This window comes from Ceratotherium simum, chromosome 34, assembly GCF_057802395.1.
Source record: "Ceratotherium simum simum isolate JZ-2026a chromosome 34, ASM5780239v1, whole genome shotgun sequence".
Lineage (NCBI taxonomy): Eukaryota > Metazoa > Chordata > Mammalia > Perissodactyla > Rhinocerotidae > Ceratotherium > Ceratotherium simum.
The window spans coordinates 23,561,692-23,850,049 of record NC_141933.1 but is presented as its reverse complement, the minus strand read 5'-3'; the positions used below and the strand labels follow the sequence as shown (position 1 = coordinate 23,850,049).

The 288,358-nt window shown below is 41.4% G+C and overlaps 3 protein-coding genes, 1 long non-coding RNA gene and 1 other non-coding gene across 18 annotated transcripts; 4 read left to right on the top strand and 1 right to left on the bottom strand.

The window, feature by feature from the left end:
- The first annotated feature begins 46,782 nt into the window (after positions 1-46,782).
- HSD17B12 (hydroxysteroid 17-beta dehydrogenase 12) lies at positions 46,783-202,276 on the top strand. The gene is made up of 11 exons (XM_004436883.3): positions 46,783-47,026; positions 101,610-101,656; positions 104,448-104,523; positions 144,616-144,723; positions 160,232-160,296; positions 161,132-161,176; positions 177,005-177,039; positions 184,617-184,698; positions 186,322-186,387; positions 200,408-200,557; positions 200,809-202,276. Exons 1-11 carry the CDS (start codon positions 46,867-46,869, stop codon positions 200,911-200,913), a joined length of 939 nt encoding a protein of 312 aa, XP_004436940.1. The 5' UTR covers positions 46,783-46,866; the 3' UTR covers positions 200,914-202,276.
- LOC147912656 (U6 spliceosomal RNA) lies at positions 172,610-172,715 on the top strand. The gene has a single exon (XR_015549809.1). It is a non-coding gene; the product is annotated as a U6 spliceosomal RNA (small nuclear RNA).
- Positions 202,277-202,769: 493 nt separating the features above from the next.
- LOC147912655 (uncharacterized) lies at positions 202,770-214,828 on the bottom strand. 7 transcript variants are annotated; one of them, XR_015549746.1, is made up of 4 exons: positions 212,653-214,729; positions 212,434-212,522; positions 212,186-212,281; positions 202,770-202,912 (listed from the first exon to the last, which is right to left on the bottom strand). It is a non-coding gene; the product is annotated as an uncharacterized LOC147912655 (long non-coding RNA). The 7 variants fall into 7 exon arrangements; XR_015549748.1 differs by adding an exon at positions 214,743-214,828 and having other exon boundaries at positions 212,186-213,691; XR_015549749.1 differs by having other exon boundaries at positions 212,186-212,877; positions 213,356-214,734.
- Positions 214,829-214,858: 30 nt separating this feature from the next.
- Positions 214,859-258,795, top strand: ALKBH3 (alkB homolog 3, alpha-ketoglutarate dependent dioxygenase). 8 transcript variants are annotated; one of them, XM_087423101.1, is made up of 11 exons: positions 214,870-214,959; positions 215,199-215,295; positions 216,562-216,710; positions 217,086-217,189; positions 218,568-218,602; positions 221,046-221,093; positions 222,755-222,858; positions 224,663-224,751; positions 230,131-230,340; positions 246,142-246,240; positions 247,373-250,711. In XM_087423101.1, exons 3-11 carry the CDS (start codon positions 216,632-216,634, stop codon positions 247,502-247,504), a joined length of 900 nt encoding a protein of 299 aa, XP_087279227.1. In that variant the 5' UTR covers positions 214,870-214,959; positions 215,199-215,295; positions 216,562-216,631; the 3' UTR covers positions 247,505-250,711. The 8 variants fall into 8 exon arrangements, 7 of the variants coding, with proteins under 7 accessions (XP_087279230.1, XP_087279227.1, XP_087279229.1 ...); XM_087423102.1 differs by having other exon boundaries at positions 214,899-214,937; XR_015549742.1 differs by lacking the exons at positions 214,870-214,959; positions 247,373-250,711 and adding exons at positions 253,474-253,707; positions 253,857-258,795 and having other exon boundaries at positions 215,011-215,295.
- A 7,974-nt stretch (positions 258,796-266,769) lies between these two features.
- On the top strand, positions 266,770-269,239 carry C34H11orf96 (chromosome 34 C11orf96 homolog). Its single transcript, XM_014792504.2, has one exon. It carries the CDS (start codon positions 267,886-267,888, stop codon positions 268,600-268,602), a length of 717 nt encoding a protein of 238 aa, XP_014647990.2. The 5' UTR covers positions 266,770-267,885; the 3' UTR covers positions 268,603-269,239.
- The last annotated feature ends 19,119 nt before the right edge of the window (positions 269,240-288,358 follow it).

Genomic DNA, 288,358 nt, shown 5'->3' with positions numbered 1-288,358 from the left:
TTGATTAAAAACAAATTAACTTGATGACAATGAACTGCATTTAAGAAAAAATATATATATACATATATTTCTGAGTTAAAATAAAATGACACAATTTAACAAAAAAAAATTTCTTAAAGTATAGTGATATCTTATTAAACAGGAGCCATAGATGAAAACTAAAATGGCATTTTACTGTTTTATTGCTATTTGCTAATTATGCATTTGCTAGATACTCAAAAACATTTTTTTAAAAATAGTGATATTATATCTGTTAGCACGTAATTTTTAATTAACTGTTTAAAATTTCATAGTATTAAAAAATCTGTATTCTGATCTCTTTAAGGAGTTGCCAAAATCAATAAAAGCTTAACAAGTAAATTGTGTTTCTTTTTAAAATATATTTTCAGATATTCTAAATGATATTCTTTTCTTTAGATTTTGAGTGAAGAATTCTGATATAATGCTAGCCTTTAAAATCTTGATCATGATAAGTAAATGTTTAAGAAGTTTTGATTTTGTCTAATGTTTAAAGAAAATTTATCTGTATTTAAAAAATATTATTAGAAAGAACTGAAAAACACTGGCAAGATTTTCTTTTTGCTAATTTTAATGTAAGTAACAATAATGTTTTTAAACTCTCAATATTGGTCCAGAAGTTTGTCTTCATGACTTTATTTTTTTTTTACAAAATGCCATATAAGAAGAAATCTAAAATTATGGTTTAAAATGTTTGCAACGTGCCACATAAATATTACAAAGTAATGATTTTTTTTAATTACCAGAGAAATTGGACCCCATCTCAATGAAACTTTCTTTTTCTTATCAACAAAAATCTTTCTTTCTTTTTTTGTCAGTTTCCCATGTCCTGTTTTTATAGTGATATCCCATTTTGCTGAAGAACTTTCTACTTGAAACTTACCCCAAATAAAAAAGATTTAAGCATTGTCAACAGTACCATTATTGGTTCATGCTCGGTAATTATTCACTGTATGTCTTTTGCTATCCAAATGTTACCAAAAAAAAAAACAAACAAACTTTCTGGGCTCGATTGCTTTCACTGTCACTAATCGACTAGAATTTTAAAAGCATTTTTAATTTTCAAGATTTGTTAGGCATTCAGATAAGCACTGGCTTACAACTTATAGATAGGAAAGAAATCAGCTACACAAAAAGAAGATGTTACGCAAGTATAATTGTCAAGAAAAATGGAAAAGAAGACCACTTCACCCCCTAGCAATTTTTCAGGCTACTTTGATTTAAAAACATTGTTTCCTAACACAGATTTGGCTGGATCAGAGCTAGTCTCCGGAGCTGTGTTAACTTTCTAAACTCTTTTTTTTAACCTGCATTACAGCCATGGCCAAAGAAAGGAGAAATGAATGAATGTATGGAAGCATAGACTTATATTCTTGTGCTTTTATATATTTTTGGATTCATGGCTCTAACTAAACAGTGATAATGCATTATATCACTGGTAGAGCTACCCTAAACCTATCTTATTAAAAAGCTCCGAGGTTCAGCTAAGTAATTTTCAGATAAGCCTTGCTGACTTTTGCAACATCATTTGACTGCTTAATTAAAAGTGGTATGGGCTATACAATGTGAGCATTCAAGAGCGTCACTCATCTTTACCAATAATCTATACCATTAATCTCATAACCGCATTTCACCCAGCGTCTGGGTCTATGTTTATAATTAATATAAAGCAGTTACTTGGCCAAACATGATCCCATCCCTACTGATTTTTTTCCATTTTGATGGAATTTCCATTTCCATTTTTTCATACTGATTTACCTGGACATATTTTTCTTGGGAAAGCAGGGATGGAGCGTGGAGGCTGGGAAGGGGAGGGGAAATGAAGAAACATCTTTATTCCTCTCTGTCCACACAACCTGGAAAGATCTAGTTAAGTGCCAATTCTGACAAAACCTATTTGCATTGAACAAATTATCCAGACTTCTTGACAATATAATAATTTTTAAAATATTACAATTTCCCAAATGAGCAGTGTCAAATGATTCTAATGGGGTCCTATATCGTCTTGGTATTCAAGTTGTGGTCACCTATGGTATTTTTGTTCTTAACAGGGGTAAGTCTGGCTCATTATCTCTAAACGTACCTTGAGAAAGCTACTATTATATTTTTGTTTGGCATTGGTGTTTGTTCAATTTTCTCTGCTTCTAAGCTTTAAATGGGCAACTATAACCAACATAGATTATGGGGTCTTTAGCCTAGAAGAGCTCAGTGGCAGACGGTTCAAACCCCTTGGTGGTCCCATTCCTGGAGTTTATTGAGTCTGCCTGGGGTGACGTTTCCCTTCTCAGGTGTCACTTTTCTCTACGTCTGCATGGAAGGACAGCCTACCTTAGCCACAGACTCAGTGAGCTTTAGCATCAATTCATTTGGTGAATTCCTAGTGACTCCGCTTCTTTTCTGTATTGAACGATCGCTATGAAAGAGAAAAGCCCATCAGGTTGGACTTCCCAGCCATGGCCAAGCCTGATGTTACATCCAGAGGGGACTTTACAAATCAACACATTCTCCATAACTGTTTAGTAGGGGGGGATGCAGTGTTGGAATTCTTTTTTCAAGGTAACTACTTGTATGTAGTCTGATCTCCAATTCAAACAGGATGCGTTTATTTTTGTTTGTTTTTTTATCGGGATACTAAGGAAAAATCATAGTATATGAAGTAAAAATATAGACACTAAATAAACAGAAACTATTATTTTCAGACACCAATTAGGAGAACATCTGATTCAGTGTCAGGAGACCTGACTTTGATTCTGAGTCTGGCAGTGACTCTTAGCGTAAACTTCTATAGTAATTTCTTTGTCTGGAAAATGGGGCTAACACTCTACCGCAAAAGTTTCCTCACAGCATTAAACTAGGTGACAAGTGGTTAAAGATCTTGGAAGGGTGAAACCTCAGTTCACAGAAAAGAGAAATGGAGGGGCAGAAGTCCTGGATTTTCAGCCTATTGGTTGTGTGACTTGGGCTACTTCTCTCTGGATCCCACCCTCCTTATCTACAAAATGTGAAAATTGGACTAGGTGATCTTTAAGTCCTCTTGACAACCTGTCTTTTTGGATGATGATGAAAATTATTTTATTTTATTTTAGCAGTAAACGCAATTTACTTGTTAAGCTTTCATTGTTATTGAAAACTACTTTAAGAGACCAGAATACAGATTTTTTAATACTATGAAATTTGCAAAAGTTAATTAAAAATTACATGCTAACAGATATAACATCACTATTAAAAAAAAAAAAAAAAAAAAGAGGCAGGGCCGGCCCGGTGGCGTAGTGGTTAAGTTCACGCGCTCTGCTTCCTCGGCCCAGGGTTCACGGGTGCGGATCCCGGGTGGAAGGCGTCTCACGTATAAGGTGGAGGAAGATGGGCACAGATGTTAGCCCAGGGCCAATCTTCCTCAGCAAAAAGAGGAGGATTGGCAATAGATGTTAGCTCAGGGGTAGTCTTCCTCACACACAAAAAAAGAAGGATCTTCCAAACTTTTCCCCTCAAAATTCCTAAAGGCAACTTCTAATTTGTCCAGAGCATCCAGTTCTAACAGGCACCAGCTGACTCCTTTTGACCCATTCCATAAAAGGAGACCATTGAAGCTAATGCTGGAAGACAGTAAGGTCTCATATCAGGAGACTGAACAACAAAAAAAAGACAGTTTTTTCTCTTTCTCTCTTCTTTTCCCTTCATCTCTTTCATTGTAAGAATTCTTCTCTATTAAACTCGTAGCTGCTCTGGCCTAAAGGTATTATGCAGCTACACACTGCAATGAGCTATGGATTCTGAGAGAAAGGAACCACCTTATCAATATTTGGTTTAGAGCTGACTCTGCAGGATGCAGTCATTTTTCTGAACACTGGTGTGGCCCGTGTACTGGGTAGCCTCGATGCCCTATAGCCAGTGTCCTGCTCTTTCCCTCTCATCCCTCTTCTCAGGACCAACGCCTGGGCTGGAAAGGATTCCCCGAGGCAGGTGGCTGACTACTATACAGCAGGGTGTGTGTGGGAGGGAGAGGGAAGTGTGTGTATGTGGGGGGAGGGGATGGGGCAAATGGCCAGAATCTTTTCCTTCTTCTGAAAAATTGTCGGCAAGTACAATTTGTAATCTTTCAGTTTTGGTAGTTAATCTCTATCATGTCCCTGGCTTCCTGTTTGGCAGTTCCTTCCTTTGAGCTCTTTGCCATCTATTTGAGAAGGTAAACAGTTCAACAAGCCACACGGCCTTGGTAAGTCATTTTACCTCTCTTGTCTTTCTCTGTAGAGCCACTAAATTGAATTAGAGGATCTCTGAGAACCCTTCCAACTTTAAAGACCAATGTTTCTATTACCAGGCATGTAGAGGTAATCAATAAGTATTTCTTAGATGAGTAAGTGACGCTGGCATTCTGTTTGTTGGACAGTGGAATGCCTGTAAAGGATGGCATAATACAGGACTGCTTATACTGTAAACTTCATTTGAAGGGAATTCTTTAGAGGAAAAATAAATCCCTTTCCTGTCAGGCATGTAAAGTTTTCTGTAGTGGGGTGTGTGTGTTTATTTTGAGGTTGTTTCTTGTACTATCCCATTGAATGAGAGCAGGAAAGCATCTACAGGGATGATCACGTGGGCAAGGATGTGCGCACAGCCTGTCTGTCCATCCACACAGATGCCGAGTGGCTCTGCAGCCATGTCATTGGCCAGGGCTCGATTTCCGAGTTTTTAGATCACCACAGATCCTTTTCAGCTTTTCTTTACTTCTTGCATATTTGCTATTTTTCTTGCTTTAAAGGCTTTGTTCAAGAGAGTGGTAAGGGGAGGTGGTCAACGACTAAGTTATTTACTGATTTTTCTGGAAAGTTCTTGGTGACTAAAGGAAGAGACTGAGGACTGTCTTTGGATTCTAGTTTCCCATGCTTTCCTTTGGTCCCATTTCGGAAGTAGTTCACTTTGACTTCCTCTACGTAAATTATCATATCACATCAAATGTAAACATTTCTACAGATATAATTTTGTACACGCGCACGTGGGCGTGCTGGCCTGTCTTTTAGAATGAGGTTCTTAAGGGAGTGGCATAGGGCTGAGTGTGGATGACATGCCTCACTCAACTCTGATACTATCAGTAAATATTTTCTACTTCATATTTTTGTCATAGTTCCCTTATTAAAGAAGAAAAAAACAGAAAAGCATAATAGGATATGCTCTGGTTACAATGGAAAGAGGAGGTAGCTTTATCTTTTCCCCACATAGTTTTATCTCAGTGAAAAAAACAAAATTCAAATTTCCTTAACTAGTTCAGTCATACATGAATCAATAAAAATAGCAACTTAAAAATAATAACATAGCACACAATTTTAAGGTGGCTTTGTGGATTCAGGGTGAAGGGGAAGATATGGAAGGTAAAGGTTGAGAAAAAATATTGTTTAGCTGTTCCAAGCAATGTTCTCACCCTAAATGGCCTGGAAGAAAAGCTCTCAAGACAGCTTCAAGTGTCAGAGCTTGCGGAACCCTTGACCAACTTCCCTTGTTTGCATCAGTGTTTGAGAGACTCATATATAGGAGCTCTTATCATTTCTAGAAAAGCAGGTAGCTTGCAGATGGAATTGAGAGGAAAGACAATCTTAATTAGTTTCCTGTTTTCTCTATTTTTCTGATTATTTCCTACAAAAGGACAAGAGAGACCTTTTGCCCTGGTCTTTATGACTGAGCATGACTTAAAATTAAAATTTATGTCAGCTCCGTTTCCAGTCTCCTCCCCCATGCCCTAAAAAAACCTCTTACTCCTCACCCTTAGAAAATCCAAATAGTCTAGTTATTCCACACACTCCTCCATGGATTGTTATAATTTCACTTTTACTGAGTTAACTAAATCATTGAAGGAAAAGCGAATTTTTTTCTCTGCGTTACAATAAATTTGACCCTATAGAAAATTACCACCTGTGCGTCTTGTGTAGATTGGGCTATATAGACCTGTACTGAATGATTAGGCAAAACCACCCCTTTAAACCATGTGACTATATTGAGGGTTTTGTGATCTCACTGTCCCACTCTCTTTGCTCCGCAATGCACGCCGATTATCGAGGGATCATATCTATTTAAAATTCCACAAGATCTTCTATCCTGTTCTCATCAGTGTTTGATTTAACATGACGTCCCCAACAGGTATAAGAGGAAGACTGGATGAAACTTGATGGTCCCTCAGATAATGGGCTTGGAGCAGTTCAGGGAGGCATTGCTTCCTTAGCAGAACTGGTTGAAATTAGCCACTTGAGAGGCGGCTTTTATTTAAGAACACATGTGTACTGTCGCTGACGACGGAATGGAGACTTAAGGATGTGATCAAGAAAATTAGATTCCAAGTGGGGAAATTAGACTATGGCCTGGGTAGTAGGGAATTATTGCTCATTTGTAGGAGTGATAATGGCATTCTGGTTATGTAGGAAAATGTCCTTACTTTTTAGATGTGCAGCATGAAGTCTTTGGGAGAGAAATGCCATATCTGTAATTTCCTTTAGAGTACTTCAGCAAAGGAAAAAAGAGAGATGAAACAAATATGACTACATGTTAGTAACTGTTAAATAGGGATGACGTATGCATGGGTGTTTGTTATATTCTTTCTACTTTTCTATGTTTGAAAATCTCCATAATAAGTAGTAAAAGAACAAACAAACAAAAAACCTTGGGACCCAATATGTTAATGTTAAAGGATACCACATATATTAATAAAATAAAATCTTATTGAGATAATATTTTTTGTGCATGCATAAGAGGGGAGCATAGATTCAAAATTTCTCTGGACTGATACACAAATTCAATACTCTGAGGTGGCGTTTTAGTTCCTAGGGTATGGTCAGTAATACATAAACCAATATAAAATGAAAATCCTGTGCAAAAATACTATTTATTGTATTTTATTAAATGCACGTAAAATTCTAGAATTGAAACTATGAGAAAAGCACAGTAGATAGTAAAAAATAAAGACATACTCATTTTTACTTACCTGAGCTAAATGCTGAAAAGTTTGGTTTCTGACCTCAGGGAGAGGTGGAATGTTCCTTGAAGAAGGTCACAGAAATAAGAGAGTTTGAGGACCTTGGGTTTTCAGATAAGAACTCGAGAGGAAATTAGAGTAGCCAGTATCACGGTATAAGCTAACCGAAAGTCCGAAGCTAATGACACAAATTATGAAAATATCGACTGCACCGAAATGATGTTATCTTAATCATCTTTGGAACAACCAGATTCATATGCTTCTTAAAAATGCTTCTTTTGTCTTTTGAATAGTTATTACTACAGTAGCTGTGTTCTAGACAAGGAGTGTAATACTTTTTTGATATGTTAGTGTAGCATATATTTATCACAAAATGTGTGTATTTATGGATTGCCATGAGGACACAGAAAGAAGATAGACCTCCAGTAGTGAAAGGATTGTTTCTATGTAAGATTCTGGAGCACAGAGCCCAGCTTCAATTGTGTTGACTTTTGGTCCTTTGATTCTTTGCTATACACAAATGTGTGCCCAAATCTACTATCACCATATTTAATACGTCGTACTGATTGAAAAATGTAAATATTACCTGCCCAACCCTTGTAAGCCCCAGTTGTGTTTGTACAGGGAAGGAGACATTTCCTTCTGACCACCTATTTATTTCTCAATCAATAAATGTAAAAAAGGCTCATTTTCAAACATGAGGTCTCTGGTGAGGAATACGTTTCACCAAATCAATATCACCACTTGAAAAGACTTTAAACCTATACTCAACATGGAGGTGATTTTTAAAAGATATGAAGCCTCTGGTAAGCTTGCTCTTCCCAAAACGGTTAGATGTTGTTGTTTCACTGGTCGAAAAGCCCAGCTTCGTGCTAGGGGGTGAGGGCAGGCAAATCCAGGGACCTTGATTCCTTGGAATTCGCCTTTTAGCCAGAGGAGTGTGGTTCTACAGATAAAACCCTGGACTAAGAAACACAAGACGGGGGATGTTTTAAAGTCTTAAAGTTTGTGTGTCTCTGAAGTTAGCACTGCATTAAGAGATGGTATTTTTAAAAAGAAGCGGGATACATTACTTCTGGGTTCCAGTCCTAATTTTTCCACTATCTACAGACCTCAGTGTCTTCATCTGCAAATGGAGAGATCTCCCATTAAGTAATTGCGAGCATTTCTTCAAACTATTTCTTCTGCACAAGGCACTGTTTTGAGTACTTTACGTTAAATTTACTTCAATTCTCACAACTCTGTAAAGTAGATATTCTGATTATGCCTAACTCATCAATTAGGAGACTAGATATTCTGAGATAAGCAAGTACTGGGTAATTAGAGAATTTTAGAGGTGGGAGGGCCCAGGGAAATGATTTAATCAGAGAGGCAGTGCATCACGGGGGTTCAGGGTGCACCCTCTGTACCCAAAATGTGTGGTTTTCAAACTTGGATCCTTCGCTCATTAGGAATGCACGTTGGGCAAATGGCTTAACCTTTGTTGGCCGAATTTCCTCATCTATAAAATAGGGATGATGGTAGAATCCTCATTATAAGGTTGTTAGGATTAAATGTGCAGTACTTAGAAGAGAGTGTGTAACCTGGTAAGCTCTCAGTAAATGGTATAGATGAGGATGAGGATGAAGATGAGGATGAGGATGAAGATAAGGATGCAGATTGTAGGGAGTGAGTAAGTAAACATTATTGTTTACTTAGAAGAATGTGTTACAGTATTATTAAGAGACCCTCAATTAGGTCAGAAAAAGGCTACTGGTGGTAGCGATGGTCTTGATGGAAAGAACGGAGTTATCATTATCTGTAATACAGAATGGTTTCTTAGAGAAAGAAAAGAATTAGTTTGAAGAAGCAGAGCGAAGAGGAGACTGTTAGCCTCAAAAGGCAAAAATATCTGTGTTCTATTGTAATTCAGCAAAAGGTTTACAGGAACACGGTGACAACAGCATCGCACATAGAAATGAGGCCCAAGTTTGGGTGCTTATATGGAGTTACTTCAGTTTCTCTGGATCATCGTAGACACATATAGAATGTTAGAGCTAAATGGGACCTTGCAGATTGTCCTGTACAACCCCTTATTTTGCATTTTACATTTTCTATGAGGATAGAGTTTGGTGAAATTTGGCCAGAATCGCAGTACAGTGAAGCCAGGGAAATGTGTAGTATATTTAGAGGGGTTTTCAAGTAAGGATGAAGGGAAAGAGGGAGCAAGTTCCCTCAGTTTTAGAGTGAAACCTCGGTAGGAAAGCAAAGTGGAGAAGGCAGTGATTTTTCCCAAATTAATTAAAAGAGAGAAGGAGGGAAAGAGAGAGAGAGAGAACTCTAATTTTATGCTAAACAGTCTTAGACTGGATTTGTAGTTAATGTTTAAAAGCTCATGATAAGGAAAATTCTTATTCTATTATTTCTAGGAACTTGGTTTCCTAAAATGGAAAGCAAGTTTGGGGGAGAGTTTGGCAGCACTGATGCTTCCAGCAAATGAAGAATCCATTTGCAGCTGGTGTTGAAACTGGTAAGCGGTTAATGTTAATCTGTTACTGTTTAGGATAAATATATCTTGGCTGTTTAAAAAAATCACTTTTAACTAAGTTTATGCTTAGTGCTTTCTTTTAAATAACGAAGTGTCTCAATAGGAACTAATGAGTCAAATTAATTTGGCGTGGAATTCTGAGCAGGGGAGGGGGCAGGAATCCTCTTTGGAACACTAAGAATGCTTTGCTCAGTTTCCTTTACAAGTCACCAGCCAGGAATGGGTTGGAGGGAGTGTTCCCTGAGGGGTTAAAAGCTCCCCACTGTGCTTGCTCCCCAGTTACAATAGCACTGGATTACTGAATGCGAACCAGTTTATCTGTTTACATGGAGAAAAGGAAGCCAACAGCACGGAGGCTGAAGCAAAGACAAGATTTTTATGGCTCTGAACCCACTTGTGTATTATTCTTTATAAAAAGCATTTACCTACCATGTCAGTATTTTAGAAAGAGGCTTTTAGTTTGGCATTTTTTTTATTAAAAAAGAAAAACATTGCTGTTATTTCTGACCACATTATTGTCTACAGTGTTGTCGGGTTTGGGGATATTGGAGGTGCTCCTTATTTTACCCCTCAACCTTGACCAATACCACAGTCCACCTCCATCGCTGGGAGAAAGGCTTCAGGAAAATGGGTAGAGCTGAGGAATAAATGCTTTCTTAGTTTAAGTCTTTCTCTCTTCTTTTTGCCTTTGATTCTGTCTCCCATCGCTGCTCCCATCATCTTATTGTTGAGAGATGGAATCAAGTTAGAGATGAAGAAAATGAGGCACAGTGCAGTTGTATGTGTATCTCCAACCCCTAAGGAGCGTGTGACAAGGCAAAACGAGAGGCTGAACTCCAGCTTTTAGTCTGGGTGGAGACCCAGTAGTCATCTTGTTTCTGCCCTAGAAATTGGTTGGGCCCGTGAGTGGCCCACTCTTCTACCCTCCACTTTGCACTTGCAAAATTGTACCACAAAGGTCACATCCTCTGAAAAAATGGCTTAGTAAATCAAAGGTAGCCAAGAGTGATATAAGGAAAAGGAACTTTGTAGTGCTTGTGCATATGAAGTTTTTTAAGTTCTATTTTGCTCTAAAGCATCAAGGTTAGTAATGAGCAAGAGACTTTCAGTGATGTGAATAGTGACATCTGTGGTTGGCATTGTTTCCGGTGGTTCTAACTCACCTATGCTCTCAACTTGATTTATCCATGTGTGAATCCCAAATGGGATGTACTGGTGAAGAACAGGAAATTGCTAGGGTCTGGGGAATAAAAGCCTGCAAGTCCCTAGTGGGGAGTGAAAATGTTTACGTGGGAGTATGGATGGCTAATATTAGTCCGACTGTGACATATGCACAGGAACACCCAAACAAAAGCAGAATATGCCCTCACATGTTGGGGAAAGAAATGTTAGACAAATCTTGTTGGTGTGTTTAAAAAAAAAAAAAATCTAAATGGAGTATGGTGGAATCATGTACAGGGAAGAATTAGAAAACAGGACTGGGAAAAGGAATCTGGGGGAGAAACAGCATAATTAATACTCATTTTCCCCTTCTAGAGTTTGAAATAGTAGATCCTTACGTGAAATTAAGTGAAAATGTAAAGAATCTGAAAATTTCCAAGCAGAAAATAATTTTTCTTTGGAGAGAAGGCATGTGAGTTAAAGAATGTAAACCCGTGTTAAAATGGAGAGAAAATTATGAGCAGAGAGAAGGAGAAGTAAGATAATTGTTTTTAAAAATTCAGCCTAAATCTTACTCTGGCTTGGAGTATTTAATATTTCCATCTTAGAGTATGGAGTGTTTTAAGTATGTCTTTTTGAAGCAATTGTTTTGAAGCTAGAAAAAGCCTTTTGAAAGCTAGAAAGCTTAGAGTTGGATTTTTTTCTTTCACTTGTTTATTTGAAATTTAGACTACAGAAACTGTGTATAAAACAGGCATTATGATGTATTAAAAAACATGTAAAAACAGATAAGGAGAGTTAATGACAAATATATTGAAAGAATATTAAAAGTATTGAGTCATAAGTAAGACCCACAAGATACGGCAATAATAGAATGAAATGCGGAACGACTAAGTATAAGAAACTACTATCTTGTGATGGTTCTGTAATAAAATTTAAAACAGAATTATTTTTTAATTGGCAGCATTGATTTAATTTAATTATATTTAAGCCTTGCTGTCTAAAATTAGGATTCAAAAAATTCAAATATCCATCATCCTATTATGATTTTTCACGGAGTAGAAGTGATTATAATCATTAACCTGTATCTTTTTCATTTTTATAGGAAAAATGTCAAAAGTTTTATCTCCTAAAGAATCTGGGGGACTCTTTTAAAGGTGAAACTTCATCTTTAGGTAAGGAAAAGTTTTCTATTGTTTACTCATCTGTTGAAAAGAGAGCATTTCAATTAGAGGAAGAAGTACCACGGACTTAAGCTTTGCTTATCTTAACTGATATAAAACATGATGAAGATGAGAGAAAGCCATATTTTTAAGTTAAATAAAACAAAGTAGTTGGAAAATTTTCATTTAAAAAGATCAATTTGTTGGAAAAAAAAGAGACCCTTTTTTTGCACTTTCTAATAGACTGACATAATAGGATTCCCATCATCCATTTTCTAAGGATTTAAAACATAACAAAATTAAAATTATATTTAGCAAAATCAGAAACTAGAGATTTCTCAGACAACGAAAATATTCCTAAACATAAATATAAACGTATGTGATAATAAAAAATAGACTATTTTGATAAATTTGAAAGACTGGTCACTGCTTTAAAAGCAGGCCAATGAATTAAAGTTAATTAAGATTTGGGCAGTAATAGAGAAGCTTAAATTACGGGACATAATCACATGCTAGGAAAATATTGCTCTGTACGGTCATATTGTAAATATAAACAATTTGTTTAATCAGGCAAGAAGTTGTCTTTTGTGTGTGACCTCTTTCCAGTCTGTCTTTGTGTCCTACTGGTAACATAAGAAAAGACAAGACAGACTAACTTTTTGAGCCTATTAGAATGTTAGCCACTCACTTTGTTTTTGGCAGTAATTCTATTAATGCAGTTTACATACATGAACAGTATAAACTACATATATGAAAATCAGATGTTTTAAAGCAGATAAACTAAAAATGCAACTAAAACATCTAAACAAACATTTAGAGATGCTTTTAAGTATTTTATGAAGTTAAAAGAATGAAAGAAGTAGTTACCGAAATTATACATAGAATCTGTTGTAAGATATGCAGATTTGTACATTCTAGCTTTGTCACCAATACCCCATTTGGAAAAAGAAATAGATTGCAATATTTGTCTTCTATTAACATATATTCTTAAGCGTAAACAGGATTTCTCCTCATTTTAAATACATTAATACAGTTCCATATAAATATTTTTAAAAATCATAGTATTAGAGGTTTAGGTTTTTAAGAAATACACGTAAAACTTCATGGAGTAAAATAGAATCTAAAAATTTGGGGAGAAAAATACTAAATTTTTTGGTATGAATTTGAAGAATTCATTTCTAGAATGAATTTATTTTCTCCTTATAAATACGTTCATGTTAATATTAAGTATATAGGTTGACTTACTTAAATTACCTAATTAGGATATACTAAACTTCTAAGTTATTTTTAAAAGAAGAATTACGGTAATCTGAAAAAATGTATAAAATTGTTTCTAATGTAATCTTTAAATAAAGTCCTTTATATATCAATTTTTAAATCTTATATTTTGAAGGATAAAAGAAAAGAAAAAATGACTAACTTCCTAATGGAAAATATAACCTCATAGCACTGAGAAGAGAGTTGTAAGCATGTAAAAAATATACGAGAAGATCAGTTTCATTTCTGACTTGTTTTTGAGCCTTTCTTATGAATCATACATTTTAACATCAGGAGAATAATATATAAAATATGCATTAAATTTTTATGGTCTGGCAGCTATGAAAAAATAAAAGGAAAACAATGCAACTTCTGCCAGCTAAATTCTAACTAAAGTGTTAAGTGAAAATTAGAAAAATACAGAAGCTAAAATAGTATAACAAACTAAAATTCAAAACATATATGTATATGTAATTTTTTATGTTTTGATATATAGCATTTATCTTAATTGTTAAACTACATACTCTAATATGACTGAACAAAAATGATGGAGAAGTATTTTCTCATTGTAATTACTGGATCAAAAAATTTACTAATAAGCTAAATGTAATATTAAGAGGCACGTTTAAAATAGAATTTTGTAGAGTTTTGCTGAAGACGTACCTTTCTAACAAGGCTTTGGGCTTTTGTGTGTGTATTAGGCTTTCTGAGTTTTGTGATTTGAAATTCATGATACATTTTGTGTGCCCTTTCAAATGGCAAAATATTTCTGTGGAAAAGTCAGACATTGTGTACATTTCATTGTATATTTGGGTGTGAGAAAAATAGCAGATACTTCGGGAGAATTCTAGTTGTTGTTTTAGTGCACGCATCAAATACCAAACAATTATTTTGTGTGTCAGTCAGTTACACGTCTGAGGAGGTTACAGTTTGTGTAAGTACGTCTTAAACATTTAACTTATATTGATGATACAGCGATCTCTAAATGTGATTGTCATCTTTACTGAAATGATGGGCAATGTATCTAAAAGAAATGTACTTTAAACATTATTTTTAACTAAAATGAGAAAGACTTTGAAGTAGTTCTATCGTGAGTAAGTTGTGATTGTGCAGTTTTCTGAAAGAATAAACTATTAGTTTATTTTTCAAATTATATTAAAATGTTTCTTTACTTATTGTTTGCTGATATTTCAACGTAAGAAAAGAATAAAACAGCAGTATATACTATTTCTGATTATCTATCAATAAAGAAAAGGGAAAGCAAAGTATGTTGGCACCATAGGGTTTTCCCTTAAAAAAGTTAACTTGAAATTGAAAAGATATATTGCCCATAACTAAGTTTTCTTATTAGGACTTATTTGGAGTTGCATGAATTTTCTGACTCGATATATTTGGGGAACTTTGTCTTATAAAATAGAGAGATGTAGGACACTGTGGTCAGGTATAGGAAGTCTTTCTTGTTGATTCCCAGAACTTAGAAAACAGATTTTAAATGAATAGTGTTGAGTACCAAAATCTATGGGCTATCATAATTTTGAAAAATGCCAGAAAATTATAAAGGCAATGGGGAAGATTAATTGAGGCTAACTGTACCCCTTAAATGAGTAACATTTGGCCATGTGAGGAGTACTCTAAAGATAACAAATACTACTCTGTCAGGGATAATTTTCTGGGCAGCTGAGGCTGTTTGTGGAGTAAAGGAAGGCGGCGAGATAGCATAACTGTAACTGCTTGACAGAATTTCCAAAGTTAGCTTCGAATTGTGAGGGTGAAAGTAGGTGCAACAATTGGGTGTTCGGAGGAGGAGAGGAGCAGAGCTCGCGAGCCCCAGCGCCACGACAGGGTTAACCGCGGCGCCGCCCGGTGCACTCTGGGAGTTGTAGGCCGCGGGCATTGTGGGAGTTGTCGTAAAAGTCGGCTTTCTCGCTGTCATGGCCGCCGCCGAGGCAGGAGCTGGGGGTTTCTGCTGTTCCGGACCGTTTGGGGGCTCTCTGTGCCGTCAGAAGGCCGCCAGCAGCCCCCAGGTTGCCGAGGGCCTGTCAGTTGTGTGCTTGGGAGGTGGGGGAGCGGCCTGACTTGTTAATATTGGGGCCTGCTGTCGCTAGATTGGCCAGGGGGCCTCTGGCAGCTACGGGCTCGATGAGGGGCTCCAGCCTGCCGGACCCTGGCCGTCTGGCGGTCTGCCTTCGAAATATCTGGGTGGCCAGCGCCTCAGCGTTTGGGGATGTGCTTTATTTTGTTGTGGTTTGTGTCCTGCACCCCTCCCCCTTTTCTGACAGCGTTCGACTCTGTCCATGTAGTCGTTGATATTCACGATCCTATTTGGGGCTAGTTTGGGGCCGTTTTCTTGGGTCTGGTGGGATTTACTCAAGAGCTAGTATTTTGGAAGATGTGGGAAGCAATATCCTGGGTGTTGTTTGTCTTGTTTGAGGTGTAAGAAATTGCATGTGTCATGAATGTGTCCGTGCATGTGTATTTCGCTGTCTCTTGCACGTGGTGAACTTTGCCCTTGTTTGCTAATGCTGAGAGGCAGTGTTAGGCAGTTCCTAGTTGTGAAATGCTTTTTTGTTAACTTGGATGTGTTCTTAAGTCTTTAGAGCCTCCAGAAGACTTTTTGCGGTTGTTTGTAGAAAAATATTGTGTGCAAAAATGAATTTGAAACAAATGCCAGCATCACAAGTACTTTAGTTCTGGGGAGCCAGCCCCTTGGGCTTCTCTGGTGCTGTGAGGTTGTTTGGGTACTTTTATGGAAATTAGGTTCGCTTTTAGCTGTGTTACTTTACTCTTGGCTCACAGAGTTCCTCTGCATGTTGGGACACTTGGATCTTTTTTGTTATTGAGTACTTTCTCAACATGAGGCAAAATGAGGTAACTGTGTACTGACATGTTAACTGCATGTATTAGAATCTCAAGATGACACCAGATTGCCAGGCAGGTCAGTACCTGTTTTACTTGCCACTGCCAAACAGGTCAGTACCTATCTTACCCACGGGCACAAACTTGGTCATCACTATTTCTGGTACGACATGGTGCTCCATAAATTCTGCCTTATTTCACAGTCTGGCTGTTGTCTCTGTAAATCGAGGTGTAACTGGTCATGAAAAGCCATTTCTCTGACAATATTATTTAAAAACCTTTTCCCCCCACAAATAGAACTGATGTCTAGAGTGTTTTTTCTCTCAAGTTTAGTGAAGTAGGGGATTTGAAATAAGGTACAATAGTGGTTTTGGAAATCAGCTATCAATTTTTAGTTTTAGGGGCAGGCCCCATGACAAATGATTTACAGAGACAGTGAAAAAAATTATGTTCCATTTTTAGTTGGTATTTTAGAGTTTTAAAACCTGTTTCTGTGTCATTATGTTGGACCATTTCCATATATCATTAAAAAGCCCTTTGATGTTTTGTGATGAAGTGAGTTTTCATAATTGTCCTCTTGTCTGGGTTTGTTTAGGCTTGACTACTTGAGAATATAGTAATGGTAGAGAAAAGCAAAACTGGATGGGTTTGTATGTGTGTTTCTATTGAATGTGATTTCCGGTATAGATTGATGGACTAATAATGTTGGCTTGCTAGTTAGATCTCAGGAAATTATTTCCTTCCCTCTGACCTGACACCAGTGTGTCGTATATTAACTAACTTGCCGATGGAAAAAAGATTGGCAAACTTATTTCAAAATGCTCTATATTGTCCTATTTGTTATTGTTTGGTGATATGGTGGAATACTGGTGAGTTGGTTTTGTATCTTAGGAAAACTGGATGGCTAGAATTTGCAGATCTGTGGAACCATTCAGAATCATTCAAAACCAACCACAACCATGGTTTGCTTTGAAAGAAGATGCATAAACTTTTAATTGCCAAGTTACTTCTGACTTGAGTTAAGCAGAACAAACAGTTCATTAGAAAGTGCTTTGAGGGGCCGGCCCGGTGGCGCAAGCAGTTAAGTGTGTGCGCTCCGCTGCGGCGGCCTGGGGTTCGCCGGTTCGGATCCTGGGCGCGCACCGACGCACCACTTGGCAAGCCATGCTGTGGCAGCGTCCCATATAAAGTGGAGGAAGGTGGGCACGGATGTTAGCCCAGGGCCAGTCTTCCTCAGCAAAAAAAAAAAAAAAAAAAAAAAGAGGATTGGCAGATGTTAGCACAGGGCTGATCTTCCTCAAAAAAAAAAGAAGGTGCTTTGAGAGTGGACGGGTACTTACTTTAACAAGTTTAAAGATAAACGTATCTCTGCATTTGCAAAGAACCCTTCTCGACGTTTATAAATTGACACATCTCTCAACGAAATGGTGAAGTTTTACACCCAGGAATTATAATGTTTAATCCTAAGGCCTTTACGTATTTTGTACTCCACTTTCCACTACCATCACTTCGATTCTGCTGCTGGTATGAAATGTTTTTTGTAATACATAAAGTCAGTTGTAGTTTCAGAAAAAAATATGGTAAGATCCACTACCTTCTGGAGGAGATGCTTCCTAAGGTTGTGTATACATGTTGGATAGATGTGTCGAAAGCTGTCTTTTTGAAACTTGGGCTTTGCATGGTTTTGCTGAAACTCCTTGGATGAGACATGACACCGAAGGTGTTTCTTGACCTAGGTGTTACAAATGAAAGCCTTTGGTTCTAGTGTTCATTCAAAAAAGAAACACAAACTTACTTCCAAATAATAGAATTTGGAAGATAACAAAAAATAAAAGTTTTCATTTTAGATTGTAGCCAAAATTTGGAAACACTTGAGGGTGGGGGGTTGGGTAGGAATATCTGTTTGAGGCCTTTACTCAGGTCCTTTCTCATTTTGTTTATCTGTGCATAACTGTTCACATTGTTGAAAGTAAGTATTTCGTATTAATGCATTTCTGCATTTGTGAACATTTGTGACTGTTAGAACTGCAAACACAAGACAACACATCATCCATTCAGAATTTGGCCCTTATTTTTCATTCACATTGAGGAGGAAGAATTATTGATTGTACTTTGTGTACCGTTTGTGTATTTTGTTTTCTTAAGTTGAATGCATTCATTTTTCGATTGCAATACTGTTAAGCATGAAATGTATCTCCATCCCTCACCTCCACCTTCCTGGAGGATAATAAGATTTCTGGGAGAAAGAGGAAAGGTATTTAAAATTTTTCCCTGCCTGTCGATGAATTTTCTGATTCTTCTTACATATATTTCTAGGACAGAATAAATTATTTCTGCTCTGCTGGGCCTTATTTTTTGAAGTCAGAGTATTAATCATATGATTTTTATGGGCAAGACACAGTAAACCAACAGTTACTTCAAAGTACTGTATCTAAATTAAAATCTATTAATTCATTTCCACTGGAAAGAAAACAAAATCATATGCATATCCTGCCACTTAAAAGATTCTACCTATATCTTAAAGCTTCAAAAGACCTTAAGAGATCATTTTGCTTTGTCCTCTGCCTTCCTTATTTTTCTTTGTATTCAACTTCGTCTCTCCGTGTGCCTCTGTGGTTCTAGAACTTAAATGACATTTTTGTTTATTTTGGAATTTCTTTTCCAAATTATTTGCTTCAACTTTTAAAAACCATTTTTATCTAAAATAGTCATAATAAGGACATTATTTTAATAAAATATTCTTGTCATATTGCATTTTTATAATTAAAATGCTATACAATATAGAATGTTTCTATATTCTGGGAAAAAATTAGTTAATGACTTCCTTAAACCTCAGCATAAAGTGCTACAATTTAGCCTGCAAAAAAATCCAGTACATATGGCTGTAGTTTCCTTTTCTGTTACTAACAGTCTTTAGTTACTGAAGAGACGTATGGCTTGTCATTTCAGACATGTTTTACTTGAAGACAGTATTACTTATTGCGTGACACTCTCATGAAATACATATTTGTGAAAGTTTCACTAAGATAAGAAGAAATTCTGTAGAGCATGGAAGAAAGCAGTTCTATGTATATTTACTAATCTAAGAAATTATTTGTAAACCAGCTTTCATAGTTTGTTTTTTTAACTCTGAAATAAATACATGTTTCTGGATTTTAAATTGTTTTTAAAGAAATTTTTTGGAGGGAGTGGGAACCATATTTTCAATGAAGTTGTATTAAAAGAGTGGCCAACTTGTTCCTTTTTATTTCAGTATTAACTGAAGGTATAGAGTATGTGCAGTTTATAAGGGGAAAAAAAGGCCCATTGTACTGGAGTTAAAATGAAGACATCAGTGATTTTAAACTTCTATACCATTTGTTATTTTATTATAGAATTTGAATTTATAATATAAAGGGGTTAATTTTAAGATGCTTGTGAAATGGCTTATTCCTTGATAAGATCTTATATATCATTAATCTTTTTGAGATATATAGATTTAAGTAATATTTTCTTCCTAAAAAAGATTTTAAATAGGAAACTAATAGTAAAGTAAATGAAACTGACTTCTCTTATAGTCTTCTACCTGAGGAGGAAAACTTGGAAAACATATAATTTTTATAAATGCAAAAGGTTTGAGATATGTAATATAGAGAGTTTTTATAAATCAGTAGGAGAAGATTGAATGGAATGCCAAGGTTTGACAGTTCACAAAAGAAAAAATAGAAATGTCAATAAATAATATGGCAGATTGTGTTTTCCAAAGATGACTACAATAATATCTCCCAGCTCACATGGTCTTCTGCAGTGTGATGTCATTCTGTCATTGGAAGGTGGCATCTCCCCACTTGCTTGCATTTGGGTAGGTCCATTGACTGCTTAGACCAGGAGGGTTTGGTGGAAGTGATGCTGTGCCCGTTCCCGGTGTTGCTCCCACCTTGCCTGACAGCTCCTGCTTCTTGCCTCTCGGAAGCCAGCCACTATGTAAGAAGTGAAACTACTCTGAAATCACTGTGTTATCAGAAGCCCAGAGTCATGTAAAGAGGCCCTGGAGGATGAGACGTCAAATGGAGAGAGAGGCCAAGGAGCACCAAGGAACCAGACCTGTAAATGAAGAAGCCATTTTGGAAATGAATCCTCCAGCCCCAACCCCCCTGATTGTTGCTATGAAAATCAGATGAACTGCTCAGTGGAGCCTTTCCCAAGTTTTGACTCATAAAATCATGAGCAAAATAAAATGGTTTGTTTTAAGCTTCTGAGGTTTTGGGTGCTTTGTTATACATTAATAGATAACTGGAAAAAAATACTGGGAAAAAAAGATTTCATTTTCATTTTATTTATAATAAATAGCAGTATAGGAGAATATATTTGCATGTCTAAATCTGACAAGGACTAGTATCTACAATTCAACAAGGACTGCCTAGATCAGCAAACAAAAAACAAGAGCCCAGCAGAAAAATGCACCAAGGTTATGAACAGGCTAACAACATAGAAAGATGTGCTCAAACTCATTCATTATCAGAGAGGTTCGTATTAAAGGCACCATAAAATATTTCTTCGTGCCCAGTAGACTGACTAAAATTAGAAAGGTGGATAATGTCAGGTGTTGATGGAGCTGTGGGGATAGGAACCCTCAGACACGGTTGCTGTGAGTGTAAAGTGGTGGAGCCATCCTGGAGAGCAATCTGGCAGAATTCAGTTAAAGGCATATAGATAATAAGTTGCTTCTGGGTATATATCCTCACAAAGTCTTACACAGGTCTCTACAGGAACAAATATGAGGACACTGATCATTGTTTCTGGTGGCAGAAGCTTAGAGCCAACCTGGGGTTCTTAATCACCAGGGTATGGGTAAAATATGGTGGAGGCACACAGACTACTATGCATTAGATAGAAGCAGAGGACTCCATGTATCCACCACGTATGCATATATTTTAAAAATAACATATTTAGCAAAAGTAATGAGGAATGGAGTCTATAATGTAATGCCATTTGTGTAAATTTAAAACACATGGACACAAAAATGTCTTGCAAGAAAATATTCAAAAACATGTTAAACACGTTGGAACGTTTTCCTAAGGACAAGAAAAAAGTTGCCCATAGAGGGAGAAGGAGAGAGGACAGGAGTGGGGAATGAGGTAAAAGAAACGAAGTTGAAAGGCCAATCGTGGTGGTGTGCCGTGAGCCAAGGTATACGATCAAACTCTGTGCCTGATGTCCAACAGTACTCTGCCCAAGAAGAGAAAAGGAGAATTCTCTGATAAAGAAAGTAAATTGAAAGAATAGGACTATTTTTTACATCTGCCATTCTTGGAAAAAAAATATTTCAATGAAATCAGTACTTACAAACAGGCATTCTCATATTTTGTTGGATATATAAATTACTATGAACTTCAAAAAGAACAGTGTTTACCAAGAGCCTTAAAAATGCTCCTGTTGAGCCGGTCCTGGTAGCCTAGTGGTTAAGTTCAGCGTGCTCTGCTTGGGCAGCTTGAGTTTGGTTCATGGGTGCGATCTACACCACTCATCTCGCTGGCCGTGCTGTGGCAGTGGCCCAATACAAAATACAGGAAGATTGGCAAGAAATTTTAGCTCAGGGTGAATCTTCCTCAGCAAAAAAAAAAAAAAAAAAAAAAAAATGCTCATGTCCTAGCAACAAATAATTGTAAGTTGAAATTAAGAAAAGAAAACCAGGGCCGGCCCCGTGGCTTGGTGGTTAAGTGAGCACGCTCCGCTGCTGGCGACCTGGGTTCGGATCCCGGGCTCGCGCCGACGTGCTGCTTCTCCGGTCATGCTGAGGCCGCGTCCCACATACAGCAACTAGAAGGATGTGCAGCTATGACACACGGCTATCTACTGGGGCTTTGGGGGGAAAAAATAAATAAAAATAAAATCTTTAAAAAGAAAAGAAAACCATTTAAATACCACCAGTAAAGATGAAGTACTTAGGGTTATATTCAACAAAGTACATGCAAGCCCTGTAGGCTGAAACTGCGAAACACTGCTGAGAGAAACTAAAGAATACCTAAATAATGAGAGAGATACCATGTTCACGGATTGGAAGACTTAATATTAAGATTTCACCTCCTCTCAAATTGATCTATAGATCCAAAGAAATAATCAAAATACCAGCAGGCTTTTTTTTTTTTAAATAGAATTCAATGGGCTGAAATTTATGTGGAAATGCAAAGACTCTAGCCAAGACAAGAAGAACAAAGAGGACTTCTGTATCTGACTTCAAGACTTACTTTAAAACTATAGTAATCTAAACAGTGTAATTTTAACACAATGATAAATATATAAATCAATGGGACAAAACAAAATGGAGATTTTGTTTTGATACAACATCAAGTGATTTTCAACAAAAGTGCCAAGGTAAGTCAGCAGGAAAAAATGACGTTTTCAACTATGGTGCTGGGAAAGTTGGATATTCATATGCAAAATGGTGACCCTGCTTCCTGGCCTGATAAAGCTGAACATAAGAGATAAAACTTCTAGGGGCAGGCCCGTGGCTTGGCGGTTGGGTGCGCGCACTCCGCTGCTGGCAGCCTGGGTTCCCATCCCGGGCGCGCACCGATGTACCGCTTGTCAGGCCATGCTGAGGCCGCGTCCCACGTGCGGCGGCTGGAAGGATGTGCAGCTATGGCATATAGCTATCTGCTGGGGCTTTGGGGGGAAAAGGGAAAAAAAAAAAAGAAAAGGGAGGAGGATTGGCGGTGGATGTTGGCTCGGTTCCGGTCTTCCTTAGCAAGGAGAAGAGGATTGGCATGGGTGTTAGCTCAGGGCTGATGTTCCTCACAAAAAAAAAAAAAAAAAAAAAAACTAGAAGAAAACTGGAGAAAAATCTTTGTGATGTAGGGTAATGCAAAGATTTCTTAGGTAAGACAAAACGTAGGAAGCATAAAAGGAAAAAGTCGATAAATTGGATTTCATCAAAATTAAAAACTTCTTTATCAAAATACATGGCTAAGAAAATGAAAAGGCAAGCCACAGACTGGGAGAAAACATTTGCGGCACATCCGATGAAGGATTCCTCTTCAGGATATATTAAGAACTCTAAGAACTCAAGAAGGAGACAGACAACCTAATTAAAAGAATGAGCAAAAAGTTTGTTATGTAAATGAGCCAAAGATGGCCTCTGTCTGTTGGCTCCAGGGTTGTTTATTTCTTCACTGCAGGCTGGGACCTTTTAGTCCAAAAGACCACCAACGCCAAACTCAAATTTTTACACATCTCGTTATTTTAAAAATAGCCCAAACAAGTGGACTTTTAGCCATTTAGAATCTGCCTGCTTTGCATACTCCAAGAAAGCTACCCCTCATCCACTGGCAATAGATAAAATAAGCCGTGGGCCATAAAGGCTCCAAGCCTTTGCTACTGCCCTTCAAAGCTCTCTGACCTGGAGTCTCCCTGCCATGCTACTGGAGCACATGGTTAGACATGCAAGCCACCTCTCTGATTCCCCTCTCCTCCAGGAGTTCCCTTGCCCTCCTCCCCTTCTGGATGATGTTCCTCTCACCATAAGCCTCCAGACAGCCTCATGCTGTGAGGGACTTCATGCAACCCTGTCCAAGTGCCACCCAGTAAAGCTTCTTGTGTGTTACTGCTTCTCTGATTCATATCTTTTTCCTTGATCAGCCCCCAAATCCCTCAAATCCCCTACAAGACTTTAACAGACACACAAAACAGACTTCACAAAATAAGAAATGACTGCCCAATAAGCACATAAAAAGATGCTCACTATCTTTGCTCTTCAGGGAAATGCTAATTAAAGCCACATTGAAATACTACCACACACTCACTAAATAAAAAAGACTGACACTACCAAGTGCTGGCGAAGATATGGAGCAAAATGATACAGCCCCTTTGGAAAACAGTTTATCAATTTCTTATAAAATTAAACAATTAGGGCCAGCCCTGTGGCTTGGTGATTAAGTGTGCGCGCTGCAATGCTGGTGGCCCGGGTTCGGATTCCGGGTGCGCATCGAGGCACCACTTCTCCGTCCATCCTGAGGCCGAGTCCCACATACAGCAACTAGAAGGATGTGCAGCTATGACATACAACTATCTACTGGGGCTTTGGGGGGAAAAAATAAAAATAAATAAAATCTTTAAAAAAAAAAAAAAATTAAACAATTACCATATAACCCATAATTCCACTCCTCAGTATTATTTACTCAAGGGAAATAAAAGCATATGCTCACACAAAGACTTGTATGTGAATGTTCATAGCTGCTTTATTCATAATAGTAAAAAATTGGAAACAACCCAAATGTTCATCAACCGAAGAATGGATAACCAAATGGAATACTACTCAGCAATAAGAAGGGACAGGCTACCAATACACACACCATGGATTAATCTCAAAGGCCTTATGCTAATGGAGAAGCCAGACACAAAAGACTACATTCTGTATGATTCCATTTATATGCATTTCTAGGAGAGCAAAACTAAAGTGACAGTAAGCAGAATCAGAGGTGAAGGGTCAGGGAGGGGATTGACCATAAAGAAGCACAAGGAAACTCTTGAAGAAGATGGAAATGTTGTACATCTTGATGGTGGTAGTTATGCAATGTATGTATTTATTGAAAGTCATTAAATACTACACTTAAAATTTGTGAAGTGTGTTTGAATTATCCCTCAATAAAGTGGACTGCAAAAAGAAAGTACTCATGTCTTTTAACTCAGTAATTGCATTTCTAAGAATTTAATGTAAAGAAATAATCAGAGAAGTGTATAAAACACTAGAGTGTTTGTATCAGCATTATTTATGATAGCTAAATACCTGAACCAACCTAAATGCCCAGGAATGGAATATTGTTTAGATCTATCTGTGATACATTCATACATGGAAACTGTCAAGCCATTAAAAATTATATAGAAAATATGACTTGGAAAAAGCTTTGCTATTTTAAGTAGAAAGGCAGATTAAAATGCAGTATGCACTCTAGTTTTTTGTTGTTTTTTGCTTTTGTTTGTATTTTGAGACTGACAGTAGAATAAAAAATTGTTTACTATGTCATTGATAAATGAGGGGCGAGGGGGATTTTTGTGATATTATGCAAATGAGGCCTGAAAATCGGCTACCTCCATATATATTTTTTTCTTCTCATTGGAAATGGAAGAGATTAAAAATTTAGACCAATGTTCTTTAGCAACAAGGTAGGCCAAGTTCACAATTTTTTTTAAACTATGCAACAGGGATTATATGCACTCTGGAGGATATTGACTAATATTTACAAATCCCCAAGCTGATGCCCTTAGCTTTGACTTAAAAAAATCTCCCTAAATTAGATTAAGAGGACACTTATCTCTTTGTATCTCAAATCATGAGAGTTGAAATGAGATTTCAAGGGCAAAGGTGTAATTAAACATGGATCTGCGGTACATTCCCTGGGGTATGGAAAGGGTCAGAATATGTTATCCCATCTAGAGTCTGCAGGTAAAATTTCCCATCCCCTGGTTGAGCAGCCCCAGAGTGGGAGTTCAGGACCATTTGGAGTAGTGAATATTCCCGCCTTGAGGCAGGGAAGGTAGAAAAGGTCGTCTGAATAGTATTTGAACATACATTCCATAGGGAATAAAGGGCCTGTGAAATTCTTTGGTTAGTCTCTACCTTGGTGTCCTGAAATTTTCATTTCATGATTAAAAGAAAGAATGGATTAACTCAGAGATCTCCAAGTTTGCCTCTTCAACTTTGACAGAGCTAGAAGCGTCTCGATGGCACTAATAACAACAACAAAACAGCAAGGAAGTATCTAAACAGGAAAAAACTATTAAAATAATTAGATATATTTTTAGTATCAGTTAACTTTTTGAAAGTAGAAAAACATTGTTAGTGGTAGCATTCAAACATTTTAAACCATGTTTTCTATATACTTGGGAACCTGTACTCAAAAATTATAATCTTGTCCACAAATTGTTTTGTATTGTTTTCTCTATAAATTTGAAATTAATTGGATTTCTGTGACAGAGTCTTTTATGTTAAGCCCAGTTTATTAAACATTTTGTATGAATAAGAAATAGTCTCGGGCCGGCCCGGTGGCGCAAGCGGTTAAGCGCGCGCGCTCCGCTGCGGCGCCCCGGGTTCGCCAGTTCGGATCCCAGCGCGCACTGACGCACCGCTTGGCAAGCCATGCTGTGGCGGCGTCCCATATAAAGTGGAGGAAGATGGGCACGGATGTTAGCCCAGGGCCAGTCTTCCTCAGCAAAAAGAGGAGGATTGGCAGATGTTAGCTCAGGGCCGATCTTCCTCACAAAAAAAAGAAATAGTCTCAGTTTTGGAAAGCAAGTGTTTTTAACATTCCCATTTAAATGATTAAAATATCTCATTCATGAAGTGATGAGGGAGCAGCTTATTTATGAGGAACTTGTGAAAATATTAAAGTTAGGCCTTTTGGTGTCTCTACAAATCCAGAGCAAAAAGAGACCCATGTTAAGGAACTCGTAGAAAGAATGTTCATTCATATCCTCATTAAACACACATATATACACGTATATTAAAATGTGGAATATAGTTATAGACAATTCTGAAGAAGAAATGTCTAAGAGAGAGTGTATGAATAGGGAATAGAAAACAGAACCCTAGAAGTACTCATGTCCTGCATAAAGATCATTTCTCCCTAACTGGAGTTTCACAGTTTTATTTCCAGGTGATTAGTGTCAAAGAGCTATTGTCATTTGCACCCGTGGCTTTTGTTTCCCTCTGAAATTCATCTAATACAAGTGTGCTGGCACTATGAGCACTTTTTCCCTTGTATTTAACTATAAATCAAGATCACTTGCTCTGTGCTCCAAGAAGGAAGCAATTTTACCTTTAGGATAGTCACATATTCTTTTTCTTTTTTTTACCACCCCCCTGTGGTATTTGGAAAGTGGAATGTTGTTTCCTAAATAGACTTGGTTTGTACAGGTTTCTGATGATTTCTTTATTTGTGGTGAGTCTAGTTACTGAGTTTACATCTATTTTTAGCAACTCACTTCCAGTAGTGCTTTGCGTTGTTAGCTAGCTATCCATTTTTGCAGCTGACTTAATCAAAGTAAACTTTTTTTCACATAATCCTAATTTCTTGCTCACTTTTCCTGTTCGTCAAAATGTTCTCAACTTGGGCCAGCCGTGGGGGCCTAGTGGTTAAGTTCAGCACGCTCCACTTCTGTGGCTGTGGTTCGATTCCTGGGCTCGGACCCACAGCACTTGTCTGTCGGTGGCCATGCTGTGGCAGCAGCTCACATACAAAAAGAGGAAGATTGGCAACAGATGTTAGCTCAGGGCGAATCTTCCTCAGCGGAAAAAAAAAAAATGTTCTCAACTTGAATTTTCCATGTATGTATGCTTGAAACTTTGAAAGAGAAAAAAGGGATGTGGTGTGTGATTTCCAGGAATACTTGATTTGGAGATGCTTCAAATGAAAGCACATTAGTCACGTCAACAATTGCAAACAGACCATTTAAAAAAAAAGACATTAATAAGACGAATAAAAATTGGGGAATATTTGGTGGTATAAAGGAACTATTTTTTTTAGGTGGAATAATGGTATTGTTTTAAAAAGCCATTATAATTTTAGAGATACATACTGAAATATTTACAGATAAAATGATATGTTTTCTGGGATTTGCTTCAAAAAACTTCAGGAGAGGGGAAGTGGATAGTAGTATAGATCAACCAAGAGTGGTGTGAGTTGATAGTTATGGAATTTCATTTTATGTGGGAGTTCATTATATTATTCTGTGTACCTTTTTGTATGTTTTAAATTATCCATAATAAAAAAGTAAATGCATTTTGTAAAGGGTGAATAACTTTATACAAATAGCCTTATAATAACCTTTTACAAATCATTAGGAAAAAGGGAAACATACCAGCAAGCAAAAGACATGAACAGGCAGTGTGCAAAAGAAAATATATAAATGGCAAATAAGCAGATTAAGAAAACTTCAGCCTCAAAAAAAGCAAATTAAAACAATGTGTGATATAGTGATTTATAATGAGAAACGTATATTTGGTCGTCATCCACTGTTCCTGGATCACAGCTCCCCAAAACTTTGGAATTTCCTAAGTGAAAAGAGCAATAGGAACATCATTTGTTATAATCCTTGCTCTTTTGTAATTAGTTCCTGAAATAGCTCTGAACCAGAAAGGTGAAAATATTGTCCTGTTATTCATCACAAGCCCCTTTCAGCCACGCCTGAGTTGGTTAAGGAGGTGACTTTTGGAAAGTTCCTAAGGATGGGGGCTGGTTGCCAGGGTAACCAACCATGATTAGAGGGTTGGAACTTTCAATCCCCCCCCACCCTTGGGGAGGGGAGAGAGGTTGGAGGTTGAATCAACTGCCAATGGCCAATGATTTAATCAAGCCCGTGTAATGAACCCTCCAATAGTATGGGGTTCCAAGATCTTCCAGGTTGCTGAACGTGTGGATGTGCTGGGAGGGCGGTGCCCCTGGAGAGGCCATGGAAGCTCCTTGCCCCTTCCCACATACTTTGCCCTATGCATCTCTTCCATGTGGCTGTTCCTGAGTTATATCCTTTTATAATAAACCAGTAGTCTAGTAAGTAAACTGTTTTCCTGAGTTCTGTGAGCCACTCTAGAAAATTAATAGAACCCGAGAGGGGAGTCGCCGGAACCTCCAATTTATAGCCAGTAGGTCAGAAGTACAGGTAACCTGGGCCGGCCCCGTGGCTTAGCGGTTAAGTGCGCGTGCTCCGCTGCTGGCGGCCCGGGTTCGGATCCCGGGCGCGCACCGACGCACCGCTTCTCCGGCCATGCTGAGGCTGCGTCCCACATACAGCAACTAGAAGGATGTGCAGCTATGACATACAGCTATCTACTGGGGCTTTGGGGGGGGAAAAAAGGAGGAGGATTGGCAATAGATGTTAGCTCAGAGCCAGTCTTTTTCAGCAAAAAGAGGAGGATTAGCATGGATGTTAGCTCAGGGCTGACCTTCCTCACAAAAAATAAATAAATAAATAAAAATAATAAAAATAAATAAATAAATAAATAAAAAGAAGTACAGGTAACCTGGACTTGCACTTGGTGTGTGAAGTGGTGGCAATCTTGTGGGACTACGCCTATGGCATCTGATGCTATCTCCAGTAGATAGTGCCAGAATTGAGTTAATTTAATTGCTCGGTGGTGTTGGAAAACACACATTCAGATATGAGGTACTTTTTTTCACCCATAGAATTGACAGGGAAAAAAGCTCAATGATAATAACCACTATTGACCAGGATAAGGTGAAGCAAATAATCCATTCCCCACTAGTGGACTGTAAATCCAGTAGGTCCCTCACGGTTCTGGTCTGTCATCTCTGTCATCTCTGAAAGGTAAGCATTCTTTGCCATCCCCGTTGTACGTGTGAGTTAACTAAATACCGGAATTATCCAAGGTCACACAAGTGAGGGCTTGTTCTTTTCCATACACTACTGAAAAAGAAGATTCTGTTGATGAAATGTTTTGCAATATATATGATAATGAGTTCTCTAGAGTTATTTTCTGACCTGGGTCATCCCAGATGATTGAGAAACAGAGCAGACAGCCTGGAGCAGAGCCCAGCTGATGCCAGCCGATATTGGCCCAACCCTGGTCAACCCATGGCTGTGGGAGTGAGAAATAAATGTAGTTGACTGTATATCAGGGGGGTTTTGTGGTTGTGTGCAGCCAGTAGCCACCTGAGGCCTCACCCCTCATCATTCTCTTTTCTCCTCTGCTTCCTCAGCACTCCAGTCGCGCTACTCCTCCTTCTTCCTCCCTGAACTCTTTAGCCTTACAGCCTGCAAGCAAGCTCTTCCTCAGTTCCCCCAATACCTGGGTGCTAGGAAAGGGAGGCTATTTATTTCTCCCTTCTCTACCTTGTTCCAAAGAAGATTTTGAAGGTGCTTATTAAAATTCTCATAATGCAAAATATAGACAAGTAGAAGGGGACTAGAGATAGGAAAATATGTTTAGATACCTTCTATAGATGATGTGAACGTAGTTCACAAACGATTTCACAGAAGCATAACCAGTGTTCTGATTTTTCAACATCCCCTGTAAACTGGTATTGTGAGGTAGTATTCCTAAGATCCAATCACTCTTGAGTAAGAGGTGACTATGTAGTTGGTAGTCCTACCAGATGAGCCCGAATGACAGGACAAAGAGTCACTGTTTACTTTAAAAAAAATTATTTTATTGGGGGCCAGCACAGTGGCGTAGTGGTTAAGTTCCCATGTTCTGCTTCAGAGGCCCGGGGTTTGCAGGTTCGGATCCGGGTGTGGACCTACGCACCACTTATCAAGCCATGCTGTGGCAGCATCCCATATAAAGTAGAGGAAGATGGGCACGGATGTTAGCCCAGGGCCAATCTTCCTCAGCTAAAAAGAGGACGATTGGCAACAGATGTTAGCTCAGGGCTAATCTTCCTCAAAAAAAATTATTTTATTGAGGTCACAGTGGTTTATAACGTTGTGTAAATTTCAAGTGTACATCATTATATTTTAGCTTCTGTATAGACTGCCTTATGTTCACCACCAAAAGTTTCTATCCATCACCGTACACATGTGCCCCCTTACCCCTTTTGCCCTCCCCCAACCCCCTTCCTCTCTGGTAACCACCAATCTGTTCTTCATATCTGTGTATTTGTCTTCCACATATGAGTGAGATCATATGGTATTTTTCTTTCTCTGTCTGACTTATTTCGCTTAGCATAATATCCCCAAGGTCCATCCATGTTGTCACAAATGGCGTGATTTCATCTTTTTTATGGCTGAGTAGTATTCCATTGTGTATCTATGTACCACATCTTCTTTATCCATTCATCCATTGATGGGCACTTGGGTAGTTTACTATTTTTAACAGCTTGCTTTTCCCCCTGGAGATAGTAAACAAACTGATTTGGGCTAGGTGAGACAATAAAGCGTGGCTTTTTTCCATTGTTATACAATTTCAGTTCTTGGTTCTATAAAGGAAAAATCCGTGAGTTATAACTTAAGAGACAAGTAGAGCAAACAGAGCTGTAAGCCTTTAAATTTAAGTTTTTAAATTGTGACAGATTTTGTTTTTCAACTAGAAGTTATTGCTCCCTGCCACTAACTTTTACCTTTTTTCTTCTACAATAATACTCCATCGATTCATTTAATGAATACTTATTGAGAGCCTACTACATGTTTTCCAGGGTAACATTGGTGAATAAGACAATAAGACCTTTACAGTGCTTCAAGTATGGTTGGAGTAGGATGGACCTTGGTCCTTTTGAAAACTATAGAGAAGGCCTTTATGGCTTGAGTGTAGTGAACAAGAGAGGAGGGCAGGGGCCAGAGTCAGGTATGCTTCCTTAGGACAAACACACACACACACACACACACACACACACACAGTACTAGTTTTCTATTTTTGCTATCACATTTACCACAAATTAGTGGCTTAAAGCAACACACACTTATTATCTGACAGTTCTATAGGTTGGGATTATAACATGGGACTCAGCGGACTAAAATCAAAGTGTTCTTTTCAGAGGTTCTGGGGAAGAGATTGTTTCCTTGCCTTTTTCAATTTCTAGAGGCTGCCCACATTCCTTGGCTTGTGGACCCCTTCTTCCATCTTCAAAGCCAGCAACACTGCATCTCCTGACTATTCTTCCTCAGTCACGTCTCTCTCTCTGACCAAAGCTGGGAAAGGTTCTCCAATGTTAAGGACCCAGTGTTTAGATTAGGCTCACCTGGAGAATCTCCCCATCTCAGGGTCCTTAACTTAATCAGATCATCACAATATGTTGTCACGTAAGATAACATTCACAGGTTCCAGTGGTTAGAATGTGGATATCTTTCAGGGGGAGAGGGATCACTATTCTGCCTAACACACACACGCACATGCAAAGATAGATATGTAATGAATTTATGCAGAAATTTTTCTCAAAAAATTTGAAATAAAATACAGGAACATAAACAATAAGACTATACCCCCAAAACAGAGATATAATCACTTAAAAAGAATAAAGTTTTTCATGTATATATTATTAATATATCTCTAATAAGATATTGCCATTGATATTGAAGAAAAAAGAAATGGAGAACAACAGCTACCAGAGCGAGTTCAGTCGGCTACCCAAGTCTAGGTCTTAGGTCCATGCATGAATATTCTTAGGGTTGCTGTAACAGATTGATAAAAACCGTGTGGCTTTAAAGAACAGAAATTTATTCTCTCACAGTTCTAGAGGCTACAAGTCCAAAATCAAGGTGTCGGCAGGGCCATGCTCTCTCTAAAGGCTCTAGAGAAGAATCCTTTCTTGCCTCTGCCCAGCGTCTCGTGGTTGTCTTATCGGCATTCCTTAGCATTCTTTGGCTTGTAGCTACATCTCTACATTCTCCCCCTCACATGGCCGTCTTTCCTCTTTTTCTCTGTGTGACTCCAAATCTCCCTCTCCTAATTAGGACACAGTCATTGGATTTAAAGCCCACCCTAATCTAGTGTGACCTTGTCTTAACTTGATTATGTCTGCAAAGGCCCTGTTTCCAAATAAGACCACATTCATAGGTGCTGAGGGTTAGGACATCCACATATCTTTTGGGGGATGCAGTTAACCCACAACAGCCAGGCTTCCCACGAAACAGAGTCTGGGTTTGAGATTTGCTTGCAGGGGAGTTATTTATGGAGTGCTCTGGGCAACAACAACAGTAAGGGAGTGAGGGAAGCAGGATTAAGCTGAGGGAGAAGTTGAGCTGCAACGCAGCAGTAATGGAAGCCTCAGCCCATCCCACAGGGAGCTCTGAAGCTAGGATGGCCTTTCAGAGATGTCCAAAATTGAGATAAGTGGGCCAGGCTTTTGTGTTCCTGCATTAACCGGGCATTGGATGCAGGCTGCCCGTGGGCAAAGCAGCTCCCTTTGGCAAACGGCAGTTCCCATAGACGGGCACAGCCATGAGCCCTCAGCAACTAGCACTCTCCACAAATGAACGTCCTGATCTTGGAGGGGGGATCCAGGTTGCATACCCCAGCATCCGCTATATTATGCTTTCTAAAGGATCTCAAAAATAAGCAAAACTAAACAATATATGATTATTTTATATAAATTTGTGATGAAGTATGTGTGTGTGTATATATATATATATATATACAGAGAGAGAGACTTTAAATATTTATATCTGAAAGCAGTAGAATGACACGCAACATTTAGGACTGTCCTTGTTTCTGGAGGATGGGATAGGGTGGGTTCTTGGTTTTTTGGTTCTTGAGTTGGGTGGTGAGTTCATAGTTTTTCATTATATTTTGGTTTATAACTAACTTAAGTACTTCATGCAATCTTTTGTATGTATCAAATATATTTACAAATATAATAAAGGGAAGAAAGAAAAGAACTGGGCAAAGGTAGTAGAAGTTAAAGTAGCTAGAAATTTTAGGAAAAAAAATATGAGTAAAGATATCAAATCCTGAGTCCATTGCTGAAGTAAGCATTCAGGTGAAGAAAAACTTCCCCTGAAATTCCCTCATGTTATTTACCTTAGTTTGCTTGCATAACCATCCTAAAGCTTTGTTATTTTGGCTGGAAGTATGATTTCTCTCTTGTCTAGTTTTAAACTGATTTGTTTACCATGGCGTTATTTATTTTTTTTTTTACATGAAAGAGTCTGTTGGGTAAGGTTGTTGGAATGATTAATAGATCTGCTCGGGGCAATAAAGAAATCCAGTTAATGTGCAACATTGATACATCAAGATTTCGCTATGGTATTTTTTTATTGAGGTCATGGTAGTTTATAACATTGTGAAATTTCAGTTGTACATTATTATTGGTCAGTTCCCATATAAATGTGCCCCTTTACTCCTTATGCCCACTCCCCAACCATCTTCCCCTCTGGTAACCACTAATCTGTTCTCTTTGTGCATGTCTTTGTTTATCTTCCACATATGAGTGAAATCATGTGGCGTTTGTCTTGCTCTGTCTAGCTTATTTTGCTTAACATAATACCCTCAAGCTCCATCCATGTTGTTGCAAATGGGACGATTTTGTCTTTTCTATGGCTGCAAGTATTCCATTGTGTATATATACCACATCTTCATTATCTCTTCATCAGTTGTTGGGCACTTGGGTTGCTTCCCCATCTTGACTATTGTGAATAATGCTGCAATGAACATAGGGATTCATAACTCTCTTTGAGTTGTTGATTTCAAGTTCTTTGGATAAATACCCAGTAGTGGGATAGCTGGGTCATATGGTATTTCTATTTTTAATTTTTTGAGAAATCTCCATACTGTTTTCCAAAGTGGCTGCACCAGTTTGCATTCCCACCAGCAGTGTAAGAGGGTTCCCTTTTCTCCACATCCTCTCCAACATTTGCTGTTTTTCATCTTGGTAATTATAGCTATTCTAACAGGTGTAAGGTGATATCTCATTGTAGTTTTGATTTGCATTTACCTAATGATTTAGTGATGTTGAACATCTTTTCATGTGCCTGTTGGCCATCTATATGAAAAGTGTCTGTTCATATCCTCTGCCCATTTTTTGATCGGATTGTTTGTTTTTTTTGTTGTTGACTTGTATGAGTTCTTTATATGTTTTGGAGATTAAGCCCTTGTTGAATATATGATTTGCAAATATTTTCTCCCAGTTGGTGGTTCGTATTTTTGTTTTGTTCCTGGTTTCCTTTGCCTTGCCGAAGCTCTTTGGTCTGATGAAGTCCCAATTGTTTACTTTTTCTTTTGTTTCCCTTGCCCAAGTAGGTATGGTATTCAAAAAGATCCTTTTAAGACTGATATCAAAGAGTGTACTGCCTATATTTTCTTATAGGAGTTTTATGGTTTCACATCTTACCTTCAAGTCTTTAATCCATTTTGAGTTAATTTTTGTGTATGGCAAAAAATAGTGGTCTACTTTCATTCTTTTGCATGCGGCTGTCCAGTTTTCCCAACACCATTTATTGAAGATACTTTCCTTTCTCCATTGTGTGTTCTCAGCTTGTCTGTCAAGAATTAGCTGTCCATAGATGTGTGGTTTTATTTCTGGGCTTTCAGTTCTGTTCCATTGATCTGTGTGTCTGTTTTTGTACCAGTACCATGCTGTTTTGGTTACTATTGCTTTGTAGTATATGTATATGTATATGTGTATATATAAATATATATACAAGTGTATATATATATATAGTGTGTGTGTGTGTGTGAGAAAGATCAGCCCTGAGCTAACATCCGATGCCAATCCTCCTCTTTTTGCTGAGGAAAATTGGCCCTGGGCTAACATCTGTGCCCATCTTCCTCTACTTTATATAGGATGCCGCCACAGCATGGCTTGACAAGTGGTGTGTCGGTGTGTGCCCAGGATCCAAACCCTCAAACCATCGGGCCGCCGAAGCAGAGCGTGCGCACTTAACCGCTATGCCACTGGGCTGGCCCCATGCTTTGTAGTATATTTTGAAGTCAGTGATTTTTTTTTTTTAAGATTTTTATTTATTTATTTATTTTTTCCCCCCAAAGCCCCAGTAGATAGTTGTATGTCATAGCTGCACATCCTTCTAGTTGCTGTATGTGGGACGCCGCCTCAGCATGGCTGGAGAAGCGGTGCGTCGGTGCACGCCCGGGATCCGAACCCCAGCTGCCAGCAGCGGAGCGCGAACACTTAACCGCTAAGCCACGGAGCCAGCCCAGAAGTCAGTGATTTTGATGCCTCCAGCTTTGTTCGTTTTTCTTGGGATTGCTTTACCTATTCAGGGTCTTTTGTTGCCCCATATGAATTTTAGGATTCCTTGTTCTGTTTCCACAAAGAATGTCATTGGGATTCTGACTGGGATTGCATTGAATCTGTAGATTGCTTTAGGTAGTATGGACATTTTAACTATGTTTATTATTCCAATCCATGTGCATGGAATATCATTCCATTTCTTGGAAATGGATTTCTTTCAATAATGTCTTATAGTTTTCATTGTATAGGTCTTTCACCTCCCTGGTTAAATTTATTCCTAGATCTTTTATTCTTTTTGTTGCGATTGTAAATGGGATTGTCTTCTTGAGTTCTCTTTCTGTTAGCTCGTTATTAGAGTATAGAAATGCAACCGACTTCCGTAAGTTGATTTTGTACCCTGCAACTTTGCTGTAGTTGTTGATTATTTCTAATAGTTTTCCAATGGATTCTTTAGGGTTTTCTATGTATAAAATCATGTCATCTGCAAGCAGTGAGAGTTGCATTTCTTCATTACCAATTTGGATACCTTTTATTTCTTTTTCTTGGCTAATTGCTCTGGCCAAAATCTCCAGTACTACATTGAATAAGAGTGGTGACAGTGGGCACCCTTGTCTTGTTCCTGTTCTCACAGGGATTGCTTTCAGTTTTTCCCCATTGAGTATGTTGTTGGCTATGGGTTTGTCATATACAGCCTTTATTATGTTGAGGTACTTTCCTTCTATACCCATTTTATTGAGAGTTTTTCTCATAAATGGATGTTGGATCTTGTCAAGTGCTTTCTCTGCATCTATTGAGATGATCATGTGTTTTTTATTGCTCATTTTGTTAATGCGTTGTATCACATTAATTGATTTGCGGATATTGAACCATCCCTGCATCCCTGGTATAAATCCCACTCGATCATAGTGTATGATCTTTTTAATGTATTGCTGTATTCGGTTTGCCAGTATTTTGTTGAGGATTTTTGCATCTATGTTCATCAGCGATATTGGCCTGTAATTTTCCTTCTTTGTGTTGTCCTGGTCTGGCTTTGGGATCAGGGTGGTGTTGGCCTTTTAAATGTGTTAGGAAGTGTTCCGTCTTCTTCAATTTTTTATAGTAGTTTGAGGAGGATATGTACTAAATCTTCTTTGAACATTTGGTAGAATTCTCCAGAGAAGCCAGCTGGTTGTTGACTTTTGTTTTGCGGAGGTTTTTATTACTGTTTCAATCTCTTCACTGATGATTGGTCTATTCAGATTCTCTATTTCTTCTTGATTCAGTTTTGGGAGGTTTTATGAGTCTAAAAATTTATCCATTTCTTCTAGATTGTCCAATTTGTTGACATATGGTTTGTCATGGTATTCTCTTATAATCCCTTGTATTTCTTGGTATCCACTGTAATTTCTCCTCTTTCATTTCTAATTTTATTTATTTGAACCTTCTCTCTTTTTTTCTTAGTCAGTCTGGCTAAGGGTTTGTCAATTTTGTTTATCTTCTCAAAGAATGAGCTCTGTGTTTCATTGATACTTTCTACTGTTTTTTTGGTTTCAATTTCATTTATTTCTGCTCTAATTTTTATTATTTCCTTCCTTCTGCTGACTTTGGGCTCTGGTTGTTTTTCTTTTTCTAATTCTATTAGGTGTGGTTTAAGATTGTTTATTTGAGATTTTTCTTGTTCATTAAGGTGGGCCTGTATTGCTATGAATTTCCCTCTTAGAATCGCTTTTGCTGCATCTCATATGAGTTGGTATGGTGTATTTTCATTTTCATTTGGCTCCAGATTTTTTTTTATTTCTTCTTTAATTTCTTCATGGATCCATTTGTTGTTCAGTAGCATGTTGTTTAGCCTGCGCATCTTTGTCACTTTCCCAGCTTTTTTCTTGTAGTTGATTTCTAGTATCATAGCATTGTGGTTGGAAAAGATGCTTGATATGATTTCAATCTTCTTAAATTTATTGAGGCTTTCCTTGTTTTCCAACGTATAGTCTATCCTTGAGAATGTTCCATGTGCACTTGAGAAGAATGTGTATTCTGCTGTTTTTGGATGGAGTGTTCTGAATATATCTATTAAGTCCATCTGGCTTAGTTTTTCATTTAATTTCATGATTTCCTTGTTGACTTTCTGTCTGGATGACCTATCCATTGATGTAAGTGGGGCGTTGAGGTCCCCTACTATTATTGCATTGCTGTTAATTTCTCCTTTTAGATCTGCTAATAGTTGCTTTATGTACTTTGGTGCTCTTGTGTTAGTGCATATATATTTATGTGTTATATCCTCTTGGTAGAGTGTCCCTTTTATCATTATCTACTGCCCCTCTTTGTCTCTTATTGCCTTTTTTATCTTGAAGTCCACTTTGTCTGATATAAATATGGCAACACCTGCTTTCTTTTCTTTGCCATTAGCTTCGAGTATCATCTTCCATCCCCTTCGCTGTGAGCCTGTGTTTGTCTTTAGAGCTGAGATGTGTTTCCTGGAGGCAACACATCAAGACCCATCTATTGTTGGGTCTTATTATTTTAACCCATCGAGCCATTCTGTGTCTTTTGATTGGAGAATTCAATCCATTTACATTTAGAGTGATTATTGACATATGAGGGCTTAATACTGCCATTTTGTCACTTTTTTTTCTGATTGTACCATATTTCCCTTGTTTCTCATCCCATGTATTTTGGACTGCAAGTTCAGTTTGGTGGTTCTCTATGATGGTTTTCTCAATTTTCTCTTTATTTATCATTTGTGTCTCTGTTCTGATTTTCTGTTTGGGAGTTACCATAGGTTTGTATAAAAGATCTCATAGATGAGATAGTCCATTTTCTGATAGCCTCTTATTTCCTTAGTCTAAGCAGGTTCCATCCCTTTTCTCTTCCCCTTCCAAGTTATTGTTGACACAATTTATTCCGTTTTGTGTTGTGAGTTTGTGGTTAAAATGAAGTGATTATAGTTATTTTTTATGTTTTTCCTTCCCTTTATCTTTAATGTTATAATTGTTTGCTAACCTGTTCTGATAGAGAGCTGCAATTTTTTGATTTTGTCTGTCTATTTATCTCCTTGCTCAAGGCTTTGTAAATGCTTTCTTTTTTTTTCAACTATGAGGGCCTTCTTGATCATTTCTTATAGGGGGGTCTCATGGCAATGAGCTCCCTCAGCTTTTATTTATCTGGGAAAGTTTTTATTTCTTCATCATATCTGAAGGATCTTTTCACTGGATAGAATGTTCTTGGCTGAAAGTTTTTGTCTTTTAGAATTTTGAATATATCATTCCACTCTCTTCTAGACTGTAGGGTTTCTGCTCAGAAATCTGCTGAAAGCCTGATAGGGGTTCCTTTGTAGGTTATTTTCTTCTGCTTTGCTGCCCTTAATATTTTTTCTTTGTCATTCACTTTTGCCACATTTACTAATATATGCCTCAGAGAAGGTCTGTTTACATTGATGTAATTAGGAGTTCTATTAGCTTCTTTTTGTGTATGTGTGTGAGGAAAATTAGCACTGAGCTAACATCCATTGCCATCTTTCTCTTTTTGCTGAGGAAGATTGACCCTGGGCTAACGTCTGTGCCCATCTTCCTCTACTTTATATGGGATGCCACCACAGCATGGCTTGACAAGCAGTGTGTCAGTCTGTGCTTAGGTTCCGCACCTGCAAACCCTGGGCCACCGAAGCAGAACGCACGAACTTAACCACTACGCTTCAGGCTGGCCCCTCTATTAGCTTCATTTACTTGTAATTCCAGCTCCTTCCCCAGGTTTAGGAAGTTCTGAGCTATTATTTCTTTGAACAAGCTCTCTGCTCCTTTCTCCCTCTGGAATACCTATAATCTTTATGTTGCATTTCCTAATTGAGTCAGATATTTCTTGGAGAATTTCTTCATTTCTTTTTAGTCTTAGTTCCCTCTCCTCCTCCATCTGAAGCATTTCTATATTTCTGTCCTCTAAATTACAAATTCTGTCCTCCATAATATCAGCTCTGTTATTTAAGGACTCCAGATTTTTCTTTATCTCATTCATTGTGTTTTTTATCTCCAACATTTCTGAGAGTTTTTTTTATAGTTTCAATCTCTTTTGTGAAGACTTCTCTCTGATCATTAATTTTATTCCTGATTCATTGAACTGTCTTTCTGAGTTTTCTTGTAACTCGTTTTTTTTGGGGGTTTTTGGTGAGGAAGATTAGCCCTGAGCTAACATCTGTGCCAATCTTTGTCTATTTTGTGTGTGGGAGGCCTCCACAGCGTGGCTTGATGAGTGGTGTGTAGGTCCGCGCCTGGGATCTAAACCTACAAACCCTGGGCCGCTAATACGGAGCATGCCAACTTAACCACTACCCCACCAGGCCAGTGCCTCGTTGAGTTTTTCTATGATAGCTATTTTGAATTCTCTGTCATTTAGATTGTAGATTTCTGTGACTTCAGGATTGATTTCTCGGTACTTGTCATTTTCCTTCTGCTCTGGAGTGTTAATATACTTCTTCATGCTATTTGATAGGGTGGACTTGTTCCCTCTCATGGTGGTAGTATCTGGATGCAGATTCCACCTGCTGCCATTGAGGGGAGCAGGAGATGTGTATTCTGAGCCTACTGTGATCCTGGCAGCTATGCCTGTCCTTTGGAAGCTGTGCTGACCATGGCCCGTCTGTGTTTGCCTGCTGGCTGCTGCTGCTTTACACATGTAGGCATGCAGGTGCTCTGGTGGAGGTCCCCTGCTCTGGCCCACCACTCAGCTGATGTGCCAGGCAGGAGAGGGGGAGGGGTGCTTTCTTTCACTTGCACTATCCCAGACGCTCCCTCTCTGGATTCGCTGTCTGCCCTCCTGAGCTGCTCGGCTTGGTGAAGACGCCCCCATGATTGCTTAGCCTCCTTGGTGTGCAGTGTTTCCACAGGCTGGGAGGCAACTCCAAGAGCAAAAGCATTCGTGAGGAGGGCTACCCTTTCCCCCCTCTCCTCTCAGAGTTGTGCATTGTGCACCAGTTGCCGTGTGAGGTCCCGTGCCCTAGGTTGCTGCCATTTGGGAGGGAGAGGAAATCCCCTTACCTCCTTCCACTCCTTCCCAGGGTGTCCAGCACCTCCATCTTCAGACGTATGGCTGTGTGTATCTCTCAGACTTCTGTTGTGTTGTGTGAATGTCCTTTATTGGTTTATGAATGTCCTTTTCATTGTATCTTTGAGGGGAGAGACTAAGGGAAGGGCTCACTCTGCCATGACACTGATGTCACTCTCCTCTCACTATGGTATATTTAATGGTATATTGAGTAGAGAAAGAAAGTTGTTAGATTATGTTGTTTGATCACAGTTTTTACTTTAAAAAAAGTGTATGTATGTTGTATATATCATATAGCTTTATACTTACATAGAAAAAGAAATAGAAGAATGCACTCCAAATTTCCAGCTGGGATTAGTGGGAATAGAAGATGGGGAAGGATACTTTTTCATTTTATATACTTCTGTGAGCTTTTGAAACTAAAAAATAAAATATTAAAGCTATACTTTTTAACACTTGTTTCAAAATTACTGGTTTTGGTTTTATATGTTTCCAGAAGTTTCCATGAAGTATGAGCTTAAGTTTCTTATAAAGTAGGTGACAGAGTAGAAAATGCCCTGGATTTTTAGTGCAGACATCTTGGTTCTAGAATCAGGCCTACTGCACCAGAGTGATTCTTGGACAGGAAGTTCATCTTAAAGAGTTTGTTTCCTTGTTGGAAAAACGAGGGTGCTACTGTGATGTTTGAATGGGATAATATATGGGAAGTCACTTTGAAAATGATATTACAATTTTGAAACATAATAAATGTTAATGTTCATGTCTTATGGTAATATTGTTTGTTAAAGAAATTAAATATTAACTTTTTGGAAAACCCCCAATTTCTAATGCCAAAGATTTCAATTTCTTTTAAATTGATTTGTTCATCATGGCACTATTTTTTTTTTTACCCAGGATTAAACACGTTCTCAACTCAACTTAAAGGAGAGATTACATGCAATGTTTTGAGCTACATTTAAATGAAGATGAGATAGAAGAAGACAGAACTGTTAAAAATATGTAAGTTTTATTATACAGCCAAATGAAGGATTCAGCTCTGTTGTAATGGTATTCTTAAAAATTCCTAGCTTTATGAAATCCCTTAATTAAGGAATTTTCTTTCATTATATTGAACTACTGCTGATTTCTTCGTGAAAATCTGATCTGAAACTCAATTTACAGAAATACTGGAAATGAATTTAAAATTACATGGGAACATATATATACTAATATGATACAATATTGTTGATTCACATTTTTTCCATATTAAAGACTATTCTGAACTTTAAATCTTTTCAATAAAGGAGACTGAAATCCAGTGTGGTTGTGTCTGAGTATGTTATTTGTGTAACAACCAAATATTTCTAGAGACTCTTCTACTCTCCCTTAATCATTTTTTTATGCTGCCTTCCCTGAGCTAGTCCTTGAGACACAATCTCAGAACCACATGTTTTTAGTTGAAATCCCAATTCTGCTATTTACTCTCTGTGTATCCATAGGAAAGTTACTTAAATGGTTTAAGCCTCAGTTTCCTCATCTGTAAAATGGGGATAAGTGTAGTACCTACCTCATTGAACACTTACTTGGTATCTGCCAATCGTTGCTAAAGGCTTAAGTAACATTGTGCCATTTTAACAGATGTAGAATTTGCATGCTTAGTAGCTAAATCCACACAAGATCATACAGCTAATAAGAGGTAGAATCGGGATCTGGTCCCAGATATACCTGACATCAAAGATCAAAGTTTTATAGCATTACTTCTTTGGAGAGCTATTAGTGGTTTCATAGGTTTGGTTAGTATGGCTCTGCCAATCTCTGGGAACCCTGATCTATATGTTAAATTTTAGCACAGAATACTACTGAATAGGAGTAGACCATCATTATAGAGTCTTGTGTGCATTCGAGTTTTTAGTGATTCATAAATTTTATCCAGAGACAAAAGATTGTTGTTCATTTCCAAAAGTCTGTAACCATCTGAATCCCAAAGGGCTTAACTCTGGCACATGTCACTTCACTCTGTGAAACCACTATTTTTTCCTTTTATTCAATAGAATAGTTAATATTCCTAAAAGGAGGCTGAGGTGATCAGAATAAATGTGTGCATTTTTAATAAAGGTTATTCCTGTTAATTGCATGGGTAGTACCCAGACTTTATAAAAAAAGAATGGATACCAAAATGAAATGGTTTCAATCTTCAAAGTTCCTTGAGTTAAAATAACATACTCAATATGAATTCTAACAGTAATGGAAAGTCCATTTCTATGGTACTTGTTCTTCTTTATTTAAAAAATAGAAAATCAACAATTATTTTTTATTCCTATTTAATTTTATGTCAGATGCCATGGTAGGTGCTAGAGGCACATACATGTATTCTTCAAAACCACAGCAAAACTGTTAAAGGATATTTCTTGCTCTCTCCTCTACCCCACCCTACTCTTTGCCAGATTAATTTCTGCTTATCCTAGCTCAAATGCTGCTTCCTTAGAAAGGGCATTCAGGGCGGTCTCCTCTCCCCATCTAAATTAGGTCCTTCCTTTATCCTCTTTCCTTAAGCCCTATTCATTTCTTCTTTGTACTTACTACAATTTTTACCATATAATTAGTTGGATGTTTGCTTAATGTCTGTCTCTCCTGCTAGACTATTTTCATCTATTAATTCACTCAACAGGCATGTATTTATTGCATACGTATTAAATGTCAGGTACTCTTAGGTGCACATGTTAGGTGAAGATACAATGGTGGACAAGAAAAGATCACTGTCCTCATGAACTTACATTCTATTGGGAAGATGGACAAAAGCCAAAAAATAATTTGAAAGCATTTAGTGTTATAAGGAAAACAAATAAGGGTGAAAGAATAAGTAGAGACAGGGCAAAGAAGAGGAGGCTATTTGGGATATTTATGAAGGGCAGTCAGAGAAAACCACTCTAAGGAGGAGGACGTGTGAGCAAAAAAAAAAAAAAAAAAACCCTGATTAATAGAAAGGAGTGATTCTTGGGAAATAGAGAGTAAGAGGTTCCAGGGAGGAGGAACAGGAAGTAGAACTGCTCTGAGACTGGAATGAACTTGCCTTATTTGAGGACCTCCAAGAAGTGTGGCTGGAATCAAGTGAGCACATGAGAGGGTCATTGATGCTGCTGGAGAGGTCAGGGCAGAGAAACTAGTCTTGGAGGATTTTGTTCTTAATGTGATATAAAGTCTTTGAAGGGATTTGAGCAGAAGAAATGATATCCAATTTACTTGGAAAAAAAAATACTCTAGTTGCTTCATGAAGAACAAACTCCAAGACAGGCTTCAGGGAGACCAGTTAGGAGACTATTGCCATATTCTGGGCAAGAAATGGTTGTGATTTGGATGAGCTTGTAGTAGCAGAAATGGGGAGAAGCAGTCAGTCAAGATCTATTTTGGAGGTAGAGGGAACAAGACTTGCTGAAGAATTGGATATGGGAACGTACTAGAAAGAAAAGAATCGAGGTTGACTCCCAGGTTTGTCTTAGAAAGGGGGTGAAGAGTGGCGCCTCTAACAGAGATGGGAAGAGGGGAAGAGAGGTATGTGTAGGCGGGGTGGGGGTAGAGTTCTCTTTTAAACATGTTAAATTTGAGATGTTCATTTTTATTTTACGTCTGAGTGGAGATGTTGATTGGCAGGTGGAGATATACATATTGTCAATGAATAAGAGGCATAAACTGTAAGAGAATCAAAAATGTTTACTTTGGGTCTTAAGAATTGCAATTCGGGAGACACAGATTTGAGTAGAAACTCAAATGTGCCCCGAGGAGAACAAAAGAGGCAAGAGTTTATAAAGGCAAAAAGAGAGAAATTCTGGCCAAGTTACGCAGGTTGTTTTGCAAGATTTGTGACTGATGCTGGCAACGACTGTTACTTCTTGGCTATACGCGGTTGGTTGCTAAGGCCATCTCTAAGCCAGAAAGTTCTTATCTATGGGAGTGAGTATATTTCTTGGAAGACGGTCGGAATGATAGTGGTGAAGCACAGGTCGAAAGTTTACATTCCACCTAGGTAGAGACGTGCATGAGCCCCACTTCCCTAATGGCTTCCCGGCTCCATCTTAGGTGCCCTTGACATGTGTGACTCCGTTTTGTAATCACTTTCCACTATATACTTATATATATACCTCTGAGCAGAAGTTGAGCCTGGCCAGAAGTCATCAGCTTGCAGTTGATATATCAAACCAAGGAACTGGATAAAATCATGTAGGGAGACCGTGTAGAGAAGTAAAGAGAGCTGGGGTCTGAGCCCAAGGGCACTGCATCATTTTAGAGCCCAGCAAGAGGAGGGGCCAGCAAAGGACTCTGGGAAAGAGCAGCTGGTGAGGAAGACAGTGGCTACCCATTGTTGAAGGATAGAGAAAGGACTAAGAATTGACCATTCCTATACCCCAGTACCTAGCTCAGTTACTGGTACATAATTAGACCACGATAATATTTGTTGAATGAATGAATCTTTACTTCTACTTATTTATCAGACATTTATTGAATGTCCCTAGGTTCCAGGCACTGTGCTAGGTCCTATGGATTCACAGCATAGTGTTCTCAATAACCATAAATTGTAGTGGGGGCTGTAGACATATATACAAATGCAACAAAATATGTATTTTTAGTTTAGGATAACTCTCCTCCCCTCCTCCCACCCTATTCTAAGGAGAATGGGACTGAATATCTGGAGGGCCCTTTGTCGGTGAGCAATGATGAGTTGGGATATATAAAGTTGGGGCGGTTCTGTAGGCAAAGATTTTGACAAGAGGAAGAGGCTGAGGAAGAGGAGTGGTGGGACTTCAGTTGAAACGGACAGACAACCCCAACCAAAGGTATCAATTTCAATTAAAAGCAAAATATGGTGCCAGCTCAACTCACATGGCTGAATTCTGTGGGAAAATGGACAGTTTATGAAGAATAGTAACAGCCTTAGAGATATACCTAATTAATCTGATAAGAGAGTGGAGAATGAGTGGGGGATTGGGCAAGAAGGGAAAAGGCTTTTAAACCAAATCTTATAAAATTATGACTTGAGCTTTAAGATATGTTGAACTGTTGACCCTTAGAATTATTACCCTTAAGATCCTGCCTTTCAAAAAACTCTCAAGTCTTGATTCAGCAACCCCTACTGGCTAAGAAAAAAGTTGTCGGTATCTTCTAGGAGCCCAACTCCATGCCAGAAAAGGAAACAAAAACTCTTGATGGGAGGATGAAAGAATAAATGTGAAGCAATTTACTGCATTACACAATTTCTTAAACTTACTTTGTGAGAACTCCTCTGGAACTCTGCTGAGGTAGTTCTCATACCTCTCCTTGGACTGCACACTTTTGTGCGCCCTTGCAACTCCACAGCCCCGCCCCAACAAAAAACGGAACAAAAAAATGAAAAATCTCTCTTGTCCTCTAAGGCCCCGATGAAAGATGGACTCCCTTCCCCAAACTAATTGTTCATCAAGCTGTGTGCCTATAAATTTTTCATTCATCTTACAGCTCTTATGCCATTGTGTATGATAGTTATCTGATTCCATGAAGTTATTGACCTTGAACTCCAAGACATTGGGATCTATGTTGTTTAATGCTCAGCGGTGGGGGGCGAGGCGGGGAGCGGGGGGCTGGCGTTTACAAGGCTCGCAATAAGTGAGCGTAACCAGAGCGAAAGTGTGCTGTGGCGAAGGCACAGAAACAGCAGCTGCAGACCTTTATCCGGAACAGTTTATGGAAACAATGACAGCATATTTAACAATGATATATATAGAAGTGTTTAATAGAGAGGTGGAAATAAAACCACAGCTCCACGCACACTTCTTACTACAATCCTCCCATTCATTAGCGGCTTCTCTGATCCCATTCCCTCTTCAAATCCGAGCTCAAACCAAGCTGCGTCTGGCTGGCCAATCGGAGCGCAGCCTCCCGCAGTCGCGAGGCCCGCTGCAGCCAATGAGAGGCCTGGGAGATTTGGTACGGTGAGATTTGCCGCCCTCTGGCGGAATCTTGGGGGCGTGGTGACGCGTTGGGCGGGGCTGAAGCCTGATTGGCAGGTGAGCGATCAGCCGCCTTAGAACGGGGACGCCACCAGGGGCGTGAGAGGGGTCGTGGGCGGGGCAGTGAACCTGGAGTCAGCCAATAGCTGACGCACTATGCGCAGAGGGAAAGATAGATCACCAATAGCGGCACGGATATGGCGTCGTGGGCGGGGTTTAGGCCCCAAACGGTGTAGGAGCTGCGCCTGTTAGTGTCGTGCTCACCGTCACGGCCGGCGCCTCTTCCTGGGTTCATTCATACGTTTTGTTCATTCACGGAGCTAGTGAGGCCTGGTTGAAAGCCATGGAGAGCGCCATGCCTGCCGCCTGCTTCCTGTACTGGGTGGGCGCGGGCACCGTGGCCTACCTGGCCCTGCGCATCTCATGGTCGCTCTTCACGGCCCTTCGGGTCTGGGGTTTGGGTCGCGAGGCGGGGGTCGGACCGGGGCTCGGTGAATGGGCAGGTGAGTCGGATCCAGGGCCGCCCGCCCCCTCGCTCCTGCTGCGGCTCGCGGGGCTCAGGGCCCGCTTGGGCCCAGCGCTTGGCCTTCCCTCCCCAGCTCCCCTCTCCTCCTTCCTGAGGCTCCTGCTCCCGCCTCCGTAGCCATCTTCTGGCTTGCTTAGACTTGCAGAGTTTTTAGATCCTAAATACACTGCTGGCCCAGCTCAGCGAATCTCAAGTGCCATGCGTGGGTGCAGGAGAAATCTGGCCTGAACTCCCTGGGGCTTGCGTTCTTTAAGCCGTTCCGGTTTCAAGGCCCGGAGTCAGTCGCCCTGCTGCCTCCTCAGTCACACGCTAGCCTTCTTGGCTTGCCCCTTACGAGTGTTTTTAAAGAACATTTTTCGCTTGCTTTGAATACTGGCCTTGTGCTAGGGATGAAAAGCCTTCTGTGGGCTTTTGGGGTGAGGATGGAGGAAGCGGACTTGGAATTTCAGAAGTCTTTCTGCTCTTTGGGATCTTACCTCTCCAGTTACTTGAATTTGGGCTATTTCATATAATTTACAAAATCTTTTTTCTTCTTTTTTTAATCCTCGCGAAACTGTTTTGGAGTCCTAATGAGTAGCAAAAATTTGCTTCTGCAAAGCGGTAAATCATGTTAAAATCAGAAATACTTTTTGCAAAAGGACCTTTGTAGGAAAAAGTATTCCCACAAAGAGTGAGCTAAACGAATGGATCTTGGTCCAGTCGGAGGAAGATTTTAAAAATAGAGGACTAAGGTCAGATTGGAGAAGTTGGGGAAATGATCTGCAGGGGAGTTTTGGGCTTGCTTTTTTGCTGCTTCTGCCTTTTATGTTGCTTTTCTTTATTTTTCGTTTCTTTTACCTTTTTTTTTTTGTTTTTTTAAACCGAGTGATATGCTGTGGTCGTTCTCTGTTGTGATTATTCATTATGATGTTTTATAATTGAATATTTGCTGCACCAAACATTTTACTGAATTTTGGGATGGTTGGGGGTTGCTTTCAGACTAGGCTCAAGTAAGATAAACAGTGTTACTCCATATTCTTCACTTTATTCATTCAATAAACAACTTACTAGGAAAAACATAATAAATTAACCTTTTGGGACAGCAACATAAAGAGAAAACATCTCAGGTAGGAATGGATATGTGAGCTCTGTCCATGATGTGGAGCAGCTATTAACATTATAATACTTATTTTTAAAAATCATTTCTTGTTTTTGGATATTCTTTGAAAAATCAAGTGAAGTGCTCAGCTTGATTATAGTCAGGATTATAATTTCACAATTGACTTGGCCGGGTTCTTGGTTGTCAGGTTTGGAAAGCTTGTGGACTTTTGAAATAGTTACACAAGACTCTAGTGCCCTTGGCTATCATGTATCAAGACGAAGTTTTGTAATTTGTAAGGAAAGACAAATGTTAACTTTTTTTTTTACTGTCTAAAATTGACCATAGTGGCTAATAATTCAGATGGTCCAAGTCATCTATATATGAGTCCATCGTAAAAGTCAAGAGATATGACATTGTCATTTCATAAGTAATATTTGTATTGAAAAGATTTGGTCCTAGAGGAAGGATATTTGATAAATTAAGGGAAGTGTTTAAAAGATTTAGAAATAAAATTTGAACTAGAACACTGGGATATAGCAGACAGGATCATGGTGTCATGAAGTGAACTATTGTCGAGTTCAGTTTACCCTGGATTGTTGGACAATCTCTCTTTTCAAAGTCTTTGAGCAGAAGAAATGATTAAGTTGTTATTTGTAGCATTACTCATATGTGGTGGCCTGCATCTTATAGTACTTCCTTTATCTCTCCAAATTCAGGGAATTTTGGGAAAACAGATTGAGTAGTTTATCTTAAATAGGTTCTTTGTATCATTTGGAGGGGTGAATTGAAATAATTTGAAAAACAAACCTGCAGAGATGATACTTGAATAATTAATTGAATTGTGATTAAAAATAGGTAGATAATTTGTTCAACCAAAGTTATGATTTTAGAATTAATTTTGTATGTCAATAGTGCTGATAAGTTTTCTCACCTACAAAATTGCTGTCATCTGAGTCTATTCCTGTGCAACCTTCTTGGAATGAATGCTAGTAGCAGGCATCAGGGAGGCATTGCCTACAGATCTTCCTCCACTTGTCATGGGGTTACAGTCCTGTTAAACCCAGTGTAAGTTGAAAATACCGTAAATCGAAAATGCACTTGATACACCTAACCTACTGAACATCATAGCTTAGCCTAGCCCACCCTAAATGTGTGACATCAGCCTACAGTTGGGCAAAATCATCTAACACAAGGGCTATTTTATAATAAAGTGTTGAATATCTCATGTAATTTGTTGAATACTGTGCTGAAAGTGAAAAACAGAATGGGTGGATGGGTACAGAATGGTTGTGAGTGTATCGGTTGTTTATCCTCATGATTGGTGGCTGACTGAGAGCTAGGACTCCTGACACTGTGCAGTATCACGAGAGAGGATCATACCGCATATCGCAGCCCGGGAAAAGATCAAAATTCAAAATTCGATGTAGGGTTTCTACTGAATGCATATCGCAGCCCAGGAAAGGATCAAAATTCAAAATCTGAAGTAGGGTTTCTACTGAATGCATATCACTTTTGCACCATCCTAAAGTTGAAAAATCATAAGTAGAACCATCATAAGTCGGAGACTGTACTTTCTAGTACTAATGTGCATTTAACATCTTCCTCTCCATAACCAATTAAATATTTTAAGTATTTTATAGTAATGTGTGTTGAGTTGATAGCATATTTTTATTCTCGTTATTCTTAAGTCTCTTCATGTGAGTATGTTTAATTTCTCCTCAGATTTTAGAATCTGAGCAGTAGGGCCTGGGTGGGGGTGGCCCTCATTTTTTGTCTTTTCTCACAGTAACTGGCACATTGATCAGATATAAGCTCTTCTAAAACTTAAAAACAAAAGCTTGGCAAAACCCTGAAATCCAGGTAGGTGTTGCATTCAGTAAAAATATTCCAGACCACAGATTCCTTAGTCTAGTTGGGGTTTTAAGACCATCCAGTACTTGGCCTATCCTCGGATTTATTTCCTTCATCTCCTGATCAAGGGCCAGGCCATGTCCTTTCCCTGGTTCTCTCCAGTAACATTCCCACTCCAGTGAATTTCGCTGATTTCACTAGGTCCCCAGCAGATGGGTTTAGCCAGTTGAGGAGGTCAGACTCTTGCCTGCATTATGTAACACTTCCTATACTTAGGAGTACAAAGAGATCTGCAAGTGGCGCTTCAGTTGTTTGAAGGTCACTATGTAGCAAGTAATCAGAAGAAAATTGCGAACAAAGAACAAGTCATGGCTGTGGAGCAATAAAGAGTGTAATTGGTAGAATTTGGTTTGAGCATAGATACGTTTTGCGTTTATTTGAGCAGTTTCTGTCATTGAAGTTCATCTCACATGATTGATACTGAAATAAAATGGAGATGATAGATGCAAAGGAAGTCTACTTCCGAAGCCAAAGTATTTTATAACTTTAAACCCAAGAAGGCACTCCGAGCTCTCATTTTTAGTTTTTAATGGAGAGGTTATTGCTCCAGGCAGCAAAGAATAAGGGAGCCATTAATCAGTCAGTGGGTTAGATTTTGTAAACAGCTTTATTGAGATCTTATTCATCTACCTTACAGTTTGCTCATGTAAAGTGTACAATTCAAGGTTTTGTATTATATTCACAGGGTGTGCAACCATCATCACAATCTAATTTTAGAACGTTTTCATCCTCCGTAAAAGAAATCCTGTACTCAATAGTTGTCACTCCCCAAGTCCCATCCCATCGAGCGCTAGTCAACCACTGATCTCTCTGTCTCTATAGATTTGCCTATGCTGGATATTTCATATAAATGGAATCATACAAGGTGAAGTTTTTATGACGGGTTTCTAAGGTTCATCCATGTGATGACATGTTTCAGTGCTTCATTTCTTTGTATTGCTGAATAAAATTCCGTTCTCTGGAGTGAGTTTAGATATTGCAAAGGGTCTTCACCTCTGCATTTTGCCCTTTGCACATCTGCATTAGCAGATCCCTAAATTTTGCAGCTTTGGCTGCTGATGGAACTCATGTGGCCCTGAAGTGTTCCAGGGTTTTCCTAATTCAGTGGACAATGAGGACTTAAACAGGGCATAGTTTGGTGGGGTTCTCATGTAGAAAAGCCAGTCATCAAAACTGGCTTTGCTTAGCCCAGCTCCAAGAATCAAAGGATTCTCAAAGTCAGGTGTGATGCATAATTTCTGTTTTTACCTTGGATGACTACCCAGGATTGGTCTAGTTACTCAAGTGATTGAAAGCTACTTGAGTAACCAGGGCCCATTGACAGTAGGTGCCTTTCCTTAACTAGGCTTTTAAGTGTCACTTGGAACTATGTATGAAATGTTAATTATTTAAATTGGCGAACCCAGAAGTATTAATAACTACCATTTATTGAATGCTTGAAGTATTCCAGGTACTTGATATAGATTATCTATAATCTCTCTTTGAGCTGTGCTCCATGATCCCCAGTGTACAGAGGAGGAAACAGGCTTAGGTAAATGACTTTCCTCGTCTGCGGTTTCGTAGCTAGCGAGTTACAGAGTCAGGATTTGAAGCCAAGTGTCCATTCTGCAGCATCCACGTGCTGTGTGTTGGTGATGGGCTTACAGACTGCACGGATACTTGGGAGTGGATTCCTTTATACCCTAGGAACTTGATTGCTTTTTGAGTGAAGGCACACTTTCAAATTTGTACATGCATGGTATTTCTGGAAACATTGCAGAATAAGAGTGGTATATTTTAGAATCAAGTAGCTCGGGGTTGTCTTCAGATTTGCAGCCACGAATCTTGTTGCTGCAGGGGAAAATATTGGAAAGGCACACAGGTGCTGAATGTTAAAAGCAAAGGGTTTGACTATCATCAATATGGCCGCATCTGACCTCGCATGCAATTTTGTGTTTATCACTCGGGCATTCTCAAATGGATTTAGTGACTCTCTGGAGGCCCAGCTTGGTAAATGTAATATGCTCCCTGTTGACGTTCAGGAAACTCGAGCATGAGGGTGTGGATATCTGTTCTTGCTGCTGAGCTGCTATTGATCAGAGTGGTGCCGTGTTTTTTAACAAAGCTGTTTTTTTTTTTTTAAAAAGCAGGGCAGGTGGAGGAGGGCAGAGAAACAGATGAACTCTGTCCTAAAAGTTGTTGAGGATGTTTATTCATTCTGCACTTCAGCTCGGAAAAGGGAGCTCATGCGACCAAGTGGAACAGGCTGTCCAGATTGGAGTTAGCAGATCCACCTGAAAGCGCCAGTGCTAGAAGTGTGTAGGAGGAAGCAGACGCACCTGGAGGATCAGCCGAATCAGCGTGCCTTGATCTTTTTTTTGTGTGTGAGGAAGACTAGCCCTGAGCTAACATCTGTTGCCGATCCTCCTCTTTTGGCTGAGGAAGATTGGCCCTGGGCTAACATCCGTGCTCATCCTCCTCTATTTTATATGGGACGCCTGCCACAGCATGGCTTGATAAGCAGTGTGTATGTCTGCACCCAGGGTCCGAACCTGTGAACCCTGGGCCACCGAAGAGGAGCGCGTGAACTTAACTGCTATGCCACCAGGCTGGCCCACGTGCCTTGATCTTATTTGGAGGAAAAAACAAAGAGGAAGGTTTCCTGGAATTAGAAATTCAGCCTCTGTGCTCGGAGCTAGAATATTTTTCCCCCCACCCTCCACCAGCCCCCATTGTGTCTCCTGCCCCCCGCTTTTTGTCTGTTTTGCCCTTTCCTTTCTGTGCAATAGTAAGTTTCCTATTTAGAGATCAAACCTGAGACCTTGGAGACTGAAACGTAGACATGAATTCTGGCTCTTCGACTTCCTAGCAGAAGGTAGTAAACCTGTCTAAGCCTCACTTTCCTCATCTGCAAAATGGGGATAACCCTGGTGCATGTTTCATAGGATTGTTGTGAAGGATAAATGAGGATACATATTCTGTGTAAAACAGATAGTACAGTGTCTGGCACATAAATGCTTAATGACTTATTATTAGTTATATTATTAGCCTTAGTAGCATTATACACTAATCACTTAAGCTAATGGACAAGATCAGGCTTAGTAAGAAAAAGTTAATACCTGGGTGACTGCATCTTCAGAAAACTGAGGTCACCATTCTACTACAGCTGGGAGTGCTGAGCTTCAAAACTGATGGTTTTGTTTGGTTGAATTGAGGATAATTTATTTCAGTTTTAGAAAAAATTTGTTGAAAGATTAGCTAATGAGATTTTTAAGTTCAGGATACAGGGGTAAGTGGATTTGAATAGATCAATTCCAATGCCATTAAATGCCATTTATAGATAAGGATAAGTTAAAAACTTTTTTTATAATATGTCTTAGATCATTTGGGCTGCTATAACAACAATACTATAGACTGGATGGCTTAAACAACATGTATTTCTCACAGTTCTGGAGGCTGGGAAATCCAAGACCAAGGCTCTGGGAGATTCGGTGTCTGGTGAGGGCCTGCTGCTTGGTCCATAGAGAGCTGTGTTCTTGCTGTGTCTTCACATGACAGAAGGGGCCAGGGAACTCTCGTGGGTCTCTTTTATAAGGGCACTAATCCCATTCATGAGGGCACCACCCTCATGACCTAATCGCCTCCCAAAGGCCCCACCTCCTAACACCATCATTGAGGGTTAGGATTTCCACATAGGAATTTGGCCTATAGCATATGAATTCAGTGTATAGCACAGAGGATCCTTAATTCTGTTTTTCTTCTCTTCAGTGAAAATAAAAATAGAGCAGTTTGCATCCGTGTCTCCTGGGATAGATTGAGATTAAGGCTGTGGAGGCAGGGAGTACACAGCCTTCCCTGTGTTGGTGGAGAGTACGATACAACACTATTCGTTTGTCCGTGTACCACCAAAACTACTACCGAGTGCTGCCCACGGACCTTATAATAGACCACTGGGATGGCAGACAGTAAGCAAATGAACACATTGTGCCGTGTTAAGTGGCAGAAAGAAGACATACTTGGTTCTCTGAGAGCTTGTGAGTGAAGGTCCTAGAGAGCTGCCCTGGTGAAGCGATGAGTGAGCTGAGATCTGAAGAGTAGCGGAAAGAGCAGAGGGCACAGCAGGTGCTCGGCTCCTGAGGCAGGAAAGAGCAGGGCCCTCATCAAACCAGGCCTGAGTGATCGGAGCCAAGAAAGGGTGGGCGTGAGATAAGATGGGACTGGAGAGGGCACAAGGGGCCGGCAGGCAGGCTATCTAATCTATCCTAAGAATGTGAGAAACAATGAGAGGATTTGTAGACAGAAGGGTAATGTTGCTGAGTTGCAACTTTCAACAGAATTCCTTGTTTCTTCCTGAAGTTGTTACATTGCCGCAGAAATGGACCAGGGCAAGTTATTCAGATAAACTCTGTTGAAATTGCCTTTTTTAAAAAAATGCGAATTCATACTTTATAGTGAGGCAGGCCACTTTTGTGTACTTCCTGCTCCTCTTCTTTCAGAGACCATTTCTCCCTGGGGGAAAAATCAAATCACTGTGGTGTGGGAACTTCTCCTCTTACCAGGGACTGGGCGATAGGGTTGTTGAATGAACCCTGAAACTGGGTCATGCTCTCTCGAGGTCACTCCATAAAACCCTGGTGTGATAGTTGAGAAGCCTGCCGCAAATCTGTATCAGAGGAATGCCTTGTTTTATGCACCAATCTTGTCCAGTGAAACAATGCGTCTGCCCTGTCTCTAACTGGCAATTCGAGGGAGACTATCCTGTTTCTGCAAAGTTTTCTTTACCCCCACTAAGTGAAGTTATTTCTATTGAAATGATCCAGTCATTGGGGGAAGAGAGGACAGGGTAGAGAATTTAAGATTTTGGACAAAGACTTGAATTATTGCTCGGAGGCAATAATTATTGCCTCTCAAGAGTATTACACTGGGGAACGGGAGCACTAACAGACTGGCTTTGCAGTCAGTGCATCGAGGGTGACCTTAGCTGCTTGCTAAGCCCTTTGACCTTGGGCAGAGATCGTTAACCTCTGAGCATAACTTCCTTCATCTATTAAATGGGGCTGATACTTTCCAGGATTATTATGACAATGAAATGAGATGTAAATGAAGTTCTAGTGTAGTCCTTTGTGTGTTTTTATGGATACCAAGTAACACATATTTAAGAATATCTTTTGTTTGTACACATTACTCAGATGAAAAGGGATTGTTGAAACTAAGAAATAAATGTAGTTCACTCAGCAGATAAAGTGTTGGAAATTTGAAGTAATGAACAGATCAATTAGGAAATGATTCGTGCTACTGCCAGAGAATTCCTTGCTTTGTGAAAAGATTGACTTAAGTGGTTCCTTGAAATACGATTCCACTTAGTGAACCTAAGGTGTGATGGACTTAGAAAAAATTGGTTATGTGCAACTTTTCAATTACATTTGTAATAAACCTTAGAGTCATCTGACTCTTCTCTCACCCCCATATACAGTCTATTAGGAAATTCCATTGACTCTGACTTTGAAATATCCAGAATCTAAGCTGTTCTACCACTGGTGTAAGCCACCAAGATCTCTTGCCTCTGTGGGAGATCAAGATTTGGCCATCCTAAAATATATCTCTTTACCTCAATTGTTTTCTCTGAGGGACATTTGACCTCCCCCACTAACTGCCTAAAGAATTTGACATGGTGGCTCCTTCCTGGAACAGATCTTCTATCATGATGGCTGTAAAGATAATGTAGGATAGAGGTTACAATAGGAAAGCCACCAAGCCCCTTTTATCAAAAACTCTGTCACTCCCTGACCACATTATCTATAGATGACCCTGAAAAGAATTGTCTTCCTACCCTCTGAAGTCCCAGACCACTACCCACCCCCAACACGCTCCTCGCCTTTAGCTGCAATACTTAAGTAAGCAGCTTAGACAGAGGGACGAGTTGCTCATTTCTGAGTTTCTCCCATGTATACATGTTATTAAACTTGGTATTATTTTCTCCTGCTAACCTGTCTTGTTAATTGTTTGGCCAGCCATAAGAACCTTAAGGAAAAGGGCAGAGGGAGATTCTCTCTCTTCCTCCGACACCTCCATAGTAAGAACCGCCTTCTGTCTGATTCTCCCTTGGCTCCCCTACGGTCGATCCTTCCACAGGAGCCAGAGTGGTCCTTGAAAAGCTAAGTCACATCATGTGATCCTCTGCCCAGATCCCTCCAATGGCTTCTCATCCTGGTGAGATTAAAACTCACAATTCTTCCTGTGGCCGACAAGGCTTTCAGCCACCTGCCTCCTGCCTTCTTTTAACTCTGGCCTCATCTCTGCCCACCTTCCCTCTCACTCTCCTCCCTCCTAGCCACACTCACTTCTGGCTTGAATGCACTTCCTTTTACTCACTTTCTTTTACTCACTTCCTTGAACATGCTTGGTGTTGCTGCCTTTGGTTATTCCCTTTTCCTGAAAGCTCTTCCCCCAGATATCCATGGCCAACTCTCACTTCCTTCAAGTCTTTGCTCAGATATCACCTTCTCAGTGAAACCTTCCCTCCTACCTTTAAACTCACGATCCTCTCTCCTCACCCCTCTTCTGATCCCCGTTACCGTGCTCTCTCTGTCCTTTTTGTCATAGCACTTGTCACCATCTCCCATTCTGTATACTTTGCTCATTTATGATGCTTCTTGTTTATCTACTTGTTAGAATGGAAGCCCCGTGAAGGCAAAGACCTGTCTTTTTTGTTCACTTTTGTATCTCAAGCACCTAGCACAGTGTCTGCACATAGTTATCAGTACATACTTGTTGAATGAATGAAAATATCTCGTTGCCACTTGTTGCTCATCAGTAACATTGGCCCCGTCCTCAGGTTTTTCGCAAGAAGCCCCAAATGTAGATTTTCATTTGGAAAGTTTCTTAATTTTTTAAGGTTGATAGAAATGTCTCACGTTTGCTCTGTAGGCCAAAAATTATACCAGTGGGCCAAAAGCAGCGAGTGGCCAATTTGCTCCCTCGTCTTTAAGTCTTAGAATCACACTTTTCTTTCCACATCTAGACAGGGAATTGCCATATCTTACTGACTCTACCATCACAGTTTCTCTCCCATCCATACCTTTCTCTAAGTTCCCCTGACATATCATGTTCCTGCCAAATCTTATACTCGGGTGCAAGTTTCATCTTCTGAAAAGAGTCTTCAATCAAATTGCCCCTGACCCCTTACACCAAAACCTCAGAGTTTCCTAATGTCTGTGCAGAGATCAAGCTCCTTGGCCCTTTTTGTCTATTTCTGGTCTCATTTCCTAATGTGGCCCTTTATGCCTCCTCTCTTGGACGCATCCCTGAGTGATTTACTGTGTCCCAGAGATGCCTGTACTCTCCCACTTCTTTCTGCTTCCTTGTCTTGTTGCTTGTGCAGAGACATTTAGTAGTTTTGGTGGTTGTTGAATGTTGATTTCACTCCGCCTGGAGTGTTCTTTCTTCTGTTGTACACTCTTCACCACTCTGTTTGTGAAATTCTACCCACTTTTCAGAGTCCAGATTATGAATTTTTCCTTGCAGCTGCCCAGTTGGAAGCGATCATGTACTTTTGGAACTCTGATAGTGCTTATTTTGTTCTTGTGGGCATTTTCACACTTGACCTTTTTAGTCGTTGTGTGTGTGTGTGCACGCACACGCACGCATATGTGTGCACATGCATGCATTACCTTGTTTGTTCTAACCTATAATGCCCTCAAGAGTGTGCAATAAATAGTATTTAGTGAATGAATATTTTTTCCTTCGTCTCATTTCCTAGTTCTGGTATATTTCATTTGGGGGTGGGGTGTTTTTCTTTGTTTTTGTATTTTTTTGTCTTGTTTTGCAAAGTAACCTGTACACCTTTTTTCCTCTTTGTTTTAAAACCTCAAGTGACACATCTGAAAAGCTAGATTGAAATTAAACCAAGGCTGGTTAGACAAAGACTAGTTACAGAATTATTATAGCAGGGCTGGGATAACAGTTTTGAAAGTGTGAAATGCAGTGAGATCAAGAAGATGTCCTTGAGTAGCCTTGGTAATAAGCTAACCTTTCTTTATGGTTTTAGGAAGTTGTTACAGGAAACCAATCACTCTGCTACATTTAAGACATTTCAGTATTAATAGAATTTTGGCAATATACTTATTATTCATCCCCAAATCTTTACAAAACTGTTGCAAATAATTTTTCTTTTAGTAAGAAAGGCTTCTACAATTAAAGTTTCAGTAAAACCTTGGTAACTGCTAAGGCTGAGATGAATTAGAGAAAAAATTAAATGATAGGCTATGTTGACCAAAATGTAGTTTTGTTATTTTGAAGACCTGATAAAATGAACTCAAGCCTTCTAGAACCTTCAGACTTTTTGAATTGTTGGAGACACTGAACCGAATTCCCTGAAAAAATCTCTTTGGTAGTAAAGGCATTGAATGGTAAATGTATATAGTTAATACCTGCTAGAAAGTTAACCATAGAGCGTTGAGTATATTGTTTATTTGCTTCAGGGAAAGAAATAAATACTACAGTTGGTTGACAATCTTTACAAAAGTTTAGTTGGCTGTTTTGTGAGAAACTTGAGAAAATTGAAAAATCGTTAGGAGGCAGAAGAGAATAATGATAGAATAACAAAACTGGAAGGGCTGTTGGCGACTTTTCAGTTGAACTATGAGGGAAATTCTCTGGAAGAGGTAATGACCTGCTCGAGATCTTGCATCCAGTTAGAGAATGGCCAGGCAGAGGGCAGAAGACAGTGGACGCATCTGTGGTGGATTGATTAGAAGCAGTGGGAGGGGTGATGATCGGCAGGCTCTGATGGCAGAGTAGAAGAGGTTTGTCAGAATTAAGAGAGGAAAACTGGTGAGGAAGACGAGCAGAGGTGACCAATGGTAACAGTGCGGATGCTGGCAGAACTGAACTTCATCACACATTCCTGCCACTGGTCTGGAGCAAAACCAGTGCTCTCTGTACAAGAGCGTGAACCCTTGAAGAAATGACACGCACCTCTGTAGCCCCTGAGGGTACCATTATGCCATGCTCTTGGTACACTGCTACATGGACATTAAGACCAGGGAACTTTGTCACTGTCTATAATGCTGTAAGCTAAGTGGGTCGATCCATTATCTCTTTCCTACAGTCTCAGCTGTGTCTATACCCCAAATTACAGATTATGTTGATGACACTGAATTGCCAAGGAAATATTCTTTCAGTATATGCTCTCATGGTGTCCAGGAAAAGGTACAGTATTTTTTAGAAGTTTAAATGCCAGTTTTAAAGTTCCCTTAACGTTCCTGGTATGTAGAAAACTCGTTCTCCAGATTGGTTTTACTGTAATGACTGGCATTAACTGCTCGCCACTAAGCTAAGTTTCAGTAGAAATATTGCCAAGCTTGCTTTAATGATAGCTGAAACTCCAGTCTTGTCACGGAAACGGAGCTAATACAGTAAACCGGCTCTCCTAATCTTGCACATTCAGTCTAATAATTTTGCTGTGGAACAGGGAGTTGCTGCTTATCTGACCTATGATGGCCTGTCATGTGAAAGGAGGTGATGATCTCTTTATAGGTAAAGTGAAAAAAAGCCAGGAGGTTAGACGTGTTCACACGTTCTGAATTAGAGGAGGCTGAATTAATGAAATTCTGCTGTCATGATGACATCTTCGTTTACAGAGTGCTTTTGCAAGTATTCTCACAAACGATTTCCACAACAACCCGGTGAAGCAGGTTAGGGTGGGTTTTGTTATTTCCGTGTAGTACACCAGGACCAGAGGGAGATGCAGTGGCTGGTGTCAGGGTTACACTGCTAGTAAAGGGCAGAAGAAATTGAATCTAGGTTTTCTGACTCCAGGCTCCATGTTCTTTCCAATTCCTGCCAAAGTTCCTGATAAGGATGATTTTAAGGCATTTTGGAATACTTGGACAAGAGCTTATAAGTTGGAGAGTTCCTCAAATGTTGTCTGAAAGTGAAAGGTCTGTCTATGCTATGGCAATATCCAAACTCACACAGATCATAAGAATCAATTGGATGTGCTGGTTAAAAATAGAGTCTAGGGCTTCACTGTAGTCTTACTAAATCAAAATCGCTAAGAAAAGAAGATGGATAAAATGTATTTTTAACAAATAAGATGATTTTTAAGATCATGCATTTCAGGAAATACTAGACTACGGTCAAGCTAATTCTAGAAGAAGACAGTGGACTATACATGCCGGCTTTCTAGCCGGATGTCTATTCTCAGTACCAGAGCTTGGTTTATAATAGTATTAAAACTTCCAGTGATTTCTGTACTAAATATTTACTCATAATTTTGACAGTTAAATAGAGATTCTATTTTAGGCTAGTTCTGTGTTTGTGCAGTTGAAATAGATTGGGGAAGAAAAGGAAACTTGGAACTTCAGTGTGTTGCTGTGCAGTGAGAACCAAAAGCTGCACGTCCCATACTTCCCAGTCTTCACTGCCTGGAGATGGGGGTGAGGTGAGAGGAGGGAATAAGAATGGTTTTTGTAGATGCAAATAATAGAAATTTTAATTTGCCTTTTTTTTTTTTTTTTTTAAACTAGGGCCATAAAAGGATAGTTGAAGACTTTGGAAGCTTAATTATAAAGAGTTGAAAAAATGGTATTTTCTTATTTTCTGTTGGTGATTTTTTTTTCAGTGGCCTTATTTCTTAGTTTATCTTTTTATTTTATTTTAGTTTTGTAGGGAAAGATTCACCATGAGCTAACATCTGTTGCCAATCTTTCTCTTTTTTTCTTTGTTTTTGGTCCCCAAAGCCCCAGTACATGGTTGTATATGCTAGTCGTAAATCATTCTAGTTCTTCTATGTGAGCCGCCGCCACAGCATGGCAACTGACAGGTGGTGTGGTTCTGCGTCCGGGAACTGAACCCGGGCCACTGAAGCAGACCGTGCCAAACTTTAACCATTAGGCCATCAGGGCTGGCTCCTTAGGTTATTTTTATTACATTTAGAGAAAAGAAAATTTTAAGTCTGCTGTCTTTCATTATGGGTGGATTTTTAAAAAATTATTGTGAAATTAATATAAGTGATACTTATTCATGATGATTCTTAAAGAGCCCATAGACTGAGAGGATGTTCTAATGAGTCTTTTTGTTTTAAAAAAATTTTTCAGTCCTCCAAATGATGAGGAAGAAGGAAAATGGGCTTAAGTTTAACCAGAACAAATTTAGATTTTAGTTGGTTATCTGGACAACCTTTGTAGTGATTAAACAGTGGAATTGGGTCATTCAGTCATTCCGCAGGTCAATATCATTATGTGCTGACTATGTGCCAGACAATACTGAGGATGGGAATACAGTGGTGAGCAAGAAAGCCGTGGTCTGTCTCTGCCTCCATTGGTCTAGCAGAGGACACAGACTGTTACACAAGCAGCTCCAAAAAGCGTAATAGGAGCCAGCCATGGGGGCACTAACCTAGTTCAGGGGCTTAGAGAAGGTTTTCTGGAGGAAGGAACAGTTAACCCAAGATATGGAAGAAGAAGATGATGATGTTGATAATGGTAAGAAGACATAATGTTTGTTAAAATGCTTACCACGTACCAGACACTTTATTCTAAAGACCTGAATGAATTCATTTAATCCTCACATAATCCAATAAGGTAGGTCCTGTTAATATCCCCATTTTATTGAAGGAAAGCTAAGATATAGGAAGGTTGAACAACTTGCTCCAAGTCACATAGCTAGTAAGTGGAGGAGCAACTGGGATTTGAACTCTGTTTCCTGGACTTGCTCTGTTCCCCACTGTGCACACTGCACTGATGAAGTAGAGGTGGGCAGCTGAGCAGGGCTGGAGGATGGGGGAGTACTGCCAGCAGAGGGAACTCTGGGTGAAGACCTTGAGGCAAGTGAGAACATTCAGGAACTTGGAGCTGAAAGTCCTGGAGGAGAGAGACAAGAGAGAAGGCTGGAGAAACGTGGGCAGGGAGCCAGTCATAAAGGACCTTGAGGCCCTGGTAAGAGTTTTGTTTACCCTAAGGGCAGTGGGAAGTCACTGAAAGATTTTCAGTGGTAGAGTGTCATGATCAAATTTATATTTTGGACAATTCACTTTGACATTTTGGAGAATGGATGTGGCCCAGGAGGTAGGGAGCCCAGCAGGTGGTGGTAAGCCAGCAGTGGGTGATGGTGGCTTGGATTAAGGTAATGGGGCCCAGGACTGAGAGTGGGAGTCAGACGAGAGAGATGGGAGGTGGAGGTCTTGGGCCCTCCTCATAAATAGGTCGTGGTGGTGAAGGAGACCGCAAAGTCAAGGACGACTGTGAGGTGTCTGGGCTCGGGGCAGAGGCTGGAGCTAGTATAGTCACTGACATTGGAAGCACAGGGAAGGAGCAGGCTTTGGGAGGAAAATAATGAGGTTGATTTCCAACAGGTTCTCTGAGGATGTTAAGCAATCTCACTATAGGTTAGCACCAGGCTGAGCCTAATCGTCTAAGTCCCTTACCACAGTCCTTTGGTTCAGCAATCATTTATAGTTGTCATAAATTATAGGCTATATTTTATAGTTTATAGAAAGGTTTGGAGCCTCAGCATGTAATTTTAGGAATCGGGGAACATTATTTTTGAGTGTATCCCATGTCACACTTTGTGCCTTAGTTTGGTAAATCAGTTCGCTGTTTCCTTTTTAGGCAGAAAAGCAGGGAAGTATAGTGGAAAATGTGCTGGATTATCAGCAGACCTGAGTTCATATTCCACCTCCCACCTTTGACATTTACTAGCTGTGGAATCTTCAGTCGGTCATTCTGTTTATTTCATCTATCAAATATGTCTGAAAATACCCGCTTTGTCTATCTTCAGAGATGTTAAGAGCCGCTGAATTTTCTTTGGACGCACTGTCGAAAGTACAAAGCATTTTGCACTTACGAGATATTGGGCCTTTTTTCCCATTCCATTTTCAATTAGAAACCTAGAAATAGAATCATCCCATGAGTTGATCAAAACGTTTGTGTGAGGTTCAAATTGCTTCGGAGATTTATTTTGGGATCTGTTGCAACCTTGTCGTGATCAACACCTGAGTCTCTTTGGATGTGATTATTTAATATACGTCAATTTTAGAATATACTTAAAGCAGATTTTTTTAAATAACTTTGTTAATGTAAGCTGGGTTCCTGAATTAAAAGTTAAACTAATTTAACCACTAATAGTGTTAGTTTTCAAGAAATACCTTAAGCGTCAACTTTATTTTTAACATATACAAAAGCTATGGTTAGGTATAATGGATTAAGGATATAGTTAAATTATTGGTAAAGTGTTTCATTTCATTTCAGTCATTTCAACTGTGATATAACTGGAAGACTTTCAAGCTCGACATAACTGTTTAAAGTTACATTATTGTATTGTAAGCGTTATTATAAGAGGGGATTATAAGTTCCCATCGTTTCTCACTCAATACCCCACTGTTCTGTCTCAGGCTTAAAGATATTTAGAGAGTTCTTTTTCTTTCGTTAAAGGTTTTCTATTGTTCTCTTCTTTAAGCTAGATTCTTATGAATTATGATGTTGATGACATAACAGTACCTTTTAGATCTTTATAGCAAAAGTATTATGTTTGAAATGAGGAAATATTTTCCAGATGTGCTTTGAATCTAATTTTTAATAGTATAGGAAAGAGTAGGACTATATATAAACATCCAAATCTTCCAATAATATTTGCTTCAAAATAGTCACTTCTTTGAAAATTGTGAATTACTGTTTTTTTCTTTTGCAATTTGTTTGTTAATATTACTATAAGTGGGAACACTTACTTTTCTCCCCTTTTGCATTCCTGTCTTTGGATTCTCCCAGAAGCAGATGTTGAGAGACAGGGATTCAAGTGCAGACAGTTTATTTGGAAGGTGGTCCCAAGAAACACCAGTAGGGAGGGAGACAGGGAAGGCAAGACAGCCAGTAAAGGGGGCGTTATCAAGCACTGTGGTCAGCGGGAGCCTAGTGCCCTGCAGGGGTGTGCAGAGCTCTAGTTTCAGAGTTATGTCACCTGCGGGGCCAGGAAGCTCACGTAGTTCTACACCAGCGGCCACCAGTCACTGGGTGAGGGCCATTGGTGGGGAGGAGCATTAACTCAATAGTACTTCTGTCCACTGTGCACTTGGGTGTTGCTGGCTTCAGCCACCAGAGAAAGCCCTTGGGCAAAGAGATGCATTTGGAACGTGCTCTCCAGGGGTATGGCCAGAGCGGGTATAGACAGGGCACCACCCGCTTAGGTGTAATTCCCATCACAATATTTGCCCTTGGTTTCGTTTTCTTCAAACAAAGCAACAAAGTAAGACCAAGGAAAAGGTAGAGAAGGAGTCAATTCCTGAAGATAATAAAAGAAATACAGTAGATTTGAGGCATAAATTGGTGTATGTTATAATCTTTCCTTGTGGGTGGAGGTTTTGCCACTTCTCAGGGTGGTTGATGAATTGGCCTGTTTTAAGTATTTTAACATTTTTTATAAATACAGATGACTGACTAAATATTGAATGGACTTCATAGGTTTATGTTTGTGTTAAAGTGTGAATTAATCTCTTCCTCTTCATAGTTTAATTCTCATCTGCTGAATTGGAGATGATTTCCTCAGGGTCAAGTATAGCGTGAGTACATTTGGGGAAGTTGTGGCAGATATGGTTGGTTGCTTGTTGACAAAATCCCAAATTTGTGTAGACATTGGATAACCATATTCTTCAGGGGAGGTTGGCCCCCTCCTCAGCCTCAGGGGCCGAATTTTAAGTAGTTTAAGCTTATCTTTCCTCTGACTAGAGGTTGGTTTAGGACTGGGTATATATCAGTTCTGGCCAATGAGATGTGCGAGGAGATCCGAAGGGAGGGTTTCTGAGAAGCCTTTCCTCTTCCTTAAAAAGAGGCAGAAGGAAGGGTATTGTTATGTAAGGACGTGATGCCTGCAGCCATCCTTGGGACCAGAGGTAACTAACTGAGGAAAGAACCAACACACTGAGGATTGCAGAGCAGAAAGATGGAAGGCACCTGGGGCTTTGATGCTGTCACTGAGCTGCTCAATTTGCCCACTCTGGAGATGTCCTGTACTTCCTGTTGCTTTGAGATAATAAATCCCATTTTTCTTAAAGCTATTTCTGTTACTTGCAGCTGAAAGCATCCCAACTTACAGATTCACTAGAAAAGAAGCGAAACTTTCTTGTTTTGAATAAAATTTTATAATTGATTTGAAGTGCTGTAGATTTGAGTACACTTAAATCTTGCTGTTCATTTGAATACTGCAATGGATGAGAGGAGGCCGACTTTGGTGTGGGGTGTGACTGCAAGTCCCAATAAATCAAGTCTCCTTCCTGATTATGCTGGTCATTGAGTTCTTGTCTATGTTAGGCCATTAAATTATTTTAGTGCCCAGGTCTACAGTTTAAAGCCAAAGAGAATAAGTGTGTGAGCATTGTTTTATTGCCAATATTCTTTGAGAATGATTCAGGAATTTGGGTTTTCAATTAACTTGAAGTAAATTTCTTAGGATGGTCTACTTCAAGTTAGTCTAAGTAACTATTTTTTAGGGAGTACCTGGTAATCTGGGGACCCTGGCCCAATGTAGTTCAAATGAATTAGGAAAGGATTAGGACTGGGTATGAAGAAGAGAAGGCAGGGTGGGTATATGTATGTTGTGGGTTACTATCCTTGGGGGATATTTCTCTCTAATTCCATTCCAAAGCCGATAAGAAGTGAGTAGTGTTCATTATCCTGGTGGTATATTCTTAGCTCTGCCATTTCCTCATATTAATGTATTATTAAGTATAAAAATTATGAAATCCATTTCAGATATTCCTGGTTTGAGAAGAAAATCAAGTATAAGTTTAGAGATTCAGTGTTATTTAAATTCCCTTATTTTTAAAGTCCACATGGTGTGGAATTGTGCCGTCTGGGTCACTGAAAAGCTGGAGCAAAGATACATGGAGCTTAGGGACATGGGCTCTGCTTTGTAAACTAGGTGGGGATATGGCTTTGCTGATGCTGAGTTTAAGAACTAGGAGAGCCTGGTGTGTGTAAAAATATTGTTTTAAAAAGAAGATAAGAAATTGTTCGTTGAAGTTTATCTTGAATAGCAGTAACATAAGGCCCAAGTCTAAGAGGACTGTAGTGCAATAAGAAATTGAGCCTCTCGGGTCTGTCAAGACTCTGACTGGCCACGCACACTATTGCTGGGGCTTGGTCAAGTGAAGCTGTGCTTTGTGTGGGAGTGTCCCTTCTTTTTTTTTTAAACTTTTTTCTTTATTTATTTTTTTCCCCCAAAGCCCCAGCAGATAGTTGTATGTCATAGTTGCACAGCCTTCGAGTTGCTGTATGTGGGACGCGGCCTCAGCATGGCCGGAGGAGTGGTGCGTCGGTGCGTGCCCGGGACCCGAACCCCGGGCCGCCAGCAGTGGAGCGTGTGCACTTAACCGCTAAGCCACGGGCCAGCCCGGGAGTGTCCCTTCTGATAAGGGAGATTGAGCAACTTAGTCAAACTTTGCCCTGTGAATCAAGGTGTGTGTGCACGTGTGTATGTCTGTTTTGTGTGCATTCTTTTCCTGCCTTCCTGTTTTATAGATGAAACACTCATGAATTTTAGAAAGACTTCTTTGGGAAAATTCTTGTATTTAAGGAACAGGTGTTATTTAAAGGAAGGTATTATTATTGATTGGTAAAAGAATCTGATTCTTTGATAATGGATCAACGACAAGGACAAGAAGACTAGGACAGCTATTACCAGTTTTTTTTTTTTTTTTAATTTTTATTTATTTTATTTTATTTCCCCAAAGCCCCAGTAGATAGTTGTATGTCATAGTTGCACATCCTTCTAGTTGCTGTATGTGGGACGTGGCCTCCTCGTGGCCGGAGAAGCCGTGTGTCAGTGCCCACCTGGGATCTGAACCCGGGCAGCCAGCAGTGGAGCGCGCGCACTTAACCGCCAAGCCGCGGGGCCGGCCCATATTACCAGTTTTAATTTTGGAGTTTTTATGCCTCTTTTTCTTCTTTGTTTTTTGTTACATTTTTATATTACTACCACTTCTGGCCCTTATTTGGTATTGGTACCTTATGACATATATCATGGAAATATCATCAAGGATAAGATACAATATCAGGGAGGTTGTATCATCTGTTCTTGAGCTATCTCCATACTCTCATAATTATTTTCTCACTTAATTGATTCAACAAATATTGATCACCTGTGGCGTGCCAGACACTTGGCAATACGATATCAGGGAGGTAGTATCATCTATTCTTGAGCTCTTTCTGTAGTCCCATAATTATTTTTTCACTTGATTGATTCAACAAATATTTGATCACCTGTGGTGTGCCGGACACTTTGCAATGTAATGGGGGTACAGCAGTGAACAAAATAGGCAAAGTCTTGGCTCTCATGGAGCTTGCATTTTAATAGAGAAGGATGGACAATAAGCAAACAAATACATATTTGGTAAGTCTGGTGGTGAGATGTACTAAGAAGAAAAATAAAGCAAGGTAGATGATAGAGATAACAGAGGAGGATGGAGAGGAAGTTTGTATCCCTTTTAATTTAGGTAAGGTGGTTAGGCAAGATTTTCTCATTAGGTGACATTTGAACTCAGAGCTGAATAGAAGTTCCTCTCTCTACTCCAACCATACTGGTCTCCTTGCTGTTTCTTGTGCATCTACAGTGCCAACTTTTTACTAACTTATCCCTCTGCCTAGAATACTCTTCTTTTATTTTTTATTTTTTTAATTTTTTATTTTTTTCCCCTGAAGCCCCAGTAGATAGTTGTATGTCATAGATGCACATCCTTCTAGTTGCTGTACGTGGGACGCGGCCTCAGCGGTGCGTCGGTGCGCGCCCGGGATCCGAACCCAGTCGCCAACAGCGGAGCGCACGCACTCAACCGCTAAGCCACGGGGCCGGCCCTAGAATACTCTTCTTATGAATAGCCATGATTTAAATAAATAGGGAAAGGGATTGGGAATGATCAATTGTGTTAGGCAAATGAAATTCTTTCTTCTCTTAGGACTGCAGAGGATGGATGGGTCCAGCTGCCATTGAATTATGTAGAAAACCCAGCTGGGACTTTTGGATTTCTTTGGTGAATCAATTCTAAATAAGCATGAGTAATTTATTTAAATATACATGATGTTGAGATGCTCTTTTTGAAGACTTAATTCCACCCAAGTTATTCTGCCCCATTTCCTACTTTAAAAAAATTAACTTGGGCTATCTATGACAAAAAACTAAGTTATAATATTTTGTCAGTTGACCTAATACAACATGATGCCCTGGGTAATATCTGTAGAGAATTGTCTTCCATCACATTACATTCAACACAAATAAAAGAAAGCTTACTGGTAAGTTGAAGCCTAATAACAGTTTTATTCAAAAGTAATTTTTAAAACAACAAAAGACTGTTGTTTTATAAGCTCCTCTGGAAACTGTACATTTATTGACTTTATCTAGAAGTGCAGTATTTATGTGTCTCTTTACTAATTGTTTTCCTAAACATACTAAATGTATTTTGTACTACACTCTTAAAATTGATTAGGTTTATAAGGAAAAGGCACCTATGAATGAATTGCTGAATAGCATCCCCTATTGGCTTATCTCTAAAATGATAAGGCAAAAAATAAAAATGAACTATTTTTGCTGAGCATTATGATTTAAGTCATTACAAAAGAATGGGGTGGTTCAATACCACATTCTCGTGGAGATGCCTTATTGGGAGTAGGAGCCGTGTCTACTCTTGTTGAAGAGGAGAATTTCTGTTTGCACATCCCCTTTAGGTTATTCTGTACCTAACGTGAGTCATTTCCGCCATTGTATTTTTTAACCCTTCTTTGCTTCTCACCTCATCTTTTATTTATACTTTATAGATAGTGGTGTTTAGAACGTAATTTTTTGTCTTACCTGTTAGCCAATTAGTGATTATTTTTTATAATGGCTTTCAACGAGAACAGAGATGAATGAAATTCAGAAATATTCCTGAAACATCCCTTCTGATAGCAGCTTTAAACTCCTTTCTCACCCATACTTTTTCTGGAACTGTAAAACAGACCAAATTAGGTTTCACCAAATTTTCTTTTAGCTAACTGTGCCCTCCAGTGGAGAAAACACAGGTCAGTGAAATAGCCCAGGTAATCAGCAGCAGAGAGGAAGAGAGGATGTGACACACACAGGGGAGCTCCAAGCTGCATAGTATTTCTACATAAAAGAAAGAGCTTGCTTTCACCCCTCGTCAGCGAGAAGATCATGCATTAAGTCCTCCTCCTTATGAGTTTGTCGAAGATCCAAAGAGGGATTTATTAGCAGTGCTTTGACTTAATTGCTTTTAACAAAGTAGTTGATGCAATGCTTTGCCACGTATTCAGTTTATGAAACATTAGGCAAGTCTAGTAAGAGTTGAGAGTAGGGAGTAATTGGATTTTTTTCCCCCTAGAATGAACTCAGATGATGACTTTTTATTTTTTAAATTTTTGAAGAGACAAAACCCCAAATTAATTTAGTGGATGTAAACAAATATTTTGCTGCTGTACCTGTCTATATTTAAAGCAGTCAGCAAGTTGTGAATTGACCACGACTTCTCTCTTTTCTGAATAGAAAGGGCTGCCGTCTTGTGCTGTGACTGCTGGCCTGAATGCCATCTCTTGGTGAACAGGGGCCTTCATCTGGGGGAATGAATTGTGGTTGCATGTGCCTGAGCCCAGGAGAGCACTGCAGAGGCGCATGCTCGGAACGTGGGCTGGTGCACGTGCTGCTCTGGGCCGGGGGATGGAGCCAGGGTTAAGAGGTGATGAATTCTGCTGTATAATGTGCACATGGAACCTGTAGGCTTCCTCTGTGTTTCCGCCCTTCTAGGTAGGGAGAACTGGATCACTCAGTTGAAGGTGAAACATAAAAGGAGATTGATAGTGGTGTTTGTCTTGGTGGAAATTTGGAGATGTTTCACTAAAAGAATTTAGTGGATGATGTCTGAGAAATAGTAACAGGCTTTCTTTTTCTTGACTCCTACAAAAACCTGGGCCAACTGTCCTTATAATGAATTGTCATTGGAAATTTTCTCCATATTCAAGAAATAGGAGCTTCCTTCTTTATCTTATTTTAATGGAGTATATATTATATAAAACTTGTTACATTTAGAGTGATTCTTAAAATTTAGGCATGTGGAGGGCAATTAGAAATAAAAATATATGACTTAAATACCTTAGAAATACAGGTTTTTAAGCAAGAATCTTTGCGTAATAAACTTTAAAAAGCACAGTGTCTTTCATTTGAACCATCTTTTGCAAAACAACATAAATATCTTAAAAAGACACTGCCAAACTGAACTCATTTTTTAAAAAAAGCATATGTGAACTGTTAGAGGGGAACTTTGAAATTTTTGAGGGGAAAATTATGATATGAATTGGATTTAAGTTCCTTAAAAATTCTTTACCTTCGTTTTATCACTTTTATTTTAAATAATGAATTACTATGTTTTAAGATCTGGTTCATTTTGAACCGTAATGACTGACTCTAGAGGGTGCTAATGAGCACCAAACACTTCCTAAAAATCTATATTGAAGATGATTTTTATAAACATGAAGTTTCCTATGGGTTTTAATCTAGTACTTGAACATAAATACATATTTTGCCTCCCAAGAGAACCCAAAGCAAAAATACTTAGTTTTTTTTTCAATTGGGTAAATTATTCACCATTGCACTTTGAAATTCTTTGAAAATTCCACTGAATTTGTGCAATTTCTGTAAACCACCTTTGAATCCCACTTTTGAAAGCTTGTTTAATATTTCAGAAGGAAAGAAGCTACTTCATGGATATAAAATATAAATCTTAGTAATGGATAAATTTATCTTTTAAATTCAGATAAGTTTGCAGAGATATTTATTTTATTTTTAGAAAGAAGCTGTTCAAAAAGTGTATTCTAAAGTTAGATTTTATAAAACTAACATTTAGCTGAGTCCCAAATAACATATGCTTTATGTATTTTAACAGATAGAATACCTTAAAACTATAGTGTGATATATTGATTTGAAGAAAATGATCAGACTTTTAAGATGGGAAGGCTTTTAGAAAATCGCTCCTTTTACTCAAACTCCAAAGATTATGATGTTGAAGATGTACATTAAGAACAAGTTCTATGTTACAGGGAGAAAAGCTTGCTGAACACAATGAATTGTTATCAGTTGGAATTTTAGTCACTTCAAAGAATGAATTTTAATATAAACTTTTGCATCCTATCAACCTACGAAAAAATGATGTATTTCTTTTTTCCCTGACTACCCCTCTGTTTAACATTTCTTCTGAAATATCACACTGTTTTCATTACTGCAGGCAGAAAGCCATATTGGAAGAATTCTCTCAGTAATTTGATATGAAACTGTGTTCTCTTGTTCACTTAAGGCAGTGTTGTACAATTGAACATTCCATCATGATGGAAATATTCTTTATCTGCGCTGTACAGTTTGGTAGCCGCCAGCTCCGTGTGGCTATTGAGCACTTGAAATGTGGCTAGTGTGACTGAGGAACTGAATTTTTAATTTTGTCTAATTGTAATTTAAAATTAAATTAATAGGCATCTGTGGCTAATGACTACTGGGTTCGACAGCGTAGATTTAAAGTGCCTCTGCTAGGCGATACATATAGCAGGGTTGAATTATGGCTCTGATGGTATGCATGATTATCCCTTCAGTCTTCTGCATTTTTATAGTCTTGGCTGAGATGCTATAATAGTAAACATCTTGTTTTCAAATAACCACATTCATGTGAAAAGAAGAGAAAGTGTGTCCTGAAAACTAAGTTGATAAGTCTGTTTAGAACTAGAATCCTGTGACTCTTCAAACCCATAAATTAAATTGTTTGCCCTTTGGTTGTGTCTCAAACTATGAAGATTTTCTTTTGTGCTTTTGAGTTAAAATACAGGATATGACAGATGACTGCAAAATGGAGTGACTGATTAAAACAAAACAAAAGAAACAACAAACCAGAACTCACATATACCTGCGTAGGAACTTTATTTGGGAGTTGGTATGCTTTTCCAAATGTCCTTACGAGTAGCAAGTCTTCCTCCTTTGAGAGTAAACTTGAGTGTTGGGAAGAGGAAATTTGTGCTCGTGTTTGGTAAATAATGATAAACAGTTTGAATAATGTTTTATAGTTTCCAAGACAGTTGCAATTCATCTTCTCCTTGGATTATTAGCCTCATTTTACAGGTGAGGAAACCATTATTTAATCAAAATTTTAAGGCTCATTCATTCCGCAGATATTTATTGTTCATTTACTCTTACATGTAGATTTCCATGTTATGAATGGAAGGACAGTTTCTTCCCTGGAGGAACCAACAATCTAGTGGGGGCAGTGAAACAAAGAAATAAGAAATTATAATATGGTACACCCAATACTATGCTAGATGTACGTGTAGGGTGCAGTGGAAGAAGCAGGAGAAGCGCCTGGAGTGGGGTTATTGGTGAGGGCAGGAGGAGTCCTCCAGGTGCAGAAGGTGGGAGAAGGGCACTCCAGGAAGAGCAGACAGCAGGAGCAAAGTGCTCATGTTCTAAATTGCAGAATAAATTTAGAACACCAAAGATACCTGAAAATTCAGGTGCACAAAATTTACTAGTGGTCTTATATCATCTCGACCTTGTTTTTCTTCTTGCTCAGTCTAAAGAAGGGCTGGGCTTAAAAATAGCTCCTGCTACAGTGATAAAGCATTCAAGTAACAATTTCAAGGAGAAAGGCCAAACTAGATTTAGTTATTTGGTAAACACTAACTTACAATATTGATGTGCTAATTAGAAATCATTTTCTTTATGAAAGCAGCTCCCTAAAGGCCTCTCCTTGTTCCTCTCACTAGAATATAGGCTCCACAGTGCTTTCATTCACTGCTGTTTTCTCAGGGCTTAGAACAGTGCCTGGCACATATTAAGTGTTTAGTAAATGTCTGGTGAATGAAGAAATGAATCCTGAAAGTCACCGTGAATGTTTAAATGTATTAAAAATGTGTTTTTTCAAAATTGAAAAATGCAGACATTTCCATTATTCAGACTGGCCTTTTCCCTAATGTTTCAGTTACCTATTGCTACATAACAAACTATTGTAAGACTCAGTGGCTTAGGAAAACAATCAGACATTTTATTGCTAATGTTTTGTGGACCAGGAATTTGCCAGGCCTCAGTGGAAACAGCTTTTCTCAATTCCACATGGTATTGGCTGGGGCAACTTTTCTCTATTGCACGTGGTATTGGCTGGGGCAGCTCCACCGGGGCTACAGGATTCAAGATGGCCTCCCCTCTATGTCTGGGGCCTTGGTACTCATTGAGGGGAGCCTCAGTTCTCCTCCAGATGGTCTCTCACCATTCACTAAATTAGAGCTTCCTTGAGCTTCTTTACATGGTACTGAGATTGTTCCAAGAAGGTAAAAACAGAAGTTGCAGGGTATCTTAAAGCCTTGACCTGAAAGTCATACAGTGGCCCTTCTGCCACATTCTGTTGGTCAAAGCAAGTCACAGGACCATTCCAGAATCAAGTGGAAGGAAAAGATTCCACCTTTTGATGGAAGAATGGCAAATTCCATAGCAAAGTGGCATAAGATGGGAAGTATTGTTGCAGCCATCTTTGGAAATGATCTACTATCGTCAGCCCTCTGAGTATAACAATTCCCATCTCTTCCACATGCAAAATACACTTACCCCTCCTCCAGAAGTTTTCTCGCCTTATGGCACCAACTTGAAGTCCAGGATCTTATCCTTTAAATAAAGTCCAGATGCACATGAAGTTTCTCAGGCACATCTGTTCTGGTGCAGCTTCTTATGATCTAGAGGTCTGTGAACTAAGAAGACAAGTTGCCTACCCCTGCCACCCCTCCTGCCCACACCCAGCATACAGTGGTGAGACAGGGACAGGAGAACTGCAGGAGATACTCTCCTTCAAAAAGAGGAAGAATGAGAAGAACATAGCCGTAACTGGTCCATAGCAGTTTTGAAATCCAGCTGGGCACATGTCGCTGGTTCTCTTCCTCCACATGTTGAGAATGTTCCTTGATTGATGCCCAGTTCTGCTCCTTGGGAGTTGTTCCCTCATTGTTTTCTGAGACTGTTAGCTCTACCCTTTGACCTCTTGGCTTTCTCCTCTGCTGCTTTTCTTTTTCATAAGGAATGAGTCATCTTTGTAGCTGAGTAGCTTTTTCAACCTGCTTCCTATCTGTATGAAGTTGGGACCCCCCCCACCCCCCGAAAACTTTTGTTCATTTTGAACTGTTTCTGACTCTTTCAGGTCAAGCTGCTGGTACTTTTAGCACTATGATTACCTTAAAAACACTGAGGGTTTTCCGTGATTTTTACTGTGGGTTGATTCTGTGTCCCAGCAGCCACATCCATAATTCCTTTCCAAGACAGACTTCTCTTTGCTTTGGATCTATCAGACTGTTATAAGACAAGGTTCTTAAGGTTCTTAGAAGTCCTTTTGTAAAGATGGGAAGGGTCTACTAGGCACTACCTTAACTCTTTCCAAAGTCTCAACAAAAGAGTTTAGGGACAAACCCTTGATTTGATATTTACCCTGAGACCATTTTTTAATTTGAGAATCTTTTGCTAGTTGGAGAGAGTGTCTTGTGCCCTCTATATCGTCTCTAAATTCTGCTTAAAAATTAAACAGGTCTTTCTTTAGTTTATTTCTCTCTGGAAGATTTCATCTAGAAGGTTGTATACCTGACTTCTCTTGAAAAATAGTAAGCTATTGTACTGGGCCAGCATTTCTACATTAGCTGGAAATTGCCTGCTTTACTCATTTATGTTACCTGCCTGGCGCCTTTGGCATTTGAGTTTGTATTCTTTGCTGCTGTAGATTTGCTGCTGTAGATTTTTGATTTATACATTAGGTTTTTTAGAGGATACAGTGATGTGTATGACAGATATAGAGATTATATTCAAGTAGAGAAAGATGGACAATAATCAACTAGACCCGTAAGTGATATAATCACAGATGGTGATAAGTGCTCTGATGGAATGAGGCAAGGATAAAGAGCATAGAAAGTAACTGGTGTGTGAGTAGTGGAGTGGTGGGGGTATTTTAGATAGCGTGGGCAGGGAGGCCCCTCTGAAGACGTGTTGAGTGGAGACCTTAGTGATGAGAAGGAGCTGATCTTGCGAAGCTCTGGGTGAGAGTGTTCCAGACAGAACGAAAAGCAAGTAAAAAAAAACCCCACAAGTGGGCTTGGTGTGTTTGAGAAAAGTCAAGGCCTTTGGCTGAGCTGTGAGTAGGTGGAGAGTGTAAGAGGGGAAAATGATAGTAGAAGAGGTAGGCGTGGATGAGGTCATGAAAGATCCCCTAGGACTTGGGAAGGACTTTTGTTCTGTTCATTCTGAGTAATGGGAAGTCACTGGAGGAATTAAGAGGAGTAGTGATGTGATGTCATTTACTTTTTGCAAAGATAACTCTGGCTGCTGTATGGTGAATAGACTGGAGTGGCCAAGGGTGGGGAGCAGGGTGGACTAATGTCCATTAAGGAGCCTTGCAGTCATCTAGGGGAGATAAGAATGATGGTGCCTTGAACTAGCGTGTGGTGCGTTAGGGGTGAGAGGGGCTTGTATTTGAGAGATAGAGTAGATAGGTCTTATGAGTGGGTTGCATACAGGATGTAGGAAAGAGGAACCAAAACTGACTTCTAGACTTTTGGCTTGAGCAGCTGTATGAATAGGGGTCCTACAGGGAATTCTGACAGAGGACCAAGCTTGAAGTGGGATTGAGCGTTTTATTTTGACCATTATTGAGTTTGTGATGCCTGCTATGAAAATGAGATCGATGATAATAAGAACTCCTAAAAGTGAAATTGTTTCTATCTTACAGCTTTTTATATGTTTTTTTTCCCATGAGGAAACTTTGCTACTATTTAGATTGAGATGCCAGCTGCAATGGAGGAAGTATATGGATATGTATTGGAGGATATGTTTTTTAGTGTGTAGCTATTTACTGTAAATGAGTCGCACAACTGAAGAGCATCAAGAATTAGTGTTGGTTGTACTGTGTTGTGAAAACTTCATTGGTCCCTGAAATGTTGATCTGCTTTTTTTCCCCCCTGTTTAATTCAACTGGGCGTGGTCATAAAGGATCAAGTGTAATTTGTTATTTACATTTTATTGTTATGGAAATGGAGTTTTTATTATTAAAAATGGTGGCATGAGAGTAATCAAAATGTTCTGGAAGAGACTTCCAGAGGTTTGTAACTCTTATAACTGAAATCACCATTTAGCTAAGACCAGAATCATAACTACATGAGGCAGCATTGAGCAGGATGAATGGATTTGATGAATTTAAGTACTGCCTGTGAAGGACAGTAAATTCACTTTTGCATTTTAGCTAACAGCTTTTTATTGTAGAGTTCAGATGCAAAATGAGATAATAGGTTTTTCACCCCATTTCCAGAGTCATTTGGAGATAGATTTTGACTAGGTCTGCCATTCAAGGCAGCATGGCTTAGAAATAATTTATAATGTTATTTTTAAATTGCAATTTTAGGATATCATCATGAAAAGGTCATAATGCCACTCTATTTTACTGTAATTGGGCTTGAAGGAAATATTCTTTTACATAAGGCGAGTTAATAGTTTATTGCTATTACCATTTATTTTACCTTTTTTAGTAAATGAAAATCATTTAAACTTAGATTCAAATTCAAATGTATGTTATATAGAGAAAATAACTGATTCAAAACCATGTAAAAGACCTTCTCTTGCTAACAAAGCGCTTGGTTTTTCCTTCTTTGTGAAACCTTGAGTCAAAATGTACTAGTGAGTGAGGGTTTTTGTATTCCAGTCGTGTAGCTGAACCAGACAGGTCTGCAGTGGTTTATTTTTAGACACTGGGTTGCCATTTTTATCCTGCAAAAATATTCATTGGTGTCTTGCTGTCAGGCCATCAGTTTTATAAATGTGTCACACAGACCAGATTTTGTTCTTTGTCTCATTTTCCCTCCAACTCTTTTCTTTTCCCTTTGATTTGTTCACAACTGTTTGGAAGAGAAGAATGTTTTCGTATTTCAATTCATGTATTAGATCCTTCAATTCACAGATTTTCAGCATCACACAGTTCATTCATCCCTCTGCAGCTGCTCACACATCCCTACTTATTGTCTATTACGGGAAACCGTTATAGATCATGGAGCTGAAGGCAAGGAGAGGAGAAACACGTGCCTGGAGCCTCTCTTCATGGGTCCATTCAGTTTTTGGCTGCTTTCTCCAAATATGTTATTTTATGTATGTATGTGTATGCAGTGTGTGTGTGTGTGTTTATTTACTTGTCTCACCCAACTAGAGAGTGGCATTATTTTGCAATAGCAATAGCTCCTAAGAGCCTAGGGGCTACTATATGTGGCAGAAATCCTACTGGTTTGCACTGAAAATAAATCCATCTTTATCTCTAAATATATACAATTTTATTTATTTATTTATTTTTTCCCCAAAGCCCCAGTAGATAGTTGTATGTCACAGCTGCACATCCTTCTAGTTGCTGTATGTGGGACGCGGCCTCAGCATGGCCGGAGAAGCGGTGCGTCGGTGCACGCCCGGGATCCGAACCCGGGCCGCTAGCGGAGGAGCGCACACACTTAACTGCTAAGCCATGGTTCTAAATATATACAACACCAATCATTTAATTTGTTAGGAGACCCTTTTTTTATTCCAGATGCTTGAGTGGCAAATACAACTACAACAGAAGGAGAATCCCTGCAATGAAGAGGAAGCAAGGGGCAACTCATAAATATAGTAAATTAATTTTTTTTAACAGTGTATGCTCATGTCTCATTTTTATAAAAATTCAGATTTCCCAAGTGGGTTTGGTATTCACTTGCCCATGTCTCTAACAAATGTTTACTGAGTAGATACTTAAGGGCCTAACACATTAATTGCTTTGGTGGATCCCATAGCTTGGAAAACAGGATTCCTGACTTGTAGAGCTTATAGTTATTTTAAGTAGAGAAGACTTATATATGGATATTTCACAGACATAGCGGTGTAGTATATTAGGTAAGGTGTAGGCACAGGAGCCAGAAATTTGGGTTTACAACTTGTGCTTGTCAGTTCCTAGTTGTGTTCCCATGGGCGGGTTGTTTAGCTTCTCTGAGCCTCAGTTTCTTCATCTATAAAATTGGTATGAACCTCAGAAGTTACTGTAAAGGTTAAAAAAGATGATGCTTATTTAGCGATATGCTAAAAATATGGAGCTTCGTGCCTAGGACATAGTAAATACGTAACAAATGCTAGTTAATTTATAATAACAGTAACAGCAATAACAGGGATAAAAAATATTCTATGAGTATTCTATAATGCTTTAACAGTTGGGAATGTATTCAGCTATAAGTAACAGAACACTTGACCATGGTGGTTTAAATACATAGGGATTTATTTATCTAACAAGAAGTCTGGGGTACCCCAGATCAAATATTCCATCATTCAATAATATTTATTGAAAATCTGCTATGTGTCAGGTACTAATCTAGGCATAGGGATTCAGCCATAAATAAAATATAACAATCCTTGTCCTCATAAAGCTTACATTCTAATTGGGGAGAGAAGCAAAATAAACAAAATAAAAATGTGAGTTATTGGGGCTGGCCTGGTGGTATAGTGGGTAAGCTCGAGCCCTCTGCTTTGGTGGCCCAGGGATCGAGGGTTCAGATTCCGGGCATGGACCTACACACTGCTCATCAAGCCATGCTGTGGTGGTGTCCCACATACAAAATAGAGGAAGATTGGCACAGATGTTAGCTCAGCAACAGTCTCCCTCAAACAAAAAGAGGAAGATTGGCAACAGATGTTGGCTCAGGGCCAATCTTCCTCACCACCCCCCCACTTCCCCCCCAAAAAAGTAAGTTATTAGTATATTAGAAGGTGGGCCTCAGAAAAAGCTTCATAAAGCAGGGCCAATTTAAATTCGGTCATAAGAGAACAATAGAGTTTTAGAAAATGAAGGCTAAGTGAGAGAAAGTCACGACAGAGGAACGGATGTAAGAAAGGGTGAAGGTGCCATCCTCAAAATGGGCTTCCGGTGAGAGTGCTGTTAGTCTTCAAGTAGTCAGGAACTATGAATGTAAGATTTTTGTAAGATTTCTAAATTTAAAAAATTTTCCATGTTATTGTTACTATTCTCACTTTATATAACAATTAGCAATCAGATACTTAAATAACAATAATGATACTAATACATAGTGCTTTTCTATCAAACATTGTTCTAAACAATAATAAAAATAAAACACAATGGCTGACTCATATATAATGCTAATTGTGTGCCAGGAACTATTGTAAGAATTTGATATCCTAATCTCTGAGTTAAGTACTATGCCTATTGCCATTTTGTAGATGAGTGAATTGAGGTAGTTAAGTAACTTGGACCAGAGTTCTTTGTCTTTAAGGACAGCAAGAAAAGAGGCAACACAGACAGATAGCGTCTCATGCCATAGTCCAGGGGATGGAGTGAGTGTGAGTCATGCTAATGGGGTGTAAGTGGGTTGAATCCCTAGAGCCTGAGCAAAGGAAGAAGGGAGAAATTGAGGGCATGAGTTGGGCCTGAGATGGCTGCTATAAACACTGTTATCCTAATTTCTACAACTCTGAGTGAGGCTTTCCATTCGATGTGATTTGGCCCTGAGCTCTGTGATAGTTCAGAGAGTCTTCCTGCTGCTAAGCCCAGAGCATATGCCTTACTCAACAGGTACCGTTAGAATCCTTTGCTCATGGAGAGAGTGTCTTTTTTGTTTGTTTGTTTCTCCACTTGGTTATCACTTGAATTAAATGAAAGAGGAATTTCACAGCTTCAACACTGGCCTTCTAACGGACTGAGTTTCCAAGATTAAACACATTTAGGTAGTCTCTGAATAGTTCTTCTAGAACAAATGTTATGACATGGCCTGTCTATTAAAATTTGCATCTGGTTTCTTGTACACATTCTGTCCCCAATTAGAAGCTGCCAGTCTGTCAGAATACAGGTGTAGGCCACTCCTAAGAAAACCTAGCATAAGAAAATATAAATTCACAAAAGTAGCTCAAGTAGGGGAGATGTTTGCATTGCAAAAAGATTCTTAGGGCTTCTATTAAGTTAATTGGGTGAGTTTGCTTTACATAATGATTCAAAGAACAGATTTTATTTATATAGTATATAAATGTGAGACCACAGTTATTACTTAAAGGGTAAACTTACTTAAATATACTTTATATTGAGGACTCAGTCATGATACAATGTCATGCCTATTCTCAGTGAAGGTGACAATTGTGTAGTCAGATAGTATATGACAGAGAGGACTGTGGCTTTTTAAAGGCTAAGAGGCCCTCTGAAGGTGAAAGTGGCCTTGCTGGTCCTGTTAAACTGAGTAGCCCTTGTCAGAAGGAATAAGTAGATTCCATCAGACAACAAATTTAATGCAAAATATTACAGCAGGCCTCATGATTTTCAGTAGATGTTTCCTTAATTATTCTTATATTATATGGTGTCAGCTAACTCAATGAAAGTGGCCATGTTGTGTTTAAATAAATCTGAGTAGAAGGCTCCAGGGAAGACCCAGTTTAGAGGGAAGTTTGTGGGAACTTTGAGTCTATTGAATCTTTTGCATGCTAGAGGAGTGACTTGTAACGATAAGGCACTTTGTTGATATAAATGACCCTCATAGAACAAACCGCCATCTCTTAATGCCCAGTTTTACAACTCTCTTTCTCCAAGTACTAGGTATTATGGTAAAGCAGTAGAAAACCCACAATAATCCCTTTCTCTCCTTTTATCCTTTTTGGTCTTTGGTCAGTCCTGTTTATCTGTGTTTTCCCCAGTATACCTCTTTTTTTGGTGTGTGTGTGTGAGAAAGATTAGACCTGACCTAACATCTGTTGCCAGTCCTCCTCTTTTGCTGAGGAAGATTGGCCCTGGGCTAACGTCTGTGCTCATCTTCCTCTACTTTACACGTGGGACGCCTGCCACAGCATGGCTTGATAAGCGATCCATAGGTCCGTGCCTGGGATCCAAACCTGCAAACCCCAGGCTGCCGAAGAAGAGCATGTGAACTTAACCGCTATGCCACTGGGCCGGCCCCTCCCCAGTATACCTCTTTTGGTCTCAGGTCAGGAGAGATGGACTGAAGCAGTACGTGTACCATGGGCAGTGGCTGCCCACTTCTCCAGAAGTGGAGGAATAGGTTCAGTTCTTTATTTTGTTTCATTGCTGGAAAGCCTGAGTTTATTAAGTGTTTTTCTATTCTAGGCTTTAAATGCTAACCGAATCAGACAGACCATCGCGCTATGGCAATAACCACATAGGGGCTTCTGTGGTGTGATTCCGTTTAGCTAAGTTAGCATTTACAGAATATAATTTTATTTTAATTTTAAACTTTATAAAAATATTATTTAATAAATACATTTAATTATTATAGAAAACTTAGAAAATGCAGCTAAAAACAAAGAAGAAAATGAAAATTACTTACAGTCCCCTACCTAGAGGTAACTACCATCAACTTCTTGGTCTGTGTATCACCTTTTAGACTTTTTAGACTTTTTCCAGTGTACACACAGACATACACATCCATGTGCATACGTAGATCTTTTTTTATACAAAAGGTAGCAACTGTACTTGTTACTCCTACTATTGCATCTGGGAATTGGCTTATTTATAAGCTACATTTTTGATAAGCTTCTTTTGGCTCATCATTAGATAATGGTCATTAGAAATTCTAACTAAGGGTCTTCAGGAGAAATAAACATTGTTAGAACAAATAGAGCCAGTTTTGCTCCACATAGTTTTACTCCAATTTGTCTTCACTTAGCAATATATCATAGACACCTTTCACTGCCAATAGCTGCTCTTTGGTGCTATAATTTTTTTTTTTTGCGAGGAAGATCGGCCCTGAGCTAACATCTGGCAATGCCCCTCTTTTTGCTGAGGAAGACTGGCCCTGGGCTAACATCTCTGCCCATTCTCCTCCACTTTATATGGGACGCTGCCACAGCATGGCTTGACAAGCGGTGCCTTGGTGCGAGCCCGGGATCCGAACCGGCGAACCCCGGGCTGCTGCAGCAGAGCCCGCGCGCTTAACCGCTTGCGCCACCAGGCCGGCCGCCACTTTGGTGCTATAATTTTTCTTTTTTTAATAATTTTATTTATTTTTCCCCCAAAGCCCCAGTAGATAGTTGTATGTCATAGTTGCACATCCTTCTAGTTGCTGTATGTGGGACGTGGCCTCAGCATGGCCGGAGAAGCGGTGCGTTGGTGCACGCCAGGGATCCGAACCTGGGCCGCCAGCAGCGGAGTGCGTGCACTTAACCCCTAAGCCACGGGCCGGCCCATGGTGCTATAATTTTTGATAGCTGCATTATGTTTCCATTGGATTGATATACTATCATATATATAATATATATAGGTATCATATATAATATATATAGTATAGATATATATATGGATATACTGTATTACTGTATATACCATAATTATGTAATACTATATATATACTATATAGTCTTCAATTATATATTATAATTTATTTAGTGGTCCCTTATTGTTGAATGGTTTCAGTTTTGCTGTTGTAAACAATGCTGCAATATGCCGGCATCTTAAATGTCATGTTCATTCTGGAAAACTAAAAAGGAAAGGCAACAGAGCATTAAGTTAGTAAGGGCCAGCAGACAGTGTGGAAAGGCGTGACATTTAAGGAATTGCTTCAGCTGCCCTTGCTTCTTAAGGATCAATGACCAATTAAGAAAAACAAAGGCTACTGTACATCTATTAGAATCTCGTAGAACACTGAAGTTTATAAGTTTAGCAGTGACGAATCCTGATCTTGTGAGGAATTGAAACTGTTCTCAAAACGTTGAAGAGCAGATAGTATTAATCCACCCGCATACCTGCAAGAGTGAGTAGGTGAGTGAATGACAGAATTTTAACTTCAGGCATCAGAGACCTTCTTCTTTCTCTCTTTCAGCTCTGTTCAGATAATGAGACTGTTAAATAATTTACATTCGAAAAAGTTGTGGGAACTTTCATTAGAGACCCGTGAGTTTCCATAATTCCTTTGCAGAATAAAACGAGGTGTAAGTAAATAAATGAGACCACTGCAAAGGACATAAGATTGATTTTAGCTCAGCCTTTTGTTAGAAGGTCTATTTGTAAGAGGTGGCTTCTTGAAAGGAGGGGAGAGTATGCTTCCTCTGATTCCATCGTGCTCCCAGACAGCTGTGCTTGGTACCTAACCGCTGCAGCTGGCACAGTGGCTTATCCGTGAACTTGAATAAGGCAGGTTCAAATGACAAGCAGAAAATTATTTCTCTGGTTTTTACTACTTCCTCCCAACAGTTCACAGGTGAAGTAAAAGTTAGAGAAACAAGCCTGAAGTTTTCTACCTTTCTTGTTAAAGGTCTGTGGAGGAAAAGTTGAAAATAAAGGATTTTTTGATTCAGTTACTCATGTTCTTTCTGTCTTGAATTTTTGAAGATGTGCTAGCGGTAGGTCTATTTTATTAAGTTACAGCTCTGACTTGACTTATACTGTTTCTAAAACTTATGGATGTGTGTTTTTTGGGTTTTTTTTAGAAATGAAAGATGAGAGAGAAGTCATATCTGTGACTTTATATTCATCATAGTCATGGAATCGTAGGGTCTTGGCCGTTCATTTAATCTGTGACTTCACTTAGAAGATGCTGAAACTGAGGCTCAGAAATGTTAATTACTGGCCCGGGTTTACTTAGTCAGCAGAACCAGGATTAGAACGTAGGTTTCTTGACTGCTGTCAACTCACCACTATTTTGTGTAGGATAATCTCTGTAATTGAGAAAAATAGTGTTGGATTGCATGAAGCTCCTTTAAAAAGATTTGGCTGGAAATGTATCGCATTGAGTGTTCATTTTGAAAAGTGGGATAGTCGTTAAGTTGCTTAGCATAATTTCATTCACAGCCTTGGGTTTTCCTAAATAGTAGAAAGAGGATCCGGCCAGATGTTGTCTGACAGGAGGGAACTGTGCTTGCATGGTTTTGGCTCTTCAAGGATGAGGAAAAAGTAAAAACGATTGGAGAGTATAGATGAGCATTCTTCATTTCCTTACTCAAATTTCTTGTTGATACTAGTCAGTCTTCAAGATATATATCGTAAATTGTTTATCAAATTATCTTTTGGCGAGGCTCTTGTGAGTTCTTGACCAGGCCTGAGTGAGGCATGACAAGCAGATGAACTTGATTTCTAGGTGTAAAGTACCTAGGGATGTGGTGAGGCCTCTTTGGCTGAAACATTTAAGGCCTTTAGGAAAATATTAAATCCTTGAAGAAGAAGAAATTATTCATGAGGAGACTCTGGCTCAAAATAGGACTATTGTAGTGTTACTGTGATAAACTTAGTGGCTTGAAAGCAGACTAGCTTCTTAGTGTGGAGGGAGTTAGTTATCAGAGTGACTAAAATCCAAGGTCTCTTTGTTTTGGAGGAATTTATCTACTTCTTATCTGAAGAATATTGTTAAAAGCTTAAACTGGATGAATTTGGTCGAAACAAGCCAAATAATCGACACTAGACCCTCCCTATGTATTTATCTACCTTGGTGTATATAAATCCGGACCATTTAAAATAAGTTAATTATTGGAATTACCAAGTAGATCTCATTATAACGCTTTCACTTTTATCAGGCCTGAGTTGTATGCTTCAAGGACACTCTTGTAGTGGGCGCTATTGTCCTACTAGTGTGTTTGCATACTGTTTATAAGCTAAGCAAGTGTTTGATTTAGTTATTATTCTACCAGTTAAATGTGTACAATCATAAGATATGTCAAAAGCTAGTGTTTTTTATTTTGAGCTATAGGACTGTTCCAATTTGGACTTGTTCGAGTAACTTCAAGCCTATAGGCATTTATGAGAGGTAAATTTCTTACATAGGAGTAGAGGGAATGTTATGGTTCTGTTGAACATAAAACAACTGTGTAGACTGGGCAATTGTCATTTGAACGTTAGCTACTCCACGTTAAGAAGAAAATAAAGCCAGGATTACATAACACATCAGAGATAAGAATCTCGTAATTATACCATCAACTCACTCTTTTCTTGCCATATTTCATGATCTAATTAATCATTAGGATTAAAAGCCACGTAAAAAGTCAGGGAACTTTGGTTCTATTTCTTTGCTTCCAGTTATTTTGAACTTGTGTACGCTATGTAACCTCTACTAATAGATGAGTCAGGGCCTTTGACATCCTAGAGGCCATATGGTCAGCCAGACTTAATGATTGGTGTGGTCTGTACAGCTTAGAAGTACGGGTTATTGAAAGGTGGCTGATGGCATGGGGAGTAAAGAGAAATGTCATTCTCAATATGAGGAGTGACTTGGGCCAACATGGAGCCCATTCCCTGGCATGTTATATTTGGGAAACACCAGACAGACTGTTTGGCTGTGGTTAAGAGGCTGGTTAAGGAATAGTGAAAAATAAAGTTGGATTCTGCATTATCAGATTAATGAGGAAAGGACTCTGGAGTATTTCTGTATGCACCATGCATCATTGCTAAATGTGTCTGTTAACAGATAGTTCCAAGTTTATAGGTCATTGTTCTGTTGTGTGATGGGTTCATGTTATGGTGGTTAGACTTAGGATGGTATAACCATTGGCAAGTCACTTAAGCTCTCTGATATGGTTTCTTCATTTGTAAAATTCGATACTATAATAAGATCTACTATCTATAAGCCTCATATAGTTGCTAGGGCAGCTACTAATTGTACTTAATAGAGTGTTGGGACAATTACCACACTGTCTATGAAGTGCTTGCTACTGCGTTTGCAACAATTAGGTACTCAGTAAATTTAGATACATGTAAATGGGCTTTTCTACTCATAGGAGCAATCTTAGGTTCCTCTGTATTCTGCTGTGTAAATTGAATGATGTGCTGATTGGAGTTTTACTTCCTGAATTCAAGGGACAGTGCAGCAAGAGAAATAGCAATTTCTTTTCCTTTCTTGGTCTACCCCTTGGTAAAAAGCTAATCTTTACTAACTTTAAGAGATTTTTTGAAAAATTGAGGTAAAATTCTCATAAAATTAACCATTAACTATTTTAAAGTGTACAGTTCAGGGGCTGGCCCCCTGGCTTAGCAGTTAAGTGCGTGAGCTCCGCGACTGGCGGCCCGGGTTTGGATCCCGGGCGCGCACCGGTGCATCGCTTGTCCGGCCATGCTGAGGCGGCGTCCCACATACAGCACCTAGGAGGATCTGCAACTATGACATACAACTATCTACTGGGGCTTCGGGGAGAAAACGGGGAAAAAAAGGGGGAGGATTGGCAATAGATGTTAGCTCAGGGCTGATCTTCCTCAAAAACAAACAAAAAAAGTATACAATTCATTGAGATTTAATACATTCATAATGTTGTGCAACTGTCACTTCTATCTAGTTCCAAGACACTTTTATCACCCCAAAAGGACACACCACACCCATTAAGCGATCACTCCCCATCCCTCTTTCCCCAGCTCCTGGCAACCACTAATCTCTCTTTCTCTGTGGATTTACCTATTCTGGATGTTTCATGTAAATGGAATCATATAGTCGATGATCTTCTTTTTTTATTTATCTGGCTTCTTTCACTTAGCATAATGTTCACACATAAAGTTTATCCACATTGTAACATGTGTCAGTACTTCATTCCTTTTTATGGCTGAATAATATTCCATTGTGTGGATAGTTCACATTTTGTTTATCCATTCAACTGTTGATGGACATTTGGGTTGTTTCCACTTTTGGCTATTGTGAATAGTGCTGCTACAAACATTCATGTACAAGTTTCTGTTTGAATACCTGTTTTTAATTCTTTTGAGTATATATACCTGGGAGTGGAATTAATGGATCACATAGTAATTCTATGTTTATCTTTTTGAGGAACCACCAAACTGCTTTCCTCAGCAACTGTACCATTTTACACTCCCACCAGCAATGTACAAGGGCTCCAATTTCTCCACATCCTCACCAACACTTATTTTCCATTTCTTTTTAAAAATTTATGGCCAAACTAGTCACTGTAGTTTTGATGTGCATTTCCCTAATGATGTTGAACATTTTTTCATGTGCTTGTTGGACATTTGTGTATCTTTGGATAAATATCTATGCAAGTCCTTTGTCCATTTTAATATTTGGTTGTCTTTTGTTGTTGAGTTGTAGGAGTTCTTTATGTATTCTAGATACTGGACCATTATTAGATATATGATTTGCAGATATTTTCTCCCATTCTTTGGTTGTCTTTTCACTCTCTTGATAGTATCCTTTGTACGAAAAAATTTTGGTTTTGATGAAGTCCAACTTACCTATTTTTTCTTTTGTTGCTTATACTTTTGGTGTCATATCTAACCTTAGTAGCTTTTTAATTTTCCTTTCTAAACCCCCTCCACTTTCTAGTACTCCTCGCTATTGCTGACGTTTATTGAGAATTTGCTATGTGCCAAGTCCCTTGTTAAGTACGTTATATACATTGTCCCATTTAATTCTCAAACAATCCAGTACGGTGGGTACTATTATTAACATTATTTTATCAAATCTTTACAATGACTTTATGGGACAGATAGTGCTGTCGTCTTCACTTTACAAATAAAGAAGCCGAGACAGTAGGGGTTAACTAGCCTCTGATAGATGGCAGAGTTGGCATGTGAACCTAGACTTAGACCTCGCTGGTTTGGCTTTCGCGGCCTTGTTCTTAACCACTGCACATACTCCCTTTGTACTAAAGTAGTAAAAGCCCAGAGTCCTTCCACTGTGGTGTCTTATTAGGCCTGTGATCCAGAAGTAGTAACGCTGTTCCCAGTCAGAACTCCTACTCTCACTTGCATGTCACCCTCACATTTTGGGTAATCCCAAAGGAAGCCACAAAGCAGTTTGAATCCACTGAGGCCCAAGAGCGATAGCCTTTTAATTCTTATACAAGGGTTTGCATTTTTAAAGAGGATGTGGCATTAACCGAAATGAATCATTATCTGGAAAGGGCTTTCAGTTAACCAAGTAAAGTGAAAAAATCAGGCAGAAGATATTTTTGGGTTTCGGTGCCACCAGAAGGCATTACATGGCCTTGCCTGGAAGGTGGCCCAGGGGGTTAGCCGCCTTGAGCGGATCCTGCTTTTCACAGTTCCTTTGCTCTATTCTGAACTGATGCTTCTGAACAAAGCATCTATTCTAGGTGCTTTGAATGCTGTTTGTTAGTTTTTTAAGTGGCAGTCTATTTAACTGTGTGTAGTATTTGGTTGGGTCAAGAGAAGAAGAGGGGAGGGTGAGAGAGTGGGACAAAGGGCTTTTCATTTGGGACAGCACATTTGTAAATTGGGCATTTTCTTTCTAGAGTAATAAACTGTGCTTGAAACACAACGTGTGCTCCCCCAAACCAGGATGTTGTGAGAAATGCCCACAATATCTGGGTTTATGCACAACCTGATTTTTTTCCTGTAAAATTATGTTTTATTAAAATATGATTAGGAGAACAAGTTACAGTTGTCTTTTCTTATTTTGCATCACCTTCTCTGCTTCTCTTTAATAAAAATGCAGGCAGTTGCTGCTGTTGTATTAACTCGCAACCTGCACGCTTCTCTTCTTTGTTCTTTGTTAAATATGAGCTGGCATGTGTTAGACTCAGTTAGCATTTGCTCTCTGGGACTTCAGTGGTTTCTAAATTCAGCACTGCTAAGCCCTTCCCTGTTTGCTTGAATCAATTGAGACTGCTATTTTTAGCCACAAAAGGGAATTGAAATAGCAATTTTCTTTCCATGTAATAGATCCCCAGGAGGAAGACTGATGCAAGCTCTCTTGTCATTTACTATTCTCTCCACCCCTCAAAAGCACTCAGGAAAGGCAGCTGTCATGGTTTGCGGCAGTATTAATCTTTAATCAGTTGAGTGTTTTCTGCATTCAGGTGTTCAAGGGGAAAAGAAAGGGTCACGAGAAGGGACCTGCCTGGAATAACTAAGCTCTTATGCATGGGCTCTGCAGGCAGAATTTGGTGGGCAGCGGCAGGGAATAGACGAAGAGCTAAAAATAGCGTGTTTGCTTCCAGTGTTCTCTAGTCTATTTTTGATGTTTGATTTTGATAAGGTTGATTGGGTTCTTACTAAAAATATCTGTTCCTAGCAAGTCGAGGACAAAAAGAGTAGAATATTTTTAGCCTACGCAAGCTAAAGCATTTTTGTTGACTGTATAAAATCTGGACGCTCAGCCCTGGTCAGTTGCCAGTATTTTATATAATCTGTAACAAGCTAGACACTTCTGGATGCCAAGTTGGGATATTCTTTATAGTTGTCAGTTTCCATCTTCTCAAAGGCTTGCAAATTTGGGTCCTGGTGTTATATTTATATATGAAGACATAAGCCTTTTTTTGTCTCCTTTTTTCCCGCCTCCCTTCTTTCCTTCCTCTGCCTCAATTCTGCTCCTGGCTGTCATAATACCTGAGGCTATTGGGTTATGAGTGATACCTGTAGCTTTTTTCTGTGTATTGTCGAAAACTACCTTAACTTATCCACTTACTCCATAGCATAATGGAATCTGAGAACACCCAGTGTTAATTGGAGAAGCACATCTTAATGACAAGAACAGTGGGCTGTCACTGCTTTGGTAATTTGGCATGCTTTACTAAACCCAAATGGTTCAACTCCCCTTCTCTTCATCCTGCTTTGGGTTGTTCACTCCATATCCACCCTGGCATGTTATGTGAAGTAGTTCTCTCTAGCACTGAAAATCACCTCTTTTCAAGGACAGCCTCAGAATCCTTTGAAAATGTATATCTACAGGTTCATCATAAACAAAGTTAAACTTCTCTCTGTTAAATTTCTTAAATTTTATTTTAGATCACTGATTCTTCATGTTGAGAGGGATTGAAGAGTATATGGGGTTGTATACAGTAGGTGATTGGGCATTATTTCTAAAAAAAGAGTGGATAAAGTAGTGGGTAGTGTCATAAGAGGCTGGTTTTCCATTCATAATCTCCTTTTATTCATTCACTCATTCATTCATCCAGCAAAACCTCATTAATCGTCTGCTTTATGGCAGGCACTGTGCTAGCAGTTAGACTGTGGTGACCCAGACAGACCCTTATGGAAACCTACATGATGAGTGTTATGAAGGGGACGTAAGGGGTGTTATAGGGGCGGAGAGCTATGAAATCCTGTTAGTCTAGAGGTCAAGGGAGGCTTAATGGGAGAGGAGATGTTCAAGTGAAGACCTCAAGGATGGGAGGGAGACACTGGTTGGAGTGAAATTGGGAGTAGAGGAGACATTGTGAAGAGAGAGCATGTTAGCTTGGAGCACCTGGAAGAATTTCAGCATGACCAGGGCAGCGAGTGGAAGGAGGGAAGTGATGGGAGGAAAGCTTAGCTCATGAAAGAGCTTGTAAAGAGTAAGGGTAACGGGAAGCCATTGACAGGTGTTAGGCAGGGAAGTGATGTCAGATTTCCCCTTGTGAGCCATCACTTTGGCTGCGGTGTGGAGAGTGAACTGGAGAGGAGTAAGAATGGCAGCAGGCAAATGAGTTAGAAGGCTGTTGCAGTAGCTCATGTGGGGGATGAGTGATGGTGGTGGCAGTGGGGAGAAGTGAGTGGATTTGTTTCAGGTTTTATATAATTGGCAACAGGGAAACATTGTCACTTCTTGACAGAAGAATGAGATCATAAAAATGGTGTTTGAGAAAGATAATTCTTAACTACGTATAGCATGAGTTGAGTGAGGAGGAACTGAAAAGTTCCTTGTATGAGTCCTTGTGTGTTGGGATGATGGCTTAGACTGGGGTGACAGCGTTATGAGAATTAACTGGATAATGTCAATGAAGGACCTTGAGCAGATATTCTTATAATGATACGAATACTAAATATCCTGTTTTAATAATTTACTTTACTGACAGCTTATTCTTTCTTTTCTGGGCCTAGTGACTTTAACAATATAGAAGTTTATTTTTCACCCAATTTAAAGAAGACTAGAATTTTTGTATATGCTTTGATTCTCTGTGATAAGCAGTAGAGAAAGAAATGATTGGTTAAGAACAAGTGGCATGGTAATTTCATGGAGTCGTCAGGCACCGTGACTCCTGTATGTTCCATCATCTCAGCCCATGGCTTCTACCCTCAAGGTGACTTCATGGTAACGACTGCTGGAACTACAGCCATCACTTTTGAATTGGCTAGATGAAGGGTAAAAGGGGCCTCTCCCTGCTGAGTCAAAACTCCTTTAAGCAGCCTTTCTCAAAGTCCCTCACAACACTGCTTGCATTTTATTTACAGAATTTAATCGCGTGGCCACACGTAGCTGCTAGGGAGGTTGGAAAATAGATTCTGTATTCCTGGCCACGACTGCTGCAAAGAAGGTAGGGAAGACTGGATATTGAGGAAGACGGTTAGCAGGCTCTGGCCCAGATGTGCAGATAACATAAGATGGATGGGTCCCCAGGGTTGTTTTTGCACCTTGCATCTTACTTCAGTGTGGCTGGGAGTGCTTAATGTTTTCATTTTAAGAACCACAAAAAACAAGCAGTACTTCTAATTTGCATGATTTGGGAGCTGATCTTTGTTTCATTTGGTTTTCATTGCAAGGTGGGGTATATCAGGGACGTAGAGCCTAGATCAGTTTTTCCCAAAACACAAACCAAGAGATGATCTTAGGTACTGCATTGATGAATATTTTAAAATGTTAATAGTTTTATATATATATACATTTATATATATTTTACATTAATACTATATATTCATTAGAACTGGTGGCCTTTTATAATAATCAAATAATTAAGTAAATAGTAATCAAGTAATTGTTTTCTATTTAATTTTATTTTGAGAAATTCAGTTTTAAGAAAATATTAAGTGACCTTGGAAAATACTGATTTCAGCAATGCTAGACTGAATTTTGGGAAACTAGAATAGATGAAGAGTCCGCTGGCTCAGTTTACACCATCTTTCTATTCGTAGTAGGAAAGAACTTTTTTAGAAAGGTAATACACACACATAGTTAAAAAATATCAACAGTAAGAAGAATAAAAAATAGTAATCTCTTTCCCGTCTTTCTCTAACACCCCAGAAACAACCACCAAAAGACTTTTGATTTAAGATGGTATGCTTTCGGGCCGGCCCCGTGGCTTAGCGTTTAGGGGCGCGCGCTCTGCTGCTGGCGGCCGGGGTTCGGATCCTGGGCGCGCACCGACGCACCGCTTCTCCAGCCATGCTGAGGCTGTGTCCCACATACAGCAACTAGAAGGATGTGCAACTATGACATACAACTATCTACTGGGGCTTTGGGGGGAAAAAATAAATAAATAAATAAATAAAAAAGATGGTATGCTTTGATTAGGTTCCTAAAATTAATGAGGAAGAGTTGACTCCCCAGACAAGATGGTATCATCTTAATAGTGAGAATCACACTATTATTTTATTTTATTTTTATTTTTATTTTTTTTGTGAGGAAGATCAGCCCTGAGCTAACATCCGTGCCAATCCTCCTCTTTTTGCTGAGGAAGACCGCCTCTGAGATAACATCTATTGCCAATCTTCCTCCTTTTTTTTTTTCCCCCAAAGCCCCAGTAGATAGTTGTATGTCATAGTTGCAGATCCTTCTAGTTGCTGTATGTGGGACGCGGCCTCAGGATGGCCGGAGAAGTGGTGCGTCAGTGCGCACCTGGGATCTGAACCTGGGCCGCCAGTAGCAGAGCGCGCGCACTTAACCACTAAGCCACAGGGCCAGCCCCACACTATTATTTTATAAAAATAAAAGATAATTGAGCTTGATTGAGGAATTTTTCTATCCAACTACGAGCTGCTATCTCTGCTACTACTGTTGGAAGATATGTAGCTTTAAAGCAAAGAATATATCTTTAAAAGCAAAAACAGGATAATACTTGTCCCCATCCTTTATGTCTTAAACAAATTAAACATTTTTTTTGCATTGAGTAAAACTTTTAAAATTGACTGAAGTTTGACAGATGACTTGGTCATGTTTGTACATTATTGCAAACACATTACCTACTATATGACTTAGAGAACTAAAGAATTTGTCATCTCTTTGGATGGAGAAATGATACTTGATCTTCCATTGCCCAGCCGTTATAGATGACTCTGATTATTGTAGAAATACAGTGGTGCTTATAGAGATGACTAAGAGAAGCTCTGGGTTTCCCCTTTTATTTTTTATTTCTTTGTGCCTATAAAAAATGATTTTTATACTTTTCTGTTTTCTCTGAAGAAATTTACTTGTGAGGCAATATTTGACTTACATGTAACTGTGTTGGATTTGGTTTTGAGAATTATTAGAATATGGAAAAGTGATATTTTTATCTATCTAAAAAGATCAGAGGCTAAATTTTTAAATATTTATACAATTTAAAGTCATATTTTTTCTGCTTAATATTTAAAGTCCTAACCACGAAATGAGTGATTTATAGAACACCTAATATCGAGAGTGGATCTTATATATCGTTGTATTCTCCATAGTCACGCACATTATAGTTTGTAAAAACTGTTAGTTTGATTTAAATTTGATAGTTAATAACAGGAGATGATAGGAAAAAATATTCTTGCTGGGAGCATAAAGCCAAATGTTTTTGAGAAGTGCATTTAACTATCTCATTCTCAACGAAAGTTAGTCTACTGTAGTATAATATGTTTAAGAGGAACCGTGGAGAACTTCTAGTTTTAAAATGACCAAGTAACAGTATCTCTAGCCCTTTTCTCTTGGAAATCCTCTCTAAAATTAGGACAGTGAGAAACAGAAAGCTCCATTTTGATGAAACTAGGAAACCTCTGAAATCCCTCATCCCCCGTCACAGCAAATGAAGGTAGAAGAGTGGTAACTGACTTCACAGAGCAGACGCCTGAGTACTCACAGCGGGTCCACCATTGGGAAGCAAGCAGGTTTGCCCTTGGACCCCAGAAAAGCACAGGAAGAGGAAGTATCAGGTACCTAAAAACACAGGGGTGGGGGAGGGCACTGAGCCGGATGTGCTTGAGACTCAGGGAAATTGGCCACAGAAGAGGGCAGAGATACCTGACTGAGGACAGGAATTGAGTAAAAAGTCTACAAACTGCCCAACTACGTAGCAGTCGAAGACTGGAAATTGAGAACTGCTTCTTAAGAGTTACTGAAAGGTCCCAGAGAAAAGACAGATACTGAGTTTTGTGGATTTCCCCAATAAAAAAGCTGGCTTGCCCATTGTTTACCCTATAGGAGGGTCACGGTGTGATCACCCAGCCTATTAATTGTCATTTCAATGCCTCCAAGATGAGACAGACCAAAACAATCAAAAGGGACTTAGAGGAAACAATATAAAGAGTAGAAGAAAAGGTAAATATATAAACAAAGTCTAATTAATGTCCTCAGAGATGAGAGAAGATAAGGGATCTATAAGGACACGATGCTGTTTAAAACAAGAGAGCAAGAGCAATCAGAATAGAGAAGAGCTCTTCAAAATTAAAAAAGGGACAACCTAAATTTAAAAAGTCAATAGAAAGTTTGGGAGATAAAAGTTGAAGAAATTTCCAGGAAAATAGGACAAAAGAAAAATAAGATTAATGGAGAAAATGTTAAGTCCAAATTCTGATTAACAGTAATTCTAGAAAGAGAAAAAAGAGAAAAGTGTGGGGAAGAAATTATCAAAGAATTAATAGAAGAAAATGTCCAGAATTGAAGATCATGGCTTTTAAGGTGAAATACTTTTTAAGCATGCTAGAAGACAATGGAGAGTTGACTTCAATTTTTTGTTGAAAATGGTTTCCTGCTTAGAATTCTGTACCTGGTTAAACTATTATGTGTGAGGTTAGAATATAGACTTAAAAAAAAAGATATACACAATCAAAAAATTTATCTCTTAAACTGTCACATGAAGAGACTTGACAACTAAATTTAATATGATATTCTGGATGGCATCCTAGAACAGAAGAACATTCAGTAACAAGAAAATCTGAAAAAAATATGAACTTTGTTTAATCATGTGTCAAAATTGGTTCATGACAAATGTACCATACTATACCATAATGTAAGATGTTAGTGATAGGAGAAACTGGCTTGGAGTATAGGGAACAGTCTGTATTGTCTTCACATTTTTTTGGTAAGGCTAAAACTATTCTAAAGTAAAAAATTTTTTTTAAATGTTTACAAAAATGTGTCTTCATGCATCCATTCTTAGGAAGCTACTGGCAGATGTGCTCCATAATGCGGGAGTAGAATAAGATCTAGGAAATAAGAGCTTCAATACAGGAGAGAGAGGCCACTGGAATTCCCAAGATTATATTCTAGAACAACAACTGTGCAGCAAAGTAGTGTGGGAGATCAAGATTTGGCCACCCTGAAATATATCTCTTTATCTTGATTGTTTTCTCTGATGGACATTTGACCTCCCCTACTAACTGCCTAAAGAATTTGACACAGTAACTCCTTCCTGGAACAGATCTTCAATCTGATGGCTGTAATATAACGTAAAATAGATGTTACAATAGGAAAGGCACCAACAAGCCCATCTTATCGCAAGTTCTGTCTCTCTGGCCACATTCTCTGGGTGGCCCTGCGAGGAGTTGCCAGACAAACATTTACATTTATAAGGGAAATCTCCATTTGTAAAGGTATCTCCCTCTCTGTATTGGGAAGAGGGGGGATGACCTCATTTCTAGAAACTTATCAATGTGGAAAGTGAGGCCTTAAATCTGCATAATAACCTTACTCGTATTTACTGTGCTTTAGTGGTAATCTCCTGTAACTGACTCCCCCCACCCCTAACATCCTCCTTTGTCCTTAGCTGAACATGGTATTTAAGACGAGAATTTCTGCTATTGTGTTGAGAAACACAGTGTCCCTGGTTTCTCCCATGTATGCATGTTATTAAACTTGGTATTATTTTCTCCTGCTAACCTGTCTTGTTAATTATTTGGCCAGCCAGAAGAACCTTAAGGGAAAGGGCAGAGGGGGATTCTCCCTCTTCCCCCACAGTAGCCATTCCAGGTCTGAGCAGAAAGTGATCTCTAAGGGAAAGAAAGAATAGAACAAATTGATGGGGCTGATTGTGTAGAAAATTGTATTGAGAGGCTGTTAGGGAATAGGGGAAGATTTAAAAAGAAAACTATGCAGATGGAATAAAAGGCAGTTGTAACTTCAGATAAAGAAAAATGTGGACCAGGAAAGGAAATGTAATTATACTAGACTGTTTGGTTCAGTAGTGAGTAATATATTTATCTAGCCACAATAATTGTTGTAATAAAGAATTTGACTGGCCTTTTCCCCTGGTTCCTGGGAGGGACAATCTAATAAGTCCTTGGAATTTCCTGAGTGATCGGAGTGTCTTTGTTATTCATGGTGGGCCCTGATAGTTTATGGTAATGAAAGGACTCATGGTGGGACCCTAGATGGCTTCAAGATGGGGGCTGGTCCTGCCAGAAAGACCAACCACAACACTGGAGCTTTGAGTCATTCGACATCAGCTCAACCTCTCAACTTGGGGGAAGGGAAAGCGGGTTGGAGATTCAGTTCAGTCACGTGGCCGATGATTCAATCAGCCCTGCCTTTGTAAAGAAACCCAATAAAAACTCTGGACACTGAAGCTTGGTGTAGCTTCCTAGTTGGTGAACCCATTGATGTGCTGGGAGGGTGACATGCCCTGCTTGAGAGAGGCATGGAAGCTCTGCATACAGGACCCTCCCCATGTGGCTATTCATTTAGTTGGTCCTGATTTGTATCTTTTATTATAAAACTGTACTCATACATTGTAAGTTATCCTGAGTTCTCTGAGGCGTTCTAGTGAATTATTGAACCTGAGGAGTTGTGAGGACCCTGGATTTTGTAGCCAGTCAGTCAGAAGAGTGGCTGGCCTGGGACTTCTGAACTTGTGGCTGGTGCCTGAAGTGTGGGCACTTTTGCTGGGGACCATGCCTTTAGCCGGTGGGATCTGTACTAACTCTGGATGGTTAATGTCAGAGTTGAGTTGCAGTATTGCAGTAACATAAACACTGACTGTTGACAGAACCTTGTGATATGACTTCATTGGAAGGATGGAGAAAATAAAAAGGGAGTGGGAGTTCCCATCAACTGTAATAAGTCAACAAGTAATATAAACATTGCTGACCAGGAGATAACAGTGTAAGCACAGGATTTAGAATGTGAATGTAAACATAAGGAAAAACAACTAAAGCAAGGAAACTGGTTTCTTCTGGGGACGGAATAGGAAGGTGTAGAAGGATGGGGTAAGGTACTGTTGTTTTTAATTTCAAACCTTTTATAACTATTTTCCTTTTTAACCTAAATGCATGTATTACTTAGATATAAATAAAACCACTTAAAAAAGAAGGGAGCTTGACTTTAGGCTCTCAGTAGTTCATGAGGAAACAGACTTGGACATTGAGACTCGTGTGCGTGGGGTGTACTCGGGGGGCTCACAGGAATAAAGGAACAAAAGAATCAAAGTAGGGCAGAGGGAGAGGTACAGATGTAGCAGAGGTCACAGCTAATCCCACGGGAAGTGCTGAAGCTGGGATGGCCCCTCAGAGATGCCGAAGTGAGGGAAGAGAGTGGGAGCTTTGTCCTGAATGTGGGTCATTCATTTGATATGTACTGCCCAGGGGAGGGGCTGTCACCTTGGTCAGGGCAGCTCCCTTTGGCTGAGGGCAGTTCCTGGGAGACGCTCACTTGTGAGCTGACAGCAGATAACACTCCTGGCAAGAGAGGATTGACTGAATACCTCTGTGCTGGAAGGGAGGAAGTGGTTGGTGCTCTGACACTGTCCACCACAAACTCCAAAAACCGGAGAATCTGGAAAAGGAAGACTTGATATCCATTAGGCAAATTTTATAATCTCTAGACCTGGCATGTTCTGGGCTTTTTAAAGTATGGTCTGCTGGTTTAGATCAGCCTGGGGTTGGCAATTTTAAAAACACCACATGCACCCGCTGAGTCAGCTGTATTTTGAAATACGTACATTGTAGCCAAAAATTCTAGATGCATTATATGGAATGACTTTATTGTAGTTGAATTCTTGAACATTTTCTTATTAAGGGATTTTTAAGCCCCTAATCCAGGAAATCATATTGCCATTGATTTCATTGTATGTAATCATACATAGGATTTGTTTGCTCTGCAGTTGTAGAAAAGAAACAGAATAATCGAGGTATCAGAGGCTCTGTAAATAGATGAGTGGCAGATAGGTTAGGAGAGTGTAAGGTAAGATACTTGTAAAGTCAAGAACTTTGAGAAACCAGGTTCTCAGTCTAAGTCTTGTGTGTTTGCACTAAGACCCACTAAGTGCTGGGCATCATTCATACATTCAGCAAATGTGTACTGAGCTCCTGTCCTGTGCTCAGTACACATAGCAAGGAGCCTGGAATCTGGTAGAAGAATTAAGACATGTACATGTAAGGAAATATAATTCAAAGTGGAGAGTGGTGAGTGCCATAACAGAAGTGCATGTAAAGGGCGGTGGGAGTTTAGAGGAGAGAGAGGTTTCTTTAGTCTGAAGTGATCTGGAACAGTGGAGTTGGTGGAGCTTGAACAAAGGCTTTGAAGGAAGAGGAACCGTTCTAGGCATCTTTTTTTTTTCTGCTGAGGAAGATTCACCCTGAGCTAACATCTGTTACCAGTCTTCCTCTTTTTTTTTTTGCTTGAGGAAGATTAGCTCTGAGCTAACATCCGTGACAGTCCCCCTCTATTTTGTATGTGAGTTGCTCCCACATCATGGCTGAGAAGTGGTTTACATCCACACCCAGGATCTGAACCTGTGATCCTGGGCCACTGAAGCGGAGTTTGCCAAACTTAACCACTACGCCACTGGGCTGGCCCCGGTTCTGGGGATCTTGGAGAGAGCAGAAAAGTTTATCACAAATACAAGGAAAAGGAGAGAATTGGAAGCAATTAGAAAATGTTTATCCTTTGTATGTGAAACCTTAGTGAATCAGTAACAGGAATACGGTATAAAATTTGGGTCCCCACGCCTCCGAAATACTCAGGAGATGAAAAGTTACAGAAATGCACCATTGGTCATGACGTTGGAGGAACTTGTATCTGATGCTTAATTTCTTTTCTTTTTTCTTTTTTTAAAGATTTTATTTATTTATTTATTTTCCCCCCAAAGCCCCAGTAGATAGTTGTATGTCATAGCTGCACATCCTTCTAGTTGCTGTATGTGGGACGCGGCCTCAGCATGGCCGGAGAAGTGGCGCGTTGGTGCGCGCCCGGGATCCGAACCTGGGCCGCCAGCAGCGAAGCGTGCGCACTTAACCGCTAAGCCACGAGGCCGGCCCTGATGCTTAATTTCATATAGAAGGGTTCTACCACAAACGTTTAAATTCTTTGTTAATAATATTCTTGTAAACAAAACCACAATGATAAAAACACATGGGTTACCTTTGGAAGATGCGAGGGAAGCAATTTATTTTGAAAACTGGTAAATAAAGGAGAAAAAAATCAAACATCTTGTCTTCCTGTGCAAACTTATATCATTGTAACCAAATAACTAACGAGGAGTCATTTCTCTATGGAAATATTCCAGCTGACAAATGAAGATGGAATGATAGAATTCAAATATTCACCGTTTTGCAATGTCTAATGAGATAATGTATCTCAGTGGTGATCATCCATGGCTGCTAATAAAACAAAAAGAAAGGTAACCAGACATGTGCCTTCCCGTGTAAATATGCAGTATCACTTATGAAGTATTCTTACCAAAAAATCAAACCTGAATTTTATCAAGTATCTCTATAGCCAACCACTAGGGGACAGAAGAACATGTTAAATGACATCAGGGGAATGCAATCAGCAAATGCCAGGCGGGGAAAGTATAAACATGATTCAGCATGATTCAACAACTCATGGAGGTGGGGAAGGGAGAAGGGAGGATGAGGGGGGAGAGAGAGAGAGATGGGGATTAAATAAACATAGATGGACTTGACCAAATTCTTACAAGTTTTTTGAAATATTTGAGGAAATTTGTATACTGATTAAATATTTGATGCCAAGGAATTATAATTTACATTTTAGGAATGTGGTAACGGTATTGTGGTTGTTTTTAATAACATATGTTCTGAAATACTTATGATGAAGTGATAAGATGTCTGGGATTTGCTTCAAAATAGCTTGAGGTAGGAGGAAGCTGCTGGGGGTATAGATGAAGCAAGATTAAGCTCAGGTTGATAAGCAGTGAGGCTAGGTCATAGGTACATGGGAGTTGGTTACACTGTTCTCTTTATTTTTGGATATGTTTGACTTTTTTTTTTTTGTGAGGAAGATTAGCCCTGAGCTAACATCCGATGCCAATCCTCCTCTTTCTGCTGAGGAAGATTGGCCCTGGGCTAACATCCGTACCCATCTTCCTCTACTTTATATGTGGGACGCCTGCCACAGCATGGCTTGATAAGTGGTGCGTAGGTCCGTGCCTGAGATCCGAACCTGTGAACCCCGGGCTGCCAAGGAGGAGTGTGTGAGCTTAACCACTAGGCCATTGGGCCAGCCCCTGACTTTTTATTCTAAAACAATTCTTAAAGCTGGAAAGAGGAAGGCTGAGCAGGAACATGATGCAAATCTATGAGGTCATGGAAGACGTGGCTGGGAAGAGTATGGGTGTGTTTGCTGTATTTCTGAATAGTGAAAGTGGAGGCCACCTCTTGTAATTTGAAAGAAGTGGTTTTAGGACGAATGAAAGAAAATCCTACTTTACAGCATAACTTGTTTTCCACAATCTGTAAGTGGTTTGGAAAAATGCATAGTCAGAGAAGTTTGGGGAGAGCATCCCCTAACCTTTTGGAGCAGACAGCCATGTTCTGAATTTGTTAACAAACATAATTTTGGTATTTCAGAGATAAGATAGTATGGTGTAGCCTGACTCATTATAATTTTCAAATGTTTCTACTGTGTAAGGTTTTTGAGCTTATAAGAAAAATATGCTTTCACATAGAAGAAATAGATCTTATTCAATTTTTTTACTACTCATAATTTTAAAAAGTTAGTTTATTAAGGTATAACAGATACAGTATGTGTGTACATAAGTGTGCCACACACACGTACCCAAATCAAGGCATAGAATATTTCCTCCACCTGAAGCTTCACTTAATTTCTTTCCCTGTCATCTACCCTCTTACCCAGAGGTAACCAATATTCTATTCTAATTGTCATAGATTAGTTTTGCCCTTTTTTGAACTTGATAAATGGAATCATAACAGCTTATATACTTTTATGTCTTTTTTCATACAACATAATGTCTGGGAAATTATGTTTTACATATATCTAGTTCATTTTTATTGCTATTTAGTATTCCATTGTATGAATATTCCTCAATTTACTTTTTCGTTTTCCTGTAACTTAATATTTGGGCATTTACCTACTATGCATAAATAAAGCTACCGTGGACATTCTTTTGGTAAACATGATGCATTCGTACCTCTTGGGAATTGCTAGGTCGTAGGGTAGGCATATGTTTAGTTCTGGAAATAATGCCAAATAATTTTTCCAAAATGATTGTATTTTGGAAATACAGCATCACCAGCAATGTCTGAGAGTTCCGGTGGCTTCACATCCTTGTCAACACTTGGTATTGTGCTCTTTAACTTTAGCCGTTGTGATGGGTATCCAGTCGTAAATTAGAACCACTGATATTGCTCTATTACATTAAAGTATCCACAGGTCCCCTTATGTCTAATTGGTGGGTCCTAACATGGTCAGTTCTTCACTGTAGTTCTTAAACTAAACTGTTACCTTTTTTCTTTTCTCAGTTGTCACAGGTGGTACTGATGGAATTGGAAAATCATATGCAGAAGAGGTAGGTCATTTTCAAGACCTTTCTTTTTGGTATAAAAATATAAGAACAAATATGAAATGATCTCTTACAGTAGTTTTGATTTTTGAAGTCAAAAACAAAATATAATGTTACGTAGTATAACAGATGTACATATTGTTTCTGTGTTGTCAGAAATACTATGTTTGCTTAAACACAATTTTAAAACAAATTTTTATGCAAAATGAGTATAAAACTTTCTATCCTGGTAAGTTGGAATTGTGAAAAATTTAGTGTAATTTTATTTTATATTATGTAAGTATGGACAGTCCTCAGTTTTTCAAGTTAAGTGTTTTGAGCTATTTTCCAAAAGGTGAGTATATTATTATATAGTGGTTACATTTCCAGGCTAGTCCGTGACTTCATTTTCATAAGAAGGACTGTGATTGACAGGTGTTGACAGACACAGGCAAAGGATTCAAATTCTCTGTAATGTAATTAAAGGATAGGAAACCATGATAGTTTGAAGAGCATTGTACAAAGCAGGAACCTTGGCAGTACTCTTATGGTGACTTCCCTGCCTTCCAGTTCTGTGAAGGCACCCACAGCCTATGATATTGCCCAATTGTGATGAAGCTCCTGGCAGATCCATTGAATCTCTCATTTGTCATTCTCAAAGGGTTTTTTTTTTTTTTTTTAATCCTCCTTTGTTTTCCCAGTTTTTAAATTTTTATATATTTTTTTTGCTGAGGAAGATTCACCCTGAGCTGACATCTGTTGCCAGTCTTCCTCTTTTTGTATATGAGCCACCACAACAGCATGGCCAGACAGACAAGTGGTATAGGTCCACAACCGTGACAGACGAGTGGTGTAGGTCTGCAACCAGGAACCGAACCCTGGGCCGCTGAAGCAGAGCGTGTAGAACTTAACCACTAGGCCACTGGGGCTGGCCTCTAGTTTTTTATTTTGAATATCAAAACTACAGAAAAGTTGCAAGAAGAATACAGTGAACACTCACGTACCCTTTTCCAGGATTCACCAATTGTTAACATTTTGTCACATTTAACTTTCTTTATTGTTATAATTATATTTTGGCTAGACCATTTGTGTTACAGACAACATAACCGTTCACCCCTGAATACTTCAGCATGAATCTTCTGAGAACTAGAACACTCACCCTTAAACCACGATACAGTGGTCACACATAGGAGGTTTAACTTGATACAGTACTGTTATGTATTTAATATACAGCCCATATGCAGGTTTCCCAATTGTCCCAGTAATGTCCTTTATAGCTCTGTTTTTTGGTTCCAAGATCCAGTTAAGGATTATACATTGCATTTAGGTGTCATGTCTCTTGACGGGAAGAATTCTCTAGCCTTTTTTTAATCTTTCATAACACTGGCATTTTTGAAAAATCCAGGCAAGTTGTTTTTCAAAAGCGTTCTTAAGTTGGATTTGTCTTATTGTTTCCTCATGATTAGATTCAGCTTAAACATTTTGTAGCAGGAATGCTACACGAGTGATATTGTATCTTTCTGAGTTTATTTTATCAGGAGGCACAAGAAGTCCATTTGTTCCATTATTTTATGTTAAGATAAATCATTTATTAAGATGCTATTACCATAATTCTCCAGTATAAAGATACCTTTTCCCCTTTGTAATTAATAAGGAATCTGTGGGATGATACTTTGAGACTGTATGAATTTCCCGTTTCCCAACAATTTTTCACCCAGTGGTTTCTGTTGACAATTTTTTGCCTAAATTGGTTAATACCTATTAACCAGTGGTTTATTGGTGGTTTAAAAAGGGTGATTTTCCAATGATATTTTTCATTCTACATTTATTAGATGCTGTTTTTCTATAAATAAGAGCTTTTCCTTGTCCTTCCTCCCCCGTTAATTTTTTTAAAAAGACTATTAGTATGGCCTCATGGGTTCGTTAGTGGTTTTAAAGCAGGTTAATTTAGCAAACTATTACCAACCTTTGTTATTTTTATAAAAAATGTTCTTCCATGTCTTCTCATTTGCAATACCACTCGTTACTTAATAAAAGCTGACTTCAGGATTTTAGACCGGAATATTAGTTTACCAAATCACTTACAGTTCATAGCACCTAACTCATTGCTCATTTATATACTGTCTGGACTAGTTCACTAAAAAGTTTTGTGTATATCAGTGTTTTTTTTCCTGTGCCCCTATATTTATGTGTCTCTGGGGTAGAAACCACATTCCTTATTCTTATTCACATTCCTTAAATCTTATTCATTCTGTGCCACTTACACAGTGCTAGCTAAGTACATAGAAGGTGCTCCTCATGAAATTCTTTATTAATTTATCCAATTTAACTGTTTTAGTTTGTCTTTGTTGTCCATAAAGTATAATGCTTAAATAAAAATTTTAAAATTGATTCTATTTTTAGGAATTCCTAACATTTTAACTCTGGTTGTCTTTGCCAGTCTCTGATCTTTATGTATCCAGTCTGACACAAAAACTTTTTTAAAGCTAATTTTTAAATTATAAAAGTAATAGATACTTATGATTTAAAAAACTCAAAACAAAATGAAAAGTAAAAGTCTTCCTTCTTCTAAAACCCCTTGACATTTATATACTAGCTTGATTTAGAAAGATAACCCTTTGGGGAATCCTTTTATAAGGTCTTCATTTTGGATTGCCCGTTCATTACACTTGGGTTTATTTGTTTTTGAATTTGGATTATCATATGGTCAGATTTTCTTAAAATGAGAATGTATCTAATTTCTGTTTTAAAATGAACTGTTTTAAAATGAAATGCACAGGTGTGATTCAACTGTTTGGTGTCTCTTTTATTGTTTCAGTTAGCAAAGCGTGGAATGAAGATTGTCCTTATCAGCAGATCTCAGGATAAGCTGAACCAGGTTTCCAGTGAAATAAGTAAGTGCTCACATCACCCTCCCCTCCCCTGTGATTACAAAAGGAATACAGCTAATCTAAGTTTAATGTTTTCAAGGAGATATCTAGCACTGACATATTTATTGATAGTTCAGAAAACTTCTTTTTCATGCTGTTAATGGAATGTCTTAAAGATGGATCATCAGTTTTTTCCAACTAATATAGGGCTATTGTAATTTGCTTAAAGTGTCTTTCACGGACTCATTTAGATTCTGTTGTCAGGAGTCAAGTTCTCTGATTATTTTATCGTGTTCTACTTAAACATCTGAATTCCTTTTCTGTTGCTTCATTTCAATACTCTTGCATGTATTTTTTACTCTGACTTCATCGTCTCTAAATGTATATCATATATGATTGAGGAAAAATACAAAAGGTGGTAAATTTACATGTAACAGGGAAATTATTTTAAAGACTGTTGCTTCTTAGTCAGCTATGCTTGGACCTGAATTCTAATATGGCAAAGACTCTTTTAACTAACGTCCAATTAACTAACCCATGGATATACCGGTGCTGTCGTTTCCTTGGTAAAACATCCTGGCTGATGAACCCAGTATGCTGACAGTTTGTGCCCAGTAAGCTTCTCAGGATGACACTCGTGCACTTGTACTCCCACAAGGCAAATTGTTTACTTACGAAGAGTCAGTTGTGTTTGTTCCCAAACTTACTTATGCTGGGTGCATTTGTTATTAAATATTCTGTAATCAGATACAGTATTAGTGTAAAAAAGGGGAGTTACTTCTACAGAAACTAAGTTGAATGCTCTGAAAAAAAAGTGAGAAAAGCGAGTTCTTTCAGAAATTGGTTGTCAAAAATCGTGCCATTTGCAACAACGTGGCTGGACCTCGAGGGTATTACGCTAAGTGAAATAAGTCAGACAGAGAGAGACTAACACCGTATGATTTCACTTGTATGTGTCAGATAAGCAAACAAACAAACAAACACATAGACAAAGAACAGATTGGTAGTTACTAGAGGGGAAAGGGGCTAGGGGGAGGGCAAAAGGGGTAAAGGGGCACGTGTGTATGGTGACAGATAAGAACTAGACTATTGGTGGTGAACACGATACAGTCGATACAGAAACTGAAATATAATAATGTACTCCTGAAATTTATACAATGTTGTAAACCAATGTGACCTCAATGAAATAATTTAAAAAAAAATTGGTTGTCAAATTAGGAGTGAACAAAACAAATGTAAAATGTTGGAAACAATTATAAAAAGTAAGAAGAAATTTGCTCTCCGATTGTTGCATATGTGTTGAAGTTTTTGCTGCATTTTAAAAGAACAGAAAGTGTAATCATAAACGATGCATTATGTGGGTGTGATTTATGGAAGAAAGACTGGAATTCCAGTTAGCAGATCTAAACTCAAAGATAAGGCCTCGACCTTACACAAAGGATTGGTGAATGAATTACACTTACACAGGGTTTAAATTAAAATAAAATGGTTATAATGTGTATTTATCATTTTTTAGGATTCCTTGCTTTAACTGACTTCTCTAAGTAGCCAACTAACAAACTAGCCTAATGAGAGAGGATTTCTACTGTATTTTATTGTTTTTCCCCAGGTTTATTGAGATATAATCGATGTATAACATTATATAAGTTTAAGGCATACAATGTACTGTATTTTATTATTAACATTACCATCTACTAGCATTTATATAGTGCTTTATTATTTATTTATTCTCTCATATGTATTGACCCCTTTGTTTCTTCAAATATCCTTCTAAGGTATATATTTTTGTTATTATTTCTTTCCAGATCATAGTTGGTCCTATTGGACAGATTACACATAGATGCGCTTCATCTTTAGGTGAAAAACAGGTCTTTATACATTCCTAATATTAAGTGCGTTAAATCTTTTTTTTTAACCTTGCTAAGAGCACAGATCTTTACAGAGGTGAGCACGTGGTATGTAAGTATACAATAAATCTTGGGCATTTAAGAATTTTAACTTTCAAGGTTTCAGCTATGTAAACACAACCTTGAAGGTCCAAGACATATCTGGTATATTATAATTTTGCTAAGGTGTGAATTTGAATTAAGCATGACACTAATGAGCCTGAGGTAGTTACTTAGATTGTTCCCTAATAGCCTGATAGTAGGTGAACTTAATGTACTGCCTGGATCTTAATACTGTTCCTTTCTTAGTTTTTTGTAGTCATATGTATAATAACTCTTATAGTGATAAAAATGTTACGTTTGTATGTGTGTAAAATTGGCTATTAATGAAAGCACTTACTAGTTACTAGAAGTAAAGGTTCATAGGCAGAAAATAGAAGCTTTTGGTGAACTGAAACACTGAATTTTGAAATGCTATGAAATGAATGAATCCACCCTCTACCTGATACAGAAACAAGAAAAGCTACCTCATGACACACTTTCAGCAAGTGCTACAGCCTGTGCAAAAATTGCTCAACGAGTCAGAAGATAAATTCTAATATTTGAGAATTTGGTTAACTTGTGATACGAGGTGACACATGACTGTGGGCAGAAATGTGATTCGGGAGAAAGACAGGATCCTGTTCAAACATTTTCATGAAGGAACAGATGGTGAAGGCACTGAATTGACCTTTATTATGAGGAAAGTTTTTTTTCCTTGTTGAAAATTTTGAAAAATGTTTTTCTGGGCATAATATAAATTTAACGGAAGAGGTGATATCAGCAGACCAGGCTGTCCATTCTAAGCTGAAGAAATACACAGAGATTTATAACTTTGTGCAAGTTTTCGACTCAGATGTAAATCATCTCTTTGGGAGGATAATGTTTTCATGAACATATCTATTGCAGGAGAAGGAAGGACCAGAATTTAACGTGGACAAAGACAGACTGTTTATGCGCTCAGCACATCTTTATTGAAAGCCTGTGTAACAGATACAAGATCCAGTGGTGAACAAGATGGATACAGTCCTTGCCCTCTTGAAACTTGTATTCTAGTGGAGGAGACAGAGAAAACAAATAGGTCGAAAAACAAAAACAAACAAAACAAAACAAAACAAAGCACGAGACTGTTTGGCTGCATACCTAGCTGTGCGCGCAGCACTGGGTAGGAAGCAGAGAGACCAAAGAAATGACCTGGAGATGACATACAAGACATAAACATTTATTGGGAACTTACATACAGAGAGTCCAGGGGCGGCCGGCGGGACGGAATTGCATACCGCTACCGTGAACAGAAAGGGGGTTGCTATATAGGCAGGGGAACAAAGGCTCCACACTTGGCAAGAGAGGGACTGTTCTCGCATGACCAGCATTCCGAGGACCAGTAGCTCACATGGAAGGGCTCTGTGTTCCTTCAAGACATCATGTTCTTTGAGATAAGCAGATCCAGGTTGCCCAGGCCCTGGTTCATTGAAAAACCAGCTGGCTGGCATCACACCCTGAAGAAGCCCAGGAGGACACATGGTTACTATAGGGCATGTAGGTTATTGCCAGGCAAGCGAGACCCTACACAAACAAATAAATAATTGCAGTTTGTAGTAAGTGCCAGGAAGGAAACAAACAAGGGGCTAGAGAGAGAACAATGGAGAGGTTCTTATTTTGTAGCAACATGGTGAATTTTATGACTGGCAGGGTGTTAAAGGGCCAGATGAATAACTCTTGCCCATACAATGACACTCCAGTTATGAAGCTGGAGCTTGAGAGAAGGGAGTATCTGCTGGGACCTCTTGGGAGTAGTGGTGAAGAGGTTGCGTGTGCAAGTTGCACATGATAAATCCATTCTAACATTGCTACTTCCTTAAGCCTTTGGATCTCTGCTTCTATGTTATGCCAGGAAATTTATGTCCTCCCAATTTTATTAAATGCAAGTTACCATGAAGTCCAAGTTTCAGCCAGCCAACCAAGTAACTTGTAGAGCCCCTTCCAGTTGTATAAGCTAACCACTAAATCCTAAATCTCTGGCAAGTGATTCATATAAAAAAATTGTCCCAAACTGGTGTTATATTCTTCCTTGGTCTAACACTCTTAGAATCCATTCTCGGGCCAGCCCGGTGGCGCAAGTGGTTAAGTGCGTGTGCTCTGCTGCGGTGGCCCGGGGTTCACCGGTTCAGATCCTGGGCACACACCAACGCACTGCCTGGCAAGCCATGCTGAGGCGGCGTCCCATATAAAGTGGAGGAAGATGGGCATGGATGTTAGCCCAGGGCCAGTCTTCCTCAGCAAAAAAAGAGGAGGATTTGCAGATGTTAGCACAGGGCTGATCTCCTCACAAAAAAAAAAAAGAATCCATTCTCACAGATTTCCCAGGTGTCTACTAGTACGAATTAACAAAGTTTTGCAATTATTTTGTGTATAAGTTATCACTTTATAGATCAGGCTTTGTACTTGTTCCCCAGAGAATGCTGCGATCTAACCCTGTTATGTGTGCTAGTAGGGCACGGTCCAGTTGGCTCTTGAGGAGAAGAGGGATTCTCTCACAAGGAAACTGCCCTTAGAGTGATGGTGAGGTTATTACAGGTTCTTCAAGCCAGGGAAAGCTAATCTCTTCAGACACAGGAGAGCAGGCTATTTCTATTTCCGCTGATAAGGGAGGCTCAGAGTAGCCTGGGGGTTCAAGATTCACAGCTTCAGCTGCATCCACCCGGATATCCTGATCCCAAGTCTCAGGGTCTCTCTTTGTCATTCCGTGCTTTCACTTTCCTACATGAAATGTGGTGAGTCTGTGGAATTGAACTTACGTTGTAATTCTGCAATTGGCATAGTTAAATCTGATGTTAGCAAGGTGAGTGCTGTGGCTATAAGACATAAAAGTTTTTATTAGGGCTGCCATAGCGTTACTGACTAGAAGCGGATTCATTAGCCTGATGAACTGTGGAAGAACCAGATGCCAAGGCAAATGTCTTTTGCAGAAAAAAAGACTTTATTGCAGGGCTGCCAAGCAAGGAGACAGGAGACAAAACTCTCAGATCTGTCTCCCCAAGTGACTCCTGTGTGGGATATTTATCTTTTGTGTGGGATATTTATCGTGGAAGTAGTGAGTAGGAGTGAGAGAGTAGGAGGGTGTTGGGGGCTGAAGTTCTAGGAGTCTGCTGTGCAGGCGTGAATGTCTTTCATATTACTTCATGGGTCGCATGTGCGATTTTGGTGGGGTAGTTCTGTGTTTCATGCGGTGGATTTTTAGTCTGTGTTGCCTAAAGTTTATGATCGGTCATTTTAGCTTCTGCACTGTTTAGTCAGGGGTCAGCAAACTGCTCCCTTATTAGCGGTATTCCTGTTCTGCAAAACAACCTCAGAAACTTTGTTTATTTTGTTTCCCATGTGAACCTTGTGGATGGGAGACTCATTTTCACTCACAGTCTTTGTACTCATCATTTCTGCCAAACTCAAGTGTAGCAGCCACTTTGTCCCTTCAGCCACTGCTTCAGTAGATACTTCATTATAATCAGCAACCAGCGTTAATTTGATTAATGGTGATGCTACTGCATCATGGATCAAATCAAACCAGTACAAAAGTCCTTTGAAGTCTGTTTTTTTGGGATCCCACTCCTGATACCAATTGCTGTATCAGTCAGAGTTGAGTCAGGAAACATAAGTCAAGCAAGTTAATTTAAGTAGTCTCTTCTAGTCTAGCTCTTAAACTCACTCCAGTGGGTTAAACTCATCTCTCCTTTTTCTCTATCTAACTGAAAGAAGGAAAGAGGAAAGGAGGAGATTGAAAAGGAAACCATGTGCCAATTGAGAAAAATAGGGGACCTCTTCCTGCCTCCTCACCTTTTAACTCTCTACTGTCATTTTTTAAACTTGGGGATTCTGTGCCTTAGAAGCAATTCCTTGTGAGTGTGGAGGACAGCCTACTCATCAAAGTCAAAGTTCTTCAGAACGATTTTAAAAGGATTATATATAATTTAGTAGGGAACTAAATGTTTCGCCAACAATGGATAAGTGCTTTCTCAGGATTGACTGCTTTGATGAAATTACAGTTCTTTGTAAGGATGCCTGACACCCGTTGAATTAAGACAAGCTGAAAGTCATCACACATGTAATAGGCTTCTTTTATTATCATTGTTAGCCAGATTATTAATATATTAAATATTTTTTTTTTTTTTTTTTTTAAGATTTTATTTATTTATTTTTTCCCCCCAAAGCCCCAGTAGATAGTTGTGTGTCATAGCTGCACATCCTTCTAGTTGCTGTATGTGGGACGCGGCCTCAGCATGGCCGGAGAAGCAGCGCGTTGGTGCGAGCCCGGGATCCGAACCCGGGTCGCCAGCAGTGGAGCGCGCTCACTTAACCACCAAGCCACGGGGCCGGCCCAATATATTAAATATTTTTGTCGATTTTGATTTGTCAAAGAAAAAAAATCTCCTGGATAATTTTTGAACTCGGAGCTGAGTTTTTACTTGCAGGAAAGCAAGTAGATCCAAAAGAGACTAGCTTTCAGAACAACCTACTGGCTTACAGAATACGGAGATGGTGATATTTACAGTTCATCTTATGTGGCAGTCGGTAATTCTGATTGCATACAGTTTAATCAGCTTTGATTTAAAAAACACACATTTCTGTCTTTGATTAAAAAAACCCAAACGTGATGTTTCTCTTTTTTGTAACTTATCTCAGGATATAAAGCTTTCAGATGGCCCTGTAATTCTATGGCTTTATCTCTTGAAATGCAAAGCTTTTGGAAATACAAATCTTACTGTCTATAGTCAACAGAGAAATAGGGTAAGGTTAAAAAAAAATCAGTTTCACTTTTTCAGTCCTGATCTTTGATCAAATCTGTGCAATTAAGGTGTGGATTTGACCAAATAAGTTTGTTCCACAATTTTCTGATGCACTATCAGTATCATTAATATGATGCTTTGTTATATTTAGCCTTTTTCCTTTACATAAGTATGGTGAGCAATGAGGCATTACTGGACATACAAAGACCTTTTTGTTTTATGTTTAATAAAACTAGAACCACATGATGTTAGGATTCGAGAGTTAAGTCTCATGCAGCCCTTAGAGTCATATATTTTTCTATCACTTCTGCAGTACCAGAAATATTTTTATTGCCCTTAGAGCTCACATATTCCAAGGTCAGGAACCAAAAACCATCCAGTTTGCCTCTACTGGTTTTGTCTGGAGTACTGTACCTGAGGTAGAGGTGTCCTCTTACTCCAAGATCCCCAAATTCGTCAATGTTCCTGGCCTTCCAGAAAGTGACATTCTGTACTACCTACAAGACTGGGACTCCACTAGCCATAGAGCAGGTAGGTACCAGGATAGCTTCCTGGGAGTCGTTGAAGCATTGTTTCCACATACTGGAGTACAATCCTTGTTCCTTACTAGTGGGCTTGTCATGCCTAATTAAACGAGATTTACTGTTAAATGAAACATTTCTGGCATGGTCATGGTTACAGATTTGTTTTATTTAATTATATCCCAGTAGAGAGAAGGACAGATTCTTACTGAGCCTATGCAAATAATTACATTGCCATGTAAAATAAAAGAACTCAGTAAAGACATGTATAATATTTGACCATTGTTTTGATTAGTTTTGCAGACAAGGCCAATCAATATGTGTTGTATTTTCTACACAATTTCCTTCTTTAAGTTTACCTGATGATTTACTAGTTTACGTTCCAGTTACTATTGCTGCATAATCAACTACCCCAAACTTACCAACGTAAAATAACACCCAGTCTAGATGTTCACAAATTCTGCTGGTTGGGAATTTTGCCAGGATGCAGGGACAGTTCTTCTGCTCCTTATGGCCTTTCTGAGGTCACTCAGTGATGCTGAGCTGGCGGGTCGTCTGGTCTGGAAGATCTAAGATGGCGTCTCTCGCAGGGGGTGCCATGGCCGGGAGTGAGTGGGAAGCTGGGCTTAACTGGCACTGTTGGCTGGAGTGCCCACATGCGGCCTCTCTAGCACGGCCATCTAGGGTAGTTGGACTTCCTGCATGATAACCATCTTCCCTCAGAGTGATGTTCTAAGAGAACCACGTAGAAGCTGACGTCCTTGTGTGACCTACTCTCAGAATTCACTTAGTGTTACTTTTGCTGTCCTCTATTGGTCAGGGCTTTCGTGAGCCTGCCCAGATTCAAGGGGAGAGGAACAGACTCCACCTCTTGATGGGGGAGTGACATGGTAACTTTGGAAAAGAACATATGGGAAGGGAGATATTTTTTGAAAATAAAATCTGGATTTGGAAAATACAGTCTGCCACAGTTTATAGGCTGTATTAAGGTTTCCCAGAGACTATTTTTCCTGAATTCGGAGGGATCGGTAGGAACCACATAACATTCAAAGAGTGTTTCATTCCAGTTTGTACAAGTATAGCCAGCCACAGTGACGTTAGTGAAAAATTAAGAAAGAAAAATGTTTTCTCAAAACCATTATTAAATTTTCCCTCATTGGTTCCATTCAGTCTTGCAAAATTAATTCTCGTTCCATTGGATCTTGGCTCAGCAGCATGCTTTTACAAAGTGTCTGATTTTCGAATAAAAGAGCCCTATAAATACTGACTCAGTTTCCTGGTACAGTCTGTCCAGTAATCTGCTCTTGGGCAGTGTCGGGTTATCCTGGGAAGGAAGCCTGAACAATGAGTTGATCCTTTGGTGCATCAATAATAGTCCAGAGTACTGATACAGGACTTCACTGGGGCTATTATTCTTTGGGTGTTTCTTCCTAAAGACTAAATTTTCTGACCCCCAGCGTAATGGCCTCCAGTGTTTGGCAAGCTTGAAGGAAAAGTAGGAACCACCTGTTAATAAGACTAATGGTCTTAGGTTAATTTATTATAGTAATTAACAGTGTCGGAATGGAATCCCCTACTGGGGTATTATATAGAGCTAATTAATGATTTAGTCAATGATTATCCTGAGGGCATGAGCCTTATGATGGACACTTAAGGCATTGATAAATCTCCAGGGACTTCTATAAAGTGTATTTTAAAATTGCCACCAATTAACAAGAGTATTTTTGTACTTAGAAACATAACCTTAGAAATCATTTTGTTTACAGTTGTTGGGCTAGTCTTTGCACAGGATCATGAATATGTTTCTGTCTCTCCTGAAAAGTATACAAATGTTGAACCATATTCATTATTAGTTATACCTTGGCTTTTCCCATATTGTGGACTTGATAAATAGGGCAGCTCTCCTAAGAGAGTTGAGCTAATTAAAGACATGGAGAATACACTACATATCTAGTACTTCCTAATACCCTCCTTGCTCAATAGTGCTACCTAGTGGTTGACTGGGGAAATACCAAAGATAGTTTGAGTGTAAAATATATGTTACCAATCAATTTTATTATTATTAATTTGAGACCCAAATTTGTGAAGGCAGTATCATAAAGAGTTGCCAGGAGACTAGTGATTACAGAAAAATATAAGCATAAGTCATAGGTGCCCAAGACAAGAAATGATTACAGTTTTGGTTTAGAGTGCCAGTCATTAAAGCATAGCTACAAGAAACAATAATTATTGGGAAATCCAGCTTTTTCAGAAACTTTTGTTAAAAAACGATTCAAGGGTATGACAAAAGTCAATACCAAAGCTTAAAAAGTTAACAGGCTGTTAGGAAGTGAGAGTGTTTTGGGGAGAAAAGGAACTTTTGCTGGTCAGGCTGGGTACTGAAGGCACAGAATAATTTTTTATAGCTTTCTCATTAAGAGAAGACTATATTATCAAAGATCAAGTTTCTTCTCAACAAGTGCTTTTAAACTGTTTAATTCATAAACTTTCTTTGTTGATTTTAATATATTTTGTATACCTACTTACACATTCATTTAGATAACAAGTTAACACTTTCACCTATAGCTTAAAATGGATTAACTTGTGTTCTGTTATTATGTTATAAGATAATGCACATACCACATTGAATTTGCCATCCTAATTGGAGTTTTCTTTAAGAATTTTAGTCTTTAGAAATTGTCCTCGTAACCAAAGATTTCTCATTATTTATCTCACTATGATGTTAGTATAGTATCTTAAGGTCAATTGAGGGTATTATACCAAGTGAAATAAGTCAGAGGGAGAAGGTCAAATACTGTATGATCTCACTTATTAAGTAGTAGATAATAACAACAACAAACAAACACACAGAGACAGAGATTGGATTGGTGGTTACCAGAGGGGCAGGGGGTGGGGGGGAAGAGGGCAAAAGGGATAATTAGGCACATGTGTGTGGTGATGGATTGTAATTAGTATTTGGGTGGTGAACATGAGAACATGATGTAATCCATGCAGAAATAGAATATAATGATGTACACCTGAAATTTATACAACGTTATAAATCAGTTACCACAATAAACAAACAGAAAAAGAAGAATCATAGAAATTATATTTACATCGACATTGCAGAGCAATACAATCATGATTGATACCAAGTTTGTCAGAGAGATGACATTTAAAAGTTTTACACAGAGAACAACAGGAAGAGTGATTAAGATGATTAAGTAATTAAGATTTGCAGCATTGTTCTGAAGTTTAGAAAAGCCAATCCTTTTATAAAGACATCAATTCTTATGACTTTAAATAGTTTGTGGAAGCAGTGATAATATATCTAACTGATAAAACCATGTAGAAAATCTAAAAGTTCAAAGAATGAAATGTTACAGTGGCATTATATTTCATACTGTGATATGATCAGAAATAAGACACATAACTATTTTTAAAATTAAAATGATCAAACCAGTTCTAATCTGGTCAAGGATTTACCTTAGTTAGGAGTTTTATGTACAACTTGGATTCTTATATAATTATGTGTTTATTTACCAATTATTAAAAATACTCCAGAAGTTTATATTAGTGCATTTTAAAATAATTATTAGTTGCCAGCCAAATATCTGTTTGAATTTTCTAACTGTTGCTGCTTGAGTGGGCCAGTTCTGTGAGAATGATTTTTCTGAAATTCTCAGCACATTTAAAGCATTAGAAATTTTGTCCTTGTCTGGTAATTCTTGAATTTTCTCTTCTTAGATTTAAGTGAGCACTTATTAGTCTCTATAAGCCAGTCAGAACAGGGGCTTTTTAAAATTTAAAACAGAAAGTTGGTTAACAGAATTGTTCAAGTCTTCTATATCTTCACTGACTTTTTGTCTACTTGCTTTTATCAGTTATTGTGAGAGGAGAGTTGAAATCTCCAACTATAATTATGGATTTGTCTCTTTCTGTTTGTCTATTTCTCTGTTATTTGGTACATGAATGTTTAGGGGTATTATGTCTTCTAAATGAATTCATCCCTTTATCATTATGAAATGACTTTATTCTTGGTAATATTCTTTGCACTGAAATCAACTTTGTCCAACTTTCTTTTGGTATATCTTTTCCTTTCTTTACTTTTAATGTATATACGCTTGATATTTAAAGTGGGTTTCTTGTAGACAGCATAGTTTTGGTCTTAGTTTTTTATCCAGTTTAATGATTTCTGCCTTTTAATTGGGGTGCTCAGACCATTTACGTTTAATGTCACTGTTGACATGATTGGGTAAAATCTACCAGTTTATTACTTAATTTCTGTTTGTCCCATCTGTTCTTTGTTGCTTTTTTAAAAAATTTTTCTGCCTGCTCTTGGATTAATAGTATGTTTTTTGTTGTTCCTTATTATTTTCTTCCTTGGCTTTTGGGTGTCCATCTATTTTCTTTGTTTTTAGTGATCGCTATAGATGTTGCAGTGTATGTCTTTAAATTATAACAGTATACTACTTCATGTGTAGCATAAGAACCTAACAACACTATACTTCCATTCCCCATACATTTTATTTCTGTATGTGTTATGAACTGTACAACATATTATTTTTGCCTTAAATAGTCAAGTATATTTTAAAGAGAATTAAATTTATTTTTAACAGTGTTTTATATTTACACACATATTACCATTTCTGATGCTCTTCATTCCTCTGTATAGATACAGATTTCAATCACGAATTTTTTTTTTTTTTCCTTTCTTTCTCTCTGAAAGACTTCCTTTAACATTTCTGGTATTGCTGGTCTGCTAGTGATGAATTCTTTTTGTATGTCTGAAGAAAAACCTTTATTTATTTATTTATTTTTAATTTTTATTTATTTATTTTTTTCCCCCAAAGCCCCAGTAGGTAGTTGTATGTCATAGTTGCACAGACTTCCAGCTGCTGTATATGGGATGCGGCCTCAGCACGGCCGGAGAAGCGGTGTGTCGGTGCGCGCCCGGGATCCGAACCCGGGCCGCCAGCAGTGGAGCGCGTGCACTTAACCGCCAAGCCACGGGGCCGGCCCAAAACTTTTATTTTTGAAATATATTTTCTCTGGGTATAAAATTTTAGATTGACAGTGTTGGGGAGGGGGAAATTTCCCCCCTTCCCCTTCTTGAGTTCTTTTGGCTAGTCTAATAATTAAATTCACATGAGACAAATTAACAGGGGGAAAAAAACCAAATTTAATTCCTACATATGTGTGTATGTCTCATTGAAATGGGACCTAAGAAGTGACTGAAGCCGGCTGTTTATTTACCTTTTTAGACAAAGATATAGTTATTTGTGAAGATTTGACAAAACAAAGAGGTTTCTGCTTGGGGTAGCAAATTAATGAAGAAGTAACAAAGTTTGTTTATACAGCTTCCTCTGCTCAGAATTCCCTATCTCCAGTGCTAAGGACGCCCTCCGCCCTCCTGGCACAGGGAGGATGGCTTCTCGTGGGATCCTGGTTTCCTGCTTCCCTGGGGAACAAAGAAGGGTCAGAGTGTTCTTCTTGTACTGGCTGTTTTGTAAGTAACTCTGATTCAAAATATATGCCAAAGTGGCATATTTTGGGACAGCCTGCCCCGAACCCCATCAACAGGTTCTTTCCTTTGCTTCACCATCTTCTGGCTTATAGTATTTTTGACAAGAAGTCTGCTGTTATTCTTATCTTTTTACCACTGTGCATGATGTGTTTTTTTCCTCCTCTGGTTACTTTTAAGATTTTTCTCTTTATCACCGGTTTTAAGTAATTTGAGTATTTTGTCGCTGGGTGTAGTTTTCTTCATGTTTCTCCTACTTGGAGTTTGTTGATCTTAAATTTATGTTTGTAGTTTTCATCATATTTGGAAAAATTTTGGCCATTAGTGCATCAAATATTTTTTCTATTCCTCAGCCTTTTTCTGGGACTACAGTTATATGTATTAAAGTTGTCTCTCAACTCACGTTGTGGTTTTTTTTTTTTTCAGTCTGTTTTCTCTCTGCATCTCAATTTGGATAATGTCTGTTGCTGTGCCTTCACATTCACTGACCTTTTTTCTCCAGTGTCTAATCTGCTGTTAATCCTGTTAGTGTATTTTTTTTTTCAATCCAGACATTGTATTTTTTCCTCTGTATATAACAATTTTGGTCCTTTTTATATCTTCCTTATCTCTCTTTAAAATGCTCAGCCTCTGCTTTCTTGTACATATAGAATACAGCGTGCTCTCTGTCTTGCTCTTGGTCCTTCCCTTGTACTCTGTGTGCTAATTCTAGGGCTTCTGTCTTCCCCAAATGCTCAAGTCTGTTTCCACAACTTGGGGGGGACTGCTGGTCTCCATTTGAGTTCCTCTCTCTTCATCCGGATCTAGAAGATCTCCAGGGCAGCCGTAGGCTCACCTCATTTGTCTGCCATGTCTTAGGTATCACTGCCCTGAACTGCCTATTGTCCAGTGTTTGAAACCTGATGTTTGATGTATTTTGTCCAATTTTTTTAGTTTAAGGCAATATGGGCCGGCCCAGTGGCTTAGCGGTTAAGTGCGTGCGCTCCGATGCTGGTGGCCCGGGTTCGGATCCTGGGCGTGCACCTACGCACCACTTCTCCGGCCATGCTGAGGCCACGTCCCACATACAGCAACTAGAAGGATGTGCAGCTATGACATACAACTATCTACTGGGGCTTTGGGGGGAAAATAAATAAATAAATAAAATCTTTAAAAAAAAAAAAGGCAATAGAGTAAATCTGGTCTCTGTTACACCATCATGGATGGATGCAGAAGCACCCCCCCCCCCTTTTACCATTATAGATTTTCTGGTAAATTTAATTATTATCTTTGTACATGTCAATTAAATGTTGTCTGCATTAGACTTGAAAGAGGAAAGGACTAACTCCTTTTGCAAATGTTTGCACTGGGCCTGGTATGGTTAAGGGGGATGTGCTCACTTAGCGAGTATTGTGTTGGTGACTGAAGAGCTATTGTGAAACCTCATCATAGTCTTAATCTTGCCCAGAAAGATACTTTTGAAATTTAGCTTATGTTCCAATTTTGGCACAAGTGGTTTTCTAAGCTAATGTGGGATCCTGTTGTAAAGCTGTCCAACTGAACAATTTCACCAAGTGTAGCTTATTTCAACCTCATTACTGTTTGTTACCAATCGTTTACTCCAGTAGAGAACAACATCTGTAATATGGGTGGATATTTTGTTAGAAATGTAGCGTACCTACCAATTAGTTAGCCCAGCCAAATTAGCATGTGTTGGTCTGCAACTCCAATTAAGGCAGCTGCTTGAATGTTGCTGTTCTACAGCTGGCGTTAGGCATGTGGGAGTGTACTGCACCATGGCCAGACACCCAGCCATACCTCTTAATTAAAACATTTGCTTATGTTTGTATGGTTTCTTTAAAACAGTGAGTGGTCTTTCCAATTGGATTATTGATGGTTCAGTAACTTTTGTGTAAAAAAACTTTCTTTGATTGGGGAAATGTGAGACCAAGGTGTTCTGAAATAAGTCCCATTTAAGTTGATAATTGGAGTTTCTCCTCCCACTTTTAAATTGATAGTTGTTGTTCTAAGTGGATAATTGTAATTCCGGGTACAGCCTTCAGCTCTAAAAGAATTTGTTGAAAGGCATATTCTTTGGATGTATTTATAAAGTTTAGTAGTTTTATGTAGGGATTGCTTCCTTTTTCATCCTAAAGAGAAAGTGCTTTGGAAGTTTTATGGAATAGGTTCACTTTAACTTGATTTTTCAGTCAAGTGAAGTTATATATTTTCTTGTCAATTATTCATTGTTTTGGTAATCTCATTATACCATTACTTATTAAATGCATAATTTGTTACATGCTAATCTTTAAAATAACTACAAATCAACTAACTTAAATGACCTAGTGCTATATTTAATACTAGAATCAAAGAGAAGATGAGTCCTTTAAAACGGACAGGAAATTTCATAAATTTTGAATTATTTTATTCCTTTACTATTAAAAATACCAGTAGAATTATCTTGTGCTGTGTTCTCCATTACCCCCATGCTCTTAAATATACTTTAAGTATTGTACCTGGGTAACTGAATGATAACTTTTGGGGAGGTACGTCCCCAAAACATAATGTCAGAATTACATGGCATCAAGAGAATAAAAAACAAACTAAACTTGTGTCATGACTGTGTTTGAATACACACAATAGGTTGCCTATTGCAGTTATTATCATTGGATCATTTAAAGGACATGTGAGCATTTTGATTAAAATGGATATATTTGTTCCTTTTTTTTTTTAAGACACAGTCATGTCCGACTGTGTATTTAAGAATGATTTTGAATTAGTAAAACCCTAACATAACTCCATAAAACTGTTTATTTATACTAAAAAAAGCTTTGATTTAAAAACAGTCTTCCGGTAATATTTGAGATATTTCCTGAATAAGTAATGAAATAAATATCCATAGTTGATCTTTAGAACAATTTATGAGGACAACCTGGCCAGGTTCCCCAAGATCACAGAGTAGGCAGTAAAGCAGTTGTGAATTGCTTAGAATCTGGGTTTTTCACTCCCATTTCTGAATGGCATGGAGGATGCTGCTGTCCCTCCCCAATTCTAGGAGGCCTTTGTTCATCCCTTGTGTGTCCTTCAGTGGTGGTTTGTGTGGCTGGATGTTGAGCTACCAGCAAGCTGGGGCACCCTCATAGGTGAGCCTCCAGCCTTCTCACTGCTTCAGTGCTGGCCATTCTGCTCGCATCAGTTTGCACACTGAGTTTTGTGTTCTTTTGATAAAAAGCCCTATTGCAATGAAGTTTGAAAACCATGGCTCTAGAGATCTCTCTACACCTTTTCTGCCAGTCCTTATTGTTTCCTTCTAACAAAGGACCTGTTTTTCTGAGCATGTGTCTCTATATGGCTATCCTTTCATCTTCCTCAGAGAAAGCAACGGCCTCTTCTCTAAGAGCCAACCTTTTGTTGGTATCTTGATCCCCAGTCTCTTCCTGGTTCCTTGGGACTTGTTCCCATAGCCGTCTTCTCTGATATCTCAAACAGGTACCCATTAGACAAGTTTTGTTTGGCCCGCTTTTTGTTTTAAAAATCAGCACATTTCACTGAATCACTTAAATCTTAATTTATGCCTTCTTTTGAAAATCCAAATGATCTGTTAACCCTGGGCCCAACATTCCTATACGGCAGCAATCGGCTGGAGTTGTGAACCAGTTGCCCTCTGGGGGGGGCCTGCCCTGTCCGTGTGTCACAGCCCCTCCCCACTCGCACAGTGCATGCGCGTGTCCTTATATGGGCCCTCTCCACTCACTTGAGTAAACGTGCGTGGCCCCTGAGGACAGCTGGGTTTGCAACCTCTGTTATCTTTCACCATCTTCCTAAGCAGCACATCTAGAGAGAAATTCTGTTTCATTTGCAAGGCCTTACAGAACATTTGCAAGACATGTAGAACATTACATCACTTGCATATGCGTTATTGTCAATGAAATATGTTTCTTCTAGTGTGGTATGTTTATACTTTATAACATATTCTCTATTAATTTTGCTTTTGTCTCATAACAGAAACATACCTATAAACATTAATACTAAAATCAGTATAAACTTAGGATGTAGAAAAACTAAAAATACACATGAACAGGTTAGAGAGTGATCACAAAGTTGAGTGATCACGTTTCCTCCTAATTACTACTCCTTCTTTCCTCCCCAGAAGCAACCACTGTCATAATTTCTAATATAATCATTTAATTTTGAATTTTTTGCAACCACTGTCATAATTTCTAATATAATCATTTAATTTTGAATTTTTTGGACTTTATATACATTGCATAATACAGTATGTATTCTTTTGGGTTTTGGCTTCTGCAGCTCAGCATTATAATTTCGTTTATATTTTTACATCTAGCTGTAGTTCATTTATTTTCGTTCCTTTAGGAATATACCACAATTTAGTTATCTGTTGCATTGTTGATGGACATTTGGGTTGTTTCCAGTTTGGGGCTGTTATCAGTAATGTTACTATGAACAATCCTGTGCATGGCTTTTGAAGCACATGTGCGTGCATTTCTGTTGGATCCAAACCTACAGGGGGACTCAGATTCTTGAGACATACAAAATAGTCTCTTAGTCATACATAGGCACTGCTGTTTCTTTTAGGGTCTTTGGTAAAGAGATATCAAATACATTTCTCAAGCTCATTTTGCAAATACAGTAGCAGGCTCAGAATCAGCACCTAGAACTTAATTCCTTCTGTGCACTGTGACCTTATAAACAAAACAAAACAGTAAAACATCTAATCAGACTGCAAACTAACTATTTTATATCTTAACTTTTGGTACTTTTTATGAATTTTAAACCTAAACATATATATATATCTATATATATATATTTTTTTTTTTTGAGGAAAATTGGCCCTTGGCTAACATCTGCCAATCCTCCTCTTTTTGCTGAGGAAGACTGGCCCTGGGCTAACATCCGTGCCCATCCTCCTCCACTTTATATGGGACGCCGCCACAGCATGGCTTGCCAAGCCGTGCGTCGCTGCGCTCCCGGGATCTGAACCAGCAAACCCCGGGCCGCTGCAGTGGAGCGCGAGCACTTAACTGCTTGTGCCATTGGGCCGGCCCCTATATATATATTTTTTAAGTTGGTTGACCTGGCAGTTTGCCTTCATTTGGCGTGGTTCCAAGTGGTGAATAGTTAACGGTGAGACTAACAGTATATTTTAAAGATCATGTTAATGATGATGGAGGCTAAATATGCTGTAAGTTACTGCATTTAATGGAACATAAGCAGTCATAAGATCCCCCCTACTCCTTACACGTTTTCTCTTAAAAGTTCATTCTTGAAAATGGTATATAATAGATGTGTATATTCATATAAGATAACATGTACCATCTTCATCAAATCATGAATTAAAATATTTTTGTTATGTTTTTGGCTTTGCCTTCTTCCCATCACCCTTTCACATACAATGCTAAAATGTTAATAATTGAGTTTTCTCCTGGCACAACTACAAGATGATTTCTGCAAGAAGGGCTTAATGTTATTTAAATCATCATTTTACATAGCAACATTGCCTCTGGGACTTGTATACAGTGCCGCTGCTTATGGTAGATGAGGGAAGTGAGTGCAGCTCTACAGACTTAGGAATATTAATATAGTATTTTTAAAAGCAAGTAGAATGTCCTGTGTACTAGCTTGTGATCTGTATGGGTGGAGAATAAATCCATAGGAATGGTTACTTTTTCTTAAATAGAACAGAGCATCGTGGGAATGTGAGCTGTTTCTGATATTTGTTGTGAATGAGTTTTAAGTTGTCAGATCCTTATGAATGATTTTGGGGGACAGAAAACAATTTCAAGCCATTTTGAAGATGTTTAGAAAAATTAAAGAATATTTTATGGAGAAGGTTTTATCTTACTAGATTTAAAAAATATTTTGTGGTTTATTTCTTTCGTTCTTGAAATAGACTTTATATTTTAGAGAGTTTTGGATTCACAGCAAAATTGAGTGGAAGGTACAGAGATTTCCTGTATACATACAGCCTTTCTTACTATCAAAGTCCTGCATCAGAGTGGTACATTTGTTACAATTGATGAACTTATGTTGACACATAATTATCACCCAAAATCCATAGTGCAATGTAGGCTTTTCATACTCTTAGAAGGAATAAATTTAAATCTCAATTTTTTATGAACTGCCTACAAAATGTTTCTCTTAGCTGTCTGCATTTGGATTCCTTAGCTTATCCTCCTTTGACTTTTAAAAAATGGCATGGAAAGTATATATTTTGCTTTTTGCCCTTTTTTTTTTAAGTTTAACATTTAATGTTTTCAAAAAATATATTTTACGGGGCCGCCTAGTGGCGTACAGTTAAGTTTTTACGCTCTGCTTCAGCTGCCCAGGGTTCACAAGTTGGGATCCTGGGCACGCACCGATGCACAGCTTGTCAAGCCATGTGTGGTGGCGTCCCATATAAAGTAGAGGAAGATGGGCAGAGATGTTAGCCCAGGACCAATCTTCCTTAGCAAAAAGAGGAGGATTGGCAACAGATGTTAGCTCAGGGCTAATCTTCCTTGCACACACACAAAAATATATATATATGTATAGGGCAGGCCCCGTGGCTTAGCGGTTAAGTGCACGCGCTCCGCTGCTGGCGGCCCGGGTTCGGATCCCGGGCGTGCACCGATGCACCGCTTCTCCGGCCATGCTGAGGCCGCATCCCACATACAGCAACTAGAAGGATGTGCAGCTATGACATACAACTATCTACTGGGGCTTTGGGGGGAAAAATAAATAAATAAATAGAATCTTTATATATATGTATATATATATTTTACTATATGCCTGTCTTTTCTGTTTCTGTATTGTACATTAGGCACAGGCTGAAGGGGATCAGTTTAGATCCCAGGTCAGAAATGCATATGCTTGTAGAGACCACGCAGGTAATGGAAATGAGTCAGGTGGGCTAGGGTGAGGCAAGAGGGAGTGGTGAGGCCTGGAGAACCAGAGTCGTGCCCCATGTAAAGATGTCACTTTTAACCAATTGTTACTATGTGGCAGTGCAAGTGGGGTGCCACATTTTCTAGTTACTGTAAAAGAATTTAAAAAGGAAACTAAGATGTCTTCTGTAAAACTTTGCAATTTTACGTCAACTTAGCCTTAATTGGGGCTAAACAAAATTGAGGGTTCAAGAACTCATGGGCCACTATTTTTATTTATTTGTTTTCATCAAGTCATTATTTCTATACTGATTAAATGTGCTGGGGACTATTCTAAGAGCTTTTATAGAAATAAACTCATTGAATCGTTGAACAGCTCTCTGAGATTGGTACTTTTATTATCCTCATTTGAGAGATGATACAAGTAAGATACAGAGGGGTAACTGTCTGTGGTAAACAGAAATCTAAGATGCTCCTGAAGATTCCTGCCCCATGGTGTACACACCCCGTGTAATCCCCTCCCCTTGAGTGTAGGCAGGACTTGTGGACATAATGGATGTCATTCTTGTGATTAGGTTACATTATATGGCAAAGGTGAAGAGTTTGAAGATATGAGTAATGTCCTCATCAGTCGACTTTGAGTTAATCAAAAGAGAGATTATCCTTGATGGGCCTGACCTAATCAGGTGAGCTCTTTAAAAGCCAGCTCAAACCTTCCCTGAGGTTAGTGATTCAAAGCAGCAGAAACACTCTTCTTTTGGCCTTGAAGAAGCAAATTGCCATGCTGTGGGCAGGGCCATGTGGCAGGGAATGACGGGTGGCCTCTAGGAGCAGAGGGCCCCAGTTTTACAACTGCAAGGAACAGAATTCTGTCAACATCGGTGAGCTTGAAAATGGAGCCTGAGCCTCAGATGAGATCACAGCCTTCTGAGACCTGAACAGAAGACCCAGGGATGCCATGCCTGGTTTCTTGACCTGCAGAAACTGAGAAAATGAATGTATGTTGTTTTAAGCGGCCGAGTTCATGGTAATTTATGATGCAGCAGTAGAAAACTAATACACGGTCCCAGGGTCACACTGCTGGGAAGTGGCAGAGCTGGGGGGTGGACCTTGTGTGATTGCTGCCTTGTGTGATCATTTGGTGGCTCCTCTCCAGAGAGCTCTTTGGACAAATAATTGTAAGAATGTTTTTTAAAACTTCCACTCTGTCCTTCATGACCGCAAGGTGTATATTCTAATATGATGTTCTGCTTTATAGATCCACTTTTATGGGCAACTCAGAAATTTATTTCTTCAAGTTCTCTTTTTTGTCTTTTTCCTCCTAAATTAAGAGGGTGATATATACCTACATACACACACACATATACATATATATAAATTATTTATATGTAGAAATAGTCTTTATATAATATATATTAAAATTAGTTTTATTAAAAAGCAATACTAGCAGTATTTTTTCTATTGTGAACTTATACTAATGTTCCCTTTCTAATCTCTCTGGTATAAAATTATAAAGACTGAGCATTTTAGAGTATGTAAGTACAGTATTTGCTGAAAGCTCTTTGAGGTATGGTAGAAAGTGTTTTTTCCTTGATTCAAATTTTTAAAAGATGATGGAATATTTTAGAACTTGGTAGTTTAATTAATGACATTCATCTCAAACTTTTTAAGCTTCAGAATTTACAGCTTACCTTACATTTCAAAATCTGAAGATAGAATTTATCATTTATCACATTACCTTCATTTGCTTTTAAAAATGTGGATGGCAAATGAGACCTGCTCAAAGCTGAGGGGAGGACATGGCACAGAATATAGTCTACTATGTGGGCAATAAAACTAAAGAAAACCTAATAGGCAACTATCAGTTCTTGTTATAGTCATCAATTATTAGTGAATCTTAATTATTAAGGATTATTTAGATTCTTTTTTTTTTTTTTTTTTTTTTTGGTGAGGAAGATCAGCCCGGAGCTAACATCCATGCTAATCCTCCTCTTTTTGCTGAGGAAGAACGGCTCTGAGCTAACAACCACTGCCATCCTCCTCCTTTTTTCCCCAAAGCCCCAGTAGATAGTTGCATGTCACAGTTGCACATCCTTCTAGTTGCTGTATGTGGGACGCAGCCTCAGCATGGCTGGAGAAGCGGTGCGTCGGTGCACGGTACGTGCCCGGGATCCCAACTCGGGCCGCCAATAGTGGAGCGCACGTACCTAACCACTAAGCCATGGGGCCGGCCCTATTTAGATTCTTAAATGGGATGAATTGCAGACCTCTTAAATAATGTTCCATTTTGGAATGGGAAGTAAACTGACAACATTGTTTTATCCAGATTGCTCTATTAAATACCAAGATCTTGGGCCGGCCCTGTGGCTTGGTGGTTAAGTGCGTGCGCTGCGATGCTGGTGGCCCGGGTTCGGATCCTGGGTGCGCATCGAGGCACCACTTCTCCGTTCATCCTGAGGCCGAGTCCCACATACAGCAACTAGAAGGATGTGCAGCTACGACACACAACTATCCACTGGGGCTTTGGGGGGAAAAATAAAATAAATAAAATCTTAAAAAAAAAAAAAAAAAAACCAAGATCTGTTAGTGGAGCATGATGCTGTGACCATGGATTCGACGTCAGGAGGCCTGGATCCCTCTGGGGTCCTCCACTGAGAATCTCTGTGACCTGAGACACCTGGTTGTCTATTGTACTTTGTGTAGGGTAGGTATATCCACATCTGTGATGTTGATAATATCTGCTCTATGTAACTTAATGGGATTGTTGTAAGGATCAAACAAAATAATATATTTGGGAAACTTTTGAATGTAAGGGGAAAGTTTAAATTTCAGTCTTTGCCTTTCTAGGTACAATTTGTTAATTACTTTCTTGGGGCAAAATGAGAAATATAACTGCTATCTGCCTGGGACAGTCTGTGGATGTCTTCCACATGATCCACTCCTGCTTTCCCTTTGGGCAGGGTGCTGGAGGAGAGTTACTGAATCTTGTTATCTTCCTGCTTTTTGTTATCCTGGTCGCTAGTACATACTGATAAAGAAAACTTGCTTCTTTTCCCATTTCTGATCCTAATTGGCTGCTGCTTTAAGAATTGTTGGAAATTCATTGATATTTGCAAAATAATTTTGCTGACTTGGATATTTGAGAGAATAATAATGGTCAGTGTCTCTAATTTCATGGGAGATATTGGTGGCAGGATATAGGTGATCTATTCCTTCCCACCTCACCGCACCGTCCCCTCCCTATTCCATACTGCTCCATATTATTTTGCCTCACATACTCTCTGCCATGCAAGATATCATCTCATATGTATTATATCTTTAGCATACATAATATTACGTATGTACATATCATACATATGTTACATAATCACACATAAGTTAAGCTGCTAAAGATATCATTTCAAATGTATTGGCTTAATTTTTCTAAGGAAGATGTTTAGAAGATTTTTTTTTTTCTTTTTACGAAACTCTTTACAGGGAAGTGCTTTTCGTGACTTCCCAATGAAATGTGATGTACTTACATAGCTCTTAATTCTTGTTTGCTGGTGGCATTTGATAATAAGGAATAGGAGAGACTAAAAGGGAGAAAAAAGACATTGGCCCTTACTTTTCAAGATAACTTTTCATGGCAGTGACACTGTGGTCTTGATGGAAGCTTATAAAGGAAAAAGGCCACGTTGCTCTAGAAGGATATTGGCTGAAAGACCAGTTCAGTAACTACCAAGAGTCTGGCTGGTTTATTACCTTTAGGATTTGTGAATTGGTTTTTTCAAAACTACCAGTTAGACTTCCTAAAAATCTGACTGCAAACATATAGATGGAGACATGGAATTTATTACTGATAGACACATTATGTGTATAATTGACATTACATTTTGTGACATTTGTTGATTGAAAAAATTTCAGGCACTTATTTTTTGCTTAGGAATAATTGAAAAATATAGTGAATAAAATAAACAAGTAAATAAAATTTATTTCTTAAGGATTCAGCATTCCATCAGTTGTATAATTACCTGTAACACTATAAATTTGTTGCACACTAGGATTTGACATAGGAATTTACACAGAATGTTGTACCACTTTAACAAATTTGGAATAGACAGTTTCTTAGCTTCAAAATATTCTCATTTTTAAAGAATGGTCGTTTGATCACTCTGTATCCTTCTCACTTTGCTTTATTTTTTCTCCAGGGCATTTATTACCAAATTTGACACATTATAGTTTTATCTGTTTCTTCCCTCTCTCCGCTCAGTAGACTAAGCTCCAAGTTAAGCAGCCTGGTTTGGGTCAGGGCTAGTATCCCCAGTATCTATAACAGTGCCTGACACATAGCAGGCACTCAATAAATATTTGTTGAATGAGTGAATGAATGTCCATAGCATCAACTGCCTTATAAAGAATGGAGGATATGCTTTTACCATGATGAGACTATCCAGATGGGAATTACTTCAACAGAAGGAGATTAGCCATACTTGAAGTGTCCGGGGCCGTGTCTCAAGATGTTCATACACTGAGAGTTTCAGAAATTTGTAGATTAAATGTAGTGATAATCCTCAGCAAGGCAAGAGTAATTCTAAAACTGAAAATTTTGTTCCTTACAAATTTGGATCTAAATGTAAGGCTGCCAGCCTCCAGTGATAAGGAAGCAGCACCTGACATCATTAAGAGTTGGTGTAGTGGGAGTGAGATGTCTTCTCCAGCACTGGGTGCCTGGCTGGTCCTAACAGAGCTTTCTGACATTGGCAAGCTATTTCACTTTAATTTCCACATGGTAAAATGGAGACAATCCTAGTACCGTGTTCTAGGATTGTTGTAAGAATTAATTGAGATAATTCACGTAAAACACTTAGCACAGTGTCTGGCATGTGGTAAGCACTCAGAAGTTGCTATTGTGAATTTTTAAGAGTACTATGAGATGAGAGAAATTGGAAGTTGGAAATAGAACAAGAGAGTTCCCAATTGTAAGAGGAATGTATTCAGCTCCACTAACCAGCGTGGAGTCTGGCCTGTCGGCTGGCTGTCGTGGACAGGGGGTGGTGTACCTGTGGCCAACAGTGATGCATTAATGATTGCTGCCAGAGAGCGCTGGCCTGGGCAGGGGGCGGAGATAGTCCGTGTGCCTACGTGTCCAGGACAGAAAGCTTTAATTCCACACTGTTAGGTTCAAAAGGGAACTCCTGGAAAACTGACCAAGATTTAGGAACTAGCATACACATTTGCAGGCCCTGAAACCTGATTTTTGTCAGGATACTCAGAGTGAATATGCCTTTCAAGGGTAAACTTGCAAGAAACCAAGTTTATTAATGGACTAGTAAACAAAATCGAATGCCAAGTTTTGTTTTTTTATGGTTGGTTTTTTTTTTTTGAGGAAGGTTGGCCCTGTGCTAACATCTGTTGCCAGTCTTCCTCTTTTTTTCTCCCCCCAGCTCCAGTACATAATTTTGTATCATAGTTGTAGAGTTGTAGCTCTGCTATATGGGGTGCCGCCTCAGCATGGCTTGAGGAGTGGTGAGTAGGTCCGCGCCCAGGATCCGAACCCGAGAACCCTGGGCCGCCAAAGAGGAATGTGTGAACTTAACAGCTGTGCCATTGGGCCGGCCCACTTTGGTTTTTTTAAAGAAAGTATAACGATGGTGCAGGCTATAATACTCAGTATAACTACTCCTTATTGGCAGATGTCCAGAGGAAGGCAAAATAAAACCAGAGCCTCCCTTCATGAGCATTCCGTCTATTGTCCAGAGCGTTTGAATGTTTAAGGCCATGAAGAGAAGAGAGTCTGGCGTCTCCATTTCCACAATAGGAGCTGCCTTGCCTGGAGACCTAACCATCTGCTGTCTCTGGCCAACATACCCAGCCTGTGCTTGGATGAACATTTCCAAGACTTGGCCCAGTGACCCTCATTTTTTCCTACGTCCATGTCTCTCCAGCACTCCTCCCTCTTCTAATCGACACTTGATATATATTTTACTACTTGCAGCCTGGCTCTCCTTATAGTTCTTATGAGCCTGGGAGCCAATCTTGACCAAAGGAATATATCTTCTTTTAAGGTCACAGAAGTACAACTTGCTTTCTGAAATTAATCAGCTAATGAATTCAAACTGTACAGAACTATCGAAGGTGAAAGTCGATTCCCTCTTCTCCTGTACCCGGTCTATAGACACACATACGCTTTGATCTGACTATTCTACTTCTAGAAATTTATTCTACAGAAAAACTCAGGTAACTGCACAAAGGTTTATGTACAGCATATTCAACACAGTATTGTTTATAGTAGTGAAAAATGAGTAACTGTCTAAATGTCTGTCAGTGTCCCTAATCCGTTCTCTTCTTTGAACAGAGACAGGGCCCAGCCCTCAATGGAGATGTAAGAGCTAGATGGTTCCCTGTTACCAGCTTATACACATGGCGGAGGGCATAGAAGCTTCTGCCTCTTCTTGGTCAGTGATTCCTTCCAGACCTTGATATGGATGATTAAAACTGCAGCCATGTCATTTATCACCTGTCTTGACCATAGTAATGGGGGTAAAACAGGTGACCAGGGTCCACAAATACTCTTGAATGCTTGGGCTCAGGATGGCTCTTTTAAGATGTCATTCAAATTCTTTCCTTTATGACTTCATGCCTTTGTTGCCTGTGCTACAGACTTTCCCAAATTCTTTCCCCAAGCTGGGCTTAACTGGACTACATGTGGCCCTGCCTTGGATTATGATTTATTGTACATACTTTATTTGTGTATGTGTGTTTCTTTCTCTTTTATTATAATGTCTTTGGCATGCGGAGGGGTCTTGGAAGTGGGGGCGTATGTGAGGGGGCAGCTTTAGTTGCACCCATAACTCCTGGTCAAACTGCTTTTAGCTTTGGTGGTAAGAAATATAAACATTCTGTAGTTTCCCATCTTTAATTTTGTCTTTTAAAAAAGAAAATAAATAAGGTCTTGATGACTTATAAAAATTCCTCTGAATTCATTGACATTGTGTTTCTTCTAACTTGCCATAATACATTCCCCTTCTCCAATACAGTGAATTCTTCCTTTGATCTTTGCCCCCTCGTACTATGTTTTGAATGACTGATTAAATAAATTATGTCCCAGCTATTCCATATACTGACATGAAAGGCCATCTTGAGTGGGGAAAAAAAAAAAAAAAGCAAGTTGCAGAGTAGCATATTTAGAGAAAGTCTGGTCTTACTTTTGTTTAAAAAATAAAAAAGAACATCTCACATTCCACAAATACTAAACTGATGAACCAACTCTGTGGGTATGTAACATATGTAGGTAGGTATCAAAAAAGGTCTGCAAGATGACAGCTCAGACTGTTCACAGTGGTTATTTCTGGGGAGCAGTTAAACCAAAAATGTTGACTCTTTTTGAGGGTCATGGACCTTTTTGTGAATCCAAATGATAAAAAAACTTATCCCTATAAAAATTATGTATGTATACAGAATATTTTGCCTACAATTTTAGGGAGTTCGGGGACTCATTAACTGCTGTGATCCAGCCACTGTGTATTGGTCTTACGGTCTAATATCAGTCTTAGTTCGTCTGTTTTTAAGTACTGAGGAAACCCCTCATTTTTGCCATCATGATACCCACATTCTAATAATATCGATTGAGCTTCACGACAGTACTTTGAGGTAACCGTAGGGGCGGTGGAAATGACACCGCCTCTGTCTGCTCCAGAGAAATATATTTATACTAAAGAAGGTGTAGCTCATACTTTCTTGAACTTCTGTTTTTAAAGGCCCATACTGTCTAGATTCTTCTCCTAAATTCTAAGAAGGCATTTTTATTGTATATTAAGTGAGACTAATTAACATGTTTTAAGGCCAAATTTATGATATGTTTCATTTTTTATATAATATATGCATATACTTTATAGTAAATTGGGTCCTCAAGAAAATCAGTATTTGGGAGCATAATTTTACTATTTAAAATTATTATAGAGGCTAATGGTATTATATGTTTGTATATTTATGTTGTGTTATTGGGCTTAGCTATGAGTGATTTTAGTAACAGAAATTCCAATTATAAAATTGTTTCTGTGGGAAAATGGGATCTACTTTTCAATACCTGTTTGGTACACTTTCTGGAAATGCTTTGGGCAAAGTATGGAGTTGCTTATATCTTGTTAGCATGAAACTCAATAAGTAACCAAGAGCTTGGTTTTCCCCTACAAAGCTCAAATGTTTATTTAGACTTTTATCTAGCAACTGAAGGCCACAAATAAAGCTAGCCCTTCTTAAACTAAGGCTTAAATTACAGTATTTTATCAGCCTTTATTACGCGATATATATCAAAGACATTTGTGTTTTCAATATTTAAAATGATTTACAATGTTCCAAGCTATGGAGGAGAACCCCAGGGCCTTCCTATGCGTCTTTGGCTCCTCTATCAAACCGTCTTAGGTAGTGTCTCTCAGCCGGCAACTGATTCCTCTGTGAGATGCTACCCATTATGTACTTATATTGTGCCTGTGACACTACAAAAGTTGGTTGCTAAAGCTTATGGTCTTTTTAGGAGTCACAAGACCCCAATCACAATGAGCAAACTCAGCGCCCACATCTTGGTTCTAGAAACTGTATCTAGAATACTGTTTTCTAATGAAAGATCCAGAGCTCCTTGGAAAAATGGCTAGTTGCAGGGCTGGGGCAGGGAGAAGAGAAGATGAACTTGGAATATCTCACTGTGCCAGAAAGCAAGAAAGTATTCAAAGAATAAAGGGGACGTGTCAAAAAGACACAGAAGCCAGCTTGAAGAGACTCCCACCCATTAACCAAATATGGACAAATTGAGCATTAAAATTAAAATGATAGAAACAAATTATAATCTATTCAATAAAATAGGAAACTATGAGCCCATACTAATAATGATAAATAAATGCATAAATTGATATTTTGATGAGGAATGGGATTTTATGTAGTCTCAAAGTTTCTCCCCACAAAATACTTGTTAATTACAAAGAGAAAAATAGTAACTTTACAGTGGAGGAGCCTGGCAGACACCACCTTAATAAGAGATCAAAGTTATCATCATCAGTAATGGGCCAAGTGGAATTGGGTACCACCTGATAGGATGCAACGAGAAACACAACTTCACTTCTGTGATAGTCCTGCCAAGGATGCATAACCTGAATCTAATGAGAAAAAATACAACCCTAAATTGAGGGATAGTCTACAAAATAATTGGCCTGTAATATTCAAAATGTCCAAGTCATAAAGGTCAAGAAAAGACTGAAAAACTGTTCCACGTCGAACGAGGCTACACAGACATGGCAGCTAAATGCAACGGTGATTCTGATTTGGATCCTTTTGTTGTAAAGGACATTGTTGGGACAACTGGTGAAATTTGAACAGGCTCTGAGGATTAGAAGGCAGTAATGTATCAATGTTAATTTCTTGATTTTGGTGGTTATATTATTTAGGAGACTATCTTTGTAGGGAATACATATGAAAGCAACATTCTTGAAGTTTTTAGCCTTAGGACTCCTTTATACTCTTAAAAATTATTGAAGGCCCCAAATAACTTTTGTTTATGTGGGATACAGCTATCAATGTTTATTGTAATAGAAATTCAAACTGAGTACTTAAAAAATAATTATTTAATTCATTTAAAAATAATAACAATAAATCAATTACATGTTAACATACATTTTTAAGGAAAAATAACTATTCTGAAACAAAACAAAATTCAGTAAAAGTGGCATTGTTTCACATTTTTTGCAAATCTTTTTAATATTTGGCATAGTAGAAGACAGTTGTATTTGCATATCTTCCTGCATTCAGTCAGATTTGCTATGTTATTTTGGTTGACGTATAAGAAGAAAATTTGGCTCTACACAGATGTGTAGTTGGAAAAGAGAAAATGATTTTAATGCCTTCTCAGATAATTGCTGATATTCTTTGACACTACATCAAAACTCCTTAAGTGGAGGTTTCTTAAAGGTTAGTTGCAATATGGAATCTAAAATCACATCAATGACTTTTTCATACTCAGTTACATTAACCCCCCCCCCTTTTTTTGTGTGTGGAAGATCAGCCTTGTGCTAACATCTGCCAATCCTCCTCTGTTTTTTGCTGAGGAAGACTGGCCTTGGGCTAACATCCATGCCAATCTTCCTCCACTTTATATGGGATGCCGCCACAGCATGGCTTGCCAAGCGGTGCGTCGGTGCACACCCAGGATCCGACCCAGTGAAGGCCGGGCCGCAGCAGTGGAGCGCGCGCACTTAACCGCTTCCGCCACTGGGCCAGCCCCATTAAATCCCATTTTAAGGTAACGTTTACCTCACACTTTGATTAAGTCTTTTATCCAGCATGACGTTGTAACTTTATGCATTGGTCATTGGAAAACACTGGTTCCTGAATTGGGCAGATCTTATAAATGTTGACACAGTACAAAAAAATCAGTTATTAATGTCATCCCCAATCTTATCAGAAAAGTCTTTTCTCTCAAGCTCATGATGGTGGATACAAGTTTTCCAAAATCCGATTTTTCACTTCAAAGCTCAAATTTTATCATGGACAACAAAGACTGTTGCTTGTTTTTCTTGAAGTGACAGACTCACTTCGTTCATTTTTGAGAATGTGTCAGCCAAATCTGAATAAGTATAGTGTTTCTGTCAGTTGTTCTTTCAAGTAAAATGGTGCTGCATGAAAAAAGGGGCTAATTCAGTTCACGAGTCAATTGCAGAAATGCTTTTCCTCAAGACAGCCATTGTATTAGTACACAGAGAAAGTACTTATGCATACCTTCTATTTTGTCACACAGAACATTAAGACGTTTACTCAAGGGTAGAGATTTCATAAAATTAATGATTCTGTTGCTTCATCAAGGGACATGCTTAAATGAAACTGACTTTTTTCTTTTTTACTGCAAGTATGTGAAGAATACAGTGGCTTCCAATATAGTTAGATGCTACTGCTTTGATTAGTGTTAAAGTTCTAAGTTTTACCCACCATTGCTTTTGTGCCATCAGTGCAAATGTCAACACACCGAAGAAGGCAAATGATGTCTTGGTATTTTTGACTCTCAGGGACCCTCAAGGGTCATGGACCACACTCTGAGGACGGCTACATTGAAGTAGTTATGGGTGATGAGTGTCTTGTTAGCAACTGAATCTAACATGGTTCAGGAAAAAAAAAGTTACTTGTATAGTACTTGCAATTTTTCTTTGCTTGAGATTATTTCAAAATTTAAAAAATAAATACGTAAATGATGGCCTTTCAAATGTTGAAAACTGAAATTTATGAAAATAATCATTTGTAACTTTCAGCAATATGCCAGTAAGTTCTTGTGCAGATTAAGTGATGTAATGTCATTTAGTAGAGTTCTTGGCATCTCTTGATGCTCAGTAATTGATAACTATAATAGTTACGACTCTTATTTGGTTGGTAGAATATTAACTGCAACTCTATGCATTTTATATGGTACCTCTGGCTTCTTTACGGCATCCTAGGGTTGGGATGATTGTGTCCAGTTCTTATCCTTTGTTCTAAGAGTACAGGAGGAGACTACATCAAGTACTTTTGCTGTTATGTTGGTTTAATATGTGAAAACTAGGCTCTTTTAACAATTTAAATGAAGAGGGTTTTTTTTGCATTGAACAGAAAGATGGTTCTATTCTTGGCAAAATGCTGTTGAACTGTATTGATCTTCAAAGTGTTTAAATTGCCGTAAAGTAAATACTCATTTCAATATCTGATATTTTAAATTTTATGGTAATTTTTTTCAAAATTTCCTGTTTTTTTTAAGAAATAAAAGCAACTGTTAAGCTTGCTTTTTCTAAATACCACTGTGAGAGACCCAGATCTTGAAAAGAATACTTTTTTTCACGTGGCAAGATTTCACAAAACCAGAATGGAATCTTGTAAGAGTGAAGTGACAGGTTAAAATAAAAAGAGGTTACTCAAAAAGAGAAAAAAGGAGCTCAATCAGCATATTTAGAGGAAAGGTACTGTATGATACTTCTAATTAATTTTAGCTATCTTTCTATTTGAAAGAAGAAAGGAGGAATATTATGGAGGCTTACAAAAATATCTCTGCTGCTTTCCAAGTTGATTTTTAGTTCATGGTTATCCTGCATGGAAAATTGGTCAACTCTGGCCCAAATCTCCTTGGTAGTAATTTCATTTTGAAGCCAACAAAGAGAAAGAAATAAGCTATCTCAAGAAAAGACTTACTTTACTAAAAAGTAACAGATAAACATTTTATATGATTAAAAAAATGCTGAGATGTAATCATAGGAACATTGCCTCCTATGCCAAACCATGAAGACTTTTAGCTCTAATGTATGATAATTAACTAGATTTATAAAGCAAATGGGTAAAACCATTGTGTCCTCTCTCTCCCTAAAGCCGTGTGTCTAATCAGTCAGAAAATCCTTCAGATTCCCACTCAGAAGTCGCTCCCAGCCCGCCTGCCTCCCATACCCACTGCTGCCTCTCTCCTTTGGCCTCTCTTCCCTCATTCCTCATGGGACTAATGCAACAGCTGCTACCTTCTCTCCCTGCCACCCATCACTTTTTATGACAGGCTCCGTGTCCTCCCCTCTGCCACTAGCATTTCCTTCCTAAAAAAACAAGTGTGATCTTATCACTTCCTATCTTAATATCCGCTGCTAAGTACTCATAACACATAGGGTGAAACGTGAACTTATTATAGGGCCACCACATTTGCACACAGCCCCACGCTTAGAACGGCCCATACTTGGTTTGATGCTCTGCTGTTGCCATCTTGTAATTCTTAATGATTTTCAAACAAGGGACCCCACATTTTTATTTTGCACACTGGGCTCCGCAAATTATGTGGCTGGTCCTGCTTGTGATCTTGGCACATACAACCTCCACCAGCTTCCTTTTACACAATTTTTCCTTGCACTTCTCCCTGTGCACCGCATACTCCGTCTACAGGGATTCTTACAACATGCTTTTCCTTTTCTTCACTTTCTGCCTTTGCGTACTTCTGCCCCTTCTCTGCAGGGCCAATTTCTACTCAAAGACTCAATGCCAACATCACCTCCTATTTAAAATCCCACTGCAAGAGTGAGTTGGTTTCTCTTTGCGTGCTTTGTTCCTATGTATCAGAGCAACAGCTGGGTTCACACCTATTTCCTTCACCAAAATAGGACCTATTTGAGCATGTCTGCTATTTTCCTTAGGGTAAAGTCAGACATGAGGGCACTACTCAGTTTGTGCTTCTTGAGTTTATTTAGTCAAAACGTATTTATTGAGCTCCTATAGTGTACCAGGTACTGTTGGGCTCTGAGTGTATACTGGTAAGAAAAAACCAAACACAGACCCTGCCCTGATAGAGCTGAGGGAGGGAGATGCTTTACCTGGTTGCAAATGCCTGTGCTCCTGAATAAATGAATGATCCTATGCTAAGGTTTTTGGGTCTTAGTTTAGGATGGGAAGTCTTCTGCCTTCTTGACTGATGAACGAAGAGTCCTTGGCCAACAAGTGACTGAGCTGGCACTCAAGTCCAGGGCTTCTCACTGCATCCCATGCTTTTTCAAACTCTTGTGTCTTAGCTTGGGCTGCCATAACAAAATATTATAGCCTGAGTATCTTAAACAACAGACATTTATTCCTTGCAGTTCTGGAGGCTGGGAAGTCCAAGACCTAGGTCCTGGCAGATTCATTTCCTGACAAGAGCTCACTTACTGGCTTGTAGGTGGCTGCCTTCTTGCTGTGTCTCACGTGGCTTTCTGTCTTCCTCTTCTTATCAGGACACTAATCCCATCATGAGGACCTCACCCTTATGACTTCATCTAAACTTAATTACCTCCCAAAGGCCCCACCTCCAAATACTATCACACTGAGGGTTAGGCTTTCAAAATCTGAAGTTTGGGGGGACACAAACGTTCAGCCCATAATAGTCTGCTTCCGTATTATGAGCAACATCATCTTGGAATCTTAAATATAGTAATGTTAGGAATTTTTTTTGCATTTTTCTCACCTTGAAAAATAAACATCAGATGTTTCCATTGGCAGGCCTTTTTTTTCTTTCCAAGTGTAGAAAATAAGCATCATTATTTGAAAATTTCTTCAAAGGTGCCTTGTCCAAGGGTCTACAATACCTGAACCAAGTGTAGAACTCAGGGCTTTCAAAAGAATGAGACCTATTCATGTCCTATCAGTAGAACAAATTCACATGGTAAAGGTTCTTATTTATTACAGATGGTTGTTCTAGATAAATAGGTTGTAATGAATAAAAATAATAACCTTGGCTGAAAATAAAGAAATAATTGGTTTGGGATGGAATCCTGAAGATGCTATGATGAATTTTTTGATTTGACTGAAAGTGAGTCTCTTTATGTAAGATTAAAATGGTCATGAATATGTTTTCAAGGGCAATGTGAAAAAGAAGTGGACCATTATTTGTGTAGCATCTCTGATAATTATAATTAAATGGGCCTTTTTAAAAAAATGGAGTCAGGTGAATTATTCTCTTCTAGGGCACAATCACCTTTTCTCCAGAACTACATAAGGGAGGCTTTCTCTGTAGGGAGATGTCTCACCCCAAAGGGTAGGGGTGGAGGGAGATGGTAAGGCCTGGGGAAAAGTAGAAAACAGGAAAAGGGGAGAAGTTAAGTGGAGAGAATTTGGTTAGGGGACTTTGTTCTTTGTTTTCCCCTTAATTAAGGCTTGTACTTTTTACATCTCTAAATATTGTAAAACATTTTATGTGAAAATGGAGGAGTTTTTCAAAACGTGCAATACATTTTTATAGTTAAAAATTGAATTTAATGAAGATAGGTTTAAGAAGCTAAAATTGGTAAATAATGAATGTAGTACTCTCCCCTAGAGTCTCTCCTCTCTCCCCAATTATCTTTTTCAGGACTGGAGATAGGGACAGTGGTCTATGACTAAAATACCTTCAGCATTCATCTCTGTGCCCCCGAGTTAAGCTCTTGGAGTACTTTATTCATGAGACTGGATGGTTTCTAAGGTTTCTTATAACTCTAAAATGTTTCTATGAGAATGTAGTCCAACCCATACAGGCCAGATGGAAGAACTGAGTTGTTTCTCAATTTATCTTACACTTTAAAATGCCTAATAGTAAGAACCTTATGTTACTGTGTCTCATATAGACATCTCTGGCCAGCATGTAGTTTTATTTCTAAAAGGAAGAGCTCAAGAAGTATTGAGAAGATGATTTTAATAAATCAGCTGTGTCAGCCCAGATGTATTTTCTCCCTCAGCAAACATTATAGTGACCTCTGCTGTCTGCCAGGCATTGTGCTAGGCGCTGGGAATACAGAGATAACAAAGATGGACCCATGTTTGTCAGGACATAGAGACTCTTTGCATAAAATATTACGGTAAGTGTGCTTAATAGGGTTATATGGAAGGTCCCTGTGAACACAGCTGAGAGATGTAAGTGCCTTTACCTTGGAGGAAATGGGAATCATGAAAAGTCACTCCACAGAGGTGGTGACACAGCTTGAATCTTCAATGATGAAATTTATAATATGGAAAAGATGGGGAAGGATGAGTGCAACGGGAATTTCACCATGAATGTACCTGGAACGTTGGGGGAAAAACAGATTGTGTATTTGGAGCAGCTGTAGGGACAAAGAATCAATATATTATTTTTGGTTTTTATTAATAGAAAAATTATAAATAATCCATGAGTTTATATAGATTAGACTTCTTTACTAGCATTCTCAGACTTAATATCCCCTGCCACCCAGGGGGAAAAATGAAGCAAGTCTTTCCAAGACCTATAAAATTATTCTTAGAGAAAGACTGTTAAGTTTAAGAGATGTCAGTCTGTTGAGAAAAGTGAAAATAATGATGGCCAGACCCAGAAGTATGTTAAACATAAGGCTATTCTGAATATGTTCATAACCTTTCTAGGTCTGAACCTAAAAATATGTTAGTTTTAATATTAAGAGGTGTTTTAGCAGCATCTTGAGACTACTTACGGGTGCGGTTCCTTCTCCGTCAATTCCAGACTTGACCTTGAGCTAATTCAGGATCCTCTGAGTACAAAACGGCAATGTGACTGTAGGAGTGGGGCACCCACGCTTGGAGGTGATGGAGTGGCTTGAGGCAGTGAGGACGTTCATTGTTATATAGCCCTATGGTTATAAATAACATTTGCTTTCTATTGTTCCACAGTTGCGGTTATGTGGTTTTCAGTGGAATAGTAGATAGAAGGGAATAAGTGGTATCAGTCCAGATATTTCTTTGCTTCATTCCCCACTTTTTAAGCCAGAGCTGATTTTCTGCCTCCGTTTCTAGTGAGTTGACTGCCTTGAACAGCACATATCAATTATCAGAGTTTTTTGCTTCTTAGTTTTTGGTCTTAGCCACTAGGCTGAGAGACCAAAATTATCTCAGAATCATTTCAATCTGAAAAAGGGGGTGGGGGGCATGATGATATTTGGCCACAACTGTAGGTAACAAGATGGCAGCCTATCCAGTTTCAAATACTAAATGGTTTAGGTCGGTAGGAATCATCAACAGTATTAAGTATCTTTGCATAATGGTATGTAGTAATTCTAATAATGGAATTCTGTAGTTCTTTTGGAATTTACAACCAGAAGATTTTACTGTGAGACACTGAATAAATGGAGAGCCTGGAGGGAATGCCACATTGTCGTTCTTTCTTCATAAATGCAATTGAAATGTTTAATGCAACCCCAATAAAAACTGAGACTAAACAAGTAAGGATAACCAATAAACTTTTGAAAAAGAAGAACAATAAAAGAGCCTTGCACTCCTAGACATATTAAAACTTATCGTAGAGCTAGAATAATTAAAACTAGGGCATTATGAAAGAACAGAAAAATAGGATGATAGACTATAATTTTGGAATCAGAACCTGGTAGGTACAAGCTGTCCAATAGCTTTATACTCCAACTTCAATCAGTCATTAGATGTGGATGTCATAGAAAGGGCATGATCTTGGTCTAGGCAACTCTGTGAAGCTGAGGCAATCCCCAAAGGGGCTGACACCTAAGAGCTTTCTGCTGATTATACTCCCAGCAGCTGGGGCAACCAGAATTTCCCTGATGGGGCAATTGAGTGGCTCATGTCTTTCCATTGCAAGCTCCAAATTCAGTTATCTTTATCCTGCACACATGTAGGGTATTGATTTTAACTTATTACAGCTCCTACCCTAGGGGAAAGACTTGGGCCTTTGTGGTGGGCAAGAATCAGAGTTCTCAGAAGAAGTACCTCTCCAAAAGCTTAGGTCAGGTTCCCCTGCGGTGGGCTGTTGTCGAGTTGTGGACTGGTGGTCTTCTGAGGAGCCTTGGGTTGGGGAGGTAGTGAAGGTGGAAATGAAGGTTGTGTTGTGTCTGTGGTACTCACTTCTGTTCCAGGTGCTTAATGCATCCTTGTGCTGACGCTTGAAATTAGAGGATTCCTGTTCTTCTGTGTTGGCTTCTGTTGGCAGGGGCAGATGAGGCTATGGGAAGGGGAAGATGCCTAGATATACTTCCCTCAGTTCCTAAGGAAGCCAGCCACCTCCCACCTCAGCCTTGTAGAACACCCGCCATAGTTCTCTTCTGACTGCCTGGGCCCAGAGCAAGGCATCTCCTGTCCTGTTCTTGTGTATGTGCTGCTATTTTTGACTCACGCACTTGGTGGTGCTGGGAGTGGGGAAGCATTTCCTGGAATTCTCAAAGCCCATCCATGGGCCTGGTCAAAAGTATGCATATCCCATAATTCTGGGAAAGGAAATGTGAGGGGAGTCTGCTGGACTCTCCTGGGCAGGTTTTCCTCACTCTATAAAAGAGACACAGAATGGGGACACCCCATGTCTGCCTCTGAGCATTGCCATCTGCATGAGATGCTTGGAATGGGAGTGGCCCTCTTGAAGTCAGGAGGGGAGCCAGCCTAAGGGAATAAGGGAGGAGAGAGCAAAGACCCGCTTCCTTTGTGACGTTGCTGAGCGGCTGAACAAAACAGACCCAAGTCCTTGTCTTCACAAAGCTTAATTCTAGTGGGGGCAGACAACAACAAAGAGATGCATTATTAAAACACATAGTATATTAGAGGGTGGTAAGTGCGACAGAATAAAAATAGAGCAGGGAAGGGGCAGGGAGTGCTGGGGGGGAGTGTTGCATTTTTAAAGGGTGGTCAAGGAAGGAAGGTTCTCTGAGACAAGGGATGCGGAGGAGCATTCCAGGCAGAGGGAATGATACGTGCAAAAGCCCTGAATGTGTTTGGAGAACATTCTGCCCAGGGCCTCTGTGGCTAGAGCCGGGGAGCAAGCAAGAGAGTAAGGTGGTGGAGATGAATTCAGAGAAGTCCTGGGCTGTTTCTGAAGACTTGGCTCTTACTCTGAGATGGAACTCTCTGGAGGTTTGTGAGGAGGGGAGTGACCTATGTTGAAAAGGACGAATCCCACCATAGAGGCAGTGAAGAAGAACTAAGAGAAAGACAGCAGTGTTAACTGGACTAGAGCTTGATTCAGGTAATCCAGGTATGAGTTCAAATTGTTAATTATCTTGAAAAACTTGCACCAGAAGCCATTTTGCTTATTCTGATATAAATACAAAGAAATAGCTTGCTTGAGGTTTCTTAATTAAATAACATTCTTTCCAAATGGGTCACTGAATTTTTTTTTTAGCAGCATGTCTATACAAGGCTCTACAATATAAGTACATTCACCAAATCCTGTGAGATTTAAAAGAGTAAATGTGATTCAGAGATTGTGAGGTGGCGTTTATTACTAGAGAGAAATTTTCCTAAATGTCAGTATATAGGGCTCGTGTGGAAACATCCTTTGCTTTTCTCAAAATAGATAGATAAATTTATCTTACTTTATTCCTGAATAAAGTTTCACATGTAATAAAAGGTATCCTTCAGTCTTTGTTTTTGGTGTTTTTTTCTTGTGAATCTGTGGCTCTAGTAAAGGCGGTGTTCTTTACTTACTGGTGGTAAATTCTGTGAACTTTTATAGGAAGACACGTTTCAGCTATTGTGAAATGACAGCTCTGTATTTGGTCTCTCCATTACATGATCACATATTAATAATAACTCATTTATATTGGAATAGTAAATACACCTTTAACGCCAGATAAGGCATTTTCCAGGTCAATTATTATCCTCTCTAGTTTATTCATGGATTCCTACTTAGGGTCAATACTTTTCATTGAGTCCAACTAAGAATCAAATCTCTCGTGAACCAGCTCTTTAGTTTTAGACATAAATCCTTTTAGATCAAGAACCGAAACCTCCTATGTGGATTAATGCTGCATACTGTGTGAGGAGCTGACATTGACTTCGAATGAAGATAAATTTAATTTTGGAAGCTGGATTTTTAAATTAATTTTTTTGAATTCTCATCCAGTTCCGAAGAATAAGCATTCTTAGCCTACTGACTTCACTAAGTGAAGTGAGAGTGGGGTTAGTTGAGGGCAGAAAGGGAGATGAACATTTATGGAGTAAGCCAGTAGGTATCACTTGAGCCTCACATTGTTAAGTTGGGTAGTATTTCCTTCATTTTCACAAGAGGGTGCTGAGGCTCAAAGAGGATGTGTGACTTGTTCAAAGCCATTTAACAAATAAGTGTGGAAATGAAATTGGTACCCATATCTGGGTGACCTTGAAGTCTATGCCATCTTCTCAAAGGGGCTCACTAGTGAAGGCAGAAGTAAACATGATACGTTACCGCAGGTGAGGTCTCATTTCTCCGTCTGTTGTTTCCATTAGCTCTGTTTGGACCTTAATGGTCCTGTGCAAAGTAAAACACTGAGGACTTTCGTGTATCACTTTGTAGCTCTATTAACTGTGCATTTTGTTTGGATTTTTAAATGTAGTGACTGTTAACTATTAACCAGCTCTTTTTTTTTTTTTTTTTTTTTAAGATTTTATTTATTTATTTTTTCCCAAAGCCCCAGTAGATAGTTGTGTGTCATAGCTGCACATCCTTCTAGTTGCTGCATGTGGGACGCGGCCTCAGCATGGCCGGAGAAGCAGCGCATCGGTGCGAGCCCGGGATCCGAACCCGGGTCGCCAGCAGTGGAGCACGCTCACCCAACCACCAAGCCACGGGGCCGGCCCTATTAACCAGCTCTTAAATTCCAATTCAATCATATTCATTTTATTTCCATTTTAGTAACATGGACTTTTTGTTATAATATATCACACTTTAAAATATTTTACACCATAAAGGCTTCTTCCTGAAATTATGAAGCATCAATTTGCAATTAAAATCACAAAACCAGTGATATTTAACGAGTATATAACATTATGGTATGACTCATGTTGTATTATTTATACCTAAGGGTCTAAAAAGTAGTCATTATTGATTTATAGAAGGAGAACGGATTGAGGAACATTGAGCCAGCTCTGTGACACCATTGGAATTTTTGTTACAAAACTATTGTGTTGACTCTATAGCATCTCTTAGATGGTCTCATGATTGCTTAAAATTATCTTGTTCTAAATTTCATATCAAATTGGGGAAAAAAAAGAATTTGAAAGAATAATGTCATCAAATGCTTTAACCTTAATTGCCCTGTATTAATTTTCCCTCTCTCTCTCCATTTGTGTTTTCTTTCCTAGGAGAAAAATTCAAAGTGGAGACAAGGACCATTGCTGTTGACTTTGCATCAGGAGATATTTATGATAAAATTGAAACGAGCTTGGCAGGGCTTAACATTGGTGTTTTAGGTTTGTATCTTTGCTACATTTAGAGATTCTTCTTGTGTTTATTATTTGACTTTACTATGACTGTATGTTTTCTTTTGGGGTCTTAGGTGTTCAGTTGGTAAAATGGCTAGTGAGAAGAAGATTGTCTTGTTAATACAATTGGTCGTTAGATGGTGTTAATCTGTATTGGCTTGAATCTTTGTGTTTTTAGTTACATTTTAATGAATATTCCACAACTTTGGTTGTTTTTCCTGCCCGCTTTATTTCCAGTCTCTCATCTTCTCTGTATATATTTAGAGTTGTATCATAATGATCCTTCACGGTGGGTGATGCCATCCTGTTTTTACAGTTGAGGAAACGAAGGCTTAGAAAAGTTTCTGTTTTGTTCATTATTACTCCCTTCCCCCACAAGGCTTTATAGACATTATTTTTCCCTAATCTTCCCTCCCATGAGATTTTAATACCTCAGATAACACTGTATGTCTATGTGCTGTATGTATATCTGTGCTTTATATACGAATAAGATCTCACACTCCTCACCCCAAAACCAATTTTTGTCCCCTTGGGGGAAATGTCACCCCAGTTGAGAAGGTGTGGCTTAGAGACATTAGTGACTTGCCTGAGGCCACATAAAGACCGGATGGTGAAGCTAGGATTCAGCCCTGTTTTTTCCAAGCCTACTAGTCCCTTTGTTACACCTCAGCTACCTTGCTCTTATTACCAAAAACTGATGCTTTTGCTGAGATATGCAAGTATTGAACCTTGTTATGGAAAAGTTTCACCAGATTTGAAGGGAAAAAAATGGGCTTTCAAAAGTTACCCACCATTCTTTGAGTCATTTCCAGAAAGAAACAGGGCATCTAGTTCAGAAAAACTTTGCTTCCTCGCTAAATTTCTTTATCCCTCTGCCTAAATTGGTGTGAACCTGGTAATTGCCATTGTTTCCTTTATTGGGCTATAAAAGGAGAAAAAATGAAGAGAAAATACTTAAAAAAGAATTTCCTGACATTCCTTTAGTCAAGACCCCACCTCCCTTCCTCATACTATAAAAGAATGGTCTTCTATATAATTTCTAGATAAAGCAATTAAAAAAATAACCAGTTGAACATGTATAGTCCTACACAGCGCCCTCAGACATAGGGGCTGTCTTTTTCAGCTCCTGCCTGACCCGTGTCACACATCACCATGCCCCACCTACCCACATGGCAACTCCCCACGTATAGGAGAGCCAGCAGCAAAAGATGAATGGAAACACAGGTCTAGTTTTTGCCTTTGTGTCTACATATTCTCTAAGATGTATATTGCCTGGAGTCTTTTGCAAGTTCCTCTTCCTTAGCCTAGATTTAGAATACCGAAAACATCAGTTGCATTTGTAAAATTGTTGACTTTTTTAAACTTTCAACTCAGTAGCAGCTTTATTTTTATTTTATTTTATTTTATTTTTTATAATTTTATTTATTTTTCCCCCAAAGCCCCAGTAGATAGCTGTATGTCACAGTTGCACATTCTTCTAGTTGCTGTATGTGGGACGCGGCCCCAGCATGGCCCGAGAAGCGGTGCGTCGGTGTGCACCCGAGATCCGAACCCGGGCCGCCAGCAGCGGAGCACGCGCACTTAACCGCCAAGCCACGGGTCCGGCCCTCAGTAGCAGCTTTAACTTACTGCTTAGGATTGACACTGCCAGAGTCCATCCTAACCCCTTTCAAACTAGTCATGGACTGGGGAACGAAGGCTGACTTAGGCAGGGAGGTGGATCGAGGATCCCTAATGAGAGGAGACTGGGGGAAAGTCATTATTACTTATCTTGAACTTGTGTTCTTGGAGAATAAGTTTCTTTCAGAACTAGTTCAGTTAATCACAGTTGTTCTTAGCTTTGCATAAATTTTAGCTGCTTTTCACTGGGTAACTTTGGATCTATAGATACTCTGGGATTATGCCATTGAAGATGGAAAATGTCAGGTTGAGGTTGCTGCAGGGCTGGGGAGTTATAAAAGATACTTTTCAGCTGTTCTTTCCTGACCCAGTATGTAGAAAGTCTACAGTGTGAATTTAGGAATGGCAGGTAGATCTGTTAAGGATGAGAGGACAGGGCACGTGGTTCCCAAGCACGTTTCCCCCACTTCTAGAATCCTAGGACTGTGTCAATACATAAGCACTGATATTTAGCTTAAGAATTGATATTTTCCTGGGCCTCTTTGGCTAATGGAACCATTGTTTTTGTAGTCTAGCTCCTTAGTGAATTGCAACCTGTGAGTTAGCAGTTTACAGCCCTCTTCATTCATTCATTCATTCATTCATTCGTTAATCAATAAACTGGAGATGCAACAATGAACAAGAAAGCACTTGACTTTATGTAGTATGATGTTCTAATAGGAAAGACAACACCTAACAAAAATAGTTCCATCTGTGGGATAAGTGTTAAGGAGGGAAGGGCTGGGTGGTAATAAGAGTATAAAAGGGAAAAGGGGGTTGACACGGGGAGAAATAATGATGACTTGGCCTAGCCAAGGGGTAGGAAAAAGGAGGATTCCAGAAGTGTTTAGGAAGTAGATGAAGCAGGACTTTGCGAGAGATTGCAAGTGGATGAAGGAGAAGAGAGAACTCATGGATGACTTGCAGGTTTCTGGCTTGAGCATCTGTGTCAATAAGGACCATTTACAAAAATGGGGAAGCCTCGAGGAGCAGCTTTGTTGGGGGGCAGGATCATTTAAGTTTGGGCTTCCTCTAAGATGTCCACATGGGGTTGATAGCTGGCTGTATGGATCTGGGTTTCGCTGGAGCTCTGAACTAGAGACAGTTTGGTGATAAGAGATAGGGTTTGGCGATAGTTGTCTAGGAGTAGTCATCTCATTGAAGCAATGAGACTGGAGCTCATCCAAAGAGAATGTAGAGAATGTAAAGAGAAAACTGAGGACAGAGCTCTTTTGTCATTCAAGGCTGCCTGGAATGTATAGTATGAGGATGGATAATTTTTTGCACAAGTTCAGCACTGTCCAGTAGAAACATAATGCCAGCCACATATGTAATTTTAACTTTTCCAGTAGCCACATTTTTAAAATGTAAAAAGTAACAAAGTTAATTTTAATAATGTATTTTAACACACTGTATCCAAAATATTGTCACATTAGCATATAAACAATTATTTAAATATTTTGCATTCTTTTTCTCATACTAAGTCTTCAAGTCTAGTGTGTATTTTACATTTACAGCATCTCATTTCAGATTCGCTATGTTTTAAGCGTTCAGTCGCCACATCGCCTGGGTCTAGTTCATCTTGGCTATCCCTTGTCCTCAGTTTGTGTGGAAGAGCCAAAAATATAATTTCTGGATTTTTCTCATGCTTTGACATGGTTTTCTTTCTTTTTTTTTTTTTTTATAATTTTATTTATTTATTTTTTCCCCTGAAGCCCCAGTAGATAGTTGTATGTCATAGTTGCAGATCCTTCTAGTTGCTGTATGTGGGACTCGGCCTCAGCATGGCTGGAGAAGTGGTGCATCGGTGCGCGCCTGGGATCCGAACACGGGCTGCCAGCAGCAGAGCGCGTGCACTTAACCGCTAAGCCACAGGGCCGGCCCTGACATGGTTTTCAACCAGGGGCAATTTTGCAATTTCTGGGGATGTCCGGAGACATTTCTGGTTGTCACTAATTGAGAGGGGAGGAGGAGGAAGTTCTGTTGGCCCCTAGTGGGTAAAGGTCAAGGATGCTGCTCAACATCCTACAAAGCACAGGACAGACTCCCACAGCAAAGAATTATCAGCCTAAAATCTCACAGTGCTGAGGTTGGGAAACCCTGCTTTAAAGTTACACAGTAATTAACCAGTTAATTGACTACTTAAGAGACAAACACACACACATACAACTTGATTTATTTATTTTCGCTGAGGAAGAGTCGCCCTGAGCTAACATCCGCTGTCAATCTTCCTCTTTTTTGTTTTTGGCTTGCGGAAGATTAGCCCAGAGCTAACATCTGTGGGTGGCTGCCGCAGCATGGCTTGAAGAGTGGTGTAGGCCCACGCCTGGGATCCGAACCTGTGAACCCCGGGCCACCAAAGTGGAGCGTGCCGAACTTAACCACTAGGCCACAGGGCCGGCCCCACCAAAAAACTTTATTTTTGATATCTAGTTGGTTACAGATCACTAATAGAAATAATTATAGCTAATGTTTACATAACCCTTTAAAGTTTATAGCAGCACTTTCACATCCATTATCTTGTTAACTGGCTGTACGTTTAGTTTTCTTCTCACTCCACCACACCTGTCTCCTTAATCATAGGCTTTGCATAATTGTTATCAACAGTTATTAGCAGATATCTTATACTGCATTGTAATTTTAATTTGTCAAGATTTTCGAGGGCACTATTAAAACACCTTTATGAGCTAAATTTTATCTAATTGCTAGGTCATATTTCAACTCTAATCTTATAGTTCCTTCTCTACTGTGGGTATAGCCCTCTAGAATTTGTGGGGATTCTGATGTTTATGTATTCTTTTTCTTATGATTCCCTGGGTCTATACCCCCTTCACCTTCTTTATTCCCTCTCTCCTCCCTATCCAGATCCCACATACCCCCACCTCTGTCTAGTAAGGGGGAAATAATCTTATTTATTCTCTTCCCTCCTCTAATTAATGTCAGTTTCACTTTTATAACATTTCCTAAAATATAAACATATAGATTGATTTCTAGTAAGATCTAGCAATCCATATTAAGTCATAGGAAGAAATTTTTTTCTTGTAAGAATTAATGAAACCAGTAACGATAAAAAGAAAAATAAATCACCAAGGTATACTCCATTTGTTTGAATAGCATTAACCACCAAAGTATAGTCAGTGCTTAATAAAGAAAATTAATATTTTCAGAATTACATAGGAATATGCTAAAGCCCTTTGTCATGAAAGAAACATTAAGTTTTCAATAAGCTAGGTGGAAAGAAAATGGCCATGAGTTGTGTGAATTTATACTGAAAGGTCACGGTAACTTGATAAGACTCTATAAATGCGTAAGGTTGAGAAGTTGGATTTTTAACTGTTATGTAAAATAAGTAAGCATCTGTTGTCTTCTCAGGCAAATGCCAAGAAACACAGATTTGAGAAAGCTTAAAAAACTTCAACTATTTAGAGAAAATGACATCAGGACTGCTTTGAATAAGCGAACAATTGGTTAACAAAATGTGACTGCTATAATGCTGACTTGATTCCTCAAGAGAGATCCTCATGTGTGCTCCAAATTGGTTTGGAGGACTTTGCTCAGTACGTGGCAGGAGGCGTAATTCACCAAGGCCAAAGCAGTATCCTTGGATTTGAAGTATGCCACAGAAAATGCTTTTTTCAAATGCCACTACCCTGACTTCTTTGACTTTTAAGAAGTGACATTCTTTATTCTAGAAGAAAAAATAGAAAAGCCCTCCTGGAAAAATATAGCTACTTAGTTTGTGATTCATTAAAAAAATGAACCATAGCTTTATTCATGCTTTATTTTTAATGCATCCTGGAGAAGAATTTTCCCATGACAAATGCTGTCAATGTCTTCTCCACCCATAATGTCATCACTTATATAAGTTATAGAATCAAGAGAATCAGTTGGTACAGGGTGACCTGTGATGCCATGCTGGCTTACTGTATTCAGGCCTATTTTATTTCTCATCAACTTTTTTTATTTGTACACAGTGCCCATAGCTTTATTGAGGTATCATTTTAATAACAATACGTATAGATAATAAAAGTCAGTCGATTGCAAAGAATAATTGATTGCAAATGCTAGAATAGACCTTATTTTCTTTTCTTCCTGTGCCCTTTATAAGTGAATACTTGCTCCATTAATGTAATTGGTGGGTTATTTTTTAATTAGTATCCTTCCCTTCTCCTGAGCTGAATGCAAAAATATCTTTTGGTTATCCTTGCCCGTGCAACCTGATGGATTATGGGAAATACTTGGCAAGCATTTGTGTTCTATTTTTCTCCCCTAAAACCTAGTATTTCTCAGAATGGTCTAGGATGGAGAATAGTTGAATATTGGGAATATGTATCTTAAAAGATAGTTTGAGCAGAGATGAATAGTTAAGATCAGTTAGCTATCTCTGTTTATAGTTAAGTTTTCAAGCTTCTTAACAAAAGACCCAAGAGTATTATTAGCTACTTGGGGGAAAGGACCAGTTAGCTTCCAAATGGCAAACTCCCAGGTAATTAGTTGGGTTGAGATCCAGAGATGGCTTCCTTAAAGTTCAGTCCCCAAAGTACCAAAGGAAGAGGAAATAGATGCTCGGAGAGGGAGCCACAGGACTGCAGGAACTGGGTTATGGAAAACTTTTCTAGGATCCCTGGGAAGGAAGGAAAGTGGAGCATACCAGGAGGTTATGTGGCTTCCCAGTCCCAAACGATGAAGGAAGTTACAAGAGGAGTCCGCTGCTTCTTCAGAGGGTTTAGAAATATATAAAGCTACAGATTATCTTTTTTTTTTTTAATAATTTTATTTATTTTTTTCCCCCAAAGCCCCAGTAGATAGTTGTATGTCATAGCTGCACATCCTTCTAGTAGCTGTATGTGGGACGCGGCCTCAGCATGGGTGGAGAAGCTGTGCGTCGGTGCGCGCCCGGGATCCAAACCCAGGTCGCCAGCAGCGGAGTGCATGCACTTAACCGCTAAGCCACGGGGCCGGCCTACAGATTATCTTTTAGCTATTCTCAGGAACCTTACTAATTAGAAATTAGTTTTAAATTGCCTTTTTTTGAAATGTAAATATCTCTGAAAAGGCCAATGACACCTTAATTTTCAACTTTTTGGGATTAGTACATTCAGTCTACCTGTCTACTTGCTGGATTAGTCACCCTGAGGAAATGGCTATTTTAGTTAGTGAAAGACGTGGAGAAATCATTTTGAAATGGAGAAGAAGAGGCTTAAAAAGGAAACTATGGTGGTGGGTTGGTGATCAGTGGCATGCTGAGAGGGGAGGAGGAATAGAAGGGCAAAATAAAGTTAGTTGAGAGAGTACTAAAGGCAGACTTCCTATGTTTTTAAAATACCCCCCTCTCTTGTTTTTCTCCTGTAGCCCAGACATAAAATGGCTCAGGCCTGAGAAAGGCCAGAGGCTGTTAGCCTAGATACATAGGAAAGGATTACAGGAGCAGGATAGGATGATAGTTTGTGGAAAGGGTGGGGTTTCTCGATTATACCAGGATTTGATTTTTGCATCTTCTAGGGGTTTAGGACACTTCCGAAACTTCCCTTTCATAATGCAATCAAATTCTGTCCCTAACCACCCAGAGTTAGTGTAGACTTCACAAGTTCAAGGGCACAGTCCCCAACAAGACTGCCTTCATTTCAGATACCAGAAGCAAGTTTGGGGGTCCACAGGCCACCTGCACTTCTGATCAACTGGCTACAAATTTGGGGGACCCTGTGACTCCCTCAGGTTTGATAATTTGCTAGAACATGTTACAGAACTTAGGAAAGCGCTATACTTAGAATTACGGTTTTATTATGGAGGATACCAATCAAGACCAGCCCAATGAAGAGACACATAGGGCAAGGTCTGAGAGGGATCTGAACACAGAGCTTCTGTACCCTCTCCTTATGGGGTTAGGACTCATCACCCTCCCCACACATCTGTGTGTTCACCAACCAGAAAGTTCCACTGGGCTTCAATGTCCAGAGTTTTTATTGGGGTTTCATTATGTAGGCACGATTAATTGACTCCTTGGCCATGTGATTGAATTCAATTTCCAGCCCCCGGTTCATTTCCCAGAGGTTGGGCTGGCTCAAAGCCCCAACCGTCTAGTCACAGAGTTGGTCTTTCTGGTGACCAACTCCCATTCTGATTCATCTCGTTAGCATAAACTCCTCCAAAGGCCCACCATGAATAACAAAGCCGTTCCTATCACCCTGGAAATTCCAAGGGTTTGGAACCTCCACCCCAGGAATCTGGGACAAAGACCAGATAAATTATTTATACAGCACCTTTCCTTTCCTATTTGTCGACTGATTCATTCAGTCAATCATATACTAATTCATTCAACAAGTAAAATTCTAGAGATATAGCTGTAAACAAAACTGATATTGTTTCTGCTTCATGGAAGACAGCCATTGAACAAGTAATTGAGAATGTGTTGCATGTAATGAAAGAGTATGTAACTGAGAAAGCTAAGAGTGTCAGGGATGATCTCTGAGAAAGTAATATTTAAGTTGAGGCCTGAAGGCTGGTTAACCCTGGGAGAAGAGATGTGGGAAGGGTTTCCAGGTAGAAGAAACAGTGTGTACAAAAGCCCTGAGGTTGAATGTGCTTGGCAAGTTGGAGGAACAGACAGAAGATCTGTAAATCTAGAGCACGGATTGCAAAGGGGACGTGGCTAGAGGCTGAGATTAAGCAGGGCCAGATCACAAAAGGCTTAGAAAGCAAGGTTAATACGTTGGGACTTGAGTGGAAGGACAGTGCAGGCGTTGTAGAGTTTTAAGCAGTAATTTGACATCATACTAGAATTTTAGAGAGATCATGCCGACTCCCAAGTGGAAGAGGGCAAGAACTGATACAAGGAGACCAGTAAGGCTATTTCAGCAATGAAACCTAAGATGATGATGGTTTATATTAGGATAATGGCAGTGGGAATGGTTAGAAGTGGATTGACTAGAGAGATGTTTAGGAAATAGAAACAGGACCGATTTCTAATGAGGGTCCTCATCAGAGGTCTTGTCTGACAGGAGTGAAGAATAATGATAATAGTTTGGTTTTTAAGTCATTATTGCCAACATTCATTAAGCATTTTTTATATGCCAGGCACCATGCTAATGAATCTCATTTACTCCTCGACAATCCTATAAGGTAGACATTACTATTTCTGTGCCCATTTTATGGACAAGAAACAGAGGTTCAATACATTGTCCAGGATTATACAGCTAGTAATTAGCAACTTCCAGGTTCTGACTTGAGCCATTGGGTGCTATTTCCCTAAGACAGGAAACCCTGGATCAGGAGCAAATTCTGTAGATAAAAATGATGATTTCACTCTGGTATATGTTAAACTTGAGTGGACTATGAGAAATCCAAGCAGAGATTCAAGTGGACAGTTGGATTTCTGGCATAAAGGCCCTCCTTTGTGTTGAATGAGGCAGAACCCTGGTGTAGCCAATCATGGCAAGCAGAATAGGTATATGGAATTATTTCTTTTTTCATACTAGGATACTCATCAGGAACATTATCAGGCTAAGTATAGTACCTTATAGTTCCATTAGATGTGTTAAATGAGATTGGATTTCTAGAGTGAGAATAAGACTTAGAATTCATGTTTCCTTTTACTCTAAACCCACTGATGGTATTAATTAAAGCAGAACCTTTAACTTAAAACTGGGTAATTAGCTGTGGTTTCAGAAATGTAAATAGAACCATAATTCATGAAATTGATAGACGTTCCTCTCGTTAGCTGAGATTTAACTGCCCGCCTCATGTCATCCTTCTTTCCTCATCCCCTCTTCCAAGTTCATGTGGGGCAAATCTTCCCTCGTTTTGTAGTGAGGATCACATAACAATTTACAATTAAACCGTGAAAATGGAATGTTCTGTTGTGTTGCTCCTGACTCAGTCTCAATTTTTCAATTTCTGATTAAAGGCACTGCAAACTTAAAGCCTTGTAAACTCTCTTTTATTTAGAAATTGCTACTCACAAGTGTATGAAAACTGTAAAGTTTGCAAAATGTTTTACATGGTGTTCCAAATATCATCTGTCAGAGTATGAACATGTGCTAGCGACAGCAATATGTTAAATAAGGCAAAGGAGGAATTTTTTTTGCATCACTTTCCAAACTGTCTGTAGACTGAAAGACTAGATCTTCTTGAATGAAATAAAGAGGGTAGAGGAGCAGTTAGGATAAATTTAATCAGTATAAACAGTTATCCTGGTTAACTGTTGCCTAGAGCTCTCCTTCAGGAGGCTCGCTCCACTTGGACGCGGGTCGTATATAATAAAAGCAGAGACCTTGTCCTCCTGCTGAAGCTCCAGCACCTAGAACAGTGTTGGGTACAGAATAGGAGTTCTGTAAATTGTTAAATAAATGACCACACAATAATAGTAACTCTTCCTCCTCCATTTTTTTTTTATTTTTTTGTGCATGAGGAAGATCAGCCCTGAGCTAACATCTGATGCCAATCCTCCTCTTTTTTTTTTTCTGCTGAGCAAGATTGGCCCTGATGTAACATCCGTGCCCAGCTTCTTCTACTTTATATGGGACGCTGCCACAGCACGGCTTGACAAGTGGTGTGTTGGTGCGCACCTAGGATCCGAACCTATGAACCCCCGGCCGCCGCAGCGGAGCACGCCCACCCAACTGCTTGCGCCACCAGGCCGGCCCCTTTCTTCTCCATTTATTAACATACTGATATGCTCCAAGCATTGGGTTAAAGATTTTATGCACATTATCTCATTTGATTCTTCAATTATTATCCCTAATTTATATATAAAGACAATGAGGAAACCCAGACTTACTGGGGTGAAGTCACTTGCCTCTTGCTAGTAGTAGTAGTAGAGCCAGGACTGAAATCCAGGTCTAGTGGACTGCAAGATCCATACCCTTTTAGTTCAAAAGCTTAAGACAGGCGAGGGTCCCCGCCTTTTGGTATTACTTAAGTCTACATTTTAAAAATCCAATTTATTTTGAAATATAATGAGGTGGCAGCATTTTTTTCTAATCTGTTTTTATTGATGAACTCTAATAGGCTTTCCTGTTCTCTAGTCTTTAATTTGAGGACTTGAACTGGATTAATGTATATAACCACAAATGTGGCTGAAATGTAAACGTAACATTTTCTACTTTGATATGATGAGAAGGAAATAGAGAATACTTTGCATTAGTTCGATATCTATTGGGAAGCCCAACCATTAGCCAATGTATTTTTAAACCACCTTAATTTCTTATGTCTCTGATGAATCTGGAAAAGGCAGCAGGTTGAACATGATCTGTGTGTGGTTGCCTGCATCTGTTATTATTGTGTTTGTTCAAATGGATTTTTATTTTCTAATTTATTTATTTTCTAATTTATTGTTACTTGCTCCTCCCTCATGCCCAACCCAGATACCAAATATCTGATTTTCTAATGACATCATTATTTCTATAGCAGCTGGTTTTGATAAAGGATTCTAAGTCCAGTAAGGTCAGAAGCAGCAGCAAATGAATTGAGAAGAAACAGAAATCTTGTGTATGTTCTTTTCTTTTCTTTTTTTTTTTTTTTTTTTAGATTTCATTTATTTATTTTTCCTCCAAAGCCCCAGTAGATAGTTGTATGTCGTAGTTGCACATCCATTCTAGTTGCTGTATGTGGGACGCGGCCTCAGCATGGCCGGAGAAGCGGTGCGTCGGTGCTCGCCCGGGATCCGAACCCGGGCCGCCAGCAGCGGAGCGCGAGCACTTAACCGCTAAGCCACGGGGCCGGCCCATTTTCTTTTCTTTTTAATATGAGATGTGGAAGTCATTTTTAGACAGCAGTATGATATAATTTAGAATATGTATATAACATTCAGAATTACTCTGTGGATTTTCTGAGTCTTTAAAATACAGTACTTATCAGTATGGGTGTTTTAGAAAGTTCTCGGTGGGGGCACATGGAGAGCAGTGCTGAGCACGGCGCACTTACAGGTCTTGATCAGCTCTGTTAGGCTTGCTCCTCTGTAGCCAGCTCCTTCCCTGTCCACTTACCTTGTCCTTGGTCGTGGTCTTTCTTCACCTCTGTCCTCTGTCTGCCTCCTCTCTTCTCTTGAGCTCTTCCCAGTCTTAGAACTCCAGTGAGAAACTGACGGGAAAGATTTTATATCTGTTCATGGTCCTGTGGTGATTACTGGAGTAGTGGTTGGAACTCTGAGATTACACGGACATCTTTGTTTTTCAGAAAGACATGGTGTCTTTTACGTGAGTAAGAGGGTTTTGTGGGTCACTGAATAAAAATTTATAAATCTGTCTCTGGTGCCTCACTTGAAGAATTCAGAGAACTTCACTAATGAACAGATATTTAATGCCAGTTGAAAATGCTACCATTTAGAAGGGATTTTCAACTCTCTGAATAATGTTGAGATGTTGAGACAACTCGTGGCATTGTTCAGTTTGGTGAATCCTATAACAAATCCTGTAATATTTAAAGATGGCATTGCATGCACCCATTCTTAATGAGATTAAATTATAATGGAAATATTTCCATCCTTTACTCCTACTCAGAGCCTGTTTTCTTCTTTCTCCAATTCTCTGAAAGCTTTCTGCCTGCTGTTTGATTATTGCTGCCACCCAGTGTCTCAAAATAAAATTGCAAAGGGTTTTCCTTTTCCAAAAGATTTGCACTATAGTGCAGTTTATGGAAATAACTATTTGAGAGCAACAGTTGTTTTTCTCTATACTCTGAAATAATAGCACTCTGAAGTGATTACCTATTGTGGAGAGATTATGAATATCATATATTCCACAAGCAAAAGGTGCAACTAATAAAACAGGAAGGGATTTAGGGATCCTAATCCCCAGTATATGACAAATTGCCAGCGTGACCTTGGCATGTACCTCCCCTAGTAAAATTGGGGTCAATGTTCTGCAAGATCTATTCCAGCTTCAACATTTCTTTTTCCTGTGTGTATTTTTGGTTATAAAAGCATAGCCCTTATACACGATACTATTTATTTCTTTGGGCTAAGGTTCTCAGTGTGGAACATGTTTTCTTTTAGAGCTGTGTTAAACAGATGTTCACGTTTTCATTGTGTGAGTAGATAGCTTCGATGGCTGTCCTTTGCTCAGTTAACAGAGACAGATCTGAAGACTTTCTATTGTTCGCGCAGCCTTAACCAGAAGAACACTTCCCTGCTTAGTTATTCGTGGGCTTCCTTAGCTCGACTTTGTACGTGTTAAGATTGCAAAGTCAACTGTGCTGCTTACACAGTTCCCAGGTTTTTTAAACAAACTCAAATCTGGATTTTAAAATAAAATTACATGATTAAAATATAATTACATGATTCAGTTTTCTTTAGCATTTTGAAATAGAGCATTACTATTTCTGTGGGCTGGAAAGAAATCTGAAGATAGAAAGTGCTCTAGATAGGGGAGAGTGAAGGGAGATGGGGTTTGAGGTACGTGATGGAATTTTTTTAAAATGCTGAAGGTTGGGGGCCGGCCGGGTGGCACAAGCGGTTAAGTGTGCTCGCTCCACTGCGGCGGCCCGGGGTTCACCGGTTCGGATCCCGGGCGTGCACCGACGCACTGCTTGGCAAGCCATGCTGTGGCGGCGTCCCATATAAAGTGGAGGAAGATGGGCGTGGATGTTAGCTCCTCAGCAAAAAGAGGAGGATTGGCAGGTGTTAGCTCAGGGCCAATCTTCCTCACCAAAAAAAAAAAAAAAAAAATTACTGAAGGATGTTACAATTTGGCCAAACCTTTCCTCAAAGATTCTGTTGTCTTAAACTGACTTTGTAAAGAATATTTTGTGTGTAGCATCTTCTCTTAGTCACACCGTAAATAAGTTATTCATCTTTGATAATTCTGTAGATGGTTAAAGTCAAGTCAAGTGGACATAAAGCTTCACCTTCAGCTTAATGGCTTACTTGTTAATCTTTTATAGAATCGATTCCTAGAACCCTTGGTGGGTGGAGAAACTACTGAATAAAATAAAAATAGATTTGGACAGGCTATTATTAATTATGTTTAGATACTATCCCTATTCAGATGGGCATGAATCCTAATTCAATACAGTTTGCTTTGCTGCTATCCTTTGCTTACAAATCTTCAGACAGGTTTCAGTGATGTTGTTCAAGCCATCCTGACCGAATTTTGCAAGTAAAATCTTGAGCCTCACACCCTCAAGTGGCTGGCTAATTGCTAAATATAGAACCCTTGTTGAGTTCCCTTGAACTACTAATTTTGTTAGTCTATTGAAAAGTTATTCTTACTACAATCAGGTTCATCTGGCACAATTCCTTATAAGCTTTAGCAGACTGATCATAATTTTATTATCTTTTTGCTACTGAAACCTTTCTTTTCTAATACTTTACAGTTTTGTGAAACATTACTATCAGATTTCTGTTTATTATCCAATTATTACTGGTATTTTTTCTGAACTGAATACTTGATGAAGGCATATGATGGCTTTACTGTAGTGGTGAAGAGTCTAGCCTCTTGAGTCAAATTTCCTGCATTTGAATCCCAGCCGTACTTTGCTCTGTGATCTTGGGCAACTGCTGTAAACTTACAGTTTCCTAATACGTAAAAGGGAGCTAATAAAAGGAACCACGTAATATGGTTGGTGTGATGATTAAATATAGATAGATAGATACATAATCCATTTCATTATTTATTTAGTTAAAATAAATTCTAAGATATTTTATTTATTTTTTGACTCCTGCAAATGTTCCTAAGTTTGTCTTTGTCTTTCCAGGGCTAGGGAGAACCATAGTATATCTGAGTATTCATCATGTACCTAATTATGTATCAAGTTAATCATAGCTTCTTGATTGTCTTAGAGCCCAACCTTAGGTTAGGTGATTGAGAAGCAAGGAGACAAGGCAGACTAGGATATGACCTTGACTTTCAGGGCTTATCATCTAGAAGTGATGGATGGTTACTGGAGACATTTAGTCTGACCCACTTTGTTCACTCACTTCCCTGGTGAAGTCAGACTTTCCAGGAATAGGCTCCCATGGTACTCTGTACTTTGTAATGAAATAATTGTTTTATTTTATTTTATTTATTTTTTGCTAAGGAAGATTTGCCCTGAGCTAACATCTGTTGCCAGTCTTACTCTTTTTGTATGTGAACCACCACCACAGCATGGCCACTGACAGACGAGTGGTGTAGGTCTGTTCCTGGGAACCGAACCCGGGACGCCAAAGTAGCGCTCGCTGAACTTAACCGCTAGTCCACCTGGGCTGGCCCGAAATAATTGTTTTAATTCTTTTTGTTTAGTGGCTTTCTCTTCCTGCTAAAGTGTGTGCTCCTCGATGCCAGAACACTGTTTTCTTTCTGGATTTTCTAGTTTGTAACACGTTTTGCACATAGGTGTATGGCAAATATTTGTTAAATGATTAAATGAGCTCTCATTTTAGAGATGAAGAAACTGAGATGCGTATCATGCATGACTTACCCGAAGTCACACATTTTCTGAAACAGTTATAAGTGGAACTCAAGTTTCCAGGCTCCTGCACTATAGTACTCTCTGCACTTTGTACTACACTATGAAAATTTAAGATCTAGAGGGAGATTAAGCAGTATCTACAAATAACTGTGTTACAGAGGAAAATACACACACACACTCCAAGGGGATATGGAAATTGAGAGGTGAATAAAAAGTCCTTTTGTCAAGGGGTGGGTGGTAGGTACAGAAAGGCTTAATGAAGAAGGAGACATTGGAACTGTCCATACATGGATAGATTTGGGTAGAAAGATGTGGGAAAGGTCACTCCAGCCATAAACAGTATGTTATGTAATTGTATATATCATCTTAGTCTTGATATCTTTAATCCCATTATTTCAATAAATCTATAAAATATGTATGTTAGCCAGCTAATGACCTTGTCTTATTTCAGTGAACAACGTGGGAATATCATATGAGTATCCTGAATACTTTTTGGACCTTCCTGACCTGGACAATGTAAGTCTTCCTTTGTATGTTATGGTAACAAAAAGACTGCGTGCAGGTTTGGTGAGGCAGTATGGTATGATGGTTCAGGCTGTGAGCACTGGAGTCTGGCTAACTGCCCGGGGTTCACACCTTGGCTCTTTTACTGGCTGCCTGAGTTACCCTAGGGGTGACCCCAACCATACTTAGTCTCTGTTCCCTTGTCCATAAAATAGGCAGCTTTACAGGGATGTTGGAGGGATTGAATGAGAAAATATTTATAGCCTCGTTTGTAAAGTGCCAGGTTCAGTAATAGCTGTAGTTTTATTATTCTTATTTTTATTATTATTCCATCAAAACAGCTCTGTTTTAAGTATCAGGATTCTAAATATCAATTTAAAAATCACAGATATGTTAATAGAGAGCAATGTGGTTGATTCAGGTAACCCAGCTCTACCAAAATGAAAGCTATATCCTTGATGCAGGCACAATTCTTTAATAGAAAGTAGAAAAAGCACATCATTGAAGGAATATGTAAATTTTTAAAAATTGTTGAAAATCTTAGATTCAATAATTTCTCCTTTTCATGTCAGCAGAGAGGAAATTGCATATTTATTTTAGATTTAGTGTCTTTTTGCTTCCAGGTTTTGCTTGCATTTTGCCTATTTTTTTGCCTGTTAGCATGAATTGCTGCTTTTGGTAGAGAGTAAAATAAAATCTGCATCTCTACCCCAGCGCCTCTCATTTTCCAAGGTCTCTGCTATATCTGGGGAAACTTGCAGTGCATCGCTAGATCACTTACATGTATAGCTAATATGGTTACTTCCATTATGAAATCTATATAAAGTTACCAATATTTTTTTTGCAGACCATCAAGAAACTGATAAATATCAATGTTCTTTCTGTTTGTAAGGTGAGCAGCTTCTTTATAAATATGTCATCCTTTTTTGTTTTTTTTCTATTTAAAAAAACTGATATAATCTGTTTGTTCAATTCACTTAACTCTTGTTTAGATGTAAGTATGTATTCCAGATGAAGACGATCTATTTCCTTATGTCTTCAGGATGTAGAAATAACTGAATACCAAACAGGTGTCTGTATGATTTTACTTTTTTTGTGTGTGTGTGTGTGAGGAAGACCAGCCCTGAGCTAACATCTATTGCCAATCCTCCTCCTTTTTTTGTTCCCTTTTTCTCCCCAAAGCCCCAGTAGATAGTTGTATGTCATAGTTGCACATCCTTCTAGTTGCTGTATGTGGGACACAGCCTCAGCATGGCCGGAGAAGCAGTGCGTCAGTGCACAACCGGGATCCGAACCCGGGCCGCCAGTAGTGGAACGTGCACACTTAACCGCTAAGCCACGGGGCCAGCCCCATACAATTTTACTTTTTAACAACTGAACGTTTATTAAATGCCTCCTGTGTGCAAACAGAATGGTAGGCCCTGGGACTATACAAAGTAATTTAGACTAAAGATTTATTTTTACAAAGTTTTCATCTACATGCAATTCATCACTTATAAATTGTTTCTATTTCATATCCCCTGTGATACATGTAAGGTTTTGAGTTAAATGTTGTGGTAAAGCATTGTATGGGGAGTATGGGACTACAAAGTAATGAGAGTTGATTTTTTACATAAAAACTACTCTAGTTTCTAGTTGCTAGGCCTGCATTATAGCCATGTCACTTGTATATGCCGACAAGAGACACCACAGCTAATATGTGCTAAAGGGAGAGTAGCTAGCAAATATGAGCATCTGAGCACCATTTCTCCTTATATTTTAACAGTAACTACAGTAAGATACCATACCTTGATTATACATAACCAGACCAGCAGAAAAGCTTGCCTGAGGCAGAATTTCCATGGGCAACATGGATACTTGAAATTTGAACATATGGATGGAAAAGCCAAATCCGTTTTCGATAACTCTTGTGTACTAGTTTAAGGAAATCAAAAAATATTTAACTCAAAACCATTAGGATTGACCAGATAAATATAAATAAGTACTTAATTATTATTGTTCACTTTATGGCATAGTCTTGGTCTTTTTCTCTCTCGTGAATGCTTACAGAAAAATTCTTCTTGTGTCTTCATGTTCTGAGAAATCATAACCCTTCCGTGGTTGATTTCAAGTGCAAGGACCCTAAAATCTTATGCCTCGTCCAACATGTTGCTTTTAAAGTGTTTAGTCAATTCAGTTTTTATATGATCTTAGCAGTATGGCTGATGAAGGTAAACCAGCTCTACCAAAATGAAGCTACATTGTTGATAAATACATTCCACAGAACATTTGGTAGCTTGCTACTTAAAGGTACCTCAAATGAATTATATAGTAATATGGCAAATAACTTTATAAAACAAATAATCACTGTATCTCTTCTGTTGTTATTAACCAAGGCTTTTTCTCACATAAGATTCAGTTTAAGTGAGGCAAACTACTAACAAGTGGATCTGTGAGTAGATTTGGAGCAAGAGCCAAATGCACAAAATTGATGCTTTTAGAATGTGGTTAACATGAATATATCTGTATAGTTTTAAAAGTATTTCCCTTGGCATACCTACATAAATGTAATCATTCTTCAATAATCTGTATGAGGTTTCAAGTTAATTAAATAACTCCACCATTTACTAGTTATATGACTTTGAGCAAATTACTTACCCTCTGTGCTTCAGTTTTTTGTCTATAAATTGAAGATGATAATTCTCTTTACCTCACAGAATTGTACTGGGAATTAAACGAGGTAATTTGTATAAACCTCTTAGAATAGTGCCCAGATCATAGTAAGGGCTCTAAAAAAGGTTACTATTATTTTGTTAAACTCAGAGCTGATAAAGATTTTTAGTAAATATGTGCAACTATGACTTTATTTTTTAGTAAGCAAAGTTTTTTTAATCAAAATTAGTCTCCTTCTAGTCTATAATTTATATATTTTGTGGTTTTGCCTTTTGAAATAATGACTGATGTGTACTATTGTTTTGATAATCTTTTCTAGTACATTTGGCTGAATGCGTAAAACTAATGAGTGTTGGGACTGGCCCGGTGATATAGTGGTTAAGTTCGTGTGCTCTGCTTCGGCTGCCTGGGGTTCACAGGTTCAGATCCTGGGAGCTGACCTAGGCAGCACTCATCAAACCATGCTGTGGTGGCGTCCCACATACAAAAGAGAGGAAGATGGGGACAGATCTTAGCTCAGGGCTAATCTTCCTCAGCAGAAAGAGGAAGATTGGCAACAGATGTTAGCTCAGAGCCGCTCTCCCTCACCAAAAAATAATAATAATAATAATAAGTGTTAAAACTATATACTTGTGTTTCATAATATATTGTAGTGAGTTAATGATGGAAATCATGTTCAAGTGTTTAAATGTTATTTTATAGAATTGTTATACTAGCTACAAATTTGTCTTCTGATAATTTTAATTCTTCTGTCAGATACACTGTGTAAGGTTTTTACTTCAAATAATTAGTATTTTCTCCTATAACTTCCTGCTTGTCAGTGCTTACATGTTTGTATACCCTTATAGTATAAATGCCTGGCCTCCTCTGTCTCCCAAAACGTGCATTTTTGGCTGGCAGTGCGCAGAATACTAATGATAAAAGGCCAAGGTCCTGACCTTGATCTGTTAGAACCGATCAGCTTGCTCTGCTCCGAGGTCGCACACTGCATCCTTTGAGCAGCGTCTGAGCACAGATCAGCGTGCGCTGGTGTGATCACCTCATGTCCTGCTTAAAGATGAGTAGTGCAGGGGGGGAATATGGATACAGCAGCACAAACCCAACAGCACTGTAGAATGTCTTCCAGTGTTTTTAAAATAATGATGAAATAATGAGGCACCAGTCCTAATTTCTTGACAAACTATAAAAGGCTTCTCCCACCTCTTCCTTCGTCCTCTTCCCCTTTCTTTTTTCACACGGGCATATGTACTATGAAATGAGTTAGTGGAGACAAATGCTAACTTGTTAAACATATCATATCACATTGTGAACCATATTGATAGGAAGTGTCACCGGCAGAAGAGCTGGATATGCGCTTCAAATTTTTGTAGGTAAACCTTTTTTGCAAGTCAAATCCCATTTGCAAAGCTCTAAGGGAGTTTGCTTTTTACAGCACTTCTTCATTAAGCCAAATAGTCATTCTTTAATTTATCTTGACTGTAAATATGGAGTTTCCTGTACCTTTGTGATATGCCCTTTTAGTGGAAAAACAATTCAAAACTCTTGATGTATGCATTAGGGAATTAATAATATCTGAAGGACAGCCAATTCGTCCTTGTACTATAGGCAGGATCAGTGTATTATCATCTCTGTCACACAGTTGACTTAGTGACCGTTCGGGCATGAAAATGGTTTGACTCCAGCAGCAGGAGGCGAGTGGTGTGCTGTGGCTAGCCAGAAGGCCGGAGAGGTAAGTTAGGACACGATTGTGCAGGAACTTGAGTGCTGTGCTCAGGAGAATGGAGAGACATAGAAAGCCTTCAAGTAGAATTGAAGTATGTGATCTGATGTACATTTTAGAAAGGCAGTTCTAGTGGCAGAGTGACATGGCAGTATGTATTTTATGGTATATGTGTTTATCTTATTTATACTGAGAAAAGGGCATTCACCTTCATGAAGTTTTTTGTATTATGCTCCTGGTTTGGTGTTCTTTCGTGCTGCTGTGAGTGGCTCTATCACATGTTTTGATGAATTGTGCCTGTTGTCTTTCAGTTGACTGTGTTATGGTGCCAGGGCCAGTGCTACATGTTCAGTAGCAATGGCTCTTTGGAGCCCTGGGGTAACTTAAAAGAAGATGAAAGTTGGTCTGGCTCTAGAATCTTAACAGGGTTTTATGGTGGCTGGACATCAGGGGAACTAGGGCATGGATGTCTGCAGCCTAGTGCCACAATGAATGTATCAAAAAAGGCTTATATCAGAAAGAGGACATCCTCTTCGCACCATCAATGTTGGTCCAAGTTTTATCTCCTCACCAAGCCACGTAATAGGGGATGACTGGCTGGGAGGTGTGCCAGGAAGGACTGGAGAAATTAGTTTGCCCTGGTGACCTTGGGCTTGTGCCCCTAATTTGGAGACATTTGCTGAGTGGGGCCCCAGCATCTTATTGTAAGTCCTGTGCTACACCATGAGCATTGAATGACCTGGCTCTACATTCCTTCTGGTCCAGGATAATCGCTTGGTCCATGTGCTCCTGTCCTGTATCGGTAGGTCAGATGATCATAAAAATCCCGTAAGTCCCACATTCCAATAGAAGAAGAATAAAAATGCAATATCCTGACCAAAAGAATTGCATCATCACCAGATGAAGTGGTGGTGAGTGGCCCAGAAGAATATTGGGGAAGAAATATTAACCAGAATAGTCTTGACTATAGATAGACCCCTGATGTGTAATCATAGAGTCCAGTCTCCCAGGCTATCTCTCCAGTTCCATTCTGATTATTTCTCTTTTCATCTTGTCCAGTAATTTAGGTTTATTCCTTTCTTCCCTCTCAGTGACTTGCTTGACGGGGCTTTCCTTTTACCAGGCATAATACTGTTCGTTGAGGTAACCCAAGGGGTGTTGAGAAGCCTTGTTGCATGCTTCATAGTTTTGCTCTCAAATCCTTCAGGGTTGAATTTAGTCTTGTTCTTTCTTCCTGCAGAGCAGGTAAGCGCCAAGGTGGGAAGAGCAGTGGTGTGGAAATTCTATACGGGTGACCAGTATGGCAGGTAGATGGGCCTTAAACTAGAAGAGAGGTCCTACTAGCCAGGGCTTTTTTCTTGTGATTTCAGATGCTCTGTGACTAAAATCTAAAGTAACGCTTATTTCTCGTCTAGAACAGTGGCCTTCAGACCAGAAATGGGTGTAGTTTAGAGATAATTAAATCTCCAGATACTGAATCCCACTCTTCTAAAATAGTTCCGGTTTTATGCCCAGAGGGGTTTCCGTCTCAGAATACTGAGAGAGTTTGCAAATGATATTGTTGTCCTGCTACTGGTTACTATTAGAGAAGTCATGGAAGATGGGAGAAGAGCCATGACTCCAGAGGCAGGTACATAGAAGTCCTGTTTCAGACAGGTCCTACGCTGAGCTCCACACCAATCACAGACAAGTTCTCCCACAGATCTCGTGTTGTTCCTTCCTGATTTGAGGTCACTGGTTTTAACATCTGCCAGATTTGGTGTTTCGTTCCTTCTCTAGGCCTGACTGGGCTTTGCTTCTTTTAATGACAGTTTTAGGACCTCAAACACCATGGACTCCTCACTCCTTTTCAGATGAACATTGCACCATCAATATTTCCTGAACTGCCTGCGGCCCCTACCTGAGGGTGGGAAACACATTCCTTCTTTTTTTTTTTTTTTAATAATTTTTAAAATTTATTTATTCCCCCAAAGCCCCAGTAGACAGCCGTATGTCATAGTTGCACATCCTTCTAGTTGCTGTATGTGGGACGCGCCTCAGCAGGGCCGGAGAAGCGGTGCGTCGGTGCGCGCCCGGGATCCGAACCCGGGCCGCCAGCAGCGGAGCGCGCGCACTTAACCGCCAAGCCACGGGGCCGGCCCAACACATTCCTTCTAATGGGACTGGACCCTGAAGTTGCCGCTGGGCGTGGTGAACAAGGTGGACTATCGGGAGTGGCCCCCCTACATCTGAATCCCTTAGGAAATTTCCAGGCTACCGTTCTGACAAATGGAGAGGATGTTCCAACCTTCTTTATTACCTTTCTTAGAGCAGAGAAGGAGGTGGGTGGAGGTGTGGCTCAAGGTAAAATTTATTAACAGCCTCCACTTACAGTGAAGTACCCCTGAGCTGTGTTTGCTTTACTTGGGACGGGGAGGAAGAGTCTTAAGCGGGTCATCATAATTTAGTTCTTTCATCAGATATTCATCCAAAGTGGGGACTTGAAACCCTGTCTGTTAGGAGTGGTTGATAGAACTAGAGATGTTTAGTGTGGAGAAGGGAAGCATGACACCTCACACACACACACACACACTCACACTCACACACACCCCTAATCCAGGCCAGTTAGTTTCACCTCCTAAGTATTTTGCAAATCAACTCACTTCTTTTCATCCCCATTGAGGCCTTCCAAATTCCAAGCCCCTAAACTTCTCAGTGGGAGCTACCAGACTAGCCTAACCAGCCATTTTCATCCAACTTGTCTTCCTCCAGTCCAGTCTCCGTACTCCAGCCAAAGTGTTACTTTACATCAGATCATATCACACCCCTGTTAAATCCTTCAATGACTTTTCCTTTCCCTTAAGTCCAGAATCTTTCATGTGACCCATAGGGAAGGGCATACCTGATTCAGCCCCTGCCCACCTCTCCGGTTTCGCCTCAGGTCTCTCTCCCTCTAACTCTGTGCTCAGGCCAAAGCACCTTCCTTTAGTCTCTTGAACCTAGTGTACCCTCAGGCTGTTCCCTCTCCGTGGAAGCCTCCTTCATCTCCCACTTTACTAACTCTATTCATCCTTCAGTTCTCAACTAAAGTATTATGTACTTGGGGCTGGGGCTGGGGTGGGGAGCCTTCCAGACTAGATTAGGTCTCTCAACCACGCAGTTTCATTGCGCACTGCATATCTTCCCTTCATTCTAGTTGAGTGTCTCTCTACAGATTGTAAGCTCCATGCCATCTCCTAACCCCGGGCCTCACCTGTGGTGGGTATACAAAAAATGCTTTTCGAATAAATAAATGAATGAATGAATTAAAAAACTAAAAACTCTCATTCTTTGGGAATAAGGATCACACTTACTATATGAAGCCCTAGAAGGCTGAAATTAGATCAGTTGTTGATATTTACATGGAAGTAAATTGTGAGAACTTTTTATCTTTGGATCTGCCAGAAGTGGAATGGGCAAAAGGTAAGTTCCCTTTCTGATTGTAGGTCAGAGGCTGCAAACCAATAGTCTGTGTGCTGCCAACATATTTCTTGGCTCAAGCAGTGTTTTCGAAATTGGGATATTTCACACCCAAATTTCTAGCTTCTCTTAGGAAAAATCTGAAAATCGGGTAACACAGACCTGACCTGCTGCATGGCAACAGTGGTTAGAGCTGAAGAGCAGCTGAGTATGCTAAGTAGTTAGGCCTGCGCTCTCCAGATTACCACATTCCCCAGTGGTCCCTATTGTCTGACTTACCTTACTCAGGTATGTTACTACCTGGGCCTTTTAGGCATTTGAGTTTGCATTCCCCTGTTTAGGTAACTCCAGGTATTCAGTCTACTCAAACTGAATAACTGCTTGGTGTAGTTGAAGGATTAGAATGACTGACTAAATCAGTCTCTTTCATCCTTATGATGATCTGAAATCAAAGCACTTGGAGTATGAGGCCCTTTGCATGCTTTTGAAAAGCTGATTATTTCTTTCTGATACCACTGTGTATTCACTGTATGTCACTGAGCCAGAAGTGCGTAATTCTGTGCCCTGCCCATGGGGTAGATGATAAATGTTTGGATGGATGAAAAGCACAGGACAAACACTTATTTCCTTTTTCTTACGTGGATTTGCCTCTGGCATGTGACACATTACCAGCAGGGGGAGCCCTCTATTAATTTGGAAATCCATGACAAGAATCTCTGCTCAGCAGCCTAACTGTATTTAATTTAGGGATTATGCTAAGAATTTATCGCCCCACACCCTGCCCCAAGAATTCGAGTTAGCAACATTAGGAAACTAATAAATTGTAGGAAGGTGAGTATGACCCTCACCACTGACCCCCCCACCCAGGGCTTTTCTAGATGAAGACATTCCAAGTTAATATCTAGAGTCTTTCAATCCATTTTGAAAGCAGCTATCATTGTGTTCCTAAAAATTTCTCAATTATTGGATACATTTAGCCCTTAGAGTCTCACAGTAATGGGCTGCTTCAGGCATAACTACAAAATGATGGGTTTGCCAAACTGCATGACAACTCCTCTTTCCATAGTTTTCATCTTTAAAAAATGAAGGAGTAATTCTAGATTGGTTGTAAAGTTCTTTCCAGCTCAAAGTAAAGGTAGTTCATAGGAGAAATGCCTTATATATGGGTAAAATGTATAAATCTCTTTGAGAACTTTAGGGATTATTTTCTCCTCCTCAAATCTGTCATTTTTTGAGAAGTCAGCTTATTTTGGGAAAATTTGTGTAATGGAAACTCGTAGCATATTGTAGTATGCTAAACTTGGAAAAACATTGTTTGATGGTATATGCATTATTTCTATTTTTGTTTCGAGTTTGTAAATTATGGCTTTATTCTTTTTTTTTTTTTTTTTTTTTGTGAGGAAGATCAGCCCTGAGCTAACATCCGATGCCAATCCTCCCCTTTTTTGCTGAGGAAGACTGGCCCGGGGCTAACATCCATGCCCATCTTCCTCCACTTTATATGGGATGCCACCACATCATGGCTTGCCAAGCGGTGCGTCGGTGCGCGCCCGGGATCCGAACCAGCAAACCTGGGGCCTCCGCAGCAGAGCGCACGCACTTAACCGCTTGCGCCACCCGGCCAGCCCGGATTTAGATTCATTTTTATTAATTGGTATGCAACCCTCTGTTCTAAATATTTCTTTCTTTTTCTTTTGTTAAATATTTTAACATATATCAAATCAGAATTATTACAAAAGGAAAAACCTTGTTTTTTATGATGTAGGGTTGAATTTCAGGTTAAGTAATATGGGTCTGGGGGGAAATGGCAAAGAGTGCTCTTAACTTCCACAAAGACTTAAACATTAACAAAGAGGAAAATTAAGTAATACTTGGAGATCTCAAAGCACTCTAAAAACTTTATCTAATTAAGCTTTTCACCCCCTGCACAGTAAATATTCTGTTAGCCATACAGGTGAGATTCTAAGAATTTCTAATTAAGTTGTATTCTTGGTACCACAGAGCTCAAATTATACAGTTCGCCAAAGAAATGTGTGCTGTTTCGTTCTAGTATGACTTCCAATGGAGTTACCATCAAATTTCTCCCAAACAGGCATTGTGTAACATCGTTGTTACTTTGTGTAATTCTTTTCACTGTTATACTGTGATTTTTAAAATTATTGTTAATGATCCCAATTGAAAACTTGTATAAGGTATTTGCATCCATTTCCTTCTAATTTGTGTGGGTTTATTTTTCAGTTGCTTGAATGCAGCTCCTGTTGACTCCAAGCAGGTTTCTTTGGGTTCGGGGCAGGGCCGAAATGGACAAAGTAGCTATTTGTGGTGTCCTCATTATTAGTGTGAATAGCCTGGATGCTGGGGGCTTTGCCCGGATTCTGGGGCAAGTTGTTACGCTTTATATCCTACTTATATATAATGGCGATACAGGTGGCAATATTTGTTTTCTTATTTTTCTAGGTTATCTTGAATTTTAATCTTTTCATTTGGGTTTTGGTTGCTTTTTTGAGCATCAAGCAGTAGTGTTTTCTTTGTTCTGTTCTCTGCAAAAAATGACCAACTGCCAGAGGTTACGTGATACAAAAATAATTTGCTTGTAAAAATAAATTACTTGCTTGCAAAATAATTTGCATAATTTGTATAATTTGCTTGTGTTATCAGTTTTCATACTAAACTAAAAAGTGGGGAAGCCTAAACTGGCTTTGAGTATAAAATAAATTTCCTTCTACCAACTCTTGATTACTGATGCCAAAGAAGTGAAAGAAAAAAATTTTATTCATGTTAATTTCTTTTAGAAATAAGATTAATTGTGGGGCTTTTCTACTTACAAAAGCAATGCAAAATTGTTGCCAAAAACATGATAAATATTTAAGAATACTAAGAGGAAAAGAAATCATTTATAATCTCAGCCACAGATCATTTTAATATAACATTTTCAAGAATTTTCTAGACCAGCCAATGTATTTTTTAAGTTATGTATTCTAACTAGATGATCTAATAATACTGATTTTGATTTTGTATTAACTAAATGAGCTTCTTATTTATTTCCCAGCCAGAATATACCTAACTGTGGCAATAAATACCCGTAAATATTTTACTCTTGAAATTGAATACATGGTGTACCCAAAAGGAATTCTGAATTGAGCTGTCATTGATAAAGACTTCCATTTATCTTTGTATATTTGTATGGTCTATGGCTGGCTTGCCTACTGATGCAGTATCTAGGTGTGATATAACAGATAGTGATCTTTCCCCTTTTGATTTTAGGCTTTTAGGACTTTTTTGTGTCAAGGATTGATGAAATTGTCACTAAAAAATATATCTATATAAATAGGAAACATTTGTTTTTTCTGCAAGGATTTGAAGCCTTCCTTGTTGTGGAGGTACTATTGCAGCAACTTGGATCACTTTTTAGGAAAGAATTAAATTTAAATTGTTTGCTGTATACTTTTGGAAATAACCCTAACACGGAAGAAAACAAGTCTAGAAATCATGTTTACTACCGCTTTTCTAATATTCTTAACCACTGAACTTACCAGTTATGGTAACCTTATTTTAGCAATATCTTAAGAGGAACAAAAAATTTCCCGGTACAGCAATTATCACCTGCAGATGGCCTAAAATTAGCATATTGAGTTAACTCCAGAAACAGCTTGTGAGCTGTGAAATGGAGTTTAGATAGTGAGATTTCACAGAAATGCTTGGTATGTGGTATAAATAACCAGACATCAGGATACCAGTCGATGCATATAAAGTAAAATGAGACTACTAATAGCGTAGTTAAAATATCCTATGTAAAACTTGATGTTAAAGAAAATTTAATTTGATGTGAACATGTTGGAGTCTCTCTGTTATGCATAGAATATTAAGACTTATTTGTATACATATATCCAAACAAAGAAGGCTTGAAATTGAATTTATTATGACTTATAATCTGATTAGAAGGGAAGATAATTTAAGTATAGATGAAGGCATTAATCAATTTTATAAAAACTTGCAGATTTCAGGTTAACTTTTCTCAGGCCTTTCAGTGTCATTATTTGACAGATCAAAAAAGACGTTCCATTTTATGGCAAGGAGAAATAATTTAGAGTCAGAATTTAAAAAGAGAAGCCAGTGAACAATGTGAAAGAATTTAACTTTTTCATGAGGGGACTTTGTCTTGGCTGATGGATCATTTATTTGGTCATTGGGCATTCCAACAACTATTTCTGGCCCTTTAATAGCCAGGCATTGAAAGCACTGCTTCTTCCTTTGTCTCGTTATTAAAACTTCTTGGGAGCCATCCCTTATGGCCTCGAGGTTAAAGTTCCACGCTCTCTGTCTTGGTCGCCCGGGTTTGCTTCCCAGTCTCGGAACCCCACCGCCTGTCTGTCAGTAGCCATGCTGTGGCAGCAGCTCACGTAGAGAACTAGAGGCACTTACAACTGGGATATGCAACCATGCACTGGGGCTTTGGGGAGGGGAAAAAAAAAAACTTCTTGAATTTTAATTCACATGTGTAAAGAATATATGTTGGTGCTCGCTTCAGCAGCACATATATTAAATTGGAATGATACAGAGAAGATTAGCATGACCCCTGTGCAGGGATGACACACAAATTTGTGAAACATTCCATAATTTTGATATTAACTAAATGTATTGTGGTAATTGTTTTGCAATATGTACATATATAAAATCACTATGTTGTACACCTTAAATTAATACAAAGTTATATGTCAATTATATATCTCAATAAAACCGGGGGAAAAAAGAATATGTTTTGAACATGTCTATACATTGCAGACCATCAAGAAAATATTTAATGTTTAGCATGCTGTTGATGTAATTTTTTAAGTAAGATGATATCTTATGGGATTTTATTTTGTCTCTGATCATTTTCTGGATAATTTTTGGCATTCAGAAAGGAGACATTTAACATGTGACAGGCATATGGTATAGGGAAAAAAAATAGCTCCCAATGTATGCATTTATATTTCCTTAGTATCCCAGCTTAAAGTGATATTTGTTATGGACTATATTTAAATGTGTAAATTTATATCTTGGAAAAAAATCTGAATGAGCTTTAAAACTCTGCACAACCACTTGCTAGTATTCACATGGTACTGAGATCCTGGTCAGAATAAAAGGATCCATCGGCAGATCTCGTAGACTAGACTTTCCTAGTAGTTATCCAGATTGATCGCTGCCTACAAGTGCTATCCCTTCTCCTCTCCTTGTATGTAGGAGAGCTAAACAGTCAGTGGTTACCCCTGTGAAGTCCACTCAGCTACTGTGTGGTTAAGTCTCATTTCCTTATTACAAATGTGCTTGCGCGTGTGCACGCACACACACCCCCCCCACCCCTGAGTGATAACATTTTTATTATCAGTCTTCTCCTTTCTTATTCTGTTTCTGGTGATCTCAGGTCTTTGGGAAGCTAAGTAATAGCTTCTCTTCACAAAATGCTTGGGGACCTCTTTATGATACATTAGCTAAGCCTTATGGTCCCCTGATGAAATGTGCTAAATAAAAAATGTTTTCAGATACTGCTAAGAATGCATATAATCTATCCTTACAGTAAAATATTCCACAACTGTTAACATGCCTGATGTACATCTGTTTGTACTAGCATGGGAAGCCGTCCATGATGTAGTGTGATATGCAAATTGCATGACATATATAACAGGATGTGCATACTTTTTACTTCTTTATATGCTTCATCCATTCAACAAAAAGTTTTTAAAAATGCATCAATTTTACAATGCATTCATTGTAGTTTCTTGGCAGCTGTTTGCCTTTTTGCATTCTACTAGAATTTTTTTCTGCCTAGTGAACTCTGATTTCTTCTTTTAGAACTTAACTGAAATGTACTTGGTGAAGCTCTACCTGATTCCCCAGACATAACTAGTTTTCTCCTGAGCATCGATGCCCTCTGTCGCAATACTGTAGCACTCATAACGTTGTCTTGTAATGATTTATTTCTGTAAATATCTGTTCTCTTGCTAGACAATGAGCTCCCACCACGCAGCCCGATTCTGAGGACATAACATGGCCTTGACTGAACAGAAGATGCCTCACTATTGCTTCGTGCTGCTCTAGGCCATGAGTTGATATGCGTACAGCATTTCGAGGGCTCTTTTATCTTCTGGGTTTGATAAAGTAACATCAAATGTGCTGTATGATTCCAGTTCTTTAATTCTTACCCATATGATTGAGATTTTTTTACAAAACAAGTTTATTGAGGGATAATTTACATACCATAAAATTCATCCATTTTAAGTGTACAATTCAATGGTTTTAGTAAATTTCCAGAGTTGTGCAATCATCACTATAATCCAGTTTTAGAACAATTCCATTATCCCAAGCAGATTCCCAACTGAGGTATTTTTAAATATTGATGGAACTGTCCAGAAACTTCTGTGTGGTGAGTTGAACTGGATGACCTCAAAATTTGTCACTGTTTTTGGCTCTAAGCCATGTAGGGCACAACATACTTAAAGGAGGCCTAGAGAGTGCTGTTGCATCCTAAAGGAATAGTGCATGCTGACAATAAGGGACACTAATTTCTCTTCAGGGGCTTACTCTGTGACGTGCTCTATGCCAGGTCCATTATGTACATTACCTCATTTGAGATTCAGAATATAATAACCTGTAATGTAGATACCTTCTTCGTTTAATACATAATGCAGAGGAGGCTAAGGAACTAACTCAAGGTCACACAGCTAGTAAGTGGAAGGGCTGAGGTTAGAACTTTGGCCTGACTACAAACCACACTTGCCTTAAACATTCAGTAGCTCTGTATGTGCTCCTATAAAAAGACAAATCTTAGGAAACATGTAAGCAATTTGAAGAATTATTATTTCATCTGGGAAGACAAGAGGTGACTGTGTTGAAAGGATGAACTCTGAAACCAGCTTTTTCTTTGATTTGGTTCCGTACAGTTTGGTTTGAGGCCCAGTGGGCACATTCTGAACTGGGTCAAGCAAACCTAGAAAAGAGAAGAAATAGGGCTATGTTTTAAAAACTATAAAATATTGAGGCCATTTGGGCTGTCAGCATGATTTCTAATTGAGTTTGCTTTGGAGATTGTTTCTCTTTTTGTTTCTTGTTTCTTAAAATGTTAATATTTGTTGGTCTTTAGCAACACGATGGTCAATTATATTATTTAGAACATTGTTTTGGCTGCTGTAATAGAGACCTGGTAGTGGTTTAAACAAAATAGAAATTTATTTCTCTCCCAGACAAAAAGCTGGGTAGGTAATCAAGGTTTGGCGTAGTAGCTCCACGCTCATTGGGATCCTGCCTCTTTTTATCTCATTGCTCTGCCACCATTACACGTGGCTTTCCTCTTGGGGGCTAAGGTGGCTATTTTAGCTCCTTCCATCGCATCCACATTCCAGCCATCAAGAGGAGGACTTGCTGAAGAGGAGGACATGTATCTTTTTCTATTTTAAGGGCATGACCAAGAAGCTGCATGTATTACTTCTGCTCACATCTTTTTAGAGAGAACATAGTCACAGGGCCACATGCGCTGTGAGAGAGGACGTAGAAGATAACAGTTTTTATGGGGGGCAGTGAGGGTGGGAAAGAGGCCATATATCCAGCCGAAAATTCAGTTGCTAGGTATTAAGGGAAGAATGAATGTTAGAGAACAATTGGCAATCTCTGCCCCGTGATTCTATGAAGATGAGTTTAATGTGAAAAGCGTAAATGAGGGAGAGAGGGAGATCTGGAAAGCTCTAGGCTCAACTCTTCCCTATGGTGTCTTCTTTTTTATCTGGGCCGGAAGATTCAGCCAAATCCGGATACTTGTGTTGAAACGATTCCCCTAGGCTTTGAGGACACTTCTTTGTCTGTTTTGAAGCTGGCAGTGTGTCGGTCTTTTACGATGCAGTGTCAGTTTGAACTCGTGTTTTTACTGGAAAAAGTCTATACAGCAGCTCTGGGGTGGACATCTGGCTTGGGAGTACTGCATAGCGGATTTACCTTGGTGAAGTCTGGATGCATTTTCCTTCTTTAAAATATTTCCAGGAAAAAAATTCTCTTCTCATCAGAATACTATTTTAATTAAGACTTAGTATTACTCAAGATAGAAAGCTTAAATTCCTATGCTTGGCATGCATGCAAATTTTTCTGTGGAGGAACAGCATTTGTTTCTTAGAGAATTAATGATACCTAGGAGTCAAGAATTCATGTTCCAACCTCAGTACTTAACCATGAGGTGGCCTTTACTAAGCCAGTGGACAACTTAACTTTTCTTGGTTAATAATATCTTAAAACAGTGTTTAGAAGTAGCCTCTCTCATCATATTATATGTATTTAGTCAACAGTTATGAAGTCTTTTAAAAATGCGGGTATTGTTTTTTCATTGTTGGTTACTGGGGATCACAGATAACCTTAACTTTCTTTAAGGATGTGTTTTACTCACAACTAGCTAGACCAACAAGAGAAATGAATGTGAAGATACACTTAATCTTTGTCAACAGGTCATTTTATGGCATTCTTCTAAAGGCTTTTTTGATAGCAAAAGATCATTTAAGATTAGAAAGCTTGAGTAATCTTGGTAGGCAAGATATTTCCTGTGATAACATATGTCTGTTACTGAGAATGCATTTTGGGAGAAGTAGATGTCACTGTAAATCCTTAATTATTTGAAGATCTCTGTGCCAATATTACATTCCAGGCAAGACTAATTTTAGCTAAGTTCACTGAAAGCATTCCCAGTGTTATCTCCAATAATTTCCTCCGATTCCTTCTTATGCACTCTTAACACAGCCAAATGATATGGAGTATATAAAATAAACTGCTGCCTGTAGAGGTGGCGGGTGGTTTCATGATTCCCTTTTCTTTTGTGTGGGTGGGTTCTCTTCACTCTTTATCTATTGCCTGCATCCTCAGCCATCACGAATGTTTTGTTTTTCTCTTTTGCAGATGACACGATTGGTGCTGCCGGGCATGGTGGAAAGGTGAGTCACAAGCTCAAACACAAACACTAGAGAGACAGAGCTCATGATTATTTATAGGGAGAATCCTTTCTGTGAAAAATTCATTACAGTGACTAATGAACCTGCCCTCCATGTTTTAGCAACAGAGTAATGTGCTGGCGAGTCACACTGTGGAGCGTGAGTCATTCGGTGGTGGAGGCCTTTTCCACTCGATTCCCTTTTTATTTACCTCTCCAGGGTTGTGGTGGTTCCTTTAGATCAGGATTAAAAAGTCTGCCTGAGGGCCGGCCCCGTGGCTTGGCGGTTAAGTGTGTGTGCTCAGTTGCTGGCGGCCGGGGCTCGGATCCCGGGCGTGCACCGACGCACCGCTTCTCTGGCCATGCTGAGGCTGCGTCCCACATGCAGCAACTAGAAGGATGTGCAACTGTGACATACAACTGTCTACTATGGCTTTGGGGGAAAATAAATAAATAAATAAAATCTTTAAAAAAAAAAAAAAAGTCTGCCTGAGTCACCATCACCAACTCAATTGCCTGCTATTCTGAGGGGGCGGATAGAGTTTCTGGGATTTTCCCGGGAATACCTTCTTAAAGCTGTAAGCTTCCAGAGCCAAAGTCAGTGGAGTTTCATGAAGCAAGACCCCATCTTCTGATTTTTAGCTCTTCCTTGGCAAATGGATGTATAAGGAACCTAGGCGTTTATAAAGTGACTATAAGATGTCAAACTCAGCCTTGGAGGAAAAGGCTATGTCCACTAACCCCAGTTGTCTGTGTTCCAGTTTGAATTGGGTTCCACTAGGATATGCTCCATGGCTTCATGGTTATTGAGAAAGGTGTTGTAGCCGTCTTACATTTGAAACAGCATGTAGTGTAACGTTGTAATTAAGCTCTGTTCTTCCCTAGGAAGAACTCGAGCAGGAGCTGGGCCTTCAAAGAAAACCTGTTGAAAAGAGCTGGGTTTGCATCTTGAGGCAGCTTGATCACTTGCTAAATTTAGGGCTTCACAGTCATCCTTCCTCTGCAAAATAGCTTTGAGCTTGGACGAGATCCAAAGCAACGACAGCTTTGAAAAGGGCCTCCTCGAGGATCCTACTTCTGTGAGAAACAGCTCTGACCAACTTCAGGCAGGGATTTCAGCTAATGTTCATTTAGTACATATAATGGGCGAGGGGTTGGACTGAGAACTTGATATGTGTTAACTCATTTACCTTTGATGGCCTCCCACCATTTTACAGATGAGGAAACTGAGGTTTTGTTTGGCATCTACAGAGACTGGTTGAGAAACTGCTTCTTGGCAAGGCTCTTTGTTTGTAATTCCATTTTATATGTAGTTTTGTATATTTTAATTGCTTTTGTAAAATTTCCCTTTAAAACCTTTAAGCTGTTTTTTGTTGGTTGGCAGTGGGAGTGGTCAAACCAGAGACAGTGGTCAAACCAGACCACAACCCTAGAAGACTGCAGAGAATTGGGGCAGACAGAGTAGATACCCAGGAGGGATGAAATTTGGACCATCATCTTAATCCTGGTTTTGACATCTGCAAGTGGCATGTATTAATTCAGGATAGTAAGTCTATCCCTTAGAAAAGAAGTGCTTATAAACCACAGAGGTATTGTAAAAAGAATTTTTGTGTGTTGGTGAAAACCATATCAAAAGAGATAATGGTTGTGAAATCATTTTGCAGGTATTGGATTCGATGTGGGGAGGGTGAAAGGGGTAAAGGGGCACATGTGTATGGTGACGGATGGAAACTAGACTTTTGGTGGTGAACATGATGCAGTTTGTACAGAAGCTAAAATATAATGAGGTACACCTGAAATTTATGTAATGTTATAAACCAATGTGACCTCAATAATATATTGGATTTAAGGAATCATAGAATTTCGATACTTGAAATTAATTGAAACCAACCTCCCTCATTTGACAGATAAAAAGTGAGGCCCAAAGAGATTGAGGGCTATGAAGCTACATAATTAGTAAATGATACAAAACATAAGGCACTAGGAACTTTACTCCTATCTCTGTCGACCTGGTCGTCATGATCACAGTTAGCTGGAGCATTAGATAAAAATAAAGAATGCAAAGAAGAGGGTCCATCCATTCAACAGGCATTCACTGAGTAAAGTTTATCTTAGCGTACACAGGAGATGAATTGGATCCCTGCCTTTTTAAATCAAGTTGATTTTAAGCTAAGGTTGAGAAATGATCCAGTGGAAAGCCGTCATTAGGCTTTGTACTGAAACTGACAGCATGGGGGTGATTGTGGCCCTTGCTAAGAACTAGTGAGAAATGTAAGTGGATTTATGAGTCAGTACTTTCAGTTAGGAGAAGGAACAGCTGTGTCCACTTGAATTAAAGGAGTTACTAGTTGTATTTGTCATGCTAGGCTAATGGCTCTAACAGACCACCCCAAAATCTCAGTGGCTTGACACTATAAAGGTTAATTTTTTCTGTCACATCACAGCCAGTGTCCATCAGTGATTAGGGCTCTGCCCTACTCAGTCATTCAGGGATCTCAGGCTCCTTCCGTCTGGGGGCTCCCTTCTTCTTCGCTTGGGCCTTGCAGTTGGCGGCGGAATCCTCTGTATCCAGCTGGCAGCTGAGGGAAGAGAGAGTAAGGATGATTTTACGGGAGGTTTCATGAGCCAGGCCTGGAAGGGGTGTCCATTGCTTCTGTCCACATTCCATTGTCCAGAACTCAGTCACAGGCTACAACCAACTGCAAGGGGGCCCAGCAGTATTGCTCACCATGTGCCCAAGAGGAAAGAAAAACTCCAAGTTAACAGATGGTCTGAAAGCAGGCTTCCTTACACACTGTAAGTGATTTTGTTGTAGCCTGCCCTTTCTACCGTCCCCAGATAGCGTGTTTCCTATGGTTGGTTTCCATAGGTTTCGTATCTCTGTTGAGTATCAGCAGAGACCTTTCTAAAGATCTTTTGTTGTTGTTTTTTGCCGTCACTGATTCTACCCCTGATGTATGAGATTTTCCAAACCCTCTAGAACTATAGCCTAGGGTCCACTGCCTATCGCTAAACAAGTATCTATAATCAAACTAAGGTATGATTACCGTAGGAGTAGAACGTTCGTAATTACATTATAGCGGGAACGTGCTCTTGCGCTTCTCTGGAATTATAAACATCGTGTACAGCTGGAGCCAGGAAGCGGTTGCCATAACAACCATGGAAAAGCTAAAAATAGCCTTTCATACTGTATTGCTTAAGGTGGAATTATGACATGTTATGGTGTTTCAGGGCAGGCAGGTCTCTTTCATGTGGTAAATGTTTGCAAACTTTCTTCCACAAAGCAGTATTTGTATAATGCCTTAGGATTGCTGGTTCTAATTATATACCTGCCCCGCTGTTTGGGTTCTTTTCTGACACAGAACTCTGTTTTGATATGTTTCTCAGCCTTCCTGAGAGTCTGTTAGAGAACTGTCTGTACCAATTTCAGTATTAGGTTTAAGCTTAAAAACAGAAACAGAAACACATAGTGACCCTCCAGGAGCACGCTTATGTACTCCCCGGTAGGAAATGGGACTATGAAGAGCTGCCATGGACTCTCTTTTGCACGCTCTCCCTTGTCTGCCATCACACTCTGTACAGTGAGCTGTCCACGAGGGGTTGGCTCTGCGGTCCAGTGCTTCACAGTGGCATTTACTCCCCATTTCTCTCCTCACCTGCAGTGTGGGGCAGCCATGAGCTTCCTGACAAAGGCGGAAATCAGTGACTTATTTCAAAGGACACCGATCACTTCCTCTATGACAAGAGTATTTTTATAGAACTGTAGACAAGGGTACTACAACAGTGATGGAATCGTGGGGTATTAAAGAAGAATAAAGTCTTGGCAGTTTTTTTATCCAGGTGACAATTAAGGAGAGTCTTACGATTGGCAGTTTCACAGATCTGAAGGAATTCTGCTAGAGCATAGCTATAGGAAGCTATGCTTATACATACACATACTTATATAGGAAACAAGATACTGAATTTTATAGGGTTGGGTGAGTTTAATGTTTGGTTTGTGAGAAGGCTAGTAATTGAAGAGAATATGTTTATATGAAAAGGTGTTCCCTTGTCAGCAATGGTGTTTTCTGCTTCGTTTTTGCAGTTTCTGGTTCTAGTAGATCCTCAATAATTTGTACCACTGAGACGCCATTGTGTGGCTGCTAGCAACTAAGCAGTGTGATACATTAAGAATGGGGTATCGCAGAAAATATTACTTGACTTGTTTATTTGGATATTTGTCATAACAAACGGGAAATGTGCTGAAGTATGAGCAACATGCGTCTTCATTATGGAACTTTAGCAAATATTCTTAACGTACCTTCCAATCTGAGAATTGTTCCCTAAGTCCCTGGAAAATGAGAGATTAACCGGGGTTTGGTTTTATGTTTGTTTCTGGGTGCAATTAAGCACACGTTTGTCCTTCTGCTTGATATAACAGAATTGTTATGAGTCTGGCTGTGCCATGGAAACTGGTTTGACGTCACTAATTCTGGTTAGATGGAGGATTAGAGCTGGACACAGTAGTTGATTTTAAAGAGGAGTGCTTTGTGCCCCGCAGTCCCAAATGTTCATCCTCATTTCTGTGTAGACACTGTATACAGTACAAGGATTAAGACAGCTACCTCAGTGTGTTATTTATGATTCGGACAAAACTAACGTGAATATTATTATCCTTGGAGAGAAAAAGAGAGAATTTTGTGCTGTCGTGTGTGTGGGTGTGGGAGGAAAGGCTTTTGCCAGACAAACAAATACGTGTGCCTCTTGGTAGCACAGTTTTTGTAGAAGACATGTTTTCTCTACTGTCATGTTGTACAATTATAAATGCTATCCTTTTATTTACTTATGTCTAGTGCATTCTCGCTTTATATTTTGTTGATCTTGGATTTGTTGTGACGTATTTTAGAGGGCAAATATTGTGTTCTGAATAAAGTAGCCTCACATTCTGACTTTTCACTAGTTCAAACTAACTCTACCCCCTAGAAATTTTAAATTAGGGTAGAATATTTGAGAAACAAAAATCTCAGTTGCCTCAAGGAGTAAACAATTAATCACCTGCATAATTGTGCCATATTTGATTATTGGTCTGTATTGATTTTGAAAACGGGAAAGAAGTGTTGATTATTTTTAAATGAATTTTCTTGTATTGAAACCACTGCTTTGGTGAGTGAAGTCTTAAGAGTCTATTTTGGTGAGGTCAAGATTTAATTTTTAAAATGTATATGATAATGTTAAACTTTAATTTTGGAAGACTTTTAAATTGTATTTCATTTGTGAGGAATGAAATTAAAAATGTAAGATTTTTGTTCAAAGGCACACACAACCACCTCAGCCAGTTTGAGTATAATGGAGCACATAATCTAACTGATAAAACCAGATTCAGTGAAAAACATCATTTTCTGCAACTACTGTAAACTGGCTTTTTCTTTACTTCCTCTGAATGACTGAGGACATAGCAATTCATCCTTATATGAGAAAAGGTTAAAATATCACACTACCTACACCTACAAGGATGCTTAAGACTCAGGATGAGGGTGCAACTTGTCAGGATTTGGGGTTACTTCTCAGAAAGCATATTGTGTTGCATAAGATACAAAAGCTCTCATCTTCTACTTCATTAGAATCTGCTCTGAGCTTAAAGATAACTCATTCCAATATGTCATAAATATATTTCTCTTTTTCTTTCCCTCTCTTTTTTTTTTTTTTACAGATTTATTGAGATATAGTTCACATACCATAAATCCACCCATTTAAAGTGTGCAATTTGGTGGTTTCTAGTATATTCTCAGAGCTGTGTAGCCATCACCACAATCTAATTTCAGAACATTTAAGACTCTAAGAAGAAAGATAATTTAAACATCATAAATTAATACTACATTAAAAGTCTCCAGTAACAAAGTGCTCTTTAGTCCATTTTGATCAAAAGAGTTTCTCACAAATATAAATGAAATGAAATTGCTAGATATTCATTGCAATTTACCATTGCTAATCTTAGAGTGACTGGGTTCTAACTTCTGATAGACACTCTTACTCTCTTACCTTAAAATGTAAAAAGAAAGGCTTCTCTCTCTCTATGAGAGACACAAGCAAAAAATACAAGAATGATATAATTAATACATTGACTAAATATTTCCAACTTTCTTCAAAACCCTAATATAACATTTTTAAATTTGAGATTTGATTTCTATAACTGAAATGTTAATGGATTTCACCGCTTAGGAAAGTATGTATTACTAATAAGGACTTCAGTTAAAAAACAACAACTTGTGTCTGGCGACACATGAAGCAGAGGCTCCAGACTTCCGTTTGATGGTTGAAGAGGCGTCTCACCTAGAGGCTGGCAGACGGACTGAGTGACCTTTGGGGATTACTTCTTTCCAGATTTATGTCTAAAATAATGTAGATGCCATTTAACCACATTTCTTTTATTATTTTCCATATAAAGCATCTAGATAGTCTTTTTTTAATACTGAAAAAATAGGCCTTGGGGGAAGTAAATGCAGACCAACAATGAGACACTGGAGTGGAGGAAAGGAAGCTGTTCGGGAGGACAGGAGGGGGTGCTGGGTGGGGGTGCAGTAGCTGAAGAAGGGGACCTGAGAAGAATAGATTTGAGGGGTAAGAGTTGGTTGTTAATTCTGTCTAAAATTCCTAAAACCCTAATTCCACACTTTACCCAACCCATATATGCTTGCTAACAACTAGTATGTTTACAGCATTGCTTTCCTTAAACCTATTTTCATTTATTTGTAGAGTTAGTAATTCCTGGTAACTTTCTGACTTTGACCTTTCAGTAATCTCTCAGAGTTACAGTAGAAATTGAGCTTTGGGGCCAGCCCCAGTGGCCTAGTGGTTAAGTTGGGTGCAGCTTAGGTTCGGTTCCTGGGCGTGGACCTACACCACTCACCTGTCAATGGCCATGCTGTGGTGGTGGCTCACATACAAAAAGAGGAGGATTGGCAACAGATGTTAGCTTCTGTGACTCTTCCTCAGCAAAAGAAAAAAAAAAGAAATTGAGCTTTGCCTTTTAGCAAAAGAATATGGTTTGATGAACTATCATTGCAAGAAAGTTTTATTAAGTACCTGTTACATGCTCAGGACCGTGCAGTGTTTTGAGGGAAAATGTAAGACAACAGCCATGATGTCCAGAAGCTTATGGTTTTGTTGAGGGAAAGAAGTGTTTATACACCTAGAATGATTAAATACTACGGCAAGGTAGTATGTGATGATATGCCAAAGTAAAGGCATTCTTATAAGGATTATAAGAATGTTTCTGAGAGTGAGAATTCTTGGTGATGAGGCCAGGGAAGACCTCAGAAGGTAGAGATCAACTTGAGGAGGCTATGGATCTGATCTGGTCATGCCCTAGATTACTAAGACTGAGAAATGAGCTAATTGCAAAGAAGAGCTATTTTTGGTTGATTGAGTTATGCCTCATTCACTGACCACGCATATCATATGCTGATGAAAGGCAAGGAGGGATGTGTGTTAGAAATAAAGCTCTGTTACTCTGTTTCAAATACTTATATATCTTGTTCTGTAATTTACAAACAAGTGAGTATATGATTTCATTCTGTTTACTTGATACATTTTCCTTCTTAGATCTAAAGGGGCGATTCTGAACATCTCCTCTGTCAGTGGCATGTACCCAGTTCCAATGTTGACCCTCTACTCTGCAACCAAGGTGAATAGTTTTTAGTAAATCATGTCAGAATAAGAATGAGGAACAATTTTCAGTCTGAGAAGTGAGATAGAACTTGCTTGAAGTTTTCAAATGGACTGAGAAGAAAACAAAGATAGCCAGCACTGGTTTCAGGGGAGCAAAGCTGGGGACATACTGATTGGTATAAACTTTACAAATGAGGCACCAAGATCTCAGATTCATAGATACTTTTTTTCTCCCAGAAGCTCACTGGTTTTATAACTGATACTTGTACTGTCTGTAGAGAGCTGACCTAGGCCGGTTAGCTCAGTTCATCAGACCATGATGCTAATGAGTCTAAGATTGGGACTTCGATTCATGAATGAGTCAGTTCCATACAGCCTAAGTTCCAAGTCTGCAGAGCTGAGGAGATGGCTTATAGCCAGTCAGCACATAAATACACAAAGTAGGCACATGATAGATTGGGTGAGAGTGTGAGTATTTTGCCACATTATTCAGAATTTACATATATTGGTTGTCACTTCCGGAGCGAGACAAGAATTTTCCAGAAGGCTCTGTAAGATATCATAATTTTATACAACATCACCATTCACCTCTTCATAGTACTACTAGGAAAATAATTTAGAGTACTTTTCTATGACCTGCATTTCTACTGCCTGCAGGTCAATAGCATCATCTTCACATACACTGTTGAGGCGTAGGATACATCTCTGAAATGAAAATGACCATTGAGACACTGAAATTAAGCAAGCTTTTGGAGAAAAATGAGCAAAATATAATACACAATAAGAATTTGCAATCTGTTAGGGCAGGAAAAGAGCAGAATACCTGCCTTTTTCATTTGGGTTCTTTGTCCCCTGGAAAAATGTCAACAGTGACTACTGTCTTTTCTTGGCCCCACCTCACATCCCCACAATCTACTTGCTTTCAAAATCTCTGAAACATACAGTAGGCGTGTTTAAAATGAACGCCATGTTTCTTGAAGTAATTGGTGAACTCCAGCTTCTCACCCATTCTGCTCCACGGACAAAAGACTATTACTAATTGTGATGCTAGTAGAGTCATTATTGATACTTTGCATTTCAAGTCTGAGATTGAGTCCATATTTGAGGAATGGCACGTTAGATTTTACAAATAGATTTAAAGTTGTACTATTGGACGAAGACGGGCTGTCACGTTCATCTCAACACTTCTTGGATCTTGCCATCCCAAAGGACCAAGAGGATGCTTGCTCTTTTCTTCGCTTTACTGACAACAAAATCCCCACAGAACGGAGTCGAGCAGAATTCATATTGTGTTTCTGTTTGAATGGCAAGTGGGGAGGAGGAACGCATCCTTAGTTATAATGATAAAACATTTCTTCTTGGAAAGTAATTTTCTGAAAAAAAAACATAAGAAGAACCTTTTCCAGTTAAATCTAAATTTGATTTAGTTATTATATTTGGTAAGACAATAGTTAATTTAGTGGCAGATAAAAGCAACTTGAGGTTTTGAGGAGTTTTTTTAAGGTCTCTTCTGCATTTGAAATAAAAAGAACGATTAGGAACTATAGTGTTAAATGGTTCATTTACAATGTTTGTTTCCATGGCTACAAATCAGGCAAACTGATGTAATGTGTGTGTTCTTACTCCCACCCCCTCCCAGGCTTTTGTAGATTTCTTCTCTCGGTGCCTCCATGAGGAATATAGGAGCAAGGGCATCTTTGTGCAGGTGAGTGGAGTTTGTTTCAGTTAAGTATCCCTGTTTTTGTGTGGTTTCCACAGCAACTGGTGCTGTCTTGACAACGCCAGAAAATCACATTCCTAAGTAAGTGAATGTGACGTTAGCAGAATGTGACATTAGCAGAATGTGACATTAAAGACATGGTTTCTTTTTTCTTTATGCACTGAAGTCTAGATTTTAAAAGAATTGTTGCCTAGAATTTTTAAGTAGGGATACCTAAAGTAGAACTAAATGCAGTGTAAACAGGTGAAGCATAGTTATTGTAAGTTCTTATGGTTTTATTTTGAGAGAATTAGACTATAATATCTCTTAGCTGCCAGATATGTGAAGTGTGCTGTGACTCTGTTCCAAACCCACTGTGTAATAACCACAAGAGAGGAGAGAGAGCTGAATAAAGCTAACTTTTACTAGAGCAAGGATGACTGCATACACCAGGATGATATAGGTGTGGTAGTAGTGATTTTTAATTTTTTAAAAATTGTGGTAAAATATCCATAACAGAAAACACCATTTAAATCATTTTTAAGTATTCAGTTCAGTGGTGTTAAGTACATTCACATTGTTATGCCACCTTTGCCCCCATCCATCTCCAGAACTTTTTTCATCTTCTAAAACTGAAACTCTGGATACATTAAACAATAACTCCCCATTCCCCCTCCCCTAGCCTGACAACCACCATTCTACTTTCTGTCTTTCTGAATTTGACAACTCTAGGTACCTCATATGAGTGGAATCATATAGTGTTTGTGTTTTTGTGAGTGGCTTCTTTCACTTAGCATAATGTCTTCAAGGTTCATCTAGGTTGTAGCAAGTGACAGGATTTCCCTCCTTTTTAAAGCTGAATAAAATTCCATTCTATGGATATACCACATTGTGTTTATCCATTCATTTGTTGATGGACATTTGGGTTGCTTCCATCTCTTGGCTTTTGTGAAGAATGCTGCCATAAACAGGAGCGTACACCTATTTTTTTTGAGACCCTGCTTTCAGTTCTTTGGGATATGTGCCCAGAAGTAGAATTGCTGGATCATATGGTAATTCTATTTTTTTTGAGGAACCGCCTTATTGTTTTCCATACTGGCTGCTCTATTTTACATTCCCACCAGCAGTGCACAAGGGTTCCAGTTTCTCCACATCTTCACCAACTTATTTTCTGTTTTTGTTTTTAAATAACAGCCGTCCTAATGGGTGTGAAGTGGTATCTCTTTGTGGTTTTGATTTGCATTTCCCTAATGATTAGTGACGTTGAGCACTTTTTCAAATGCTTTCTGGCCATTTGTATGTCTTCTTTGGATAAATGTATATTCAAGTCCTTTGCCCATTTTTCACTTGGGTTGTTTGCTGTTTATTGTTGAATTGTGGGAGTTCTTTGTATATTCTGGTTAGTAACCCTTTATTAGGTATGAGATTTGCATATGTTTTCTCCCACTCAATGGGTTGCCTTTTCATCCAAGGGATAATGTCCTCTGATACATAAAACTTTTTAATTTTGGTATAGTCCACTTTACCTGTTTTTTCTTTCGTAGCTTATGCTTTTGGTGTCATTGAAGAAATCAGTGCCAAGTCTAATGTTTTCTATGTTTTCTTTCAAGAGTTTTATAGTTTTAGCTCTTACATTTAGTCTTTTGCTCCACTTTGACTTAATTTTTATAGAGACCTTTGATTTTATTATGTAGCTAACAGGTACAACGCTGTGATAATACAATACAAAATACAAGAGGAAGCAAATGTAGTTTTTATAGGTATCTATCTCAAATTGGCTATTGTTCAACACAAATAATGGCTTACACCCTTTCTATGCTCAGGCACATTTTTCACAATGTCTTGGGATTAGTTACAATTCTTACCTCTTTCCTGCTCCTGCCCACCACCTGCCCCCACCTCTTCACACCCCCAGTGTTGATATGGCTTTCATTGCTGTGAGCCTAGTATTTAGCATTTTGCACCCTGAAGCCTCAAATGATCAATCATCATAACAATAGCTAATATTTGAGGGGATCCTTTCCAGGCACAGTACTAAGCGCGTCCTATGTATCCATGTATTTCATTGCAATGACCTCACAGGATGGTGTGATCGTCATCTTCTTTAAATTTATAGAAATTGGGGTTTAGAGAGGTTAAGCCACTTGCCCATGTTGAACCAGGACTCAAGTCTGAGTCTGTTTGGCACCAGAGCCTTGTTCTTAACCACTGGGCGACTTGCTCCAGGCCTTTAGGACAGCACTGAGCACTTATTGGACCCACCTGTGCTCAGGCGGTTATAGAACCAGAAGGTGCCTGTTCCATCTCCTCCCTTATATCTTTAGACAGTCAGGATGGGCCTGAGTGTTATTCAGGTCTGGCTTCTAAACCTTTTCATTCTATGAGTGGATCCCCGAGCGAACTCACCCACAGCGAGAAGGAGTGGTAGTTGGAAGAAGTATAGGGTGAATGTTTCCTCATCTTCCAGGGTCAACTTGGTCAACTCTCAACCCCCAGCTGAGCTTTGGCCAAAAGGACCCTTAGATGTCATAGCCACTTGGTATTGTTATGATTTGTAGCTTCCCATAGGGTACACTGGGGAGGACAGGGTTTTTCGAGAATCCAGAATTTTATACTGGACTACCCCACTCCACTACCCCACTCCGCTCTCCCTCTTCCCTGAGACACCACTCATCTTAATGCTCGTAGCTTGAATCTGCCACATAGAACATGCTGTATTTGGCTAGCAAGAAAACCAGTAAAGCATCACATGCCACACAGTGCTGTGCCGTTTTCTCATTCTGATGAATTTATTGTCATCAAGCTATTAATTGAAAAATGTTTAAACACGTGCTGAGACAAGGCAGGAATCCTAAGGTCCGTGGGTAGGTGACCTATAAGCAGTGTGACCAGAAGCTGCAGGTGTTTCAGTGACAAAAAGGAGTATTAGGCCTTGTGAGCACAGATGAGCGATTTCCAAAGTTCTGTGAATGGACTAGACCGTCTCCTCCCTTGTCCCCACAGCTTGATTCCCTCAGAGATCTTTTCTCCAGATTTGCTGCCTATTAATCTGGTGTGACTAGAAGCGACTACAAAAATACGTTAGCGTTTGCTTTCCGAAATACTGTACTTGGATAAACTTTTATTTTTTATTGTGAAATTTTTGTTGTACATTATTGTTTATCAGTCACCATGTAAGTGCATCCCTCCACCCCTTGTGCCCACCCCCCACCCCCCTTGCTCCTGGTAGCCACCATACAGTTCTATCTGTGCGTGTATTGGTTTATCTTCCACATATGAGTGTGAAATCATGCCCTGTTTGTCTTTCTCTTTCTGGCTTATTTCACTTAACATAATACCCTCCGGGTTGGATAAACTTTTATTTTTCCCTAATAATGAATTATAAATTACGTGAGTTCATTGATCATTGTCTTCCTTCCTATGAATTCATTCAGGGTTTAAACTTTGAATGAATTTGGTGAAAAAATAAAAACTCAGATGTTTGTGAGGGAAAGCACAGTTGTCAATTCTGTGTGAACACCTCAGAATGCTGAAGTAGAATAGAATTAATTCTAATTCTCATATTAATTCTGACCAAAGGGACAAACAAATCTGGTCTCAATGAAGCTTAAATATTATTAGTTTTTCTCTGGCAGTGTTGTATGTCTGCACATTTTTGGGACTAGGAGTATTTATCAGCTCATTTCCCCTTCCGTTCCATCCCACATACTGTTTCCTGGGTGATCTTGTTAACATACGAGTCAGATCATGTTGCTTTCCTTCATAGTCCTCCAGTGGCTGCCCCCCATGTTTAGGATTGAATCCAGACTCCCCAAGGCCATCGCCTTTCTTGCCGCCCATCATCCTACCCTGCGTCACAGCCAGAGTAGTGTTGTGGTCATTGTGGTGTTAGGTGCATGCTCTGTCCTCTGCAGGGCCCACGGCTGGCTCCTCTGCTGGCATGCCCTTTCCCCAGCTCCCCTCCAGGTCTAACCTGCACATCTCCCCACCCCACTCACACCTGAGCCTATGAGCGCTATCCACCTTTCTCAGCTCGGGCTGCACGTCACCCGCCCTGGGAAACCTTCTCTCAGCCGCCTGGCCCATTTGGTTATGCCCTTCCTTCCTTCTGCTCTCTTAGTTGTTATTATCTGCCTCTGCCTGATACTCTGTGGCCCTTCCCCCGTCCCCCACTTCAATGTGTTCTTGAGAACAAGGCTTGTACCTGGTTGTCTGTGTGTTGCTAATGGAGTATGTGATTTGGGGCACCCTGGAGACCTGCCTTTTGCTCAGCAGCACGGAGGACTCTGTGTATGCACGGCCGTGCTTTGCGGTGCGGGCGTCTGTTTTGAAGGCCTTTTGAGCTGCTGCTTCTGCTCCGGTATGCCTCTGGTCTGGAATTTTCACAATGTCTATGTCTAGAGGGCTGCCAGGCTGATGCTTTGTTGCTAAATTTCAATTTCTTCTAATCTGTGGAAGGGAAGGTCTTTTTAGGTCTACCTCCATGTGAATGTACGTCAGATTGCTCTTTTGGGAGAGGAAGAGGGTATGTTGTTCAAATTTTAGGTTGTTTTATATTAATTCTTCATTAATATTTTTTCCTTTGCTTTTCTTTTTCCATTTTCCCTCAACTTCATTCCTATAATTTTGTAAAAGCATTTAAAATTTCCTTCATGAGTTCAGATTTGCCATTATGTTCCCTGGAAACACAAACAAACAGTAGTGACAAGTGATATAAATGCCCTGGGGGTGAATTTTGGACTCGGACTATTGATTTTTAAGTAGAGGATAAGAAATACATTCTTGTAAACCTTATCAAAAGTGTGTTCTGTTGGTGAGGACTGTCTGTTCTCAGGATTACCCTGTTATTAAAGCCCAGTCAAAATTATTGTAACTCTTTCAAAGGGCAAAATCATAAGTAATTGACTGGCTAGTTGGTGGGCCCAAGTCCTGGCTTCATCCGTGTGCCCTGTACCACCTACCCATTAATGCTGAGCTGTTAAAAAATAGCTAAGACTAAGCCTACATCCTAAAACTATGCTTCTTGAACTCTTATTCTGTAAAACTGGGACAAGCCTTGTTTTTTAAAAAACTTTTTATTTGGAAATAATTTCAAATCTACAGAAAAGTTTTAAGAATAAGGATAGTACAGGGCCGGCCCCGTGGCTTAGTGGTTAAGTGTACGCGCTCCGCTACTGGCGGCCCAGGTTCGGATCCCGGGCCCGCACCGAGGCACCGCTTCTCCGGCCATGCTGAGGCCGTGTCCCACATACAGCAACTAGAAGGATGTGCAGCTATGACATACAACTATCTACTGGGGCTTTGGGGAAGAAAAAGGAGGAGGATTGGCAATAGATGTTAGCTCAGAGCCAGTCTTCCTCAGCAAAAAGAGGAGGATTAGCGTGGATATTAGCTCAGGGCTGATCTTCCTCACAAAAAAAAAAGAATAGTACAAAGAACACCCAATACCTTTTACTCAGAGTCACTTATTGTTAACATTTTACTCCTTTTGTTTTATCTTTGGAAATTAAGTTGCATACATTATGGTTCTTTACCTCTAAATACTTGAGTGTGTATTTCCAAAGAATAAGGATGTTCTGTGATATAACCACAATACGGTTACCAACTTTAGAGTCAACATTGATATAATATTTTTATCTAATCTATCATCTGTATTCCAATTTTTGACGCCATAATATTCTTTGTAGCATTTTTTATCCTCCAGTAAAGAATTCAGTCTAGGACCAGGTACAATATAGTTATATTATAATATAGTTGTGTTATAGAATTATAACTATAATTATAATATAGTCCCATCTCTTTAGTTTCCTTGAACCTGGAATGTATCCTCAGCCTTTTTTTTTTTGTTTTTGGTGAGGAAGATTGACTCTGAGCTAACATCTGTTGCCAATCTTCCTCTTTTTGCTTGAGGAAGATTGTCCCTGAGCTAACATCCGTGCCCATCTTCCTCTATTTTTGTATGTGGGTTGCCACCACAGCAGGGCTTGACAAGCGGTGTGTAGGCCTGCGCCTGGGATCTGAACCCGTGAACCCCGGACCACTGAAGCAGAGTGCACAAACTTAACCACTACACCACTGGGCCAGCCCCTTCTTTCTCTTTTATGACGTTGACATTCTTGAAGAGTACAGTACTCCTCCCTGCTCTTTGTGACTGAAAGGTCCTCATTTGGGGTTTCTCTGAGGCTTCCTCATGGTTACATTCAGGTTATGCTTTCCTGGCGAAGAGTACATACATATGTTGTGTCCTCCGGAGGGCCTCACATCCAGAGACACACATCTGCCCTCACTGCTGATGTGGATTTTGCCCCTTCAGTCAAGGGGTTACCCAGTTTCTCCTCCGTATAGTTACTACTTTTTTCCTTGCACTAATAAGCGATCTGTGGGGAGACACTTTAAGACCGTGCAGATATCCTGCTCACTATCACGGTTTCCTGTAGATTTAGCATCTGGGGATAATTCTTCATAAATCTGAATATGAAGAGGTTTTTTTTTTTTGGTGAGGAAGATTGACCCTGAGCTAACATCCATGCCAATCCTCCTCTGTTTGCTGAGGAAGATTAGCCCTGAGCTAAGATCTGTGCCCATCTTCCTCTATTTTTTGTATGTGGGATGCTGCCACAGCATGGCTTCATGCAGGGTGTGTAGGTCCGTGCCCAGGATCCGAACCAGCAAACCCTGGGCCGCCAAAGCAGAGCTCGTGAACTTAACCACTACGCCACCAGGCCGGCCGCATGAAGAGGTTTTTGATGCTGAAGAATTCATGAAGCTGTGCCTGGATAGTTAGCCATTTCAAAGCAAGAAGTCACAGCTTCCTCAATCCAGGCTGCGGTTTTCTGTAGACCTCATTTATCACCGGTGTGTTGTGGGGCCATGAGGAAGGGACGCTGAGCTTCGAGTCAGCAGACCAAGGTTGAGTTCTGAAATCCCCACTCACTGGTCATCTGACCTACAGAGAGGGGCTTCATTACCTTGAGCCTCAGTCTCCCCTTCTGGCAAGTGCGGACAAGTGATGTGGCAAAGATAAGAACACTGGAAACTGTGAAATGATAGAATATAAGTGTGAAGAAGAAAGAAACTTGCATTTATGGAACATCAACAGTATGCGCCATGTTTTCACCTATTTTTTTTAATCTTATTTGAGGTAGATGTTAATGTGGTCCCATTTTACAAATAAGAAACTGAGAATCAAGAGTAGTCATGTAAGGTGACTCAGGTCAGTTCATCTTCTCAGACAGTGAGTGCTGCTCTCTGCCAGGTCGTAAGCTAGGCAGGGAGGAAACAGGTGAATAAGACACAGTTCCTGTCGCCAGGGCACACACAGAAAAGAGAGACACTTAGACACATCACAATGACAAAGGATAGTAAGTCCACAACTAGAGGTGTACATCATGGTCCCCATTTCTTCAGTCAAGAACTACTTAGGGGGCCGGCCCGCTGGCGCAGTGGTCAAGTGTGCATGCTCAGCCTTGGCGGCCCGAGTTCGGATCCTGGGCGTGCACTGATGCACCGCTTGTCAGGCCATGCTGTGGCGGCGTCCCATATAAAGTGGAGGAAGATGGGCACAGATGTTAGCTCAGGGCCAGTCTTCCTCAGCAAAAAGAGGATTGGTGACAGATGTTAGCTCAGGGCTAATCTTCCTCACCAAAAAAAAAAAAAAAAAAAAACACAACTACTTAGAGGCTCCCTAATAGTCTGGCAGATGGGGAAACAATGGCGAAAAAGACGGATGGAGCCCTGCTGTGGACAGAATTTACGTTTAGTGGGAAGGAGGAGACAATAAACAAGTGAACAAATGAAGAAGGAGATGATTTTATACAGTGATAAGCGCTATGAAGAAGCTACAGGAGGCGACGTGTTCAAGGATGTGGGGAAGCGTAGGGAACTGACTGATCTGGATCCATAACATGGTTGGAATAACCCCAAAGTCTGGGGTTATTCTGCAACGCCTTCCTGTTCCTCGTGGAGGCGTGACACTGCACCATAGAGTTTTCTTCCCTTTAGCTGGGGGGCCAGGCCTCTGGGAGTGCTCTCAACAAGGAGATCATTTACTGACTGAAACCATCCCATAAAGTTTAGTTTGCCTGCCTCTTTACCAGAGGAAAGATGAGGACGCAGGGAGAGGCCACCTGAACCCAGAGAAGGTGGGTTATAAGTTTCAGCTCGTCTGAAAATGTAGATTTTCTCATTCTTGGTGTGAGATTTCAAAAGAATACTCCGTTTAAATGTGAACTGCCCATAATGGAGAAATTCTTTGAGCCCCATTCTCTTAGGTTACTCCCTTCCAGTGCTTTGGTCCTCTTTGGTGATGAGAGTTGGTGGTTTTGTTACTTCAGTTAAAAATGTGGTTTTTAATGAGAATAAGTTTAGAAAACAAATAGGACAAATTGAGAGGAGGGAAAAACAAAATTAAAGTTTTTTTTAAATGAAAGAAGATATTCCTCTTTCATATTTTGTTCAAATATTTTATTGCTTAGAGTAATCATCCAGATCTATTGGGCTTCAAAGAGCTAGTAAGCTAAATATTGAGAAATGGCTATCATCTTGTTAATTGCCAGTGACAATAAAAGAAGGTAACGGAGTGTATCTGTAGTGCAAAGGAGTCTAAATAGGGAGAACTATAAAGTAATATAAAGATTCTCACAGGAAATATTCGTATCTGGTCTACTACACCAACTTTGAGAAATTACGAATCATAAAATTAGTCCTGTTGGGGTAATTGGACTCATATCCCTTCCAACTGGGTGAATCTCCATTTTTGTCAACGATAATGTCTTCTTTTCTTGGCCCTTTACAACATTGTGCCACAAGAACTAAAAACTTGCGAGGTCCTTTAGTCCCTCCAAACCACATTAAATCTGTGTCCAGAAAGGACCCAGATATCCAGGTGATTCCCTCAACAGTCATTCCCTATAGGAAATGGTATCTTACATCTCTTACAAGGTATAAAAATTCAGCCAAGGTTTTCTTTCCAAATTTATTCTGACAAATATAAATATCATAAAATAATTACTAATACATACCAGAGTTCAAATCCAACACTCTTTAACAGACAATATTTTATTTAATCCTTGTAATAGCACAATAAGGAAGATGTTATATCCCCCAATTGCAGAGGAAGAAACTAACGTTCAGTATTTTGCTCCAGATCACACAATTAGTAAGTGGTCAAGATGGAATTTGAATCCAAGTCTGTCTGATTTCAAAGCTGGTTTTTTTCCCCTACCACTGCTCCCACTCTAATCTGAGCCCTGGCCATTTTGTAGTATCTTCCTTTCTGGCCTCCCGACTCCCATCCTTGCCTGTAGCCCCACAGTCAGCCCTAGCCATCAGAGTGATCTTTTTAAAGCAAAGTCCGGGTCAGCAGCAGCACTCCTCTGCTGAAAAATTCTCCAGTGGCTTTTCATCTCTTTCAGAGTAAAATCGTGAGTTCTTCTGACCCACCATGTTCTGATTTCAAAGGTTCCACATTATCTCACGCCCCTGCTATTTCTCTGGCATCCTTGCAGTTCCTCAGACACTCTGAGCACACTCCCACCTCAGGGCCTTTGCACTTGCTGTTCTTTCAGTCTAAAAGGCTCTTTACCCAGATATCCTTTTAGCTAGCTCTCTCCTTTCATTCAGATCTTTGCTTGTGTTACCACATCAGAGAGGCCTTTCTTGATCATCTACAGGAAAAGCCTCTATCACCTCTGTGCTTTACTCAGGTTGATTTTTCTTCTTCCTTTTTATCATCACTTTCCAATATTGTATACATTTTTTACTATTTGTTTGTAGTCTGTGTGCACCCCCCACTAAATATAAGCTTTATAAGATTAGGGACTGTATTCCCAGTGCCTAAAACAGTGTTCTACTAGGTGCTCGGGAAATATTTGTTGTTAAATAAATACTTTTTGTGAGATTACACTGTTTTTTCCTTTTGTTCCTTGAATGTTAACATACAAATTCCACATATTTGGAGGGAGGTCATTTGTGGGATTAGCAGCCAGGCAGTGCTCATCCAGGATTTTCTTTGTGCAGAGCACAATATTTTAACTCCTTTCTTTGGGACTTACGTGCTAAGATTTATCCCTAATGTTACTCTTTGCCATGTAAGTAGGGGTCTCTGCACCATCAGAACGATTCCTTTTTCCTAACATTTTCTAGACAGTCCAAGAGTTTCTACCAATGAGATAATCAAGGGCCCTTTTGTGGAAAAGCTCATCTCCTGGGCTGCAGGTAAAATAATATAAACTCCAAAACCAGGATCCGTGTGTATAATTATTCAGGTTTTCTGGAGGATATCAGATCCTGAAATGGAGGAAGAATACACAGATATAGGAAGAAAAGGTGCCTTTAATGCCTCCTAGGAGCTGCAGCCTCTGCCTTAAGAATGTGTACCACACTGGTGAATTTCATGCCCATGAAAGGCAGATTAGACACCGTGTCTAGGATGCCGTATCGTGCAGATAGACTGGAGCCTGGTGTCCTCTGGACCCATGTTTTCCAAAGCATGTGAATTGTTCGGGTCATTTTTAAATTCGAGATTGCGTGGTTAGCAGACAGATGACCACACGAAAGACGCTGCAAGACGCTGCACCACATGAAGTTACAAGGGTCAGTGTCTGATTCTTGAACACTGCCGTGCAGCACTGGGTCTCCACCTTGCCACTGCTCCCTCCTGTTCTGAATCCAGGTCCCCTGACTTGTTTTGTGAAGACCAGATACCTAAGCAAGCCACTCCAGTGGGTGGTGAAGAAGAAACCAAGGTGTCTCCAGGGAATTTTTTTTTTCAATAGGCTGAGCAAGGATAAGATGTCAACAACTCTGCTTTGTGTCTTAGTTAATTATTTTCAGTTTGGGATTCTAAATTTGCAGACCAGGACACTTGCCCGCACCTGTAGCTGTCAAGGTCCAGGTTGTTTCATGTTGGCAGTATTTATAATGGCAAACTGTTCAGCTTCACCAACTTCGAAAATTTGTTTTGCATAAAATACTTCCTGTAAAAGTATGAGTATCTTCTGACCTGTTCTTTTTTTTTTTTTTTTTTTTTGGTGAGGAAGATTGGCCCTGAGCTAACATCTGCCAATCCTCCTCTTTTTTTGCTGAGGAATACTGGCCCTGGGCTAACATCCGTGTCCATCTTCCTCCACTTTATATGGGACGCTGCCACAGCATGGCCTGACGAGCGGTGCATCAGTGCGCACCTGGGATCTGAACCTGTGAACCCCGGGCCACCGCAGTGGAGCGCGCGCACTTAACTGCTTGCGCCACTGGGCCGGCCCCTTGACCTGTTCATTTTAATGTTTTCCTGAGTAAGCAGGAAAAATAGATTAATTATTGTTTACTAGGTTTTTGTTTAACTCTTTAAGGATGTACCTAGATGACATTTTGACATATAAGATACTTCCTTACTTTACATAACTTGCCATATTCCTTTTTTAATTCTTGGCAAGTAGCTAGACCTATAAGTGTGCCTTTATTTAGACAGATGATCTTGCTTAAGCCTCAGGATATCTAAAATTGTGGTTTAAATGCTAATATCACATTGTCAACTTCCTGGTGTTATTAATTCTCTGGACTGCAGCAGTGGAAAGGGACCCCAATACTATTCTTCAGTGCTATCCATAATGAAGTATTCTGTTGCTAATTCATTCCATAAATCTCTACGCCTTCGCCGTGTGCTAGGTTACTGTTCTCAGCAGTGGCAATATAGTGTGAATAGGACCATGTCTTCATAGAGCTTATGTTCTAGAAATTGATAATGCCCAGTGACTGGATTTAGTTTTCTGTACTGTTTCGCTTCCTTCTGCCACTGCTTCACACATTTCCAATGTCTGAACCATTTTGAACTACTTGAAGTTCCCTGAGTACATCATACTCTCTTATGTCTCCTTTTCTTTGCTTCTGCTGTTCCCATTACCCAAAATGTTCTTCCCTTATTTACCTGGCAAACTCCTCCACTTTTTTAAGACCTAGCTCAAAAGTTATTTCTTCTCTGAATCCTTTCCATCCTTCACTAGGCCGTGTTAACCACCTTGATTTTAAACCACTGTTGAAATAAATAAATACTCTTTCCAGAATAGAACTTAACATTTCTTAATTGGCAAAATATACCTCGACTTAGTTGCAATTCCTGGGTATGCCTCTCTTGTCTCCACCTGCAGAGCCAGCAGATTCTCTAACTGGGTGGTTCAGCTGAATGATGCGTTAACTTGTGGCACCCTCAAGTGGTCCAGCCAGGCAGTGCGATTTAATTCTTCTACAAGATCAAAATAGTCCAGTTTATGCCATAAATACATATATATATATATGAGGGAGGGAGGATTATAATATAATTAGGTAACTGGAAGGTAGAATTATGAGACCATCTTTATCTTGAGAAGCTCAAAACTTTACAGTACTCTTAGCAGGCTTGTGATGTATATATGGGAATGGTTTTTTAATCTTCACTTTTTTGTAACCAGGAAAACTGAGGCATAGAAACGTGACAGGGTTTGCTTATGTGCCTTCCTTATTTGAGTCAGAGAATATGCATATACTTTCTTTTGCTTTGTTTCCCACTCAGCTTGGTGAATAGATTTTTCTTTCCTTACCCATTGTTGGAGCCTCATTGAGTTCTGCCTTTCATACTGTGTGTTAGTCTGTGATCCCTCTTGGGTTTGTGCTCTCATGTACTGTATACTTGCAGCAACGTGGTTTTAAAATTAAAGACCTTTTTGACAAAATATATTTGCTCATTATGTGAAGGATAAGTGTACAGTGATAATTCCAATAAACAAATTCCCAAAAACCAAAAGTCACCTAATCAAAGTTGGCCCGGGTATTGAGGTACTTTGGGGACATTAGTTTACTTATTGTGGGTTTGTGGCTGCAGGGACTAAGAAAGAGAAAGATGGAGAGTGACAGTGGTGAGATTGGGTTCTTGGTTCTTAACAGGTAGGCTGTATTTCTTGACTCATACTTGAGAGTGGGAAAAATACAAAACCAAACCAAACCCAAGAGCCATGGAAACACTCCTTCCAGCTCTCAGCAGGAAGGAAATCCATAGTCTGGAACACGTCTCAATTTTATTTCTACCTCAGCAATGAAGTTTTTGATTTTGACCACCATGTGTTAGAACAGATCTTCTTTAATAGAAGTATCATTGTAGTTTATACCCTTTCCTTTCACACATGTGAGATAAACAGAAGACATTCACTCTTTGGTGAACAACCATGCCCAAGTTATTTCAAACTATAGAAGGAATCTTTTACGTCAGGACTCAGGACTCATTGTAATAGGGTTTCCTCATATTCTGTGTTGAATCATATCCAGAATGCAGCAAGCATAAGCAATAAAGAACCTAACACTGGTTGAGGTCCTCTAAAAGGTAGTGTTCAGATTTGTCATCCCACACCAGTCCTGTCAAGCATCTCTTAGTTACCCAACCTGTTTCTACATTGTTCTTTTGTCTCCCCTGACAAAGAAAAATAAGGGAGGTGGTCTTATCTTATCAATAGCAAAGTTTACAAAACTCAGAGGCAGAATGGTAAGAAACTAGGGAAGAAAAGTGGTAGCCCAAGGCTGAGAAAGTGAAGTGTTTATTTTAGAAGGACCAAAGCTGATAGAACAATCTTAACTAACCATAAATTATGGAGAAAATTAGTATTATCTCTTTAGGAGTATAAAATGTCAAAAATCTCTTGCTTGGTGTTCTGTAACAGTGTTCAGTTTAGAAAGAGTAGAGTCTTCCACCCTGAATCTGCTCTCTAGACTTGTTTAATGCTTTCTTTATAAAGATTCAAAAAGGTATATTTCTGTTTATTTTTAATATTTTCTCTAGTCTCAAATTGTTTTATTGATAGATTGGTTTATTACAATTTGATGCTGTCATATGTTCTATTAAGGTGGTTTTAGATAGCTACTTCTCTTTTCTCTCTCTCAAGATAGAAACTAGATTTCATCAGAATGCTTCTGCCGCTAAGAGCAGTCAAGCACCACTGTGAATTTGGAGTTCGTGGCCTTCCTAATCAGTGGCATATTTTGGGGGGGGGTGTTGCCTTTCTAGAGTGTTCTGCCATACTTTGTTGCTACGAAACTGTCTAAAATCCGAAAGCCGACTTTGGATAAGCCCTCTTCAGAGACGTATGTGAAGTCAGCCATTAAAACAGTGGGTCTGCAGTCCCGAACCAACGGATACCCCATCCATTCTCTCATGGTATGTAGATTTTTCAGTCCCAAATCAGTACTTTGGTTTGGGAATCACAAAATAGTATGTCATATATTAGCAGATATACACTGTCTAGACTTCCTAGTGAGGCATCTATGTTTTATTTTAAACTGTACACCCAAGAACTTTAAAATCTATCTGTAAATAAAACAACAATGTAGTAAAACATAAGATCATATGCTTTAATTTACCTCCAATTGTAGGCTGTAATTACGTTATCTCCCCATTTCTTTCCCTAGGGCTCACTAATCTCAACCCTGCCTTCTTCGATCTATATGAAAATGTCCATGAATTTAACCAAGTCCGTGCGGGCTCGCTATCTGAAGAAAAACAAGAAGAACTAAGCATTGATTGATAACGGCGTTGAGTAACTCGGCCAGACGCTCCAGCCTGTGCAACTTCACTGCAAGGCACCCACCCATCTCCAAAATCTTCAGCTGTCATTGCAATAGTTACTAATAAAGCTAAATCTTATCATAATTGGGAGGAAAACAGAAGCTGTTTTCAGGAGTCCTTGACATATATTCTGGACTCCACCAGGAGTTAGTCTGAAGTGTAATACAAATGCTCATATCAAATGGATATAGAACTAACATTAGCAATAACAGCATAGTGGGAAGGAACACAATTATAGCAAATCACAGAATGATAGAGTTAGACATAATACTCAACAATTTCATCTGGCCCAGAATGCCAATGATGATTATTCTTGTATTTTCTCTGAAATACACTTTAGAAAGTAATGGCCAGCTAATCTTTTTTGTTTTAACACTTTGAGGGAGTGAAGATTAATTGATTCACTTATGATTAATTGATTCACTACATTTTGCATAGCTCTCTGTAAGATTTTCTAAAAGGATGTCCTGGCTTATACATTTATATGGGGCTTTTCTTTCCCAAAGGTAGCTAATGAAGTAAAAGTAGTTATTTTTGACACATGAAGCCCACTAAAGTATGCTTTCCTCTCATACATATTTCTTCTCAGTTTAAATGTATGTAAGTTCTGAAAGCTATATGGTATGATTTAGGAAGGTAAATAGGCCAAAATGTACATTGAGATGGGCAGCCACCTCTGGTGCCACTGAAACTCTGACCCAGGAGAGTGGCCTGCCTGGACCCCAGCCTTCTTTGTTTCTGCATGGCACCAATACTGTCTAGGAGTAGATAACAGGCTACTCCTAGAACAGTAATGATATCAAAGACGTGGCATCATACTTGTAAATAAGTTCCCTATAGGTATCGATATAATTAGTTTTAATCAGAGAGGATATAACCATGGTGTTGATTGAAAATATATTTCTTTGGTGCTTGAAATTAAGACCATTTTTACACTTGGCTTAATATAAATTAAGAATTACTTTTATCCTGCTGCATAACTTGTCTGGGGAAATCGTCAAGAAATAATTTAATATTGTGAAACAGGCAACGCAGAAGGTAGGCCTTTACCTAGGCTATGGTTCCTAGGCTCTGAGTTGTAAGCACCAGTAAATTTGCAAAAAAATTTTTAATTGGGCTGTTTAAGTGTTTCTAGCTTTTAATTTTGTCAGCTAAGGACATAAAACAAAAACAGAAAGACTCAAATTACCATCTGCCAGTAGCATCATTATGTAAAAGGAAAGACATTTAGCACCCAAAGTGTAGGAAGAACATAATCTCAGAATAAGGAATAGTCATTTAAACTGAATAAATTTAGCTTTATGAAAAACACATTGCCTTTTTCTCTCTTTTTGTTGTAGAAATGGTGAGACCACAATGACCTGGGCAACATTTTGTTTTCACACGTTGGTTGGTTGTCGTGGTGGTGGTTTTTGGTGGAGAGTTGGTAAAGCGGGAGAGGGACTGACTTGCAAGTATACAAAATACTTTCCCCTTTATCCCAGTTAGAAAATAGTTGTATTCTGGCTCAGAAATCCCTTAGCAATCTCAAATCTGAGCTATGGTTTTGACTGCTTCAACTTAGCAAGTATCCTCCTGGACATTCAAGGTTGAAGATGACGACATGAAAATCTGTTTCCAGGCTCCTGAAAGAAAAATTGTACTAAAAAAACCAGTGTTCTCAAAACCTTCAAAATAGTGAAGCATAATTTTTAGACTTAACTTTATATTAACTAGATTGTATAGTCTGATGTGTGCTAGATAAGGTTTGAACCCAAAAGGAGTGGAGTAGAAGATAGTTTTGATTATGTAGAAACAGCTCACCTCACGACACAGAAAGCGGATTTTAATTTATTACCCTTTCATTGTGCTTTCAGTGCAATAGCATGAAGGAACAGGAGAGGAGTTGTCCTACACACATAATGATGTGTGCCATTCTGATCTGTCCTTGTGTCGGTCCCACGTGCACTGGAAAGAAAGAAATAAATGCTAAAGATGATATTGTTGGTCTCCATTTCCTCAAATGTGGTCCTGCCCTAAAGAGATGAATTCTGAGTTCTCATTTGATATTTATTGCATTAAAATACAATAAAATTGAACTTTATATGGAGTGAACTTCAGTGCTGACGCCAACACAAACGGTGCTGATTCAGTGTGGAAGAGGAGGTTAATTGTGATAATAACACCTTATGAGAATGAAATAAGTTACGTACTATATAATTTCTTAGGTCTGTTGACACCAAAAATTACCTGCGATTTAGGTGCTTGGATTCTGCTACTTTGCTCTGTAGTTTACCAGTGTCAAAATTATTAAAGCTTTATATTTAATATGTTGGAAACTAATTTAATTTTAAAAAATTCTAAGGACTCAGTACTTTGTGACATTCTAGTATTTTTAGATTGGCGTATTTATGTCACTCATCTTATGATGCAAAACATACAAATATGGACAATTTAAATTCCTTGGTGCAAAAGCAATTCTTTCTGAGATTTATAGGAAGAGATCTAGAAATGGAACATTGTGTCTAGCATGAACACAACATACGAGATGAAAAATTTTAATGTGATGAACAGCATATTACAACTTCGTCCACCCTCCTTTTACGTGTCCTTGAAAAGCAAACAAAATGGGTACCACAGACAATCCTAAAAGGATGCAAGGCACGCTTGCCTTCCTTGTTACCACAGTTTCTAGACATTCTGTTGTGTGAATTTATTGAGTACCATCCATGTGCCACTCTTCTGGGTGCTGGAGAAACTACAGTGAACGAGGCAGACAAAAATTCTTGCCCCATTCTGCTTATGTTTGAGCTGGGGGTAGGGGGGGGAGCAAAGGAAGGAGACAGATAATAAACAAAAGGAATAATAATGTCAGTGCCATGTGCCGTGGGAAAAGACGAGGCAGGGTGAGGAGGATGGGAATCGATGTCAGGGTGGGACGGGAAGCTTGTGATTTTAAGTAAGGTCTTCATGGTAGGCCTTAGTGAGAGGTGGCATTTGAACAGTCATGAGCCAGCCTTTCAGCTACCTGGGGGAAGGGCATTTCAGGCAGACTTGCCTGTGCCAAGAGCCCAAGGAGAGAGCACACCTGGTGTGCTCCAGGAACAGCTAGGAGTACATATATATTGAAGTCTGTACTAAGTGAGATATTTCCTGAAGATTTCAGAGATCTAGCTTTCGTGTAGTCATGACTTTCTAGTATTAAATCACCTTGACATTCTTGGTCATGTTTCACTATCTCTACACTTCTGAATTCAGTTTGCTGGTATTTTATTTGGAATTTTTGTGTCTATATTTAGGAAACTGGCTTGCAGTCTTTCTCATACTTGTCTGGTTTTCAAGTCAAGATTATAATAACTTCATTAAATGAGCTGGAGAGTGTTGCCTATCTTACTATTCTCTGGAAGAATCGGTAAAAGATTGGAACAGTCTTTTCCTTGCAAGTTTGTAAAACCATCTGGCTGTAGTATTTTATTTGTGGGAAGATTTTTACTACTGATTATGCTGCTTTAATGGTAATATGACTATGCAGCGTTTCTATTTTTTCTTAAGTCAAATTTGAAAAAAAGTCTAAGCATTTACTCATTTTTTCCCAAACTTATTAGCATAAAGTAACTCAAGGAACTTTATTTTTTAAACCTCTGTTGAGTATATACTTACTTATATTTCCTTTCCCAATATTATTTGTGTCTTCTCACTTTCTTTTCCTTGACCATTTTGCCCGAAGTTTGTCTATTTTATCAGTTTTTTTAAAGAACCAACTTTTGGCTTTGTTGATCCTTTCTGCCCTTTTCATTTTATGTTCTGCTTTCTGGGGGTTTATTCTGTTGTTTTTCTTGTTTCATAAATTGGACATTTAATTCGTGTTCAATATTTTTTTTCTATTATATAAACACCTAAGGCTCTAAGTTTAATTAACTTTTGCTACATCTCACAATTTGTGTGGGTGTGTACACAAACTTGTATATACACTCACTTATTCTTTTTCAGTGCTAATTTAAAATTTACATTATGATTTCTGACTTATGAATTATTTAGAAATGTGTTTTTAAAAGCACAAATTTAAGTTTTTATAAATGCATTTCCTTTTTAAAAAAACTTGTATTTGGGCCGGCCCCGTGGCTTAGCGGTTAAGTGTGCACGCTCTGCTGTTGGCGGCCCGGGTTCGGCTCCCGGGCGCGCACCGATGCACTGCTTGTCTGGCCATGCTGAGGCCGCGTCCCATATACAGCAACTGGAGGGATGTGCAGCTATGACATACAACTATCTACTGGGGCTTTGGGGGAAAAAATAAAAAAAAAAATAAAAATAAAAAAAAAATTTAAAAAAAAAAAAAAAACTTGTATTAGTGTCACCATCAATAAGACAATTTTACATTACAGCATTCTGATACAATGGATTGAAGAAGATACATCACTTATGTGGTATTCCTGCCAAAAATGTATAACGTGAACCTAATCAAGAATATGAGAAAAACCTAAATTGAGGGATTTTCTACAAAATAACCAGCCTACACTTGTCAAACATTTCAGATTAAAGAAGACTAAAGAAATGTGACACGTAAATGTAACACATGATCATGGGTTGAATCCTTGTTGAGAAAATTTTTTCTTGTTATAAAGGACATTTTTGAGACAATTGGTGAAATTGAGTAAAGTCTGTAGGTTAGATAATAGCATTGTATCAATGTTAATTTCCTGAGTTTGATCATTGTATTGTGGTTAATTAAGAAAAAGTCCTTGTTGTTTAGGAAATGTACACTAGAGTAGGGATAATGGGACATTATATATGCAACTTAATCTCAAAAGGTTCATAAAAAAATTATGTACACAGAAATGCTCAAGCAAATGTGATATGTTAACATTTGGAGAATAGGTGAAGGGTATATGGAAATCTTTGTCCTGTTTTTGCAAATTTCTTGTAAATCTTAAATTATTTCAAAATAAAAAGTTTAAAAAAAACTTTTGTTATTGATTTCTAAATAATTGCATTGTGATCAGAGAACATGTGAGTATGACATAGCTTGGGCAAGTTATAATCTTTCTCTGCCTCAGTTTTTGCCATCTGAAAAATGGAAATAAAAATAGCACCTATTTCAGAGATTGTTGGGAGCAAAAATTAATATTTTTAAAGTGCTCAGGATCCAGTCTGGCATAAAGCAGGATATATATATAAATGTTGCAGTGGGCTGAATAATGGCCCCCAAAGATAAGTCCTAATCCCTGTACCTTGTAAACGTTACCTTATATGGAAAAAGGGTCTTTGCAGATATAAATTTAGGGATCTTGAGATGAGATTTTCTTAGATTATCCAGATGGGCCCTAAATGTGTCACAAGTATCCTTAATAGAGAAGGAGAGAAAGGTTACACACAGAAGAGAAGGTAGTGTGACCATGGAGGCAAAGACTGGAATGATGCCATCACAGGCCAAGGAATGCTGTCAGCCACCAGAAGCTGGAAGAGGCAAAGAACGGATCCTCCCCTAGAGGTTCTGGAGGTTGTGGGGCCCTGCCGACACCTTGATTTTGGCCTAGAAACTGATTTGGATTTCTGGCCTCTACAATAAAGAATAGTCTTACTTTAAGCCACTGAGTTTGTGGTAATGTTACAGCAGCCATAGGAAACTAACACAAATGTAAACTTTTTATTATTGCCTATTTTTAGAAATTTTATGAGACTTTTTTAATGTCTAAGTATGGCCAATTTTTTAAATGTACCTGTGTGCTTAAGAAGACTGTTTATTTCCAGCTGTTATTTTCTATATATGTCCGTTAAATCAAGCTTGTTAATTGTGTTCAAATCTTCCATTATCTTTACTAACTTGTCTGCCTGACCAATCAATAATTGAGAGGGGTGTTTTGAATTCTCTCACTGTTAATGGTGGATTTGGTCAATTTCCTGTTTTTATCAATTTTTCCTTTATACATTTTGAGGCTATCTTGTTAGGTGAACAAAGTTTAGAATTCTTATGTCTTCCTGGTGAGTTGAACTCTTTTTTGGTTATGTAGTGACATCCTTATTGCTAATGCTTTTTGCATTAACATCTGTTTTCTGTGATATCAATATAGCTACCTCTGCTTTATTATGGTTAGTATTTAGTAGTATATATTTTTCAATCCTTTTGCCTTCTGTCTTTCTACATATTTATGTTTTAGCTTTGTCTCTTATAAGCTAAATAAATCTGGATTTTTAAAAATTTGGTAATTGCCTTTTATAGGCAAGTTTATTCCATTTACATTTATTATGACTTCTAAAACATGAAAACTTCTATCATGCTATTTTGCACTATTTGTTTCCCTCTTTTATGCTTCTTTTTTCTCTCTTCTTGATTGGCTTGACTGTTGTTTTATTCCATTTCTCCCCTTGTACTGGTTTGGAAGTTTTACACTCTATATTTTTCTTGTGTTTACTCCTGAACTGTTTCAGCGCATACTCAATACAATCTAGAGTTATCTGGAATCATAACTCCTTCTTTAGTAATATATGGTCTTTAGAACATAATTCTGATCAACCCTTTCCTACTTTACGTTTTTGTGGACCAGTATTTTGTTTTTTTAACCCCACAAATTAGGTGATTTCATTATTATTTTATACAAACATGTTGGTATAAAATAAATCACTACATTTATCAATTTCTTTGCACACCTCTCTTGCATCTCAGACCTTCCTTCTGGTGCACATCATAGTTTAATTGGAACCATTTTTTTTTCTTTTGTTGGTGCTATATTTAACCTATGTGACGTAGAATTGATGGCATCTTAAAGTTAATGAAATACCTGATCATTCCACTGACTTCTGGCTTCCATTGTTGGTGTTCAGAAGTCAGTGTCAGTGTGGCCTTCTTTCACGGGTGATATATCTCTGGCCACTTAAGATACCTTCTGACTTAATGTTCCTCAGTATCATGACAATGTATCTAAATGTGAAATTTTAAAAATTTATCCTAGCTGGTTATATTATGCTTCCTGCATTTAAGAATTTATGTCTTTTGTCATTTCTGAAAAATTCTCGTCTCCATCTGAATCTCTAGTTGTAAGTGTCATATCTCCATTTTGCCTCTTAACCTCTCTTTCATATTTTCCATCTTTCTTGTCTCCCTGAGCTGCATGCTGCATAATTTCTTTACATCTACATTCCGGTTCTCTAATTCTTTCTTCATATCTTTTATCTGCTGTTAAAGCTATTCACTACTCACTATTCACTTTAATTTCAGTAATATTTTTCATTTTTAAAAGTTCTAGTTGGTTCTTGTTTACATCCGCCTGGTCATTCCTGATAGTTGCTTAATGCTTGCTCATTTTTAAAATTCAGTTTTAAAAGTTTATGAAAGTATTTCATACATTGGTATTTTATATTCCATATCTGGTGAATCTCCTATCTGAAATTCTTAGGAGTCTGAATCTATTGTTTGTATTTCTGCTGACTCGCATTCAACGTGGCTTGTTTCCTTCTGTGTTTGGCATTTTTATTTTCAAGTCCTGTTTGGTTGATTTTAATCTGGAGAAGAATCCTGGGAGCTAAATTGGGATGTTCTTCTTCAGAGATGATTTTTTGCTTCTGTCAGTGGCCTGGGGCCTTTACCAACCCGGCACCACTCGCACCCCATTGGAGGGACTGGATTCAGTGCAGGAGTCCCAGATTTAGTCCTCTGACCTTGAGTGATTGCAAGAGTTACTCTCCTGTTCCTAAGGATAGTTTTGGCATTTCCCCCACTGATTTCTTGTTTTCATACTGTTCTCTGCTTCTAGATCTGATTTCAGTTTCCTACATTTTTTTCCCTTTTGGTTTGTTTTCTGCCCTTGGAGATACCACTTCTTGTGACTCCAGCCTTGCATTAGAATGTATAGAGTGGTCACAAATTCATTTTACAGGAGTTTGGGGGGTTATTTGTTTCACATTTCTTCTAGGTAAGGATTCAGTATGTAAACTAATAGATATACAATGGAACAACATAGGGAAAAATTAAAATTTCTGTAGAGAACAGACGAGACATAGAGACAACTTCTAACTAGCATTCATAGGGACTTTGTGGCCCCTCTGTATGTTTGTTATAACTTAGCCAGCATCTACTTGTATTAGTCAGCCATACTGCCAGAAGTCTCCATTGAGTTTTCCACCTTTTTTTTTCTCTCTGTGCTTCAGTTTGGATGTTTTCAATTGACTGTCTTTTTTTTTTTCTTTTTTTAATAGACTGTATATTTTAGAGCAGTTTTAGGTGTACAGGAAAATTGAGCAGAAAGTACAGAGAATTCCCATATTCCATACCCTTGCCCTTCTCCCCCCCATTTTCTCTATTATTAACATCTTAGTATGGAACATTTGTTATAACTGATGAACCAATAGTTACATTATTATTAACTAAGGTCCATAATGCACATTACGGTTCACTCTTTTTTGTGCATTTTAACAAATGCATGTCATGTATCCACCATTACGGGACAATATAAAATAGTTTCCCTGCCCTAAACATCCCCTGTGCTCCACTTAATTCATCCCTCCCTTCTCCCCCACCCCCAAACCCATGATACCCAGTGATCTCTTTGTCTCTATAGTTTTGCCTTTCCCAGAATTATATAGTTGGAATTATACAGTATGTAGTCTTTTCAGACTGGCTTCTTTCACTAATAGGCATTTAAGTCTCCTCCATGTCTTTTCAAGGCTTAACCCTGCATTTCTTTTTATTGCTAAATAATATTCCATTATACAGATATACCACAGTTTATCTGTTCACCTATTGAAGGACATCTTGGTCGTTTCCAGTTTTGGCAATATGAATAAAGCTGCTATAAACATTTGTGTGCAGATTTTTATATAGACAAAAGTTTCCAAATAAAGTTTCCAACTCATTTGGGTAAATACCAAGGAGCACAATTACTGGATTGTATGGTAAGAGTGTTTAGCTTACTGCTATTACTTTCTATTGACTGTCTTTTAAGTTCACCAATCCTACCATATTCAGGGTACAGCCTGCTGTTACATCCATCTTAATTTCGGGTATCATACATTTCGTGTCTGGAATATTCATTTGACTCTTTCATGTAAATTCCAATTACCTGTTTAAATTCTCCTTTTTTCACATACTTTTGTCCTTTGTGTTTAAACACAGTAAGACTAAGAGAGGTGTTACCTTGTCTTTCCAGCCCAGCCCTCTGGCCTTGTTTCTTTTATTTTTATTTATTTATTTATTTATTGTGAGGAAGATCAGCCCTGAGCTAACATCCGTGCTAATCCTCCTCTTTTTGCTGAGGAAGACTGGCTCTGAGCTAACATCTATTGCCAATCCTCCTCCTTTTTTCTTTTTTCCCCCAAAGACCCAGTAGGTAGCTGTGTCATAGTTGCACATCCTTCTAGTTGCTGTATGTGGGACGCAGCCTCAGCATGGCCGGAGAAGCAGTGCGCCGGTGCGCGCCCGGGATCCGAACCCGGGCTGCCAGCAGTGGAGCGTGCGCACTTAACTGCTAAGCCACAGGGCCGGCCCGCCCTCTGGCCTTCTGTGCGGCCCTTGTACTCAGCAAATCCCTCACAGGGCAAGCTGCCCATGCATTTGCGGGCTCCTCTAGAATCCAACAGGTTATGCCATCCCAATGGCTACAAAAAGGGCTATGAGGATTGGCAATCCCAAGCCTCAGATGTCATGCTGGGAAAATGCCCCCAGAGAAGAACGTGGCCAGCTCACCTAGCAAGGGTCCTTTCTTTAGAATTTTAGTTAAGCTAGTCTTCATTGCATCCACAGATCTCCACTGTCTTCAAAGAAAAAAAAAAGCTATATTTATTTCCTCTGTTACAATGGAGTGATGGCATGCTGCTGCCATGTCCCACCCAGTAGAAGCTCCACTGAGTTTTTAATTTTAATTGTTACATTTGGTTCTTTTTCAAAAATACCTCGTCATTTTTGATGGTTTTGAACTATACTTACGTTTTTAATTCTATTTACTTAAACATATTAAACATCCTTATGTGGTGTATATAATAGTTCCAATAATAATTTTTGTAGATATTGCTGTTGTTTCTGGTGACTCTTGCTAATGGTGCTCTATTTCCCTGTATTTTTCTTGATTTGCGTATGTGAGTTTGTTAGAACTAGATGGGAATTATTTTCAAGGCCTTACTGAGTGTAAATTCTTCCTGGGAGGATTTGTGTTCGTTGCATCAGACATGGGCACACTACCAATTTTGATTTGCCTTAAATTAAAATTCTCAGCTTGTACAGTTGTTGGGTTTTTGTTGTTCTTACTCGGGTTTTATTTGGGAGGGCAGATTGTGTAAATGGTGTTAATTCAGCCCATAAACCTATGTAAAGTTAGGCTAGTGGCCATGAATTCTCAGCGGAGATGTTTTCCCTTCACCCTTAGTTATGACCAAGACAGCAAAGTTTTCTTGCTCTTTGCCTCTGTGGGATTTCTTTTCTGTCCTGCCACGTCCCTCCCTCAGTTCATCCTTTTTCTGAGTATCTAGCTCTTCCTGGGTCCCAGCTTTATGCAGAAAGTCTTTGCTATAACCCCCCTTCATGAGCTTTGTCTCCATCCTGTCCCCAGCTGTCTATCCTCCCCCAGGAACATCCAAGCAGTCAGGCCACTGGGAGCAGGAGATGCCCCAGCTTACTCATCTCTCTCAACTCATGTTCCCACATCTTTCTGGGTCTCAGGAAATCTCTTTTGCACAGGCGTATTCATTTATTTGAAAGGGCATTTTATCTTTCATTTGTAGGTGTCTGTAGCAGACAACCTCCAGGATCTCCAACCTAATTTCTAGAAATGGAAGCTCGAGGTGCTTTCAATACACTAACTCTCCCACCTAATGCACTACTGACTACTACCAAACCGCCAAGCCTTCGGCAGTGAAACACGGGCTGGGCATTTCTCTAGGCAACACCTTCACTGAGTGCTATTAGCATGATGTGTTCTCTTCCTTGGATTGGATGTTCTCAGGAATTTGGCAGCAGGCACTCCATAAGCGGCATATGATCAAAACAGGAAATGTTTGGCAAGAGTCCGGTGTGAAAACTGACAACTGAAAATAGGCTGCAGTGTGCATAGCTCACTCAGAATCATTTCTAAGAGCTACCAGCACTTAAAAGTGTCCATCAGTTTTGCCAGCCATGGGACGAGCTGTTGAAACTAAAGTGACTTGCAGAAAGCAGGCAGCAGGAAACGGTAGAGAGCACCCTTGCAGGTTCTTGCAAAATGAAACAAGGCACTGTTAAGAATGCAAATTGCTGGGCCCTGCCCCAGACCTACTCACCCAGAATCTGGATGGGTGGCCCAGAATCTTCATTTTTGACAAGCATCCCCTAGTGACTCTGATGCAGATGATCTTCCAACCACATGCTGAGAAATGCTGGTTTCAGAGTAGAGGCAAAGCAACTGAATTAGCAAAACCTACCAGGACTGTCGGAGAGCTGTCTCAGGTGAAGAGAAACCAGAGAGCACCACAAGAGTAAAGGGCTAAGGATAGTAAGGGTCCAAATCAGAGGCAAACCAGTTACTTACAGTTTAAGGCCAGCCACTTGCTAGCTGTTGCTCCCGGCCCGATACCACAATCACACTGTAACAGTTAGGAATCAAACAGGAGACAGAAACTACAAAGTAATTCGAACAGGAAAAAAAACGTAAAGAATTATTAACCTTAATAGGGTATTATCTACAAGGGGAAAAGGAAAACTCCAAGAATACACAAAATAGCAGATATAGGGAGCAGCCACGACCTACCTCTAGGTGGAGGCAGAACACCAAAGAAGGCACAAATCTGGAAGCACTCCCACCTGTTAGGAAGTATAGACCTATGCTGTACTTCTCAAGTCATCTGCTCCGGGTGAGGCTTCACAGGGTTTTCAAGCAAAGGACGACTAGTCTCCTCGGACACAGGAGAGCAAGTTACCTCCACCGCCAAGGAAGGCTCAGGGTGACTTGGGTGTTCAAGATTGTCAGTTTCACCTGGGTCCAAGCAGATGTCCCTATTTCAAGTTTGGGGATCCCACTCCGTCCCAACTGATGCCTTAACTTCACAAGAGAAGCCTAACAAGGCTGTAAATTCAACTAACATTGCAGCTCAGCCTACAGAGAGGTTGCAATCACGGCTGGCCACCATGCACTGGAGAGCCAGCTGAGAGAAGCACACGGGAATCATGAAGAGCGCCTTCCTTCTCTAATGTCCCTCCTGCACCCTCTACTGCTGAAGCTTAACATTGGGCCAAATGGCAAGGGAGAAATGTTCCAGTACTGGGATCAGGGCCGTGAAGGATGGGTTTGGAGCCAAGAATAAATGGGTTGATAACTGGCAATGCACCTCACCTTCAATCCCTCTCCCATGGTCTCCACCCCATGCCCACTTAAAAACACAAATACTGCAGATAGCAACGAGGAAACCCAGGATGTCAAGACCCAGGAAGAACATCTAACACTACATACTCACACGTATCCAGGGTGACCATCTCAGTTGCCCAGGACTGTCCTGGCTTTAACACTTAAAGTCCTGTGTCATGGAAAAGCCCTCAGTCCCAGACAAACCAAATGATTTGTCACCCTACACGTGTCCTCAAAGTTTTCAAATTTTCTGTGCATCAGAATCACCTTTAGCACTTGGTAAAAATGCAGGCCATTCTGTTAAAAATGAAGTTGTTTTGCATGCAAGGGGGCCAGGAACTGATTTTTGTGAAACGTTCTACTTGGAGGCTGAAGAGGTGTTAATCACTACTTTTAGGGACCCCTCAATCCAGGCTTCTTCGTTCCTGTTCAAAAACCATCATCACTGAAAAGAAAGAAATGACATCCTTTGGAAGATACAGCAAAGGTTCCTGAGCCAGAAGCAGCCACTGAGAAATTACTGGTTAATGGGGGGGAGAAAAAGAGATAAAAATCATAGCCTGGCCTTTCCACTTTTCTCTCCTTTCAGTTCTAGGATAAATCATTTTTCCTTCAATGTCATAAAGTATAACAAAGAATAATGGATGCTATGAAAATTAGATTTCATAGTAGCAACAATATAGGTACACGGATGGGCTACACTGAGCTTCCCGCAGGTAAGCAGTATACAACACAAGGCTGATGTTAAAGACTTCCACAGGGACTATGCTTTGGTAGATCTCAAAGAATAACTTGCCCAAAATAGTTAATTCAGTGCTACCTTTGCTATTTTCACACTGTAAGATACACGGTTTAACACGGCCACTTTAAAGATGTTTCTCAAGAATTCAGGTGGGGTGAAGGGAAGACACTCTTAACATATATTGAGTTTCTATTGTGTTCCAGGCATCGTGCTAAATTCTTTAACTACATAATCTCATTTAATCCCCCCACAGGAGCTGTGCCCACCTCATAAGGAAGCAGAGTGCTAGCCCTCGTTGATACACCTAGTCAACGGTGGCGTCTGGACTGAAACTTGGGTCTGTTCCCTAAAGCAAAACTTGTGAGCACTGGGGAGCCGCGAAGCACGAGGCGGGGTCCAGGCCCTGCCGTCGTGCTGCGGCCGGAGGCGTGCAGGGGCTGCGCGGGGAACACAGAGGAGGTGGTCTGACACTCTCCGCGGCTTTCAGGATAAAATGCAAACCCTTCTGCTTAGCGCACCGCGACCTGGTCCCCCGCCCCGGCCCCTCCATCGCCCCGCGCGACCCGGTCACCCTGCGTAGACCAAAGACGCTGGCGCCTGGACGTCTCCAGCTGGGGGAGGCGGTGACGCCCACAGGGACCGCGGCCTAGGAAACGTCTTCATTCCCACCTTCGCCACAGCCCGGCCCCTCACACGGCTCCACTGCACCCTCAATCGCTGCGCTCCCCTGCCACCCCAGCCCTCCCACCGGCACCTGCAGCGACTCGGCCTTCCGGGCGCGGGGGACGCTGAGCCGCCCGGACCCCCAGCGGGGCGCCGGAAGCGGCGGCGGGGGCGCGTGACGTCAGAGGAAGTGCCGGCCGCCGCGGCCTGTGGTTGGGTGTTGCTGGAGTCGGTGCCCCGCTCTTAAGGTTCCCCGGAGCGGGGGCGGCGGAGCAGCTGCGGGACGGTAGGGTGTTCTGCCGCGCCGAGTAGGTTTGACCCTGCGCGCGGCTTACTACTGGGGGCCCGGGGCTGGGGGAGGGGTAACCGGCCCTGAGGTCCCTTCTCGGGAGACCTCCGGGACCTCATCCCGGGCCTCCTGGAGGAGAAAGAAGGGTCTAAAGGAGGGCAGTTGCTCCCCCTTGAGGAGGGGACGGGCTCTCTGGCCTGCGAGGGTCGCCGGTCTGCACCTCAGCCTCGAGAAAAGTCCTGGTTCCCTTGTTTACAGAGAAGAAGCTGAGGCTCGGAAAGGGGAAGTCGTTTGCCACAGGTCCTGCAGCTGGGGGTGACAGATCCGGATTCTGAGCGGGTCAAGCTTTATCTGGGTAAAGAATCCCGGGATGGAGGAAGCCGGGGACGCCACAGGTTCAGTGGGTCCAGGATGGGGCTTGGGAACCTGTATTTACAGCAGCTGTCCTTGACATATAGTAACATACCACTGCCCTGTGGACAGAGCAAGAACTAATTGCAATAGCTGTTTGTCATGTTAAGCTTTTAAGGCCTCAGTTGAGAGGAAATGCAGACGAGGCCTTTGTCTGCACTTCTGTGGGACTGGAGAGTTGCTATTTGATTCTGCCATTAACTCTTTGGGCCGATGGCAGCCTCCGTTATCTCCCCACCTATTAGATGAGAACAGTTACATACTTGTCACCTGGGGGAATTTGCTAAACATACAGAGTCCTGGGCCCAGCTCGGCTCTACTGAATCAGAAGGGCTGGGGTTGGGGCCTGGGAATGGGTAGGCTAAAGAAGCTATAAAATGGGCTTGGGACCTTCAAGAACTTGAGATGTGAAGCTTTCTTAGATAGACCCATGAAGAAATGGATCATAGGTTCAGAACACTGAGCCTGAACCTCCTTGCTTTTGTTTTTGTTTTGTTTCTGTAGCTGTGCATGCTCCTGTATTTGCTGTGAGCTAAAATTTAGTGGCAAAAATGTCAAATTTGTATTACTGGCCATTATGAGGTGGATTTTTCAATTAGCTGAAGACTGGAACTTAAAATTTAAGTGTTAATCTACCTGCTGTTGATTTCCTGAGTGACTCTGGGTGAGCCAGTTAACCTCGTGGGCCTCCTACGTACCTGTTCGTCACCATCTCCTACAATGCTTGTTACCAAGACAGGCACCTGTATTCATCCTAAATCAGGTCTTCTCAGTCAGGCCATGGGTGTTTTTTACAAGCTTCCAGGGAAGTTTGATGCAGCCAGTGATAATGGAGTATGGAAATGTGCTTGAAACTGAGTCTTAGCCTATTTCTCAGGGTCCACGTAGGTGACAGAGTATTACAGTTTCCTTATGTTTTGCTCTTGGAGACTAATAAGAGTAATGTGATTTATGATAGGTCTTAGAATTTCTTAACGTGTTTTCTTGTGAAAAGCAAAAGTACTATAAAATTGCAGAAGATAAACGTTAAAACCAGCAGCCCCACGTGACTTAGGAGGCTGCTTGAGATGTTGTGATGACAGAAGTTGACTTTATGTAGAAGCTCTGATTGCTATTGAGCCATCTTTTTTGCCTGAAAGGGTTATAATTACCCTCTAGTAGTCCAGGCTCTCACAATCCTAACTAAAAGGACTTTTGTTTTTTTTAACAGATATTATTGTGTGGTTTGAATCAGGAATGAAATCTTCTGAAAGCTAAAAGCAGAAGCCTTTGTGGTCAACATGGAGGACAAGAGGCGGCGAGCCCGCGTGCAGGGCGCCTGGGCTGGCCCTGCTCGGAGCCAGGCCATGGCTCAGCCAGGCAAGAACCTGTGGGGATCGTGTGTGTGTGTCTGTGTGTGTGTCTATGTGGACAGCTATCATCCTCTTACTTATATTCTTTTGGTTTATAGTGGATTTGCATTTCAGTTGCTGTTAAGGAATTATTTAAAACATGGCTGGTATTTTGTCTGATTTTGTGGATAGTAAGCTAAGGGTCAATCCTTAGTGTTCTTTATGTTTAGTCAGTACTCTCAAACCTTCCAGTGTGTGTATTGAGGTCTTCGATAGACTTCACTAATTAATTTCTGGATGTCATAGAGGTCATCTCCAAGTAGATATTATTGGCCCTCGCTCACTAGAAGGTGATGAGAGCAGATTTTCCCCTGGTTTGAGTCTGTTCTCTCTCTTGCTTCAGCTCCCACTGCTAAGAGCCATCTCCACCAGAGGCCTGGTCAGACCTGGATGAACAAGGAGCATATTCTGTCGGACAGACAGTTTGTGTTCAAAGAACCGCAGGAGGTAAATTCTTGTTTCTCCTACAGCAGTAACAGATTTGCTTATAAAAGCTATATTCGCATAGTTGACACTCAAGTTAATAGTGACTGAATAAATTCACTAATAAAAGGAGAGTGAAAGGCCTATAATAATAATGAAATGTGGGGTATCAGTTCCTTAGTATGTCTGAGGATTCTTTCTAGTCGGCCTCTAATTTTTTAAAATTTTTTGTGAGGAAGATCGGCCCTGAGCTAACATCCATGCCAATCCTCCTCTTTTTGCTGAGGAAGACTGGCTCTGAGCTAACATCTATTGCCAATCCTCCTCCTTTTTTTCCCCCAAAGCCCCAGTAGATAGTTGTATGTCATAGTTGCACATCCTTCTAGTTGCTGTATGTGGGACGCGGCCTCAGCATGGCCGGAGAAGCGGTGCATCAGTGCGCACCCGGGATCCGAACCAGGGCCGCCTGTAGTGGAGCACGTGCACTTAACCACTAAGGCATGGGGCCGGCCCCTGCCTCTAATTTGTGGGCATATAGAATTCCCATTTTTTTGGTGCAGAGGCTATACCATGACTAGAGGTGAGAGCTTGTACCATGACTGGAGCTTGCGTTGGTTATCTCAGTTCTCACAGTCCTAAAACCATGCTGTCTTCAGTGCTAGTGCAGCACATGTCTCTGCAATTGGATTGAAATTTTGGCTACTACAATGCCTGGTTTTTTAACTTTTTTTTCCTTGGGGGAAAAAACGTAAGAAACAGTGAAGAGTCACTGTTTTTAATAACATGGAAAAAAGGGCTAAAAATCAGGCATCTTGCTATAGTAATGAGTGCATAAATAATGACTAAAACCCCTTATGTCATAGTATATCTTCTTTCTTTTTTTTTTTTTTTGCTGAGGAAGATTCACCCTGAGCTTACATCTGTTGCCAGTCTTCTTTTTGCTTGAGGAAGGTTAGCCCCAAGATAACGTCTCTGTCGGTCTTCCTCTATTTTGTATGTGGGTTGCTGCCACAGCCTGGCCGCTGATGAGTGGTGTAGGTCCGTGCCCAGGAACTGAACCAGGGCCACTGAAGTGGAGTGTGTGGAACTTAACCATTAGGCCACGGGGCCAGCCCCTATATCTTCTATTTTTAAAAATCTGGAAGGATTTTTCCAGAATTGCTGGCTGTTAGGGAAACGGATTAATTCTAATTGTATCATTTTTTAAAGCCCACTAGCAACTGTGAAGTAGTTCTAAGAAGAACAGAAACGAGAGTCTCTGGTTGGATAGTAAGAGCTTGGAATAAAAAAGGGAAACCTCATTTATTTTTACCAGAAATGAGAGGATATGGTAATTCTGCAAGTAAGACTCTCTGAGGATTAGGAATCATTCCGGAAGTAAAATCTGCGTATTTCCTTGCAGGTAGTACGCAGAGCCCCAGAGCCTCGAGTGATCGAGTAAGTAATTTGCTGCCTTCCTGTAACTGTTGCCACAGAGAGATGGAGAGCCTGGAATCTTTCCCAGACCCTGGTGTTTCCATCTGGAAGAGATAATGGCCCAATTAGTGTCTTAATTTTAGGCAGGGATATTCTATCTCAGATGTCTTTAAACTTGGTCCTTTGAGAAGCCTTTCTGAGTTTGCTGATGGCGTGGAAAATGCAGCAAGGTGTCTGTGCATTAAACTCTGACCCTGGGGTAGATTTCGTGACCTTGTTTCACGAATATATCTGCAGTAAGCTAAAATATCTTCCACATAAAGACAGAGGAGAATTTTTCCTGAGTCATTGAAACATGGCTCTTTGAGAAGCCTTTAAGTACCGTTTTACTAGCAATGTTTATGAAAGATACTACAATCTAGATGATCTTAAATGTTGGTTTTTTGAAACCACATAATTTTTCCAGAGCAATTTAGGTGATGGTAAACATTCCTCTTATATTGATCTGTGTCTAAAATATTCTTTTCCAAAATTGATGAAAGATGCTTTGACTCCTCTCTTCTTGCTTCTCAATTTCCAGCTGATGTTGATAAATCGTCAGTAGAAAGCGTCCTTTTATTTGAGCAAGTTAGCATTATGTGTATGTTATTGCTCATGAGCAGTCTATTAAGCTGTTTGGTTGTTTGCGTATTTTGTATATCTTAGAAAAATTTTAAACTAACACAAATGTCATCATACTTTCAAAGAGGATATGTCATCGTGACCTCACCACTAGTTAGCTATGTAACTAGTCCTTAGGTAAGTTATTGCCATCTCTCTAGACTTTAGCTTCCTTGTGTGTAATATTGAGGGTTTGGACCACATAATCACTTAAGGCCCAGTCTAGTAGCTCTAACAGTCTTTGATTGTTTTATAAGTACCAAAGTGATATTGCCTCCATTAGAGATAAAGAGAATAAACAAAACCATGAAACCTGTTACAAGGTACAGATGGGACATTTAGGCTGAAAAAATGGGCAATTGTGAATTTCCACGTCAGAGCAAAATGACAGCACATTCCTACTTGACCCTAGGGTTTGTTAATTCTGGTTATCTGAAGTGAGCTATGCTAGATTTTTTTTTTTGTAATAGCCAGAAATGTCGCCCGCATTTGAAGTGAGCCAGTTTCTAAATGTGGCCCAAAATATATCATACTGAAACATTGTATTCACAGTCTGGGAAACTTTATAGGTAACTCATTTAGAAATGTGATAAATATATATGACAGTAACTCTGCCTACATTTTGGCTCAGAGGGCCTCACACATCTACCTAAGAGCCCAGCTTGGAGATCATGAACTACTCACTCACATGGCAAAGTGTGATGTGAAAACTGTCCCTTTATATGATTCTCTGTAACTTGTCTGTCTGAGAAGGATCTGACACAGTTATCTTGATGGAGGCCCCTATCCAGTCTGGGTCACTTTTCTCACCATGGACCTTGCCGCCCTGCTCATCTCCAACAGTTTTGTGCTTTTGCACATTTGATTAAATTCGGTACGCTTTTATTGTCCATCAACTACGTGCTAGGCACTGGGAAACAGAATAATAACCCATTCCTTGCCCCTCAGTAGCCCACTCTAGTAAATGCCATAGACACGTAATCAGATAAACTGTAATCCTGTATGTCGTGAGACTGTAGACTTATGTGTGAGGTCTAGTGGGAGCACACGGGGTGAGATGATTAACCTTATTTGGGTGGATTAAATGTCAGGAAAGGTTTACAGAAAGTGATGCTGAGCTGAGATTTTGAAGGATGAGTTTTCTACTGGGTTGGATTGGGGTGCTGGATGGCGGGGAGGCATTCCGGCATGTGGAACAGCACAGGATGAGAAACGTGGTGGTGTATTCAGGAGATTCCATCCTCCTCCAGTTGTTACTGGAGGAGGATGAGTCAGTGGGAGCTGTCGGGAGGTGGAGCTAGATCGTGCAGACCTTGAATGCAATGCTGGAAAGTTGATGGGGAGCCTTTGAAGGATTTTAATCACAGGAGGAGCCTCGTTAGACATGTGTCTTTGAAAGCAGCAGAAGTCACAGCCCTGAGATGTACTTGGTACCTGTTAAATGATCCCTATTCCAGAGTCTCCAAAGGGTGCTATATTGTGTGATAGATTTCTGGACCATATCAGCCTAGATTATGGGTGAAATATAAAGATAGACTCAGAATTTATTTTATCCCGGTCTTCGTCTCCATGGCCCGATCCTGCCAGGATTCTATGCCCAATGCCATTAATGATTAGGGCACCATCTTGCCCTTTATCTCAGTGGTAGAAGAAGGTGGGGGCTCTGCCTCCCTCATAGTGTGTCCTCCTTGTTAAATGATTCTGGTGAGCCAGGATTTTGGAAACTCCAAAGGGCGGTCCTTTCACTGGGTGGAGTGTGTTGTATTGCCTGATACTAACAAGTCTGTTTTCTTTGTTTCTTTAGCAAAGAGGGTGTATATGAAATCAGCATATCAGCCACAGGCGTATCTAGGTAAGTGAATCCTCACTAGAAAGTGATTAGAATTATTACTGAGTCATGGTCTCTTAAAATATTCTACTCCCTTACCTGAAATAGGTAACTTCTGCCCCCTAAATTTTTGAGGAGTAAGAATTTGGTAAGATTTCTTTTTATATAGCATTTCTAGCTTCACACCATTTCACAGCCTGTCTGTCAAGTGTAGTAACTGTTACCTCCCCAGGTTTTCAGATGAAGGAATGAGGCCCAGGGAGATGGAGTACCTTTTCCTAGTGCCGCACAGTGATTTTAAGTTAGAGTCGGGTCTAGCCTGACTTCTGTGTTGAGTGCTACGTTGTATTATTATGTTACATTATACATATTACTACGTATATTGTTATGTTAATCATATACTAGTATATAAACATATATCAAGTTACATTAATCCTTAGTCTACATTAATAGATTAATACCTTAATCTATATCAAGGTAGATTTCAGTAAAGTTAAAGCACATACGATTTAGGGTATATTAGGCATTAGTCATTGTTTTAAAAACATTTTGAAAGTGTCACCTTAATGCATGAGTATACTGATTGTCACTATAAAATAATGAGACACTTAAAACAAATATATCAGAATTTACATATTTAAATGTATGCTTAGAAAGGGCTTCTGTTGACTGGGAAGTCTCTGTAATGAGTCCAGTGGCACTGCCACTGTTATAACCCTTTCTGGAATGTCCCTTTTAAAGCAGGTTTAACAGTCACGTGAGAAAATGAGTTGCATTATTTTGGTCACAGCTCATTGTTAACCCGGTGTGGCTTCAGGTGAGCTTTGGCTCTTTCAAAAAATTGTTTCATGATGTATGTGAATCAAATCATTATGCTGTGCCCCTTCAGCTTACACAGTGCTGTCTGCCCATTACAGCTCAGTAAAACTGGAAAAATAGTAATTCAGATCCAAACATTTTACATTGGACAACTGGTTAAAATCAATTAATAAATTACGTGTTGTGCTGTTAAAAAAAAAATCAAATGCATCTTCAAAGAGTAAATTTCTGCTACCATCAGGGCTGTTCAAGAGAATGTTCCATGAGCTTCTGGAACATGTCTTAAGAGGGATATCCAAAATGGTTTTGAGCTGACTTGGCATTGTTGAAATAAGTGTACATTCAGTGAGAGAAAGGACCCTCATTTGGATATGTGTATTTCGATACAGTCATAAGTGATCACTTTCCTTACAATTGGCATGGTCTCAGAAGATTACCAATTGTCAAAATAACACAGGGCCAGGCATTTTATTAGTTATTGTACTTTTCATAGTGACCTTATGAGGTGGATATCATCTTTGTGTTACAGATGAGAAAAACCAAGGTTCAGAGAGGTGAAGTACCTTGCCCAAGGTTTCCCAGCTGATCAATGCTGGAGCAGTATTTGAACCACGTCTGTAAAAGCCCTCTTGCGTCCCTCTGTGTGTCATTGCCTCTTTTATTTGTCTTAACGTGAAAGGAGTTTGTTTTACATCTGGAGCATCGTGACCTGGTGGTCTTAGGCTCTGGCTGCCTGGGGAGGTGTGATAGACAATTTCATCTTCCCGTGAAAGGAAGCATCATCCAGATTAATTGACTCTGCTAACGGGTAGAGTCTAACCCATCTTCCCCGTTCTTTTGTTAATAACGGTTCTTTCTGCATCAAGGATGCGTTTGTATCCTGGCTTTGTGGACGTGAAAGAAGCCGACTGGGTGTTGGAACAGCTTTGTCGGGAGGTTCCCTGGAAACAGAGGACGGGCGTCAGAGAGAGTGAGTAGATCTCTGAGATGGCATTTTTGCCACTGGTCTCCCTTTCTGGAATGTTTTCTAATACTGTTGCTCCTCTCACCACAGCCAGTCTCAAATAGAGATTCAAAACCTGAGACCCTAGGATGAGAAGGAATTAGGCAGTCAGAGGGCACAGGGAAGAGTATTCCAGGCAGAAGAAATAGATGTAGTTCTCAGAGAGAACAGGGCAAGAGTATAGAGTGGGATTCAGGGAACCAAAGGACCTTTGGTTTGGCTGAACTGTGGTTGACATACTTATTTCCCTGTGTGTTTATTCACCAACTTTATTACTTCAAATGGAGCCAACTTTCCTCTTTCTTCATAGAAACTTCCAGAGCTTTCTTTTTTCTGATTCTATTTGGCATATGTTCTTGTTGCAATCCTTCTTCTTTTTTTTTTTTTTTTTGGTGAGGAAGATTGGCCCTGAGCTAACATCTGTGCCCATCTTCCTCCACTTGGCATGTGGGACGCTGCCACAGCATGGCTTGATGAGCAGTGCATAGGTCTGTGCACGGGATCCAAACCCATGAACCCCAGGCCGCTGAAGCAGATTGTGCACACTCAACCACTACGCTACTGGGCCGGCCCCTCGCAATCCTTCTTATACCGGCTTTTTATTCTCAGTTTCACTAGAAGAGTCCAGTCCCCTTTAGCTTCAACATATGAACTCTCCTGGGCTTGTAAACATGGCCTGACTTGGAACGTGCTCCTCTGTCCGCATTCACAAGGGCAGCACCTGCTATACCAGAGGTGGTCACTGGGGGGCGTCTGTGCTCCAGCGTCAAATTTCCTTTCTGGCCTGTTGAGTGAATTTAGATTTTCTGTAACGAAAGAGGCAAAGTATACTGGCTTCATTTTTGTGACTCAGACATCAGAATACGAGTCAGCTTTTCAGGGCAACCTTCTCCTAACCCTCAGCAGTTCCTGCAGCAGGGCTTTTGGTGACAGATGTGGCTTTGATTTCTGGCTCTGTCATGCAAAGTAATTGTTAATTTCAAGCAAATTACAGTTAAGTAATTTTCAAATCTTTGGTTTTCTGATCTGTAGAATTGAACTAATAATAATATCTACCTTATAAGGTTGTTTTGATAATTAAATGAGATAATGCATGATGGGTACTTAACAGAATGCCTGGTATATAGTAAGCTTTCAATGAATGTTAGCTGCTTTTATTATTACTGTTCTTGTTGTCGTGGTTGATATCAGTTGTGGGTACAATAGCAGATCTATGGATAACTCCCTCGCTAAATAAACTGGATATCGAAAACTTCTGACTAAAATCAGCTACATGCTGTGGTTGGTCAGAGCACTTTTTTCTTTATTCAGAATCAAAGGGGCTAAGACACTGGTGGCACGGGGGGAACAGTTTATCTTGTTTCTTGTATGGACGTTGGTGCCACAGATTCCTCCCTGCAAGGGTTCAGACACCATATCCTGCTTTCTAGACCCTCCCTGATCTGAACCCCTCTGTTCTGCAGTGTGACTCCCTCGCTCTTGTTTATGTCGTCGCTGACACAAGTGAGTCACACACATTCTCCCCCAAAGCCTTTCCCTGTACTGTTTCTGCCAACGTACCTTGTCTGTCTTCTTCATTTAGCTCTTACCCGTTCTACTCCTGACACCGCATGTCCTTTGTGAAGGTGGAACCCTGGGTCAGAGCCCATGCTTACTCTGCCTTTGCATTTCTCACAGCTTCCTGCGCATTGCTAGGTGTAGTGCTGGCACTCAGTAGGGACACCTTAAATAGCATCAAACCGTTTCAAAGGCCCTGTATTTTCTTTCTTAGATGTAACTTACCAGCAACCAAGACTTACAGCATGGTATGGAGAACTTCCTTACACTTATTCAAGAATCACTATGGAACCAAATCCTCACGTATGTTGGAATATTGTTGTTGGTATGGTTTTATAGACTATAGACTATAAGTGCAGACTACTGTAAAATAATATTGAATTACCTTGCAAAGCTGCATGATGGTTCCTAGTTCAAAAAATCCTCCGGGTTCAAACACTGAGTCTTTGTGCTTATGACTCTGATGTGCTTTTGATCCACAGATGAACTCTGAGGGTGAGAAAAAACTGGAACTAGAATAAACTGGAAGCAGACTCTAGGATTTCAAGAAACGAACCAGTTCTCCTCCTAATCTCCCCCTTCCCCAAGCTTTTCTGGCAGTAGCCCTTCTGTGTACACCCCGGTACACATTTGCTGTGGGCCAAGTCCTTATGACTGGCCAGTGAGGTCACAATGTCTTTTTCCATTTCTCAGGCTCTTTGGCCATTTGTGAAAAAATCTGGTGTTTTTCTTGGTGACTTTGTATTCATTCTATGGCCGCAGTTCTCAGGCTTCTAATGTATCATTGCTCTGGCTTGTTTCTGCTGCTGCTTTTGTTTTTGAAAATTTCCATGACAGTAGATAAAGCGATTCTAGTGTATAAATTAAGCTTGTCCAGAGGATGGAGTTAAGGTCCAAGAAACAGCTTCCTGTTAAGTATCTGGAATCTTGCCTGTGGCAGATAATGTTATGCTTTATTGAAAGAGACTTTGAGGAGAATGGAGTTTTGCTTGTGGCGTTGGGATAGACAGAAATGTGACACATTTTAGAGCTTCTAGAAATCTGTAATGATGAACTACCGCTTACTGAAATGTTAGGGATAAAATATTGACTGGAGGGCACATGGCTTTGTCACATAAGAAAATAGCTGTATGCTCTGGTTTCGAGGGCTGCGTTTAGAATGTGACCCAGGGAAGTGTTGAGACCCTTCCTATCTGAGGTTGCTTTGGAAACATGAAGAGAGTTGACTTAGGCCAATCCACCGTAGACTGCTGGCCATGTTTCTGTCAGAATTAATTTGCCTTCTTGTCAACAGTCATAACAGAGGAGTTGAGGGTTAAACAGGCCGTGGAGAAGTTCTTTCTCATTCATTCTAGTCACTCTTTAGAACAACATTTCTCAACCGTGGTATTACTGACATTTGGGGCTGGATAATTCTTTGTTGTTGGGGCTGTCCGGGGCGTTGTAGGATGTTTGGCAGTACCCATGCCTTCTGCACACTAGATGCCAGAAGCACCTGTCACCCAGTCGTGACAGCCAAAAATGCCTCCAGACCTTGCCACACGTGTGCTGGGGACGAAATTGCCCCTGCTTGAGAACCTCTGCTTTATAATAAACGTACGGCACGTGAGATCTGCTGAGTAGAGCGGCCTTGTAGACTGTGGGGACGTTTTGACAACTCTTCAAAAGAACTTTTTTAATGACAATCCTTTTATTATCATGTAAGTAATATGTGTTTATTATTGAAAATTTAGAAACTGCAGATAAGCATGAAGAATATTAAAATTTGGGATAATTCTTCCACGTGATGTTTTGGTTCCTTTCTTTTTTTATTTTAGGCAAATATATGTAGAGAATTTTTCTGTAAAATCAATTATGTGTACTACATTTCATTTAACTGTTAGCATGTTTTAGTATCATTAAATATTCTTTTACAACATCATATTTAAAAACTGCATACTATTCCATAATCCATGTGTACCATAATTTATTCAAGAAAGCCTCTTTTGTTGGATATAAGGTTGTCAAATTAGAATTCTCTAATTTGAATTTGGCTGGCTCGTAACTTTGTGTTTATTGCTGATAGATTTAGTTTATTTATATACATCATGAACAAAGTCCAAAGAGTTGCCCCTTTCTTAGGTTTTTTAAGGGGAGGATTCACTGATGTGTGTGTAAGTGTGTTGGAGGCACTCGTTTAATTTTAAAGTTGTTATATCTCAGGCTTAGTATCCCATAGCACAGGAGCAGATTCAGTCATAGGTTATTAAAGTTCTGTTAGTCTTTGTTCAAACTAAATCTTACACAAAGCCGGGGTGTGAAAATCAAAGAGCGCCCTGACCGGCTGGGAGTCCTCCAGCCTGACCTCTTTTCCCTCTTGTGGTCCCAGAGGCACCTCTGTGGACCTGGGACTCGACAAAGCACTGTTTGAGCTCCACTGAATAGCTCCTTTGGCTTCTGTGGTTCACATTTCCTCATACTCTTTTCCTCAGATGTCTTTTAAGGATAGAATGTCTTCACTGAACAGTGAGATGACGCTGAATTTTAATTTAGACGTTCAGTTCTGAGGGATCTGTATATAGAGTATTGGTCGGAGAGTCTAAATTAATACCCTAGTTCATTATCCTCTTTTTTTCTCCTTATTTCACCACCAAAAATAACCAAGAAAAAACATATACCCGCTTAGAAACATAATGCAAGCTTGGTGCTGTCAGTGCTCAGGCCCTCAGCAAGTCGGGGAAGTGCTAATGAGTTGCGCAGTCACACTGCAGACACGCTCTCTTCCTCCTTGACATTCTTGTTTTTCTTGTGAAGTGTATAATTCTACCATCTGATCTTTATCTCCATGAAGATAAGCTTAAAATAAATAGGAAATAAAGCTTGCTAACATTACTGTGGAATTTCACTTTGAAATTTATTCTCTTGAACATTGGTTAGTTTAATAACATTTCTGTTTATTTGATCTAAGTTTTGTTTATTGTTGTTGCTGTATATTTTTTAAAATCCTCTGCTTAGAATGTAATGCTAATATCCATAACAAGGAAACCCAGCTTTTATCATGTGAGGCGTCCACCTCACAGCAAAGCTGAGTGATAACCACATGTGCTTCCCTGGCGGTTTTCCCTGACAATAGCCATGGGATATACTTAATAATAGTAATATGCTTTCCTTTGCTGAACGTCCATTCCTTCACTACCAGACATAGAACATGGACTTTGAAGGGGCTCTCAAAAGCAGCAGTTCTTAAAGTAGAATCTGTGCATCCCTGGAGCGGGTCCATAAAATCCTTTTTGGGAATCCACAAGGTCAAAACTATTTTTATAGTAATGCTGAGACTAGATGACATTTTCACTGTGTTGGATTTGCACTGATGATACAAAAGTAGGGTAAAACTGCTGGTGCCTGAGCGTGAATTAGGGCATTGTCACCAAACTGTGCTAGTAATCATTGTATTCTTCACTGCCGTGCACTTCCAGTTAAAAAAAAATGCTAGTTTCATTTAAATATATCCTCAATGAAACGGTAAACGTTATTAGTTTTATTAAATCTCGGCCTTTGAGTACATGTCTCCTTAATAGTTTGTTTGATGAAATGGAAAGTATGTATAAAACCCTCCTGCTGCAAAGCAAGTGTGAGGTCACTGTGTGACTGTTTAAGCTGTAAGCTGAACTGGCTACTTTGTTCATGGACCATTTTTACTCACAAGAACAACTGGCAGACCAGCTGTAGCTATTCAGACTTGAGTGTTTGGCAGACATTTTCTCATAAATGAATGAAGTCAGTGGCACTCAAGGAAAATGATGGACAGGATTTGTTTCTAATGATAAAAGTTGAGTTTTCAAGCAAAAATTAGAATTTTGATAAAAGTTGAGTTTTCAAGCAAAAATTAGAATTTTGATAAAAGTTGAGTTTTCAAGCAAAAATTAGAATTTTGGAAAACTCGTATCCACCACTTTGAGCCTGACCTCTTCCCATTAGCCTTTTCTGATGAGGTCAGTGGTGATATTAGTGGATGTGAGTTTTGATATTGTGTAATGAAACGTGTCAACAGTTAAAAGAGCTGCGTAACTCAGTGAACCAGTAGCTTCCAAATGACCGATGCCTGATGTGACAGAATCACGCAGATTACAAGATGCGTTCAGGGCCGGCCCCGTGGCTTGGCGGTTAAGTGCGCGCGCTCCGCTGCTGGTGGCCCGGGTTCTGATCCCGGGTGCGCACCGACGCACCGCTTCTCCAGCCATGCTGAGGCCGCATCCCACATGCAGCAACTAGAAGGATGTGCAGCTGTGACATACAACTATCTACTGGGGCTTTGGGGGAAAAATAAATAAATACAATTATTTAAAAAAAAAAAGATGCGTTCAGAGTGCAAGCTGGATCTAAATGTAACAGAACAGGAAAAGCTCGTTGATATGGTTTCAGATTCCATATTGCAACTAGGAAATCAAAGTTGAAATATAATGAGGTACACCTGGAATTTATATAATGTTATAAAGCAATGTTACCTCAATAAAAAAAATTTTAAATAAGACATCAGTACTTGTTGAGTTTTGGTGTAATATCAAAGAGTATCTACAATTATTTGAAAAGGCTATAAAAGACTCCTCCCCTTTCTAATTACGTGTCTGTGTGAAGCCCATTTTCTTCATATCCTTCAATGACAACAGCAGATTGTAACCGATTGAATGCAGAAGCAGATGTGGCAGTCAACTCTCTTCAATTAAGCCAGACATTTAAGAGATTTATAAAACATTTAAGAGATTTATGCCACTCTTCTCACCAATTTTTTGCACTGGAAAATATAGTTATTTTTCATAAATAATATTTATGTTAACATGTAATGGGTTTGCTGTTTTTTTAGTGAATTAACCAGTAGTTTAAATTTTTTTCAGTTTTAATTTTTAATATGGTAAATATCATTGCTGTAACCCGTATAAGCAGCAGTTCTATGGGGTCCTCAATGAGTTTTGATAGTGTGAAGTTTGAGAACCACCATCCTAAAGGTAGCTCTGTAAAGCAGGTGAGATTTCTTGGAGGAAGGACCTAGAATTCTAACAAGAACCAGTACAAGCTATGCTGGTCGTGGTTCCCAAGTACAACCAAAGGTCAGGCATTGTAGCTTCCTGTAGCATACATGGCAGGACGGTGAGTTCCAAATATGAACAAATATAAAGGGCCAGCCCCATGGCTTAGCGGTTAAGTGTGTGAGCTCCGCTACTGGTGGCCCGGGTTCGGATCCCGGAAAGTTGTTTCGCTCCTCAGAGTTCACTGTCTGTCTGCTGACTGCCTGGCAGCCTGGCAGCTGTGCTGGCAAACCAGACTTAGGCTCCACTCACCACCTCCGTGACTTAAGAGGTGACTGCCCCAAGTGTATCGACAGCCGCTGCTTTGTGAGGGTCATGTATTTCACATGGCAAGGATGAGATGGGTAGATAGGCCTGGTCCTCATGACATTGCTCTACCAAATTTAGTGCCTTTATAAGCACTAATATAAGCAGAGGTCAACTTGTTTTAAAATAGAAATAATGGAAGAGAATTAAACTACTCTTCTTGCCTTCTGTTTATTACATTCCAAGTGGTTTGCTTATTCCATGCCCCTGTTTATCATTTGACTGATTTTGGGCTTTCTTTGTTTTTCCATGTGGCTGCCACCTTGTGTCGTACGTGAACTGTCTGCCCCTTTTCTTGGCCTGTTGACTGCAGTGGCATCCTGTGCTGCACAAACTGAAGAACCAGATTGAAGAGAACACTGGCCACACCTTCAACTCCTTGCTCTGCAATCTTTACCGAAATGAAAAGGACAGCGTGGACTGGCATAGCGATGACGAACCCTCACTAGGGAGGTGCCCCATCATTGCCTCGCTCAGTTTTGGCGCCACACGCATGTTTGAGATGAGAAAGAAGCCCCCACCCGTGAGTATTGTCGTTTTGTGTGTGTGTTCTTCCTGCCTCCTATTATTCTGTGCAAAAAGTAGAGCTCCTAAAAGCTCCTAGTTTCAGAATTAGAGGTTAGGAGTATGTGTTTTGTTGATGAAACATTTTCAACTAATTGCTTACCCCATGGTTAACTTTTGGCTTCCAAAATGCCCATTCGTTCATTTACTCATCCAACAGAAATTGCCTGCCACGTGCCGGGTGCTGGGGGCTCATCTCCATTGGTGGGAAGGACAGACATAGTCCCTGTCCTCATGGAGACGGGGTAGACAGATATTACTAATTACTCAAATAATTGCGATTATGATAAAGGGTAGGAGGCAGGGCTTATAAAAGAAAGGCTCAAGGTAGCAGGGGCAAGAAGGGAGAGGAAGGAAGCTCAAGGAGGATGCCCCTGACGAAGGCTTTATTTTCAGTAAGTTCTTCATGGCACTGTTGCCCCTTTCCTGTGAGGGAGCATCACTGCATGCTCATTGCCGTCTTAGCCCTCTCCAGAAATACAGATGCATGTGTAATTCTCTCAGTGAGAGGACGTTTGAGCCCGATTATCAGAGGTGGTGGTCTGTCCAAGTTCAGGTCCGGAAGCAGTGACGAGACTGGCTGTGTGATACCTTCCGTTTTCCGTCCCAGCTCTCGCCTGTATTACATGACAGTTGAGGGGTGCTAGGGCTGTTAATTTTTTTCAGATCAAAAAGTGTGGAACTTTAGGCCTAAGATGGATAGGAAGATACCAGGAACTCTAAGAAGAGAGCAGACCTCCACCGAGTCATCTCATTTCCAGGGTTTGTGTCTTTTTCTAGCCAAGGTTCCCAGTCATTCAGCTGATAACATTAAACCAGGCCCAGCCAGTGTGGAGGCCCTCCAAGGCTGTGTTTTGAATCATCCAGACCACATGATTGTTAGTCAGTCAGTGCTCATGTCTGTTCTTCATCAGATATGCTTCTTTAAGAATACAGTTGATGGACTGGGCTGTCTTCCTGACGTATATTGGGTTTCCAGGCATGGTATTTCGAAGCATGTTGTGTCATTTTGCGTTTATGCCATTAAGTACCTTTTGTTGGTACACTTTCCATTGATTAGGTTTTCCTTGCTGCTGTTTACACAGAAGGTTTGTCTGTGTTGGCAGGGGATTGTCAGCTGCAGTGCCTTGTTGAGTGGATGTGCTCCCTGAGCACTCTGAGTAGCCTTCGCAGTTTCCTGGGCAGTCAGCCTTCTCATGTACCAGGAGTACCACTGGAGAAGCAGACTCCCCGACCTTTGCCATATTCCTTTTAGGTATGGTTGTGCTCTATACACAGGCTTCCCCTCAGGTAAATCACAAGTTCACACGTGTGAAGAATTCATCCTGCCCTTGGTAAGACTCTTGTTACATGAATAGCAGAGAAACACCACAGGTCTCATTTTTAAGTTCAGACCGTCTTCTCAAGCCAGACATATGGAATACCAGCTTTTGCCAGGCATGTGCCTGGGAGCTGGGGCTATAGCAGTGAATGAATAAGATGAACTTGTCTTTCCCCCTCTAGAGTTTGTGATCTACCATGTTAGTGTTGTGCCTTCCAGAGTTATCCTTCCATCCTTTCGAGTGGCAGATAGGCTCTAGTATATTCAGTATAATCTTTGCTATAATCCCAGTCTCTTGTTCTCTGCTGTTATTTTGTAGGTTGCCAAGTATTTATTCAGTTACTGTTTCTTCACACACGTACATTCACCACCACCCCCCTTTTAAAAACATTTTTAGCCTATTTATAGATTTGAAGTTTAAGAATTCCTAAAGCATGCTTTCTGGATAATTAGTTTTACTGTACGAGCAGTTTCCAACTATCAACCATTAAGAGTATTCTGGTGCAGCCCCCGTTTCTTTTCCCCTTCAGGCAACTAAAGGTCTTCATTTTCTCATATAAGAACATTATTCATGGTGATCAAGAGCTATTTCTTGGTAATATGCTTCAGTTATGTTATAGGTTAATGCGTGGGTGGAGACTGTAACTACCACATAGCGTTGTTGCTGAGGGCACCCGTTTGGAGCAAAATCTCTGTTTGAGAGAGAGACTGTCCATGCTGGAGCTTTATCTTCTCCAGGCTTCTCAGAGTCGATTTTGATGAACATGAGTGAAAGCACAGGCCATGAAATGCTAAAAATGTGGTTAAGTCCCTTTAATTATCCACCAGTAGCAAGGGGATCCACACTATAACTATGGTAGCTGATTTGGTGAAAAAACAGATCTGATAAGTAAGAAAATGTGTCTGCGATCTTGAAGCAAAGTTGGCTGAGGAAATGGATTTGGGAAGAAATATAAACGTGTCAGTACCTCAGGTTGTTGATTCTAATTTGGCTTCCTACACAGTCTTAACTGTGATTGAGTTTGATGCAATTGAATAGGTTTTCAATCCTGGCTTTTGTTTCAAATGGGGAAATTGAACGTTACTATATTTGAAATTATAATCATGCGTTAGTGGATACAGTTTAAAAATGACTTTTTCCCCCAGAACCTATAAGTCACATTCTTGGGTAAACAAGACCCAAGTGTAAACTTTTGGAAAGACTCCTTCAGGTTTCTTTAAAAGATTCCAAAAATCTAGGCTCCACAAATCTAGCTAAACAAGAAGTGCGGAAGCCTTTCTTTGAGTTGACAGCCTCGGAGATGTATCTCAGAGTACATCCTCTTTGTCTTATTATAATAATCTCTTTTCCGAAGAGTTGAAAGGAAATGATTATTGCAAATCTGTGTCTACTTTTCTTTCTAAACTCTGGTGGTAGCTCTGAGAACATGACTCGTGATTCATACAACCCAAGGTAAAAGCATAAATTAAAAAGTATAACTTAGGTTCATCTTCCTGTGGAATTGGTAGGAGCCTGACTTTCTGTAACCCTGAGGGACCTATCTCGGTACGCCACTAGAGATTGTGATTTTCACGTCTGTCAACAAGACATTTGGAGCGTTCCCGAGGTTGTGGGAGGGAGTCTCTTTCAAACTCCAGTGAGTTTTAACCTATCAGAAGAGAAGCTAATACCTGTGTGACTCGAGTCAAAGTTTCTCATGGAAGGCTGACACAGGAGAGTCATGAGATTTTCTGCACTTCATTCAAGGATGCAGTTTTGAGACAAAAGCATCTGTTTGGGGCCACTTTCAAAGAGAAATAGTCTTTTCTCTTTTGCATTCAGACTCCTCCACCGCTCAGCAGTTGCTTGTTTTGCCGTCTGGCACCTTAGCAGATCTCTGTAGCTGGTGATCTTCCTAAAGCTGCCGCCCCAGTTCCACACACTGCCTTCTCCCTGTGCTGAGATGCTGAGGAGATCTGTTTCCAAAGCCCTGGCGCCCCTCTGACTCACGCAGTTGGCTCAGTCAGCTCCACGCATGCATCATCCCTACGATTAAACATTTCACTCCTCCAAGATGCCCCTCCTTTTCTCCCTGTCCTCCAGTCCGAGTCTGCCAACTCCCGCTCATTCATTTCGACTTTAGAGTAAATTACCATTTCCTTTAGTGATGATAAGGTTCTTGTGGGTGTAGTAGACTTGCCTGATCTTGTTCTTCCGTCCACCCCATCTCTTCTTTTGTTAATTCAGTTAGCGACTGAGTGAATAGCACCATATTTATCTTCTGGCCCATATCAGGATATACTGTCTTAAGACAAAAGGAAAGCTTACCAAATATACTTCAGTAGACATTTTTTAGAAACCAGGGACCTTTTTTATTCTGCCAAGCTGGGCTTCTTAAAGCTTTTCTACACTCCTTGTCCCAAACCCAGTTGTACTTTGCAGACTGCATCATGTCCCTGTTCTAAAGATTAGCCTGGTTCTTTTCCCAGCTAGCTTTAATTCTATACTGAAAAACAAGCTGGAAAAGGAACCACAAAAGCCATTTGGCAGGCTGCTATTTCTCTGTCGGTTACCATGGAAACTGTGATGGCTGAGTTGGGGGGGTGGTTATTAGATAATGGCAGGAAGTTTGTGATGCACTGGAGGTTTAGATGCCAAAAGCCGTGTTTTTCTAGAAAATTATCCATGGATAAGTTCTGTCCTTCATCAGCTGAATCCTGAAAATGTGAGGGCTTCTCTCTGCCTCAGGGTGATTGAGTTGAGGCAGGTGGGCATTTCTCCATCCGCTCCCTCTCTAGCAGCTTCTGAAGGGTGTGAACCCTGTTCATATCTCCGGAAGAGCTGGTCGTAAAACCACTTCTAATGGTGGAGGCTCTGGGAGCTCCCAGAGAATTGGAGTTCCCTTGCTAATGGGCTTTTTACACACTTCTGGGAAGAGTGGAGAGCGAAAAGGTCAGGTTGATCATAAATACTTATATTTTCCAAGACTTTAGAAAAATTAGGATATTGGAATCCAGAATAGTACTGACTAGCTTCAACTTGAAAATTGGATGAACCAGACTGTAGTGTTTCACGGAGTAGTGTCTGAACCTCCACCTCAGCCGGCACGCCCACTGCTGCTGTTCCAGTCGCCCACGCTTGCTCTTAGTCCAGCTCCTGATCACAGCGTCCCTTCTGAGAAATGACAGGAAATACTCGGAAGAAATTGTTGATAACATCGTCTTTGTAATACGTGCCCTAATGAAATTTAGCAAATCAGGCTTTGTTTCCTGTTTCTGTCCCTGATGTTGGTAAAAGGCACCTATCTGCCTCATTTATACTTGCCCCTTTTTTGTAAATGGGCATGATGATTGGTACTCCTTCATGGGAGTAACAGAAAAGTTCCCCCATGAAAGGCCTGTGAAGGTTGTCGCAGTGATCAGGGAGTCTTTGAGCTGTTGTAAATGGTAGGTGCCGCGGGGACTTTTCAGATGTGGAAATTGAAAAAGGAAATGAATAGCAGTGGAGCTCAACTGCAAGATGCCCTAGGCCTGTGAAACGGCATTCATTGAGGGAGTGAGGGGACACGGGGAGGGTGAAGCGGCCTGTGGGTCAGGGATGGTGGCTTCATTTTGAGCTCCTGTCTCTAGGGTCATTTAGTGGTTTGGAGAATGTGAGTGAGTAGGTAGACGAATGTGTGCTTGTTGAAGCAGATAAAGATAAGCAGTCCTGGTAGGACTTGAATTATCTTCAGACTTGAGAGCCTTTGGGAGTTGGAATCATCATTTGCTCCCTTGGGGCCTTGTCGTAAGCTAGAATCTGTGCTCTAACTGCCACTGGGAATAATTTTTACACAGTGCCTCCCAGCTTTGTATTGCCTCTGACAGTGCCTTTAGTCTTGGGAGAAGGGCCTTTTCCAAAGCGAATCGTCATGTTTGTTTGTGCTGTGATTAAGTTCGGGGTCTGCTTGCAAACTTGACTTCTTCAAACCTTGTCCCAGTGGTAGAGTTTTTTTCTCCCCTTTGCTGTACTCTTAAAATCTATTCCTAAGCCTTCTGGTGATTTTCTCAGCTTTCACAAGTCACATTTTCATGCTGGATGAGTGCTTAGCTGAGGCAGAGAAGAGCTTAGTGAGTTTGAGGAAGCAAAAGGAGGCTCTGCATTGGAGCAGAGTGAGCAAGTGGGGAGAGTAGCAGGTGATGAGATGGGGACAGTGGGCAGGGGCCAGATGATGCAGAGACTCATGAGCTTCAGGAAGGAGTGAATTTTATTTTAAGTACATCCAGAAGTCATTGAAGTGTGTTAAGCAGAAGAGTGACAGGATCGGATTGATAATTTTACAAGGTCTTGCTGTTGTGTGGAGCCCGGACTAGAAAGGAGCGGGAGCAGAAGCCAGGAGACCAATCAGAAGGCCGTTCTGCGTTTTATATACCTGAGAGCAAGGCCGAGAAGGAGAGAGGTGGCCAGAGCTCAGAGGAGCAGGGATTTTTAAGAGAGGCATGGGAACAGTGATCTGAAAGTGTTAATGAGGAGTGTCGCCTGGCCCTGAGCTCCACTGGATGTGAGAGACATGACCACCTTCCATGTGAGAGGATTGTAGGGAATTTGGACTCTTGTGGAGATAGCTGGGTTACAACTAGGACAAGGAAGTAGAGGGAACCTTCAGAGCACAGGAGGTTGAGGATCTAGGGGTGTTGGCTCATCACTGATGAGAATTTCAGAGGACACAGGGGAAGGGTGCAGGAGGGAGAGAGTGTGGGGGGTTGTGTCTGATCAGGGTATGTCCAGGAATGGTTTGGGAATGAGTGTTCTGGTTTTAATGGATGACTGGAGAACCTTGCACGTTTGCTGGTGACTGGGGTCAGCTGGATGTCAGGCATCGGGGAATTTGGTCTCATGCTCTCAGAGGAAGAACACTGTTTCTGGTGCTGCAGTGTTGAATGGAAGCTCTTTCAAGATAGCAGCTCCTTAAGTTGCGTTTCTTGAGATATTATATTACCAAGAATGGAATCTATATTACATTAAGTCTTCTGGTTTCAAATGCACATTCAGTGTAGTTAGAATGGCTGTGACAGTGAGTATAAAGCAAGTTTGTTTTTGCATAAATCCAGAACCTTCTCACCCCCATCCTACCCCCAGTACTATATCAAAAACAAATCTGACAACACTGTCAGCAGATGTTTCCCTCTAAACTTCATTTGCCTTTCCACGGGTCCTGCCCAGAAGGAAAGGTGAGAGTCTTCGTGCTGGTCTGGTGTGCAGAGCTAAGTTTTAGATGCCTGTGGAGAGAGCCTCCTCTGCACTGAACCATTGCCCAGACCTCCCAGGCCTCTTCTGTCAGTGAGTCAGGGGTTGGTGAGGGCCTGCCTTACGGAGCTGTTAGGATCACTGGGTGTGCCCAGATGGGATGACTGATTGCACAGGCCAGTCCCCATGCCTAGCATTCTCACTCACCTCACCAGAACCTTCCAAGTCAAATCAGTGCCAAAACCCAGGAAAGAGTTTGATAAAAAACCCAAAGATTTGTGTGTGGTAAGTGGGTTTAAACCCGTTTTGAGCAGTTAACCTCAGTGATTTCACATCTAGCCTTTTCCAGCCAGCCTCTTACTTTAACAGATCTTATTTCAGAAGCAGCTGCTCCTTTTTTTAAAGTGATGTATTTCAGATCGATGCTGAGGATGCCATCGTTTAAAGTGTGGTTTGAGTCAGCAGAATTAATTAAGCCTGTGGAGAAGACTTTGTGGGGTCCTAGCTTTATTCTTTTTCTGTAATGTCCATAACTACTGATAGGTTTTGTTTATGTCAGATTTAAAAAACGTATTACCACTATGAACAAGCCCAGCTGTGGGCTTACATCAGCGCTGTCGGAACAACTTTGCAGCCCAAATATAGCTGCAAGCTTAGATGGTCCTTGACGCAGTCTAGAAGCCAGCCGGGTTCTCATGGGCAGGGCAGCACCACAGTTTCATTAGGAAAACAAGCTGAGAAGAAATGATTTTTAAAAGTGCGCTAGGAGACACTGTTGGCATAGTCGTAAGTTGGGAGCTAGGGCAGGTAAAAGGGCAGTGGCCCTCAGCGGGTTAAGCAGCTGTAGCTCAGGGCTAGCATTTAGTTTCCACGTAACATTTTAGCCTGCAAAAAGCCTTGACCATACTTGTCAAGCAGCTCCACCATGTATCTGATTCTTGGACCAGAGAGCTAGAGGAGTCCCTGTTATATCTGTTACCATCTTGAGAAAACCTTTGCCTTGACCCTGCAGATGTTCTAACTTCTTGGTTTTTTTCTTGCTTTTGAAGCACAAATTCTGGAATAAGCTGTCTACATCTGCAGTTACCCTTCTGTCACAACTTAACTCACTCTTAAAACACCTGCTCTCTGGATGCATCCCCACCCCTCTGCTAATGTTACACTGACACTGTGGGCCTGAAGAGCACGTGCCCTGGCCGCTTCTCAATCATGGTTCCCTTCTTCCTTGTCACGTTGGTCACCAGTATCCATCACCTCTCTGCTTGACGCTCAACCACCTATTAGCTGTCTTTTCTTTCTCCTGTTAGCTTCTGAAATCCTGCATTATTTTAGCTATTGTCACACTTTTCCCATTGCTACTTCTCTGTATCCTTTGAGGTTTTTTCTTTACATCCAACCCCTTACATGTGGATATTCAAGATTATCTTTGATTCTGTTATCTTTGTCTACATTATTTTTTAGGAGATTATGAACTGGCAGTAGATTGTAAATGCCATATGGGCAAGGCCCATTTCTGTCTCATATATCATTATGTCCCCAGCGTTTAGCACCATGTGCGTGTGTCTGTCTGTATTTTGATTGAATAAATAAATAGAATTTCATTTGTTCTTATTCCTTCCTTGGTGGAGTTATTTCTGAATCTCTTGTCTCTAGCTTTGACTTTTATCTCAAGTTCTAGCCATCACTTTGTACATGTTCACAAGACATGTGTCTTCTAACCTGAAATCATAAAATCAGATTTATTAGCACTCTCTCAGAAAACTCCACAATTCCACCTGCTGGTAAGTGCTTTTATGTTCATGATATTACTATTCTCTTGGTCAGGTTCACAGCATCAGTTATTTTCAGTTCTTCCCTGTTCTGTTTTAATTGTTTCAATTCCCAAATCTTCTTAATTCTTGCTTTAAGTGCCTGCAGAACTCATCCCTCTCACAGCGGCCGTCTTCATCCCAGGCTCTTCTTGCCGCATGTGTAAGATACTGAAAGGAACTTTTTCCACCCTGGTGTCGTTAATTCCAGTCTTTTCCGCCTTAGTTCTGTCTGATACCCAGATGCCAGATATTTTCAGGAACAGTTCATTCTCTCTCCTCTCTCTTTTCTTCCCCTCCCACCAGTTTTAATTGAGCACCTAGGATGTGTCAGTTACTGTGCTCATCTCTGGGCTGTAGCAGTGAACATGAACATGACCAATGTGGACCTTGTCCTCTTGGAGGTCACAGGAGCTAGATAGTCATAAATGAACAGAGAGGAATAATTACACCTGTGGTCAGAGCTCTGGTGTGTGGACTTTATTCTAAGTGCAGTGGGAATAAATGAGGCTGTGACATGATCTGGTTTATATTTTTAAAAGACCACTGTGGCTGCCGTATGAAGAATAGTTTGGGGGGAGGCGAGAGCAGGAGACTAAATGAAAGGCGGGTGCAGGATTCTCAGTGGGTGACTGCTGGTTCGGACTAAGATGGTGGCAGTGGGGGAAGAGAAGGGAATGCATTTGAGGTTTGTTTTTGAGGGTGAACCAACAGAACTTGCCAATAAGATTTTAGATGTGAGGGTAAGAATCTAGAGTGACTCCCAGGTCTCTGGCTTGAGCAATCCGTGGATGGAGGTGCTGTTTACTCAGACGAGGAGAAGCAGGGATTTTTGCATTGGATTTGGGCCTTATTTAAGGAGGATTTGTAGAGGAGATCAGGAGTTCCTCTTTCTACATGCTGGTTTGAGGTGCCCGAGACTTCCAGATGTAAAGCAGGCCATTGGCTGTATAGGTGGGGTTCAGGTGACAGGCCTGTGCTGGAGATGTCATATGGGAATTGTCAGAATAACAACAACAGGAAAGTAGTGATGATAAATAACAAGTGTATGGTGCTAACTCTGCCTGGCTCTGTTCTCAGTGCTTTATGTTCAATCCTTCAATAATCTCTTAGGTCGATACTGCTCTTATCCCCATTGTACAGATGAGATGACCGAGGCACCTTGCCCAGCATGGCTCAGACAATTATTTGTTGAATTGAATTGAAACTAATACTAGTGATAATATGTCAAGCTATGGAATTGCACAATATTATTCAGGACAAGAGAATAGAGAGAGAGGAGCGGAGAGCCAGGACTGAGCCCATTGCTTTCATCACTTTGTTTTCCAGCTCAGAAGTCTTTAGGCTCCTCCTGGAACAAAGGCTAAGATGTAAACTCGCCAGACTGTCCAGTCCTCACATAATCGATGCCCAACCTTCTTTGGCCTCTCACTGTTCCCTGTGTGATTGCGCCGTTCTACTAAATCGTCTCCTTGCTCCTTCGGCGTGCTCTCCACCTTCTCATTAACCTAAGTCCCCTCCAGGCTTCAAGGGCCCACTGTCTCCTCGACTCCTTCCCTGGTGCCTCCAGTGCAGAAACTAATAATAGTTACTGCGTGTCGAGTGCTTCCTGCGAGCTTGGGAAATGAGAACAGGTAGCAGGCTTCCTCTTTGTTTTTTTGTCCTTTCTGCTCATTTGTGTTTTGTTTTTATAAGCATCTTCTTTGTAAAAAGACGGAAAATTTTTTAGATAAGTGGCTCGTTAAAGGGATCAGAGATGACTTGGAAAACTAAATGTCTCACTGTTGACCAAGATCGTTAATCTGGAAGCATATTTTGCTTTGAATGGCCTTTTCTGATTGAGTGGGGGTCACTGAGATTAACAATATGATACTTGAAGGTGAAGTGCACATGTGTCCTGAGCTTTCTCTCAGGCCATATCGTGTGGAATGGCAAAGGGGGATCAGAGAAGCCCAGCAGGTGACATCTGGCCTTGTTTGGGAGCTTACAGGCCAGACAGGATGACAGGACATGGGTGTAAAAGGAGGACTCACGTGATGCGTCCACCAGCAGCACAGCTGGGCAGCTCTTAAGCTAATCTGGTCTCAGACTTCTTTTGTTTATACTGCCCAGTGTTTTTAAAGAACCTGAATTAGTAGCCCAAATTTATAACTCAGGAAATTTTACATAAAAATGTCATTTATGAGCTTCCCTGGAAAACCCAGAAGATCAGGCATCCCTGGGGGAGCAGCGAGCTGGAGCTGCAGATGGCTGCCACCTGTTAGCAGGCCCGTGTTCTCGGGTCTCCATGGTCCCTGCTCCCTGCTGTGTTGCACCCGGCCCACGGCCCTCATGTATGCTACTTGCTGGTGTTTGTGACCCTGACAGTATAGTCAGGGTGCCGTATAATTAGGACAGGAGATACTACAGGATTTCAGAAGGAATGGAGGGCACAGTATAGTGGAAAGAATACAGGCTTTGGAACTGGGCTGATCTGAGTTCAAATACTAGCCCTGTGTGCCTCCTGCCAGCCCTTTGCCTTGGAAATGTACTTTCCTTCTGGCTCCCTTTGCTTATGATAAAATGGAAAGTGTCACCTCCTTACAGGGTTGTAGTGAGAATGAGCAATACTGTATATATGGTACCTCACTTGCCTGGCACCTGAGCAGCGTACCTCCTGGTTGATCCTGTTGAAAAAGTCTAGCAGGATGCCTTGGTTTAGGTACCTGGAAATTGTTATAAAAAGTAGCCTAGAGGGGCCAACCCGGTGGTGTAGTCGTGAGGTTCGTGTGCTCCACTTCGGAGGCCCCGGGGTTTGCGGGTTCGGATCCTGGGCGCAGGCCTACACCACTCATCAAGCCATGCTGTGATGGCATCCCATATACAAAGTGGAGGAAGACTGGCACAGATGTTAGCTCAGGGCCAATCTTCCTCTCCAAAAAAAAAAAGAAAAAAGCCTGTGAGGGGTAGAAAAGGCCAACTCCAGGTGGTTTAAAGAGTTAAATCTAGGGTCAGCCCCGTGGCTTAGCGGTTGAGTGCCTGCGCTCCGCTGCTGGCGACCCAGGGTTCGGATCCCGGGCGTGCATCAATGCACTGCTTCTCCAGCCATGCTGAGGCTGTGTCCCGTGTACAGCAACTAGAAGGATGTGCAGCTATGACATACAACTATCTACTGGGGCTTTGGGGGGAAAAAATAAATAAAATTAAAAAAAAAAAGTTAAATCTAAAATATGTAAACTTTTTTTTTTTTTAACTAAAAGGCAGTTGTGTGTTTAACCTTTCTCAGGATGAGAAAAGACTTTCTGAGTATAAAAACTAAAAGAAGAGCCAAAGTAAGGTCAGTGGAGTTGACTGTCAAAATTTTTGAGCTACCCTATGTTAAATATCATGAATGCAATTAAAAGGCAAATAACAAATGAGAAAAATATTTGCGGAAAGTATGACAGACAAAGGGAAAATATCTTACTATCTCCCATTACAGATCAGTAAGGAAAATACTAACACCCCATAAAAGAATGGACAAAGGACATGTTCACAGCAGAAAAAATGCCAACAGCAAACAGGCACGTGAAAAACGGTTGAACTGGGGTAGTATAATTATTAAAGAACTGTGTGTTTGAAGAATGAGTTGCCATTTCTCCCTTATTTTTTTCATCATTGTCAGTAGATAATGTTCACTATTGGTGATGTGGCCGGAAGATGGGTAGTGGCATATTTTCCTGATGGAATTATAAATGGCCACAACCTTCTTAAGAAAGCAGTTTTGTATAAATCAAAAAGCCTTAAAGGTCATACCGTTGGATCCAGTAATTCCGTTTTTAAGAGTATATCCTAGAAATATACTCAGGAATGTTTTTCCCAAGACCTACTTGTAGTAGCTTTTTCTTTCTTTCTTCTTTTTTTTTTTTTTTAGTAATACAGGTATATTAAAATCTCAGTCTCCAGCCGTGTGTACCTCACTGCTACATCCTCAGTCCTGGCACAGTGCCTGCCGTACACGGGTAGTGAGGAAATATTTGAGTTTAAAGAAGGAAGGATATGTTCATCCAGAGGAATATTATATCGCCATATTTCTAAAATACTACATATTAAGATGTAGAAAAAGCTCACAGTATAATGTTAAACGTGTAGAGTCCACGATTGTATATATAGAATATTCCGTGTGTGTTTGTTTTCTGAATTCTGGACCATAGGATTAAAGGTGGTTTTTATATTTTCTTGGTGCTTTCCCTCAGTCATTTGTGCATGTTTATTGATGTGTGTGAGAGGCACTGAGCATATTTCTAAAGAGCAAGACAAGTGTCCTCCCCTCCTGGGGTGTATCAGAGAGCAGGAAGGCAGACACCAAACAAGGAACTACAGGTGTGTTGTTTACTTTAGTGAACTTATGTTGCTTTCGTAGTAGAAAGAAAAAGTATGCTGCTGATGATATTTAAGCATTGATGGTTGTTTGTAATTTCTAAGACACCTTTTTAGGGTAAGAAAGGAGCGATTAAGTGAAAAGCTACATAGATCTCATAGAGTGTGAAGTTACCTTTCCAATGAGAAGAAAAATGTTTAGATTTCCTGTCTGTTGGGTGGTTAGTAATGACATAATAAATACACCCAGATCTTTTTCCTAAATAGCATCTTTCTAAGAGAACCTGAATAGGCTCCTCTCTTGGGGAGGTGGAGGTGACTTGTGGAACTTTGGGGAGCTCCAGCATTCCTCGGAAATCATACTTAAGCATTCAAATGAACTGGTTGTGGTTGGGGAGTGAGTGAGAATGTTGATCAGCATTAATTTAAAACTGTATATTTTTTGCTTTTTCCATCTATTTGAGAGGTTTCGAGTGTGTGGAAAACCAAGAACATCGACAACAAAACCCACCCTGTAGACTGACTGTGATCCTGAAAGCTTCTTTTAACTGGGATCAGGGATGGAAAATTTTATCCTAAGCCACGGTTTGTTAGGGATGTGTTTTTGTTTTGTTTTGTTTTGAAGAAAGACCCGAGTGAATCACAAGAGTTACAGAGACGTGTTTTGGTAGCTTAACCATGCCTAATGGCTGTGGCTGCGTTCCTGCAAGCATCCTGACCCGCTCTTCCAGCGGGCCCATCCGCCCGTCAGCCTGAGCCTCTGTGCACAGCCACGCGAGCTCCTCGGGCCCTTTCCCCACTTCCTAGGTGGAAAGAGCCTCACGCATCCTGGTTAGGTTAAAGGGTGGCCCTGCTGTCTGTTGGCGCTCCGGCCTTGAGAAGAAGGCAGCATTTGTGAGCTCGGTGTTGCCCTGGTAGAATGCCTTGCCCTCTCCTCTGTCTCCTGCAAATTAGGAATGCGCTCTCTAAGCCAAGGGTGTTGGAAGGAACAAATAACAAGCAACAGAGTGATGACGTCACCGCTCACAGTGGGTGCACTGTGTATGTATCACTGGCTCCTTCGGGGACTGATTAGAGCAGCTTCCTCCCACGTGAAGGCTCGCCCTCTTCTGCTTTTTGGTACAACTCATGTTTATATTGGATGTAATGTGTTTAAAACCAGCCTGAGTCTTTTCCTCATTTGAAAACTTCAGAACTTAGGAACGTTAAGTGAAATGTGGATCTGTTGAACATCACTTTCCATCCGTGCTGGTATTTCCCTCTTGCATTTGGAATTCTCTTTCACTTGCTAGATCTGTTCTGGCTTCATGTTCCCAGGTAGAGTTACAGTGCTTACCTCTTCTCTTCCATTGGCCTCAGCACCCGCTCCTCCCCAATAATGTTACTCTTCTGTGAGAGCCTCATCCAGGGTTGTCTTCGTGTTGTGGTGAAGTGTGTTTCCTCTCTCCCTCGTTTCACTCTGCTGTCCTCATGTCTGTGCTTGATTTTTAGGTTAAGGCCTGTTGCATAAGTCCCTGATTATGTCAAGGGCAGCAGAAGTTCTGCTTCCAGCTCTGTTGAATCTTGACCTGGTAACTGACTTTACCACCTAAATAAAGGAGCCCTGGGCCCTCTAATCTCATGGACGATGCCCTCCCCTCTGATATCTTTTTTCCAGTAGGACATACATCTCCTCTGTCTGGAATACTTATTTCAGAGAGCAACTTTTTGCTTTTCTGAGATGGACCTGGGTCCCCCGAGGACAGGGTCACCTTACCACTGCTCTCTGGTTGGTTGAGGGGTCAGAGGTAAATGCTTCGGTGTTTCCTTACTCCTGGGAGAGAAGAGGTGGCAGACAGTTAAACTCAGTCACTGAAACCAAAAGTTAGTTCATTGCTTCTCTCTTCTGCCTGTAAAAGTTACAACCATGCTTGACAAAGTCCCTGCCAAGAGTTGGGGCCTGGAACTTAGATGTTTATGCAAGTTCACTATTGTTTTGATTTTGATTTTCCTGGTGGAAATCACTGTAAACAGTTAGATTCTCAGAAGCATCCCTACAAGAATAAACATAAACAGAGTACTGCGGTGAAGTGAGCCCTGCAGGAACCCAGATGTGATCCCGTGCATCAGAAGTGAGGCAGAGGAATGGAGGGATCTGCCCAGAGTGGAGGTGAAGAGATGAGGAGGCTTGGTCTGTCCCGGTCTCAACTCCTGGCATGCTCTTTGTTGCTGTGAGCAAGGAAGTTGTTTAATGGCCCCCCTGTCAGCTGTGAAGTAGGGACACCACCTGTTGCTCTTTTGCAGGCCGTGCCGTGAAGCCTCAGTACAGCATTGGACATGAATTGCCTGAGCTCTGTGGACGAAAGGGCAGTGTAAATACCAGGCACTTGTATCCTAAGTGCTCAGGAGTTGCTATCCATTCTCAGAGGCTTACACAGCCAGGCTCAGCTTGACAACATTCTTCTGGTCAAACCAGAGCTCCCTTCTTTGAGAAAATCTTGCTGTTGACTGTTCTGGAAAGAAACAAGCATATATCTCCAAAATACCAAAGTAACTATTGGAAGAGTTGTGACTAGTTTTAACATAGGTACCGATTAGTGAATTAGCATAAATTGTGAAAAGGTGATCAGAACTCAGCACACCGTGGCTTGTTTAAAAGCCCATTTTCCCACACTGACTGTGTCAAAGCACAGAGCACAGCATAAGGCAGATATAAAGGGTTCTTGTAAAAATGACTTTTAATTCCTTCATAGGCCAGAATGGGCGTTTCTGCATTTTGGATGTGGCAATATTAATAATAATAGCTAGCACTCACACTGGACTTAATATGTGCCAGTTGCCAAGTGACTTACATGTGTTATTTCAGTTGAGGCTCACCACAGCCCTGTGTGGCGGGTACTGCCATCATCCCCACTTCACAGATGAGTAAACTAAGGTACAGAGAGGTGAAACGGCTTGCCTAAGGCCACACAGCTGCCCATGACAGAGCCAGTGAAGAGGCCTGCAGTCTGGCCAAGTGGAGGTTTGCGTCTCTCTGACCAGTGTCACCTTCTGTTGCATCTTGATCACACAAGCAGAACATTCAGTGCAGTGACTGCTGTTTTCCAGGAAGAGAATGGAGACTACACATATGTGGAGAGAGTGAAGATCCCCCTGGATCACGGGACCTTGTTGATCATGGAAGGAGCCACCCAAGCTGACTGGCAGGTGAGGACATGCAAGTAATGTGGATTCACTATTATGTGGGGGCAGTCTCCCGACTGGCTCACTATTATTAATTTTTTCAGTAAACGTGGTGAAAAGCAGGTTGCTTTTATAAGGAACAGGAGGGAATAATGTGGCATCATTTCCAAAGAGTTTTGATACTATTGATGATGAAAATGGCCCTCTCCAGCAGCGTCCAATAGAACTTTCTGTGATGATGGAAATATTTTGTTTCTGTGCAGCCCAATGTAGTAGCCACTAGACACGTCTGACTGTTGATCTCTTGAAATGTGGCTAGCGTGCAGAAGAACTGAATTTTCAATTAATTTAAACAGCGTCAGGCAGCCAGTGGCTGGCATATTGGGCTGCACAGCACCACAGCTTAGGTCAGGCCATTTTAAAGCCAGGTCATTTTTGAAAGCATTTTTTGTGTGTGTGTGTGTGAGGGGGAAGATTGGCCCTGAGCTAACATCTCTTGCCAGTCTTCCTCCTTTCTCCCCAAAGCCCCAGTAGATAGTTGTGTGTCATAGTTGTACATCCTTCTAGTTGCTCTCTGTGGGACGCCGCCTCAGCATGGCTTGATGAGCAGTGCTTAGGTCCACACCCAGGATCGGAACCAGCGATCCCCAGGCCGCCGAAGCGGAGCATGCGAACCTAACCGCTGTGCCACTGGGCTGGCCCCAAGCCAGGTCATTTTTACGGTGTGCAAATTAATGTCAGAACACAGCATGAGAGTGGAATCTCATGCCTCTCTTTGGCCTCAGTCATGTGTGTGCTTTCTTATGAAGATTTGGAAAAATGGTAGGGGGCTGAGAGGAAGAGCATCAATTAGAAAAGATGAAACTGTCGCACTGCGAGGGGGCTGGTGTACCGACTTGAGGGCGGGGATGGGACTCATTTCAGAGGAGACCTTTCTCCACAAGACTTAAAGGGCTTATTGCTGCTCGTTAAAGGGAGATAAAATTGAAATGTCTTGTGTCCTCATAAATAAGTTTTAAATTGCTTTGAAGTAAAATGTGTACGTGTGTGTGTCTTTATGTCAGAGTTATTTATGTTTCCACTTAGCATCGAGTGCCCAAAGAGTACCACTCTAGAGAACCGAGAATAAACCTGACCTTTCGAACCGTTTATCCAGACCCTAGAGGGGCGCACTGGTGATGTGAGATCTTTGAGAGAGAAGCCATATGAGACTGAGCAAACCTTCCACGTGAGGAGACTTCGAGGGGCTGGCTCAGCTGAGCTCGTGGTGTGGCTGTTTGGAAGATGAGGAGGAGACTCGCTCCCCAGCCTGGAGTCCTGTTAAATGAGACCCAGCAGTCATGTTCTACTGTGTTTATTGTGGGAGCAGTAATCCCTGATCACATCTTGAAATCACATATTTCCTTTAGGCAAATTGAAAACGGCTGTGGCCGTGCTCACAGATGATTTTGTCCATGAGCAGTGTTCCCCCTGCCCTCCCTTGCCTCATTTGGAGAAATGTGAATGGACTCTGCCCCTGAGGTAAATCCGCGTGTGTTTGTTCCTTGTGACTTGAGCGCGGTGCAGATATAAATATGCGTCAGTGACTCTGGAGTCTTCCGTAGGCAGACAGCTGCTGAAATCCAAACAGAGGTGGTTTCACGGAGCCTTGTTCAAGTCGGCCTCGACTCCTTAACATCCCGCTTGTGTGCTGTTGTAATGGAAAGCTGCAGACTCTGGAGCGCTTTATTTCACTGCGTCTCCTGCCTGTCTGTCTTCCCAGGACTCACTCAGACAGGTTACAGGCCTCCGAGTAAAGAGCGAAGGCAGTCTTCTCTGGTCCAGCCATCTCCAGGCAGCACCTGGACCACTTGTAATACGAGAGAACACTGTCGCCTCAAAAGGAGGACTAATTGAGTGATGTCATGAGAATGTAGGCTGAAGAACAGCAAAGGCCCTGCCAGCGACAGCTGTTCCACATAGATGAGTTTCCCCTGGAGAGTTACTTGAGTCATTTAAAGCCCATCCAGACAGAAGCGGGAGTGGTCCTGCGGGGAACAGACTCAGTTACCTAATAGTTGTGTTCGCTTTAGATTTCAGGAGCCTGATGACTAAGGCTTTCTTCTGACCCAATGTTCTCTTAGACACAAGTTCCCGAGATCCAGGGGTCAGTCCATGATGTCACCAAGGTTCCCAAAACAGAACAGAGAGGCTGCCCCTTATTGCATCATAAAAGCACGTGTCGTCTTGACCTCCTGACTTAGGAGCAGTGTGCCAGATTAATTCCAAACCAAGATAGGGAAAACCTGAGAGAAAGAAAGAAAATGGATTTAAATGGATGAAAATAAGGCAAGAGAGTTAGAGTTTCCCCAGCTGCCTGTTGGGAAAACTTACAGAGCCTTGCTTTTGATGTTGTTTCCATTCCATGCTGTAAGACTGATGATGCCCATGATCAGGGGCTGGTGCCAGAGGCTGGACAAGCTCTTCCCCAGCAGTCAGACGGAGTGCCAGGCCTGGCCGGGCTCTGTCCTCAGACGAGCTCGCGGGCGTCTTGCATTGGAGGCCCATGGTTCTTTTTCAACGTTGCATGTGTATAGCTCCTTTCTCTAAGGAATGCTAAATGCTTTGTAAAATCGGAGCATCATACTAAGCCTTTCTGTAAGGAAGATATAAATCACCAGAAAAATAAAATAAAACCTCTAATTCCGAACTTTTCCCCTAGAGAAACAAAACCTGACCAAGGTGGTACAGCCAGTTCTGGTTACGAGTTTGATGCACAACATTGGGAAATTCCTCTTCTATTCCCACAAATGGAGGAACTGGCAGATGGCTCACGTCTTCCGGCATCCCTCCCTGATGTCGGGTCGTGCTCTCTGCCCGTGTCAGCCGCAGAGTTGATCCTTCACTCATCACGGCCTGTCTGTCAGGGGTGTGGACTCCTACCCTGCAGCAGACAGCTCGGCCACCACCTAGGTGTCTTCATCTGAGCGCAGCAGTCTGAGGTTTTGTTTCTTGCTGTCAAATGCCACACCTGTCACTACTAAGATAATGTCCCTTCTGAAATGTCAAGTAGCTATTTGCCATAGGGAGAAAGTGCAGGGTTTAGACAGGACAGGAGTTCCGGCCCTTGGCAAAGGACAGCCAGGCTCAGGGACTGCACCAGCCTGTTGCTGTGTTGTACTGGTGGCAGATCTTAACTGGGAATTAGAGGTGAGGCTATTTTTTCCCACATTACTTATAAAGCAGAGGAAGCAAATATAACGGCTATAGCATGAGGAAGAACAGGTTGAGTTTTTTAGCTGCCCTTTGTTTGAGCTTTAATAACCTGCCAGGCACTGTCCTAGGAGCTCTTTATACATAATCCTTAATCCTCCCCACAGCCCTGCAAGAAGGAGATACTACTCCCATTGTGGAGACGGCAAGTAAGTTTCCAGGAGGTTAAGTAATTAACAAGACTTCTAAGTGGCAGAACCAGAATTCAAACCACAGGCCACTCTCTCACTGTGTGCTTTTTCCTCTGCCGCGCTGAATTTAGGCAGAAGAGTCTGTTGGGCACCCCTGGGACCCTGAGCCTCCGGGCCTGCTCCTGCAGAGCTGGCACCCAGCTCAGCCTGGTACCCTGGGCAGAGCTGACTCCAGGCCGCCTGGTTTGTTCCCTGGCTTTCCTGTGCATCAGGGCAGGCACTGGCACCTCGTCTGTCCTTAATCAACATTAGCATCTCCTAGTCAGAAAGTGCTGCCAGCTGGACTAGTCATTGGCCATTTGTGCTGGGGAAGCTCATTTCGGGGGACAGAATCCAATTTCTGGCGAGTTAGACAAATTCTCATCCAACATTCCTGGCAAGTGACTGCGAACAGTGTTTCCTGACCAAGCAAATCTCCAGAGGTAGACAGTGGTCCCTTCATTCTTACCTGTGAGTATGTTTGGGGACTCTCAGTGAGGCCCAGCTCAGCATCAGGCTTCTTCTGCCAGCACCATGACTGCAATCAGGAGACAGCCCAAAGAAACAGGGCAGGCTGCACACGGAAGATGTCCTGACAAGAGGCAACGTGCGTGAGAGTGCGGGTCGGGAGAGGGTGACCCCTCACAGCAGATAGTATCCCCGGTATGGAAGTCAGGATCCATGTTGTTGTCATTGACAACCACTAACAGGTGACGTCGACGGTTCCTGATAGGTTTGGTCCCAGCTCATATATTCGCCATGTCCTCGTGGCACTTGCTCCCTGCTGCCTTCATGCCTGCCATGCCCCTGCCCTGGCGGGTGGCAGGTCTGTTTGGACCTCGTCAGTGAGTGTCACCGTCTCCTGAATCGTGTCATGACAACCCCAAGAGAGTTAAGTGGGTGCTGAGAGGAGCAGAATGCTCCAGCTGGAGGGCTTCAGAGAAAGCCGTGATAGGACAGGGCCCTGCCCTGCCGGGAATGTTTCTTCCTGGAGCTCTGGCGGCTTTTACTTGGCTGCAGGATATCTGAGACCCGCTTTGCCTTTTCTGGTCATAAACACTTGTAGTGTTGAATCTGAAGTCCTGATTGCTTTATTAACGACGCCTTTGAAAAAGCCGAGTGTTCCCATAGTGATGCATTCTGCTCGGTTAAATGTTATACACGGTCCCACCCACACGCTCTCCTCAGAGGGACCCAGACAACAACTGTCTCCTTTGCCCTTCCCCATTTTCTCCTTGGGAGGACCCTCCCCAGGAGATCGCTGTCCGTTTTCTGCTACTGGAGTCCATTCTTAGATACGACGACTCCTGTGTCTGGGGGTCAACAGGAAAATGTGGTTGATGTTTGTTTATCAGTGTGGAGCCTTTTCCAGCTGGCTTAGTACTGCTGCGCCGAATTATAAAAGCTTCCCCAGCCTGTGCACAGAGCTCATGTGGGGCTGGGCTATTTTTTAGTGTTAAAGCCGGTGTCGGAGAGCAGTGTGGGAAAACAGGGTAAGTGAGACAGTACCTCTGCAGACAGCATTACCCAAAAGATCATTTTTTTCAAATGAGCCAATTGGAGCTGACCGAGGTATGTGTGACAGCGTCGATATAATTATTTCTATGCTCTCACTCCCCCTCACCCTAATGGTGATGTCACACTCCCTGGACACCAGGGACGGTCCGAGTTCCCACGTGGACATGCTCAGGCAGGATCCTGGCCTCTGAGCCCACAAGCTCTTAACTCCAGACGCAAATTCTAGGTTTCTGAAAGGGAAGGGTAGGTGAAAACCAGGAGGGAGCACAGAGCATTGAGTCTGTTGGGCCTATTACATCCATAATCTGATTTATTCCCCAAAGCAACCCCATGAGATGGGTGTTGGTTTTCTTTTTAAACGCATGAGGAAATTGGGGTACGTAGAGGATTGACCAGATCCTGTGACTGGGTGTCCCGGGTGGGCTGGGAGATCCCTGCGTGGCTGCTTGTCAGCAGGCATTTTAGTGGGGTCCCTGGGCCTCCCTCTCCCCCAGCCCGGGGGCGGAAGGGTGGTGCGGGGGCGGGGTGGCAGCCAGCAGAGTCTCGCTCCTTGCCTGGGAACTTCTCCGGGTGGGACAGGAGGCAGGAGGAAGTGGTGGGCCAGCATGGGGCTCTCGGGGGCCGTGTGATCAGGTTGCAAAATAACCGCCCACTGCAGGAAGGGCGTGGGTGAGCGCGTGGTGAAAGCCCCCGCTGCCAGCGCCTGGAATGATCCAGATGCCCCCCGAGAAGGTGAACGCGAGCGCTGGATCTGGCAACACCTTCCCTGCGGCAGAGGTGGAGACGGAAGGGCTGCCTCACCCTCCCACGAGGCTGCAGCGGGAAGGCCCTCTGATGATCGAGTCTGAGCTTCTGCCACCGGCTCCCTCCTGCCCTCCTCATCTGTGGCTAGAGAAAGGGCATGGGTGGGATTGTCTAGGAAGGGAGTCCGTACCCTCGGAAAGCGACTCTGGGTGGAGGGCTGCATCCTCCCTGACTAAAGAGTGGGAGGATGAAGGGGGTGGCGCAGGGGCAGGGGCCCTTCCAGAACTCTGGTCCACGGATATTCAGGCTGCTGGACCTCCCACGCAGGCCCCGAGAGGAGGGGAGCCCCACAGAAGTGTCTCCCTCATGCCCTTGTTGGTTAGAGGAAACTTTTCTGGAATGTGTCCTCTGAAAAAGTCTCAAGGGATGAGCCACCCTTTTCTTTCCTGCACTCGCTCTCTGACGTTAGCGTTTAGACTCTGTTCACCCGGAGTGAAAAGGAAAGGAAGACAGGTAGCTTAGAGGTAGACATCAAGGGGGAGCCTGAGTGTGTGGCTTCCCTCCCACTGCCCGGCCCTCCCCCATCTGCGTCCTCCATCAGCCTCCTGCCCTGCCTGGGAGGAGGGGGCCACAGAGGAGAGGTAGTGAACTGGGGTGCAGGCCTTGCCCTTTGTCTCCCAAAGCCCTGTGAGGGTGTAGGTTAGGAACCACTCTCCCCATTGCACAGATGAGAACACGGAGGCCCGAAAGAAAGTGCTCATCTGAGGGCCGCCCAGGGAATGAGGCAGAACCAGGATGAAGACCCGTATCACATGCCCAGGCCAGTGTTCTTTCCCCCACTCTGAGGGTCTGTGACCTCTGAGATCCCCAGCTAAAAGCAGAACCTGGTGACGAGAGGGAACACGGGCACAGAGCCCCAGAAGGTCGCAGTGCCTATGGGGGCAGCCCTCCAAGGAGTGGTATTGATGGTCTCAGTGCCACACCAGCTGGTGGCTCGATAAGTGGCGGGGCTCCCTGCCGCAGCTCGAGGTAGCATCTTCCTGCCGAGCAGGGCAAGCCGAGCTCTGCACCAGCCGATGGGGGGTGAGCTGGACTGCTTCAGGCAAGGCTGGCCCAGATTCACCTTTGCAAGGGGGGCTGTGCCCACGCTTATGGTCTGCCTATAAGGGTGGAATTAGGGAGCAGCTATGACATCCCATCCCTGCCCCAGCCTCCACGTCTGTCAGAATTACTGTCAGAGCCCTTGTGGAAAGAGCCCCAGCTTGAGTCTGGTAGACCTGGGCTTGGATCCCACTCTGCCCGTCCTAGCTGAGTCATCTCAGACCAGTCAGTCAGCCTCCAGGCCTCAGTTTCCTCAGCTGTGAAATGGACACAGAAGCAGCCACCTCTCCTGGGTCTTGTGAGGGTTGAGACCATGAATGTCACGGGCCTGACAGTAACGTGCTTAGTAATGAAATTGTTTTTAGTGGAACATTCCACATGCCCCGCTAACCCAACCCTGACCCTCACGCTGGGTGGGTGATCCCTCTGTGGCTGACGGATGGCCCTGTGACCCTGACCTTCCCCTTGGCAGGCTCCCCCATGCCCGCTCCTCTTTCGCAGTCACCGAGAGGAGACCCAGAGGCTTCTGGGAGGATGGCTAAAATGAAAATCATGCACGAGGGAGGCTGATCGTATTAAGATCCAGCTGCACTCAAGCGTCTCCTGGGACGTTCTTTAGACCAAGCTGAAGAGAGCTCCCAGATGCCAAAGTGGCCTCGCATCAAGGCTAACCTCGCTCTGGGCAGCCGCACCACATGCTCCCCAGGTAATTGGTCCCCTAATGCACCATCCCTGCCTGATTCCACCGCCTCTTCCCCCTCCCCGCACTTCTTAATGTCTCCCCGCCGGGTGAGCAGGTCACGGGCCAGGCTCAGAGGCACCCTTGCCAGTCACATTGTTTTCTCGTCCTTGCAGGCCATTTCTAGACTCTGTACAGAACGCCTCGGCCTGGAAGATTAGACAAGATTGCCAGGCTGGAATTCTGTTCAACACCAGGGCTTTTGTGTCCAGAGATTAAGTACTAGATGCAGTGGGGCATATATAAAAGGGAGACACGATCCCTTCTATTACAGGTAGAAGTAAACCAGCGTGGCTTTTATTTTCTTTCCCCAAATCAGGTTTTATTCCTAGCAACAAAAGGAGAATGTGTTCTTTGCAAGAAATTAAAAAGAAAGATAAAAAGAAAAAAGGAAATCCTTTGTAAATTTACAACCAGAGATGACAACTCTTCACATTTTGCTGTGTACTTTTTTCTACACATTTGTAGACTTAAAAAAAAAAAGTAACTTCATACTGAACTTACCATCTTGTAGCTTTTTCCTGCTTATGTACATTGGTGCGTGACAGTAATTATTGTTCCCTAAGGTGGTTTTGAGCGGCTGCAAGTATTGTGTGTAGTTGTGTCTTTCTATAACCAGCCCCTTTGTGTAGGGTATTTAGAACATCATTGATGTTGGGGTTGTTTTTGCTCTTAGTAACCATTCTGTTGATTTTGGAAATCATGAGATTTGATGGTGGAAGGCGGTGGCGGGGTGTAGCTACGAGCCCAGGATTTGGCCTCATTCAGACCTCAATTCAAATAAATAAAAAGAACAGGTAACATTTTTATAGAGCCTGAATGTGGTGCCAGGCACTGTGTAAGTGCTTTGCATATGTTAACTCATGATGTATTAATCCTCCCTGTAGCCTGTGGACTAGGCTCTATTTGTAAGCCCATTTTACGATTGAAAAACGGAAGCATAGCCCCTCCCCTTATGCAGCTGTGCTGTAGCTAAACCTTTGTGCACATCTATGACTGTTTCTTAGAATAAATTCCTAGAAGTGGGACCTAGATTCAGAAGGCTACGCCTATATATCTATTTTTTTTTTTTGAGGAAGATCGGCCCTGAGCTCACATCTGCCAATCCTCCTCTTTTTGCTGAGGAAGACTGGCCCTGGGCTAACATCCGTGCCCATCCTCCTCCACTTTATATGGGACGCCGCCACAGCATGGCCTGACGAGTGGTGCGTGGTGCGCGCCCGGGATCCGAACTGGCTCACCCCGGGTGCGCGGAGCACGCGCGCTTAACCGCTTGCGCCACCGGGCAGGCCCCAGGCCATGCATATTTTTAAGGCTTCCAATACATCATGTAAATGACTTTCCAGAAAGACTGCGCCATGTTATCCTCCTACCAACAGTGTCTGAGCCTATCTGAGAAACCCATGCTGTGCTTGGAGCAGCAGTAATGGGCCAGGCCAGAGCTCAGTAGTCTATAAAGCTTCTCTCCTTGAAGGAGAATTTGTCCTGTGCCCTGCACAGAGTAAGCAAACTTACTCAGTACTTCTTAGCCAGGGTCAGCACTGTTGGTTTTTTTGTGTGTGATTTGTTGAGAAAACGACACACACTTGAAGAACCTCAGTCACAAGGTGAACATGAGACAAGGAGTCCTGATAATGAGTGCGACAGGAGTTGGAGGAACATGAGACGGAATTTGGGGTGGTGGTCAGGGAAGGCTGCGTGGTACAGGAGGCACTGGAGAATGGGGAGGAGGGCCCTACGAAGTGACAGCCAAAAGGCTCGTGAGCAGTGGGCGCCTGACCAAGGTGGCTTGTGTCCAGGGCTTGTGCAGGGAGAGTTGAGCTGGAGGAGAGGCGGTGAGAGAGGAAGACGGGCCCAGATCAGGCCTGGGAGCCCACTAGGTCAGAGGGCTGTGGGGTGAGGAGCCGCTGAGGGCTGGACGGTGATTTTCAGGAAGGCGTATTTACCAGGCGGGAGTGGGGATGGGACTGGAGGTGGCGAGACAACGTCAGGAGACCAGGCAGAGAGATCTGTGCATGTGGCCTGGTAGGGACCTTGGGAGAGGCGATGAGAAAAGATGTGGGGTTCCCTGGTGTCGGGAACACCCCTTCTTGCCTTGAGTGCTGAAGCAAAAGAAAAACAGACACAGGACTCAGCTATGAGGTCAAAATATCAGTGTTATTACTGCCAAGGCTGGATGGGGGACCTTGGCTTATATCCGTGACCACAGTTGACTCCTTGATGCTCACACCCTCTCCTTTCTAGGCCTGGGGGCACCCTGTTCAGGGAAACAGCACAGCAGCCCCTGTCCCTGCCAGCCACCAGGAGAATGGCTGCCAGCCCCGCTGAGCCTGCGAGTGCGAGCAGAGGAGCATCCAGGCTTGCTTCCAGCAGGTGGACGCTGGCCCTTCCCCGGTGTCCCTTCCTCCCGGCTGGGGGACACAGGAGCTGAGCAGCACGCACACTGTCTGCACGCAGACAGATCTGAGAGTGGGCAAGAAAGGTTCCCCGTCCCCCAGCCCAGTCCCTCTCCCAAGCTCCCGTATCAGAGAAGTCCATCCTCCTGGACTTAAGAGTAAGGGGCTTGGGAGAAGATGGGCGTTGCCTTTCCAATAGTCTTCCCTCCCTGGGGGGGAGTGTTCCTTTCCTCACTGCCACAGAAGGTGGCAGAAGGGGAGATCCTTACCCCTTCCACCATCCACGCTGTCCTCCTCCCCCCAGTGCAGGACGCTTTGGAGGAAAGGCTGCCAGCAACCAGTCAGGCAGGGTAGTGCCGAGGTGTCCATGTTGACCTGGTTAAAATATATATTTGACCTGGTTCAAGGGCCGGCTCCTTCACTAACTGCTGTGTGGCCTTTGGCAAATTTCTTAGCCTGAGTTTCTCCACTTAGAAAACAGGGTTGTTGTAAGAATTGAGTGTGACGGCGCATATCTGTCTCAGTATGGGTAGCTATTATCCTCAAATAGTGTGTGGATGTGAAGGAAAGTCCTGCCCCCTGGGGGCAGGGCGGGCTCTCACGGGGCTGTGGGCAGATCTCACTGCCATGGAGATGAAGTGACCTCTGTGTAGACCAGTCTAGGACAAGGCCTTGGGGGAGAGAGAGGGCCCGGCAAGCACAAGAGAGGGTGGGAGGTTGTCTGCACAGCGGCCATTGTGGAGGCAGATGGGAGGGAGATGGAAAGGGACCTGATTCTGGGGTGTTTCCACAGAGGGGGGCTGGGAGGAGGGAAGGAGCCGGAGAAGGAACAGCCGAGAGGAAGGAGGACCTGAGAATGTTCTGTCCCAACACCCATTGACCCGCACCCCCATGAAGCTCTGGATTCTTCCCATTCTATTCTGGGAACAACATGGGATAAGAGTTGGCATGGCTGATTGTGTCTAAGGTTAAAGATGAGTAAGAAACCAGGCTCTGGAAGGTGGCCTGCAGGTGCCAGGGCAGCGGGAGACCGTCTGGGTCCTCTTCCTGTCTCTGGTGGCTGGGCCAAGCCTTTTCCTGCCCTTGGCCCCAGTTTTCCCATCTGAAGAATACAGGGGTTGAACCAACTTCGTTTTTTGGTAGCTTTTTTGACCACAACCCGTGGTAAAAAAATGTTTGCACACACACTTGAATAAAGCTTCAGGAAACAATACTGTATCACGTGTTCACTCGGATGTTTTCTGTTCTATTGTGTATCCTTAAAAAATGCTGGTCATGGCCCCCTGACAGATTGTATGGCCCAGTAACGAGTCACGCCCCGTGGTCTGAAAACACTGACTCAGCTCATCTGGAAGGTTCCTTCCTCCTCTGGCAGCCTGCAGTTCTGTCCCATTTCCTCTGGCCTCATGACCCCCATCAGCACAGCCTTTGTGGTTTTCTTCTTTGTATCTGCACACGGTGGTTTCCAATCTCCTGATGGAAGGCGTGGTGGCCAGGCCGCCTTGTGGAATGTGCTGCGGTGCTCCCCCGGCCCCCCAACGCCGAGGTCATGGTGTGGGGTCCCGGCTCCCCCACTGTCAGGCTAGGAGCTGCCTGCTCTGTCTCCAGTGCTGGGGCGTCTGTGAGTGGGGAGGGCCCCCATGCCTTCTCCTGCCATCACCATGGGAAATGAGGGGGTTGGGGTGTCACCCCCACTCCCCTCCCCACCTCACCCCGACTCTGCTGCTTGGGCCAGAGGGCACCCGTCTTCTCTCTGGAAAAGCTGTTGGGAAGTGGAGCCGGGCTCCCAGTTGGAATTCCAGACTCTTCCCAAGACCCAGCACTCTTCGCCCTGTCCCTCCTCCACTGAACCCCTCCCTGGGCAGGTCCAGGAGTCACCATCGTGGGAGCTGCTGATGGATGAGAAGAGCTTTGACAACTGACGGACCTGAATTCAAATCCCAGCTCCGTATCTGCCTGGCTGTGTGGCCTTGGGAAACTTCCCTAACATCTCTGAGCCTGTTGCCTCAATTAAAGCTTGGAGATAACACCAGTCTTGGAGGATAAACTTAAGGGTGCAATAAAAGGTACAAAGTGCCTTATGTTGGTGCCTGGCATGAGGTAGGCAAAACTCATTCCTTTAAATTCTGTCCCCTGTGGGTCCCTGTGAGAGAACGGCTGGGGAAATGGCAACTGTTGCCACCTTGAAGAAAGAAGGGGAGATGCCTTCCATGGGCCAGTGGCAGGCGGGGCAGCAACAGAGAGGGGCTGCCTTAAGTTGGGTGCCCTGGAGTAAGCCCCACCCACCCCAACGTGTCCAAAATGTGCAGAGACCGGGCACAGCAGGTGCCCTGTGTCCGCCGGGCCGCCTGGGGCAGTCTGAGGAGGAAGACAGGCTGGGCTTGGGGAGAACGGACTCTCTGGGCCCCAAAAGTGGGCCGGTAGCTTTTTGCAAGGCTGATGGGTGTCCTGTCTCGAGGCCAAGCTCAGAACATCACATGACAGGGCATCTTTTCGACCCTAATTTCTTGGAATCCATTTAAAGATTTTATTTATTTATTTTTTCCGCCCAAAGCCCCAGTAGATAGTTGTATGTCATAGCTGCACATCCTTCTAGTTGCTGCATGTGGGACGCAGCCTCAGCATGGCCGGAGAAGCAGCGCGCCGGTGGGAGCCCGGGATCCGAACTCGGGTCGCCAGCAGTGGAGCGCGCTCACTTAACCACCAAGCCACGGGGCCGGCCCTCTTGGAATCCATTTAAACATTCCCCCTCCTACAGGGCAAGTTTCACCCCAGTATGTTCTCATGAATCATCTGTTTTGGTCCTCATAACCACCGCCCCGGGGGGAGGATTGGGCAGGCACGAGGCTACCACAATCACAGGGTAGAGACAAGAACTTTCTAGCAAACACCAGAACCAGGTGTTCACAGGCAGTCTCAAGATGCTGTTTGCTTATTCTCATGCCGTTACCCATTAACAAGGCGGCATGAAAGTCATCTCTGTGGGCTGTCCTCACAGCCCCAGCACTTTCTTTTTGGTGCCCCCACCGTGATGGTAAATGATTGAGAGGTGGGTCTGAGCCAGGCTGAAACAGGCACGAGGGTCCTTCTATCATTGGGGACCGCTGTTCCGTGGCAGCTGCTCCCCAGAACTTGGAAAGCAGTTCCTCCGAGGGCTCCCGCGCACACTGGCTCTTGATAGCTGCAGGAACTGGGGCTCTGGGAGCTAAGTGACTCGCCCAAGGCCACACGGCCCCAGTAGCAGAGGCTGGGGGACCCCTTGCAAGGCTGCTTTATGCAGCTGGGACCTGACACGGCCTGGGAAAACCTCGGCCCGCCTTGCCTCTATGTCCCTGGCCAACTCTGGCTGCCCTCTGTTGCCTTTCAATAACATCAGACTCTCCTTCCAAAGAAGATGCTGGCACTTAACCTTGGAACCGAAGTCAGTGCCTGGGGCTTGCTTGAGGGAACACGCAGGGCTGGCTCGTGGTTCAGGAGAGGCAGTGGAACTTCTCAGGATCTGAGGCTGCGAGCCCTGGCTGTATGCTTCCTGGCTGGGGATGTCCCTGGGCCTCTCTTTCCCTCTCCATGTTTGAGGGGGTAGTGCCAGATGGACCCATTCTGGAGAACCTGTCCTCCCAGAGGACAGCAAGGCTGGGGTGAAGTCCAGGACTCAGTTCTATCCTCTGTGTGACCTTGGTCTAGTTCCCTCCCCTCTCTGGGCCTCTCTGTCCTCATCTCAAAAGACAGCAAAGATATCCCAGCCTTGCTGAGGTGACAGAGGGGAAACTACTTTGCAGAGCTCGAGGGCCACAGATGGTGTGGGAGTTTATCCTTATCCGTGTAGTGATTTTCAGACCGGCGGTCCCAGGAGAGGGACACTCAGGCCTGCAAGGAAGCATGCAGGAAAGACAGAGCCGCAGACCCTGGGCTGCCGACACCGTCCCGGAAGCAAGCCCTGGGCGGGGAAATGCGCCCCCGTTGCTCTCCGCAGCCTCGCCAGGCCCGCAGGCCGCACGGGGTTCTCGGGAGGTTTCCCCGGGCTCCGGCTCCCCTGAGAACCCACAGCTCTCCCCGCCCCTACTGCAGCCTGCTGTGACCTGGGGCTCATCCTGGGAGTCAGGGTGCCAGGGCGCCTCCCCCGCTGGGGCCCGCCCTGCCGTGCCAACCCCGGCAGCCTGCGTGCCAGCAGTGGTGTCCCATTGCCCCGCGTACAGTGAGGCCCAGAATAGACACTGAGCTCATCGGGCATGAACAGGGCCACTGGGGCGGGGGCGCTGGAGGCCGAACGTCTGACTGGGGGATCACTGGGTTCTCCCTGGATCCTCACCCCTCCTCCCTCTGTCTCTCGTTCTCTGTCTCTCGGACTCTCATCCTCTCTGTCTCTCCCTCTCTCCAGAGCACACACTGACACCTCCTCTTGGAGCTGGCTGGGGATCGTCATGGCAACCCTCCAGCAAAATTATCAAAGCACTTTTATGCTCACAGTTGTACCAGACGAAGTGCTAATTCTGAGTGAGGCAGAGCAGTTAAGAGGATGCTGAAGTCACAGGCTTTGTGTGGAAGGCTCCCTGGGGGGTAGAGTGGGTACCAGGGGGAGGTGAGGGGGGGCCAGGAGACAGGAGCACCGGGAAAGGCCCTGTCACTCGCCTGCCACAGACAGTGTTTGTTGCTGACCCCTCCCTACCCCCTATGCCACATTCACATCTGCAGTCCCCCTGCTCACACACCTGAATACACACACACATACACACACACACACACACGCACTCACACACGTGCCGGGCCAAATACACCCAAAGCGCAGAGTGACCCAAACAGCAACATCTGGAATAACCATCACCTCATTCAGTGCTTCAAGGCCTGAGGTCCACTCTGGGGAGATTTCTGGGTGAGGGTGGGGGACAGCCAGCTGGCCAAGGCTTCTAGCTGGCAGTAGCTCTGTGCCTGGGCGGCAAAGCGGCCGCAGGAAGGGGCCTGACCCTGTTGTCTCCCCGCCCCCAGGGAGCGGGGGGACCTGTGAACAGAACTGCCCCGACCTGGGTCCTCATGCCTTGCTGGGCAGCCTCCGCGGCTCCCTGCCTCTCTGCCTCCCAGGGCGGCCTCAGCACCCCTGCTCCCACCCTGCCCAGGCCGGGGTACCACAGGCTCCCTTGGAAACGAAGCCCTGCTAATAGCTGAAGAACTGGTGGTTGCCTTTTTTAAACCCTGGCTCTGCCCAAAAGCCAAAGTGTGGGTGGGGGATGGTGGAGGAGGTGGCGGCACAAGCCCCGCCCCAGTCTGCTGCCATCTTCCTGCCCCATCTGCTCCCCAGCAGCCCCGCCATGGAGGAGAGCCTCCCCCGCAGCCTCAGCAGCGCTGCTCGCCACTCTCTGGCCCAAGAGGAAGCATCTACCTCCTGTGAATGGGTTCCAATCCTCCCAAGGATTCTAGAATGTCAGAGCTGGAGGGGTGCCCAGCAAATCAGAGTCTACCTCCTTCCCTCACCGATGGAGAAACTGAGGCTCAGACATGGGAAGCAGGGGGTTCAAGGCCACAGAGTGGATGATGGAACTGATATTGCACCCGGGGCGTCCGACTTCTGGTCCAGCACTGCTCCCATCACATCAGAGGGACAGGGAGATGGGGTGGCTCAAGTGACAAGCACTGGTTTCTGAGTCAGGCGGACCAGGCTTGGAGTGCCGGCTTCAGCACTTAGCGCTGAGGTGCCCTTGGTCAGCTACAAGCACCCTGAGTCCTCATCTGTGGAATGAGGGTGATAGTCGGCTCCACCTCAAAGAATGCCACGAGGATGGGGGGGGGCATGTGCAAGCACCTTGGCACGGTGCCCAGCACACAGTGGGTGTTCAGCCCATGATATTTCTACGTCCCTCCTCTGTAGTCCCAGGGCCACAGGCCTGCTAAGAAGAGAGACCATCCTGCAGTCCCTTTAATGGCCACCCTCTGCCCCAGGGTGGCCAGGGGAGGCAACTCAGCTGACACTGACCCTGAAAACTCAGCAAGGCCCAGCAGGGCCCAGAGAGCAACAGGACCCAGGCCCGGAGGACTGGGCGGGCGCCCAGTGCCCATGCCCCCAGATCTGCCCACCCCCTGGCACATGCAGTCCTCACTGGCTCCCTCACCCCGTGCCCCCTACAGAGGGGAAGGCCTTGGCCCTTTGGTCTTCCGAGGAAGGTAGATGTGTGTGTGTGTGTAGAGGGGGTGGTTAGGGGTGTCTGATGAAGGAGGCTGATGTCCCCTGAAGCCCCCTAGGACCCCCTTGGGGCATTGGCCCTACCACCCCACAGCGGTCCACCTGAAATTCCACGCCTGGAGCGTTATCAGAATTGCCCTGTCTGGCTTCCTCTTTCACACCGTGAGTCAGGCGGAGGGGGGAGCCACCCAGACCCCACACGCCCTCCGGAGCACGAGCTTCTTGGCACCTTTCCCCGACATCCTCTCAGGCCCGTGGGGGCGGGGTAGGTCCGGGACATTAGATAATGACAAAGAAAGAGGAACTTGCATTTCATGCTGCAGACACGCTGGGCACCACGCTAGGTGCTTTCCATCGAGTGATGGTTGACTCCTGGGGCATTAATTATGCTTTTGAGGCGCAGAAACTGAGTTTCAGAGAGTGTGACCTGCCTGCCAAGGTCACAGACTGAGCCTGTGGCCGAGCGGGGTTAAAAGCCAGTCTCTCACCTCCTAACCGGACTTGGGCCCTCGGCTGACTCCCGTGGGTCGGAGAGGGCACAGAGCGTGGGAAGAGGCCAGCTGGGGTGGGGGCTGGCCCCAGACACGTCCCAACGGGGAGGGAGCGTGGATGGGGGGTCAGTGGCGGGACCAGGAATCGAGGCAGTGTGGGAGCTCAGATCCCATCATCTCTGCACCCTCTCCTCCCCTCTTCCTTGAGGCCCCAGCGAGCAGGGCCCAAGGCCAGACTTGCAGTGCAACAGAGGCGAGAGGGGCTGGTTTCCTCACTACCTTGGGATCTTTGCTGTGAAGCACAGCCCTCCTTTCGGACTTTCCCCTCCCTGGGCCGGGGTGGGGAGCCTCCATCCAGGAAGCCGAGGAGAGTGACCCTGGGTTCCCCAGTCTCCGGCCTGGGCATTTGGGGTCTGGAGGAAAGGAAGCCCTGGTGGAGCCATATGGGGTGGCCCCTCGCCGGCTGCCAGGAGCCCTGGGAGCAGGGGTCGGCGGAGACGGGGAGCAGAGCCACGGTCCACTCCAGTGAGCTCCCGCCGTGTGCTGGCGCGGGCCTGGCTGCTGGGGACAGGCTGCGGCCGAGACTGAGTCCGGCGGGGAAGGGCGACAACACTGACGAGAACACGGGAATTGAGAAGGCCTTTTAGATGGTGGTCAGCATGCTAGGAGGGAAAGGGGACAGGGTGACCAAGGGCAGCCCTGAATGGGGTGGCCAGGGAGGGCTGCTCTGGGGGAGCAGCATTTGAGCCGAGACCTCAGCAGTGCAGAGACAAGTGGCTTGTCCCAGGCCACACAGTAAGTTCAGGTAAAGCAAGGCTAGGACCCACTCTGGACTCCCATTCAAATGGTCTCCCTCCTTCTAGAAACATCCTTCTCTTGGATTCTGACAGGTTCTCCTGGTTTCCCTCTTACCCTGTTGGACACTGCTTCTCTGTGTCCTTGACCGACTCATCCTCCTCCCGGTGTTAGCTGGTGCCAGCCCTCCTCTGTCTGAAAGGTGGGCTTTCTCCCACTCCCCATCTATACCCTGATGACACCCAAACTGCCACCTGCATCCCTCACCTCTCCCAAGTTCCTCACCCAAGTTCAAGGGTCCTGCTTGACCTCTCCCCTTGGATGACTAAAGGTTCTCTTGGTTGGGACAATGCTAAGTCAGTATAATAGAGACCAGAAATTAGAGTAGTTTAAAAATATCCAGTTGATTGCTCTCTCATGTCATATTTCCAAGGGAAGTGTTTAGGTTGGTAGGTGGCTCGGCTCCACGGGGTCATTTAGGCACCCAGACTAATGATGGCACTGTTCTCCTTAAAACGAAGCTTCCAGGGTCTTTCTGGTTATCACTCTCCCAGCCAATGTGACGGGAAAACATGGAGGTCTAGAGAAGGAATTTCCTCTTAAGCTAGTGAGGCAGAAGTCGAACCCATCACTTGTGCTCACAGTCCGCAGACAAGAGTTTAGACATGTGGTCCCACCTAGCTGCAAGGGGAGCTGGGAAATGTGACCCAGCTGGGTGGACAGCTAGCAGTCCACCACAGTCCACCCTCAGTGAAGGTGAACAGTGAGGACCTCCCTGCCCTGCTGGGGAGGAAGCTCTCTGGGGGTGAGCCTCTCGTCGTGTGTCTCTCTGGCCTTGGCTTTGCCCTTTGAGAAGTCCCTTCTTGTCCCCCAGTCTCCACTGCCACCCAACAGGATATCGAGTCTGTCCTCTTTGGGCACTGACTTGGGCTGGAACAATCCCAGGCTTTTGAAGCCTTGCCATTTTGTTGGTAATAACAGTTCCTTCAAAAACTTAGTAGGCTTCAGGACTGTCTGCTTCTGGGCAGTTCCATGTGCCAGTAACCCCACCCAAAGTTCCTTTCTTGACAGAGTTATTAAGTCTGTCTGCGTCGCCCAGCCCATCTCTTTCTCTCTCATTTTAAATGCAAGTTACCCTAAGAACATCTGAAATAATAGACTTAGAAGACAAGGCATGATACTAATCATGATACTTTGCCACAGAGTTAATCCCTTCATTTGGCTTAGTGTCTGACCTAATAGACAGGCTTCGAGAAAGGCTCTGAGCCACGATGGTCTGATCTGCAATTTGGACAAAACAAGTTAGTTTTTCCAACCCTGAAGACAGCAGTTTTCTAGACTCTCTCTTTTTCTGTCCATCTCTTCTTGCAAATGAGACAATCTTTTTCTTGTGTTATCTTGCTAAAAGCAGCACTGAGCAGCCAACACTTGTAAATGTTTTTGGCTCTTTCCAACCATTTTTCTAGAATTACAGGCTCAGCAGCATGTGGTCTGTCTTCCAAATTATCACAGGTAATGTTTTTAATAAGTGTATTGTCACAGCATAACAAGGGTCACCAGCTTTCCGTCTTTCAATATTGTTTCTGTATTGCTCCCCACCTGTTGGCTAAGGCAATACCACATATTTTTGGGTTTTGATACATGGCAGCTTCCCATTCCTAGTACCAATTTCTATATTAGAGTACTGCTAAGCTGCTGTTAACAGGACCTCCAAAATACAGTGGTCTTAAGATGATAGAAATTAATTTTCCTCCCACATAATACAGTTCTGATATGAGCATTTCAGGCCTCACTCCAGTGGGGTGAGGGTGTTGATGGGTAGCCAGCAGACTCCACAATGGCCCCATCCCTCCCAACCTTCTCTTCCCCACTGCATTCCACTGTCAATCAATGGCACCATCTAACCCTTGTTTGGGCCAAATATATGGATGTCAGCCTTGATTCCTCCCCTCCCCCCAGCAAGGCCTCTCAATTCCATCTTCAGACACATGCCAAATCTGACTATTTCCCTACCTCTCCGTTGTCTTCACCCCCATCCGAGTCTTCTGTGTCTTGTTTCTGGGGTCACATATTGATCTTCTAAGTGGGCTCCTGGGTTTTTCCCCGGTCCCTTTCCAGTCTTCTCTCCACATGGCAGCCACAGAGACCTTTTAAAAACATAAATTGGATCATGTAGCCCCCCCTGCTCTAAACTCTCCAATGCCTTACCATTGTCCTTAGGATAAAATGTTGTCTCCCTAACATGGCCACGGCCAGGCCGTCCGGGACTCCTCACATCTCATGCCTCTCATCCTCTCTGCTGCAGTCACATGAGCTTTCTTGCTGTCCCTTGAATAAGCCAAGCTTGTTCCTGCCTTAGTGCCTTTGCACTCACGTTCCCTCTGCTCGAAACACTCTCCTTGCACTTGGTCACATGCTGGTTCCTTCTGTGTCCTCCACAGGGCAAACGGCTTCAGTGTCGTGGATAAGAGTGAGGGCTTGGGAGCTAAGTCGCCTGACTTCAATCTCAGCTCTGCTGCTCACTAGCTGTGTGACCTTGGGCAAGTTGCTAAGCTTCTCTGTGCCTTGGTTTTCCTATCTGTAAATGGTGATAATAAAAGTACTTGTTACCCAGGGTTGTGGAGAGGATTAAATACGATAATTGACACATTAAATGAAATAAAAATACTCAGGGCATGGCACATGTCCCTCAGGGGTCACCTTAAATATCACGCACTCTGAGAAGCCTTTCCTGGCCACCCCCTGTGCACACCTCTCCATCTGCATCCTGTCACACCCCCACAGTATCTGTTCTTGTTCAGGTGTTTATTGTCTGTCCCTCCCACGAGGATGTAACTTCCACGAGGGCAGGGATGGTCTTGAGCCGGCACACAGTAGGTTCTCAAGAAATCTTTGTTGAAAGGCTATGGGATTGGGGCCGGCCCCGTGGTTTAGCGGTTAAGTGCGCGCACTCCGCTGCTGGCGGCCCGGGTGCGGATCCCGGGCGCGCGCTGACGCGCCGGTTCTCCGGCCATGCTGGGGCCGCGTCCCACATACAGCAACTGGAAGGATGTGCAACTATGACATACAACTATCTACTGGGGCTTTGGGGGAAAAATAAATAAATAAATAAATAAAATTATTAAAAAAAAAAAAAAAGGCTATGGGAGGAATGGAGGCCAATCTCATTGGTTCTCTCATTTCCCAGCAGCCCTGTGAGCCTTGCTGGGTGCCTGCCTGTGTGTGTGTGTGTGTGTACTGCTCTGTGTGCTGTGCCTCAGGCTCGTGGTCAGGGTGGTGCTCACAGTTTCCTCTTGGAAGTCAGGGGACCAGGGCAGGGGACCTGCTCATAGAAGCCCTAGGGGCACTGGTGGCTATCAATCAGCCCTTAGCAGGGGCTCTAACAGCATGGACCCTGGAGCCCACCCCACCTGGTTCCAGCAGTTCCTGGTGGACCAGTTCCTTACCCTCTCTGTGCCTCCATTTCCTCATATGTAACATTGGGAGAATACCGATGACCTCACAGGGCTGCTATGAAGATGAAGTCGGGTAGTATATATAAAACAAATGCCCCTGGCTGGCTTGGAGTACAGCTCTCCAGATGGTAGTTATTACTATTATTGTTGTTGTTGTTAGTGCCATATTCAAGTGTCATTCTGAGCATGACTAGGGGTGCCCGAGGGCCTTGGCGAGGGGAGAGGGGTGAGGAAACAGAGAGGACATCTAGGGAAGGGGAGAACTGGAATGGAGCAATCGGTGTGTGTTTGTATTCCTACGTGCCTTTATGGATGCGCGCGCGCGCGCGCGCGTATTTATGTATTTGTGTGTGGTGGGGAGAGGGTGGCAAGGACCCAGAGAGAAACCCAGCCCTCCTCCGGACTCGGATCTGGGGGCCGGGTGCCCTGCTCTCCGCGCTCCTGGTTCTCCCCGCTGCAAGGAGGGCTGGGAGCTGCCTCCGCCACGCGCGCCCGAAGCAGAACCCGCGGCGGAAAAACCAGCGTCTCGAGTGTGTGCATTTGGGATTAGGGGGCGGGGAGGGAGCCCTGCGCCCCGCGGCCACCACGGTTGGTACAGACTTGGGGACGCCAGGACGGACAGGGGTAGCCCAGTCGGGCCGATCCGAGGACCCCTCCTCCCCGGCCGCCCCTGCCCCGCGCGCTCCGGGGCCTCGGATGCTCCCGGATCCCCCGCGGGCGGGGCCTGCCTTCCGGAGCCGGCTTGGCGGGGGCCGGGCGGCGCTGGGAAAGGGCCGTTACTCTCCCAGAGCGGCGGGCGACGTCAGGCGGAAGGGCGCGGGGCGCGCACGCTTTAAATGGCATTCGCTGTCATCCGAGCTCGCAGGCGTGTGGGCAGGAGCGGGCTATATAAGCGGCGGGCCGGGCCGCCGCGGGGCAGACGGCGACAGCAGCGGCGGCGAGCGCCTCGGAGTGCGGCGGAGCAGCGCCCCCCGATCCCCGCGCCCCCCGACGGGCCCTCCCGCCCGCCCTCCCGAGGAGCGCAGACCCGGGCCCGCGAGGGCCGCCGCCACCCCGCAGCAGATTTGGATCCCCCGCCCGGCGAGCCCCAGGCTGCTGCCTCCCGGGGGGCCCCGGCGCAGCGGCCGCCCCCGGAGAACCCCGGCACCCGGCCGCCCGGCCCCGAAGACGCCGGCAGCGCCATGGCGGCCGCCAAGCCCGGCGAGCTGATGGGCATCTGCTCCAGCTACCAGGCGGTGATGCCGCACTTCGTGTGCGTGGCCGACGAGTTCCCGCAGCCCGTGCGGCCCGCCAAGCTGTCCAAGGGCAGGGGCCGCCTGCGGCGGCCGCGCCAGTCCCGCTTCAAGACGCAGCCGGTCACCTTCGACGAGATCCAGGAGGTGGAGGAGGAGGGCGTGTCCCCCATGGAGGAGGAGAAGGCCAAGAAGTCGTTCCTGCAGAGCCTGGAGTGCCTGCGCCGCAGCACGCAGAGCCTGTCGCTGCAGAGGGAGCAGCTCAGCAGCTGCAAACTGAGGAACAGCCTGGACTCCAGCGACTCCGACTCGGCCCTGTGAGGGGCGCCGCCCGCAGCGGGGACTCGCGCGCCTCCGCGGCCCGCCCGGGGGTCAGCGTGCGCACGCCGGGGGAGCCCGCGCCCCGCACCCCGGCACCCCCGAGGACCGGGGACCGCCGCCCCCGCGCGCTTGGACTCTCGCCCGGCTGCGAACTGGTCGGTGCGCCCCGCGCTGCCCTCGCTCTGGGCCGGAGCGCGCCCGGGGGCGCCAGGGAGGGGGGCGGCTTTCTTTGCCCTTGTAAATGTTTATTTTTTAACTCTTCCCAGTGTGAACTCTGCTGTGAGTGTGTGCGGGAAGGCACGCCCGCGCGGAGTCGGCCCGGGGTCGTCAGGGCTTCCTGGAGAGCCGCTCCTCGCCCTTGTCCGATGGTTTGCAACTCCGATTTTGCACAGCGCTCCACCGTGCCCCCCAGCGCACACCCGTTCACACTCACGCCAACACACTCTCGCTGAACACTTTTCTAATTGTTAGGCGCGGCTGATGGGACTTGGGCGCAGCGCAGCTGCTGCTGCGGCCGGAGGATTGATATTTATTTTTGCATTGCGATGGCTGATGGCCTTTATTTAACGATCTTTCTACTTGGATATGTCTGTGAGGCTCCCGAATGGAGACAAATAAAGTAAATATATTTGCACAGTGCATTTCTCCAGGCTCTTGACTTCTTGAACCTTCGGTGCCCAGGCTCCCAAGACTGGGAGAGGTGGGGGAAGGATGTGGCTGGCATGAGGGGCCAGGGGTCCCCGAGTGGAGTTAACTCCACAAGCTTCAGTCACCGGAACGAGGTCGCGCCCCCGGTGCGCAGATCGGTTCCTGGCCTCCCCAAGTGGATCCACACCCGGCCCGGAGGGCTCCTGCCTCCCTGTCTGTTCCCCATCGCCGGCGTCCGGGATGGAGTGAGGCAGCTGGTAGGAGATCAGCGCTGTGAAGACAGAGAGCGCCTTCCTGGGTGCGGTTGACCTCTCAGAGAGGTGGGGGTCAGGGTCATCGCCCCGCACCCACCGCAGAAGACCCCACCCACTGCGCAGCCTTTCTAGGCGGCGAGTGAGGAGGTGCCCGAGCTAGCAGTGGGACACCCAGGCGGGGATATTTGGGTGATGGGACCCGAGGGAGGGCAGGGAGCCCTCCCGGGCTGGGAGACAGTGAGGGCTCCTTTGCCTTCTTCAGGGTTCTGCAGAGAGGGTGGGGCAGAGCTTGAAGGGCGCCTGGGTACCACCGAGTCCCGTCCCCCGCCCCCCCGCCTTTGTTTACAGATGAGAAAACAAACAGCAGACAGGGAAAGGTCACAGGCAGTAGTGGCTGCGCAACCGGCTCTCCTGACTCCCGTCCAGTGCTCCTTCCATCACACGAGTCTGTCTTGCCAGTGCTTTTCAGCAGTTGCCCGCATCCCTGTCTACACCCTAAACCCTCTGGGTTAGCAGTGTAACATTGTCACTTGGCAGCAGGAGGCGATGGGGTAATAAACAACATTCGGTTGGGGAGGGCAGGTTCCCGCACTTGGGGCCCCCACCCAGCCCACCGCTGCAGGATTCCTCCAGAGTTGACCCACCGTGGCCAGGCTTTCTGCTGAGCGGTTCAGAGGGACGCGGAGAGCTCGGATGCTTTTCCTCTCCTCTCTCTCCGGGTGCCCACGTTTCTGTGCTCGGGTGCCCTCTGGTGGTGGGGGCTGGGGCTCAGCTAGGCCCGGCCCTGCGGGGGATCTGAACTGCCTTTTAGGGTCACAGGCACCTCTAAAGAAAAACAAAGAGAGCAGAAATACACAAAATAGAACCCACAGGCCTTGAAGGAACGTCCTCCCCACTGGCTCAGAGAGAGGAGGCCAGGCCCAGGGCCTGGGGGGCAGGGTCTTGAGCGCTGTCCTAGCCCCTGGGGACACACTGGCCATTTCCGTCCCCAGGCACAGTTCCATTGTGGTGGGGACGCATGACAGAAGGCCCTTAACTGCAACGGCCTCAGCCTGGTGAGGCAGCCGTGGGTCCATGCTGAGATTCCAGACTCTGCAGCTGCCAGAGTTCCTTGGGGTGGGAGGAGGGTGGCTGAAGGGTGGGACCCCCTCCGACAATCTCTTCCCACTTCCTGCTCCCCCTCCCCCATCTTATCTTACATCTCCAGCAGTAGCTCCTGTTTGTACTTTTCGGAGCGGTACCTTAAGCTTTCCTGGTGGGTTTCACACCCTTTGGGCCTGAGGTCCTGGCTAGGTGCCTCTCCTCTGGGCACTAGGTGCCTGCCAGGACCCTTCTTCCTGCTGGAGAGCCTCCTTCTCCTGCCCGCCTGCAGCCCCTTCCCCAGCTGAAGGCCCACCTGAAGGGTCTCCTGGGCTCACCCTGGCCAATATCTGGGGTGGTCGTGGGGCCCACATCTGATCACCCCAATTCCCTGCTCAGCCTCTGGCAGAGCCCAGCACCGAGCAGGTGCTTCCAACATGTTTGCTGGGTTAAAATGAAGAAGGGGGCAGTGAGGAAGATTAACGCTCACCTTGCCTACTTCCTCGTTTGTCTTTAAATCATTCTCATGTTTTATCACCCGGGAAATATTTGTTCTTTATAATACAAAACAAGTCACTCATACTCCAACCACTGGAGATGGAGATAACTATGTCAACATTTTGGAGGTTATGCCTATATGTGCATATTTATTTTCTTTTACTAAATGGGTTTATGCTCTAAATACTTTTTTTTTTTTTTTGGTGAGGAAGATTCTCCCTGAGCTAACATCCGTTTCCAATCTTCCTCTTTTTTTTGCTTGAGGAAGATTAGCCCTGAGCTAACATCTGTGCCAATCTTCCTCTCTATTTTGGATGTGGGCCGCTGCTGCAGCACGGCTGACAAGTGGTGTAGGTCCGGGCCCAGGATCCAAACCCGCGAACTCAGGCTGCCAAAGTGGAGCACGGAACTTTAACCACTAGGCCACGGGGCCAGCCCCACTAAATACTGTTTTTTAAGCTGCTTTTTTAATTACTTGGATTTGTATTTAATATCAGCATGTTTGGATCTACATCATGATATTTATAAAATTCTATTGAATAGGTACTCCACATTTAATTAAGCTAATTCCCCACTCTTTGGTATAAAAGTGATGTCCTGTTTGTCGCAGTTTCTTAGTTTTGCCTATGGCTGGCAGTTAGTTCTAAGGGTTGGATGTAGAAAGAAGTTTGGAAGAGGCAGTGACACTGAGAGGGGCTGGGTGAGGGAGGGGGCTGCTGGGATGTGGTGGTGTTGGAGGGAGCAGGCAGGGCCTGGGGTGCCGTGGCCCCTGGACTACACTGGGGGACTCTCTGGTATCTCCACCCTGCACAGAGGGAGGAGGGAAGATGGGAGGGGACTCCTCTGAGGTCCCTATGGGACTTCTGGGGATCAGCTCCTCTCTGTGGCTTGAAGGCATTCCAAGACAGCAAACAGCTCCAAGGAGGCGGCTGAGCTGGGCTGAGCGGCCAAATGGTGGGAGAGGAGGAAAGAGAGGGAGAGACATACACTGAGGGAGCAAGAGAGCATGAGAACCAGAAAGATGGAGAGGAATGAGGCCCTCGGGGAGACAGGGAAACTCAGAGACAGAGAGAGAAGGGGAAATACAGAGAGAGATGCAGAGTCAGGAGCCAGAAAACACCAAGAGACCAGGAAGAATAAGGGCCCCCCTTGGAGAGAGAGAGGAAGGGGCCCATGGAGAGTAGGAGGGAGCAGGGCAAGATAGAAAGTGCTCTGGGGAAGGGCACTGGAGGAGAGAGGAAATCGAGGGAGCGCCTCTCCAGGAGTGCAGAGCTGGCATGTGCCTGGGTGGGTGGAAGCCTGCCCAGCTGTCTGGATTTACAGCCGTCTGGACTTACAGGCTTGTCCAAGCAGACGCCTCCTTCCTTCCCTTCCCCGCCTGGGACGTAGCCCACAGTCCTAGCCTGGGTGACGAGTTTTCAAAGAGGCTGGAGCCCAGGGGAGGTCAAAAGTGGCCAGGCAGCCTCTTCTAAATATTTCTATTTGGCCCTTGGGGAGATATTTATCAGTGTTTCTTGAAAGCCAGTTTGGCCTCCAAGGCCCACTGTAGAGGGCCGATTCTGGGCCCACTGGTGTGCGGTGGAGAGAGAAGGGCTGTCTGTGATCCCAGGGAATTGGGGTCAGCCGTGGGCTTGGGGGTCCTCCTTCAGGGAGCACATTTGGGGTAGCCCCTAGGCCCACTGGGCTCTGGCACAGCGGGGACGGGATAAGGGCCACCCTTTAGTGAGCATCTCCTCTGGGTCCTCTGCTTTTGTCCTGATAACATTTCCCAGCCATTCTACAGATGAGGAAACTGAGGCTCGCACGGGTGAGGTTTCTTGCCCAGGGCTACACAGCCAGTCAGCGGTGAGCTCGGTTGCAACCTAGCATTTTTTTTTTATTCCAAAGCCTGTGCCTTTTCTGGAACACGAACCCCAACTTCTTATTATAAGCCCTGTGGCAGCCGTGAGAAGGGCTTTGCAGACATCTGGTTACGGGGGGTGTAATTGACCAATACAGAACAGCTCTGGCTTTGAAATCCATCCCATGACCCCCATGGGCTGCTCGCCACCAGACACTGTGTGCATGGCTGGGAGACTAAGGCAGAGTCGTTCCTGGGAGACATGAGATTTCTTTGTAGGTGGACTTTCGCTCAAGGGTTTCCCGATGGCTCTGCTGAAGCTTTCTTAGACTGTGGGGCAGTCCATGATACCTTCTCTCCCTCTCTTCTTCACTCTGGGTCACTCTTGCATGGCAGCCTGCTGGCTCCCTCTCTATTTCATTTCACACAGGCATGTCTCCTAACGAAGTCCTTGCATGCTTAATCCTGTCTTGGCATCTGCTTCTCAGAGAACCCAGGCTAGCACACCCATCCGTCTCCCAGCAGGTTCCTGGTGCTGCCATGCATCTCCCTCTGGCCCCCCCGGCACAGAGGATGATGGTGGGCATCATTGTAGAGAGGACTGTAGGGACATGGCGAAGTCTACCAGACAAGTATGTGTCATGATGGTCTGCAGGCCCTGTGTCCTGGCTGGGGAATAAGCACGTTATGGCCTGTGTGTATATATGGGTTGGGAGGGCGAGAGGCTCCCACGTGGACAGTCGTCCTCTCAGCCTGGGCTCAAGGCCATATGACTCATAATGACTGCCTGCCCGTTCAGCTCCCAGGCCCACGGTGGAGACTGCTAATTGTCCACCAACATTGATTTTCCCCTTTCTCCAGGGCACACAGCCAGACTCTACGTCCCAGATGCTCTTGTACTTAGGTCTATTAATGTGATTAAGTTTTTGCAATGGAATATATTGGGAAGAGAAGGGTGTTCTCCCAGGCCTACTTAAGGCGTGCCTCCCCCGACCCCCATGCTCTCTTTCCCCTTCCCACAAGGGGAACATGATGTGCCTGCAACCCAGTAGTGATCAAGCCAGCAAGGCCAATGGCCTTGGGGATGGCAGAGAAACAAGATGGAAGGACCCTTCCATCAAAGAGCCTTCCAATCTGGAATGATCACCATGGACTGTCACACTGGAGAGAAACACTTCTATCTAGAATCACACTTCTATCTTCTTTGAGCCACTCAATCAGTATTGAGTCTCTTTATTACAGCAGCCTTCCCTTACCCTAAATAAACAAAAATTAATACTGACTGGGGGGGCACTGTGCTAACAAAACCCCTAGATGTGCGGAGGGTATAGATATCGCAGGCTGGAGAGTCAGAGGCCCTTGTTGTGCCGTGGGAAAGCATTTGGTAAAACCATTTTGATGACACTTTGGAAAGCTGAGCATGTATTGACTAAGCCCATAGTTCTAGAAGTGGTTGGAAAGAGCCAGAATATTCATGTACATTGGCTGCTTTTTGGGTCTTTTGGCAACTTATTACAAGAAAGACAGGAGAGATGGAAAGGAAGAGGTGAAAACCATCCCCCTTTGTAACTCACACAGAAGATCAGCAGTTGTGGCTCAGAGCCTTCTGGAAGGTCACCCAGGAAACCCAGCCTAGGATCCAGCCCTGCAGCAAGGTTAGATTAAGGGTATTGTCTTCCTACTCAAACTTGCTGTTTTGGAATCCCCCACGGTAGCCAAAATTAAAGTGAGAAGGCTGGGCCAGAGCAGGAAACAAAGTAATAAAATCGGCTTCAGAACTCTGTGAGAAAACATCTTTGGGTATAGTTATTGGCGCCTGGAACTTTCTAGAAGCACCTACGCCAGAAGCCTTTTGAGGGAATTTTATTGCCAAGGAAAGTAGGAATTGGCCAGCAATTAGGATTGTTTGAGCCCCAAAGCAACCCAGGGAGGCCAGACTGCTTACTTCAGATGTGGCCACAGAGCATGATGGGGAAATGAGAATCTTCCAGAACCGGGTTGGCCAGATTAGCCTCCTCTCCAGAGCAAGTCCTGCACAATTTGCTTGTTGCTATGCCCCAGTGACTTCTGAGTGTTTCCTGTCTTCCCTTTTCCACATGACAGTTTTTACTGTGGTTCTCCCATCCCTGTCCACCACGTATTGGGGTGTGTGTGGAGGGGCAGCTGGGGTGCTGGTGGCGGTGCCAGGGCGAGGGGGGACAGATGACTCGTCTTGCAGTTTCTATGTCACTGGACCATGAGGACCACATGTTGCTCTGGAGAAGACGTCCTTTCCCCAGATGTCCTGTACTTTGATCTGGAAGTGTACTGGGTGGAGTGTGGATTGACTTCCTTGGAGCGGGGATGAGTGTGTTCTGTGTGGGAGGAGATCCCATGGGTATCTGGTCCCCCGTGGAGCAGACCGCAGTGGAGACTGCTCAGGGTCCGCTGAAGTCCGTTTTCTGCGTCTTCCTCAGCACGGGGCTGGACTGGATCTCTCGGTCTCCTCTGCGGTGAGCGTGGCCATGGGCCCAAGTCCTCTGGAAATAGCAAGCAAGCGATGCTCGCCATGCTGGGCCTAGGCCTCAACATGGTGGGCATGTGGCTGTTGTTCTTCCAGAAAGACAGAACGTGGGTGTACCTGTGGCCTGCCTTTGACCAAGCGTGAGGGCATTGCCTGGGGCCTCAGGACGTTGAGCTGCCTGTGGAGGTGGAATGTGGATTTAAGATGGGCCGTTTGGGCTCCTGTCTTCCTTGAACCACTGCCTTCCTGCTTTGGTCTCCACCCCTCTGATCCAGAGCAGGTTTCTGCATGTCAGGAAAATGTCCTATTCTCCTGACTGGGGTGGGGACATCAGACTTACACCCCAGATGTGCTCCAGCGGTGGGGGTGGGGAAGATGGCTGTGCCAGACACTAGCCCCAGCTCTGCTCCTTGCTGTGTGGCCTTGAGCCGATCACTTGCCCTCTCTTTCCCCGAGAGCCTCCCAGCTTTAGGTTCTGGACTTTATAAAAGACCCAGAGCACATGAGAGCACCTTAGACCCTCAGAGTCCTGGCCCTGGGAGACATGCAGGCAGGTAGCGTGCGCAGAGACAGACATCAGACCCACTCCTGTACAGATGGAGAGACGGGGGGACCAGGCAGAGTCTTCTCCGAGACAGCAGCGCCTCCACCCCACTCCTCTTTCCCAGCCTTGGGGAGAGTCCCAGAAACTCTGAGCTGGGTTGTTCTGTGCTGAATAATTCATGCCAGACCCAAAATAACAGGCTGGGAGCCAACTCACTGCAGGCTCAGGACCCCAGCCAGTGTACCATTGCTCCGCGGCCCTGCTCCTGTCCCCACCAGGAGCTGCTCTGGACTAGCTGCTGGCCTGTAGGCGACCTGTGACCTTCCCTCTGACCTTCTGGGAGAATCCTGACAGAGCTACCGCTTTCCTCCATTGTCCTGAACATGTGAGATATTCCTGGAGAGGCCAGTCCCCCCAAGCCCAGTACCCCCAGATCCATGCCCCACAAAACCCTTTTTATTGGCTGTTCTATGTGTTCTGAGGTTTATAGATGAGCCGTTCTTTGGTCTGCTATAGGATGCAACTCCAGCTGAAAGTCCAGGAATCTCCTCATCTAAATTATATCCAAGTTCAATAAGGCTCACTGGGTGCAGTCCCTTAGGTACAGCTCCCCACATATAGTTCCTCTCCATCTGAAGACCTGTGAACTACAAGGACAAGTTATTTGTCCCTCACACACCCGACATACAATGGTAAAATATACATAGGAAAACTGATACAGACCCTTCTGTTCAAAAGTAAGTAAAATAGAAGGCACACAGAAATCACTGGTCCATAGCTATTCTGAAATACAGAGTCTTTAGGTTTTCACTAACCCTGTCTGGGAGGTCCTTCCAGCTTCTGGCCCCTACCAGGCCCCAAAGCTACTCCAAGGTGTTTAGGTTTTTGTTATGGCAGTACCTACTTCCAGTTACCAAAATCTGTATTGCTGTAGAACTAATTACCCCAAAACTTGGTGGCATAAAGCAACAATAATCATTTACTATCTCTCACGAGTTTTTTGGTCCGTTTGGGAGCCTTGTCTGGGTGGATCTGACTTGGAGCCACTTATGAGGTTGCATTCTGCCATCAGCGGGGGCTGCAGCCGTGTGGTGGCTGGACTAGAGCTGGCGGCTCCACAATGGCACGCTCACACGGCTGGCAAATCGGCACTTCTGTTGGCTGGAGGCCTCCGTTCCTCTCCACATGGGCCTTTCCAGAGGACTGCTTGAGTGTCCTCATGACATGGTGGCTGGCTTTCCCTAGAGTAAGTGATCAGCCTGATTCAGTGTGGGAGGAGGTTACACAAGGTGTGAATCCCAGCAGAAGAGGATTGTTAGGAACCATCTTGGTGGCTGGCTACCACAGGATCCCTCTCTGTTTTTTAAAGTTCTTGCCATATTTAGAAAGTAAATTGCAGCATATTTTGCGTTAGTAAAGGATTGGGAACTATCAGCAATAGAGTTAAATAAATTGTGGTGCATCTGTAAAAATGGAACAGTATGCAGCAGCAAAAAATGAAGACGAGGTCATGTACTGATATGGAAAAGTCCTTAAGGTACATTTTTATGTGAAAGAAGCAAAGTGAAAAGCAATGTGCCTATTTGGGGACCCAAAGGGTTGTATATGCAGAGAGTATCTTTGGAATGATATTCTAGAGGTTGGATAATGCTTCTCAGTCAGGCCCCTTACAGAGGTAGGGAATTGGAGGCACCGGTCAGTTAATTGGCTGTCTAAACAGTCTTCAGACAGTTGAAAACCAGTGTTACCAGACTACTCAGTAGCCTGGGTAAAATGATCCCATGTCCTTGATGAGGCCAGAGGACAAAGCCTAAATTGCAGGCACTACAGGGGAGCCCCGGTTTCTCTTGGCTGGATCTGCTATATGTTTCTCCTCAATTGGGAAGAGAGAACCAGAGACTTGGAGATGGGAGTATAGGGTCTTTTTGTGTATTTCTTATTATGCAGATAATATGCAAACTACACAGAGGATGTTGCCTATTATGCAGATGATATGCAAATTACACAGAGGATGCTGCCTCCACACCTCTTTCTTCTTAGTGGAACCAGAAGCTTTGGGAGACTCTTAGCCAAGATGGAGCAACAGGTATGGGATTTACCTTCCTGCCTAAAACAGCCAAAAAAGTCAGACAAAATATATACGAAGCAACAATTATCAAGTCACTAGACATCAGGCAATGAAGGACAGTGATCCTTGAGATGGGAAATAAATGATGTGAACCTTACATTGCTCCAGATTATTGTCTTGAGAGAGTTGCAAGACTGTGGCTCGGGAAGGGGGACCCAGGGGGAGGCCGTGGACTCCTTGAGTTGAGAAGAGGGAGCTGAGAGCCCAGGGACACCAGGGTGGCTAGAGTTTGCAGGATAGAGTGCCCAAGAGGAGAGAGCTGAGAAAAGAACGAATTCCAGAGATCTGCAAAGGGTCTCCCTCCAGGATTCAACAGAGCACTGATCAGTACATGCTTGTGAGGCTAAGAACCACTCGAAAGGATTAGAGAAAACCGTACCTGGTGCCCACACAGGGCTGAGAATAATACCTCTTCCTACCAGCCAGACTAGAAAACCTCACAATTCATGGGGCATTGGGAAGAGTACTCAGAAGGGAGTTCTCTCAGTAGTGGGAATAATTAACTTGAGACTAAACACAGCTCTGGTTTTGTAACAAATCCTAAAAGCAAGACACAAAAGACTACTTTAAAGAAAATATCCAATGATTCCTATTTTAAAAAATTATTTTATTGAGGTCACATTGGTTTATAACATTGTATAATTTCAGGTGTACATTATTATTTATCAGTTTCTGCATAGACTGCATTGTGCTCACCACCAATAGTCTAGTTTTTATCCGTCACCATACATATGTGCTCCTTTACCCCTTTCACCCTCCCCCCACCCCCCTCTCCTCTGGTAACCACTAATCTGTTCTCTCTGTCCATGTGTTTGTTTATCTTCCACATATGAGTGAAATCATATGGTGTTTGTCTTTCACCATCTAGCTTATTTCGTTTAACATAATACCCTCAAGGTCCATCCATGTTGTTGCAAATGGGACGATTTTGTCTTTTTTTTGGCTGAGTAGTATTCCATTGTATATATATACCACATCTTCTTTATCCATTCATCAGTCGAGGGACACTTGGGTTGCTTCCACATCTTGGCTATAGTGAATAATGCTGCAATGAACATAGGGGTGCATAATTCTCTTTGTATTGTTGACTCAATTATTCCTATTTTATTGAATGCTTTAATCAAGAATGGAGGTGAAGGTGGCATCCATGGAGATGACCATGCGATTTTTTTTCCTCCCTAGATCAACTAACATATTAAGTTACACTAATGCATTTGCTAACATTAAACCACCCTTACAATCTAGGAGAATATTCCTGTGTCAAAATTATGTATTGCCCTTTTAATATGCAGCTGGATTCTGTTAGATATTTTATTTAGGTATTTTGCATTGTTTTTCACAAGTGATATTGGGCTGTAATTTTCCTTTTTTGGTGCCACTTGAAAACAACCCTTGACGTAGTTCTCTGTTTCTTTGATAGAAATTATATGTTTAGATTTTTTTCTTTCTTTTTGGATCAGTTTTGATACGTTATTTTCACTTAGAAAATTATCCATTTCGTCTATTTTTTCAAGTTTTTTTGCATTATGTGAAACAAACTGACCTCTTCTGAGCCTCTTCATCTCTTTTATTTCTGTGGACTTCCCCCTTATCATTTCAAGTTTTGTGTATTTGCGTTCTCCTGCCTTTTGCTATTGGATTCTTCTTGGAGAACCAGCTTTTGAGTTCACATATTAGTCATATAATATTTTCTATTTCATCACTCTTATTAATGTCTGCTTTTATTTCTATTCTTCCTTTCCTTATTTTTCAATTCATTGTCTAGCTTTTTGACTTGGAAGCTAACTTTACTTCTTTCGGTTCTTTCTTGTTTTATTGATACAGATATTTAAGGCTATGAATTTTCCTCCAAGTCCTTCAGTAACTATAGTCTATTTTCACTCTTTTAAAGGAATACTGAAGTTTTCATTTAGATTTCCTCTTGGTCCTAAGAGTTGTTTAAATGCCAGCTTAAATGCCAGCTTTTCCAAGTGGAGGAATATATTTTTTTCAGACTTCGTTATTAATTTCTTTTTCTTTAATTTCACTGTGGCCAGGTATTGTTTTCTATAATATTTCTCTTTTTGGGAAGTTTTGGAAATTTTCTTTTTGACCTTGTGAAAGTTTCATGGTCTCATGAAAATATGTTGTGTTTACTGTTTTCGTATGTCAGATCTGCCTAATAAATTATATCATTGCTATCTTCTGCATCTGTGATACAGACGAATAGGCATTCACTGAAATCTGTTCTCCTTTTCTTCCTGGGGGACAGGATTAGACTATGTTTACTAGTCTTTCTTATAGACGAGTGAGCCCATGAGACTAAGTTCTCTTCCATGGAATGTAGGTAGAAATATGTGTGCCACTTCTGGACCTAGGTTCTATGACTGCCCATATGCCTCTTCCACATTCCCTACCTTCTTCCTGCCAGCCATCTAGATATGGTGGTGGCTCAGTTTCTACCATGCTGATGAAGACACAGCCCTAGAGCTGGTGGAATAAATATTTGGAAGTAATCTACTAGCCTGGAATGCTTACTTCTTTCCACGCCACAAGAAAGAAACTTGGTTCTTTGAGTCACTGCTTTGAGCTCTCTCTGTCTCACACAGTCAACAATCCTCACCCTAAAGAATATCAAAATTAGTACCAAGAGTGGGGTGCTGCCGTAACCGAAACCTAGTGAGCAGGCAGTGGGCGGCAGGAACACAGGTATTGGAAATCTGGGGGCTCTGGGCCCAATAGTAGGTCAATTATCTCCTGCAGTAGACTGAAGGGTAGATCTTGTGGCTTCCAAGGCTGTAACTCAAGGAGAAAAAGTTGGGAAGAGCTAGAAGGTGCATGAGTATTGACTGCTCCTTGTTACTTTTAGCAAAGTATTCAAAGAAAACATGACGTCTGCAACTATTGGCCAGATTTCAAGCAGAGATGCAAGGGAATAGCGATGAAAATCTGTCTCTACTCCGAGTAAAAATGGCTAAGAAATGTAGGGGCTTCACAAGGTCGAAAAAGCCACCTGCTTCTGTCACCCAAACAACAGGAAGTCTGACAGTGGTGGCTCAGAGCCTTTCTCAAAGACGATCCAGTAACCAGAACATCCATACAAGCGATCCAGCCCCAGGGCAAGGCTCAGGCTAAGGGTGTTGCTTCTCACTTAAGCCTATTATTTCAGTAGGCCTCAGAATAGCTGCCGTTAATGTGAGGAAAGAGGTGTGGCTAGAGTGAGGAAGCAGAGAAACGGAGCAGGCTTGAGAGTTATGTGAGAAAATAGCATAGAGTGCGGTTACTGGCTTATGCGGCGACTGGAAGCAAATAGACTGATCCTTAATAAACCTTTCAGGGAATTGTTTTTCCAAAGAAACGATAAAAGCCCATAATTGTTTAGGCCCCAAAATAGCCCTTGAGGAAGACGTATGTTCTGACACCCACTTTGGATGAGGACAGTAGACAAGGGAGAATCTTCTAGAGGGCAAAACAGAGCAGCCAGAACATCCGCTGCCAGGGAAGGGTGCTCACAATTCCTGTCCCGTGACTACTGTGTGTTTCCCATGCTCTCTCTTCTGAATGCGGGTATTTATTTTGGTCTTGCTTTCTCTGTTTCACCATTGTCTATGGGTTGGGTGGGTGGGACAAATGAATTGTCATTTAGCTTACAGTCATCGGACCACAGGGAGCCACATCTGAACCTGGTGGAGAGGTCTGTGCATCACTCGGAGATCACGGGTGCAGTAACTTGGGTGTGTCCCCATGGAGAAGGGTTGAGTGTATCCTGCTCATGGGAACACCCAGGTGTTTAGTGGCCAGAGGGATGGGCTGTGGCATAGGTTGATAGTGACCCTCTAAGGTCTGTTCTGTTCATTTTCCTAGGCTTGAAGCTAGACCACCCCCAGCCCACCCACTCCTTGGATTTAGGTTTATCCAGTGACAAGTTTTCTCCAATAAAATGTAAGTGCAAGTAGTATTTTCCACTTCTGGACCCAGGCCTGAGACTGTGGGCATTGTGTGCCCCACAATGTCTCCTCCCTCCTGCCAGGACCAAACTGGATACATGGTGGTAACTTGGCTCCTACAAGGCAGGTGATGAGGGAATCTTAGGAGATGATGGAGCCATAATTTGGAAGGAACTTGGGTCCCTGAACTACTGAGTGAGCAGAGCTGCCTACCATCCTGGACTGTCACAGGAGAGAAGAGAGAGGTTTCCTTTTTCCGTCCTGTGGTGTGGGTCTCGTGTTGCAGCAGAGCCTCCTCTATCTCTTCACACACTATCGTGGTTTTTCTGTCCCTGAGATCCCTAGTGAGAGAGATGAGTTCAGGTCTCCTAGGACGCATGTGCTCTTCATCTCCTCATCCTGCTGGAATTAATGCTGGTGAATGGAGCTGCCGAGTTATCTGCTGCACAGATCTTCCTAATAGTGCTATCTGCCTTTGAGAGGCACCCTGATACCTACCATAGCTCCTTTTCATTTGGTTTAATGCTCTTTAGCCTGAATTGCACTTTGATAATTAAATCATGACTTCTGCTTAATCATCATCATCATCATCATCATCATTATTATTATTTTTTGTGAGGAAGATCGGCCCTGATCTAACATCTGCCAATCCTCCTGTTTTTGCTGAGGAAGACTGGCCCTGGGCTAACATCCATGCCCATCTTCCTCCACTTTTATGTGGGACGCCACCAACGCATGGCTTGACAAGCGGTGCATCGGTGCGCACCCGGGATCCAAACCTACGAACCCCGGGCCACCGCAGCAGAGTGTGCGCACTTAACCGCTTGCGCCACTGGGCGGGCCCCCATCATTATTGTTTTTTATTTGCCTGGTATGCCTCTGCTTGTCTTTTAGTTTCAACCTCTTGAGTTTGTATTAGGTGTGTCTCAGGCATACAGTGAAGAGTTGGATTTTATTTTTAGATTTAATCTGAAAATGTTTTTAAAAAATTAGTTAAATACAGACCTATGACAAATAAAGAGATTGAATCAGTAATCAAAAACCTCCCAATGAAGAAAAGTTTAGCGCTAGATGGCTTCACTGGTGAATTCTACCACACATTTAAAGAAGAATTGACACCAATACTTCTCAAAATCTTCCAAAAATTAGAAGAGGAAGGAACACTTCCTAACTCATTCGATGAGGCTGATATTATCCTGATCAAAGTCAAAGACACCACAACATAAAAAACATCTTCAGACCAATATCCCTTATGAATATAGATGCAAAAATCCTCAACAAAATGCTAGCAGACTGACTGATATTAAAAGGATTATACTCCATGACCAAATGAGATTCATCCCAAGGAGGCAAGGATGGTTTAACAAATCCAACACCTTTTCACAATAAAAACACTCACCAACTAGGAATAAAGAGGAACTTCCTTGACATGATAAAAGACATTTATGAAAAACCCACCGCTAATATCATACGCGACAGTGAAAGACTGGAGGCTTTCCCGAAGATCGGGAACAAGGCAAGGATGCCGGCTTTTGCCACTATCGTTCAACACTGCACTGGAAGTTCTAGCAGAGCAATTAAAATTCTTATTTAGGAAGGCTTTCTTTTCTCTAGTATTTACCTTCATAATTATCACATTATATAGAACCCTTAGTCTTGTACTTGATTAGACAGTATCTGTTAGTGTTCCAGGAGGAGCAATGAAAAAACTGGCATGTTTCCCCATCCCCCCATCCCTTTCCTCAACGCAATGTAAAATGATGTCTACACATGTTTACCTTTGTATTGTTAATTATGCTGTATTAAATGTATTAAATATACTTCTATTATTTTATTTATCAGCTTTTGATGATATTCTTTAATTCCTGGCTATTACAGACAGGGCCATCAAGGAATGCATTCTATTTTCATCTTCTTTCCACTTTTCTCTCCCCTTTTTCGTTAGCTATGTCATTTCTACGTGCTGTAGCATATACAAGGTTACATTCAGATGTCCACATTTCTTTTTATCTGTGCTCTACATTTAAATATCTTCAGTGCTTACTACAGGTCTTCCTTCTGTGTGGTTTCCCTTGTCACCTCTTGGTGGTCTGAAATTTGTTCTCTGGTAGTTTCTTCAAGAAGGGTTCATGGGAACAATACTCCCTGAGTTCTTATGTGTCTAAAAATGTTTGTGTGTGGCTTTTATATTTGAGGAATGACTTGACAGCATATAAAATCCTTGGCTCACACTTTTTTCCTTAAATACCCTGTGAGTATTGTTCCACTGCTTGGCATTGAATATTGCGGGGCTAGCCTAATTTTATCCTTTATGAGTGACCTGATTTATTTTTGTGTTTTTTTTGGCATGGATGCGCAAGGGATATGTTTTTTATCTTTAAGCCTGATAATTTTATTAGGAGAGTCTTGGAATTGACTGTTCTAGGTCAACTTTCTCCAGCACACGTAGTACCTTTTATGTTGATTCAAATCTTTTATTTCAGGAAAGTTCCTTTTGATTTTATTGTTAAGTATTTGTTGTATTTCATTGTTTTGTTTTTCTTGTCTAGAGACTCCAATTATGTATATGTTGGCTCTCTTTTGTCTTTTTTCTATACCTATCATTTTCTCTGTAATTAAAAAAGCCCACTTTCTTCATTTTGTCTCATTTTATGCACTTTCCTTGTTTCTATTCTCCATTTCTATGGGCTGTGTCTAAGTCCTCATTCCAACTTCATCCTCATTTCTGGAATTATTTTGTTTTATCTTGTCCCTCGGTTCTCCCAGTTCTTGTTTCCTCTCCTCACCTTGTCTTGCCATCTCCTCATGGAGTTGTTATATTTCTGCTTTGTGGTTTTCTCTCACAGGGACAATTGGTTTATTAAGATTTGTTAATTCATAGAACAATGTTTGGTCAGCTCATTCATCTATTCCATGGTAACATTTTTTTCCTGGCCAATGTTCTTAATCTGGTAGGCTTTCTCGACCTTTCCCACTCATTTTCTTTAGCATCTTCGTATTGATTCTGTACTAACTCAATTCAAAAAATTACATACCATGGAATGAGTTGGATTTTCACACCCCAGCTATTTGTGGAAGGTTCTTTCTGGGAGTGTAATTTTGCTGGCTCTTTTCTGAGATTTGCTGCCACTGGGCTATTGTGCTATTTTCTCTGCACAACGTTTCTCAACGTTGCCTCCCCCCACCTCCCACCACCCACCATGAGGCTTCTCCATCTTTACTCTCTGCTTCTCAGATCTGTACCTTGTGTTGTATACAAGGGATTTAGGTTCATGATTCTAGAGGGGTGATTCTCAACCAGGGGCAGTTGGACCCCTCAGGAGATATTTAACACTGTCTGGAGACAGTTTTGATTGCCACAGTTTGCAGTGGGGGTTGATGCTACTGTCTTCTAATAAGTAGAACCCATGGATGCTGCTAAACATCCCACAGTGCATCAGCCCCTGTGACAAAGGATTGTATATCCAAAATGTCAATAGTGCTGAGGTGGAGAAACTCTTCTTTAGAGTAAGCCCTCAGCTAAAAGTAAAGCATTTTTGCTGGAGTGTTTTGAAATTGGCCACTCCTGGGCTGGCTTGCTATTCAATTCTCCCCCAGCCCCCACCAAGCAAATTCTGGCACACTTCACCTTCATGGCTTTTGTGTGAAATCTTTTCTTTTGCCAGTCTTTATGTATTTTTGAGTTTGTGCTTTGTATAATAGAGTCTGCATTATTTTTCCTGTTTACCTTTTTGCTTTTTGAACAACCAGGAAAAGAGGAGAGAATTTGCTGCTTCCTGCTTCTACAGTCATACCAAAATCTCTGGGGGATACTGTAATCTAAAACTTCAGCTGGAGATGTTTTAGTTTAACCAGGGAATGTGAATTCACGGACAGCCCATTTGAAGTTATGAATTCTCAGGGAAAATGCTTTCCGCCTCAACTCAGTGCTGAGATTTCTTTGTAGGTTTTAAAGGGGATTGTGATGGCGGGTTTTGCTCCTAGCTTCTCTCTAACCTGATGGGGGAGGCCCCTGGAGATCCAGCTTTGTGTGGGAGTGGGGTCTTCCAGTAGTCTCCCACCTTGGGTGGGCCTTAGGGGTTGACTCTTGTGCTTCTCATCTCGATCAGCCCATGAGAGCCAAAACTAAGGCTCACAGGATTTAGCAAACGCCTTCCAGGTGAAAGGCAGCCTCTGGCCCTCCCTACCTCTCTGGGTTCCTGCTTTCACTTAGTTTTTGGCTTCTGAGTGTTCCATACTTTTTCGCCAGATCATTGATTGATTTTTTAAAAATTCTTATTTTAACCAGCTTTTTGAGTTGCTTTCAACGTAAAAGTCTGTTAACATACTGATTCCACTGTACTGCCCAAAGCAGAATCTCTGTCCTTGTCTGTCTAAACCTCTATTTCCTCATCTCTAAAATGGGAATAATAACAGAGGTTATCTCAAGACTTTCCATGACGATTAGTGAGGTAAGGTATGTAAACCCCCCAGAATAGTGCTGAGCAGATAGTAGGTGTTTAGTAAATGTTAGTTTTTCCCCTTCCCTTCTTTCCAGTCCCTCCTCTCCTCCTTCCCCTTTCTCTGTGGTGGGAGAGCCCTGGGGCAGTGAATCCCTGGTCCTCAGACAGCCCTGCCGACCCACAGATCCCGCCAGGACCCCGCCTCCTGCCCACCCCTCCACTTTCCTGAGTTAGTCCTCAGGGACCAGCCCCTCAGCCTTACCGAGCTTTCACTGTTTCCTCCCACACTGGAAAAGGGCCAGAAACAGTGTTTCCTGCTGCCAGCACCCTTCCCCAGCCAGCCGGAAACAACTCTGTCTAGAGAGAGGCACAGCCACCGGGCGGGTTTGCCAACCCTACAGATCCGGCATCAGATCTCTCTCCTCTCCCCTCATCCGCAAAGCAAGCGTGGGGGAGGGTTGAAGTTTTTCTAGATTTTTTGATAGCTTTTAATTTTTAAATAATTTCAAATTTAGGAAAAAAACATGCAAAAATAGTACAAACAACTTCTGTGTATCCTTAACCGAGATTCCCCAAGTGTTCACATTTTACATCATTTGCTTTATCACTTTATCTAATGATTTATCTATCCATATATATATGCGCACATACATGACTATTATTATTTTCTGGACCATCTGAGAGATAGTTGTGTCGATGCAAAATAACCAATGCCCGTTCTATAGATAAGAGAGATAGGTGAGTTTTACTTGAGCCAGGGTGAGGATTATAACCCAGGAAGGCCTTTTTCAGAAAAGAAGAAAGCGGTTTCAAGAAGCATGGTTTTCAGTACAATCTTATACCTTTTTAGAACAAAGAACATACATTAAACACACCGGGGCTATATATTCATCAAGTTTCAAAGAGGTATTCAGCTGCAAATTACCAGGTCAACATGACCCTGATGTAGGGAAAGGGGATAATACAGTTACCAATAGGGCCTAGGAGGGGAAGTATGCATTCTTATCTTAAGAGAGTACATTCTTTACTTTAATGGATAAGCAGTTGTACAATGTATGTTTGATAGGCCATAAGTCAGGCTTCTTTATTTCAAGCCGAATCAGTTTTGAACCCGAATAGTTACCCCATATACCTCAATATGTGAAAATCCCTTGTCAGTTGCAAATATGAAGCTCCTTTATCCCTTAGCACCCTTAGTGTTTATTCCTAAAAACACGGACATTGTCTTTCATATCTATAGTGCAGTTATCAAATTCAGGAAATTAATATCAATATAGTACTATGATGTAACCTATAGACATTCATATTTTTCCAGTTGTCCCAATAGTACCCTTTATAGAAAAAAAAAAATTTTTTTTTTCTGGTCAAGGATCCTATCCAGGATCACATGTTGTCAAGTTTCTTAGTTGTCAAGTTTCTAATCTGGAACAGCCCTTCAATCGGCCTTTGTCTTTCATGATCTTGACATCTTTGAAGAGGATAAACCAGTGATTTTGTAGAATGTCCCTAAATTTGAGTTTGCTGACTGTTTCTTCATGATCAAACTCAGCTTATGCATATTTGGCAGGAATACCACAGAAGTGGCATTGTGTCCTTCTCAGTGCATCGGATCAGGAGGCACACGATGGCAGCGTGTCTCATCACTGGTCACGTTCACTTTAATCACTTGGTTAAGGTGGTGTCTGCCAGGTTTTTCCACTATAAAGACATGATTTTCCTCATTATAATTAATAAGTATTTTGAGAGTATGTAAATATGCCATTCCTCATCAAACTTTCACCCTGTGGTTTTAGCATCCATTGATCATTCTTGCCATGATATTTGCCAGTTAAAAACTCCACCATTTCCTCTACATTCATTAGTTGGCATTCTAACATAACAAAGAATTTTCCT

Coding starts and splice junctions, on each gene's coding strand:
- HSD17B12 (XM_004436883.3), top strand. CDS start 46,867: ATGGAGAGCGCCATGCCTGCCGCCTGCTTCCTGTACTGGGTGGGCGCG. Junction 104,524..144,615: donor CCAGGTTTCCAGTGAAATAA/GTAAGTGCTCAC, acceptor TTTCTTTCCTAG/GAGAAAAATTCAAAGTGGAG. Junction 186,388..200,407: donor GCAAGGGCATCTTTGTGCAG/GTGAGTGGAGTT, acceptor TTGCCTTTCTAG/AGTGTTCTGCCATACTTTGT.
- ALKBH3 (XM_087423104.1), top strand. CDS start 216,632: ATGGAGGACAAGAGGCGGCGAGCCCGCGTGCAGGGCGCCTGGGCTGGC. Junction 217,190..218,567: donor TGTTCAAAGAACCGCAGGAG/GTAAATTCTTGT, acceptor ATTTCCTTGCAG/GTAGTACGCAGAGCCCCAGA. Junction 222,859..224,662: donor GAGGACGGGCGTCAGAGAGA/GTGAGTAGATCT, acceptor TTTCTTTCTTAG/ATGTAACTTACCAGCAACCA.
- C34H11orf96 (XM_014792504.2), top strand. CDS start 267,886: ATGGCATTCGCTGTCATCCGAGCTCGCAGGCGTGTGGGCAGGAGCGGG.